At 33.2% G+C, this 242,863-nt stretch overlaps 2 protein-coding genes and 1 pseudogene across 6 annotated transcripts; 2 read left to right on the forward strand and 1 right to left on the reverse strand.

Annotated features, from left to right (window-relative positions):
- Nucleotides 1–10,100: 10,100 nt before the first annotated feature.
- On the forward strand, nt 10,101–156,448 carry BRWD1 (bromodomain and WD repeat domain containing 1). 2 transcript variants are annotated; one of them, XM_031959203.1, is made up of 41 exons: nt 10,101–10,820; nt 10,993–11,051; nt 11,245–11,274; nt 11,440–11,499; nt 34,576–34,726; nt 38,273–38,371; nt 40,641–40,801; nt 41,878–42,099; nt 48,997–49,097; nt 49,631–49,701; nt 50,564–50,664; nt 51,161–51,201; nt 59,088–59,186; nt 72,188–72,338; nt 72,693–72,827; nt 78,120–78,248; nt 78,512–78,737; nt 80,685–80,873; nt 84,784–84,967; nt 86,284–86,377; nt 87,856–87,981; nt 95,980–96,089; nt 97,876–98,065; nt 100,416–100,541; nt 100,653–100,760; nt 101,219–101,343; nt 101,795–101,877; nt 106,612–106,723; nt 108,205–108,266; nt 113,173–113,328; nt 116,538–116,658; nt 118,146–118,271; nt 121,424–121,505; nt 124,121–124,162; nt 127,572–127,718; nt 130,669–130,821; nt 131,686–131,849; nt 137,069–137,295; nt 147,656–147,784; nt 147,951–148,880; nt 151,983–156,448. In XM_031959203.1, exons 1-41 carry the CDS (start codon nt 10,772–10,774, stop codon nt 153,137–153,139), a joined length of 6,828 nt encoding a protein of 2,275 aa, XP_031815063.1. In that variant the 5' UTR covers nt 10,101–10,771; the 3' UTR covers nt 153,140–156,448. The 2 variants fall into 2 exon arrangements, with proteins under 2 accessions (XP_031815063.1, XP_031815064.1); XM_031959204.1 differs by lacking the exons at nt 72,188–72,338; nt 72,693–72,827; nt 78,120–78,248; ... (23 more) ...; nt 147,951–148,880; nt 151,983–156,448 and adding an exon at nt 60,944–62,255.
- Nucleotides 20,573–21,614, reverse strand: LOC105749794 (annotated as a pseudogene).
- A 32,047-nt stretch (nt 156,449–188,495) lies between the features above and the next one.
- On the forward strand, nt 188,496–226,173 carry BACH1 (BTB domain and CNC homolog 1). 4 transcript variants are annotated; one of them, XM_031959205.1, is made up of 5 exons: nt 188,496–188,706; nt 200,536–200,835; nt 207,933–209,282; nt 212,062–212,268; nt 222,466–222,915. In XM_031959205.1, exons 2-5 carry the CDS (start codon nt 200,599–200,601, stop codon nt 222,913–222,915), a joined length of 2,244 nt encoding a protein of 747 aa, XP_031815065.1. In that variant the 5' UTR covers nt 188,496–188,706; nt 200,536–200,598. The 4 variants fall into 4 exon arrangements, with proteins under 4 accessions (XP_031815065.1, XP_031815066.1, XP_023354611.1 ...); XM_031959206.1 differs by lacking the exon at nt 212,062–212,268 and having other exon boundaries at nt 222,466–226,173; XM_023498843.2 differs by lacking the exon at nt 188,496–188,706 and having other exon boundaries at nt 200,599–200,835; nt 222,466–226,173.
- The last annotated feature ends 16,690 nt before the right edge of the window (nt 226,174–242,863 follow it).

Here is a 242,863-nt window from a genome sequence, read left to right on the forward strand (position 1 = left end):
AGCTTCCTTCATTTATGTGATCTCCCAAAGGTTAACTCCTCCTTCTTGAGGGAGAGGGATTCTGGGTTATCTCCCAGAGTGCTCTCTGGTCCTAAGGGAGGTGTGAATTCAGCTCTCATACTAGCCCTGAACTCTTGTGTGAACTCCATTGAGTACTTAGATACTTGAGCTCTCTAAAGGTGTGAACACAAGCATTGTTCAATCAGTTCCACTTAATATCTTGTTTCAAGTTCTGGCCCAAAATAATTCTAAGATTAAATTAACTCCAATGTCTTAACACTTTGTAAAGATTCCAACATCCTTCCTTCTTTTTATCATTTTCTTTGGTATTCTAAATGTATTGTTTTACCAAATGAATTTTGTTATTATTTTAACAAACTCTGGAAAGCATCATCTTGATAATTTGATTGGTACATCACTAAAAATATAAATTACTTTTGGTATTATTGTCATATTTATTATCATGAAAAGGCCTACCCATAAGCACCAAATTTTCCTCCAGATATTTAAGTTGTTCTTTAATTCTTTAAGGAGCACTTTATAATTGAATTTATACAAATCTTTTGTGTGCTTTGGGAGGTTGATCTTCAAATATTTTATGTGCATTTTTTAGTTATTTGGAATGAGATTTCCCTTTCTATTATTGTTGCTTATGTTTTGTTACTATTATATTAAATACTATTGAATTTGGAAGATTGTTTTGTAGCTTACACTTTTATTGAAGCTATTGCCTCAGTTAGTATCTTTGCTGATTTGGTCGAGTTTTCCAAGTAAACCCGACCAAAAAGGTTTGCATTAGCAAACCTTATCTCCTCCTTACCTATCTTTATTCCTTTAATTCAGATGCAAGGAATAGACCACAGAACCTCAAAATCATTTGCTAAGGCAATTGTAGGCAATGATGAGCTAAAAGCTTCAGTTATTTAAGATGATAATTTTTTTTATGACCCAAGAATGATGTTTTTGGGGGCAAAAATAAAAGGTTCCCCTCCATTGCAATTTAATTCCTTTTTCTTTTTAAAAATGCTATTGATAGTATTTCCAGTATGATAGAAGTCTCCTATGAATCCATCAGACCCCAAGTTTTGTTCCCTTCTCTCTTCCCCCACCTTTGGTAATTTCTTTTCAACTGAGATTGCTGAGATTGCGTTACTTAAAATCTGTATCTAGTTTTAAATTTTTACAGATATTCCTCTATTTCTCTTCTGTCCTCGATTTTTTTTTAAACATATAACTGTGTGCATTCTGGTTATTATTGTTTTTTACATCTTCTGGTTTTACTGTGATTTCATTATTTGCTATTTAATTGGCTTGATTTTCTGCCCTCTTATTAGAATATATAAAGATTTGTCAATTTTATTAGTCTTTTCCAAGATCTAGTCTTTTGTTTTATTTATCATTTCTATGGGGTTTATTTACAGCTTGTCTGCTTCCTCCTTTAATTTTTAAAAATACCTTTTGTTTTATATTTTTTTAGATTTGTTAATTTTCTAATTTTAAAAAATATATATTTAGTTCATTAATATTGTCTTATTCTATTTTGTTAGTGTATGACTACAAAGATAGGATTTTTTTTTCTCTTTGAGAACTACTTTAGCTGCATCATAGACATTTTGATAGTTTTTTTCATCCTTTTTCATTTTCTTTTTAGCTTTTTAAAAATTTATTTAAAATTTTCCCCCAGTTTCATTCAAAACAAAAAAAAATTTACATTTGTTTCTAAAAATTTTGAGTTCTAAGTTCTTTCCTTTATCCTCACCCACAAATAAGAAATCACTTGTGAAGTTATGCAAAACATTTTCATAAAAATCAAGTTGTGAGAAAAAAATATATCTATTCTAATCAAAATATAAACCCTCAAGAAAAATTAGGTTGTTTTTTTTTAAGAGATTTTATATATATATATATATATATATATATATATATATATATATATATATAGAAAGAGAGAGAGAGAAATGCCTCAGTCTATATTCAGATACAACCAGTTCCTTCTAAGGGTATGGAGATAATTTTTCATCATAAGTCCTTCAGAGTAGTTGTGGTTGATTGTACAACTGAGAATAGATAAGTCATTCACAGCTGGTCATACTGGAACATTGTTTTTATTTTGTATACAGTACGTTTCACTTTGCTCGAGTTCATGAAGGACTTTCCAGATTTTCTTTCTTCTTGAAAGCATCCTGCTTATCATTTCCCATATTCTATCATAAATATACACCATAGTTTATTGAGCCATTTCCCAATTGATGGGCATCCTCTCAATTTCCATTTTTTTTCCCTGAGAAGAGAGCTGCTGTAAATATCTTTTGAACATATAGGTCATTTTTTTCCCCAAAATCTCTTTTGATATTCATGGCAAGTAATAGTGATGTTAGGTCAAAGGATATCCATAAATTTATAGCCCTTTGGGCACAGTTCATATCTTTTGATAGTTTATCAATTGGGGCATGGGTCTTATTTTTTATAAATTTGACTTGATTCCCTCTATGTTTGAGATATGAAGCCTTATCAGAGAAACTTGTTTCAAAATTCTTTTTACAATTACTATTGCTAATGTATTTCCTTCCGTTTATTCTCTCCTTTCACTCTTTCCCTTTCTCAAAAGTGTTTTGTTACTGACTAGTCCATCCCTCAATATGCCCTTTCTTTTATCACCCTCCTTCCTTCCCATATCCCATTCCCTTCCTATTTTTCTGCATGATAAGATAGATTTCTATACTCCTGTTGAGTATGCATGTTTTTTAACTATTTGAGTCAATTCTGATGAGAGTAAGGTTCACTTTCTTCCCCCTATTCCTCTCCCCTAAAAAACCTTTTTCTTCTATCTTTTTTTTAATGGCATATAATTTGTATCATTATACTTCTCCCTTTCCCTTTCTTCTAGTAAATTCCTCTCTCACTCCTTAATTTCATCATTTTTCAAAACGATATTATCTTTTCACATTCAACTCATCCCTGTGCCCTCTGTCTGTGTGTGTATATATATATATATATATATTCCTTCCAACTGCCACAATGAGAAAGTTCTATGAGTTACAAGTATCATCCTCCCTAGTAGGAATATAAACAATTCCTTATTAAGTTCCTTATGATATCACTTTCCTGGTTACCTCCTTATGCTTCTCCAGAATCCTGTATTTGAAAATCAAAATTTCCATTCAGCTTTGATCTTTTCATCACAAATGTTTGAAAATCCTCAATTTCATTGAATGACTTTTTCCTCTGAAGAATTATACTCAGTTTGGCTAGGTGATTCTTAGTGGTAATTCTAACTCTATTGCTTTTCAGAATATCATATTCCAAGATCTCTGGTCCTTTAATGTAGAAGCTACTAAATCTTGTATAATCTTGACTGTGGCTCCACTTGAATTGTTTCTTTCTGAATTCTTGCAATATTTTCTCTTTACCCTGGGAGTTCCAGAATTTGGCTATAATACTCCAGGAAGTTTTCATTTTGGGATCTCTTTCAGGAGATCAATGTATTTTTTTCAATTTCTATTTTATCCTCTGGTTCTAGAATATCAGGACAGTTTTCCTTGATAATTCTTGAAAAATTATGTCCAGACTCTTTTTCTGATCATGACTTTCAGGTAGACCAATAATTTAAAATCTTTCCTGGATTTATTTTCCAGGTCAGTGGTTTTTCCAATGAGATATTTCACATTTTTTTCTTGTTTTTTTTTTTTTTCTTTTTCTTTTCAGTTTTGTTTTATTGTCTTGATTTCTCATAGCATCTCATAGTCATTAACATCCATTTACTTAATTCTATTTTTTTAAGGAATTATTTTCCTCAGTGAGCTTTTGTATCTCCTTTCTCAATTGGCCAATTTTGTTTTTTAAGGTGTTATCCTCATTAGCTTTTTGCATTTCCTTTTGCCTCTATCTCTCTTACTTGATTATCAAAATCCCTTTTGAGCTCCTCCATGACCCAATTCTTATTTTTCTTAGAGGTTTTGGGTGTAGGAGCTTTGATTTTATCATCTTCTGGATGTGTGTTTTGATCTTTCTTATCACCATAGTAACTTCTTATTGTCAGAATCTTTTTCTGTTGTCTGCCCATTTTCCTAGCTTAGTACTTGACTTTTAACTTTTTGTTAAAGTAGGGCTGTGTTTCCAGGGTAGAGGGTGCACTGAACCAGACTTCAAGGATTTTGTGTAGATGTTTTCAGAGATCTTTAGAGGAACCTGATCACAAGCCCTTTTTTCTGCCCTGAAGCTGTTAGATGTGTCCTGGCCCTAAAGTAGCTTGTAGGATCTAGTGTGCTGAATCAAGAGTTCTGCTTTGCTGATGCTTAGACCTTAGGATTGGAGCTAGCCCTAGAATGGCCTGCAATAACACTGTACTGGAACTGCACATTGGACTCTCACCCTGTTACCACAGATCCACTCCATTGACTTTCCTAGTCCTCCCTTGTGTTCTTGAGGCTGAAAGGTCCAGAAGCCTCTAGCACTATTGCTGATTCAGAGGTCCCTCCTTGCTAATGCTGGGGGGCATTAGCATCCATTTACTTAATTCTATTTTTTTGATGCTGGTGCTGGTGCTGGTGCAGACTGCACTGGGTTTACCCGCTAGGCTCCCACTCTGATTCCACAGAACTTTTCTGCTCACCTTCCAAATCCTCTTTGATGTCTCTGAGCTGAGAGATCTGGAAGCCATCAGTACTGCTGCTGATTCAGAGGTCTGTCTAGGTCTGGGTCTGGGTCTGGGGCTGGAGTGACTGCGCCAACCAGTGGCCTGTACTGGGACTTCACATTGAATTCCCACCTTGATATCACAGACCGTTTTTGTTGACTTCTAAATTTTTTTCGGCTGGAAAATATTCTAGTCTATCTTTTAAGGTGTTATGATCTTCTAAAATTTGTTTAAAATCATTATTTGAAGATATTTAGAACAGTTTGAGAGAGAGGTTGGACGAGTTCCTGCCTTTACTCTGACATCTTGGCTCTGCCCTCTCTCATCATTTTCTTTTACAGAATTATTGTTCCTATTATTATTATTATTGATTTAATCATCTAAGTCATTTTATGACTTAGATTTCTTGTTTAGTCTTCATTTGGATCTATATCTTCTGTTTGTTTTCCAAACCAATCTCTATTTATTAAAATAAAGTAAGGATATAGTAAGAACAGTCTTTTAAAAAATATCTTGACTATTTCTGCCTTTTTTCATTTGTTTGCATTATCTAGCACTGATCAATTTTGGTAAAAGATCCATGTGGTACTAAAAATTATGTATACTCTTTCATTGTCCCATTTAGAAGACACTATAAGTATTTTAACTCTAGTTTCTCTAGAAATTCATTCACTTAAATATTTTCTCTTTTGTTTATCTTTCATTTAGATTTATCCTAAATTGCTCAGTAAACATTAGCTTTTGTTTTTTAATCTTTATTTGGATTCCAGGTATCCAAGACTATGGAAACAGCTGAATTTGCTTTATCTTTAATGCATAATTTCTATTTTGGAGAAGTTTGAGAGGTCATGGGAACTGGATGTCTAGATTACTATCTTGTTACTCACATGCCTTGGAAGTTCCATAATAGCTCTTTTAAAATGTATTTATTCTTGGAAAATGGACTAAACTGAGGTCTTCCTTCATAGCTGAGGAGAAATATTAGATGCCCCTTCCTCTGGCAATTGAGATGATAGCTACTAAATTTAGGTTTTATTTCTCACCTTAGGGAAGGGGAGGTCACCCTTCCTTTGATGATAGTTCCCTATTCCTCAACTCGAGGCTGAGTTCTTGATTTCCTTTGTTCCAAGAACCTGAATTAGAGTGACCATAATGAGGCTTTCTTCCTTAACTGAGAATGAATTTTAGATTCTGACTAGATCAGAATCAAGGTAGATCTTTTCTTAGTGGTTGTTCCAGTTCTGATTTCTCTGGGGCACAGACTCAGATCTCCTAACCTCTGGAGACTAAGATTGGAGTTATCTGACTACTTATTATCTGAACATGAATCACAAATCTCCCTTTCCTTTAGGGACCTGAATCAAGTTGCAGCTATCTTGTTGGCCTTTGAAGGACCAGGATTGACCCCCACCTTTACCCCAGGATATCTGATTTCTTACCATAGTTGGGGGAATCACGTTTCTCTCCTCTTCTGGGGACAGGAATCAGAATCAGACCTATCTTCAGGCGTACTGGGAAAGTAGATCTTGCTACTGCCAAAACCCTATACCTCACCTAGGGGCTTCAAACTCAAGGATATCATTTCCTCCTTTCTATAGTCCCTGTCTTTTCCTCTTGACATGGAAGTGACAGAGCTTCAGACTCTGTGCCTAAAGGCTGAATCATGTAATAATCAGGGGCTAAGTAGTTAGAACCTAACATGTTCACCAGCTATTGTACTATATGTCTCCTCCTCTTCTCAGCTAAGCTCTCTATTACCAAATCTAATTGCTTCTTCTTGATATTCATCCTCCTTGATCTTTTTACAGCATTTAAAACTTACAATTACCTTTTCTTCTAGTTACTCTCCTCTCTGAATTTTTAAGAATCCTCCTTTTTGCTCCTGATTTGCTGGATCTTCATTTACGTTATTAGTAAGCACTCATGGGTAGGGGCGGGGAGGGAGAGGGAAGGTGATCCCTGTGATTGCCCTTGCCCTTTTTCCTTTTTCTCTTTACACTTTCTTATTTGGTGATTTCATAATATCATTATCAACCCTATGCAGATGATTCCTGGATCTATTTATCTAGCTTAATCTCTTTCCTGAACTGTAGTAGCAAATCACTGTTTCTTGTTGGACTTGAACTGAATTTCTGACCATATGTCCAAAACAAAACTGAATTCCCTCCTCCCCCAAACCCTTGCTTCTTCTGAACTTCCTCATTCCTTTGATACCATCATCCTTTACATCACCCAGGTTCACAACTCATTGTCATTCTCAATTTCTCCTTTTTGTTCACCCCATATAGCTAAACAGTTGTCAGACTTGATGTAGTTGTGAACTAGGCCAATCATTTCTGGAAAGCTATTTGGAACTATGGCTCCAAAGCTATTCTTTAATTTAGGGAAAGTGCTAGCAGATTTTTAATCCCCAGAGGTATTAAAGAGGAAAAGGATATATATATACAAAAATATTTATAGCAGCTCTTTTTGGTGGCAGAGAATTGGAAACTGAGGGGATCATAAAATGAAGAACTTGAACAAGTTATAACATATGGATACTATGTCAGAAAACCCAGAAGACTTGTATGAACTGTTTCAAAGTGATCAAAGTTAGGGGAACAGTTTTATACAGGAACAGAACTATTGTAAAGATCAACTACTTTGAAAAAATTAGTAACTAAGGAACACAAATACCAACCACAATTTCAAAAAATTCATGATGATCCATAGGATGCAGATTGAAGGATATTTCTTTTTCTTTTCTAGTTTTGGACATGGCTAACTCAAGGATTTGTTTTATATGACCGTACATATTTGTAAGGTGTCTTTTTTTCCCCTTTTCTTCTCAGTGAGATGGTGGGAGGAGAAAGAGATAATTTTTAATTGAAAATAAAATAAAATTATTAGGGAGGAAATGTTTTTTGTTTTTCTTTTCTAAAGTGGAAGCCTTATAGCATTTCTCCATAACATATAGCTCTTAGTTTTAAATAGATATTGTGTATCATAATTTTTTTAAAAAAAGATGTTTAATTTTTTTTCTCATGGAAACGAGTGTGGTATTTCTGAGACTTCTGCATATAGTCATATTAACTCCCTTATGTTCCCATACATACACAAATACACACGATTCTGGTTATTTCTTTCTCTTTCTTATCTTTTTCTTAGAATTGTCTAGAGATACAAGGAATTCCCTAACAAAGTTCTATACTTGAGATCATATTTAGATATGGAAGGAAATTTTAGAAATGCAAATTGGATAAAATATTTGCCTAATGTCCCCCAAAGTATAAAACTTGGAGTTTAAATTTGAAACATTTGTCTTTAAATCTGGCATTCTTTTCAAATTACCAAGCGACTCAAACAGGTTGTTCCATATATTGGGCATTCTTTCTTCATGCTATTCCCATGTTCTCTTCATAGAATCTATCGTTTCCTCTAAAGCATATGTATATATAAAGTTATGTCCTCAGAAGGGTTTTTTTTTTTCTCTCTCCAGTTAATAGTACTTTCCATTCACCCAAATTATTGCTTTTTGCTCCTGTACGTACTTTGCATATACTTCCTCTTGTACATTCATTTTCCTGTGGTACAATGGTGCTCAATAAAAGTTGAATTGGAGAGCATTTTATTTGGCAATGTGTTTTTGTTTTTTGTTTTTTTTTGTTTTTGGTTAGTAAATTACACTGATCTCTGGTGCAAACCAAGTATATAATCTTATTTCATTTGTTCTTTGCAACTTAGGTTGGTTTCAAAATAATAATAGTTAATACCTAAAATTAGTTTGATCCCATTTATTTCTAATACTTATTCTTAAGTAATCTAAATTTCATATTTGCAAATCTCAATTTAAGCAGTGAGCTAATTATATTGCCTTAAGATAGCTGAGATAGGAGTGTAGCACATACTAATGACAACAGTTTTGCTCAACAGAGTGATTTAATTTAGTAATCAAATAAGAATATGAAGTAGTATTCTCTCACCACCTTTTTTTTTTTTAATTAGTATTTGTATATCAAAGGTAAGCAATAGACATAAAACAATGGAAACTATGGAAAATCCCCTTTGAATGATAAAATCATTCAAAGGACGAGATAGGCAAAGTGATGATATGATACAAAATGTGTGTGGCTTCTGATGGAAAACTTTTTGGAAAAAACTAAAAAAACTAAAAAAGATAAAAACGTTTTTAAAGGAAAAACAAAAAGATAAAAAAAGTTTTTAAAGGAAAAAACTAAAAAAGATAAACGTTTTTAAAGGAAAAAACTAAAAAAGATAAAAAAACGTTTTTAAAGGAAAAAACTAAAAAAGATAAAAAACGTTTTTAAAGAAAAAAACTAAAAAAGATAAAAAACGTTTTTAAAGAAAAAACTAAAAAAGATAAAAAAAAGTTTTTAAAGGAAAAAACTAAAAAAGATAAACGTTTTTAAAGGAAAAAACTAAAAAAGATAAAAAAAGTTTTTAAAGGAAAAAACAAAAAGATAAAAAAAGTTTTTAAAGGAAAAAACTAAAAAAGATAAAAAACGTTTTTAAAGGAAAAAACTAAAAAAGATAAAAAACGTTTTTAAAGGAAAAAACAAAAAGATAAAAAACGTTTTTAAAGGAAAAAACTAAAAAAGATAAAAAACGTTTTTAAAGGAAAAAACTAAAAAAGATAAAAAACGTTTTTAAAGGAAAAAACTAAAAAAGATAAAAAACGTTTTTAAAGAAAAAACTAAAAAAGATAAAAAAGTTTTTAAAGGAAAAAACTAAAAAAGATAAAAACGTTTTTAAAGGAAAAAACTAAAAAGATAAAAAAAGTTTTTAAAGGAAAAAACAAAAAGATAAAAAAAGTTTTTAAAGGAAAAAACTAAAAAAGATAAACGTTTTTAAAGGAAAAAACTAAAGATTAAAAAAAGTTTTTAAAGGAAAAAACTAAAAAAGATAAAAAACGTTTTTAAGGAAAAAACTAAAAAAGATAAAAAACGTTTTTAAAGGAAAAAACTAAAAAAGATAAAAAAACTTTTTTAAAGGAAAAAACTAAAAAAGACTAAAAAAACGTTTTTAAAGGTAGCTTCTAAAATACCATGGTGTATGAGAAGGATTTTCTTTTATTCTTTTTCCACTTAAAGACAAGTGCCTTAGAAAAAGTTGCCATTTACAGGATCTCTCATAATATTGAATTATGAAATTTCAAAGAACTACCGTTTGATTTTAGCTTTGACAATGAAATAAGCAGCTTCTCTCAGCAGCGGGTATCTTCTCTGTCTTTCATATCCAGGCAGCAGCCACCTAACTGAATTCTGCGACTAAGGATTTAAGTCTGCCACTCATCAAATCTTGGTAATCGATCTGCAGTGTGATCTTTAATCACTTGTATGTCTCTATATACTTCTTCACCCCAAAGGGTGTCTTGGAGCCCTCCTCAAGACCGGTAGGGAATCTATTACTCTTTCCACAGGGCAGCCGGGTTTTCACTTTTGAAGCCCCGCATCCATTGGGGGGGAGGGGGAGGGTCAGTCACGTGACGGCCGCCTAAGTCCCGATGCTCGTTCTTGCCAACTGCCCGGAGCAAGGGGCTCCATCAGGGCAGAGAAAAATTTGCAACTGTCTCCCTTCGAGAACCTTCCAGAAACGCCGCACTCCAGATTCCAAACACCGCATTCGCAGCAAACACCCTACATAGCAGTTCTGGCTCAGCCCATGCAACAGCACTATGAGTTACAGTTGAAAAACAAGGAGGGGTCGCTTCACCGCGCGCACTAATTCCAAAAATCATCTGCGCTTTCCCATCCCCTTGCGTTCCCCAGGACAAGCTGCTGAAGGAAATACTTCTCAACACCTAAAATGTGTTTTTAGTGCTAAAACGGAAGTCACTTTTACTTTCCTGTAGGAGGTTTTAGTCACTGTTTTTTTTTTTTTTTTTTCCTCCCCTTAAATCCTTCAAAGATAGAACTATTTTTTTCTTTCTCATTCCGCGCCGTCTGCGGTGGTGGCGGCGTCGGCGTCGGCGGCGTCGACAACGTCACGACGCTGCGAGGTCGCCGCGCTGCATGGCTGCAGGAAAGAGTCGGAGTTGGGAAGAGGGGGAGGGTTGTACCCCGAAGTGAATATCTCAGTTAGGCCCTGGCGCGGCCTACGCCAGTCCTTTACCCTTTTCAGCCTCTCCGCTCGGTCATGGCTGAACACTCGGCCTCGAGACATCCCGTGCCGCCCATTGAGTCGGGTAAGAGGAGGCGGGAGTTCCCATTTACTCCTCTGTAGCGACCAGGGCTCCGCAGTTGGCTTCTCTGCTGTCCCTTTCCCTGTAGCCGACGGTTTCCCCCGTCGTTCCACCTCTAACTGGCGCGCTCTCCCGCTGGCCCGGCTCAACTCTTGTTTTCCCCTTCTTCCCGCAGAGCTCTATTTCCTCATCGCCCGGTACCTGTCTGCCGGTCCTTGCCGGAGAGCAGCCCAAGTAAGTAAAGAGGACAGTCGTTGGGTCGGTCCCTCTCTCTCTTTTTCGCCCCACGCTGAGCGATTGCATTATCAGCTGTATCTTCTCCACTTCTTTGGATTGGGGGGGATGTGGTGGGAGAGGAATGTTGTCTCAATCCCCCCCCCCCCTCCCTCCACAAAAATCTTTTCACCAAGTGTCTTGTTTGTTGCAGGTGCTGGTGCAGGAACTGGAACAGTACCAGGTCTGTACTTATCTCGCATCCTTCCTCTCTCCCGTCCCCCTCCCAACTCTATCGTGTCCCCTCCCCCGTTTCATGCCTTGTGGGTAGTGCCTTCTCTTTTTAAGTCATTTAACTGTTTTGTCCCAAATCAAAGTTTTGGTAATACGTGTGCATTTTATTTTCTAGTTGTTGCCGAAGAGATTGGATTGGGAAGGCAATGAACATGACTGGAAATATGAGGACTTGGTGAGATTTTTGCATTATATATTGCAGATTTTTAAAAATCCTCCCCCCCCCCCAAAAAAAAAAAGACTCGACAAACTTAGATAACTTTGTGGATTTGAAGTCCTAGGTGATTTTTAATAAGGAGGGATGGAACATTCATCTAGGTCTGGGATGGGGACCTTTTGGATTATAATGTCATTTGTGAGCCATACAAAATAATCAAGTTAAAAACTAAAGCAGTGGGGGATTATTGTACCCAACTTACAGCTCCTCTTAGCTTGCAGTTGACTGGGCCAGATCAAATGATTTTTCAGGCCTTATATGGCCTGCAGCTGGATATTTCCCTATCCCTGGTCTAGTTGGTTTTCATTGTCTTTGGAATTTTGATCATTATCTCATAATTTACCTGTTCTTTCCTGCTTATTGATTAGTAAAAATCAATTTCAAGGATCTTGAAATTGGAGAATAATTAGTGTGTTATCTGCTTAACAAACATGGGTATCATTTTAACTCCTTTGTGGAGATTCTAGAGCAGGGGTCCTCAACCTAAGGCCCGCGGGCCAGATGCAGCAGCTGAGGATGATTATCCCCCTCACCCAGGGCTATAAGTTTCTTTATTTAAAGGCCCACAAAACAAAGTTTTTGTTTTTACTATAGTCCGGCCCTCCAACAGTCTGAGGGACAGTGAACTGGTCCCCTGTTTAAAGTTTGAGGACCCCTGTAGGATACTACAGAAATTTTTAATATACATTTGATTTCTTTCTAACCTTTCATTGTGTGTGTACCTTTAAATGTATCTGAACACAACTAAGGACTTAAATTCTAGGTTCTATTTTTTTTTTTTCCATTTTCTTCCTTGGTGTAAAGTATCACCAATTCAGTTCTTAATTTCATGTGTTGGCAGTTTTGTAGGATTAAGCTATGGAATGTATGTGCTAGTACAATCTGGTCTCAGACACTTATTAGCTGTGTGACCTTGGGCAAATCACTTGTTTGCCTTAATCTCCTGGAGAAGTAAATGGCAAATTACTCCAATTATCTTTGTCAAGGAAACCTTATAGACCGTATGGTGCATGAGGTCATACATTACTGAAAGACTGAATACAATCACCCCCACTATAGCATATGCACAAAATCAATCTTTGAAAACCTTATTGATGCTAACTAGTTTATTTACAAGATTAAAATAATTATTAAAATAGTCAGCCTTGGGGAACATCTAGGTATTGAAGTGTAGATAGTGTTGGCCCAGGAGTCAGGAACACTTCTCGTCTTGAATTCATAATTGGTCTCAGATACTTACTTGGTAGTGATTGACCCAGGGTCACACAATTAGTAATTGTCTGAGGCACATTTGAACTCGGGTCTTTCTATGTACGTAACACAAGGGGAACTAGGTAGCATAAATAAAATATTGGGCCTCAAGTCAGGAAGACCCTAGTTCAAATCCAGCTTCAAACTTATCAGTAGTGTGACCCTGGGAGAGTCACTTCTTGTTTGCCTCAGCTTCCTAAATGCAAAATGAGTTGGAGAAGAAAATAACAGTCCTCTCCAGTACCTTTGCCAAGAAAACTCCAAATGAAGTCACAAAGAATTGGACACAATTGAACAACAATAGTTAGATTGGAAATCTAATTAAATCTAAATAAATCAATTAATTTTTAAAGAGAATTAGTGGGTTTGGAGGAAATTATCAGATAAGTAAGCTAAAATAAAATATTTAAAAATTATTTTGGGTAATAAATTTTGTTCTTGTTTATCTCTTCCTATCCAAATTTTTTATAAGAAGTCTTTTTTTTTTTTTAAAGAAACTCTTCTATTGATGCATTTTTGACTATTAGTTATTTTAACTCTACATTCCTTCCAGATTGACTCTTCCCTTGTGACAAAGAAATATTAAGAAACAAATCCAATATAGTAATCACGTTTGAACATGTGTACTTTATTCTAACCTAATAATTTTACCTGTTTCTCTGCTGAGGATGAAACTGTTTCATGATCTTCAACTATAGGAAGTTGTATAACTGCTTAGCCTTTTTTTTCCCTTCTCCCCTCTTTACAGCAGAGACTAATTACTAAGAAGGGAGAAGAGGGAAGAGAATAATGTTTCTATAGTTCTTTATAGTACCTCACACTATGTGTGAGCCATATTACTAAGCTCTTTTTACAAATATTATCTCACTTGAATCTTACAATAATTCTTAATTATCTCCATTTTACAGTTGAGGAAACGGAGACAAACAGATTAAGTGACAAATTTTATCAGTGTCTAAGATTATTATTTGAACTCAGATCTTCTTGAATATAGGCCAAGATTTTTTCTAAAAGAAATAATACTTTTCATTTTTCCAAATACATGCAGAAATTGTTTTTTTTTAACATTTATCTTTGCAAAGCCTTGTCCAAAATTTTGCTCCCTCTGACTTTGCTTGAGATAGCAAGCAATCCAATACAGGTTAAACATGCAATTCTTCTAAACATATTTCCATATTCATCATGCTGTGCAAGAAAAACCAGATCAAAAAGGAAAAGAAAAAAGAAAAGCAAAACAACAAAAAAGATGAAAATACTATGATTTGATCCACATTGTCTCCATAGTTCTCTCTCTCCATAGAAAGTTGCAGATGACACTTTCCATCACAAGTCTATTGGAATTCAGCCCCAGATTTTTTATCCACTACATCACCTTATTGCACGGATTGTGGGATTGCTGAATAAACTTATGTTTTGGATCTAGTTTTGCTAAATTACTAACACAATGAACTCTACTGCTTATTAACATATGCTGGGAAGAATGGATTTTTCTACCATCCCATATACCAGAGGGACAGAACCAGGTGGTCTTAGTTGCAGCATTGATCATTTGAAACTGAATTAGGTCTCTTTGTCAAAAAAAATCCACTTCCATCAGAATACATCCTCATACAGTATCATTGTTGAGGTATATAATGATTTCCTGGTTCTGCTCATTTCGCTCAGCATCAGTTCATGTAGGTCTCGCCAATCCTCTCTGTATCGTCCTGCTGGTCATTTCTTACAGAAAAATTAATATTCCATAACATTCATATACCACAATTTACTCAACCATTCTCCAATTGATGGGCATCCATTCATTTTCCAGCTTCTGGCCACTACAAACAGGGCTGCCACAAACATTTTGGCACATACAGGTCCCTTTCCCTTTTTTAGTATCTCTTTGGGGTATGAGCCCAGTAGAGACACTGCTGGATCAAAGGGTATGCACAGTTTGATAACTTTTTGGGCATAGTTCCAAATTGCTCTCCAGAATGGCTGGATGTATTCACAATTCCACCAACAATGTATCGGTGTCCCTGTTTTCCCACATCCCTTCCCTGTCATTCTGGCCAATCTGACAGGTGTATAGTGGTATCTCAAGAGTTGTCTTAATTTGCATTTCTCTGATCAATAGTGATTTGGAACACTCTTTCATATGAGTAGTAACAGTTTTAATTTCATCATCTGAAAATTGTCTGTTCATATCCTTTGACCATTTATCAATTGGAGAATGGCTTGATTTCTTATAAATTAGAGTCAATTCTCTATATATTTTGGAAATGAGTCCTTTATCAGAACCTTTGACTGTAAAAATGTTTTCCCAGTTTATTGTTTCCCTTCTAATCTTGCCTGCATTAGTTTTGTTTGTACAAAAACTTTTCAATTTGATATAATCAAAATTTTCAATTTTGTAGTCAATAGTGATCTCTAGTTCTTTTCTTTGGTCATAAATTCCTTCCTCTTCCACAGGTCTGAGAGGTAAACTATCCTATGCTCTTCCAATTTATTTATGATCTCATTCTTTATGCCTAGATCCTGCACCCATTTTGACCTTATCTTGGTGTACGGTGTTAAGTGTGGGTCAATGCCTAGTTTCTGCCATACTAATTTCCAATTTTCCCAGCAATTTTTCTCAAATAATGCATTCTTATCCCAAAAACTGGGGTCTTTGGGTTTGTCAAACACTAGATTATTGAAGTTATTGGCTGTTTTGTCCTTTGAACCTAACCTGTTCCATTGATCAACTTCTTAGCCAATACCAGATAGTTTTAGTAACCGCTGCCTTATAATTTTAGATCTGGTGCAGCTAGGCCACCTTCTTTTGATTTTTTTTTTTCATTAATTCCCTTGAAATTCTTGACTTTTTGTTTTTCCATATGAACTTTGTTGTTATTTTTTCTAGTTCATCAAAATAGTTTTTGGGAAGTCTGATTGGTATAGCGCTAAATAAATAGATTAGTTTAAGTAGTATTGTCATCTTTATTATATTTGCTCGCCCAATCCAAGAGCATTTAATATTTTTCCAGTTAGTTAGATCTGACTTAATTTATGTGGAAAGTGTTTTGTAGTTTTGCTCATAAAGTTTCTGATTTTCCCTTGGCAGATAGATTCCTAAATATTTTATACTATCAGTAGTTACTTTAAATGGGATTTCTTTTTGTAACTCTTGACTGTTGGATTTTGTTAGTGATATATAAGAATGCTGATGACTTATGTGGGTTTATTTTATAACTAGCAACTAGCAACAGTCATTATGATGAAAAGTTCTTCCCAAGGATTTCCTATATTCTTTTTCCTATCTATAACTCCATCTAGAGTTCTATTAAAACTTAAAACTCTTAACTTCAGCTTCTTTTAGGGACAAAATTTTGAAGATTTCTCATTTCAGAGTTGTGTTCCTCTTATCTTCTCTGGGGTCCCCTTATACATTGTACCAAGAAGCAGATTAGGTATACTTACTGATATTTCCAAATTATTTATCTGCTATATTCTCTTTGAGAATTACTATCAGAGTATATCATCCTATCCAGTTCCTCTTTTTGTTCATCTATAGGAGCCTTTTACCTGTATTCGTTATTATAACTTTCCCAAGGAATTCTCTATGTGTCTCTGTCTTCACCTCTTCTTTCCCTCCCCAGTCTTTCCCTATCCCCTGAATCTTCCTTTCATACTTGAGGACACATTTATATCCCCTCTAAATCTTCACCTCATGGTTAATTATGCTCAAATTCCATGACCATTACTTCCCTACATCTCTCTTCGTGGATGGGTATATCCTTGATCTTATTATCACTCATTTTGTCTACATGGTCTTGAACTCTGAAATTACTGATTCCAACCTTTTATTACTATTTATGCTTCCATTCTTAACAATTCTATTCTTCAACACTAAAATTATCAGTCATTCTACTTTTCTTAAGGCTACCATCCTTACTTCAAACTTATTTTCTTCATTATTTTGACCACATAGTTGTCTTCTAAACTGAAAATTTATTGTTCTACAAACAAGTTGCCTACCAGGTGCCAAGAAAAAGCATTTGGTTAATCTCCATCAACTTCTTTCTCCTCTTGTTTACTGGTGTATATTAGAGGAAACCACAGCCATATCACATGGTTCCACTAAAATATAATGAACCCTTGCTAGAACATAGTAATTATCTTTCCCTCTTCCTTAATTCTTCACAGCTGCTGTTCCAAAACTGTACTTCTCTATATCAGATTATGGGTAATTTTTTTCTGTGATCTCTTGTATCTCTTTCTGTACTCAGAAAATTGAGGTTTTTTTTTTTTTAATGATCTTTCTCAATTCCTTAAGTTATCTGTCAAAACCTCTTTATCATTCCTGTTCTCTCATTGAATCTGTTCTCTGAGAAGGGTTGGCCTTTGCTAAAACTAATCCTCCTCCTTGTGTTCTTGTTCCTGTACATCATCAGGCTTAGGAGTTGACCATGGTCAATTATTTCCTCTCATCATTTCCCTCCCTTGGCTCCTTTCTTATAACCTATAAACATGTGTACATCTCCCTCCTCAAGAAAAAAAAAATATTCTCCATCTCCTCTCATTTACATTCCTATAAGATAACCTATATCTCACATGAACAAGACTAATGAGAATTAGAAGGGTTGTGGCCATTTTAGTCCAACCAGTAAATGAAAGGAAACTCAATATAATGTATTCAGAAAATCCAGCCTTTGCTTGAAGATTTCCAAGAAAGTGAGAATCTTTTATCTCTTATTTAGGCAATTTGTTCTACTTTTAAGAGTGCATGAATTGTAAGTTTTTCCTGATTTCATGCTTACATTTGTCTATTTGCAACATCTACCTAATTTTTTCTTTCTCTGGCCAGTCAGAACATGTTTTATCTACGTGATAGCCCTTCAGATATTTGTACACAGTTAACAGGTTAAATTTGAATCTGGCATTGGATCATTTCTGAATCAGTGACTTAATTATTTAATGCATATCTTCATCTTGACAAGAATTGAAATACTTGAAAAATTTTGCTAAAATCTTTTAAATTTTAAAAATTTGTTTTAAACAAAAACAGACAAAAGAACATTTTCTTGTATACAGTACAATGTAAAAAGAGTGCAATAAAAAATCATGAATTTCGTTTTCACGCTGTTGACTTAAAAAAACCACAACTATTTAATACTACACGTTGTTTTCAGATACCCTGCTTTTCTGTGCTTCCTTCTAAGTTTTCTTTTTTCACTACTGTGCACTTTTTTTTCCTCCCTCCCTCCCCACTCATCCTATAGAAGGTTACCACCATTAAGTACACATAAATGTGTGTATGTGTGTGTGAAAATCTTAATGTACATATTTCTATTTACCATTTCTTTGGAGATGGATCATAAGTCCTTTGAAGTTCATTTGAGTATAATACTTAAAATGAATTCTTTCAAAGTTGTTCTTGGGATAGTGTTTCTACTAGATTGTAGTAGAAATATTCTTTCATTTCACATACTGCTCATTTCACTCTTCATTATTTCATGTAAGTCTTTCCATGTTTTTCTAAAATCAGTGAACTCAATCATTTCACAGTAGTATTTCATCACAATCTTATACCCCAATTTGTTAACCATTACCCAGTTGAAGGGCATCACTTTAATTTGCAGTTCTTTGCCACTACAAAGAAAATTGCTATATCTGATTGCTCACTGTCTCAGGGAGGGTAAAGGGAAGGAAGAAGGAAGGGAGAAAATGTGGAATCCCAAATTTTAAATAATTTTTTTTTTTTTACTAGGACATTTCTTACTATCTCTTTTTGCAGAATTTTGTGGGTGGTACATAGAAATGATGATTTTATGAGTTTATTTTATATCCTACTACTTTATTAAAATTATTGTTTCCACTTTTTTAATTATATCTTTAGAATTATCCAAGTATATTGTTATATCATCTGCAAAAAGAGATGTTTTCTTACTTCATTGACTATTCTGATTGCTTCCATTTGTTTTTTTTTTCTCTTATTGGTATTGCTAGCATTTCTAACGCCATGTTGAAGTGACAGTGGACGTTTTTGTTTCATTTATGACTTTCCTGGGAAGAACTTCTACCTTATCCCCACAATAATGCTTGCAAATAACAAATACAAATATAAATAACGGTTTTAGGTATATACTTATTATAATGTTGCGGAAAAACCTACTTATATCTATGCTTTCAAGTATTTTTAATAGAAAATGGGGGTTGTCTCTGCATTTGTTGTTATAATTATGATTTTTTGTTGCCTTTGTTAATGATATAATGAAGTATGTAAATAGTTACAGTCTCCTAGCTTGTATTTTATTTAGGATTTTTGCATTTATATTCATTAATGAAATTCTATAATTTTTTTCTCTGATTTTGCTCTTCCCAATTTAAATATCAGTATCATATTTTGTTTTATAAAAGGAGTTTGGTAGTATGCCTTCTTTGCCTGATATTTATTTAATGTTGGAATTAGTTGATCTTTAAATATTTGGTAGAATTCACTTGTAAATCAATCTTGTTCTGATACTTTTTTCTTTTTTTCCCAAAATTTATTTATGGTCTGTTCAATTTTTTTCATTTAATTATTTAATATATGGGAATATAATTGGACAATTTGTAATTTAATCTAATTTTAATACCAGTGATTGTTTTCTTCTAATTTTAATCATATTCACCAATGGTTTATTTTATTGTTGTTTTTTTCCCCCATAAAACCAACTCCTATATTTATTTATTCAATGGTTTTCTTACACTCAATTTTATTATTTTCACTTTTAATTTTTAGAACTTCCAACTTGATATTTAATTGGGATTTTTTAATTTTTTCCCTAATTTGCTCTTTCTCTGTTTTATTTATATAAACATTTAAAGATAAACATTTTTCTCTTAATGCTTTTTCAATATATTTCATAGGTTTTGAAAAGTTGTTTCAATGTCATTCTTTTTAGTGAAATTATTGTTTCTATGAGTTGTTTTTTAACTTAACCTTTTTATTATTCAAGATTAAAATTAAATTAGTTTTTAAGCTGTATTTTCATAGTTCCTTTTTAAATAGAATTTTTATTGCATTATGAGTTGAAAAGGATGCATTTCTGCTTTTCTGTATTTAACAATAATGTTTTTATTTTCTAATATATGGCTTTTTTTTTTTGTAAAGGTATCATGAATCCTTGAAAAAAGGTCTATTCCACTTAATTCTCTTTAGATATTTATCATATTTAGCTTATCTAAGATTCTGTTCACTTTGATTTCTTTACTATTTTTTTTTTGTTAGATTTACCTAATTTTAAAGGAGAAAGGTTAAAGTCCTCGACTCTTAATAATTTCCACCTATAATTCTTACCTCTTCTGTTAAAAATTTAGTGGTATAGTATTTGGTGCATATAGGTTTAGTACTGATATTGTTGCCTTGCCTGTTATTAACTTTTTTTATGATGTTTGTCATCATGTAGTTTCCCTCTTTCTTTTAATTGAATTTATTTTACCTTCAACTTTGTTGGAAATCAGGATTGCTTTTCCTATTTATTTGTTTATTTTGTAGCTCAAGCCTAATAAATTGTACTCCAGTCCTTATTTTGGGGACAAAATAAGAATCTTATTTTGATTCTTTCTGCATAAATCTTTTTTAAAGAAAAAATTCTTTTAAATAATATATTGTTAGATTCTGATTTTCTTAATCCATTCTGCTGTTCTTTTTTATTTTGGGGGGTGAGTTCATCTCATTCACCTTCACAATTGTAACTACTAGTGGTGTATTTCCATCCTTCTTATTTTTCCTTACTATTTGTCCTCGCTCTGTTTTTACCCTGTCTCTCCTCACATGCCTAATTTAATTCTAACCACTACCTCCCTAATCCATCCTTTTTTAAAAAGAATCCCTCCCTTACTCTCTCTCCTTACCATTCTATTCTATCATCTATCCATCCCTTTAAGAATCTCTCCCTTTTCTTCTTCCTTCCATTTTCCTTCTTCTTGAGCTATACACCCTTTTAAAAGTCCCTCCCTTATCCTGGCTTCTTGTTCTTCTATTTCTTTATATTTAGAAGACTTTTATTCCCTTCTAGATGTTTTGATGAGATTAAAGTTAGGAATGAAGAGGGGACCCCAAAACTCAGAAAATCCTTGAAGGATAAAATCTGCTTCAACTCTTCCTCAATAAGGGACACAGCCCCAAGTCTTTTTTTTTTTTTTAAGATAAATTTTTATTTTTCAACCTTTAAAAGTTCTTAGTCTTAGTCCCAATTCAAATTTGGGCTTCTTGGGCATCTTGACTTTTCGAACAAATACATCATGGATTTGGTATTTCTTGATGCTGTCTGGAATTAGTTTATTGACAACTTCTTTGAAGTTATTTGTCTGCACCTCTCGGGTCATGATTTCCATCATTTTCTTATGAATCTGCTGGACCTATTGGTGCTGGGCGTAAGAGGTCTTACGGATCTGGTTGTGCTTTTTGGTAAAACCAACACAAAAGAGGCGGAGCAAGAAGCCATCGGTGGTTTTGACATGAACATGGGCTTCAATCGTAGTCTGCCACTTTTTGACCATGGAGCACATTTTGTGTCCCAGGTAAGATCGATTCCATGGAAATTGGTCAAACAATTTTTACCCTGAACATCTTCAGTAATTAACTTGAACTTCTGAAAAGCAACCTCATCATTCTGCAAATCTCAACCCTTGAGACCATCAGAGGCAATTTTTCTTCCTTGAGTCCTCATCACCAGTGTCTTGCCAATATTGTGAATGTTGAACATAGCTGGTGCTTTTACATCATATCAATCCTTCAAAAATGGATCAACCATTTTCTTCTTGGCTCCTTTTTTGCCGCCTTTGGTGAAGCACTTATTCTCGTCCACCGCCATGATTCCCCTCCTTTAAGGATTTTCAGAGTTTCGGGGTCCCTTCTTCAGGTCCACCCCCATCTACTTGCACTGTAACAGCTCTTCCTTTTATGTCTTATTTTTAATGAGATAATTATTCCATTTTTCTTTTCCCTATCAAGTTTTTATTTTCTGGAGTCATCCCATCATAATTCAACACTAAGCTTTCTATGTATGTTCTTTCCCAACTACCCAAGTAATGATATCATTCTTAGGAGTACAGATAATATTTTCCCATAAAAGAAGTAAACAGATTGACCTATTGAGTCCCTGTAGTTGATCTTTAATGTTTACTTTGTTTCTCCTAAATTTTCCATTGAGTTTTTTTTTTTTTTAATCACAAATGCCTGCAAGTCTTTCAATTCATTAAATACCTTTTATTTTTCCCCTTCAGTATTATATTCAGCTTTGCTGGGTAAGTTATTCTGAGTTGCAAATTAAACTGATTTGTTCTTTGAAATGATAAGTTCCAAATGTTTCAGTCTTTTAATGTAGAAGTTTCCAGATCTTGTCTAGCTCTAATTTAAATTTATTAAATCTATTTAAATTGTGGGGTTTGTTTGTTTTGGTCTCGGTGCTTGTATTTTCTCCTTGACCTGGGAACTTAAAAACTTGGCTATAATATTGCCATGAGATTTCATCTTAGAGTGTCTTACTTAGGTAGTGATCAATGGATTTTTTTTTCTACTTCTATTTTACCTTCTCATTCTAGCACTTCAGGGAAATTGTCCATAATTATTTCTTTTAATATCATATCTAGATTCTTTTTTTGATTATAACGTACAGTTGGTTCAATAAATCTGTTTTCCAGATCTATTATTTTTCTGTGGAGATGTTTTACAGCATCTTCTGTTTCATTCTTTTGACTTTATTTGATTATTTCTTGATGTATTGTAAGTTATTAGTTTTCCCTTATCTAATTCTTGTTTTTAAGAAGTTATTTTCTTCCTTAAGGTTTTTGATCTCTTTCCAGTTGGTTGGCTTTCTTTTCATAATTTTATTGATTTTCCTGGATTGCTCTCATTTTTTCCCCTTGTTTTTCTTTAACCTTTCTCATTTGATTTTTAGCATCCTCTTTAAGTTCCTCCAAGAATTCTTTTTGGGCTTGTGATTATATGGACATTTTTTGAAGTAGGTGTGTGGCTTTTTTTTTTTTTTTTTTTAACTTTATCATCTTCTGAGTATGAATTCAGGTGTTTTCTGTCTCCATAATAACTGTCTGTGATTGGGTTGTTGGGTTCTTTTCTATGCACTCACTCATGTATTTATTTGTACATTTAATAGTTTATTTTAGTATATTATAGGTGTTAGTCCCAGGGTGTGTACAGAAATGGGGATGGAAGGGATAGGGGGTGATGGCTCCTCAGGCTTCAGATTTTTTCATACTGTTGTTTTCTAAGCACTATCTCATGGCCTTACCTCAGGCTTTCTACTCTGACCCTGAGCCACTTCTAGGACTTTCAGCTACAGTGTCACCACAAACACTCTTGTTCCCTTTTAATGTTTTCTTCTCAACTGCAAGCTTCAGATAACACATTTGCCCTGCAAACTAAATCGGGGAGTCCCCTCTCCTTCAACTGCTCATGGTGTCAACTACCACACTTACTATAGCTCTAGGCCATGTCTGGTGAACACACCTTTGCCTGGCGTCCTGCTATTGCAGTGGATGCAGTGGAGCATCCTTCAACTTTCCAGTGCCTAATTGTCTCATCTCCACACTATGAAGCTAACTTTCCTGAAGCTAAAATGGCTACCAGATCCATTTGCACTGTAACCTGTTTGTGGACTCAGCAGAGTATGCTTAAAGGTGTTTGCACCTCAGTCCTGCCTAGTCAGAAAGTTAGGTCTTTCCTGAGGTCCTCCCCAGTTGTTTTAGGAATACAACTTCTTTATTGCAACTTTTGATTATATATGTGATTTAATAGTTTACTTTGACGTAGCATTTTATGTTGTTTGTGGGAGAGTTTTTGAGAGCCTGCTACTTTGTCTTAATTCTACCATCATCCTCTCAGAATCCTGCTTTGCTAAAATGTAAGTAAATAATATCCTGGCATTCCCATCATTTACTAATTTAGAAAGAAAATGGGATTGTCTATTATTATATGTTTTTGATGCAACCATCCTGGTATTTTATAATTATTCCTTTTTTTTCCTAAACGTTTATGAACTAATTTTTTTAAATAAACCTTCCTAGAATCATTTTCTCAGGAATCAAAGTTAAGTTCATTGATATATAGTTTGCAGGTTGTGGTCTTTTCCCTTCTTTGAAAACTGCTACTGTTTTCTGTAATCTTTTAAATGTCATGAAATTATAGCTTAGTAGTTACCTCTGTTCAGGACTCAAGGATATAGTTAAATTGATCCAGGTACCTTGAAGTAATCAAGGCCAATGAGGAATTTTCATTATTTTTTGATTATTTGGCTTGGGTATCGATCACTTGTTAAGTAACTTTGGTCCTGTTATATTCTTTGCAAAGAAAACAAAATAAAAATTTTGTGGTTTCCCTTTTATTTTGTTGTCAGGTGCTCTAAGTAGAGTCTCGTTGCTTTGTTGATCTTCTAATACAGCTTCTAATAAAACCCCTTTTTGTTTTAGTCCACTTCTTTGCCAGTTTCAGTTCATTCTGAACTTCAACTTTCCTGACAGTTTTTTTAAACATTATTTTATATTACTTATTCTTATTTCTGTGTTTTATGTGTTTCTTTTTAAAATCTTAAGATGATGTATTACTTTTGTGTCTACATTAATCTCTTCAGACACATGTTTTTCATCCTTATTGGAATTTTTTTCTTATGAGTTTTAGAATTTCATTCTTGTGCTTATATGTGCTTAAATCTTGTGCTTAAATGGGATAACATTTCTCCTGGGTTGACTTTCACTGAATCATTCCTTTTGAAGCAAGAAATACTATTTGCATTCTAATACCCTCTGGACCCTTTGATACTTGCTTTGCCAGAATATAGAGTTTCCATCATTTCTACCCCTAGTTAACTTTTTTGATGTTCTCTACTACTACTGTCTATAGATTTTAAAAGGTTGTGGCTTGTTCAGAGTAACACAGTGGTGGGACATACCTTCTGATGCCAGGGATGGTATTAACTTTTCAAACATTTGGTGGAAATGTGACATTAAGAGAAAATTCTTAATGATTTTCTTTAATGAAAATAATATGGGAAAATTGCATTGGATTCAGCAGTGATGAGGCCTATTTGATGTTAGGTTGAAATACAAGTCTACAAGCTTGTTAAAAATGTGGTCCCTCAAGTAATTTTGACCTTTGAATGCTCTAGGTAATAACTTTTGTTGAGAAATATGAGCAAGGAGCTATGAATAGTTTTCAAGTTGTTTTAGATTATAAAAAAAAAGTTGATGCATAATAATAATTTAAAGGTTTTTATTTTTATGAGTTGTGAATCTAAGAACTATAAAGGATTTTAATAATAAGTTTGCTTTTATTGTTTAAGATTTGTTATGAAATTTCAAATTTTATTTGTATTAAATACCACATGAGAAAATTATGTAGTTTTTTTATAAAAATGATCAATGGAGTTGACATTTTTATGTAAAAAGGAGATGACTTTTGCTTCATAGAGTTGGGAAAACCGTTGCTTTACTGCTTATAAGCAGGTTTTTGAGTACAGGGAAGATGTTGATACCTTATAAAGTTTATTTGGTAAAAACTATTTCCTCAATTGCTCTGCCTTTCTGACTGTAATAACTGAGGTTAGAAGAGAGATTACAACTTGCTTAATTTTATATATAGTAAGTAATACAGCCTTTGTTTAGTAGGCTTTCGAAAACCCTAGTGTTAAAAGCAAACAATCTATAGTTTACTATTTATGATTTATTAAGTGGTTATTATGTGGCAGGCACTCTACTAAATCCTGGGAATGGAAATACAAGTAAAAAGAGAGACATTTTTTCCTCAAGGAGCTCATATAAGGAATAGAGGAAGACCATATATAAAGAAAACAGGAGATGAAGGGTAGGATGGAGAATGGCAGAGAAAGTCTGTAGAGTTAGGAATGTAAACATAAGTATCTTCTATAAAATGGAGGGTCTAGAAAGAACTAGCCAATCAGGAGGAGAGGCTGCAGGGTTAATTAATATGCCTCCAGGAGCTCTTGGAGCTCTTCACATTTGCTTTATTCTCAGATGATGAGGAAAACATGTCAATAGTCTAAACCTTTATCCTGCTTCCAAGTGAGAATGTCTTGTTTAATTTTTTTAAAAAGTTTAATTATGACTTTTTGAATTTTTTTTAGTCAATTTGATCATGGGGGGGGGTCCCTGATGTCATGTTGTACAAGGTGGTGTACAATCTGACATCCTATGCATCCCAAAAAAACTAAGGATGAATAATCAACTCCTGCCCAGTAAAGTTCTTCATGCCAAGCAGGGTTTCTATCTTCCTTCATGGTCATAGATCTGACCCCATTTGACAAATTGGTCTTTTCCCTTCTTACAAAGTGATTTTCTTTCCAAATCACAGTTCATTTTCATTATGTCTCTTGAGTTGCATGATTGGATATTTCTTGAAGACATGTCCCTAACAAATTGAATGTTCCATGCTAGCAAGAAAGGGGGCCATCTAATCCAGTGGTTTCTCTGCTCATTCTTTGTCTCCATCTATCCCTTCCTCCAGCTTTCATAGTACCTTGCTCATGAGGACAAATTGCTTTTCTGCATAGTTCTGGTTGACCACTTTGAGCTGGTTCTTTCTCCCTCCTTATGCAGGGTTGACTAGGCCCACCAGAGTCTGTCTTTCTCTGAGAACTCCACACACACTGATTCACCCCAGTAGCTTGGCTTTTCCCACCTTGAGGTTGTTCTGGCAATTAATTCCCTACTAGAAAGGGTTTGGAGGAATGAAGGGGTTGTATTCTTTGATAGAGCCTATCTTGCTTTTTAATATGAGAGGTGAAACTCTATATAGGTGTGGAGTATATATTTCTAATCTGGAAGAATGGGGTTTCTATAGATAATTTGTTGGCATTCTTGAGTTCTAGATGAATGTGAAGGCAAATTAACCTGCCTCTACTAGGAGAAAGTGGCAGCCCCTCAGCAAAGATTTCTTAACCAGAGATTTGAAACTGCCTTCTCTAATCCTGACAGGGCTTCTAGGAAAGGCAGTGTGGTAAACATTATATGTGGCTTGGTAGTGTGGGAAACATTGAGATGGGAATGGTACAAGAGAGGTTTTGGTATTGACTCTACCATTGGAACAGACTTTATGAAAAGGGTACTACTAAATAAATGACCCTGATGATTGGTAACTATAATCTGTGTTACCTTTGTCTCTTCTGTTTCTGTTGCTTTTTCTTTTTTGTCACCACTTTTTATCAGGGTTTCATCATCCCCAATGTTATCCACTCTATAGAAGATTAGTACTTGATTTGTTTGTGGGACTAAGGCTGCAGCCATTGACACAACTTCTTTGCTGGCTAGGGCATAAAAAGGCCTATAGGCGTTATCATGACTTTGATAGATGTTCTATTGAAGAGCAAATCATACCCTATTGACCAGATATGTTTTGGGATGGAAGCAAAGACATTGCAGCTCTTTAGTTTCTACTTTGGTTTTGATCTGAAGTGAGAGAGCATTGTTTCCTTGCTGAATATCCTTTTCATGATGTGGCTAAATGAACTAACACATGGTCTATGAGCATCTCATTTTATTCCAGTCTTTAATAAACTTAATCATTAGACTAGCTGGCTTGGTCTTAACTTACAACAGGGTGACAAGGTAATTCACTTCAAGTATTTGAAGGATTGTTATATAGAAGAGATTATTAGCCTTGTTCTTCATTACACTTGAGAACAAAATTAGAATAAGTTGAATTTGTGAAGAAGCCAACTTGGATTTGAAAATAAAATGAAAAACTGCAAAAATGAAAGAAATCACCATTGGAGCTTGGGCCCTCTCCACTGGAGATTCTCAGGCAGAGATTATATTATTGGGTATGATATAGTGGGAATTTTTGTTGAGGTATGTATTAGAATAAACAGCCTTTGAAATTCCTGCCAACTAAAATGTTCAGTGACTTGTTCTTACTATTATTCTTGCTAAATTTATTTTTTTCCATTTTATTCTGTTTTAGCCCATTGATCTTTTTGGATCCTGCCATCCACCATTTTAGATATTTTTAAAAATTTTGTCACATGTAAATTTGATAAATATGCTTTCTGTTCCATTTATTTAAAATGTTTCATATCATGGGATATGTAAGGACATATTCTTAGATAAAAATTTAGAGTGATACAAAAGGAAATTAAAAAGCTAATGAAAAGAGTGCCTTAACAAAATTGGCCAATTGGGAAAGGAAATACAAAAGCTCATTGAGGAAAATAATGCCTTAAAAATTAGAATTGAGCAAATGGAAGTTAATGACTTGATGAAAAATCAAGACAATAAAGCAAAACCAAAAAAATGAAAAAATAGAAAAAAAAAAAAAAGTGAAATATCTCAATGGAAAAACAACTGACCTGGAAAGTAGATCTAGGAGAGATAATTTTAAAATTATTGGTTTACCTGAAAGTCATGATTATAAAAAAGAACCTGGACATCATCTTTCAAGAAATTATTAAGGAAAACTTTCTGCTATTATACAACTAAAGAGTAAAATAAGATCCACTGATTACCTTCTGAAAGAGATCCCCAAATGAAAACTTATAGGAATATATAGCCAAATTCCAGAACTCATGGGTAAAGGAGAAAATATTCCAATTATCCAGAAGGAAATAATTCAAGTATAGTGGAGCTACAGTCAGGATCATATGAGATTTAGCAGCTTCTACATTAAAGAACTGGAGGACTTAAAGAGTTTGTAATCCAAGAATTATCTGTCCAGAAAAACAATCCTTCAGGGTACAAGGTGGACAATCAATGAAATAGAGGATTTTCAAATATTTGTGATGAAAAGACCCAAGATGAATGGAAAATTTGATTTTCAAATTCAGGACTCAGGAAAAGGGAAGGATAAGTTAATCAAAGAAAATGATATCATAACAGACTTAAATTAGATTCATCTATTTACATTCTTACTCAGAATTTTTTTTATTATTATTAGAGCAGTTAGGAGTACAGGTAGAATAAGTACACAAGGGTAAGTTGAATATGAAGGGAAAATATCTTAAAAAGTAATGCAGTTAAGTGGTGAGATAAGAATGTAGTGGGAGAAAGGGAAAGGGAGAAGTGGAATGGTATGAATTATCTACCATAAAGAGTCAAGAAAGAGCTTTTATCATGGAGATGAAGAGAGAAGGAGGAGAGAATGAAATCTACTCTTATCAGAATTGGCTCAAAGAAGAGGTAAAACACACAGAAATCTATCTTACTCTGAAGGAAAACAGGGAAATGGGATATAGGAAGGGAGGAAGGTGATGAAAGAGAGGACATATTAGGGGAAGGAGTAGCAAGTAGCTTTTTAATGGAGGGACAAAGTAGAGAGAATGGAATTAATGGGGAGAAATACAGTTAGCAATAATAATTATAAAAAAAGAACTTTGAAGCAAATTTCTTTGATAAGACCTTATTTCTGAAACATAGGAGAAACAGAATCAAATTTATAAAAAAAATTAAGAGCCATCCCCCAATTGATAATCATATCTATGATTGATATCATCTATGTCAAAGGACTATAAGTTCATGCATGTCCTTTGACCTAAAAATATCACTACTAATCATGAAAGATTTAAGTGATACATGTTTTCTTTCACAACATAACTTTTATGGAAATGTTTTATATGACTTCACATGTATTTTTTTAATGGGGACTTGGGGTAGGGATAAGGGAGAGAATCCAGGAACTCAAAAATGTAAAAAAAAAAAAAAAAAAAAATGAATGTTAAAAAAAGTTTTAAATGTAACTGGGGATAAATAAAAATTTAAAAATAGTTTAGCTATGAAATGGTAAGTTACCTTGAAGCCTTTATTAACTATTCTCTTTAAGCTTTATACCTTGTTGACGAAAGATACATTTTATTCATACAATTATATAGCAGAGCTATTTGGCAAATTTTAATAAGTATCATAAGAAAATTTAATAATTCTAAGTTTCATTTTATCACTCATGTTCTCAAAATTCTTAGTCATTTCAATTGCTTTAAGTACTAGTTGGAATATACTAAAATATTATCCTTGATTTTGTTATTGGTTTGAGAACTGATTGCCCTCCCCCCCCCCAAAAAAAAAGGGGGGGGTGCTATCAAGTTGGCAATGAATTTTTTTTTTTTTTTTTTTGATAAAAAGGAGAAAGTGTTTCAAAGAAAAAAAAGTTTGATTATGAAGAGGAGGAGAGAGAATGGTAGCTAATGGGGAATGATCAGAACAAATGAGAGTTTTTAAAGAATGGGGTTGAATGGGCATGTTTGTAGGTAGCAGCCATTTACTGAGAGATTGAAGATTAACCCCAATACCCCCAATTCTCTCACTAATCTTGAGAAAGGTAAGATGGATTAGGAATCAAGACTATAGAAAGAAGGGTTGTCCTTGATAAGATGAGTCATCTCTTCATATGAAATAGGGATATAGGAGTAAATCATGAGAGAAAACATTTGAGTAATTTGAGATAAAAGAGGAGCTCTTGGTCAATTTTCTCCCTTCTTCCCTCCCCTCCTCCCCTTCCCTCCTTCTCTCTCCTCCTCAGGACTCCTCAGGAGAGATTACATAAAGGATTTGATACATATCCTATATGATAAGTGCAAATTGATTAGTGAGATGTAAAAAGATTGCCTTGCTGAAGGGATGACCTGGTTGAAAGTGTGTAACTCATTTGTAGTGCGCTCAAGTGTGGTTTCTTGGTTTTCTTCAGTTCTTTTTAGCAGCACAATAAATATTGGATGTACTTATTGTCCTTTAGGTATCTTAAATTTTTCATGTCAAAACCTTTGCTCTTTCATTCCCTCATCCCTTATTCTTCATTCCTCATTCTTATTCCATGGATCCAGTCAATTACCCATCTTTTATTTATGTCTTGGCAATGTTTCTTATATATGTACCCTTCCCCCTTCCCCCCTCCCTCCCCCCAAAATCATTAGGTCAAGCCCCTCATCATCTCTCCCTTGGACTTTTAAAGTAGTAGTAGTTTTCTAATTGATTTCCCTTCAAGTCTTTTCATTCAAATCCATTCTTCACATACATGCTAAAGTAGTTTTCTTAAAGGTCTGTGTCATTCCCCTACTTAATGAGCTCCCATGATTCCCTACTTCATTTAGACTCAGATGTAAACTTTGTTTAACTTTCCTTTTGGGGGGCAGAGGGGAGAGGGAGTGTGTGTGAGGCAATTGGGGTTAAGTGACTTGCCCAGGGTCACACAGCTGACTAAGGCTGAATTTCATCTTGGGTCCTCCTGACTTTAGGATCCATGCTCTGACCACTGTGCTACTTAGCTGCCCCAACTTTGGTTAACTTTCATAAAACCTAGCATCTTGCTACTTTTCCAGTCTTCTTGTATATGTGTTCTTCTCCTCTATGATCTAGTATATTGAGCATTTTCTCTCTCTCCATATTTTTCCTTCCTCTACCACCACTATTGATCTTCCTGATTTTTTGTAACTAAAATTTCATCCATTTTCTACTAAAATCTCTTAATGGTAGTGCCTTCCCTCTGTTAAATATTTCCTGTTTATCTTGTATATAGCTTGCTTTCAATGTATTTGAGAACAGGGACTATCTTTGGTCAATGGCTGACACCTAGTTGTTACTTAATATTTATTGATAGATTGATATATATTGGTCTACTTTTTTGTTCATATATGAAACTATTGCTTGTAACCATATTTTTACATTGGTCATCCCTATTCCTGCAGTTCGCTTTATAGACTTCAGAATCTGATATCCTTAAAGAATCAAATTAAATGAGGCCTCTAGCAGGTAACCTGTTTTCGTTTCTTCCACATGCTAGTATTTTGCATATGCTAATTTATCTACATGTTGTTTCTTTTGAATGTATGCTGTTAGAAGTCAGAGAATGTTTTTGAGTTTTCTTTTGTGTCCTCAGAGTTTAGCATGGTGCCCGGCACATAGTAATTGTTTTAATAAATGCTTATTTTCATTCTTTGCTACAACAAAAATTACTGCTATAAATATTTTGGTGTTTATGTGTATCTTCTTTTTTTTAATTATTGACCTCTTGAAGTAAATGCCTAATAACAGAATCTCTAGGTTAAGGACATAGCTATATTAATCACTTTATATCCATAATTTCAAATTGCTTTCGAAAATTGTTGAACTGATTCACAGCTCCAATAGTGTACTGGTATGAAATGTTTGTTAGTTGATTTTTTTTTTAATACTATTTAAGTTTTTCTTTTTTATTTCTGCTTTCCGGACTTTTGTACTTAGCAGAATTTGTGAGTTTTCATATACTGCTTTTTGCGTAGTCTGATGTTGGTGTCCAGAATCCTTTTGTGCTTTCACCAAAACCAACTGAGTCTGAGAGAGCCCAAAAATATTTTCACCCAGCCAATATGTAAATAAAACTAGATTTTTTTTTTTAAGTGCAGAGGAATCTGTAAGTGATGGTTAATCTGATGACTGTTAATTGGAAGAAACTGCAATATGACTATGTAATTTAAAAGTTAACAAAGCTTTTAGTGCTTTTAAATACTTTTTTAGACCAGCAACTTTTAAAGTTTTTTTTTTTTTTTTTTTTTAAATAACTGCTTCCTTAGGATTCTTTCCTTTCCTAGATCTCTGTTCCTTCATTTCAGTAATTTTTGAGAATAGGTTAACGATATTCTCCCAAGCTATGTAGTTTTCATTAAAAATCTTCATTCCTTCTGCATTGGATAAGGGTAAAGGAGCCTCAGCTAACAGTAGACTTTGAGAGAATGAGGTATTTACATGAAGGAAGCAAAAAAAAAAATAATAATAATAATAAGTACAACAGTGCAAGAAAAATAAGTGTAACAACATAAGAGTCTATTCTTTGGTCTCTGAAACTTATTTGGCATTCCCTTACAACACAGAATTTTGGAAACTTTTTAGATCTTAAAAAAGTTCAGGCCAACAAATTATTAAGTATTCACTGCTAAACTTGTATATCTGCTCTTTTTTTCCTTCAATATTTTTATTTTCCTCAGTTATATGTAAAACTATTTTTTTTATATCATTTTAAAAAATTTGAGTTCCAGATATTCTTCCTTTCTGTCTACCTCCACTCCCACTCCTCAATAAGAAGGTCATATATGTGCTCTTAAAAAAAAAAAAAAAAGTATTATATACTTTTTTTTTTAAAGTAGGGTAATATGCTTTGTCATTGAATTTTTACAACAAATCTGTGAGGTAAGTACTTCTGGTATTACCCCATTTTTACATATGAGCAACATGAGGCTGTGATAAATTCATGGAAGTTTTTAATCAATATCTTAATGTCTGAGGCAGGACTCAACTCATTTCTTATAGTCTTGAAGCACTTTGTGTACTCATTATACTACAGTTATTGCATGTGGATAAATAAATACAGAAACATACATATTTAGTTCCTGTTTATTGACTGCTACAAAATTAACTGGGGAAGTGACTTGAAATTAGTTTTGAATTTATTTTCAGTGTTCAAATTGGATATATTAACAGAAATACATACCTTTAGTAGTAATAACATTGTTGTAAATTTGACCTACCATCTTAATACATTCTGCAAATTTACTATTATATTAGGTTTGGGGTATACAAGGAGTAATACCAAGACAGTCTTTGCCTGCTTGAAGCTTACAGTGTAGTAAAGAGATAAAATGTATCATGGATAACTTGGCATGTAACATAAATGATTTTTAAATGCACAAATCAAAGTAGGGTGAAAATACCTTCTAGCTGTGGAAGGAACAGTTATCAAGCTAGACCTATGAACTAAGGAAAGGATATCAGTAGGCAGAATTTGTTTAGTAAGCTATTTTAAAAGCCATTTTCATTTTAGGGAATAGTAGAGGTTGTGAGAATCCTGGATGAGATTGGAGAATAGTCCGTTTGGCTGAACATATGAAATATGTGAAATAAAGCTAGAAAAGAGGAGAGGGGGAGGGAATAAACATTTATATAGCACTATGATGTGCCAGGTATTGTGCTAAATAATACTTTTTACAGATATGTAGTTTTATCTTCTAGGATTTTTCTGAGGAACAAACTCATCCTTATTTTATCCTTATTTTGTAGTTGAGGAAATTGAGGCAAACACTGAAGTTAAATGACTTGCTCAGGGTGAGACTACTAGTATGTGTCTGTGGCTGGATTTGAACTCTGGGTCTTCTTGATTCCAGACCCAGCGTTTTATTTACTGAGCCACCAGCTACCCTTGTAAAGTTGAAGTGGAGCCATATTTAGGATGGACTTGAATGCCAGGCTAATCTGTGTTTTATTTGGCAGGTTATGGAAAACTGCTGACAGTTTTTTCAAAAGAGAAGTGGTATCTGTTCTATTATTTTAACAACTGTGTGAAGTCTAGATTTGAGAGAAAATATTCTCAAAATGGGTATACTGGATTATAGTAGTCCAAGAGGAATAATGGCTTGAAACTTAATAACATCAGTTAATCAAGAAAATAAGTACCAACTATTGTGTCAGATCTTAGGCATGGGGAATACAAAGGCAAATATGACTAGTCCCTTTCCTCAAGTAGTTTACATTTTATTGTGGTATACATATACATATAATGAATATATACAAAGTAACTAAATACCAACTATTGTGTGTCAGATACTTGGGCATAGAAAATACAAAGGCAAATATAACAAGTCCTTTCCCTCAGGTAGTTAACATTTTATTGTGGTATACATATACGCATAATGAATATATACAAAGTAACTACAATATAGTGTTTGAAGAAAAGTATCTTTTATAGGCAGACTTAACAGAATTTGGCAAACTACCTATGAGGCATGATAAATATAAATATATTAAAGTTATAAACTTAGACTATACGCTTTAAATTTTTATCCCAATTAGGTCTTGTCAAATAAACATGTGGCACCTGATCATCTGTTGCAAATCTGTCAACGTATTGGCCCTATACTGGATAAAGAAATTCCACCCTGTATTTCCAGAGTTACATCTTTACTTGGTGCAGGAAGGCAGTCTTTGCTACGTACTGCAAAAGGTATCTTACTTTATGAAGTTTTGGGTTATATTCAATAGTTTTAGTAAGTTGTATTATTTGTAAAGTAATATAAACATTATTGGCAAACAATAAATTATAGATTATGAAATAATTCTTGTTTTTTAGTTTGAACCTGAAAGTCTGATAATATTATTAAGCCCTTTTTAATGCTTTTAAATCTTCTATCTTAAATACAAAATTTATGGGATTAAAGATGATGGTATTAGGCTCATAAAAGCTACATTTTATTAGAGGCATTTCTGAGGTCTTTCTAAACTTGGAGGTCAGAGACGTAATGTATTTTAGCATCTTCGTTATGTTTCTCCTTAGCTTTATTAAAAGAATATTTGTACTTGATACTCATGTTCTGATTATCTTTTAATATGTGATACCTCAGTATTCTGACTTCAGAACTTCAAACAAAGTAATCATTACCAAAAGTTTAATACCTTGTGTATTTTTATAAAACTAGATCATTTTTCCCTAAAACTATTCTGTTAAAATAATAACATTCTCATTCCTTTTCTTAGTTTTGCAAAAATCACTTTTGTTAGTCGACTAAGTATTTAACTACATTTAAGACTGTTAGACATTACATAAGAAATAATATAAATTAAAATGCTTGTTATTATCGAGTTTAAAAAAAAAAAAAACTATTTGAGATATCCTGAATATTTATATGTGCATGTATCTATCTGTGTGTGTAATGTGTATTTGATATGTCCCAAAAGTCCTTAAGGCAGTTGAAGTTTTAATAAGTTAAATACTGTTGTTCAGTTGTTTTCAGTTGTATTTGACTTTTTGTGATTTTTTGGGGGGTTTTCTGGAGAATAAGGTTTTGTTGCATATTTTGATATGACTCTAGAGGAAAAAGTCTAATGGAAATCAAGTGACTGAAATAAAAATGGAGGTGAAGCATAAAGCAAGTGGTCAAGGAAGAGATCCACCTCTGCTGATTCATCTATCTGAGAAAATGGTATCTTGAAGCTGTTATACATACAGTGCATAATGACAGGATGTTCTATATTGTTCGAATTTATTATTCAAATTTCACAAACCAAAAAAAAAAAATTACAAAAAATTTAAATAATTAAACTTTTTAAGGCATCTTTTTTGTAAATTTGTGGCATTTATGCATCTGAAGTTGCTAAAGCTTAAAACTAAAATACATAATTTCCATCTTAGTGTTTTATGGAATAATTAACCCAGACCTTTTACTTGTTGTTTGAAGGAATTGCTTGAATATTTTCACATACATTTGCTAGCAAGTTAGTATTTTGCTTCAGGTTGAACATCTTCCAGTCATTCTTTTAATGAGATGATCTATACCATATTCTAGTGAACCCTAATTATCTAATTATTCTTGTTGAAATTTTACTCTCTCTTAACTTCTACATGAGTCCTAATTTTTCCTTTTAGAACAATGTTAAATGTTTTACTTTTGTGCAAGCACTGTTAAGAGTTGGGGATACAAATAGAAAACAAGTTCTTTTTTTCAAGCTCAAATTTTAATAGTGGGGAAATATAATTCCTCTTTTATGTAAAAGCCCTTAAGATACATAGATATGGCCAGGATCATTCCCTTCCCTATCCCCGTTTCAATTATTTTCTTTTCTAGGTTAAATATTCATAATTCCTTTCATTTTTATATGATGTAAGTTTGTATCAGACATGGTCATGTTGAATACATCGCAATTTGTCCTTAGAACAGGTTTTATTTTGTTAATATCTTTATTAAGAGGTAACCTGTAATAGAAACAACACTTGGCTTGGAGTTAGACTTTTGTTCAAGACCTGGTTCTCCTATTTATCAGTACTATAACAGGGACAAGTCACTTAATGTCTCTGTACTTTAGTTTCTTTATTTAAAAATAGAAATGTTATTTTCCTTTTATTACAGTCATAGCCATTTAAACCTTTAAATTCCATTAAAGTGGAATCGGCTACTTCCTGAGGTACACAGTGAGTTCCCTATTGAGGAAGTTGGTTAGGTATGGGTTGGATGAGATGATTTATGAGGTCCCTTCCAACACTTAGGTTCTTTGGTACTTCTGCTTTTAACTTAGGGATTTTGGGGGGTTCAAATGATAATGTGTGTAAACTTTTAATGTTCCAGATGTTGGACTAGTGTGGTTTTATTACTGGAATTTAGATTACCATCTCCGTATTTCTGTAATATAACCTAACATGACGTTGAATCGTTTGGCAGTTATCATATATACATATTTCACACTGAATTTTTATTCAATCAAGTCCCGTCCTGTTTTTTTTTTTTTCTTTAAAAACAGGAATTTAACATTTATCTTCATTAAATTTCTTCTAGTTAGATTTGACCTATTATCTCAGGTTGTAAAAATATTTTGGATACTGGTTCTTAGAGTTTTAGAACAGGAAGGGCCTGAGAGGTCATTCAATTAGTGCTTTTATTTAGAGAAATTAACTAACTTGATTTGCCCATGGTCACAGAGCTAATAAGTGCTTAAGTTGGGGATATTGCTTATTCCTTTCAGTTTTTAGTTAATTGAAGATTTTATGATCATGATAAACGTACACACTGGTGAATTTTATATGAATTCAGCTGAAAATCTCGATAGAAAAAATTTAGTATTTTCTACCTTGAGCTCAAATATTTAAATCCTTTTATTTAGTGATTGTAATTATATATAATAAGGCTTGTTTTTGTTTATGACATTGCCTTTTGGCTCCTTGAGGCTCTTTAGCTTTTTAAAAAAAAAAAAAAAAAGGAAGAAATTTCCCTTTTTGTTTTATATAGATAGATTAAACTGCCACTTTACATCATTTTAAAAGTTGTTTCCTACTCATCCAAATTGTTAAGCTTTTCTTTGTTTCTGACAAGACAGCAAATAGTTCTTATCTATTCTTACCCCTACCCTGGAAATACTCCATTTCAGCTCATTTTATTTCTTGGGGGGGTCTCCTGATTTATACATGACCATCTAAGCACAACTGGATTGCATGAGTATTGCTTCAAATCCTACTAGTTGGTTATTCCAAGATGTTCTTAATTATGTCCTATTGGATTAGTTGGCTCTATACCAGTATCATGAAGGATAGCTTTGCCACATGGTTTGTTATCATGGTGATGATGAAAAGGAGTGAATCCATTTACACAAATGGAATTTTTGTTCTTCTGGGACATTTAACATTAGTGGAAATTTTGTGTTTTACTAATCTTCTATTTTGCCCTTTCTCTGCCTCACATTGAAGCTGTTGCTCTTATCATTTTTAAGAGAAATTATTTGTTTTAAAATTTTTATTGCTTCTCTTGAGTGTTCTGTCTTGTACAAAGAATGAGAAGAAAAAAATTTGTAGAATAATTTTCAGAGTGAAGTCTTACATTTTTTGCTATGTCATAAATAATATATTACATTTAATAATGTTGTTTACACTTCGTTATTTCTTTGGTTTGTGAGTACTTTTTAAGCTTTTAATTACGTGAGACATTATATTATGGAAACCTATAAACAGACTTTCTCTTAAAGAATAACTTCCAAGCTTTTTTGACATCTGAAATTCATTTTAAAGATTGCCGAGCTACCGTTTGGAAGGGCTCTGCTTTTGCTGCTCTTCATAGAGGAAGACCACCTGAAATGCCTGTAAATTATGGTTCCCCACCAAATCTTGGTAAGTTTCTTTCAGCCATTTGTTAAATTTCTTGACTCTCATTTTCATTACCTCTTCCTTTATAAAAAGACAAGGCCAAAAGAGGAAAAAGTAAAGAAAAAAATTTTGAAAGATTAAGAACTTTGGTTCACTTAGATCACTTAGAAAGTCATTTAGAAGTTGAATGATAATGGAATATGCTTCCCATAACTTTGCAGATTGATGATGAACTAGTGGTGGAACCCAAGATATACACTTCTTAGTCTTGGCCAATTTATGGGTTTATCATTTTGCTTGATGGTACTTAGGTAATAGAAAGAGCTTCCCCTCACCCACCCACCTTCCAGGGGATGGGGCCACCTAGGAAAGGTCTTAAGATGGGTGTAAAAGAGTAGTGATAGTGATGCCAAAAAAAGAAGACAATGGAACATTTTTTTAAAAGACACAGGAGAGAACATAAGTGGACATAGACAAGGAAGTTAGTGTTTGGTACCCTATCTTGTTAAATTTATTATATAGTTTAAAAAAATCTTTATTGTTCTTTGTATTTGGAAATTGTATTTTTGTTGTTTTCTAACAAAGAATAAAAATAATTGTAAGAGGTATAAGCTCTTCATTAATACTATAGATATGTTTTGTGTTTTAAAGTTTTTATTCACCAGTATCCCTCCTCACTTCATCCCATCACAGACCCTGCCCAAGCAAAATATCTTTGAATCATCAATTGCTTGTTGTTAACAAAAACAAAAATAGTTATATAGGACCAGTTAACATTTTTTAACTCTGACAGTATCAGTAGTTTTCTCATTTATCTCCTGAGAAAAGAGAAGTGTGTCATCATTTTATATTCTGAGAGTGGTCATTACATTTTTGTTTTTTTCCAAAGTTCAAAAAAACCCAAAACCCTTATATCCCAGTGATAACTTTTATGATGGGTGGTGTATTCTTATGACTTTGGAAGTACTTTGTTGTTCTGTCATGTAATGCAGTAGTTGGAAAAAAAGTTGATTGCCACTAGTTTTAATAGTTGAAAAGTTTGTACAAATAAAACTGTTTTAAGATAAATCTTTCCAATTTGATTTTTTTCTAAATTTTTATGTTACTGGAGGTAAAATGGCATAATATTGATTACATAAAATTTAAAAAGTTTTGCACTAATTAAACATTGTAACCAAAAATAAGAAGAAAATTAGGAAAATGGCGGAAATCTTTGCAAAATATTTTTCTAATAAGAGATTGCATTTTTCAAACATATAAGGAATTGATCCATATTTATAAGAGTAAGAATTATTCACCAATTGATAAATAATCATGCAATATTAACAGGCACATTTTCAGAGGAAGAAAAGCTATCAATAATTATATGAAAAAAATGTTCTTAATATTAAAAATTAGAGAAATGCAAATTAAACCAGTTCTGAGGTATCTTATTCCCATCAAATAGGCTAACTGCCCAAAAGATAAATATTATAGAGAATATGGTAAAATAGGTAAATTTTGTGTGAACTGATCTAACTTTTCTGGAGAACAATTTGGAACTTGGCCCAAAGGACTGTAAAATAATATGCCCTTTGACCTAGCTATATCACTACTACTAGGTTTGTATCCCAAAGAGATCAAATTTTTTTTTAAAAAAAGTCTTATATAAAAATATTTAAACCAACTCTTTGAGAATTGAATTAAGGGCTGTAAAAGACTAGTATGCCTTTTGACCCAGTTATATTACTAATAGTAAGCTTGTATCCCAAAGAGATCAAAGAAAAAAAAAAGGTACTATATTTATAAAAATATTTGAACCAACCCTTTGAGAATTGAATTGAATTGAAAATTGAAGGGATGCCTTGAATCAGTTGGAGAATGACTGAACAAGTAATAACATTTGAATGTGATGGGATACTATTGTGCTATATCAGGAATGGTTTAAGAGAGACCTGGGAACTTACAAGAGAACATCAATATTTATAAAGATGAGCAACTATGACAGACTTGGTAACTCTGATCTATACAATGATCTACCCCATTTCCAGATAGAGAACTGATGGGAGCAGACTATGATCAAAGCATATTTTTTCCCTCTCCTTTTTGTGTCTCTTCTCACCTCAAAGTGGCTAATGTGGAAATGTTTTGCATGACTTCATCTATTGAATGAATATTGTACTCTTGTTTTCTTAGTGAATGGGGAAGGAGGCTGAGGAAAGAAGAGAATTCAGAACTGAAGATAAAAAAATTTAAAAAATAAAAATTTGTATGTAAGATTTACCTTAACCATTTTAATTGTTTTATTTTGTAGTGGAGATAAATCGTGGAAAACAACTTACAGGATGTGCCTCATTTAGCATGGCATTTCCAGGAAGTATGTATCAACACATAAAAATGCATAGGAGGATTCTGGGACATCTCTCTGCAGTTTACTGTGTTGCATTTGATAGGACAGGGCACAGAATCTTTACTGTGAGTTAATGTTCTAACTTTAATGTTGTATCTTATATAACAATTTACTAATTGCTAATGGCAAAAAAAAAAAATTAAAAATTGAATTTAATAGTTTGGAATTCTGTTAATTAAATCTTCCAGGAATTTAAAAGAAAATTGAAGTGGGCGTATTTATATCTTATTTGGCTTATGACGTGTTTTAAAAATTATTTTTGGTAGAATTTTTGAGAATAAAAATGGAAATTTAAGATCAGTCATCTAGACTAGTTCTCACCTTTAGATAAGTAAAATTATAGTAGCCTGAAGTAATCAAAGCCTAGAGAGATAGACTTAGTAACTTTTAAAGTGAGACTTAGCTACTTAATTTCAGTCTACAAAAAACTTGAAATTCTTTAGTTTTACTGGATCTTGTCATTTATTATCCAAAATTAAGTGGGGCACAGAATGGACATATTTCAGAAGTCTTTAGATTTAGGTGGAGAAAAATCACATTTTCTTTTTAACCAACTTCTAATTGAAATTTAGTTTTTCCTTCAGTAATGAATATAGGCAAAACACATTATACTTCAGGGTTCCATAGGTCTCACTACCATGCCAAATGGCTCCTATGCACACAGTGGCCCAGCCTGACCCTGAGGAGCAGCTCCTGTGGCACCCAGGCCTGGTAGCTCCTGCAGCCTCCACTGGAGCTGGGCCTCCAGACTAGGCCCTAAGTCTCCTCAGGCCTCACATGGTGACAGCGGCAGGAGGAAGTAGAGCCGGGCCAAATTCAGTGATTCACTCAATGATCACGATTTGCTATTTTCTGTTATAATAATTTCATTTCCCTCAATACTAACCTAGAATAGCTCAAGCACTATAAACTATGTGGAAGAGAAATATCATGGGTCTAGTAGTTTTTATCTTTTCAGTGAAATTAAAGTTTCATTATCTGGCATTCTATTTTGAGAGCCAATTACATTTTTTAGAAGTTGGGGGAAGGAAGTAATTATACTTAATTTTATAAACAAATAGTTTTTAAAAATTATTTAGACAGTTTAATTAGCTAATTTAAATTGACACACTTTGGGGCTTTTTTTTTTTTTTTTTTTTAGGGTTCAGATGATTGCTTGGTAAAAATATGGTCTACACATAATGGCAGGTTGTTGGCCACATTAAGAGGCCATTCTGCAGAAATTTCTGATATGGCTGTGAACTATGAAAATACTATGATTGCTGCAGGAAGTTGTGATAAAATAATTAGAGTGTGGTGCTTGAGAACTTGTGCTCCAGTTGCTGTGCTTCAGGGACACACTGGCTCAATTACATCTCTGCAGGTAAAATTAAGTCTCTGTTTTTGTATAATCTCCTTTTTTGCATGATCATAGTAGTTAAATGTGTTGCTTTTACATTCTGGCAGGGATTTGAAAGTATATTTTGTTAGGGCCCTGCTTTTCCTGTTTTTATCTTTATATTATCAGTATATAGCTCATCCCGTTCAAAGTAGAGATTAATTAAATGCCTGTTGAATGAATAAATTATTTTGTGTACATATTAAATGGAATTTATTTTTGTTTTATATACATTTATATGTAAAATTTATACATAAATTCACTCATTCTAAATTTTATCATGTGACATATACTTATAAGATTAAAAGTAAATAATATAGGGGCAGCTAGTTGGTGTAATAGATAGAACACTAGTCCTGAAGTCAGGAGGACCTGAGTTCAAATCTGGCCTCAGACATTTAACACTTCCTGGGTGTGTGACCTTGGCAAGTCACTTAACCCCAATTGCCTCAGCAAAAAAAATAAAAAATTAAATTAAATTAAAAAGTAAATAATATAAATAACATTTAAAAAGTAAATTAAATATAAACATCAGGAAAATGGGTAAGTATATTTTCTATTTTGTCTTCTACTCTCTTACTTCAGTATCCATTTTTTAATTTTCCCCATTACTTTAAAAACTTAAATTTTTCCGAACTAATAAAAATTAGGAGTATTATTACAGAGAAAATATAAGCTCTCCTCATTGTTTAGAAGGGTGGTACAGGGCGGATAGCCAACTACCCTACATAGAGTTGACATCAGAAATTATGTCCAATATATTGTATCCAAGATCTGCTGTAACCTATTTAACATGTATAGGACTGTTTGCCATCTGTGGGAGGAAGGTGGAGGGAGGGACGGGAAAAATCGGAACAGAAGTGAGTGCAAGGGATAATGTTGTAAAAAATTACCCTGGCATGGGTTCTGTCAATAAAAAGTTATTTAAAAAAAAAAAAAAAGAAAGAAATTATGTCAAGCTTTTAAAGATATATTTCAGTGCTTTTGAGGTTGATCAAGCCTGATCTTATTTTAAAAGCCAGTAACTTTTTTTTTCCCTAGTTTTAATTTTTTGGATTTGGAAAAGTTGTTGGAAAACTTCTGAAAAAAATCTGACATGATTGATCAGATTGGTGTAAGTAATTGGATTCTTATATAAAGAATACATCCTATGTCTATAAGAGGTCGTGATAGTGGTATTTATTGGATTTGTGGCAAGTACTGTGGTATTGAGGAATGAAGAGAACAAGAGTCAAAGGAGTCTGATTTCAAATTAGACCTCTACCACTTTTTGCCTGTGATACTTTGAAACAAGTTTATTGATATATTTATAAAACGAGGGGATTAGAATAGAAGACTGCATTTTCCAATCTATTGACTATTTTCTTTGACAGGTTTTTGTAACTAGCCTGTTTTATAAAGTGACTAAAATTGATTTTCTTTTAAAGAAGTATAGAAATTATTGCTATTTTTTTGAAAGAGTATTTTTTGCTGTATATGAGAGGTGTTTTTGCTTTTAAAGTGATTCTTTTCATTTAAATCAAAGAATATTAGAAAGTAAAATATTTTTGCTTATTCTAAGGGAGTATAACTTCAATCACTGAAAAGTTTATATTTTGGGGTAAATTTTATACATATTTGAAGGCTCTTCTATATTTTAATCTCAATTCTCACTTTTTATGATGTCCACATTCTCAGTTGATAACAGATTTATGGCAACATGACAATAAAATAAGAGTTTAAAAGTTCATTGAGTCAGTAGTCATTTAAAAATAATTAATGTTGCCATGTGTCTGGATACAGAGACAATAGTGAGTTAGTTGCATTTCCTCAAGGAATACATATTGTCCTGGGGGATACAGAGAATAGACGCAGAGAAGTAAATCAAATTATTTGCAAAATAGATTCCATTTTAAGACTCCCAAAGATTGAGTTCATAGACTGAAATTAGTTTGGGGATCTTTACCTCAAAGGATCACTATTTCTTTTTGTCTCTTTTCCCCTATCTTGAGTACTCTAAGGAAATCTTTCATTAGTATGGTATAGCTTACGTTGGTCACAAGTTGCACAATCCCTATGTAGGTAGGCATCATACAATATTTGTTTAATTTTCACTGAAGATTGAGGATTTACACATGAATTAATGCTAAAATATAATCTAGCACTCAGATTAAGTTTTTCTGAAGGAATTTGCAGTTGTGGCCTTTGGGGGATTACTGTGACAATTTAGTGAAATATCTCTCATTCCCCCAAAGAGTTAAATTATATATAGTCACTTTCTGTTTTAGACTCTTCTAGAAGTAAACATTTTAAGAGCTGCTGAAAGAAGATTCTTTTCCCATAAACCTGCAGATATTTAAGTAATTTTTTTGCTTTACTTTCCCACATAGAATACCACATACAGCAACAATATGGGTGATCCTCTTTTTTGTCTAAGGCTTTACTAACCAAGGAAGTCCCTAAAGAGGGACTGTGTAGATGATCCTGATCCTCCTCTTTAAAGAAGTGTGCTGTATCATGCTACTCTCTTTTCTTAGGAGATGGATCCTGGGACTCTAGCACTTTGAAACTCCCCAATTTGGGGATACCCATGAAGCTGATCTATAAGAACCTGGAAAATTCCCTTTTCTTGCTAAGAGACCATAAATTATTGAAGAATGTCCTAACTCCATTTATTGTCCTAGGGTGTTCATAATCCTTTTTCTTCTGATCAGAAGGTTTGAGTTTAGGAAGTGTCCTTTAATTACCTTGTAAAGTGGTAAGCAAGCCCAGATGCAAGTCACTGTAAATTGCTGTCGTCTAATCCTGGAGATGGGGAGGAAGATTATAGTCCTTAAACTTCTATTGTTGTTGTTCTATGAAATGGGCATCATAAGAGCAAGGAAAAAGAACAATTTAAGAAGAGGAATAGACAACCATTTGCTTCTGTAAATAGTAGGGCTTATGATATGATTCTCAACCTTTCCAATTTAGTGGAATCAAATAAACATTACTCCAGTGACATTTTCACTTTCATACAGATAGTGATTTTGGAGGTATCTATCTTCATTTTCCATATGAGGAATTTCAGTGCTAGAGCAGAATGAATTCTTATTCTATGAAAATGCATCTTCATTTGCCTATAGATCTTGTAACTAAACTACTCATGTTCTTCATTTTGATTGTGACTGTTCTTCACTACCTTTACATAAATCCAAAAAAAAAATTCACAGAGAGGAGACAGGAAATTTAGGAAATGCTCTTTTAAGAAATCAATTGGCATTTATGGGTGAACATTGAAGGAAAATAACAAGCTGACAAAAAGTTGAAACGATCTGTAAAGCTTATTTTTTGACTCCAACATTATAGTTTCATATATGTCCACTGATTAGGTAGAAATGGTGAGAAAACAAACATGAGAAAAGTATTTCAATTAGATATGAAATAAATAAGATTTATGTTGGAGAAAACAGTTTTGAGAGTACTAAGCATTAATTAGATTAATAAAACCTTATGATCATGAATTTAGGCCTGAAAGAGACCTTAGGGGACATTAAGTCCTTTTTTTTTTTTTTTTTTTTTTTTAATTTAATAGCCTTTAATTTACAGGATATATACATGGGTAACTTTACAGCATTAAAATTGCCAAACCTCTTGTTCTCAATTTTTCACCTCTTACCCCCCACCCTCCCTAAATGGCAGGATGACCAGTAGATGTTAAATATATTAAAATATAACTTAGATACACAATAAGTATACATGACTAAAACATTATTTTGCTGTACAAAAAGAATCAGACTCTGAATTATTGTACAATTAGCTTGTGAAGGAAATCAAAGATGCAGGTGTGCATAAATATAGGGACTGGAATTCAATGTAATGGTTTTTAGTCATCTCCCAGAGTTCTTTTTCTGGGTATAGCTAGTTCAGTTCATTACTGCTCCATTAGAAATGATTTGGTTGATCTTGTTGCTGAGGATGGCCTGATCCATCAGGACTGGTCATCATCTAGTATTGTTGTTGAAGTATATAATGATCTCCTGGTCCTGCTCATTTCACTCAGCATCAGTTGGTAAGTCTCTCCAGGCCTTTCTGAAATCATCCTGTTGGTCATTTCTTACAGAACAGTAATATTCCATAATTTTCATATACCACAATTTATTCAGCCATTCTCCAACTGATGGACATCCATTCAGTTTCCAGTTTCTAGCCACTACAAAAAGGGCTGCCACAAACATTCGTGCACATACAGGTCCCTTTCCCTTCTTTATAATCTCTTTGGGATATAATCCCAGTAGTAACACTGCTGGATCAAAGGGTATGCACAGTTTGATAACTTTTTGAGCATAGTTCCAAACTACTCTCCAAAATGGTTGGATTCGTTCACAACTCCACCAACAATGAATCAATGGGGGACATTAAGTCCAACCCCCTTGTTTACAGATAAGGAAAGTGAGGTATATGGGGAAGCAGTGACCTGCTCAAGATCATATCTGTTGTATATATCAGAGGTTGATTTAGCTGTTTTTCTTCTGGCTGTAAGAATCACTTGTCTTTCCCCATACCTTGATCAAAAGAATTGAAAAAAAATTTTGTATCTTTTATATAAACAACCAAATGAAAATACCAATGAAAAAATCAATTGATTTTTTTCCATCAGTTAAAAATAGCTGAGGCTCAGTCTATGTGTGCATTGCAGATGTTTGCTTTAGGGTATTATTCTTTAGATGTGTCCAACTTTTTGTGACCCTGTATATGGTTCATAACATGCAAATACTGAACGTAGGGTTTTCTTGGCAGAGATACTGTGGTGTGGTTTGCCATTTCCTCCTCCAGTAGATTAAAGCAAAGAAAGATTCAACTGATTTGCCCAGGATCACAAAATTAATAAATGTTCTAGGCTGGATCTGAACTCAGATCTTCCTGAAACTAGGTGTAGCGTTCTATCCATTGTCACCTAGCAGCCCTAAGACGTTCCTGATTAGGAACAGTAAATTTTTGTAATAGGACACATCTTTACCACCATGCAGTTGATGAAAAACAAAATTTGCAGAGCTCCCTTAATAACTCTAGCCTTTTCCTACACATCATCTTAATGATACTCATATTTTCCTGCTGCTGTTATATGGCTTTGAGATGTGGGATTCAACAGTGTTTGAAGATTAAAAATTTAAATGTCAGATTATACAGTGTTTATACAGTATATAATACAGTATATTGCAGATTATGAGCAGGCTAAGTGAAATGAGCAGAACCAGGAGATAATTATATACTTCAACAACGATACTGTATGAGGATGTATTCTGATGGAAATGGATTTCTTTGACAAAGAGATCTAACTTAGTTTCAATTGATCAATGATGGACAGAAGCAGGTACACCCAAAGAAAGAACACTGGAAAATGAATGTAAACTGTTTGCATTTTTGTCTTTCTTCCCGGGTTATTTTTACCTTATGAATCCAATTCTTCCTGCGCAACAAGAGAACTGTTCGGTACTGCACACATATATTGTATCTAGGATATACTATGACATATTTAACATATATAGGACTGCTTACCATCTGGGGGAGGGGGTGGAGGGAGGGAGGGGAAAAGTCGGAACAGAAGTGAGTGCAAGGAATAATGTTAAAAAAAAATTACCCAGGCATGGGTTCTGTCAATAAAAGGTTATAATTAAAAAAAAAAAAAAAAAATTATGAGCAGGCTGTGGAATATAATAAATGAACAACTTCATAGAAAAAGAAATCATAAGGAAAATTATGGTAGAAAAGGAAGATGAATTAGTCCAAGGTTGAGGAAAAAAAGTGGACTTTCAGAGTGCTTCTGTGATTCCAGGAGAAAACAAGGAGTGAACACCCTTTTGCAAACTTGAACATGTACAAGTTACACAATAGGATGGCCTGCAGGGGTCATGATTGGCATCATTTGAGGGAACATCCAAATCAATGAGAGCAGAGATTCATATGACTGTTCATTGAGAATGTATTGCTGAAGATTTTAAAACATTGCTTTCAACCTATTCTGCTTTTCAAGAATGTGATGACTCCTTTTATTGCTAAATATGCCAGATTCCAATTTCTCTGTCTGACTTTGAACTTCTTCCAGAATGTGGCCTATTCTCCCCATTCAAGCTTATTTATGTTTTCCAAACCTTCTCTTCATAAAATTGTCATTTTGTTACCTTATTTTTGTTTATTTAAAGTATGAATACTTTTCCAATTAGATTATAAACTCCATATAGTCAGTGTCATATATTATTGTACTTTGGTATTCTGTTATAATTATCATAATTTCATTTCTGTAGTAATCACTCTATAAATATTCATTTTGGTGTTTTTTGGGTATCTGGGACACTATAATTCTGGTGCTTATTACTGATTTCAAGTATTTCAATTACATGCCTGAATAAAAGAAGAATGCAGCCAGCTAAGTCAGTCAGTGCCCAATCTTTTACTCTTAACTGAGCCAGAAAAAATACATTGAATAAGATTAAGGGAGAATTTGTTTAAAAAAGAAAAAAAGTTAGCATTACAGGAAAGTTTGAAATTGCATGTATTTTTCTAGGCAGTGAAAGTCATTTTAAATTTTATCTGTATTTGGGTTTATATTTTTTTAAGTGTCTTTGAGTTTATTTCAAGAATATTTGACTTTTTTATTGATTAGTATTAAAGTTTCAATTCAGTTCAACTTGCAACATTTATTAAGTACCTACTATATTCAGCGCATTGTGTATAGTTGACATTAGGGATTCAAAGACAAAAACTCTTTAAGAGCTTCTTTCCTTGTGGAATTTTGTTTAAGATTAACTTTGAAAGGTTAATACGTTTTTCAAAATAAGTTAAAATGAAGTTGGTTGTGGGTTTGTTTTTTTTTTTTAAGTAATAAGGTTATAGAAACTGAATGTGTGTTATTGTCTATTTTAGTTTAGTCCAAAGGCTAATGGCTCTGAGAGATACATGGTGTCTACTGGTGCAGATGGGACAGTTTGCTTTTGGCAGTGGGACTTAGATTCCATGAAATTCAGGTTTGTGATTTTGTTTAAAGATGACTACACATTAATTTTTCCTTCATTAATATTGCCATAGGAGGCAAGATAGAATACTGAACTTCATTGGATGTTCAGAAGTCTTGGATTTAAATCCTGCCTTAGATACTTAAAAGATGTGACTGTGGTCAATTTAACTTTTTTGCCCTTCAGATGAGGGAGTTAGATTTGATGGCTTCTGATAATCCTTCCAGCACTAAATGTCTGATTCAATGATTCTATGATAGGATCCTAATTAATTCTAGATATTTGTAAATGGGACAATATGGATGCCTTTCTAGTCCTAAATTCTAGAATTCCAATCTGTCTTTTCATATATTGCCTATAGCAACTAAATGGCTTTTTCTATAGCTTTAATGTCAAGGAAACTTTGATTGCTGTCACATACAATTGTATCATATGTAGAAAGAAATGCTTTTTAGATTCCAGGTTTTTATTTAAGCTTATTAAAGTTATGATTGTAAATATCAGTGTGCTAATTTTTTTTTTTTAACATTTTTATTTTTTAAAAGTAATCGTCCTTTGAAATTCACTGAAAAACCTAGACCAGGGGTTCAAATGCTTTGTTCGTCTTTTAGTGTTGGTAAGGTAACTTATTTTAATATATTTTTAAAAATTAATTTACATGAATGACTTTTAATGTTTAATTTCTTTAAACCATTTATTGAATGATCCTAATATGCTGGAAATTATGGTATATACCTGTGTATTTAAAACTTTCCTTTTTTTTTCTTTGTGCTCCAATAGAGGCATCATAAGTAGTGGAGGAATGAGAAATATTAGCTTGCTTTCTAATCTATTGTCAAAAAATACAGTTGGAGCAACCCAGAAAGGGAATGTCCCATAATTAGGTGGTATTAATTAAACAACATATTATGCCAAAGTTAGGTTTCCTCTGAATGTGACCTTTTATTTGTAACTTTTTTGATGAACTATACAATTCTTTTTTGTGATATAATTTATTCTCTTCCATACCAAAACTTTGAGTAGTCTTACTCTTTTTCCTTTATACTATAAATCATAGTTGATTATTAGTTTAGATGCTCTTGAAAAATCGTGAATTTTTTTTTCTTTGCAGATTTTTTTTTATAATTTAATAATGGAATTTCAGGATAGCTAGTCACTATTTGCTAAGCTTAAATGTAGACTAAAATTCAGTCTTAGAAAATTGCTCTTTTTGCCCCACAATTTAAAGAAGGCACCTATGTGATTATCACCAAAAGCTATAAAGTAATTGGTGAGCATGATAAATGTTTTCAGATCACATTTTTTAGTTTTTAGAATTAAAAATTGTAAGAAATTTGCTGGAAAATGGATTTGAGAAAATTTTATGAGCTTTCAAAGAAGTTCTTATTAAGAATTTGATAGGGGGAGTTTTTGAAATGCATTTTAATAAATATTATAAAAACAATATCATTTCAGTGTTCTGTAATTTTATTTTTCAGGTGGCATGTTCTTAGCAACAGGTAGTACTGATCATGTAATCAGAATGTATTTTTTGGGCTTTGAAATGCCTGAAAAAATAGCAGAACTCGAAAGTCACACTGTAAGTACTGTTTGTGTTTGTAATTATATGCATTAATTTATTTTAAACTATTAATAAGTATTGAAATTTTTGCTCATCTGGCTAGAGCGGCTGTTGAATATAATATAACTTTTCCATTGAAGTTTAATTTTTCGAATAAATAATTTCATTTTAAAAAATCTTATATTATTATTCTACCTAATTATAACTAAGCTTTTATTAAACAGAGGTGTGCTTGATCCATTTATAGATACATATCACAATGCTTTCTGTAGATAAACTATTTAGTGAAGATGAAATTCATGGTTGTATTTTATACTTCTTGTTTTTACTTTTTTTTATTGTAACTAAGGGGCAGAATTCATATATATATTAAATCATAAAGTGGAAGAGAGTTTTAAAGTATTTAAGATACTTTAAAGTATCTTAAACACAGGATTATTTTGGAAGTCATATGAGGAGAATACTCATATTTGAATGAAAGATTGAATAAATTTAATGCTTTTTCTTTTTGTAGGACAAAGTCGATAGTATCCAGTTTTCTAACAATGGTGATCGGTATGTTAAAAAAAAATTAAATTTTGAACTAGTTATATATTGACATAATTATGTTTATGTATGTACTCTGAATAAAAATATAAGCTAAGCAGTCATGGAATTTAATATTATTTTACTCTCTCTGTCTTTGATGAAAAATTAAGTTCTAAGATCCTTACTTTGTAAGGATCTTTTTTTCATCTGCCCTTTTTTCCTATCATAATCCTGTCTCTACCTTATTGGTTTCCTCTTAGCAATATTTAGTGAAGAATTTATTTTACATTTATAGTCACATTTTCTTAGTATCTGGACTTTAGGGATACTTTGTATTTAGTTTTTCCAAATTAGTGTTTGCATTTTTCTATAGATATGTCTTGTGCTTTTAATAAATCTTGACTGTTTAAATTTTATTTAATTTTTTTATGCCATATTTTATCCAAGGTATTGTGTTTTACTCTTAACTGGGACTTATTTAGTCCTTTTTTAAAGACCAAGAAAATGGTCTTCCATAGTTAGGACATGATATGAAATTATTCTAATAATGAAAAGATAGTATGAAATTAATCTAGTTACATAAGGCTTACATGTTCATGAGAGCTGTTTCTGTTTTGTTTCCTTGGATCTCTCTGATTATATATGATTTTCTTTTAACCTTTTGCTTTTATCCATATTGAGTTTTCATTTTCATTATTTGAGTTTATAGTTTTCTTCACAGGACTAATTAGGGCTTAGTGTATTGTTATTTTTGCCCAAAGGAGCATTCATAAAGAAGAATTTTAGATGAACTATAATTAAATTAATTCCAGCTAAAAAATTTGAAACAAATAGAGAGTAACTTCATATTCTGATGAGATATAGTAGCCCACATGAATTAAGTTGTAATTCTTTTTGTTAATAGAATATTTCTTTCCATATCAAAAAACATCTGAGTTATAGCATTAACACTGCATTATAGTATTTATGTTTTCATTAAATGGATAGGAAATGTGAGTAAGTGCCATAGGGAAACAATGGATCTTGTCCTCAAGGATAATAAAATATAGTAGGGGTGATAAAGCACTAATCATTTATAATATATTTTCCACTATGGAGGCCATTGCTATGCTTATGTATGGACTTTGTACTACAGCTTAATAAATGAAAGTTGTGGGAGCTCTGATGATAAGAATCCAGCAGTCTGGATTTGAAAGAGATTTACAATCTATTAAGGTACACACAAAATACTTTTCTACATACCTACCAACCAGCTATAAGAGTGATTAAGTAGCTAGAATTACGAGCTTGCATTTTCAGTATTTTTGGGAAAAACTAGAAGCCTATGACCTTTAATACTGTTTTTTTTCAAGAAACAAAAACAAATACTGTTTTTTCATATTAATGTTTTTCTTAGAACTCAATCAATGATTATGAGTAGAATATCAGATGAACATAATACAAATATAAGATTTCTGGAGAAGATGTTGTTTAGGATAATCCTCGAAAGATTAGTAAGATTTTTGACAAATGACAATGGAGAACAAGGTTTTTGGATCATAGATAGTGTAAATTAAGCTATGGCAGTGGAAAAGCACAAAACAGTTATTTGTAGAACACTGAATAATCCATTTTGATTGTGCAAAAGAGAATATGAAGGTGAAATAGAAAGGAAGTGTAAGATATTTATCTATAATAGTTAAATGGTGGGAAGCCATTGGAGATTTGAAAGTGGAGGGATAAGAACAGGCCTGAAGACCAAACAGTAGGTAACTGGCAGTGATGAAGAAGAAATGGATAAAAAAAGCAGTGCATGGAAATGATATAAACCATTGTACTTTGAATTCGTCTTAAAATTTTTCTACTTGGACCTCTTTTTGCCCAAGAAATTTTTATGTGACTCCAGTTATATAGGTATATAAAATAGGTATACAAATTAAACATTTATTGATAATCATAGTTTTGTGATCCCCACATTCAGTAATGACAAGGCATTGTGACAAGGTCACAAACCACAGTTTAAGAAGCTGGGGACTAGATATTTAGGAAAGATAGAAATGATTCAAAGATTTCTGGAGGTTAAGAGCACAGGTAATAGAATACAGATGGTACAGTAATTGAAACAGGAGGAAGAGTAGTTTAATGGGAAAGATAAGATTAATTACAGATATAGTGAGTTTTTTTTAGGTGAGAGTGGGATGAGAAATACATAGAGAGCTCGATGAGCACTAATGTGCTTTATGTGTGTCAGGTGGTATTATTTCTAAATAGGCAGTTAAAAATGGTTACCTGGAATTCAGATCACAATGAGTGATACTTGAAGCTCAGGAGATAAATTAGATAATCAAATCAGAGGTTTAAAAAAAAAAAAAAAAAAAAAGACGACCAAAGACATCACCTTGGGGAATATTACAGTGTTAGGAGGGGAAAAAGGTTTGTATGAAGGAAGAATGATAGCTTGAAGAAAATATAAACTCTTAAGAGGAGATTCTCCTCACTTAAATCTTTTAAGTCCCTAAAGTGATTTTCCTAAATCTGAACCTATTTCCCCGTACTCATAAATTCTAGTGATTCTTCCTTGTTTCTAGGATCAAGTACAAAACACCATTTTTGGCATTTAAAGCCCATAATAACTCCTACACCTTTCCTATCTTTCCAGTCCTCTTAGACTTATTCCATATACTCTGATCCAGTGACATTAGTATTTTGACTGTACCACAGAGAGGGTGTGTTTTATTTCATCTCTGGACTCTGGAACCTCCCATGCCTAGATTGGTCTCTTATATCAGCATTGCTTCTGATTTCCCTTAACTTAATTTAATTAAATTAATTAAATTCACTTAAAATCTCATCTTTTTTTTTTTTTTAATAGAAAGTCTTTGTCAGATCTTCTTCTCCCTGTATGTTATTTCCTATTTACTTTTTACCCTGTAGATAGCTTGTTTGTTGGCTATTATCTAATCTAACCTAATTATCTAATCTCCATTAGATTGTGAGCTTCTTAAGGGTAGGAACTGTCTTTTAGTATTTAACACTGTGCCTAGAATAATAGTGACTTGAATGGATGCTTAAAATGGAAGTAAGGAAGAAACACAAGGAAGAGAAATAACACTTAGAAGAGACAGTTTGAATTATGGGGGTGGGATCATTAGTATAAGTAGAGGTCAGAGGTTATCTGTGGATAAGAGAGCTGCTTTTGTTTGTCCTGCATTCTGGGAGAGGAACTTGACTTCATGGAGATGATTTGTATTTGGATTGCAAGTGAATTGGGTTTAAATGAAGGTGGACTGTGTAGTCACCATCTAAATCCAGTGGCAAAATATGTATCAGAATGACTTGAAGATGGCCCCAGATGCAGTGGTAGACTTTGACCTTTTTAAGCTAAAGTGTTTAATAGGTCTCAATTTGACTAATGCAATGCCCAATCAGTGATTAAGGCTGAGGCAAAAAATGGTCTCTTTTACTTAATTAAAATAAAAAAGTCTAGGCAGGGAAGACCCTAAGGGTATCTGGCTGAAACAGAAACAATTGCTTTTTCACTAAGGAAAATTATAGGTTTTTATAAATATACATTTATAGTTAAGGGATTAAAGAGAGAGAAGTAAATAGTTACCGTCTAATGAAAAGCATTGTGCTAAATGACTAAGGTAGATAACAATGGAAGGCTTTAGCTGCAAATCAGGTAGAAAGGTCCTATTCATATTCTTTGCAGATGTTAATGCCTCTTATTTAATGTCATACTGATAAAAGTTAGGTCATTTTTTTATGTTGAATCATTTGAGATTGATTTGCCTAAGACTAAGTGGCAAAAACTTACTTTTCTGGATGTTCAAGTTTTTGCTTTAGTAGGAGTTATTGCTAAGTCTTTATCCCCACTGGGGTGGCTTCCTAAGACATTGTACTGCCACTCCCACAGCTGAAAGATGATGATAGTCAAGGTGTAGTAATACCTGTCTTGCCTGGCATCTCTTTATTTCTCCGAGTGCTTTTATTTTAACTAGAAATGACAGTGAATAAAATGATTGCTGGATTATAGATGAGGTTATGTTGGATTAATCTATAATTAATAAGCTTCATGAGGTGTTTGTAAATATATCTAGCAGTAATTGGCCACCTGGAGCATAGATAGGAAGCTGGGGATTATCCATTTTGGGGCATTAGCTGGGTAAATGTAGTAGAAAATCAAAAGACAATGAGGGATTTTATGGTAATGTTGTTGAAAATAGTTAATTTAGACAGGCTAGATATCAAGAGGTCAGGAAAAATGGGCAGTTGTTATACAATTGATTCTTAAAATATGAAGGGACCTCTGAGGACATCTAGTATAGCTTGTACCATTATAGGATGAACTGTTTCTCAGATAAGCAGTCAACATTGTCTTTTTCTTGAAGACCTCAAGCAAGGAGGAACATACTATCTTCCTTTCCATTTTTAGATGGTTCTAATTCTTAAAAAAGTTTTTTCTTATGTCAGCTGCCTCTTTGCAACTTCTACTTACTATTACTTGGCCAGTATATCCTTTGATAATATAGGACTGACATTGACCATTGAATTTTATCAGTTTTGTTTGTTCAGCCTGAGTACATACATAAAAGGATAAAAGCACTCTTAGCTCAATTTGACTTTAGGTAATAGTTACAATTAACAACCAATTGTGCAATAACAATCTTATCTTATAGCCAGATTTAGGAATAATCAGGAAAGTTCCTATTGAAAGGAACACAACTGGAAAACTGAGTCAGAGGATTGTACCTTAACCAGAGGCCAAGGTTGTCCTCCCAGTTCTTGCTTAGTTATAGATCTCCACCTGTAACATGTTGTTCAGGATCACATTTCTCCGAGTAGCTTGTGGAATCCTTTCAGATGGTGGATTATTGGATTATGATTCATCAGACAATCATACCTGAATTCCAAACTCCATACAATATCAATTATAATCCCAGGAAATTTAATCTCAAATAGTAAGTGGTTTTAACTTTCAAGGATCACATATCCTAAATAAGTATTGACTATAATTTTACAATGATAAAAAGGGATTCATCCCAGAAAATTCACAGCTTATTTTGATATCTAATTAGATGGTTTTAAGTTCAACATTACACAAATCATTTTGCTTTAAGATGCTCAATAACTAGTAAGAAAAGTCTTAGGTTATAGAAATAAAAACTTCTAAATTATATACTTAAAAAACATTTTATGAAACGGTAAAACATTCTGTTACTTAACTTTGTTCAATGAGACAAAACATAAGACTATTATTCTCAGAATCTCTTTAAACAATGAGAACAGTTTCAAAAATGATTCAATACAACGAACAGTTTAGTAAACCTCCCTTGTTTAGAAACTATAAAACCCAAACAAGCTCTTTTCCCAGGGCTGACAAGATGGTTTTAGGAAGCATAGCAAGCTTTCAAATTAAGAGGAGTCAACAGGGATCCTAAAGAAGGAGCTGAGCTTGATGCTCCTGCCTTTTCACCTGAACTAGCTTTAACCCTCCCCACCCCCCATTTCTGCCATTCATATTTTATCATAAGAGGATGCAGTTTAACGACTGATGGTTCAGTACCTTTAATTCCAACCCCAATTTTATAATTAAATTTCTACCTAGCAAATTGTTCCCCAATTTTTGAGATACATAAAATTTGGATATTTATCCTTTTTTTTTTCCATATACAGGAGTGACTTCTATAATGGATACATGGAAATCTTCTTTTACTCTCAGTCATTAAACGTTCTTTAAATTCTGACTGATTTACAAAGTGAGGATTTCTCTACTCCTGTAACTACTGAATCTTCTTTTTTGCTCCCAGTTAGTCCCATCCTTCAAATTTTTCTAGGGATTCCTGATGGGGTCTAGAAAGAAGGAACCCCAGATGCCCCTCTTAATTCATTTTCTTCAAAAGGTAAGAGGGGCACCACTTTTTCCTCCTTCTTTAATTCTAGGCCCTCTTTTCTGAAGTTTCCGTTTTTCCCACAATAGTAACATGATGTAATCTTTTTCTAACCCCCATCTCTCTAATAAGGGGAAATTTTGAATATCTTTTTTGCACCAAGTTCCTTTCTTAATCTATCATGCATTCCTCCCACTGTTGCTTCACCCATCTCTCATTCCACACAGTAATAACCAATTTTAGGTTTTATCATAATGGCAGTAATTACAAATAACTTAGTTAACAGTCTTAGAATTTTCATAAGTAATAACCAATTAGGATTAGCTGTGCCAAGGGGAGAGAGAGGTTCCTTGGTATGATTAGGTCCTCTACAAGGAATGAGCCCCAAGTTGCCTCTTTTTATGGCTAGAGGCTGGGGGGCAGTTTGAGTTGAAATCAGACAGGGATTTTTGGAATTGAATAGAAATAATTCCATTAGAATGAGTGTCCCTGGACTAATCTCCCAACTCAGTAGAGTTGTTTAGAAATCTCAATAGATGGAGATCAGACCAAGTAGGAGTAGTCCTGCACTCGACTAGTCCCATTCAGATAACAGAATGTAACCACCTTATCTTGATTCCCTTGGGCAGGCTCTCTGGAGAGAGCTTCTCTGAGGGAGTTTCCCAAACTTTCCCCCCAAAGTCCAAGAGAGAGAGAGAGAGAGTTTCAGAGCTCCCCTCGTCAATTTTTCTTTTTATCTTTTTTCTTAGTCCTGGGAGTGTCCTCCCACTCTTCCTCCCAGGGATTCCTCCCCTTCCTAGGCCTAGACCCTGTTCCCCCATCTACAGATCCAGCAAGCCTGGCATAACCCAGAGCTGTCTTCTGGGACTTCTACTAGGAAGGAACTTCAAAGAGTATTTCTTACCTTTGTTTAATATATCAAGTTGCTGGTGGACTTTCTCCTCCTGTCCTCTTAAATTGCCAACTATTGTAGCAGTTGCTGTTGTCTTTGGGACTTGGGGAACCCTGAGGGAAGTGAAACCCAAATAGTGGAGCATAAGTGCTCTTCCCAGCCCACTCAGATCTTATCTCTTGTGGTGGTCCCATTTGTCTTGGACAAGCCCCCATATTGTGAGAAACAAGATCCAGACTCAGTTTCAAAGTCTGTAATGTATTGAAAGAGTGAGAGAGATTGAAGGATGAAGCCTTCGATTCTTGTAAGAAGTGGGCATAACTCTTTTACGAGAGTGTATTGAACCAGAAAACCAGAAGCAGGGGCAAACTTTTGTAGGTTAGTCCTCTCCTTGTCCTTTCCCACTTAACCTTTAATTGGCTTCCTAGTACACCCTGGAAATGCCCTCTTCTCCACCCTATTGTGTCTACATTTATGTTATTGCTTCTCCCTGGGCAGAGAAGATAATATGTTATAAGCCTCTTTAAGCAAGTGCAATAAAAAAAAAAAAAGTATTCTCTTGGTTCATTGACCCTGGCCAGTTTAAAGCCTGTTTCTAGCCTAGACCCCTTTATCAGAATTATAGTTAAGTCAGTTTTTTCCTTCTGAAAGCTCATTTGTCAGAAATACTTATTGTCTTACGCTGTTGTTACCTTGAAGCTTGCAACATTCTGTGGGAACCGAACTCATCAGTATTTTTCACAAGGCATGGTGGTACAGTTAAATTTGGAAGCCTAGAACATTTTGTTTCAAACTCCAGCTCTGTTACGAGAACTTTGGGAAAGCATTTCATATCCCTAGCCTTGGTTTTCTCACCTGTAAAGTGAAGGAATGGACTGGATGATTTCTTCCATCTTGTCTGACTCTAAACTTGTCCTGTGAAAATAATTTTGCATTTGTTCTAATCTTGGTCCCTTACTATTGCTTCTTACTATTTTGGTGTTATTGGTCAAGACTTTTATCTCCTATACTAGAAGTCATTTTGTAGAATGGGATGAATTTTATAAAAAGATTTATTTCAGATCTGAAACTATCTTCCTATGATCTTCAGTGAAATGAAAATTTACTTTGAAGTGTGTAGGTGTAATATCTTTCTTAATATTTATTTTTAGCTTCTTAAGTGGTAGCAGAGATGGAACAGCAAGAATTTGGAAATTTGAGCAACCAGAATGGAAAAGTATTTTATTGGATATGGCAACGAGATTGTCAAGGTAAGTTGGGGTGACTTGTTTGTTGATCAGGGGAAATGGTTGATTTATAGAGATTATGAATTTGTTTTTTGATTAAAGGGATTAGTAGGGTACTTCACAGGCTAAATTCTAGAAAGTTATTCATAAATTTAATAAATAATTGATAGATTATATAATCAGAATTGGGTATGATAATTTTTCTAAAAAAAAATTTTCAGTACTTTCTTGGATCTGTAATTTTTGGAGGTAATTGGGGTTAAGTGACTTGTTCACGGTCACACAGCTAGGAAGTATTAAGTGTCTGAGGTCAGGTTTGAACTCAGGTCCTCTTGATTCCAGGACTGGTGCTCTACCATTGCATCATCTAACTGCCCCCATTGGATTTGTAATCTTAACCATTCTGACATTTCCCCTAACGAGATTTCAAGGGTGACCCTGCATTCCTCTGATTTTTGCTCATATATTTTCAGAGATTATACAAAGACCATTTATTGCTCTACTTAGTTAAATGCCTCTTTGTCTCTCCGTCTCTCTCATAATCAATAAGCAATAGAGTAGGATTTTGTCTTTGTGAGTCAATTTTGTGAATATTGGTTATGAAACACTGCCTTTTTTTTTTTTTTTTTTTGCTGAGGCAATTGGTTTTAAGTGACTTGCCCAGGGTCACACAGCTAGGAAGTGTTAAGTGTCCAAGATCAGATTTGAACTCTGGTCTTTCTGGCTTCAGGGCTGGTGCTCTATCCACTGCGCCACCTACCTGCCTCTCTGGCAAATCTTTTAATCCCACTGGACCTGAGAGGACTCAAAAGATGGGTTAATCCAATGGGTTAAAAAGATGGGTTTGGTTGCCTGTTAATGTTGTTTTCATCCTTAACTTTTTAATCTATATTTTTCTATATTTAATCTATATTCTTTTTAATCTATATTTTTATTATATGTTGTTTCTTTTTATCTTTCTAAACATTTAAATATTCAAAATAATTTTTAAAATTTCTAAATATTTCATTTTTTTATATCATAAAAACATTCTATTACATTTACATAACACAGTTTGTTCATTCTCCCTGATTGGTGAACCCATTTTCTGATTATCAAAAAAATTTCTATGAATAGTTTTGGTATCTATGGAAATATCAGCTCTAATTTTTGTTGTTGTGCAGAAATACTTTCTATTCTCAATATAGGTCATTCTCATCAAGATAAGATATTAGACACATGTACCAATAGTTACTGGCCTTTTGGGAGTAGTAATATCCATTAATTTTTTTCCATTCTTTTAGTAGCTTACTTTTGTTGATATACCTTCTAAAGTTCCTCAGTGCTTTTAAGAATGTTATTACTTGAAGTATTTGTTTTCATCATGTTTACTTGTTCAATTGTTTTTCCAGATGTAAATCTTAAGCTTGAAGTGGCTTAAGTGCCTGAGATTTTGACTGAGATTTCCGGGTCCAAAGTGAATTTTGTGGTCATTGATGAAGAAAAATAGAACATTATGGAAATGATAGATTTGTTCTAATGTTTATTTGTTATTCTCTGACAGTTAATCTGTAAGTGATTGTGAAATGATGTGGCTCAGTTTAGTGTTGATTGAATCTTTCTTTAGATGTGTTTTCACTTTCCCTATGTAATAAATAATAGTATTTTTAATCTTCCTTCCTCTGTAGGGATTTTTCTCCCCCAAATAAGTGAATTTGTATTCTAGTGGTATTTGGCTATAATCTCTTTCAGTTTTATTGCTTCAGGTAGTATTTTTTTGTTTTTGTTTTTTGTTGCCTCAGGTAGTGTTTTGGCTCTTTGTGGCTTCTTTGGCATCATTGCAGGTATCTTATTATGGAAAGGAATTGGGTAAGTTTTGTGAAATGTGCTTGTGGTTTCTGTATCTTCATAGTCTTTTTTTTTTTTTTTTTTTTTTTTTATCTTTATGGCTATCTTTGCAACAAGGTTGCTAGATATCAGTCAGTCGATAAATATTTATTCACTTTATGTGACCTTGGTTAGATACTATGCTAAACTCTAAGCCCTGGAAATACAAAAAGAGTTGAAAGAGTCCCTGTTCTCAAAGAGTTCATTATATAATGAGGGAGACAGCAAACACACATACATACACACATGAAAACAAGTGTGAGTGGTATGTGTCTGTATCTATGTAAATAATCTCACACACACATATATGTGTGTGTGTGCGCGCGCGCATGCACATGTGATAAATAGAAAATATAAAAGAAAGGCACTAGAATTAAGAGGGATTGAGAAAAGTTTCCTCTAAGTGGTGGGATTTTAGTTAGTTCAATTCTTTATGACAAGGAACCCATATTGAGTATCAATAGTATTTCTGAACAAAAAAAGCCAGGGAAGCTTTTAGGTACGAATGAGAAGGGAGACCATTCCAAGTAGGAGGGACACAGAGAAAATGGCTAAAGAGCTTGTTCATGGAACAGCCAGGAAGCCAGTATGATTGGATTGAAGAATATGTGGCAGGGAGTAAAATATGAAAAGACTGAGGAAGTTAAAGGGGAAACAGATTATAGAAGATTTTGAACTTTTGAACATAAACCATTTCTTCCAACTCTTGCCTTTCTGAAGAAAACTATCCTTATATTCAGCTGAAAGATCCTTGTTTGTTTCAAGACTACTCATATTAATGGAATTTGACTCGTCAATCATTAAACATTTTTTCATTGTGCAAAGCTTAATATTTAATTCAGATGACATTTACTATTACCTACTACTATGACAGGCACTGTATTAGGCAAATGTTTTTTGTCTTCATGCATCTTGAATCCTATAGGGGTTGTGGGAGGCAACTTATATACAGATTATGTATGTGTTTTCAAACCTGAAATTTGATTGGAATTGAAAACTCCTAGTCAGGAAATTCTCCCTATTAATGTAAATCAGTAAAGATTCTTCTATTTCTAACATTGGAGAGTGAATTATGGTGTGCAAATCTATATCATAATAAATTCAAACTTTGAGGGGAACTGCTAAAACCAGGGTGGAATCAGGAGGCAGCAACTGAAACAATGGATATAGAAATTCTAGGAATGAAAGATGGAAAAAAAAAAAAACATTTTAGAATTGGAAGGACAGCCTGTGCAAAATGGTTTGTAAGTGGGAGATAGAAAGTGATGCTCCGGTAAGAAGAAGGAGTATCTGGAAAGTTAAGTTAATGCCACTAGTTTGGAACTAGTTAGGTTACATACCTTTTACATAGAGGAGCTTATGTTTGATCTTAAAGAGGCACTGAAACTTTTTAGGTAGAGGAGTGACTAAATTATCATATATGTGCTTGTGGAATATAAAAATGAAAAGGCCATTTTCTTTTTGGAGTAGAATTAGTTTTTCCATGAGGTAAGATCTGATATAAGGTAAATTCACATGAGAAAAAAGACATGGATAAAATTTACAATAGCTGACAATTGGTTTTATGTGTAGGGTAAGAAAGACTGAAGAACTGAAGATGACTTGGAGCTGTGTGGGATGGGTATTACACTCCCTTCCCCAAATTAACTAATCAGAGACATCTTCAGGTACAAAGAGAAAGCATTTACTTAGTCCCTGCAGGGAGAGGCTCAAGCACAGCTGGAAAGTATCTTAGCTCCCAATATGTGCCAGACCTGACAAGCTGGAAACAGTAAAGCTGGTTAAATAGCAAAAGACCCAAGTCTTTTCAGTGGATAGACTAAAAGGAAGTAACCATCATTGACCAATGGTCACCAATGTTTTTTGCTTCCTGTGAGTCATGTCACTTCCTGTAGCTGACTTAGGGTCTGACCTTTAGAGGCCTCTAGGCCTAGAGATCATGTGACTTGCTGAAATTTGGGCCCAAGACCTCATCATCTGGCTCTATGCAGACCTTTGGGAAAAGGGATCACGTGATTTAGGCCTAGTCTCATAGACTTTTTGAGAAAACTTCACCCACTCAGTCCCATTCAGAGCATCATCTTCAACTTTTGACAGGATTTGACATTACTTTTTCCTCATGAATACTCTCCTCCTAGCTTTTTGGGAGGGTTTTGTTGGTTGGTTTTTAATTCCTGCTTCTGTTCTTAACTATCTTATGTGCACTATCACTAACCAATAATCCATGTCATGGAGGTTAACTAAATGTCTTCCAAGACATCTGTCATCAGCCTTTTTTTTTTTCTCTTTTTTCATTTGGTAATCTTTCTTGGCTCCAAAGCCAGCCCTAGTCTTTCTGCTGAGTGACATTCCTCATATTAACAAATGTCTTTTGGACATCTCTGCATATAGTTTTTAATTTTAAATAAGTTGAAAACAGAACTCTGTTTTTACCTTCAAGCTTCTCCTTTTCCTAGCTTCCTTATTACTATTGAAAGGAAAACAGACCTTCCATCATCCTCTGTTGCTCATTCTCACTCATCTTAATATATCTAATCTGTTGCCAAATCTTGTCATTTCTATCTTTACAAAGTATTTCCTGTATTGTCCCCTTCTTTTTAGTTGCTCAAGTACCCCCTTGGTTCATGCCTTTATTATCACTTCTTTGAACAATTTCATTTGACTGCTGGGTGGTATACTGAATAGAGGCAGGAAAACCTGAATTTGAATTATATCTCAGACAGTAGTTATGTGATCTTGGGCAACTCACTTATCTTGTCAGTAAACTGAATAATAATAGCATCTGCCTCACAGAATTATTGTGAGGATGACAAAAGGTAACATAAAAAATGCCTTACAAGCCTTAAAGCACCATATGCTTATTTGTTTGAAACTTAATCATTAAAACATGCTTTAGTTTTCTGTGAAGCTTCTGAGCTTGAGATGTGATAACAGCATCTTACCAGATACCTTTAAAATGTGGGTCAAAAGCAAGTGTGATTTCCAATTCATATCTCCACCAACAATATGGCTGTCATTGAAATATCCATTCCTTTCAATCCATGTCTTTCCCAAAAACTTTCCAATGTGCTCTATGGAATGCCTTTTCAATAACTGACATTCTTGCTTTCATTTTAGATCTTTTCCTTTTTCAGTATTTCCATCTTTTTTTTTTTTTTTTTTTTAAACTAACTGAGACCTAGCATTTTCCTGATGATAGTATCCCTGGCCACCTTTTGTAGCACTAGTTGCATTTTCACACACCTCTGTCCCTTTATCCCCCTCAAATCACTAGTTGTGGTAGAGTTGGAATATTGCTTGCTTCTCAACTTCCAGGCTCTCCCTCTCCCATCATCACTCAGTAACCTCTTCTCCTTTGAGGTTCATTTCAATTATATTTATCATTCAGTCAAAATTCTGATAGTTGTTTATCTACCAATCTCCAGGGTATTCTAAATGAACTCAGTGAATTCAGTTCATTTTCCCGAACTATAGTGATACTCTTTCAGTCACCTCATTTTTCCAGTTTTCTCATTTCCCATGACCTACTCTATCTCAGCTCAGCTCCACACAGAATTGGTCTTACCCCTTGACCTTGGTATCACTCATAAATGTGCTCCATTCCCATGTTCACAAACTCCTAAATTTTTTTCCTTGATCACAATCTGTTGTCATTCTATCTCTCACTGCTTTGCAAGCCCTGTCCTTGATTCTCATCTTAATCTCTAATCTCTCCCTCCCTCACTTTTTTGCCAGATCATCATAGCTGTACTATTTATAGTCTCTGCCCTTCTTCATCTTGACTCCCTTGATGAGCCAATTCAGCTTTATACTTGCACTGCCACGTCCCTCAGCCTTGCCATCCACTACCTTTGTCCTTATTCATGTGCTGCTGAATGAAGAAACCATGCTGCTTAAATCCATTGCAACTTTCTGTTGCAACTGGGCCCCTTACTCCAGTAAAGTAATCCTACACCTTTCTGACCCATTCATGATTCCCTTACTTGCTAGAGCATTTTCTCTTATCCTTTTTCATTCCTCTTCAAAAACCTCCTCTGGCTATCTCTCCACTCACCTTCTTGACTAAAAATTGCATTACATTTCACTGAAAAATTGTGGTTATTTGCTAAACTGCTTCATCTCTCCTCCTCATCTCCCATTACTCAGATGTCTTCTGCCACTCCATCAATACTATTTCACATGACAAGATGAGCCTTCTCCTTCTGAGGGCTAAGTTCTCTATATACCAAAGTGATTCCATTTTTATTTTTTCTAGCAGAATCTCTGCCTCTCCCTCCCAGCCCCTTCATCCTATCTTATTGTTCTTCAGTTTCTCTCTGTCTTTGACCTCTTCTATACCCCTGTTTCTCCCATCTTCAAAAAATCCTCACTTACTTCCCGATATTACCTTATGTCTCTCTTCGCTTTCATAGCTGAACCTGAGAAGACCATCTGCTATCATTGTCTTGATTTTTTTCCTGTTTCTTAACTATGAATTCTGGCTTTTGTTTTCATCGTTTGCTCTCCAAATTTCTCCACTCCCAAGTTATCATTAATTTGTCTTTATTAAACCCAATCTACAATACTTTTAAAATCTTCCTCCTTGACTTCTCTTTTAAAAATCTTCCTCCTCAGTGACTTTAGCACTGTTGATAGTCCTCTTTTCTTTGATATTTTCTTCTCTAGGATTTTGTAACACTTATTCACTTGGTTCCTTATCAGACTGCTGTCTTCATCTAGTTTTATACCCACTAACAGAGAGAGCACCACAGGACTCTGTCCTGGGCTTTCTTCTCTCTATCTCGACTATTTCTCTTTCCTTTTGTAGGATTCAGTTATCATTTTTGTCTTGGTAATTCTCAGATTTATTTATCTAGTCCTAATCTATCTGTCTGATGGCCTCCAGACTTGCATATCCAACTACCTATTTATCATCTAAAACTGGTTGTATTGTAGACATTTTTTTGCTTGTACAAAACTCAGCCTTCTTTTTCCCCCAATTATGCTGCCCTTCTAAAAATTTCTCAATTATTGTATAGGGCATTATCATCTTTTCAGTCACCCAGATTTGTCTTTCTCTTCTTTATTCTCATTTCATCCTACTCTAATCGTTTGTCAGATCCTGCCTTTGAAACTTCAACCAGCTGCCTTGGTCCTTCTGGCTCTCAGATATAGACTTTTTCAGCATGCTACTGATTTATTTCACTACTTTACATCTCTCTCCTCTGTACACTGCTTTCAGTTCATTTTCTGAAATCCTAGTGTGACCATATCATGCCTTTTTAGTAAGCTCCAGTGGCTCTTTTTTACCTCTAGAATCAAATAGATAATCCTCTCTTTTGTCTTTTAATCCTTTCATACCCTCACCACATTTTATTTTTTATTTTATTTATTTATTATTTTAAAAAGTCTCAAAGTATTAAGTATGAAGCCTTTTCCTGATCTTTATATTAATGCCTTCCCTATGAGATCATCCCCAATTCATCTTTTATGTATTTTGTTTGTTTATAATTATTCCCATCTTGTTTTTCTTATTAGACTGAGCTCTTTGAGAGCAGAGGCTGTTTTTTTTTGTTTGTTTTTTTTGTTTGTTTGTTTGTTTTGTATCCCCATACCTTATCTTGGTGCCTAGCACTTAGTAGTAGAAGCTTAAGAAATGCCAGTTAACTTATTGATTGAAAAAATGTAAGCTTCTTGAAGTCACAGGTTTCATAAATACTTTTTTGATTGTTCATAAGAATGGTTTAAAGCATATCTGCTGAAATCTCATTTATAGATTAGTTGGCTCTAGAACAAGGAGCCTCAAACTTTTTAAATAGGGGGCCAGTTCACTGTCCCTCAGATTGTTGGAGGGCCAGACTATAGTAAAATCAAAAACTTTGTTTTGTGGGCCTTTACATAAAGAAACTTCATAGCCCTGGGTGAGGGGGATAAACGTCCTCAGCTGCTGCATCTGGCCGCGGGCCTTAGGTTGAGGACTCCTGCTCTAGAAGAAAAAGAACGAATTCCATTTTGTATTTGTTGAAACACAAAGGAATTAATAATTGTATTATTAGTTAGATTAATAGTTTAATAGGTTAATAATTATATTAATCTATGCTTAGATTAATAATTATATGTACTCTGAAAACTTTCTTTATATACTTTATTCCCAACCATTTCTTTTCTTTTTCATTTTACTACTAAAGAGTTAAGAAGTTGCCCAAGATCACATTTTCTTAGTTTCCTTGTTGCTGTGGCTGTTAAATTCTATCATGTCTTCTGATTTGAGCCTCTTAGGTGTTCTAAAAAGACAAATAATGTCTCCAAGAATGTACTTGTAAACTTCAAGTTTACATCTTTTCATCAAGGTTCAGTAGAATCTGACAGTTCACAGTGTCACCTTCATTGTGTTTTAGAGCATCACAGTGGGATTTATGAAGAATACTATTGGATTTTCTTTTTTTCTCTAAATGTATTTTAGCTCAAATTTCATTGATGTAGGAAGTTACCTTGTGGAGACTTATGTTATAGATTAAATTTTACAGTTTTGTTTTACTTGTTTTTTGCTATTTGCCATATGTGCTGTCTGTATAGTATTGAAGTAAGTCTTACAAATATTTTATCTCAAGCTTGTTCCTTGATTCAGCATCTTTATTCCAACTTGATTAATTCTTCCTAATCTGATGACACTGTCCACATGGTTGTTGTTTTTCTTTTATACCTTCTCATGCTTTATCTCAGAAAATACTTTTATGTTATCTCCCAATATTTTTTCTTTTTAGATACCATATGTGCCACAATCCATAGCAGATAATATACACATAATGTATGAGGTGTCTTTTCTCTTCACCAGGGCCAGCTTCTTGTATGTTTTTCCTCTCCAGTTTTCTCTAGTAGATTGCTCTCTAAAACTCATCTGTCTTTCTAACTTGGTTATGGCTATGGTGTACCACTCCATTTCTGCATTTACTTAGTTTCTTCTTATATGTATATGTATATATATATAGTTATAATATTTTATTAAATTCATGGTATCCCTCTTATCCAACTGTGAATCTCACCCTAATTTAGGCCTGAATTTCCTTTCACCTAGACTATTAGAATAGTCTCCTATTACATGTTACTTACATACATTACATTACATTACATTACATGTTCCCTAATACATCTGTTTCCTCAGTCTCTTCCCAATTCAATCCTTCCTATACATAGTTGCCAAAATGACTTTTTTAGTAACAATTTTGACTATGTCCATTTTCTCAGGAAACTATTGCTAGAGTAACTATATTCCTCCATTATACAAACATCTCTTTTTGTCATTTAATTCATAACTCTTACATAGTCAACTCTTACATTAGTCAACATTGTTGAACTAATCAATGAACGAATTAGTTCTTAAAATGCATTTATTAAGCTTTTTTTTTCTTGTGCTAAGTTCTGGGGATATAAATAGGAAGATTTAAAAAGACAGTGTTTGCTCTCAAGAAGTTCATATTTGAAAGATGGAAGACAGCATGTAGAAATTTTCAGCTATAAGTTAGATGAAATGGTTGCATGGTCCCTAGAGTGAAGCATGAAAGAAGATGGTAATACTTCTTATTTAATGTCATTTCCACCAATAAAATGTTAGTTTCTAATGTTGAACTATTTGATCATGAAAAGAACTTTTTTTGGCAAGAACTTTTTTTCCCTAAATCTTTAATAGTTTTGTAAACAGTTGCAAACTTGTATTTGTACCTACTAGCTATAGCTACTGTCCTAGAAGGGTTGAAATTCTCAAGGTTCTTGGTTTCAAAGTCATGGATGAATGCATCAAAATCTGAGAAATATCAAGGTGGGAATGATAGTTCTGCTTATCTGAAATATGCAGCCTCTTGTATCTCCTAATCACCTATTATATGCCAGGCATTGTACGAACGATATGTAATATTGCTTGCTTTCTTGGCTTATATATTATTTTGTTTTCTGCCCTTCATGTTACAAGTCTTTTTCCTTTACCTTCCATGACATTTTATCACTTTTCTTTGTAATTTTTTTACAGACCATTCCCTCTATCTTAAATAGACTTTATGACCTCTGCATCTTAGAATCCTTTATTTCATTTCAAACCTCAACTCAAGTTATATTCCACCATATGAGGCTTCTGACTTCTCTTTATATCCCCTTGCTACTAGTACCTTTCAATACCAATGGCAATTTGTATCAGGATTTGAATGCATATTTTTCCTGATTCCATTATCCATTGTGCCATAGTGTTGCTCAAACACATATTTCCAAACTTAAAAATAAATGTGGTGGTCATTATAGTTTCAGGGATTTAATCTGAGAACGTTGTCTGTGTTGGGCAATTGTTTTCATAATCTAGCTTTTGGAGTTTTTTTCTGGGTCTTATATTTTGAATATGCTCAGTGTTTGCAATTTTTAATTTAATTATGGATTTAATTTATAACTATGTTAAGTAACCAAAGATAGCCAAATAATAATAACACCTTATTTTTCTGGTATTAAATCATAATTTGCTCTGAAGGCAGTTTTTACAGGAGTTCTAAAGTTGGGGAAATGGTAGCATCATTGGAATAATAATTTCAAGTTGTGACTACTTTGGAGGCTATCACTTATTTGTGAGTATTCCTACTGGCTTTTAAAAAGGACCACATATAGCTTTTGTTTTCTTAATCACACCCACCCACACACCCTTTTTTTTTTTTTAAACCTCCTTAAAATCCTATTTTTTGTTGTAGTGTGGAAGCAGCTAGAAGTTTGTGCTAGTGAAACCTAAGCTTGGTATCTTATCTCTCTACTTAGTGAGGCTACTGGTTATAACTCAGTATATTATCAGGACTGTATTCAGTATCTTTCTAGCATAGTACTTTAGAGAAATATTTTACCAAATTATTTCCTGGAAAAATGGCAGAGATTGCGTATTTGATTTTCAGACTAAACAAGTGAAGATTAAAGTAGAGATGTATTTGCTAAATGTGTTCTTGCACTGTTATGTAGCATCCAAGCTATGAAGAGGTAGTTCTTATGGTTGCTGTTGTCTTCCAGATGCTCTTGCTTATAACTAATGTGCCCTTCCCATTGCATTACCCAGGACCCTTCTTGAAAATAACTTCTAGTTGTTTCTTATCTTGGCCATTATTCAGTCTTCATTCTATTTTTCAGTTGCCTTCCTGATAGAAAGGACAGGTAGTGTCTGTATTGCTGCCCAAGGTTAGAATATTATTGACCTTAATCTTCCCTGGCAAGAATGGTGCATGCCCCCTATAGACTTGAGTTAACCTAGTTCTAAGAGTAAGCAATATCTCTGTTTAGCTTTTGATATGAAAATGTAGTGATCTAGGACTTATTATATATCTTTATATATATCTTTAAGAAAATGCCTTGCTTATAAAGCAAATTTCTGAGGCCCACAGAGTGCTCCCTCAGGTGTCTTCAAAAATGTAGGAGATATGTTCTTGATTCAGAAGTAAATATTCTTAGATCTCTGACTATAGAGATTTTTTCATTACAACCAAGATCGGAATTTGTATTCTGTCAGTTCAGGTAGGTTTTTGGGCTACCTTATACATTAACCTGATGTTGGGAAATTTCAAAGCCTTTTCACCTATTGTAATACTTTTTAGGCCGGTATAAGAGAAGATGCAATTACTTTTAGAACTATCAAGAAGTAGTTACTTTTTAGAGGTATTCTCCACCTTGATCAGAGATTAATTTATCTAGATGGAATCTGTCTTGCCATCTTTTGCTTTTATAAATCATAGTAGGATGGGTCGTGTTAACTCCTCACTTGAAATAAGGTCATTCAGGTATTTAACCTATTAATATCTGAAGCCAATTCATATACTTAAGCAGTCCAGATTTGGAATATATCCTTGGAATATAACCTCTGCTGAGCTAGAGATTATAACATGAGCTATTCTGCTGTGGGTTCCCAATGTGTAAGAAAGAAGTGATGTGGATGGGTACTTTAGTAACAAGGTTCCTTTTGGAAACAGCTAGTGTTCAACCTTAAAATTAATGGCTTGGCATGTAGTTCATCTGGCAATAATTTATCCCTCATCCTGGAATTCTGATCATCACAATAACTCCTATTAAATTCTGGGGACTTGTAAATTTTATGGTTATTGACTTAGGTCAATCAGCTTTCTGATGATTACGAAGGAAATTTTTTTAAATTGGAAGACCTAGATCTGAGCCCTTTGCTTCTACTTACAGGCTTTGTGACTTTGGGCAGATAATACTTAACTAGTTTTTTATATTTAAAATGAAGACAGTGATTTGTACTGCACCTGCCCTCTGCTTCCATTGTTTTGAGGAAAGTGCTTTGTAAAATAAAATTAGTTATAAATTCTAAAGGTGTAATAGCCTTTAAAAAAAAAAAAACTTTTGTTATAACTTAATTAACTGTTATCACTACATTGTCTGTCTGTCTTTCTTTCCTTCTTTTCTTCCTTCCTTCCTTCCTTTCTTCCTTCCTTCCTTCCTTCCTTCTTTCTTTCTTTCTTTCGCATTTGGGGTTAAGTGATTTGCCCAGGGTCACACATCTAGGAAGTGTTAAGTGTCTGAGATCAAATTTGAACTCAGGTCCTCCTGACTTCAGGGCTGGTGCTCTATCCACTACACCATCTAGCTACCCCTACATTGTATTTCTCAAAGGCTGCCAAATATGAAGACTTTTTTATTGAGGCCCTTCTTGAAGATAAGTATAAACAACCAAAACCTAAAAAAGAAAAAGGGAAGATATACTTTCCTAGATGGCATTGTGAGTGGTTTTGGACCTGGGGTAAGAAAGACCTGAGTTCAAATCCAACCTTAATGAAACTGAGGAAGTCAATTAATCTCTGTCTGCCTCAGTTTCCTTATCTTTATAATGGAGATAATAGTAGTACATACGTTTTAGGATGTGAGGCTAAATTGAGATAATATTTGTAAAGTGGTTAACAAGCCTTAAGATGCTATATAAGTACTAGCTATTCTTAATTTCACTGTCTCTTTAAAAGATTTGCTTCTTAAGGACTTTTCCCTAGCCACCCTAGCCATGATGATTAATAGGTGATAAAACTGAGTTTTCTAAATTTCTTTAGGTATTTTACTGCTAGTTTTAAGAGTATACATTATAGTATTATTTTGCCATCTAAATGGTTATTTGATTTTATTTACAAGTGAAATATTTGATTAAAAAAATTTTTTTTTAGTGATTCATGTTCAGAAGAAGAAAAATTTATGAAACCAAAAGTAACAATGATAGCTTGGAACCGAAATGACACCCTTGTTGTCACTGCTGTAAATGACCATGTACTCAAAGTATGGAATTCTCATACTGGACAGCTACTTCATAATTTGGTGGTATGTGAATTTTGAATCTGGTTTTAAAAAGTCAAAGTAATCTAATGTAAATTAGCTATTTAGATTTAATAATATCTTGATATAATAATGCTGAATATATAAATTAGAGAAAATTTACTATGCAAATTGGCTATAAATATTTAATAGTTTGAATTTTCATTTTAATATACATGAACATAGATGTTACTGTTTTAGTTATAGAAATTGTTTTCTGTAACAGACCTTTATATTTATGTTTCCTTAATGCCAACTTTACAAAAGCAATATAAAAAAGAAAACTATCGAAAACTTTGTAAAAACTGTATCTTTAAACTGAAAAACTCTATAATACATTGCCTTAACTATTCAATAAAGGGACATACAGATGAAGTATTTGTTTTGGAGACACATCCCTTTGATTCCAGGATCATGCTGTCTGCAGGTCATGATGGAAATATATTTATATGGGATATTACAAAAGGCATTAAGACAAAGCATTACTTCAATATGGTAAGATTTTTGTTTTTTAACCTTCTGTGACCAAAATAAAGCCACAATAGGTTCATAACTGCTCCTATCAGAGCTATGTGGGTTTGCATTTTTAAAAATTAAAATAACTTTATTTAATTAAAATAACTTTATTTTACTCTAAATGCTTTTTCTCCCTCAGCTGAGATTGTGTGTGTGTGTGTGTGTGTGTGTGTGTGTGTGTGTGTGTGTGTGTGTGTGTATTTTGGCCTATTTGTCATTTTCTGTGAAAACTTCAAAACACACTAGTATATCTATTTCTTGCCTGACATCTGCATTTCTTACTAATACTGGACATATATTTATTTAAGTACCTTTCTTAAATTATGGCCAGAAACTAATGATGCTCTTTCTATACAATGTCTTAACAGTAAATCTCTTGCTGGAAAATTTCTTTTCTGTTATTATTATTATTTTTCTTCTCTTCTGTCAAGAAGGACTACTTTCATGTGAGACAGGAGTTAATGAAAAGATAGTAGGGGAAACTATTAGGCTTTGTGGGATAAAGAGCAAAGAAGAGGGAGCATTTAGTTGTGAATAGGTAAATTTTTTCAGTGAGAAAGAACAAATTTGTTAAGCTGAGATATTAGGGGTGGGTGGAGTCTAAAAAAGGGAGATTTTTGAGCTGGGGAAATGATTTGGAATTATTTCTATGGTGGTTGGGATAGTGGATTTTTTTAAGAATGTATAAAAGGATTATCTTTGGGAAGTGAGGATCCAGTTGAGATTATGTAACAGTAAACCCAGTTAAAATTGTTTCCTGATTTTCCTCCAGCTCCTTTCAGTAGCATGTAAATTGGAAATGAAAAATCTAATATATGAGAATTTTGTCAGTAATTTAAAGTTGTGACTTGGCACAGTATTATGAAATAGGGAGACAGAGAGCTCTGTGCTGCTTTTTAGCAACAAGTGAAAGAATCTAAGATTGGGGCTTGGCAAAATACAATTGGTTAGGTGAAGCAGGGGAGGAGTGCCAAACCTGGATCCCCAGTTACATAGTTCTGGAACTGAGAAGGAAAGAACCTGTGATCCAAGTACTGAATGGATTGACTAAGGAGAACTAAGACCAAGGCCGAAGAATCTTTAGATAACAGCAGCCGTAATCTTGATAAGCAGGATAGGTTATTGTGGGAAATCCCCTACTATGGTGTCTTAACTCTACAATTCTTCCTCTAATTTCCCAGTTGAGTTGGTTGTATATCTGCACTAAATTCTTTTTTTTTTTTTTATAATAACCTTTTATTTTTCAAATACATGCAAAGATAGTTTTCAACATTCACCCTTGCAAAACCTTATGTTCCAAATTTTTCTCTCTCCCTCCCTCTCCTAGATAGTAATCCTATGTAGGCTAAACATGTACATTTCTTATAACATTTTTCCTAATATCATGCTGCAAGTAAAATCATATCAAAAAGGGAAAAAAACTAGCAAATAACCAAAAAAAAAAGGTGAAAATACTATGTTCTGATCCATACTTAGTCCCCACAGTCCTCTCTCTAGATGTAGATGATTCTCTCTATCACAAGTCAATTGGATTGACCTAAATTACTTCATTGTTGAAAAAAGCCAAGTCCATCACAGTTGATTATCACATAATCTTGTTGCTGTATACAGTGTTGTTTTGGTTCTACTCACTTCATTTAACATCAATTCATGTAAGTCTCCAGGCCTCTCTGTATTCATCCTGCTAGTCGTTTCTTACAGAACAATAATATTCCATAACATTTATATACCATAACTTAATTCAGCTATTCCCCAACTGATGGGCATCCACTCAGTTTCCAGTTTCTTGCCAGTTCAAAAAGGGCTGGTACATACATCTTTGCACATGTGGATTGTTTTCCCTTTTTATTAATCTCTTTGGAATACAGGCTCAGTAGAGACACACTGCTGGATCAAAGGATATACACAGTTGGTAGTCTTTTGAGCATAGTTCCAAATTGTTTTCCAGATTGCTTAGATCAGTTCATAATTCCCCCAACAATGCATTAGTGTACCAGTTTTCCCATATCCCCTCCAACATTTATCACTATCTTTTCCTATCATCTTAGTTCATCTGAGAGGTATGAAGTGGTACTTCAGAGTTGTATTAATTTGCATTTCTCTAACCAACAATGTTTTAGAATATCAGAAAATTTTCATATCTTTTGATCATTTATCAATTGGAGAATGGCATATATTCTTAGAAATTTGAGTCACTTCTCTATATATTTTAGAAATGAGGAATTTATCAGAACCCTTGGATGTAAACATTTTTCCCCTAGTTTTCTGATTCTCTTCTAATCTTGGATGCATTGGTTTTGTTCAAAAACTTTTAAATTTAATGTAATCAAAATTATCCATTTTGCATTTGTTAATGTTCTCTAGTTCTTCTTTGGCCATAAATTCCTTCCTTCTTTACAGATCTGAGAGGTAGACTATCCCTTGTTCTCCTAATTTGCCTTTAGTATTAATATTAACCCTTTATGTCTAAATCTTGAACCCATTTTCAACCTTATCTTGCTATACGGTCTGCACAAAATTCTATGCATGCATTTTGCTCTCTTGTATAATCAGTTGCCTCGGAGAAAGGCCAACTCTAAGAGGACTCTGTTTAAGGGCATTCATATTTTTGCAAATACTTTGATTTTGAAAAATAAAATTTTTTTGGAAATACAGTACTGAATTCTATAACTGTACATACTTTATTCCTATCTCACATGACCACATTGTCCTTCTTACCAAGACAAATTTGTTGAATATACCACTTTATTTTTCATTACCCTGCAGATAACCTGAGTTTATTTCTTAACTGCTCACTCACTCCATATATATTAGATGAATGTGTTGCCAAAACCTGTTGATTTTGGATTCATAATATCTCTTGTATATGCCCTCTTCTTTCTTCTCTGAAACTACTTGCTTCATTCTTTTATTAACTTATGCCTGGATCGATTCAGTTGTCTGCATTGATTTCCTTGCTTCAAGTTTCTCTCCAGCCCATCTTCTACTCAGCTACCAGAGTTATCTTAAAAAGTATTAATCTGATCATGTCCCTATCCTATTTTATTATGTTGAGAAACCAACATAATACTTAAGTATTAGCAGAACTTAACATCTCCTCAAAGCTATGCCTCAATTAGAAACATCAGCTTGATTTCATATTGCTGGCCTCACCCTTATCAACATTTTCTGCTTGTTCCTCTAGTGGCTCCCTGTTTCCTCCAGGGTCAAATAAAATATCATCTGTTTGGCTTTTCAAATACCCCTTCATAATTTGGCCCATTTGTTACTTTCCAGTCTTTTTATAGCTTAACAAGCCCTCTTATTCCTTCCCTTCAAATCCAGTACTATTCTTCACATAAGAAATTTTGTCTTCTAATTCCTGGCACATTAACAGGTTTTCCTCCATTACCAGAATGTTGTTCTTTTTTTCTATTTCTTGATTCCTTCTGAAAAGAAGTCTTTTCTATTCTTCCTTAATCGTAGTGTCATATCTCTGAGATTATCTATTTATCCATTATCTATACTGTTTTTAAATAGTTGGTGCATGTTCTCTCTCCCATTAGAGTGCAAGTTCTTTGAGAATAAATTGGTTGTGTTTTTCTTTTTATTATTAGTGCTTAACATACTGACTAGCATCTTAAAATGCTGGGCTGCTAGGTGGCTCAATAGATACAGTTCCAGACCTATAGTCAGATGTGGCCTGATCCTTTCTAGCTGTGTGGCCCTCAGAAAGTCATTTAATCCTGCTTGCCTCCATTTCTTTTATCTGTAAAAGGAGCTAGGGAAGGAAATTTATTTCTACCAAGAAAACCTCAAATGGGGTAATGAAGAGTTGGACAAGATTAAAATCTGCTGAATAATAATAAATGCTAGATGACTGACTAAAACTAAAATGTTCTTCTGATTGACTGATTGATGCAGAGGGATCCATGCCATATGGAATGGGAAGAAAACAGAAAATAAGACGGATAGCCTTTAGAAGATATCTGTTCCTTTTACCTCCCCTCTAATTTTGGTATTTCATTATGTCTAGAAATGGGGAAAGAAAGATGAAAAAATTGAGGTCAGGAGACATTTCCCCTACATTCACTTTTGGGAGAAATGGCCCATCTTAAAGTTATTGCATGACATCCAATAACCACTTCAAAACTGATCTTATATGCCATTTTATTGTCTGAAACTCTGTCTGCCTTAAGCTACCCACAGAGATTTTGTCTCTAATATTACTATTCCTGGTACTTCTCAAATTTTCTGAAGGTTCAGGGGTAGGAAGAGGAGTGCTTCACTGTGAATCTGTTGACTCTGGGTACTTTTCTGTGTTTGTTCTTTAGCAGTGGAGTAGAGAAGAGGGTGTTCGTGAACATTTTAATATTAAAGATAAAAATCCTTGAACTAAGCAGTATGACTACTATGGATGCTCAGTCAGTAGTATCAATTCACTTATATCTATGAAAGAAGATTGTGCATTTTCAGTTACAAAAATCCTGAGTAATAAAGAAATCCATGTATATGTGAAAAGAAGTATAGAACTACTAAGACCAGACATTGTAGAAAAATAATTACATCAAAGTTCCACTGGCTCTGCCACAAGAGAACAAGTAGAAGAGTAAAAAGAAATGAGAATACTTTGCAACTGATTGGTAGTCTGGGTGACGTGCATCTTGTGAATTTGGGTGATTATAAGGATGGTGGTATCCGCTACTGAAATAAAAAAAATTTGAAAGAAATAAAGGATGGCTTGGGATGGAGAGAAGGGTGGGGAGGTAGAAAGAGCATTTTGAATATTTTTAGAAGTTTGTTTCATTATGTTGATATCTATGATAAAGTTTTTAAGATTACATATTGCACTGTATTTTTTTTTTTTTTACCATATTGTAAGTTATTGTTCCTATTAAGATTTATTGAATTCTCTCTAGGTTTGTTTGCTGTATATGTTTATTAAATATGGGATTTAAATTTTTTTTTGTTATTTCTGTTCTATTCTACTAGTCTATTTTTCACTTTTTTTTCTTTACTAGTTTTCTAGAGAATTGCTATATGATCTGGGAGGGAAATTATTGATAAATCTAAAATAATTTATTTCTAAAAACTTAAATAACTTCAATTAACTATTAAGGTGCTTTGAAACTTGGTAATTCTGTATTTCATTTGAAAATATGAATTGAGTAATGATAATATTTAATGTAAAACCTGTTTTTTTTTTATCTTCTTTAAATGTTCAATCAAGAAAATATTTAATTGAAAAAAATTGTCTCTGTTTCCTCCAGTATTTTCAATTCTGTTTTCTAGATTGAAGGACAAGGACATGGAGCTGTATTTGACTGTAAATTTTCATCAGATGGACAGCATTTTGCTTGTACAGACTCTCATGGACATCTGCTTATATTTGGATTTGGTTGCAGTAAACCTTATGAGAAGGTGACTTAAAATTTATATGCCAAATAAATTTGTTAATAGAATTATAGTCATATATTATGTATGAGCTTAGATTTTCTTATATTTCATTACTCCTAGGACATTCATATTCTATTTTGAATTTAAAAAAAAACTTTATATTTTACAATCCTTTTTAAGGAAGATTTGCTCTTGATTTATGAAGAATTTGGTATTTGTGATTAAGCCTTTTCTTATTGTTCAGACTCTTTCTGTTACATTTTGAAATTAAATCTTTGTTTTTCTAGATTCCTGATCAGATGTTCTTCCATACTGACTACCGACCACTGATTCGCGATTCAAATAATTATGTCTTAGATGAACAAACCCAACAGGCTCCTCATCTTATGCCTCCTCCATTTTTGGTGGATGTAGATGGCAATCCTCACCCAACTAAATATCAAAGATTAGTACCTGGTCGGGAGAACTCTGCAGATGAACATTTGGTTCCACAGCTTGGATATGTGGCAACAAGTAAGATGAAAAGGCTTTTCATTTTTAAATAAGCTTACTCTTTTCTTTGTTTCTAGCATTTATGAAGATGGATATAATGTGATAAATGAATCTGTTACTGTACTGTGATAAATGATGAATATGATGACTATGAAGGTGAAGGTGAAGAATAATGAAGAATAATATGGGCAAAATCTGATAAATTAGACAATATGAATATAAGGGAAAAAAATAATCAAAGCATAATGCTGTCAAAGAAAAAAGTGACTATGCTTAACCCCAAAGAAATGAGAAGGCAACTGTCCTTTGCTGGGGTGGGGGATGATGTATATAATTTTGGAAAATGCTTTATAAACAATTGTCTCATTTGATCCTCATAGCAATCTTGAAAGATAGGTGCTCTTGCCTTCATTTACAGATAAAGAAACTGATGCAGACAAACTAGGTGATATGCCTACATACAACTTTATGTTTGTATGTATATGTATGTCATACAACTTGTGTATGACTTACATATGTATGACATATGCATGTCATACAACTTATATTTGTCTGAAGTTGGATACAAATTTAATCAGGTCTGATTCCAGGCCTAGCACTTTATCTATTGCCCATGATCACACAGTTATTACTAAATAAGGCAGGATTTGAACTCGTCTTCTTGACTACAAATTCAGTCCTCTAAAATTCAGTCCTCTGTTCACTATGCCGCTATAGCTATATATATATATATATATATGTTAGTATAGCTATATCCCTTGTTTTTAGAAAAAACTGCATTTTTCCTTTATTGTAGTAAATCAGGAATTATTTGTTTTTTTAAAAAACTAATTGGGTAAAGAAATAATATACTGGCAGTGTGAGACCTTTAAAGTTTAATTTTCAGTTTTACAAATAATAGTGCATTTTGACTATCTCAAAGATGTTTTTATGTTCAAATATTGACTTGTGCCAGTTAATAGAAATGTTAATCCATAACCTTCTCCAGTTTTGGAAAATATGCTATTTTTTGTTTTTATATTTCATATATTTCCTAGAAAATTATTCCCTCTCAGCCATTACTTACAAGAAAGTTTGAAAGAGGAAAAAAAAAGCAATATATCCAGAAATTCTGAGAGATATACAATGTTTTATATACATCATCCCCCACCCCAGCAAAGGACAGTTGCCTTCTCATTTCTTTGGGGTTAAGCATAGTCACTTTTTTCTTTGACAGCATTATGTTTTGATTATTTTTTTTCCTTATATTCATATTGTCTAATTTATCAGGTTTTGCCCATATTATTCTTCATTATTCTTCACCTGCTTTTCATAGTCATCATATTCATCATTTATCACAGTGCAGTAACAGATTCATTTATCACATTATATCCATGTACCACAACTTTTTTTTTAATGTCCATTCTCTAATCTATGGCTTTCTACTTTGTTTTTAGATATTTGGTACTAGGCAAAGTTGTGTTATAAGTATTTTGATGTACATTAGACCATTTTTCTTTATCACATATCATTGGGATCTTTGAGTTAATGTAATGGTCAGTCGTGGGGTTTAGTTCAGAAGATATGAGTCGTAACTTTTCTTAACATAATCTAAGTTTTTTTCAGAACATTTAGACTAATTTACAGCTCCAACAACAGTGTCTTTGTCATCTCACTCTTTCCAATATAATTATTTTCTTTGATCTTCTTAGACAGTTTGAAGGGTATGAAATAAAATCTGAGTTATTTTATTGATTCATATTTCTATTATAAGTGGTTAGATCTGTCTTTTCACTTGGTACTGGTGATAGTTTTTCTTTTTTTTTTAATACTTTTTTATTTTTTAAGAAGTCAAATGTTGGAGTTTGTGTAACTGGTGTTAGTTTGAAATTGTAGATTTTAGAGTTATTCGTTAGTCTTTAAATTCTGTTATACAAATTGCATTCTTCTGATGAAATATTAACAGTTCTTTCACATTGTACTTGCAAGGTGATGGAGAAGTCATTGAACAGATAATAAGCCAACATACCAATGATCTGGATGAACAAAATCCAGAAGCCAGGGTTCTTCTAGATGGAATGATAAGACAGTTACAGCAGCAGCAAGATCAGAGAATAGGAGCAAATCAAGATGTTTTTCGAAATGATTTTCCAGATGGGGAAGAAACACCAAGAAGAGGTAATAAATAGTGGAAGTAATGCAACTTTTAATATAGGCAAAATTGAAATAAAAGTTATTAACTGATAAGTTGATTCATGTTGGAAAACCTTTACGTCTTAATTTGCATAGTGGGTTGAGGAGATTTTTGTGCTATTATATTCTCATTATATACCTTAAAGTGGATCCACTCGAGTACCTATAGTAGACTTCAATTAAAAGCAGGCTTATTTGTCAAGTGAGCATTTTCAAAAGTGTTTAAGAGATTTTGTTAGTTAATAGTAATTCTTACCTGTTGAGCAGTGGGTTTATTTTATTTCCAAAAGATTGTATGCGGTGGTGATGAACATTGTACACCAATTAAAATTCTTCGTTCCACATTATTGTTTCTGATGTAGTAAATCTACATTTTTGTAAGATTTTGGGTTCCACATTTCTTCTCCCTCCCTCCCTCCCTCCCTTATCTGTCGCCTTTCCAAGACAGGAAGCAATCTGATGTAGGTTAAACATGTACAATTGTTTTAAACATTTTCATATTTGTCATGTTGTGTAAGGAAAAAATCAGACCAGAAAGGAAAAAACCATGACAAAGAAAAACAAAGAGAAGGGTAGAAAAAACTATGTCTCAATCCACATTCAGTTTCCACAGTTCTCTCTCTCTCTGGATGCAGAGGTATTTTCCATCTCAAGTAAAGACATAATTTTCAAAGAAGAATTTATTGTGTTTGGACAGTGGCAGATTGTTAACAGCATTGATCTACCTACTAGAGTTTTTTTTTAATAAACACCAGGAGTAAATCATGCAAATGAAAATGTAATTTTTTAAAATCTAGTTATACATGTGTATTCATTTAAAAAACAAAACAAAAACATATTTTTATGTTGGGTAAATATAATATTTCATGTTGGGAAAGAAAAATCAGGACAAAAGGGGAAAAAATCACAAGAGAGGAAAAAAAAACCCAGAAGAAAAAGGACAAAAAAGTGAACATTCAGTCCTGATAGTTCTTTCTCTGGATGCATATGGCAGTTTCCATCCACAATTTATTGGGATTGAATTAAGAACTTCATAATTGATCATCACACAGTCTTCCTGTAATAAACTTTTTCTAGTTATTTTTTCCCCTGTATCTTTTCTTCCTAATGTAGGCTCATTTAATGCTGGTCTCTGGGACTATATACTCTAAAATATTTTACAGATTCTTTGGCTGTAATCAAACATTTAAGTGTTTGCTATGTGGGTAGCACTGTGGTAAATGATGGGGCTATATATATATATACAAAAAATGAACATTTTTAAGATGCTATGTATGTATGTACACATAAATGTTTATATGGGATATATAAAGGTCACAGGAGATACCTGAAGCTATGATTTCATTGGCATGTAGATGAAGAAAATCTCTTAGTAGAAGTCAGAGTCTTCTCTACGGGTTAGAAAGTTATTGAGGACTGAGAGATGTAACTTGTCCAACCGCTATGTCAGAGGCTTGGTTTGGATCCAAATCCTTCTATCTCTAGCCATTATATTGCATTGCCTCTTTAAAATAAAGAATAAATAAAAGTATTTAAAGATAATTATTAGGGAAGAATGGTACTAGCACTTTGAGGGGATAGGCAAGGAAAGGCTTCTTGTGCTTGAGTTCCATTTTGTAGGAAAAGAAGGATTTTATGAAGAGAAGTGCATAGAGGAGACGAGACTGAGGATCAGAGAATTTAAAAGATTTTGCCCAGATTTCACTGGCAGCATTTCTAGAATTGGAACCCAGATCTTCTGCTTCCAGGTCCAGTGCTCTTTCTTGTATTTCATGTTTTTGTCTCCCTACCTTATCCCTTCTTGGAAATTTATTTATAGTGACATTTACATTTAGTGTTTTAAAGTTTTCTAATTGCTTTTTTTGTGCAAACCTGTCTCACAATAGCCCTGTGAAAGAATTTAATATAGTTTATTCCTTTTTAAAGAAATCTCCTTGTAGGTGGTTATACAGCTAAAAACATCAGAGAGAAGAGTTGAATATAGAACTTTGTGATCTGTTTGTCCATTTAAAGACTCTTCTAACCACCACCACATCCCTACAAAACTGATTTGTTAAAATGTGTAGAAAATAAAATAAAACATTTTATTACTTATTGTCTCCTTGAAAATTCATGCCATTGCATATTATAGATCTTGTGTAGCTATGAATTGTTTTTATCCATTTTGGATTCAGAGATCCCATTTTGCTATCATTTCTCAGGGGTACTTTTGATAGCAAGATTTTCTGTTATCTGCAGAAATGCAGAATTACTAGTTATAAAGAGATTATACATGTGCTATACATGTATTTAACTTTTGAAGACTATTAAATAAACCATAATAAAGGAATTTAGGGGAATATTGCACCAAAAATAGTTAAATATAAAGTTAGAGAACCAGAGGAACATTTGTAAGAAGTTATGTAAATCAAAATAACATGATCCATTCCTATTATAGAACTAAAGTGAACATTTAAAAGTAGGAAAAACTGATAACGTGTAGCAGTCACTGTTATTACCATACCATTAAAGAAAGCATTCTGTTAGACTCCTTGATTATCATTGTAAAAGATGACCCTCCCATTCCATAATTTTATGTGAACATCTCAAACAGTCATTTAGGGAAAAAAAAAACATTAATTTTGCAGAAATTAGATATATAACTTGCTTTGTTGAAGTAAAGGTCTTCTGTTTAGCAAAAATTATACCCTCATTTTGAAAAGGAAACTTAAAAAGATTCTTTAAAATCTTTAATATCTTGCATTATTGGAAACTATAGTTTAGGGAGCATATTAAACAAGCAGGTGTAGGTTGCATGGTGAATAGAGCACTAGATTTAAAATCAGGGAGACTCATCTTTCTGAGTTCATATCTGATCTTAGACACATAGTAGTTGTCAGTTAATTGGGACAGCCACGTAATCCTTTTTGTCTCAGTTTATTATTTGTAAAATGAACTGGAGAAGAAAATAACAAACCACTCCAGTATTTTTACCAAGAAAGCCCCCAAAAGAAAGTCAAGAGATGACTAAATATCAACAAAGCATGGTAGGAGCATTCATTGTGTTTTGATTTGTAATGAATGCTGGCATAGTATTTTTTCCCTAAGGAACCTTTCTCTGGTTTTATTTACTTTTAATATCTACATTACAAATAGATCAAATTTTAAATATTTAAAAGCAATAGCATATGCATAAAACTAAGAAAAAGTTTGGGTTGATAAGTGGTTCTATATGGTTAAATGGTGAATTTATGTGTATATAGTTATTTGTATGCTCATTCTCTCATGGTCATGTTTTTATTTTTGTTTTTTTGGTGAGCCATTGTGTATTTTAGAAAAACATATAATTCATCACCATGTTTTTACTGTAAGACTTTCTAGCTTGCTAGAAAGTCCGAGCTTGTGCTTTGGTAGTATTACGTAGACTTTGAGAACTCAAGTCTTAAAAAAACAAGGAAATATCAGAGTAGAATTCTTTGGTAGATTTTGATAGACAAATGAAAAAAAAGGGTTAATGAAGTTGATCTCATTAAATAACCAACCATATGTGAAGATTTTCATGGGTGATTTTTCTAAAGTGTTAATTTTTGGAATAATTATTATTTCTGGTATACATTAATCAAAAATATCCTGTAGTGAAAAATCAAGATTGTAGCATTAGTTTGTGACCAGCCATTATATAGTACTGAATTTAAAGATAATGCTTATTTCCTTAGGTGTTTTGATAAATTGAGGTTTATTGTCAGCTAAATATTTTCTTATTTTGGATTTATATGTGTACATATATCTCAGTCCATAAAATAAATTTAATTTTGGCATAATTTTTGATAGAAAATTTCTATTCTCTTCATAATTATTTTACATTAAGATATTGTACTAGACACATTTTTTTTTTCACTTCATACATTCCCCCTAGGTTTTAGAAGACTAAGTTTAGATGTCCAATCTCCTCCAAATATTGGTTTGCGTCGTAGTGGGCAAGTTGAAGGCGTCCGTCAGATGCATCAGAATGCTCCACGTAGTCAGATTGCCACAGAACGTGATCTGCAAGCTTGGAAACGAAGAGTGGTTGTGCCAGAAGTGCCACTGAGTATATTTCGGTTTGTTTAAAATTTTGTTACATTGTTTTAGAGTAAGGAGTATATATGCATATGTATACACATACACACAGACTTAGAGTACATATCTTCATATGTATCCTAACATTGTGTATAATTACATAGGACGATGAAATGTTTATTTTTTATAATTCTTCCTCAGGATTGGTGATTTGATACCTATATCTTACAAAAAAAAATGAATATATAGATATAGATGAGCAGTGTAACAGTTTGGTTTGGAGTTGGGAAGAGATCTGTGTTCAAATCCTTTGTGAACTTGAGTGGCAAATTACTTCACTTTGTGTGCCAAGGCAATTGTATAAGATTCATATTCCAGATGAGCTGCCATTGTGTGTAGAGAGTGCTTATATCATAAATTTTGATGAAATCACAGGTTCTTATGCATGCCACATAAAATCAATTTTCCAATTTTTTAAAGAAAATTTCCTTATTTAAGCAGAACAGGTGCAAAGTGAATTTTAAAGATATATCCAGATTGTTAAAAACAGAGCTTTCAAGTGGAAGGGTGCTTTTAAAATTTTGGATTTGAGATTTCATTTTGGGATATGCAGAATTGTCAAAGTCATTTTGAAAGTAGATGTTTCCTTTTTGAAAGTAAAAACTATCCAGTGACTAGTAGAATGGATACTCTTAATTGAATAGTAAAGATGAATAGTCTAGCAATTTCTGTATTTTAGTTAGACTCCAGTACTGCAGGGTTTTATTTAGTTATTAATTTTTGTGACCTCTTTGTACTATTTGTTTATGGAATATAATCAGAATAAATAATATGGAATAGTAACACTTTATGTCATCAACAAATAAGTGTAAGAGAGATCACAGAATAAGAATATAATTTATTCTTCTTGTTCCATATTATTTGTAGAATTTGTTTTCTTCCATAGGGGAAAGGAAATATGTTCTTCAGAAATTCATGGTGAAAAGTCCAATTTGATTGTCTGTTGATAGTTTAAAAAGTCATCATATATAGAATTTCCTTGAGCTATATTCTCAAGGTAAATTACAAGTTAAAGAATGGTGTTTTTCTTCCATGTGGGAAAAACATTACTAATTTAGGGTCTTAATAGTTTGCATTAAATTCTGTTTTTGTTTCTATTTTTTTCATTTTGACTTTTGTTCACTTTCCCTTTTAACTTACAGGAATCTTACAATGTTCGTTTTGTTTTTTTTTTCCCTAGTTGAATCCTTTATTTTAAGAGTCACGGTATTTGTAAAACATTTAATAATATGTCTAAGAACTTTTTGGGATGCTTGAAGGCATATTACCAAAACTAAATCTTTAAAAATTCTTACAGAAAGCTGGAAGACTATAGAATTGGAAAAGGTGAAGAGGAGAAAAATCTTTATATAACAGAAAGAAAAAAGAAGCCTCTTCAGTTAACTCAAAAGGTATGATATACAGTTAAAATTTTTTTTTTTTTCGATGATAGAATAAGATGGAAATTTATAATTCAGATTTGTGTAAAAGTTTGCATTTTAAATGATTTTCTGAATATATTGTAAGGCTATTACCAGAGAATTATGTAGAAATGTTAATAGGACTACAAGACTAGTCCATAAGTGATTAAAAATAAAAAATTATTGATAAAAATATTAAATAGCATCCTTGGAAGAACAACTCGGGGCATCCCTAGTCTTCCCATGCATCTCTAAGATGTATTACATTCATAAACTGTAGTTGTTTCATTCAATCCCAATTAATGGACACTTACTTTTTGAGCATGGGGGAAGTGCACAGTAATTTTAGAATCAGCTGCCTCTGCTGGAGGAGGATTATTGACTGGCTAGAACAAAAGCTGATACTAAATTAGGAAAAAAGGATAACAGAAAGAAGATAGTACATGCTCATTAGCAAGATTTGTGAATGATTGGTTAGATAATATCATTTTTTAAAACAGTGAAAAGCAATTGAGAGGAAAGTGATCCTGTGGGTAAACAATAAAGAACCCAGTTACATCATCAAATCATTATAAAAGCATTTGTAGTTGAAACAGATGGACAATTAGCAATAAAAACGAAATAATTATTTTTAATGGAAACATATCTTAGTCCGATTGCAGACCTCATGGCAGAATGTCAGGGCTCATTTCCATATAGGCCCTACTTATTTGAAATATGAAGGTACTTAAGATAAATGCATACTACAGAAAATATGTGTGCTGGATGTGACAAAATTTGAGAAGCATTTAGAGTTTGTTTGATTTTCAAAATATCTCAGTTACATAAAAATTCTAAGAAAAAGTAAAGCTAAAAAAAAGAATTATAGTGCTTTCTGTACTTGGGACACTGCTGGGTGTGGCACAGTGGAAAGAGCACTGGATCTGGAATCAGGAGGGCCTAAATTTAAATCCAGCTTCGGACAGTTACCAACTCTGTGACCCTGGCAAGTCACTTAAACCTGTTTGCCTCAGTTTCCTTTCTACAAAATGAACTTGGAGAAGAAAGTGGCAAATCTCTCCAGTATCTTTGTCAAGAAAATCTCAATATGGGGTCACAAAGAATAAGAAAGACACAACTGAACTAAAAGAACAATAGCAATTATATTTTCTTATCCTTGTAAAAAGCTTGGAGAATGGTCTTGCAGAGACACTTTTATGTCTTTGATAAAAGAATGAGAAGTGAATAGACTTTGACAAATAATTTTCTACAGTAAATGAATTTGTGAGCAATATTTTTCCATAGTATTATAATGTAATTTCTCCATAATTAATTTGACTTTTTTTTGTTAGAAATGTTAATTGTTCTCTGTTTAAATAGTAATAGGTAGTAAAATTTTTGTATTCTTAGCATATTTAAACCTTTGATTTTAATCAATCTTTGATTCTCATTTCTTTTTATTTTCCTACATGTAAATCTGTACATATTAGATGGTTCCAATAGCCCGTTCCAGACAGAGAAATTTTAGAAATAAATATTCAGGTTATGAAAATAATTTCAGTCATCTTGAGTCATCATCTGAGGAAGGAAATGAGTCTCCTAGCTTCACGAGACAGGTAAGTAAGTAATGGAAAATTGAGATGTATGAATTAATTCTGAATAAATTTGGTTTATTTTCACTTTGAACTAGCCAGAAGTTTGAGACCAAATCTGCAAATCCAAAATAAATAAAATGTTGTGAATTTGATTGTTGTTAATAATCAAAATAAGTCCCTTAGTTAAATCCTCCTTGAACGTTGATAGGCAGAAACAAACACACACTCACACACACGTGTATAATTATGTATATTATAGATTTCTATTTTTGAAATTGCATGATTAAATTTAAGCAGTTTTTTTTAATTTTAGTAACTTTTAGGTCATTTGCTATTGCTATAGAAATAATTTCCTGTTTTACTATCACCCATACTTTTGTTCTTGGAATCTTTTTAAATTTATTTACACCTTCTCTCCTTAAACAGAGTATTCTGAACATATATTTAAAAGAATTTAGTGACTTGTTGATGAGTCAAATTCAGTATGAATATTTATTTTGTGCCTTCAGTTTGGCCTTGGCTTTTTTTCCTGCTTGTATCATTTCTTTACTAAATCTTCACAATAATTGTTTTTGTTGTTGTTGTTTTTCCAAATACAGGGTATCCCAAAAGTCTCAATGCAATTACTCTTTTTTTTAAAAATATTTTATTTCCCCAAATATATTAAAAGATAATTTTCAACATTCCCCTTTGCAAAACCTTGTATTCCAGATTTTTCTCCCTCTCTTCTCTCCTCCCTTATACAGCAAGCAATCTGATACAGGTTAAACATGTGCAATTCTTCTAAATGTATTTCCATATCCATCAAAAGCAGTCATTCTTTAAAGGCTAGAACTACACTAAGCCTTTTGAGATACTCCATTAATTTCTTTTATGTCATCATTTGTAGATATTGTGCCCTATCCCCAAGCTTCCTAAATTGAAGTTTGAATTTCTCTTGGCACAGAGAAATAAAAGTAGATAGTGTTATGACAATATTTTAGACCATTGGATATATTGTTCTTTGGTTCTTTCTTTGTTGTCCTTTAGTTCATAGAACTCTCCCCATCTTTCTGTTGAACCATCTGTATCCAGTTTTGTAATATACAGTGACATTTTATGTTTATATAATAGTTTGTTCAGCCATTCCATCAGTGAACATTATACAGTTTGTTTCCATTGCTTTACTATCACCAAAAAAAAAATCAAAAAAATGATGCTATGAATATTTTGATGTATATAGAGCTTTTGTTTTTTGTCCTTGCGTATACAACAGATACTATCTCTTGGGGTATGTGGAGTTAGGAATTTTAATGTTTTAGTCAATTGATAAGTTCAAGGGTTTTTTCTTTAAATCTTATTTATAACACCTTAAGATTTGCAAAATACCTCACATAAAATCTCATTTGATTCTCACAATAATCCTGTGCTGTTATAAACTCATTTCAAAGATAAGGCAACTAAAGCTAAGGAATAATGTGACTTGTTTTGAGATGACGAAACTGGCAAATGTCTATGGCTATATTTGAATTTGAGTCTTCTTGGTTCCAAGGTCAATGAACTTTCCACTTTACCAAATTGTCTCTACATAGTTATTTAAGTTTATTTTTCTTATTTGTATTTTTTTAAGTTGAGACTAATTTTATCATTTTTTTTCTCTCTTAAGTGTCATTTTCTCCAATTACATGTAAAAATAGTCTTCAGCATTCATTTTTATAAGATTCTGAGTTCTGATTTTTTTCCTCTTTTCTCCCTTACCCTCCCAAAGACAGCAAATAAATTGATATTATCAATCATTTTAAGGTACAATCATTTTAAACTTTTTTCTGTTTGTTTCTCTCTCCCCTCTACCCCAATGAAACACTACTATAAACTTATGTTTCCATAGTGAACATTCATCTGTTTAAAGATCTCTAATAAGTGGAAAGTACTACTATTCAATGCAATTGATTTCACTTAGGAATTTAGGAAGATTTTCCTAATCAATAACTTAAATAATAATCTGGAATATCTAGGCTTTACTTGAAATTTTTTTGGGTATTTTTGGTCTATGCTTTCTTTTACAACATGTCAATGGGAATATTTTATATGCTACACATGTAAAATCCATATTGAATTGCTTGCCTTGTCAAAAGAAGGGGTGAGGAGAGAATCTGGAACTCCAAAAGGTTTTAGATATTTAGAGATATCTTTTTTTTTTAATCTCTTTTATTTAAATATCTTGGGAGAGATACTAAATAAATTTCAATTTTTATTTATTACTAGGAATATTTTGATACATAATTTTTTGGCAAAATATCTGTCAGTGAGACCACTTGGTCAAATATATGGATATAGATGTTTATATTCAAAGTAATCACATAATTTTTACAGAATTCTTATAATAAATTCACAATTCTATTTTTGAAAATACATTTTTTTAAAAATATAAAAGCATTGCACATTCAGTATAAATTTTACAAAATTTGTCCTTTTCCCAGCTTGACATCTTCACTCTGACTTGTATAATTTCAATTGTTTATACTTCATTCCAAGCATCTATTCCATTTCCTTTCCTTAATTTTAAAGCCCGTGTTTTCTCTTAACAGACCACTTTGGCATTTTACCCATCATTTTCTTTTCATTTAGGCAGCTAGGTGATGCAGTGGATAGAGCATTGGGTTTGGAATCGAGAAGACTCATCTTTATGAGTTCAAATTTGCTTTCAGATATTTACTAGCTGTGTGACTCTGGGCAAGTCACTTAATTCTGTGTGCTTCAGTTCCTCATCTCTAAAATGAGGTGGAGAAGAAAATGGCAAATTACTCCAGGATCTTTTCCCAATAAACCCCGTATAGGGTCACATAGTCAGACATGACCCAAATGATTCAACAAAGAAAATTGTTTCATTTAACCTTTTCTCATTTGCTTTGGCAAGTAATTTTTTTTCCTTCTCTTTCAGTCCTTATTTCCTTATTCCTTAAACATATTCCTTCTCCAGTTCTTTTGCAGAAGCCAAAAGTAGAAGCGGATTTGAATATTGTTTTACAAATTTCCTTCTTGATTTCATTTCCCCACTATTGATTAGAGAAATTGAAATTAGTCTCTGGCTTTATTCACAGAATCCCAGTCTATCCCAAGTAATTTGCAGTTTCTTCCTCTTTATTTAGATCAATTCTTTCTTTTTATTCTCGCTCTTTGTATAATACTTGCCACTTTAGAATATAAGTATTATTCCCGATTCTTTGTTGTTTTCATAGTAAAGAATTATATTTTCTGCAGAGATAATTATGTCCACTCTGCTTATCTTTTGCCCCTTTCTTTTATTCCTTATATGTAATAGTTCTAGAATTTTCTCAATAAGGAAGAAATCTTTACCTTTGTTTGTATGAGTGAAAATTCATTTTTTTATTTTCAATTAATAATAGCTCTTGAATGAATACTTTTTACCATGTTAAAGAAGGGAGCACTTCAATTCTTTTAGTGTTCTAAGTACAAATAAACATTGGGTTTTGTCAAGAGCCTTTTCTACATGTGTTCATGTCTCAGAAAAATCAGAGCAAAAGGAAAACACCATGGGAGAGATATTAAAAAAAAAAAAAATAGAAAGAAGTGAACATAGTATGTGTTGATTCATGTTCAGTCTTTTTAGTTCTTTTTCTGGATGTGGATGGCATTTTCTATCCAAAGTCTATTGGAATTGCTTTGGATTGCTGAAAACAGTTACTGAGAAGAACCAAGTTTTTCATAGTTAATTATCACACATACTTGTTATTTCTGATTCTGCTTTGTTTTGCTCAGTACTTTTTCGTGTAAATCTTTCCAAGCCTTTCTAAAATCTTCTTGTTCATAATTTTTTATAGAACAGTAATATTCCATTACCTTCATATACCACAACTTGTTCAGCCATTCTCCAGTTGATGGACAATTCTTTGAAACTTTCTCTTTTGTTTCTTCTATCACAAATAGCATACTGTCGCCTTCAGATAGTACCATAACTTGTTCAGAGACTGCCCAACTGCTGTGCATCCTCTCAGTTTCTAATTTTTTTCCACTTTAAAAAGAGCTGCTATAAATACTTTTGCACATAAAGAGTAATGATATTTGTTGGATCAAAGAGTATGCAGACTTTAATAGTCGTTTGAGCCTAGTTCCAAATTGTTCTCTGGAATGGTTGGAACAGTTCACAGTAACACCAATAGTGGATCATATACCTGTTTTTCCACATCCCCACAAGCACTTGTCATTTTATATTTCTGTCATATTAACTGCTCTTGAGGGCTAAAATTGTTGATTTTTTTTTTAATTGTATTGCTCTCATTTTCCCAGCTTTTTCTCTATCACTTTCATTTTTTTTTAATTTATCTTTTTTGTTCTTTTTGAAATCTCTTCTAGAACTTCTTTTTGCTTATTCAAAAATGTATTTTTTCAGAGTCAGAGTTACAAAGAGAAATCCCATTTAAAGTAACTACTGATAGTATAAAATATTTAGGAATCTATCTGCCAAGGGAAAATCAGAAACTTTATGAGCAAAACTACAAAACACTTTCCACACAAATTAAGTCTGATCTAACTAACTGGAAAAATATTAAATGCTCTTGGATTGGCGACAAATATAATAAAGATGACAATACTACCTAAACTAATCTATTTATTTAGCCTATACCAATCAGACTTCCCAAAAACTATTTTGATGAATTAGAAAAAATAACAACAAGTTCATAGGAAAAACAAAAGGTCAAAATTTCAAGGAATTAATAAAAAAAAAAAAAAATCAAATGAAGGTGGCCTAGCTGTACCAGATCTAAAATTATATTATAAGGCAGCAGTTACTAAAACTATCTGGTATTGGCTAAGAAATAGACTAGTTGATCAATGGAACAGGTTAGGTTCAAAGGACAAAACAACCAATAACTTCAATAATCTAGTGTTTGACAAACCCAAAGACCCCAGTTTTGGGATAAGAATACTATTTGAGAAAAAATTGCTGGGAAAAATTGGAAATAGTATGGCAGAAACTAGGCATTGACCCACATTAACACGTACACAAGATAAGGTCAAAATGGGTTCAGGATCTAGGCATAAAGAATGAGATCATAAATAATTTGGAAGAGCATAGGATAGTTTACCTCTCAGACCTGTGGAAGAGGAGGGAATTTATGACCAAAAAAGAATTAGAGATCACTATTGACTACAAAATTGAAAATTTTGATTATATCAAATTGAAAAGTTTTGTACAAACAAAACTAATGCAGGCAAGATTAGAAGGGAAACAATAAACTGGGAAAACATTTTACAGTCAAAGGTTCTGATAAAGGACTCATTTCAAAATATATAGAAATTGACTCTAATTTATAAGAAATCAAGCCATTCTCCAATTGATAATGGTCAAAAGGATATAACAGACAATTTTCAGATGATGAAATTAAAACTGTTACTACTCATATGAAAGAGTGTTCCAAATCACTATTGATCAGAGAAATGCAAATTAAGACAACTCTTGAGATACCACATACACCTGTCAGATTGGCCAGAATGACAGGGGAGGGATGTGGGAAAACAGGGACACCCGATACATTGTTGGTGGAATTGTGAATACATCCAGCCATTCTGGAGAGCAATTTGGAACTATGCCCAAAAGTTATCAAACTGTGCATACCCTTTGATCCAGCAGTGTCTCTACTGGGCTCATACCCCAAGAGATACTAAAAAGGGAAAAGGACCTGTATGTCCAAAATGTTTTGCAGCCCTGTTGTAGTGGCCAGAAGCTGGAAAATGAATGGATGCCCATCAATTGGAGAATGGTTGAGTAAATTGTGGTATATGAATGTTATGGAATATTGTTCTTGAAATGACCAACAGGGCGAATACAGAAGGATTAGGCCGAGACCTACATGAACTGATGCTGAAGGAAATAGGCAGAACCAGGGAAATCATTATATACCTCAACAACAAAACTGTGAGGATGTATTCTGATGGAAGTGGATTTCTTCAACAAAGACAAGCTCTAACTTAGTTTCAATTGATCAAGGATGGACAGAAGCAGCTACAGCCAAAGAAAGAACACAAGGAAATGAATGTAAACTGCTTGCACTTTTGTTCTTCCTCCCAGGTTATTTATGCCTTCTAAATCCAATTTTCCCTGAGCAACAAGAAAACTGTTCAGTTCTGCACACATATATTGTATCCAAGATCTACTGTAATCTATTTAACATGTATAGGACTGCTTGCCATCGTGGGGAGAGGTGGAGGGAGGGAGGGGAGAAATCGGAACAGAAGTGAGTGCAAGGGATAATGTTGTAAAAAATTGCCCTGGCATGGGTTCTGTCAATAAAAAGTTATTTAACCAAAAAAAAAAAAAAAAAAAAGTATTTTTCTTTGAAGCTTTGCTTGGAGATGTTTTCAAGTCATTTTCTTTTTCTGAATTTGTATTTTAATCTTTTCTATCACCATAGTAGGTTTTTGTGGTTATTATTGTTATATATTGTTTTTGTTTGTTTGTTTTAAATCTTTTTTTTTATTATAATAACTTTTTATTGACAGAATTTTTTTACATTATCCCTTGCACTCATTTCTGTTCCGATTTTTCCCTCCCACTTTCCACCCCCCCCTAGATACCAAGCAGTCCTATATATGTTGAATATGTTGTAGTATATCCTAGATACAATGTATGTGTGCAGAACCAAACAGTTCTCTTGTTTGGGAGAATTGGATTCAGAAGGTAAAAATAACCCAGGAAGAAAAACAAAAATGCAAACAGTTTACATTCATTTCCCAGTATTCTTTCTTTGGGTGCTGCTTCTGTCCAGCATTGATCATTTGAAACTGAATTAGGTCTCTTTGTCAAAAAAAATCCACTTCCATCAGAATACGTCCTCATACAGTATCGTTTTTGAGGTATATAATGATCTCTTGGTTCTGCTCATTTCACTTAGCATCAGTTCATGTAAGTCTCTCCAAGCCTCTCTGTATTCATCCTGCTGGTCATTTCTTACAGAACAATAATATTCCATAACATTCATATACCACAATTTACCCAGCCTTTCTCCAATTGATGGACATCCATTCATTTTCCAGTTTCTAGCCACTACAAACAGGGCTGCCACAAACATTTTGGTACATACAGGTCCCTTTCCCTTCTTTAGAAACTCTTTGGGGTATAAAAAAAAGCACTATTCTCATGACTCAAGATTACAACCTAAATATTCTTATCCTCATTTTTCCTTGAATTCATTATTTGCCAAATCTTGTTTATAAAACCTCCACTGTCTATTGTATCTGTTGGTTCTCCCTGCTCACAACCGTGATTCTTAATTTATATTCTCAACAATGGCAATAGTCTCTTAATTGCTTAATTGGTAATTCATTTAATTATCAAATCTACTTGTTCAGTTATAGTTTTGCTGAAGACTTTTAGATTTACATCTCTAAATGACTATCATATATCCCAAACTAGAATTCCCTTTTTAAAGCATCCTAAAAATAAAACATATTCCAAATTGAACTTAATATCTTTCTCTCCTAAAAAAAATTATTGACATTGCTTTAAATTTCATTAATCATGTTCCTTTACTACCATCTACAATGGAAATTGAGTCTTTACTGGGGCAGAAGGTATATACATTGTGTGAGTGTGTGTGTGTGTAATATAATGTTATTTTTATATATATTATATATATATAATATACAGTGTATACAAGGTTGTTGTGTGTAGAGGACAAGTTTATGAAATGTTACTCAACTTTAAAAAGGTATGTTTCATTTCTGATTGGTAAGGAATATAGAGGTTACAGATTTATCTTATTTTGAGGATATGAGGTTTACCATTTTTATGAATATCAGTATTGTTTCACTTAGTACTTCCTTGTGCTACACATTAGAGCTACGAAGACAAAAATATAACATTTTCTGTTTATAAGCAACTTCGTGAGAGAATAACATAAAACATAATTAAATGAAATATATTTAAATGCTTTTTATTTCCTCTTTTAGCCATTCTTTCATCAAAGAATAAAATTATTGTTCTATTTTGTATTCCTTATCCTCCATTGTTTGAATCAGGATACGGCAACTCCAGATCAAAGTGAAGATTCTGGCAGTTCTGAAGAAGAAGAGGAAGAAGAAGAATGGAAAAGTGAAGAAAAAAGTGAAAGTGACAGTGACAATTCTAGGTATGTTGGAGAAGCACCATCTCAAACCTTGGGGACTATCAAATAGAGTCTATATATAAATAGCGCCTCCTTATATATAAAATATCATTTACTGCACTTTCAGTCTTCACAGTAAGAACTGATATATGAAAATGAAATGGGAAAAATAATCTCTTCATTTCAGTTAAAGAAACTGAGGCAAATGAAGGTTAAATGTCTTGCTCAGGATCCCTCAGTCAAATAAATATCTAGAGTCATATCGAAGTCATATCTTCCTTCCTCCAAGTATGGTGCCACTATCTCAGTAACCATTTATAAAATACTTGCCAAGTTCCTTTATTCTGAGCACTGGAGATTCAAAAACAAAACAAGACGGTTGCTACTCTCAAGGAGTTCACCACATTTTTTAATTGAAGGAAGCAATCATTTAAATCTGAGAAGTGGGCAGCTAGATGGCACAGTGGTTAGGTCACCAGCCCTGAAGTCAGGAAGACCTGAGTTCAAATCTAGCCTCAAACACTTAAAGCACTTGCTAGCTGTGTGATCCTGGGCAAGTCACTTATCCCCAATTGCCTCAGCAAAAAAATAAAAAAAAATCTGGGAAGCATTTGCTAAGTCTCAGAGATGGCAGCATAGAAAATTCATTTGTCCTATCCTTTCCAGAAGCAATAATATTGGTTTGAAGACTGTTTTTAGACATAGAGTGGATTCAGGGATATAGAAATGTTGATAACTAAATAGATGATTAGATAGCATATTAAGCAAAATTTATGGTGTAGAGCTGGCCAGCTAAAATGGGTCCACGTATGTTTGCTGATTTACTAGGACAGTATGGCACCAGGGGTAAAACTTTCCGGGTCATTCATTTCACCTCAGCACAGCTCCCATTGTTAATGAACTTTTGCTTTGTAGCAGGCTGAAATCAGCCTCTGTGCAGTTGTTGTTTTTATTATCCATCTTTATAATAAATGTAATGGAATAAATGATGTTTAACATCTTTCCTAGTTTTAAATCAGTAGTCTTAGGAAATCTCATTTTCCCCCCACATACTTACACTTCTCATATTTGAATTAATCAGCAAATAGTTGTTTAAAGATAGGGACTCTGTTAGGTGTTGGGGATGAGAAGATCAAAGGGAAATATTTGCAGCCCTTAAGGAACTTCTTAAGGAAGTCTTCTTAGCTTCTTAGCTTAAACACCTCTAGTTCCTTTAATTTATATTCCTGCAGACTGTCAGATTTTTAAGTCATATTGGTTTCCTTTTTTTTTGAACATATTTTTCCCCAAAGAAGTGTTCTTCAGTATTAGAGAAAGTGGTCCCATCGGTTTCTAGAATATTACAGGATGCTTACCTCTCATTCTAGACACTATACCCAAGATCAAGTTGACATAATGTCGTGTACTGGATTCTTTAATTTACTAATTGACATCTCAGATGACTTACTGTAAATAATTGTCAAGGAGAAATTTATTTTCTTACTATTAAGAATAGTAATTGGACCTATAATTTGATTATAATAAGTAGATGCTATTGGGGATCAAAACCTTCTCTGTCTTAAAAAGGTGTTTAGAACATTGAGAGGTCCTTGCCTTAAAGGTAACACAACTAGTATTTGTCAAGAGACTGGACTTGAATCCAATTCTTCCTTGAATTGACACCAACCTTCTATTTATACAATCATTGCTATTATACTTAAAGTTTTTCATTTGTTTCCTTTGAAAATTTAAAAAATATATTTGGGAGAAATCATAAATTTTTACAACAGTCCTATTAGTTTTTATTTAGTTAATTTTTTTTTTTTTATAGTGATTCTTCAGCCAGATATTCTGATTGGAGGGCTGATGTTGGTATTAATCTTCAGCCTCCTTTAAGAACCTCATCTCGTCGTAGAATCATACGGTATTGCAGTAGCTCAGAAGATGAAGTATCTGTTGAGAAGTTATCTACTCCAAAGAGAAGGAGAAAGAGAAGGAAAAAATGTAAACCTAAGAAGTCGGTATGAAAAAGCAAATCTGTACTTTCTATACATTTCTTTTTATTTATTTATTTTTAACAATTTTTTATTGACAGAACCCAGGCCAAGGTAATTTTTTACAACATTATCCCTTGCACTCACCTCTGTTCCTATTTTTCCCCTCTCTCACTCCACCCTCTCCTCCAGATGGCAAGCAGTCCTATACATGTTAAATAAGTTACAGTAGATTTTGGATACAATATATGTGTGCAGAACCTAACAGTTCTCTTGTTGCTCGGGGAGAATAGGATTTAGAAGGTATAAATAACTCGGGAAGAACAAAAATTCAAACAATTTACATTCATTTCCTAGTGTTCTTTCTTTGGGTGTAGCTGCTTCTGTCCATCCTTGATCAATTGAAACTAAGTTAGATCTTATCTTTGTTGAAGAAATCCACTTCCATCAGAATATATCCTCATACAGTATAGTTGTTGAGGTTCTATACATTTCTTTCTTTTTTTTTTTTTAATTTAATTTACCAATTTAATTGTAAGCATTTTTTCCCCTCCTTACAACCTCCCTCCTTTAATTTATATATATATATATATATATACACACACACACACACACACACACACAGTTAAGTAAAACAGATTCCTATATTGGCTATTTCCAAAAACTTGTTTCATTTTTTTATTATTATGTCCGTCACTTTTCCATTAGGAGATGACTAGTGTGGTGTTCACCTTTAACTCTCTGGAATCCTGATTTGGCTTTGCCAGATAGTTTTAAGACTCAGAATTGTTACTTTACACATAATCCTGTCTTTGTTTATTTCACGTTGCATCACTTTCTGTAAATCAGGGGTGAGGAACCTTCCCTGAATATAAAGCCTATGAAATTATTCACATAAATCAACAGTAGGTGACCGTGGTTGAAAGCTAAGTGCAACAATGTCCCTCTTCTTGAGTTCTGTAAGTTGATAATTTTGTATATCCTGCCAGTTTGGCCAATAGCCAAATATTCAAATGGTCCTTGGTAGAAAAAAAAGATTCCTCATTTCTGCTGTAGGGACTCACAAAGTTTTCTGAAATTGTCCCTTTCATCACTTTTTATGGGATAGTAGTATCCTACTACATTAATAAAGCAGAATTATTTTGTGTCTTAATTTTTTTGCTATTTGTAAAAAGATCTGACAAATAATTTTTAGCTTTAGGATCCTTTGAATCTTTCTTTGGTCTAATTGTGATATATGTCAAGTAGTGGTATCAGATATATCACTAGGTGATATATGGCTGTGTACGGTTTAGTGACTTTTGGGTCATTATTCTAAATTGCTTTCTGGAATGACTGGAGAGAAAAAAATAGAGCTACGTTACAATACATTAGAATGTCTGTTTCCCCCAGCTCCTGCTATGAGGTAGAAATTCAGAGTTGCTTTAATAAAGCATTAAAATGATTAATGTTTTGGAGTACATTATTTTATTTTTATTTTTTTTTTATTTTTTTTTTTTGAGGCAATTGACATTAAGTGACCTGCCTGGGGTCACAGCTAGGAAGTGTTAAGTGTCTAAGGCCAGATTTGAACTCGGGTCATCTTGACTTCAGGGCTGGTACTCTATCCACTGTGCCACTCAGCTGACCCCAGGAATACTTTTTTTAAAAAATTACAACCTTTTTTATCAAAGTGAATGACTTTTTTCTTAAAAGTTGAAATCAGTCTCCTTTTAATTTTATGGTAATCAAAATTGTCCATTTTATCTTCTGTGATTCTATTCCTTTATTCATGAACCTTTTTTCCTTATCCATAGATCTGAAAGATAAAATATATTCCTTATGCCTTTATTTATGATGTGACCTTTTATATCTAAGTCATTTATGGAACTTATATTATTTGATATGAGATACTGGTCTAAGAACAATTTCTGTCACATTGCTGTTCAATTTTCCAACATTTCTGTCAAGGAATAAATCCTTAACTCCATTAGATGATATCTTTTGAGTTTATTAAACATCAGGCTTCTAGTTATTGTTCCGCTAATGAATCTTTTTTCTTATTTCTTATATTGTTTTGATGATCACCGCTTTGTTGTATGATTTGAGAACTATTATTGCTAGTGCCTTTTTCTCCTTCTCTCCCTTCCCCTTTATTTCTCGAAATTCCTGACTTTTGGTTCTACCAGATTAAAATTAATACTAAAATTAGTATTACTTTTTGGTAATTTGATTGACTTGATGCTAAATAAATAAATTTAGCTAGTGTTGTCATTTTCATTATAGTGGCTCAGTTTCAAAGAGCAATTAAGATTTCAATTATTTAAGTTTTTCTGTTTCTGTAAAGAATGTTTTGCATTCATAAAGTTTTAGACACTAGTATTTTGGTCTTTTGTAGAATTTGCAGAGGATGACTCCAGCTGAGCTTGAAAATATAGAACTTTTATATGAATTTCATCCTCCAGTTTGGATAACAGATACTACACTTCGAAAATCTCCATTTGTTCCTCAAATGGGTGATGAGGTAAGATTGGTAAATTTTTTTTAAATATAATAAATTTTGTTATGTAATAAAATCAATCTTCATTATTTGCGTTTCAAATTTATTTTGTATGCCTTAATTTTCTTTTTGTAGGTAATATATTTTCGACAAGGTCATGAAGCTTATGTTGAAGCAGTTAGGAGAAATAATATTTATGAGCTAAACCCCAACAAGGAGCCATGGAAGAAAATGGATCTTAGAGTAAGTCTTATTACCATAATTTATTTAAAAAATTTTGCTTTTCTCCGCATTCTTAACACTTAAGATATAACTGGTATATTTGGAAGGTCTTAGTAAATGTTTGCCTATTTGACTATAAATAATTTGTAAATTCATTTTACAAAAGTTTTGGGAAAACTATATATAGTCATGAAATTTCCATTTGTCATTTTTACAAAAACAAATTATTTTGTATTGTTATCTTCTAAACCTAAAGATTTAATATGTCATTAATGTGAAGGAAAATATATGTGATAAATGGTTAAAAATGCTGATCATAAATATGAAAATAAAAATTTACTTATGGCCTATACAAATTATAGCCTATACTTAAATGGATAATGTTTATCTATAAAGAAAGATGTACAGAATCTTTAAGAATTTGCTTAATAATGCTTTTAACAGTGCCATTCATGTAACTTTTTAAAAATCTCTTGAAGGATCAAGAATTGGTAAAAATAGTTGGCATGCGGTACGAGGTTGGTCCCCCTACACTCTGTTGCCTTAAACTCGCTTTTATAGATCCAGCCACTGGAAAACTTCTGGACAAGTCCTTCTCTCTTAAGTAAGCTTTTTTGTTTGTTTGTTTATATAAATTAAATTTTTGTATCTCTAATAAAAGTGTTGTTCTGTGTCAGTGGATTGGTGCTAATAGCAAATACTTAATTTTGAAAAAGGATGAAAAACCTTGTCATATCTTCATTATAGATTAAAAAAAAAAACAAGACTTAATAGGTAGTTGAGGAGGTTCATAGTTATATCCATGATCAGGTAGGGAGGGTAACAAGGACAGATATAAATGGGTTTTATGTAGCAGCCACTTGGTGTTTGGGTCTTAGGTTTGATACTCTGTTGTACCATTCTTGTCATGTGTTGTGAAAATTGCTGACCTGTGAGAGAAATTTATTTTATTTTATTTTTTGTTTTGTTTTTGGAACTGGGGCATGTAGTAGACAGAAAAGAATATTATTGGTTGGAATAATATGCAATAAAATTGATAAAATCTATTATTTTAGGTATCACGATATGCCAGATGTTATTGACTTTCTTGTACTGCGTCAGTTTTATGATGAAGCACGACAAAGGAACTGGCAAGCTCGTAAGTCTTTTGAGTTTCTTCAAAACCTTATATGTTATAATAGATTAATTAATTTGACTGAATAATGTTCATTTTGTGGCATTTACATTAAATAATGCCTTTTCAAGATTAGTAGTTTGTGGTTAATACTAATTTCAATTCATTAAACATTTAGTATCTACTCTTTAAAATACATTTAGTAAATTCTCTATTTTTTTCTTTGAGATAGGCATGTTTTGGGAAATTAGTTACCATTTAAATTATTCCTTGTGAATGGTGAATATTTCTTAGAACACAATTTGGCTTAAGCATTCCTAGGCTATAAGCAGAAAACTCTTTAAAATTTATTCAGATCTTTGAACCTCATTGCTGTGTTAATGCAAATTTAGATGGGAGGGATTTAAAGATGTTATTTACTTTGCATAATATACATTATACAAAATATATACAAATTTGTCAAACAGGTATGCTTTTTCATGTTTTTAAAATAAAATATAGGAATGAAATATAGGAATTAAAGGTGAATTACAGAGAAGCTTTATTTTTCTTGGCAATTTTTTTAATAAATTTTTTTTCTCCCAAGATGTTACATAATTGATGAGTTGATCTTAAATTTTCTCAGAAAGTTAGCAGCTTGGTTTTTTACCTCAGAGTAATCAACATTTGCCCTACTATTTATATATTGATTATGCTATGCTACATTTACTATATATTTAGTTTATGTAGTTATATGCTCTCAGGTATATGAAGGAATGGGTAAGAAAATTTTACATTGAATTTAGTTTATCGCAGAATTCATCTTTCATCAACTCGTTTTCCTTTCATCTAAAACAAATTCCTTTTCAAACAAGATCTAAAAAATTTATGTGGCAAATTTAAAACCTGTATTATAACAGATCTTCCTGGTTTCTGCACTAAGAGAAAGTAACATCTAAGCAATCATCATCCTTTGAAATGCAAGATGATGAGAAACCATAATTGCTTTTACTATACTATTAACAGTAATACCTTCGCAGGTAATCAGGATTGTCCTGGGACTAGAGATAGAAGAAGGTTTTCTTGAAGGAAAATTTCTTACCAAAAGGAAAAAAAGATGAGACAGCTGTCACATGTAATTAATATAGCCCAGTCCTAAAGAATGAAGGCTGCTATCCATATATTTTTGTAACTCCTGGAGATATAAATTAAAAGCTTTTGTTTTATTTTCCCATATCCACCTAATTTTTAAAAAAAATTATTCTCTACAATTAAGCTTGTGGAGATTGTATTCCAGATCTTTCTTGTGATTTAAGTTAAACGGTTTTATGGCTGTTTTTTCCATATCAGTTTTTATGACAATGACATTAATGGTGTTTATCTGTAGTAAATGCAGGTGGGTGTTCTCTACTTGGAATCTTGATTTTTTTTGCCAAAAAGGCTCCCCCATAAGAACATTTTGAAAGAAAATCAACTGGTTTCAAAAAAAAGATAACAGGACTTTCCAGCTAGAACAGGACTTTCCAGCTAGAATTTACAAATGTGTTTATGTTCTTCCTTGCTCAGTTCATTTCTGAACGTCAATTTTCTATTTTGGTTGCTGATCTTTATGTTGAATAGAGAAAAACATATCTTGAGCAAATAGAAGAAACTATGAGTAATTGGTTTCTTCAAATATGTAAACCCTTCTTAACCAATTCCATGCTTCAGAAAACCAACTCATTAATATGTTGAGTGCTATTATCACTTTTTTGTTAATATTTTCTTTCATCTTTCCTGAATTATTTTAGGTGCCACAGTATTACCAAAATTACTTATTATGAAGTATGAAGAATTTATAATTTTTTCTGCCCTTACATTATCAAGTCACTAGTATATATTCATTTACATCATTTTCTTCTGGTTGTGGGTTTTGTTATAAAGTTGAAATTTTGTTTTAGAAGCAATATATCTCGGTAGTGAGATGATTATATAAAGACAGACTCTTAATGTTATAGCTGATAATACTTGTTAAGTTCTTTGTTGGTATCTGATGTTCCTAATCAATTTAAGAAATTCTGTAGATTTTAAAAGTTGTCATGTTTGGAGTAAAGTGTTTTAGGATGTTTAAATCAGTCAGTTAATAAGCATTTATCATGGGTCCAGAGTTTTACAAATCTAGTAGGTAAGGTCTTGTATTTATAAAGTAGCTGTGGTTTTATTTTGCTTTGTTTTGTTTTGCAAATTTCTATAGGATACCCTGAAAGTTTTTCTTCAGATAGTCTACTTTTTGACTGTTCATCAAACTAGAGAAGCATGCTCCATATAAAGTTGTCCTAAGCAACAGCAGCTTTCATAAATATTCATAAAATATAGCTCAATCTGACCCAAAGTCGAGAAAAATTCTCATTTTTAAATAATTTAAATTTTTTCCCATTCTAAACAATTTAGTCAACTCACATGTAACCCTACTAGTTGCATTTGTTACTCCTTTCCTTAAAAAGGCACTAAGTGGATTTACTTTCAGAAACTCTTATCCTCTAACTCTGCTTTTTTTTTTTTTTTTTTTTTTTTTCCCCTGAGGCAATTGGGATTAAATGACTTGCCCAGGATCACTTACCTAGGAAGTGTTAAGTGTCTGAAACTAGATTTGAACTCAGGTCCTCCTGATTTCAGGTCTGGTGATCTATCTGTTACACCATCTAGCTGCCCCCAACTCTGCATTTTCTGCTTACTGTGCTTTATTTTCGGATTATTCCCTAATTATAATCAGGATTGTTCCCTAATTCAGTCTCTCTGAAAATTCTTCTCTTTCCAAGGAACTCCATTTGGAGCTAGCCAGTTTACTGGCTGATTTCCAAAATGCTCACTAGCCATTTAATTCTTTTATTTTTCAATATCCAGATGAAATATTTTGTTCTCTGAGAGCTATACAATAGCTAATGGAATCTTCTCAGTTTTCATCCATCAGCATTCAGGCAATTTGTCTTGCACAACATGTTCCTTGAGATTTCCCTATTATAATCAAGTCTCTAAAGATTGATGATAAACTTTTATGATGTATATTACTGAAATTAATTTTCGTCTCCCAAGATTTAGTCCCTTCTTATTCCCATATTATTCCCCTAAAACTAGTTGCTCCTAACAGTATTGTTGCACTTAAAGTTACAGTAATTCTCAAAAATTGATATTGTTTCTCTACTTTTAGAAAGATAATTTAGAAAGTCCTAAGAGCAGTGTGGGGTAGGTGGTATTTTTTGTTTGTTTGTTTTTGTGATAGTTTTGAATTGACAGGAAAAGATATGTTTCTTTTTTAGAAATTGAATTTATAGAGATAGAGATAGATACTTCATATATGTGTATATAGGAAACAATGATGAATTTAAAACACATTACATATGGAATAAAAATTATGACAACCAAAAATTTACAATCTTTGTAACAAAATTTTTTTTAAACTTTGTTCATGTTATTTTTTAATCATGTCCTGTTTTCCTCTTGGCATTTATTTTGTCTGAGAGCTTTTGTATAATTGCATTGTCTTTCATTCTTCATAAAATATTTTACCCATATTTATGTAATACTTTCTATGGTGTCAAATGTGATATGTATTTAATATTTTATACTTTTTAATTACAGGCAGAAGTTACTGTGACATTATAATAGTTACTCTTTACTTGGAGCTTTAAGGCTTGCAAACCCTTTTATAAATATTATCTTTATAATACAATAGCCTTGCAAGATAGGTATTATTATTATTCCCGTTTTATAGCTGAGGAAACAAACTGAGTGGTCAAAACGATTTGCCCAAGATTACATAGCTGATAAAGAGTTTGGGGCAGGATTAGAATTCTGTCCTTCATAACTCCAAGTTCTATGTTCCAAATAATATACTACCTGGGTTCAGATGATGGCAGTTGTCTTCATTAAAAGTTGAATTGGATAAATAATAGCTAGCATTTATATTTGAGGCAGCTAGGATCAGGAATTGGGAAGACCTGAGTTCATATCTTGCCATTCTATAGTTATATGAACATGGGCAAGTTCTCTGTCTACCTCAGTTTCCTCATCTGTAAAATGAAGATAATAATAGCACCTAATTCCTAGAATTATTTTGAGGATAAAAGTGCTAAGTAAACTCTAAAGCACAATATACATGTTAGCTTTATTATTATTATCATTATTATATAGCACTTTAAAGTTTGTAAAGCATTTTATGTTCATTCTGTCACAGTAACAGCTTTAGGAATTGGAATGTTACGTGGTAAAATGTCACTTTTTAGGAGTTTGGTAAAATTCTATCTTTTATAATTGTGATTTTTTTTTTTTCTTTTTTACTATGGCATGTATTTAATTTGGGTACCTGAACAAGACAAATGTATTCCATTTTACACTGAGTGTTCCAAATGGATGTTTACTTGTTTGATGTCTCAGTAGTTTTTCTGATACAAGCATAAGTATTTGCCTTAGTAAAAAATTCTGGGCTCAGTAAGTTTTTTAGTATAGTAATGCATTATAGCTATTAAACAATCACAGAAAGTTATGGAACTTTCTAGTCATTAATATGGTAATATCAGTAATTCAAAAGAGAATTAGAATAAGTAATTTTATTTAAGAATTAATAATTCTTTTATTTTTTTATACTTTTATATAATATACTTATATATACTTATATACTTTTATATAATACTTTAATACTTATAAGAATTAAAGTAATGTATATGTCCTGTATAATCTTTTTTAAAAGTCTGGTAGTTCTTTGCATTATAAAAAATAGATGAGTTGCTATTTCTTTTGTAGGTGACAGATTTCGATCTATAATTGATGATGCTTGGTGGTTTGGAACAGTGTTAAGTCAAGAGCCCTTTCAACCACAGTATCCAGATAGTCATTTCCAATGTTACAATGTTAAGTATGTATACCGATTTATGTTTACTGTTCATTCCACTTATATTTATTAAGTGCATAGTATATATACATACTCTTTTAATTCTTTGAGTTAGAAAATTATATATGGCACTGACCTTGGGAAGATAAGTTCAGAAATAACTAATACAAAAGGGGAACTATGGATCAATGCTCTTAGAAAAATGAGACGGGCCAACCTTTTCATCAAAGAGTAGAGGTGGATTCAATATTAATGGAAAGTACTTGAAAGAGAAGTTGTGTCTGAGTTGGAGAGCTTGAAGAAAATGAAGCATAGAAATAGGATAAAAGCATGATGTGAACAAGGAATGGAAAATAATCCAATTTGGATATCATATTGAATATCTGAATAACAGTGTATTTTGTGTGGTAATTTAAGATTATTGAAGTACACTATCCCCAGCACAATGGGAAATAACATAAGATAAAGCTAGGAGAAAAATCAAATTGTAAAGGACTTGAATGTTAGGATCAAAAATTTATACTCTGTTCAGTCAGTAGTGGGAAACCCTTAAACTTTTTTGTGTAGATTACATAAAGTATAAAGAATATAAATAAAAAGAGAGAATAAGATGACGTACTTATAATGAGAATTAAAATAATCTTATGTGATAACAGGATCTGAACAAAAGTTTTTATAGTGGGAGTTAACGAAAAGAGAAGGCGATATGAAATATATTGAACAACACTTTGACATGATTGGATATGTAGTTGTATCAAAGATGACTCTGGGTGAGAGATTCTTGGAATCCCTAAACTTGCTATTTACAATTTAATAAAATTATATTTTAACATAATTCATTTCCTTCAAAATTCCTATTTTATATATTTCTCATTTGCAAGGTGAAAAGAGTGGTAAGAGATATTTGGAGTTATCATGGAAGCCAGAGGAAGAGAGGATATTTATATAAGTCACCAAGAAAAATAAGGAAGATACCAAATTGTTTTTTTTTTTTAATCAAGAAATACAGGGTATCCTCAAAGATCTTATTTTAGTTTTAAATTTAAAATTGAGACAAGACTTTTGAGATATATTGTACAATTCAGTATATACTTAAGTTGTCTTTCTGTGTAAAATGTAAGCTCTTTGAAATCATAGGCTGACATGCTTCTCCAGAGCCATAGTGTTTGGCACATGATAAGCAATTGAATGTTTTTTTTAATTCAGTATCTGAGGAGCGTTTTTAAAATTCAGTTAATTTAGCCTTAATATTACATATTCTTTGTCTTAAAGATCAGATGAGTTCATATTAACTTGACTAGATAAAAATACCATTTAAAAGAATGCGTATTTACATTGTAATTTTAGAATAATGTTTTATATATTATTAAGTTATTTTTGTTTTTTAAAAATTTGCTAATGGTGTCTAGTGTGAACCATTGTTAAAATGTTGGATTTTTTTTTTTTTTTTTTTTTTTTTTTACAAAAACTAACTGTTTCTTTTCTTTGACCTATTGATTAAATAGGTGGGACAATACTGAAATAGAAAAGCTTAGTCCATGGGATATGGAACCAATTCCTGATAATGGTATGTGAAAATTAAATAAAATATAAAGAATCTTAGAATTTTAATTATAGAAGAGATCTTAAGGATTGAGTTCAACTCTCTCTCATTTATATATGAACAAACAAATTCAAAAAGGAAAATGATTTGCCCAGAGTCTCACAATTATTAGTAGAAGTCAAGACTAGTACTTTAGTATCCTCATTTCTGTCCTATTATCTTTTTATTTCATAATTTCTTGTTTTTACTGATTTACCTTTTATTAAAGTTGACAATATAATGTCAACTGGAATTCATTTTAACACTTTAGATTTTACAATATTGTGAAGGTGAGAAGTGTTCTTTTTGGTCTTGTCCTTTGATTTCATTAGTGTAGGAAACTCCTGATATGGAACTCCTTCCTCTGATGTAGAACAGCAAGTCATTTGTAACTTAAAAGAGCTGTCTTTGGCATTGCGAGGTTAAGTGCTTTGTACCATGATCACACAAGTGATAATATATGTGAGATGGGGGATTTGAACTCTGATCTTTCTGACTGAAGCTGGCTATGAAGATCCTTTTTACACATGGGAGAACTAAGACCCAGGAAATTATAGAGCTAGGAGCAAAGAATCTTGACCTCAAATCTACTGTCCTTTTTTCAGTTTGCTGTTGTTGATAAATGTAGAAATTCTAGGACTAAAGAAGTTACTCTCACTATCTCCTATCTTTACTCCTGCTCATGCACATGCTAACAAGTTTGCAAAAAATCATGAAACTATGCTGAGTCCATTACAAATTTATGTTATGTTAATCCTCTACTGGACCTCTCACTTCTATAAGGCAATCATTTTTTATCTCTCTAATTCACAACTACTTTTCAACTTTCATTAAATCTTCCACAGTTTCCCTTCCCCCATCCTCCAATCAGAGAACCTTGCTTCATATTTCACTCAAAAAATTGAAACCATTTCTTGACAACTTCCTGGTTTTTTTGTTTGTTATCTCACATCACTTAGGGACCTTTTCCCCTTGTTTTCTCCTTTCACCCAAAAAAATGTTCCTTCTTGCCAAGGCATTTAAATCTGTTTCCATGCCCAAGTGGTTCTAATTCATCTTGTCTTCTCTAATAGTTTACCCCTTTCATTTTTCCTTCTTCACTAATTTTGAATTTCTCTTTATTGTTGCTTCTTACAAATATGCCTATTGTTTCCCCTATTTTCAAAAAACCTACACAACCTATTTTTCCTGGTTATCCTATATCTCTCCTTTTTGTGGCAAAATTTGAGAAAGGTTATCTAAAACAAATCCCTCTGTTTTTCTCCTCTTAACTCTGAAATTTAGCTTTCTATCTTCATTTGATTGAAACTTCTCTTTGCAAAGTTGCTTTTGATTTTTTAATTGCTAAATCTAGTGGTGTTTTCTTAGTGCTCATTTTTCTTGACCTCCATCCCCCCGCCACTTTTTGCTATCAAGACAAGCTCTTTTCCTTGATAACTCCATTCTCTTTAGCTTTTTTATGATAATACTCTTTCCTGATTCTTCTCCTAAATGGCTTCTTTTTTGTCTCCTTTCTGTGTCTTCATCCATATCATACTTAGTAACAATGAGTCTTATATTCTACCTCAATACTTAACTTGATCTCATCAATTCCTATGGTTTCAGTTATCATCCCAAGACTGATAACTATTTTTATGGAGGTTTCAAATACCAAATAATTATCAGAAAAAATAAAGAAGTAGTTGAATAAAATCTTGATCCAGAATGTCTAAGAATTAATACATTGAATACAATGACCATTTGTTGTTACTTCTTTTTTGAAGACAAATTCAAAAGATAATTTTAGAAATATTTATTTTTATAATCATTTAAAATATGTCTCTCCAACTGCCCTTACCTCCCCTTAGTTTAAAAAAAAGAAGAAAAGAAATGAAAACTCAAAAAGCATAGTCTAGCAAAACATCCACACATTGGCCATATCTGAAAAATGTATGTTTACTGTTCATCCCCTTTATGACAGGAGGTGAGATGAGGTATTTTGTCTCTGGGCTTTTGTATTCATACTTTGTCACTGATGGCAGTTCCAAAGCGTTTCAAAGTTGTCTTTTCTACCATGTTGTTGACGTATATATTCTCCTAGTTTATACTTTGGCAGCTCAATTTTCTTAAATCATTGTTCTCAAAATTATCCCCAACTACCATGCCTACCTTCTGTAGGACCCTATGATGACTCTCTACATATATTGCCTGCCACATTAAGTCCAAGATCATTTTCTTTAGCTTTTAAGTTCTACTCTTCAACCCTGTGTTGTTCTTGGAGTAGGACTCATGGCATTGTCCTTAAGAGAGAGCAGAAATTCTACTGAACAATAATCTCTACTTCTCTGTGCCCATGGGGCAGTTAGGTGACACAGTAGATGTACCACCAGACCTAGAGTCAGGAAAAACTGAATACAAGTTAATAGTTGTGCAAGACACATTAACTCTCTTTGCTTCTGTTTTCTCAACAGTAAAAATGAATAATAATCTCCCTCTCAGGGTTGATGTTGCGATTGAAAGAAGTAATAATTATAAAGCACTTAACACAAGACTTGGCACATAGTAGGGACTTTATAAATGTGAGCTATTATTTTTTGTCAGCCATGTTGTGAAAAGTGCTTAAAGTATCTGCCGCATATCAAGTGCTATAAGAATGCTGTTTCTTTCCCTATCCCTCCTCCCACCCTTCTGTTAGTTCCATACTGGCTGTTTGAAAGTAAACTTTTTTTTCAATAGCTTTTTATATACAAAACATGTGCACAGGTAATTTTTCAACATTGACCCTTGCAAAAACTTCGGTTTCAACTTTGCCCCTCCTTTCCCCCATCCTCTTCCCTAGATGGCAGGTAGTCCCATACATGTTAAATATGTTAAAGTATATGTCAAATACAATGTATGTATACATATTCATAGAGTTCCTTTGTTGCATAAGAAAGATTGTACTTAGAAAGAAGGTAAAAATAACCTGAGAAGAGAAACAATAACAGAAAGAGTGGAAATGTTATGTTGTGGTCCCTACTCATTTCCCAGTGTTCTTTCTCTGGGTGTAGCTGGTTCTGTTCATTACAGATGAATTGGAACTGATTTGGATCCTCTCCTTGTTGAAGAGGGCCACATCCATCAGAATTGATCATCATGTAGTATTGTTTAAGGATATAATGATCTCCTGATTCTCTTCATTTCACTTAGTATCAGTTCATGTATGTCTCTCCATGCCTTTCTGTATTCATCCTGCTGGTCATTTCTTACAGAACAATAATATTTCATAACATTCATATACCACAATTTACCCAGCCATTCTCCAGTTGGTCATCCCTTCAATTTCCAGTTTCTAGCCACTATAAAAAGGGCTGCCACAAACATTTTTTGCACATACGAGTCCCTTTCTCTCTTTTAAGATCTCTTTAAGATATAACCCCAGTAGTAACACTGATGGGTCAAAGGGTATGCACAGTTTGATAACTTTTTGAGTATTGTTCCAAATTGCTCTCCAGAATGGTTGGATTCGTTCACAATTCCACCAGCAATGTATCATCAGTGTCCCAGTTTTCCCAAATCCCCTCCAATATTCATCATTATTTTTTCCTGTCATCTTAGCCAATCTGACAGGTGTGTAGTGGTATCTCAGAATTGTCTTAATTTGCATTTCTCTGATCAATAATGATTTGGAATACCTTTTCTTTCATATGACTAGAAATAGTTTAAATTCATTCGAAAATTGTTCATATCCTTTGATCATTTATCAATTGGAGAGTGGCTTGATTTCTTATAAGTTTTATATATATTTATATATATAAATATATATTATATTATATATATTCTATATATTTTGGAGATGAGGCCTTTATCAGAACCTTTTAACTGTAAAAATGTTTTCCCAGTTTGCTTCCCTTCTAATCCTGTCCACATTAGTTTTATTTGTACAAAAGCTTTTTAACTTGATATAATCTGGATTTTCTATTTTGTGATCAATATCATCTTTGGTCACAAATTCCTTCCTCCTCCACAAGTTTGAGAGGTTAAACTATCCTATGTTCCTCTTATTTATATCTCGTTCTTTATGCCTAAATCATGGACCCATTTTGACCTTATCTTGGTGTACGGTGTTAAGTATGGGTCAGTGCCTAGTTTCTGCCATACTAATTTTCAATTTTCCCAGCAAAATAATGAATTCTTATCCCAAAAGCTGGGGTCTTTGGGTTTGTCAAATACTAGATTGTTATAGTTATTGACTATTTTGTCCTGTGAACCTAACCTATTCCACTGATCATGTAGTCTATTTCTTAGCCAATACCAAATGGTTTTGGTGACTACTGCTTTATAATGTAGTTTTAGATCAGGTACAGTTAGGCCAGCTTCATTTTTGTTTGTTTGTTTTTCATTAGTTCCTTTGAAATTCTTGACCTTTTTTTCTTCCAGATGAATTTTGTTATTTTTTCTAGGATTGGTATAGCACTAAATAAATAGATTCGTTTAAGTAGTATTATCATCTTTATTATATTCACTCGACCTATCCAGGAGCACATAATATTTTTCCAGTTGTTTAGATCTGACTTTATTTGTGTGGAAAGTGTTTTGTAGTTTTGCTCATATAGTTCCTGACTTTCCCTTGGCAGATAGATGCCCAAATATTTATAAGTATATATATTTTAAAGTATCTTAAATGTAAAGGTTCAACTCTTGAAATTGTACAGTGCTTGTTGTAACATTTGAAATAAAACTTGATAAAATAGAATTATATTTCAAATTGTGAAAAATTGCTTTTAGAGATATATTTGATTTTATAATCTTTCATTGAAGTAGGTTTTTTATAATGTATACAATGAGCTGTTTAAATGCAAAAGTATATTTTTATAGTTTCATATTTTCCTGTTCATTTTTTTTCCTTGTGTCATTTTTTGTTTATATGTAGTTGATCCACCTGAAGAATTGGGAGCTAGTATTTCAGTGACTTCAGATGAACTAGAGAAATTGTTATATAAACCCCAGAATGGTGAATGGGGTAAAAAATCCCGGGATGAAGAATGTGAAAGAATAATCAATGGCATTGATCAACTTTTGAATCTTGGTAACAGTTTGCATTTTATTAGAATTATTAAAAATGTACACATTGTGTTGATGAGATATTCGCATTGTATTTACTAGTATTTTGATTAATATTTTAGGCTTTACTAGTTATCTTAATTTGACTATTTCCTTTGCTGAATTAATTTATTTTTTAAAATTCTTTTAAAGGTTTTGATTTTCAAGACATATGCATAGTTTTCAACATTTACCTTTGTAAATCCTTCTTTTCCAATTTTTTTCTCCTTCCTTTCCCCTATTTCCTCCCCTAGACTAGAAGTAATCCATTATTTGTTAAACATGTGCAATTCTTCTATACATATTTCCACAATTATCACACTGCACAAGAAAATCGGATCAAAAAGGAAAAAATGCGAAAACAAGATGCAAGCAAATATCAACAAAAAAAGTAAAAATACTATGTTATGATCCACACTCAGTCCCTTCTGGGTCTTGCTGAATAATTTTAAGAAAAATGACAGGATTTGATTTCTTTTTAAAATAAGTTTGATTGGTGTCTTTTTTTTTTTTTTCATATTGTTTATTTCTGGAAATCCCTCTGCCTTCTGTTTTACAAATAAGAAAAAATATACAATATGATCTTCATATATAGCAATATAGTTCCAAGCTTTCAGTATGTCAAAGAGGTTTATCTGACCCAATATCTGATAGTTGACCCAACTCCCAATCCATCCCTTTGATCTTAGCCTGAGATCTACAAATTTCTAAATTGGGATTTAGTCTTAGCTCGAGTCGAATGCTTTGCCCCAGTCTTTATTAGCCAGCTGAAAGGCTTTAACCTTGGTGCAGGATTCCTGTGCTGGTTATTCCTCTGCAAGTTTTCTTCCTTTCAGTGTTCCCTATCACTTAGAACAGGTTCTGGATCTTTGATCTGAAACTAGATAATGGGTCCAAAGCTGCGATTGACATTTATTCCTATCACAGTATCTCAGTATGGATTTGGAACCTTTCTCCCTGAGCATGCTTCTGGCCAGACCATTCCCCAGTTTCCTTATATTGTACTTTTTAATGCTGGTCTAGTTTGGAAAGATGAGTCAATATGACTTTTTTTTCCCCATCAGAATATGGTCTAATGTGTTTTCTGTATCTGTTTTAAGCAATTTCTTGTTATTCTGCTCAACTACCTCTACCTGTCATTGAATCAATCAACTCAGACTCCCAACCTAGCTGTCATTCTCAGACACTCACTTTTTTTTTCCTTCTCCCTCACCCTCAATATCTAATCACTAATATCTAGTCCATTGCCAAGTTCTTCTGCATTCTACTTTCATATCATCTTTCCCTTGTCCCCTTTTTCTTCTCCAATACTGACATTACTCTAATACAGGTCCTTATCTCCTCATGCCTAGCTTATTGCAATGTCCTTCTATGGCTGGTCTCCCAGCCTTGTTTCTTCCTCCTGTTTTCTCCTTCCCTCCATTTAACAATCAAACTAATCTTTCTAAAGCACAGATCTGATCATGCCATCTTTCACCACCCCTCCCTCCAGTTAGCTTCACTGTTTCTCTTTTACTTCCAGGATAAAATCTTCTGTTTAGTTTAAAAGCCTTTCATAACTGTCTTCCCCATGGTCTCTCTATCCCCTCTCCCCCCCCCCCCCCCCCCCCAACTCCCATTACTTCCTTTGCAATCTAATGACACTACCTTCTATGCTGTTCTTTGAAGCCAACACGTTTGATTCCTTCACCAATTGTACTTCATGCCTAGAATTCTCTCCTTTCTCATCTTTACTTCATGGTTTCCCTGGCTTCAAATCTAAGCCAAAATCTGATCATTTGCAAGAAGTTTTTCCAGTTTCCAACTATTATTTTCACTTTATTTTGCACATATCTTGTTTATACATAGTTTTTTACTTTGTCTCCTACATTACTGTTTTTTTAATGATTCTTTGTATCTGGTCCATAATGGATGTTTGACAATTTCTCATTGACTTAGTGAGCACCCAGTAATATATAACAGACCCAGTGCAAGTTTTTACTTAAGGCACAAATATAATGAAGTCTACATTCTGTCATGTAGAAAAACTCATATAAATATATGCAAAATAAATACAGTATAATTTGTGGAGAAAAACTTGAGCAGCTTGAGTGATGATAAAACATTTCTCATGCAGAACTTTGAAGGAAACTAGGGATCCTAAGAGGTGGAAACAAGGGAGAATGCTAGTAGCCTAAGTAAAGGCATAGAGATGGAAATCCAGTTTTTTGTGTGTGAGAAACAAAAAGGTGGCCAATTTTATTGGACAGTTGAATGCATGAAGGGCAGCTAGGTAGAGTACTGACTCTGGAGTCAGGAAGACCCAACTTCAAAGGGGATCTCAGACAATAGTTGTGTGATCCTGGCAAGTAATTTAACTCTGTGTGCCTCAGTTTACTCATCTGTAAAATAAACTGAAGAAGGAAATGGCAAACTTCTCCAAGATCTTGCCCCTCCATTTCTCCCTCACCAAAAAAAATAATAACCTTAACGGGGTCACAAAGACTTGGACATGATTGAACATCAGTAGAGCCAGGTTATAAATGGAATTTGTATTTTGGAAGCTATTGAGGAAGGAAAGAGGCCTATGTTTCAGGAGCAGTGCTTTATTAGGTGTGTAGCGAATAGCTCCAAGAGAGTCAACATTGATATAAGCCAAAAGACTACTTTAATGGAGTTTATTATGGCTGTGACAATATACAAGTGGGAGGGGATTTGATAGAGATCATAATGTAAAAATTACCAAGATGATGCTTGAATAGTAGTTGGTATGTATAGTGAGGGAGACTTAGGAATTAAGGATTACTCCAACTTTGAGAATTTGATGACTAGAAAGGTAAATAGTGCCTATAACAGAAATAACAAAGTTCAGAAGAGTTGTGAACTTGAGTGAAAATGTAGTTAGCTATATTTTGGACATGTTGAGTTTGAGATCCTTATGAAACATAGTTTGAAATATTCAATAGACAGTTGGTAATTGTTAACAGGAATTAAGCTCAAGAAAGACTTTACCGAAGCATATGTAGATCTGGGAGTCCCCTGCATAGAAATAATGATTAAGTCCTTGGGAGCTGAGGAGATTACCAAGAAAAAGAAGAAGCCCTAGAAAAGAGCATTGCAGCACATGTGTAGTTATATAAAGGTAGTTAATTCATTATCTTTGCGTCTGTGTCTATGAAAATTTAATTATTTAAATGGCTTTTTTTCTTGTAACAGATATAGCTGCAGCTTTTGCAGGTCCAGTTGACCTATGTACATACCCAAAATACTGTACAGTGGTAGCCTATCCAACAGATCTTTACACCATTCGGATGAGACTTGTCCATCGATTTTACAGGTCAGTAGCTTAATAAGTAATTTTAATTTTTAAATGTGCTTCCTTCTTGCCACCTACAAGTTTTTTTAAATAAACAATGACAATAAAAATGTTATTTGTTTTTACAAAACAAAAAAATTGTAGGATCAGAATCTTACTCATTTTCTTTTGTTACAGGATAACTTTGGTTTTGGGGGGGAATAATATAGCTGTCGGTCTTAGTCATTACTTTTTCTTTATATTTGGCTAAGGAGTTCGCCATCTTAAAGAATAACAACAAAAATAACTATTCCCCTGTCCAATATGATTTCCTACATTCTGGGTGAATGTTTCTTCACTGTATCATTTAGCCCTTTTGTATGAAGGCCTTTTTATAAAATCTTTACTAGTAATAAAAAATGTTTTGTGCATAAATATTTTTAACTGTGATACAGTCTGCTTTTTAATAGCAATTTTTTCTTTTCACTATTCCAACTCCAATTTAGAAGGTGAATGTAGAGAAAGGGAAGTATTTAGAATAAATTTAGAATAAAAGGGTAGCTTTGAAATTACTAAAGAATATTTTTCTAAACAGAAGCAGTTATTAGATTTTCCAAAATATAACGAATCATTTTTTTGTGAGAAATGATATATGATATAGTATATTCTTAATAGAGATGTATATTCTAGAACTAATGATTTAACATGGTTTGTTTTAATGTCTTAACTAGATGACATTTCAAATATTAGCTAGTTAACCCACTAACTGAAATCTTTGGTTTATAATTATGCTTCAATTTAGTAGGCTCTTGAATATTATTAAAGACCAGTCATGACTCTGTACCTGAATCAACTCTAGAATATCCAGAAATAAAACTTTTTACTTTATGAATTAGATTATGAAATAAACAGTATTTGCAAAATATAAGACTTAGCATGTAAGAGATATGTAAATACTTATTTTATTTCCCTTTCCATGTTCACTGCCAACTGATAGTATTTAAGACATTTTTTTCCTATGAAACTTAACTTCTGAAAGGTTACTTTATAAGAAACCACGAAACTTATTTAAATTTATTATTCATTTGGTAAAAATGAAATAATATGCAACATGGCCTCAGAATATAGGGTCAGCAGAAAGTTCTAGGGGGGGAATCACATAACTTCTTACTTACCCAGAGATTTTTCTGTCAAACTTAGGGCTCATAGGTTACTCATACTCTGAATCCAGCTTAAAATGTAATTAGAAAATATTTAACAAACAATACAACATAAATAATCTTAACTTATGGTTTTTTGAGAAAATATGCAACCTGCAAGGATCCATCTCTGTGTAAGTTTGTCACAACTGTTTGACAGTTACAAAGAATTATCATTTTCATTTTGTACTAATGGAGAGAATTACCACACTGGCATTTCCCTAAATTTATGAAATTAAACTTCTAGACATGATGATGACACCTTTTCATTTTCTAGTCTTAATAAATCCACCAGCTTCTCAGTGTTATCTTATTCACTTTGTTTTAAAGGAGGATTTCTGCGCTAGTCTGGGAAGTAAGGTATATAGAATATAATGCCAGAACCTTTAATGAACCTGGGAGTGCTATTGCAAGATCAGCTAAGAAGATCACTGACCAACTTTTAAAATTCATTAAGTAAGTAGTAGTAGTAGTCGTAGTAGTTGGAATGCTTTCCACTACATGTTTACACTATTATCTTTGTGATGTATGTTTTTGCCTTTGACGCATAACTTATTTCATTTGTTATTTCAAACTTTATTCTTTATTTAGCAATATTTTTTTTAGTGGCAGAAAACAGTGCCAATTAAATTTAATTTTCTTTGTATTACAAATTGAATTTCAAATTGAAGACATTCATTCCAAATAGCAGCCAAGTCGTCATACTCCTGTTGCTTATTTGACTTAACAGTGCTTCCCTCCTTCCATCTTTTTTCCATAGGTTGGATTTTTTTCTTTTGAAAATTGATTATATTTATCCTTTGCTCACTTTTCTATTAGGGAATAGTCTGCTAACAATTTTTTTTTATCAAGTTCAATTCCTTTGAAAAAGAAATTGTTCATTCTTTGTAGTTATTTTCCCAGTTCCAAGTACATATTCTGGTGCATAGCAAGCATTTAATAAATGTCTGTTGATTTACTGAATTCCATATATATATATTTGGATATCAGAAATATCTGTTGTACAGATTTTTCCTTCAGCAAAACTGCTTCATTGATATTGTGTGCATTGTTTTTAATTTTATGTTATTAGAATTGTCTTTTTTTCCTTTTGTGATCACTTACCTTTAAAGAATCTCCCACTAGTTATAGGCAAAGTAATTCTATTCTTTTTTACAATGTGATCTCTATTTAGATCATAACTTTATTTGCAAGTTCCTGTGGTATACTAGGAGATATTGTTCAATCATTTCACTTGTGTCTGATTTGTCACCTGACTTTGGGTTTTCTTGGCAAAGACACCAAAGTGGTTTGCCATTTCCTTCTGCAGTTCATTTTACAGATGAGGAACTGAGGCAAACTGACTTACCCAGTGTCACACAGCGGAAAGTATCTGACACCAGATTTGATTGAACACAGGAAGATGAGTCTGACTCCAGACCTGGTACTCTATCCACTGCCATCTAGCTGTCCAAGAGATACTGATATAAGCCTGTTTTCTGCCAAGGTGTTTTATAGTTTTCCCCAGCATATTTTTTATCAAACAAGGAATGTTTATCCTACTAACAGATGTTCTCAGATTATTGAAAGCTAAGTTACTATGTTTGATTTCTTTGGAGTCTTATCTAATTTATTCTTAGTCAGTATTTTTATTTTTTACTCATTATAATAACTTTGATTATAAGCTTATAGTATAGTTTTAAGATCTAGTAATGCTAGTTGTATCTTTTCTACTTCAAAAAAAATTATTGATATTTCCTGGCCTTTTGTTCTTTGTTGAATTTCATTGTAATTTTGGTTAGTTCTATAAAATGACACCTTAGTAGTTTGGTATTGTGTATGATAAAAAATAATTTAGATGATATTATCATATTTGCTAAGTTGATAGGATTTGACCATGAATAATTTCTATCCAGTTATTTCAGTCTTCCTTTATTTTTGTGCAGAGCCTTTTACAATTGTATTTTTGTCTTAGGTCCTGAGCCTATCTTTTTAAGCACCAATCCTGAAGTCAGGAGTACCTGAGTTCAAATCTGGCCTCAGACACGAGGCCAGCTGTGTGACCCTGGATAAGTCACTAACCCCAATTGCCTCAGCAAAAACAACAACAAAAACCCTTTGTTTTTAATACATTTTATTTTTTGATTTCCTGAACATTTCGATATATAAATAATAGGGAAAAACGGTTTATATATGAAACTATGAACATTAAATTGTATACAGTTAACACTTCTGTATTGTGATTTTACCCATCATGGTTTTAATATTTCATGAGTCAACATAAGAAATGAAATGGGAATTCCTTGAAGAGTTTTGGAGAAGGTATAGACAGCACAGAATAAGTGTAGATATTCAGAAATGCATAAAGCATATGCATAGTATTATATATAATATCAGCACTTTATATTTTAATACCATAATTCAGACTTATTCTGGTATGAAGGGGAAAAAATTTACTCATTTTCCATATCATAAGGGCCCCACATTTAACTTCCAAAATATAGAGGTGATAACTTTTAAATTTAACATAGTAGCATCTTCTGATCTTCCTTCTACTTTCTTCTGTGTATTTTTTGTTTCACTGATGTTCATCTGTGTTTCCCTTCCCTGCTTATCGCTCTATCTCCACTCCTCCCCACCTTCGAAGTACACTTTATAGTTATTTTGGGGTGATTTTTTTTTTCCTTTTGTTGAATTTTGTTAACACAAGGAGTGGTGATTGTTGTAGTCTTTCTTTTCTGTTTAGGATTCATTTAATTTTTTTTAATTTAAGGACAGATGATTTAAGCAAAATCATAACATCTGGAAATACTTTTGCATATATTTAATCCTTTGATTTCTTTTCTTAGAAGTATAGCTGGCATTTCTAAAACTGTATTAAATGCTAGAAGTTCACACACTGTCAAAACACAAGTGACTTGAACAAGTCATTTAATTTCTCAGTGCCTACTCAGACAACTTACTAAACCTTTACATCATAAAATAATTATTTGTATCAATAAGAGAGGGAGTTTACTCACCAGGAATTGCCTATGCTGATAAAATTACAGGTCTGAATCAAAAACAGAAAAATCAAATATCTGACACCTCCTTAGCCATTATCTACCCCTGAAATCTTTTCTGGTTGGAATGGGTAGCAGGTGGATCTTGGAGAGCTCATCTTTTATCCTGATCTGATATTATTTGAAAGACTTTTAAGTAGATAGTGTTTGCCCTAATTAATAACACATCAGTGCTTTTAAAAAAAAATGATAGGAATCCCTTTTTCTCTTATTTATAGCCCATTTAAATGGCTTAGTCTCTGTAGGCAGCTGCTTTGAAGCATTTTGTCACTTTTCTTTACAGAGAATCCTGACTTTATCTGGAATAGAGAGAGTAAATTTGTTTTACAACTTCAGAGGCCCTGGGGAGATCAGGCAGTGTCTCTCTCCCTGTTGTCTTTTGTGATTTTCATAGGTGAATAAGAGCATATATTGTATTCATGGGTCCTTATAATTCTCATATTCTGATATTGTTTGTTTTTTGAAGTTTTGATAGATGATAACTTTATGAATCTTTGCAGTAGAGTCACAGAAGCAGCAGCCATAGTATGTGTTCTCATTAAAGTGACCTAATTTTTTTTTTCCCAGCAATCAAGACTGTACAAATATTTCTGAATTTTGTAATAATACTGAAGATGATGAACAAGGCTCCACAGATGCTGATGATTTGGTATAAAATTCATTTTACTTTTTATTTATAGGAAATAACCTTTCTTTATTTTAACCCGAAACCAAATGAAAAAATTAACTTTTTAGTTTAGCTAGTTGAAACTAATTTAAACTGTTTTCTCTACACTTTTTATTATATTTGTTGATTTTCCCAAGATATGTATGTTGATGGGTAAACATAGCTTTGAAAAAAAAAAGCCAAGGTGTTTTAAATTTTTTCAAGATATTCACAAGATAGCAAAATTAAAAAAATGTTTTTTGTTAATTTGAAATATTAGTTTTACTTCCATTGGCTATTGAACAGAATAGTTATATTATTTAAATGATTATGGATTAGGGATAAAGAATTGTTCTGCTTAAAGGCATTAAATCTTTGCTCTCTTGATTTTTACTGTATTAAATTTTCTTTTAATGGCATAATTATAGTTACTATTTAAAATAAATAGAATTAGAAAATATTTTCTGATTTGTTGGCCTAAATTAGTCTGGATAACCTTGTGAGGAAACTTGTAATATACAGAATTATGAATGAATTATTCTAATATTAAATAATAAATTCTTTATTAATAATTTAATTTAATGCTTTATATAGAGATGTATAGTAGTATCTCTAAAACTTGAGGCATAAGAATATATAAAGAAAATTAGTTTGGGAACTTTTTACTCTACATATTTTTGAGGTAGTATAGTTGCTGTGGTTGCACTTAAAATCAGGAGAACTGTGGATGAGCAAGTCACTTAACTTCTTACACAACTGATAATTCTTTTTTTACACAATTGATTCTCTTGATTATAAGCTGTAGGTCAGTTGGCTATTTGCCTTAACGGAGGGAATTTTTTATTGTTTTCTTTTTCTTTTTTTTTCCTTGTTCTTTTCTTTCTTTCCTTTTTTTTTTTTTTTTTTTTTTTTTTTTTTTTTTTTTTTAAGCCAAGAGAGGTGGTAAAGCTGAAATTATCCAGAAAGGGCATCATTTTTTTTTCAGTGTACAAAGATAAAGAGTAACTTGGTTCTAGCCTGAAAAGTGAAATTTAAAATTCTCTCTTAAGTTTTCTCATCTGTAAGACTGAGAAAGTTATAATCTTGAAGTATTGCTATAATTGATATATTGGTTTTCTCAAGATGCACTATATTATTTGTGGGAGAAACATTCTAGATTTGAAGCCAGAGGCTTTATATTCAAATTTTGCCTGTCGCTGCTTTTGTAACCACTTCACTCTCTCTGGACCTTACTTTCTTCATCATGTACTAAGACATCATGTCTTAGACTTGGAATCAGGAAAAACCGAGTTTAAATTTTCACTCAGATATCAACTGTGTGACTAATTTAACCTCTTAGTCTTAAGTTCCCTGTCCATAAACCAGAGTGAATAATAGCACCTCACAGTTATTGTGAGAATCAAATTAGGTAACAACTATAAAACTAATACTATTTGTTAAGTTTTTGTTTTTACACCAAACCTAAATCCTGCCACTATAGTTTTTACCTGTTCTTCCTAATTTTACCAGGATGAGGGTAAGGGGTATAGAAACAAGATGGAAAGAAAGAAGGGAAAAGGGACTAAATGCCACAAAAATTCTCTTCCACATGACAGTCTTTCAAATACTTAAAAGGCCACTGGCACAATCTTTTCTTTTACAAGCTAAAATCCCTAGTTCTTTGAAGTAATGCTTATTTAATTTGTTTTCAAGGGTGTTTTTTACCATTCTAGTTCCATTCTTCTGGACAATATTCATCTTGTCAGCATCCTCCATAAAATATTACAGCATATTAGATATATATAAGGACAAGATATAATTAGAAATTATACTTTTTAAATTCAGCCTAAGATTATGTTAGCATTTTTCACTACTTTATTGTATTGTTGATTCATGTGGTGTTTTCATCATTTTCCTTCTTTTTCAAAACTTATTATCTCTTCCAACTTGTACTTATAGATTGATATTTTGACCCACAAGTTACATTTATGCTCATCACATCTCATTTCTTAAAAATCAGCCCAGCATTCTGTATTATAAGAATCTAGATTCTTTTTGGATACTGACACTATCTTATGTGTTAGCTTCTCAAGTTTGTATTATCTGAAAATTAGATAGCAAGATGATCTGTGCCTTCTTCCAAGTAATTGTTAAGTATAGTAATCAATATAGAGCCAAAGATAAATTGCTGAGAGACTTCACTAACAGTCTCCTGCCAAATTAACCTTTACAGTCATTCATCTGATCTCATAGTCCATCTAACTCTACTATTACATAGCCCACATATGAAAGTCAAATTATTAGCACAAATACATAGATTTTTCCATCTAGAACAGACTGAATAGAGTTTTGACTCCACCCCCCCGACCGCTACAATTTTTTTTTCAGTTGAGCAAATTAAGATATGAAGTTTAAATTATCTAATTATATATCAAATTGATGACTGGAATAGGTTTTAGAATCTTGGCTACAGACTTTTAATCCATTATTCTTTCCATTGTACTATGCTGCCTTTTTTTTTTTTTTAATTAAAATTAGAAACTGTACAAAGGTCAAGAAATAATAAAATTTATCTGTTGAATAAATGATTCTGAAAAGTTAAGCTAATTTTACACTGACCTTATTTATGTTCCTCTTAGGATGAGCATGATCTTCCTAAAACTTCTTCGGGAAAAATACGAGTGAGTTATTCTGTTTTGTTCATGATTTTAACATGTTCTTGACATTTTATAAAGATCATGATAATTAGAGTTTAAATTGAAGGTTTCTTGAAATAATTAAGTATTTTCTAATTTCTTGCAATTTCCTTTAGAAGGATGTATGGATATGTTACTTTTTTTTTTTTCTTTTCTTTTCTTTTTTAAATAGCCTTTTATTTACAGGATATATGCATGGGTAACTTTACAGCATTAACAATTGCCAAACCTCTTGTTCCAATTTTTCACCTCTTACCTCCCCACCCCCTCCCCTAGATGGCAGGATGACCAGTAGATGTTAAATATATTAAAATATAAATTAGATACACAATAAGTATACATGACCAAAACGTTATTTTGCTGTACAAAAAGAATCAGACTCTGAAATATTGTACAATTAGCTTGTGAAGGAAATCAAAAATGCAGGTGGGCATAAATATAGGGATTGGGAATTCAATGTAATGGTTTTTAGTCATCTCCCAGAGTTCTTTTTCTGAGCATAGCTGGTTCAGTTCATTACTGCTCCATTGGAAATGATTTGGTTGATCTCGTTGCTGAGGATGGCCAGGTCCATCAGAACTGGTCATCATATAGTATTGTTGTTGAAGTATATAATGATCTCCTGGTCCTGCTCATTTTCACTCAGCATCAGTTCGTGTAAGTCTCTCCAGGCCTTTCTGAAATCATCCTGTTGGTCATTTCTTACAGAACAGTAATATTCCATAATATTCATATACCACAATTTATTCAGCCATTCTCCAACTGATGGACATCCATTCAGTTTCCAGTTTCTAGCCACTACAAAAAGGGCTGCCACAAACATTCGTGCACATACAGGTCCCTTTCCCTTCTTTATAATCTCTTTGGGATATAATCCCAGTAGTATGTTATTTTTTTCTTAAGAAGCTTATGAACTAATTAGGATTTTGTGTTATTTGAAATGTAGGTGAGATTCATCAAGAATTGGAAAAGGTGAACTTCAGATCTATGTTTTAGAGGAGAGATAGTATTTAGGAAGGTATGAGAAATACATGTTAGGTAAAGGGAAAACCTGAAACATGATATAGGAATAAGCCTTATATATTGGTTCAGGACAGAAGACAGATCTGACTGCACAAATGATAAGGAAATGAGGTTATGTTTCTTTTTATACCTGGATCCTGTATAGAGCAGAGCCAGATTATGGTAATTTTGAAAGATAAAAAAGTTTCGATTTGATATTGTAAGAAAAGGGGAATTTTGAGCGATGGAATAATATGCTGAAAGTGATATTTAAGAAAAATTGCATTCTTCCTTTGGAAGTTGTTTTTTTCTTAGTATGGAATGGTAAGAAACAGGATCAACAATTGAAGGCTGTGTTTATTGATTCAAAGGTGAGATGATGAAAGTTGAATCAGAGTAGTTTCTCTGGGAAATGATAAGGAACAGAGTTGAGCCATTTCAAGTAAAAGTAAACACTAATTGGTGACTGGCTAGATAGGGAGAATTAAAGAAAAGTTTGTGTGTCCAGAAGAAATACTCCATTTACAGAGAGCAGAAGAGTATTTGTTTTAATTTTTAAAGACTTTAATTCATTGTGAATTGATTTTTAAAATAAGCATTTATTTTCTTCTACTTTCATCTCGCCAATAGAAAGAAAAACAAAACTATTGTGACAGTTATATATTCTTAAGTAAAACAGATTCCATGTCTAAAAATGTGTGTCATTTTGTGTGATGTGTTTGTTAACCTCTGTCCAATAGTAAGGTAGCATTTTCATTCATCCTCAGATCTTGTGAATCATGATTACTCACTAAATCAGTTTTTATTTAGTTCTTCAAAATTATATGTTTATACATTATTGTTGCTTATTTTATAAAAGTTTTCCTAGTTCTGCTGACTTAATTCTGCTTTTGTTTTAAACAAATATTAATAGGCTTCCTTGAAACCATTCCTCTCCTAATTTGTTATCATATTTCATGGACAATAATTTATTTAGCCATTCCCCAGTTGATGGAAAGCATCTTAGTTTTCAAGTCTTTGCTACTGCAAAAAGAACTGCTATAAATATTTTCATACACAGGGCCCTTTTCCTTTTTTTATCTCTTTTATATATAGGTTTAGTAGTGTTATTAGATTATTATGCACAGGTTAGTAACAATGGAGATATGGATCCACGTGGCTTTCTAGAATGATGAGACCAATTCATAGCTACACTAAATAGTACATTAGGGTTCCTGTTTTCTCATAGTCCTTCCATAATTTGTCAATTTTCCTTTTTTTGTGAGTTGAGTTTTGCCAAATTGTATGAGATGGAACCAGTTTCTTTTTTATTTGTTTTTCTCTAATTACTAGTGGTTTAGAATATTTTTTGATAAGATTCTTAATAACTTGGATTTCTTCCCTTGAGAACTTCTTACACATATCCTTTCACCATTTATAAATTGGTGAATGGCTCATATACTTACACATTCTAGTAAGTTTCTTATGTATTGTGGAAATTAGATCGTTAAAGAGTTATATTGCAAAAAAATTTTCTAGTTTCCTTTCTAATCTTAGCTGTGTTGGACTTGTTTGCAGAATATTAAAATGTATGATCAAAATTGTCTTTATCTTTTGTGATCCTTTCTATCTTATATTTATAAATTCTTCCCCTCTCCATAGATCTTATTTATGATGTGACCTTCTATACATATATATGTAGATTATGCATCCATTTGGAGCTTATTGTGACACATGATATAAGATGTTGCTCTAAATGACTAATTCCTGCCACATTTTTAAAAAATTTGTGGGGTTTTTTTGTTTTTTCAGTTTTTCTCAGAAATTTTTATTCTTACCCTAGGGGTTAGGATTTTTAGGGTTACTGCATTCTGGGATACTCTTGTCTGAATTTTTCTGTGTTTTTTAAGATATTGGTTTTTTAAGTATAATTTGAGATATGAAACTCCTTCCTTTTTAACATAATTTATTTTGGGATTTTTACCTTTTTTTTCCTTTCAAATGATTGGTAGAACACTGAACAAGTAAATTTAGGAAGCACTGTCATTTTATTTTCTAACTTTGTTGCATGTTTAGTATAATCTTTTACTGGTTTTAAAAATGAGTCTTTTTTTTTCCTGTCATTTACAAATCAATTTCCTGTTGTAGTTTCAAATATATTTCTAGAATTTTGTTATTAGATAAATGCCCAGGAGTAAGTATATCTTTTGTAAAAGTAATTTGGGGAGTAGCATATCATTAGTTACATTGAGTTACACAGAGTCATTTTTGAATAGCAACATTAAGGCTGTATACACAGTATTTATCATTTAGGGTGATAAATTTGTTTAGTACATCGTTTATCTAGGATATATTCTCCTTGTCCTAAAAATAACTATAATTTTAGGAAACTGATGTTGTGAATATGTTTTAGGAGCATCATTGGAAGAAAAGGAACAATAATAAAACTAAATATGATAAAAATAACTGGCAGAGACAATGTAAAGAACTAGTGAACTTAATTTTCCAGTGTGAAGATTCTGAGCCATTTAGACATCCTGTTGATTTGGTTGAGTATCCAGTAAGTTAATGTTATTTAAACTTTTATTTTGGGGGCAATTTTTATATTAGAATGTAATTGATACATCTTTGAATTGAATTTATAAAGAACAAGGTATACTCATAAAACTGGTGTGTACAAGCTATTAATAACTACTTTTTAATTGATATTTTGGAGAAAAAAATTTTTAAGTGTTTGCATTTTTAAAGTTGTCATTTTTTGAAAATTCAGGATTTCTTAAACTTATCAAGCTAAGCTCTTGAGTATACATAGACATCATAATAATAAATTGTAGTAGTCTTTGCTTACAGAAATTAATTTTTACTATGGGAATAACAAATACACAGTAATTTTACAAGGAATTTCCCATTTAATTTTCAGGTCATCCTGGTTGTGTAGGTCAAATGAAATTATGTGTAAAGCACCTTCTAAATGTAAAGCAATGCTTCTATATGCAAAGACTTATCTACATTAAGGTTATTCCTTTCTCTTTTGTTTTATACATTGTTGTAGATAACACTAATTAAAAACAATTACTCTTTCGGCCAAACACCAATGCTAATGAAACAAAGTAAAATCTAAAATTTTTATAGATGAAGTTTTTCCAAAAACTATCACATGAGATTTATTATATAGCATTTTGAAAAAATTGTTAGTGATTATAGTTATCTTAGTTTGATTAAGTTTTTACTTCAATATATTTATAAGAGCAGTGACTAGAATCAGAGTGATCTGCCTCTGATGTTCACTATGTGTATATATATATTAGGCAAATTACCCCACTTGGGCCACAGTCCTTATCATTGAGGGATTTGTACTATATGACCTTCTGTATACTTAACAAAAATACTATGTATAAGCATAATGCCACTGAAAATGAACATTATGCCTTTAAACACTTTATACTTATTTTAAGAATAAAATTACACACATAAACCAAATAAAATGCTAAAAGCAATTTTTCCATTTTGAACAAGAGTCAATTGTATAAGTGTAGTTATATGTATAATGTGAAAGTCAGAACACATTAGTGAAAAGTAGAAAAATTGATTAATCAGCAATTAAATAATAATTATTTCAAAGGACTATGCATTATTAGAGGCAGCTACATATGGAGCATTGAATAGAGTACTGGATCTGAAAGCTCTTCAGACACTAGCTTTGTGACCCTGAGCAAGTCACTTAACAACTCTATTGTCTTGCTTTCCTCATCTGTAGAAGTAATAATAGCAGCTATCTCCTTACACATGTTATGAGGATCAAATAAGATAATTGGTTCAGTGCCTGGCAACATAGTAAGGACTATGTAAATGTTAGCTTTTATTATCATAATTATTACTGCTTTTCCCAATGCCCATAACTTTTTTTTTTTTTTCATGGCAATATCAATATATATATATATTTTTTTATTTAATAGCCTTTTATTTACAGGATATATGCATGGGTAACTTTACAGCATTAACAATTGCCAAACCTCTTGTTCCATTTTTTCACCTCTTACCCCCCCACCCCCTCCCCTAGATGGCAGGATGACCAGTAGATGTTAAATATATTAAAATATATACACAATAAGTATACATGACCAAAACGTTATTTTGCTGTACAAAAAGAATCAGACTCTGAAATACTGTACAATTAGCTTGTGAAGGAAATCAAAAATGCAGGTGTGCATAAATATAGGGATTGGGAATTCAATGTAATGGTTTTTAGTCATCTCCCAGAGTTCTTTCTCTGGGCATAGCTGGTTCAGTTCATTACTGCTCCATTGGAAATGATTTGGTTGATCTCGTTGCTGAGGATGGCCTGGTCCATCAGAACTGGTCATCATATAGTATTGTTGTTGAAGTATATAATGATCTCCTTCCTGCTCATTTCACTCAGCATCAGTTCGTGTAAGTCTCTCCAGGCCTTTCTGAAATCATCCTGTTGGTCATTTCTTACAGAACAGTAATATTCCATAATATTCATATACCACAATTTATTCAGCCATTCTCCAACTGATGGACATCCATTCAGTTTCCAGTTTTTAGCCACTACAAAAAGGGCTGCCACAAACATTCGTGCACATACAGGTCCCTTTCCCTTCTTTATAATCTCTTTGGGATATAATCCCAGTAGTAACACTACTGGATCAAAGGGTATGCACAGTTTGATAACTTTATGAGCATAGTTCCAAACTACTCTCCAAAATGGTTGGATTCGTTCACAACTCCACCAACAATGCATCAATGTCCCAGTTTTCCCACATCCCCTCCAACAATCATCATTATTTTTTCCTGTCATTTTAGCCAATCTGACAGGTGTGTAGTCCAATGCCCATAACTTTAAAGAGTTGGTTATTCTTATTAACTATTATTTTTAATTGCACTTATAATTTTACTGGTACAGGAATCTCCCAGCAAAGAAACTCCCTTAGCCAGTGCCAGATAGTTAACTATTCTCTAGTTTATATTTAGCTGCCTTAATATATAGAGAGATTAAATTATTTCCTCAGGGTCACATCATACTGGGGACTTCCCGACTTGAAAGGTTGGCACTCCACTACTATATGATGTCTCCCACCCCTTTATTTAGAATACCAATGTGGGTTTAAGTGGTGGATTATTTATTTAAGTTTAGCACTAGTTATCTTGTTAGGAATAGTAAATGTTACTCCTAACCCCAAGCCTGTAGGCTTTTTTTTTTTTTTTAATTTACAGAAAAGTCAGTGGGTTTTTGTTTGTTTTTTAAAGAGGTAGTTGTAGACCAAAATAAAACATTTCTGAAAACTGAATTCTTTTTCCATGTGTTTGGAATGATTTAAGTATAGTCCTAAATGGAACTAGGGGAAAGTTGTGACTTCTGAGAATTTCTTGTAGATTTGTCATTTTAATTCTGTAATTTGAATTTGTTTTGAGATCAGTTGTTTTGTGTTTATAACAGTATTTGTTGAATGACCTCTTTTGTTGTGTGTTTTTTTTTTTTAACCTAGGACTATAGAGATATTATAGACACTCCAATGGACTTTGGAACAGTGAAGGAAACTCTAGAAGCGGGAAATTATGACAACCCACTGGAATTTTGCAAAGATATCCGATTAATATTTAGTAATGCTAAAGCATATACACCAAACAAAAGGTCAAAGGTAATTTTAATAAGTCTTTAAAACAAACAAAAAGGAGGGATTTATACACATAGCCTGCAGGTTAAGGTTAGCACATGCTAGTCAGTGGTGAGTAAAAAAATTAACCAGGTAAGTGAAAAATGAGCTTATCACAAGTCTACCTTAAAAAAATCTTTGGTAGCATATTTATATTTTATACATATTTTATTAATATTTATATGTAAATCACAATTGTTAACCAAAAAGCTCACATAACTGTTTAAAATAAGTGTTTTCTCTTACTACTTAGTCTGTTCTAATTCCTGTTAATAGGTTTCTTTGGAATCTTGTCTTTGTTTCCTATATGTTTTGTGTGTGAGTGTGTATATGGTCCTGTATATTTATTCACTTTAAAAAAAAATGAAGTTCTTGGGAATTTACTTTGAGGGCTCCACTCAAATATTACATTTATTGCTTTTAAAATCAGCCTTAGCAATTGAATAGAAACTTTCCTTAAGCTTTTGAGACCTTTTATTGAAGCTTTCCTTTTTTTCTCTCTTCCTATTATGTTACTGTCTTTTCTTCACCTCCGCTTCAGTCACATCAGAGCTCTACTTGGCCGTGTGTGTGTGTGTTTTTTATGTACTTCCATTTTATTCTTTATTTAGCAAATATAGCATTGAGAACAAAGATTTGACATTAATAATTTCCTTTGACAACCAGATAAAAAATAAATAAATGTATTGACCAGGACCAAGATCTTTTTATTTTGCTAATAATAGTATGTAATATATATATTAATGTATTATATATAATAATAATTTAAAAGAAATTTTTTATTAGCAAAATCTTGAAAACTTTTGAAGGCTATTTAATAATCATGATTTTTTTTTCATTATCGTACAGATTTACAGTATGACTCTTAGATTATCTGCACTATTTGAGGAAAAAATAAGAAGAATTTCCTCTGATTTTAAAATTGGGCAAAAATACAGTGAAAAATTACGAAGAAGTCAAAGGTGTAAGAAAAGGCAAGGTTCTACATGTGGCTATCAATCTAGCAAATACAGGTGAATCTCTAGTGGTAAATTATAGTCATAACTTTTGGATTCTTTGATGTTTTAATTTATTATTATTATGATGATGATGATGACTATGTTAACAATAGATACAGATATTAAATGATTTGAAAAGACCTTGGGGAAGTCAGTTTTCAACAAGTGTATGAGTTTTTGTGATATTGGAGTAAAAGGTGCTTTTTTAATCTATATCACCTTAGGGTAAAATTCTGAAATTTTTTTGATATACATAAAAAATTATTTATATTTCATGTAGAGCATGGACAACTAGTGGTGCAATAGATAGTATGTTGGGTCTGAAGTCAGGAAGATTCATCTTCCCAAGTTCAAATCTGGCCTCAAGTTTACTAACTGCGTGACCCTAGGCAGGTCACTTAACCCATTTGTCTCTATTACATCTGCAAAAATGAGCTAGAGCAGGAAATGGCAAACCATTCCATTATCTCTGTCAAAACCCCAAAAGGACTTAAGAAAGTTGTTAGACAGAACTAAAATAACTGAACAACAAAAAATTTATGCCTTCATAACTAATAGCCTTATACATTGTCAACATATGAAAATATAACCAGCTACATTTGTAAACATTCCCTGTGGTGACTTGTAAAATGCAAGATAGTTAGTAGCAGATTATTTCCCTAGATTAATGCTGAGATTATTTTGTGAATAAGTATTTTTCAAGTGTTTACCATGTTTCAGACTCTCTTATAATTTCTTGGAATACAAAGAGAGGCAAAAGATACTCCTTGCTTTCAAGGAGCTTACAATCTAACAAGAGACAACAACAAACAAAATATACAGAGAAAAACCAGGTATAGATTAAATAACAATTAACAGAGGGAAGCCACTAGAATTAAGGATTAAAGAAGACTTCCTGCAAAAAATGGGATATTGAGATTTAAAGGAAGCCAGGGAGGTTGGTTTTCTAGAGAGAAGGAGGAAGGAATTCCCAGAGTCAAGAGATGGGAAGTTTTGGGGGGATTGGGGAAGGTTGAGTTTTTTTCCATGGAATTGCCAGGAAGCCAATGTCACTGGATTGAAGAGAACATTTCAGGAAATATAAAAAGACTGAATATGAAGCACTTAAAATGGCAAATGTAGCATTTATATTTGCCCCCCGAAGGTTGTAAGAAGCCAGTGGAATTTGTTGAGTAAAGATGAGTGACAGGTGAAAGGGAAAGACATCATCAGAACTGCATTTTATTATGAAATCATTTTAGTGGTTAAATGGAATGCAAAAAGATTTACACAGCAGGCAGACCTACCAGGAGGCTTGTTGCAGTAATCTGGATTTGTGGTGATTAGGGCTTCGCTCGAGTGCTGGCAGTGTTAAAGGAAAGAAGGGGGTATATTTAAGAGACATTGCAATTAGGCCTTTGCAGTAGTTTTTGAATATAGGAGATGAGGAATCCAGATGAATCTGGAGAATTGATGAGTGATGCTCTCTGCAATTATAGGTAAGGGGTAGGAAGTAGCCTGTGGAAGAAAATGAGTTAAAATGCTTTCAAGAAGTATACAGTTTGGAATGTTTGAAAGACAGCTGGAGATACAAGATTGGTTGTCAGCAGAGATTGGAGTAAAAAAGATTTGAGATCATCAGCATAGAGTGATAATTAAATTCTGATAAGCTCACCAAGCAAAGTAGTACAGGAAGAAAAGGGATAGAAGCCTAGCCTGTAGGGATATCTACAAGTTAGTTAGAACTAACATGATCTAGAGATTTGTTTTGTTGTTGAGTCATGATTTCAGTGGTGTCCATCTCTTTATTGGCTCCAGTTGAGATTTTTTTTAGGCAATTGGTTTCCCATTTCCTTGCCATTTCTGACTCATTTTCCAGATGAAGAACTAACTGATGCAAGCAGAGTTAAGTAATTTGACCCAGATAACATACCTTGTAAATGTTTGAGGCAAGATTTGAGCTCATGAAATCCAAGTGCTCTATCCATTATACCACTTAGCTGCCCCTATGATCTGGAGAATATAGCAAAGGGAACAAAGAAGTTATAGATAGGTAGAAAATCCAGGAGAAAATAGTGTTCTGAAATTTTAGAGAAAAGAGCAGCAACAAGGAAAAAAGAGTGATCAACAGTATCAAGCATGCAGAGAGAGGTCAAGGAGACTGAGAATTTTAAAAAGGCAATTCCATAAGAGATCATTAGCAACTTTGGAGAGAGAAATTTCAGTATAATAATTAAGAGATTAAGAGGAAGGTGAAAGGAGAGAAAGCCAAAAACTTATTGTAAATTACCATTTTGAGGAGTTTAGCTGTGAAGGGGAGAAGAAAAATTGGATAATTTAACAGTTAAGTGAGGCTTTTTTCCAGAAAGTCAAGAGAGATGGCGGGAGCTGTGTTTTTAGGCAGTAGTAGCAAATGAATCAGTAGAAAGGGAGAGATTGAAAAATCAGTAAGAGTAGGGATAACTTAGGGGATATCTCTGTTGGAAGAGGCATGGCAGATTGGAAACACTTGAAGAAGGAAAGGGGTTACATTGATAAAGAGTAAGGTCACTTCATGTATAAATGAGTAGAAAAAAATGGAATAATGGCCTCAGTGTTTTGTGTAAAATATATGGCAAAGTTCTTACTTAGAAATTGAGGCAGGAGGATTGAAAAGAAAGATGAAAAGCTTTGGAAGAGACCAGGATAGTAAGTTGTAAAGGAAGTATTGCTAGTCATATAATATAAATTTATAGTAGGCCCAATGAGAAATTTTGTAATTCATTTTCATTCTGCAGCATACATACAGGAGCAAAGGCAACAAATGATGGGAGTGAGCCAAGGCTGAGGCTTGTTTGAGTGTACTTAGTAACATTATAAAAAGGCAAGGGATTCAAAAGAGGGACAGAGTAGAGTTGAAGGATTACCAAGGGGTCAAGATGGGAGAGTACTGAATGCAAGAGAGATGGCCAGGCAGAGAATTGAGGTGTCAAGGGACTAGAGGTCAACATGAAGATGAAAAAAACGAAAGCAGCAGGAGAAGTGAGCATTCAGCCAAAAAGATTGTTTTGACAAGTGACTTTCAGAATTCTTCTGCATAGATGTGGTACATTTATGGGCACATGACAGGATCAAGGGTATGATAATCTTTGGGATGGAAGTAGTTTGGAAGGGTGAATAGTTTGAGTAACTGAGTGGTGAGGATGCTTGAGGAAGAATCAGTATGCATGTTGAAGTCCCATAGTATGAGGGCAGGAGTTGGAGAGCATAGAACAATTGTAAGCTCGGCAGTGTACTCAGAGGAAGAGAGGTGAATGACCCAGGATTTTATAGACAATGACTATTAGGATTTTGGTAGAGTGATATTTATGAATATTATGAACCTCAAAGAGAGGTTTTTATGATTGGTGGAAGAAGGGGGAGAACCTGGAGTTTTCCAGCTCCCCTTCATCTAATAGAAAAGAATAGAATGAGTGAAAATACAGCTAGTACTGGAAAGAGTAGGCAAGGAAAGTGTGTGTGTGTGTGTGTGTGTGTATCATCAGGTCAGCCAGGTTTTAGTTAGAGCTAGTGGATGGAAGAAGTGGGAATGGAATAGATTTAAGATGAAAAGATTTGTTGGCTCTGGAAAAGGCATTCCAGACGGTTCAGTGGAAAGCCTGGGTAGAATTAGGATAAAACTGGGATTAGAGGGTTGTAATAAAGAATTAGGTGGTAGTAGCAGCTAGTGGTGCAGTGGATAGAGCACCATCCTTGAAGTCAGGAGTACCTGAGTTCAAATCTGGCCTCAGACACTTAGCACTTCATGGCTGTATGACCCTGGGCAAGTTATTTAACCCCAATTGCCTCAGCAAAAAAAAAAAAAAAAAAAAAAAAAAGAATTAGGTAGTAGGGGCTGCAAAATGTTTGATAAACTGTGAGTTCAGAATCACTGGAATGTGAAGGAAGGGTATGACCAGTTATGAAAATGTTTTTCATTAAGTAGAGAATGTCAATATTTTGCCCCAGATAGGTAGGAAGAAAATCAGGAGAAAATGGGTCCTAGAAGCCTAGAGAAAAAAAGCAGAAGGAATGAGTAATTGCAGAAGCCTGCAAAGAAGTCAAGGAGACTGAGAATATAGCTACAGGATCAGATGGAAGGCCTGAAATCAAAGGAAAGGGATTGCTATTTGCACTGGAGATTTTCTGCTTCCTAGTTGGAAAACTGGACTAGCATCAGAAGGTGGATACCTTTGTGCTGATACAAATGATATTTGCTTTTGGAATGGAAGATCTAAAGATCCCCAACCTTAGCAACCTTTTCTTAGGGAACATGTTATGCCTAATAGGCACTGGAACACTTAGATTAGTTTACATCTGTCCTTATTTAACATGTGATTTAACTTTACTACCATCTAAACTTTGCATATTTAAAAGATAATTGGTAACATTACATCTTAACATATTTTAAGAACGTTTTAAATGTCCAGTTATCTGTTCATTTGATAGAATGTGTATGAAAAATAAGCCTACAGTTTTAAAAAAAAAATCAGTCTTTCTGATAGCCAGAGATAGTGAATTTAAAGATCTATGTTTTTCTACTACCTCTAATAGTAGCAATCCCCATTAGTTGTGAAACCAATAGAACAGTCTTGTTTCCTTAACCTCTTCTCCCAAACCAACCAATCAACCAACTTAGTTGTCTCATTATCAGCAAACGTGATGTCAAGGGGATGTGAATTAAAGAAAAAAATTTTTCTTGTTAGCTTCTGGCATCTTTACTCTGGAAACCCGTAAAGTTAAAACAACAGCAAGAGAAGACATGATGTATTGAGATAACATGTCGTCAGTACTTGAAAGATCGGTTCATCTGAAGTACTTAATCACTAGCTCTGTATGCTTTGAACAGTGTCAAATTACAAAAGCTTTTTTCCATTTATTCCTTGTGTTCCACCAAAGCTCCTCATTTCATTAGTCATTGAATGTATTAACTCCTTTTAACAAATTGTGATTTCTAAAATAAGTTTTTTGTGACTGATATCTAATTATCTTTTTGCTAAAGGATTTTATGAACATATCTATATGAGGACAAAATTGAATACAAAATTTAGGATAAAGGATTAGCAAATGTTCATTGTATATATTATAAAAGTATTATTTTCTTAAATTTTTGATTAGATTCACAATTTTTGTATCTTTAGTCAAGATTGTGGGTGGATATTTTCCACTTAGCTTTTATTATGCCCACTGACACTTCTATATTTATACATGATTTCTCTTTCTTAATCTTTGAACAGAAATGTGAAATGGAAACAATTGAAATCCCAGGCAAAAGTCATACCTGACTTAGAAGGTTCTCCTACTCAATCTACCTCTAATAGTGCAGCTTGGTCTTCGAGCCAGAAGACCACAGTTAGTTTTTCTGCCAATATTACTTCTGGTGATTCATCTGATTCTGCAACAACATCTGAAAAAATTGGAAAGACTAGACCCATAACTCTAACAAATTCTACAGTTTTAAGTGGTAAGAAATGAAGACTATTTTAAGATTATTGAAACTAAAATCAATTACTTAATTGCCTATATGCTTGTAATTACTGTTGGATGCCTTGGGGCAATTTAGAGGAGAAAAAATGAAACGTGGTTCTGGCCCTCAGAGGGACTTTATAGCCTAATTGGGACAAAAAGTAGGCATGAAAGTAAAAGAATAATGAAGTGCTAAATTGTGGGGTACACATCCAATTGGTCAATGTGTGACAAGAAAGGACTTGAGTTATACCTTAAGGGATGAGTAGGGGAGGAGGGTGTTTTTAGTTGAAAGTTCATGGAGAGCAGCAGATTATATATTGATTTATTCCATATTTTTATATATTGGTGTTTTTAATTTAAACTTCTTTTAACAAGTATCAATAAATGTGATGATTCCAATAGACAAGAACAGAACAGAAAAAGGGAATTGTGTATGACGTGTTGAAAGTCTTTTACATATATTTGTTTTAAAAACCGTATTAAATTTATCATAATAATTACAAAACTGCTCTACTTATCTGGGTCCCCCACTGAACTACTTTTCTTGTATTTTTTGTTTAATTGATGCTTTATTTTACTTCTATCACTATTTACCAATTTCCTAGGTGTTCCTTTTTAATGTATGTACCTAATAAAACAAATTATGCTTTGGCCATGTCTGAAATATCTGTATTATCATCTCTATCCATCACTTCTCTGTGAAGGAGGAAGTATCATTGTTCTTCTTTGAAGCTATTTATTTGTCATTTCATGAACAATAACTTAAGTCTTTCATAGTTGTTGTCCTTTACATTGTTGTAATTATAGAAATTGTCTTTATGGTTTTGTTCATCTCTCTAATTCATAATCATATATTGATTCCCAGGTTTCTCTGAATCTGTCTCCTTTTGTTATTTGTTATCGCACAGTTATATTCCATTACATCACATGCCATATTTTATCCAACCTTTCTCCAGTTTATGAACACCCACTTTTATTCCCAAATCTTTACAACTACAAAAAGTGTGGTTAAAATATTTTTATACAAATGAGCCCTTTTTCTTTGCCTTTATTTTATTCTGCTCAAATTGTAACTTTTGAGACATACCCTTGGTTCTAAATTTTTTTTTCAGAATTACAAGGCCAGTTTTCAAACTAACAATCATTTAATTTCAATTATAGACCCAGAGTCCTTCCAAATTGGTCATTCCTCTTTTGTCATCTTTGACAGTCTGGATATCAGATTGGATCTCAATAATTAATATGTATTTAAAAAAATAATTTCCTAATTACATATAAAAACGATTTTTAATGTTTTTTAAAATTCTGAATTTCAAATTCTCTTCTCACCTTACCCCTTCCTGAGGCAGCAAGCATTTTGATATGTTGTGGATAGGTCATCATGTAAAATATGTTTTCATTGTCATTTTGTGAAAGAAAACACAGAGCCAAAAAAACACCATGGAAAAAAAGAAAGTGAACAGCTGTATGCTTCAGTTTGCAGTCATTTTTCTGGAGATAGATAGAATTATGATTTCATAAATCCTTTTGAATTGTCTTGCATTGTTGGATTGCTGAAAATAAGTTATTCCCAATTGACTGTCATATAATAATGCTGTTACTATGTATACTGTTATTCTGGTCCTGCTCATTTCACTTTGCATCAATTCTTGTAAATCTTCCCAGGTTTTTCTGAAAGCATCCTACTTGACATTTCTATAATAATAATAGAATGTAACATTCAATCATTCTCCATTTGATAAGCATCCCTTCACTTTCCAATTTTTTGCTATTACAGAAAAAACTAAAACTTATTTTTGTACAGATAAGTTCTATTCCCCTTTTATTCTTTTTCTATCAAAGATATAAACCTATTAATACTTTTACTGGATCAAAAGATATATACAGATTTATAGCCTTTTGGGGAATTCCAAATTGCTTTCCAGGATTGTTGGATCATTTAACAACTACAGCAACAGTGCATTAATGTCCTTTTTTTTTTTTTTTCCCCACATCCCCTCTAACATTTATCATTTTTCTTTTCTGTCATATTAGCCAATCCTGATAGTTGGGAAGTGGTATCTCAGGTTTGTTTTCTTTCCATTTCTGTAATTGAGAATGATTTAGAAAATTCTTTCATGACTATAGATAGCTTTGATTTCTTCTGAAAGCTACCTGTCCATATCTTTGACCATTTATCAATTTGGGTAATGACATTCTTAGATAGTTGACTCAGTTCTCTATTTTCCCAGCTTTCTGTTTTCCTTCTAATATTGATTGTATTGGTTTTGTTGTACAAAAACTTGTTAAATTTAAGAGAAATTGCCCATTTTATATTTTTTTAATACACTATCTCTTGTTTGTACAAAATTCTTCCCTTTTCCATAGATCTTACAGGTAAACTAGTCCATGCTCCCTACTTTGCTAATAACATTACTCTGTATGTCTAAATCATGTATTCAGTCTGATCTTATCTTGGTTGGTATATGATGTGAGGTGTTCTATGCCCAGTTTCTCTCAAACTACTCTCCACTTTTCCCAAGTTTTTGTTTGATGTCGAGTTCTTGTCCCAAAAGCATGGATTGTTGGATTTATCAAACACTAGCTTACTATGGACATTTACTACTGTGCTTTATGTACTTAATCTGTTCTTATCCACCATTCTGTTCTAGCCATTATCAGATAATTTTGATAATTAGCACTTTCTTAATACAGTATTTTGAGATCTAGTGTAACTTGATCACCTTCTTTCGCATATTCCCCCCATGAATTCTCTTGTTATTCTTGACATTTTATTCTTCAGATAAATTTTAGTATTTTTTTCTGGCTTTATAAATTTTTGCTGGTTTGATATGGCACTGAATATGTAAATTAATATTGGTAGAATTTTCATCTTTATTGGTTCAGCCTATCCATGAATACTTGATATTTTCCAATTTTTTAGATCTGACTTTGTATGAAAAGTTATGTAATTTTGTTCATAAAATTTCCAGAGTTTGTCTTACCAAGTAGACTTCCAAATATTTTATATTGTCTAAAGTTATTTTGAATGGAATTTTTTTTCTATTTATTGTTGCTGGGACTTTGGTGATAGTATATAGAAATGGTGATGATTTGAATTTATTTTATATCCTGCAACTTTGCTAAAGTTGTTAAATATTTTAACTAGCTTTTTAGTTGTTCTCTAGGATTCACTAAGCATTTCATCTGCAAAAAGTGATAGTTTTGTTTCCTCAAATGTCTGTTTTAATTTCTTCAATTACTTTTTCTTGTCTTACTGTCAATAGTTAACATTTCTAGTACAGTATTGAATAATAGTGATGATAATGGCCCCCCTTGCTTCACCCATGATTTTTTTTTTATTTAAATTATTTTATTTGAAACAACTTGACAAACACCAAATAAAATGCACATCATCATATATAAAACATAACAGAAAGATTATATATGAAATGGTAATTCTTTTTTTTTTTTTTTTTTTTTTTTTTAATAGCCTTTTATTTACAGGTTATATGTATGGGTAACTTTACAGCATTAACAATTGCCAAACCTCTTGTTCCAATTTTTCACCTCTTACTCCCTACCCCATTCCCCAGATGACAGGATGACCAGTAGATGTTAAATATATTAAAATATAAATTAGATACACAATAAGTATACATGACCAAACCGTTATTTTGCTGTCAAAAAGAATCAGACTTTGAAATAATATTGTACAATTAGCTTGGCTTCACCCATGATTTTAATGGGAAGATTTCTTCTAGCTTATTTCCATCACAGACAATTCTTGCTGGTGGTTTTAGATAGATAATACTATAAAAGAAAGCTCCACTCATACTAATACTTTCTAATGTTTTTAATAGGAATGGGTGCTGTATATCGTCAAAAGCCTTTTCTGTATCTATTGAAATAATCTTGGTATAAATACCAGGAATATAAATACCACTTGGTCATAGTGTTATATCTTGTTGTAACCTTCTTGCTAGGATTAAAATTTTTTGATTCAATATTCGTTAGAGAAATTGATCTATTATTTTCACTCTGGCTAGTTTAAGTAGCACCATATTTGTGCCATAAAGTGGAATTTGGAAGCACTCTTCCTGTTTTTTCAAATACTTTATATATTATTAGAATTAATTGTTCTTTGAATATTTGGTCGAATTCATTTGATTGAACTCATTGTTGAATTGACTTGATATTCGGGATTTCTTTCCTTAAGGAGCTCATTGGCATTTTGTTCATTTTGTAATTGTTCATTTTCTTTTTTTTCTGAACATTATTTTAGTAATTCAATTATTTCAGCTGTTAATCTGAGTAATTTATATTTTTGTAAATATTTATCTGTTTCATTTAAATTGTTGGATTCATTTTTATGTAATTGGGTGAAATAGCTCCTAGTAATTGCTTTGATTTACTCTTCTGCTTTTTTCTAATCAATATAGTCATTTCTTTAAAATTGTTGTTGTCTTTGTTTTTAAAAGCTTTTGTTTTTATAAAACCAAGCTCCTAGGTTTATTTATTAGTCTAATAATAATGTCTTTCAGTTTTACTATTCTCTCCTTTGATTTTCAAGATTTCCCATTTAGTGTTTAATTGGGGATATTAAATTTGTTCTTTAAAAAGTTAACTTGATTTAAACTTAACTAAATTAAATTTAAATTTAAATTTAAATTATTTTTAGTTGCAGGTTTCTTTTCCTTTTCTTTTTTACTGACATAATAATTTAGACATATAAATGTTGCCCTAAGAATTGCTTTGGTTACAGCCCATAAATTTTTGGGTGTTGAAATTATCGTTTCTATCTTTTTTTGACCCACTCATTTTTTAGGATCAGATTCTTTAATGTCCAATTTTCAATCTGTGTTTCTACATCGCCATTCTCTGAAAAAGATGTGTGCTTTTCTGCTTTTAATTGTGTGGTTTTTATACTCTAGTACATGTTCACTTTTTTGAGTAAGTACCAGATATCACCAAGAAATAGGCATCTTCCTTTTTATTCCCATTCACTTTTCTTCAGAGATCTATCATGTCTATCTTTTAAAAATTCTGTTCACTTCCTTAACTACTTTTTTGTTTACTTTTTGGTTAAATTTAGCTAGTTTTAAAGAGGGGAAGTTGATATTCTCCCCTTCCCCCCATGTAGTTTTATTTTCTACTTTTTGTTTTTCATTTAACTCCTCCATTAAAAATGAATATTATACTGTTTGGTGCATATGTGTTTAGTGTTGATACTTCAATATTTATGGCAGGGCTTCTTAAGCTTTTTCCACTTGTGACCCCTTTTCATCTGAGAATATTTACACGACCCTGGCTATATGTGTATATAAAATAGGTGTTGCAGAAATTGTGATTTGGCTGTGTGTCAAAATATCTTAATTTTATTAGAGTGTGGTTCAAGCATGAACAAAATTTTTCCAGTTATATATAAATTGATATTTCTGTTAAGATACGTCTCCTTTCTCTATTCATGTAACTTGCTAAAATCCAATAATTTTATTCTTTGTTTCATTTTTTTTTTTCTTCTTTGATTTCAAAAACCAACAATTATAGAACGTTACCAAATAATCATGACAGTGAACATTTTTGCTTTAGGATCTTATTGGGAAAGTCTAGCTTTTCTTCCTTAGAGATCTTACTCTTGGTTTTAAATAGATTATATTTACCATACTGAGGAAAGGTCCATTTATTCCAGTTTGAATAAATAGATATATTTTTGTCAAAGGTTTTTCAGCATTTTTTGGTATAATAACTTATGATAGGCTTGCCCCAGAATATAAATAGAATCAATGCTAGAACAAGCTGGTATGTAGGAGGCCCAGTAGATAGAGTGCTAGAATTGGAGTCAGGAAGATCTAAATTCATATTCAACTTTAGATACTAGCTAGTTGTATTACCTGGACAAGTCTCTTAATGTCTGTCTCCGTTTGTTTACTTATCGTAAAATGTGAATTATAGTTGTGCCTCTCCTGCAGTATTTGAGAGGAATATATAGCATATCTATAAAGTGTATTATAAAAATTAAGACATTCTACACATGTTAAATTGCTATTATCGTCATCATAATCTTTATCTCCATCCAGCTGATTTCATTTCTCTGCTGTTCTCTTTACAAAACCCAGATCCTTGTGACATTTTAGTTACTTTTGCATAAATCTTAAATTACACCATCCGTATTTGCTTAATACAGAATTTCTTTCCAAAATGGTAATATTAATTCATACCTGCATTTATAATATACCAGTGTGCCTTATCTTCCCACAACTAATCTTAACAATTTCTACTCCTATTATTTGGCATCTTCAATTTGATTAAATTGAAGTATTTGATTTACATTTCTAATTAATGATTTGGAACATTTCTTTCATACAGTTTTGAATACTTTGCAATATGGAAAACTTTTTTTCAAATCCTTTGACCATATATTTCTTAAGGAAATGGTGTGTGTGTGTGTGTGTGGGAGAATGAAGAGGGGGAAGTTTAAATATCTCAGATAAAGAAATTTGATACAGACTCTCACCCCCCCCCCTTATTTTTCAATTTCAAGTAATCAAAGTTATCTTTTTATTTTATGTAATTGCCTTTATTCTTTTAAGAATGTCTCTACCCTGTTCTATGAGAATTATGAGACATGATTTTCTTCTAACTGTTTTATAGTGTTTTCTTTAAATTTAACATAGTGTGTCTTACTTAGAATGTGTCATGGAATCTTGGCATTATTCTGAGCCTAATTTGTGCATTCCTGCTTTCCTATTTTCCTACTAGTTTTTATTTCATTAAGGAGTTCTTTCCTAAATAATTTTTGTTGTCCACTTTGTCAAGCCCTGTATTATTAAATTCCATTGTTTTTGACCCTCTCATCTAGCCTTTCAATCAATGAACTTCACTATTTTCAAAAACAATACCAAGTGGTTTTGATAATTGCTACGTTTTAATACCGTTTAATATCTGAAAGTGTTCAAATCCCCCCCTCATTTCTATGTCTTCACTATTTCCCTAGACAGTTTTAATATTATTTTATCAAGTTCTAAAGTTTATTTTTGATAATTTTATTGCTATAGCACTAAAAGTATATATTAAATTTTTAGTATTATCATTTTATTATCTTAAGTTCTTTATTTCTTTAAAGGAGTACTTTGTTATTAAATATATGTGAGTTTTTGGTATGCTTTGCTTACTTGATCCCCAAATATTTTTTGCATTCAAGTAGTTATTTGGAATGAGATTTCCCTTTAATCTTGTTGCCTCTTGGATTTGTTTATAATACAGAAATGTACTTGATATTAAGGATTTAAGGCTGACAATTTAGCTGCAATTATTGGCTCAGTATCATTGCTGATTCTCTGGGATTTTCCATATATACCATCATATCAGCAAATATGGATAGTTTTATGGCTTATAATTTTTTTTTCTTATTGCTATTGCTAAAATTTCCAGAAGTATATCAAACAATAGTTGAAAGAGTGTGAATATCTTTGAATTTCTACCATGTTTGTATTAGCAACATTTATCCTAGTGTATAGCCATTGCTTATAGTTTTTTATTTTAGAAAGATACTTTTAATAATGTATTTTTTAAAGTGCCCTTGTGCCTATACAATACTTTGTAGAGTCTTTGGTTTAACTTAGTGTGATACTTTGTCAAACTTTTTTCTACATTTATTTAAATAATCTTGTGGCTTTAGGTATTTTTGTTTTTAACATGATTATTTATGTTGATTATTTACCTAATTTTTGATTGATCCTTGATTCCCTGATACAAATCCATATTACTTTTAAGGAATGATTTCTTGAATAAATCACATATAAGGTATTTTGAAAGGATTTTGTTTAAAATATTTTAGTCAATGTTAATGATATTTAATGAGTGTCTATCTTTGTCTCTCTCTTATCTTTATCTTAATCTTGCCTTGGTATTAGGATTATATTACTTTATTGAAAAAGATATGGTTATTTCTTAATTTTTAAGATTTGTGAATTCTGGATACTAATTGTATTGTACTTTAATTAAATAATTGGTAGAATTCTATACATTGAATTTTTTTCAAGTTTTTTTTTCTTTGATAATTCCTTTACAGTTAATTTTATTTGCTTTTCTGAATTTGAATTATTCAGGGTCTTTTATTAATTTTAGCATTTGCAAGATATTTTTCTTTATGGCCAGTTTTGTTAGCAACTATATACTCATAAGTTATTGATAAAAATTTTCTGCCCTCTTTTTTTTTTTTTTTTAAACAAAATCTTTTGTCTTTTCAAAGAATAAGCTTTTGATTTTACTTATTATTTCTACAGTTTTTAGGGTGAGTTTTAGGCCTGGCACTTCATCAACTGCACACCAAAATTCACTCATTTACAATTCATAGTACGATAAAAATAGTAATCAATGTAGATACCACAAGTAAAAAGACACAAAAGCAAATGGAGCTTTTAAACAAATAAACAAAGCAGTAACTTAAAAGCCTAAACAACTGATTCCATACTTTCTGGCAAAATAAAGGGAATAGAAATGGAAGCAGTGTCAAATTTTACATTTTGGGACCCAAAGATTACTGCAGACTCTAAAGATACTTTCTCCTTGGAAAGAAGGAAGGAGTAATCTGAACAACCTACTAAAAAGAAGAGATATTCCTTGCCAACAAAGGTTCATATAGTCAAAACTGTAGTTTTTCCAGCAGCAATGTTTGACTGTCAGGAAAGCTGAGCTTTATAAAATCTATGCTTTTGAATTGTGGTACTGGAGAATACATTTGAGAGTCTCTTGAACAATAAGGAGGTCAAATCAGTCAATATTTTTTAATGCTGCAGGCTATTCACATTAAAGTCAAATCCTGAAGCTGCAATTTAAATACTTTGGCTATATGATGAGAAGACAGGACTCAGTTCGAGAAGACACTGATGTTGAGAAAGATTGAGGGCAAAAGAAAAAGGACAGCAGAGAATGGGCGAGGTAGATGATTCATGGATACAGCAAACATGAACTTAGACTTCAAGAAATAGTCAATAATGGAAGTACCTGTTAGGATCATGAAAAGTTAAACAAGCCTGAACAGTTGAACAAAAACAGCACATATTTCCTTTGGTCCTCTTCCTTTTTCTGAACTCTTTTATTTTGTAGTTTAATCCAACCCCCCCCCCCCCCCAAAAAAAAAAGTTCAATTGTTAGGTGGATGGGATTAGATTGTGAGATGTAATTCATCATGTTTTTTTGACTTCTTTGGCTCTTCATTGCTCTTTTTTTATTACTCTTGTTTCCTCTTGTATATATAAAAAGAGAATTCTTAGTGGTTTCTGTTATTTTGTTTTTTTAAAATAACAAGTTGTTATATTTGTTTTCCTTTGTATTTCTTTTATCTTTATTATCTGAGAAGGAAACAATTTCTTCAGGTCTCCATTTCTTTCTAGGAATATGTCAAATGCTTTTCTTATTTATCATTTTTTTTTTTTCTTATTTAAGGTTAGGTTTAGTTTTACAGGATACATCACTTTGAGCTGCATCTTGAGCTCTTATGCTCTTCAGAATATATTATTGCCTAAGTATTCTTAGTCATTTCAGTTGTATCAGTTCTTTGTGGTTCCATTTTGGTATTTTATTAGCAAAGATACTAGTTTCCCATTTCCTTCTACAGCTCATTTTATCTGTGAGGAACTGAGGCGAACAGGGTTAGAAGACTTTTCCACAGTCACACAGATAGTGTTTGAGACTAGATTTGTACCCCTATAAATGAGTTTTCTTGATTCCAAGCCTAGTACTCTCTCCACTACATAGCTGCCCTGTTTCCTGGGGTTTTTTGTTTTGTTTTGTTTTTTTGGTCATTTAAAAAATAGAATTATATTATTCAAATTTCTTTTCCTTTACTCTTCTGCTAACAAAATGATTGGGCTAATCCAAAAAACAATACCTGTTCTTTGATTTTAGTGTATTTCAGAGTTAATAATTTATTAGTGCTACCAAGAATTAATGTAGCAAGAAAAATATTGAACTTGGAGTGAGTCAATCTGGATTTGGATTCTAACACTAGCATAGGTTGGTTCCCAAATTCCTCATCTACTTCATTTGTAAAGTGAGTAGGTTGGACTAGATGGTCCTTAACTTTAAATCTGTTTCTATAACAGAATTGAAATGAGTGTTTAGTTACTTGTTTCGTTTCAGAACAATATGTAAAATTACCCAATACATTCTTCAAAATCTATAGTACTGTGTTGTTAGGAACATATGACTTTTGTCTTTGAGATACATGTTGCCTACAAATACTTAAGTACTCACACCTTATTATATTGTGTTATTTTAAAATATCTTCTGGGTTAATTTGAATCTTTTAACTCTGTATTACAAAGTTTATGTCACATCTCTCAATTACTTTTTTTCTCTTGCCTTGTCAGCTTCCAGTAGTTCAGAAGAAAGTAGAGAGAATTCTGAATCTCCTGAACCCTTAATACGGAATGGGCTCTCCAGAGGCAAAAGCAGAAATTTCATTGTCACTAGAAATAGAACTTCTCAAAGAAAAAATGGTAAGATAGATACTCAGTAACATTTTAAAGAAGTGCATATTAGGAGAACATTGAAAGCAGAGTAAAAATTTGATTGCTTATATTGGTATATTATTAATTTGCATTTATAGTTTATATTTCGAAATGAAAGTAAGATTCACTTTACATTTTATATCTTTTCTTTTAGGTTCTGTATTTTTAGAAAATGGTTGTGGCAGAAAAGCTGTACGCAAAAGGGTCTACTTGAGTGATTCTGATAATTCAGTACCAACAAGTGAAACAATCAAAGATAAAGCTGGAAGTAACCGAAAAATCCCACGCAAGTGTGCTGCTGTGGCTGCTAATAAGATTAATAAGCTAATGAGTGATGTAGAAGAAGATTTGAGCTCAGGAAGTGTTTGCTCTACAAGCAAAAACAGCAGGAAACTGCCTCACCGAAATGCCTCTGCTGCAGCTAAAAAAAAGTTATTATATAATTCTGAGGATGATCAAAGTATAAAGACAGGAAGTGAAAAGGAACAAAAAAAGCAAAATCAGCCAGCAGCAGAGATGTCTTCTGATGCTACTAGGAAAAGTGTCAGTGAATCTGAAAATGAAAGTTCTGAGTCTGATAGTAATTTAATGGTGTCACAAAAGAATTGGCATGCTAATGGTTATAAAGCCCATACTGGAACAGGTTTTACAACAAAATTTCCTGTAATAGAAACTTCTGAGGAAGATTCAGAAGGCTCTGATTTGGAGAAGAGCAGTAAAAAAACCTGTCCATCAACTTCTGCTGAGAAATCCAAGGCCAGAAAGAGTTCTAAGGAGGATGCAAATTCTGAACCAAGTGAATGGAGTGGTAAAAAATGCAAGAAAACTTGTTGGAAGGGTGCTACTCAATTTAGGAAAGCAAAAGTCCTAAGTGATTCAGAGGATTCTGATGAATGTGAAAAGAGTGAAAAAGAAGATGGAAGCCAATGTGAGCTGTTGAAAACATCTTTGAATTCAGGAAATTTGAAGGATGAGCCTCATGCTGTTTCCAAATATTATTTGAAACATGAATCAGATTTGAATTCTGATCATAGTTCTGACGAAGATACAGAACCAAGTAAAAGGACAACAGATGTTATGAAAGGTAAATTAACAGTGACACAACTTGTGGTTTTACTCATTCTCCTCAAACACAAATCCAGTGTTTCACTAAGTTTCTCTTTGCCATCTTAACCTTCTTATCTATTCATTCAGCCAATCTTTCCCTCCTAGACACTGCTCTCAGGATCTTATATACCTTAATTCTGGCAGACAAACGCAAAACACATAGAGTATTAAATCCTAATCTTATTTTTTCTTATTTATTCAGGGTACTCTATCACTAATTGTAGTGTTCCCTCTTCTTTATTTAACATAGAAGAGATATTTTGCCAGTAGCTGGTGCTGGCTTTGGCAAGTAGTTTCTAGTTAGGATTTAGAGAAATTGGAAAATCCGAATGTTATTTTTAAATCAGAGTTGTGTAGTTTAGAATAGAAAGGTGTTTTTGAAGGAAAATTTGAATATAAAAATAGGTGTAATTGTGGTTTCTGTCATGCAACCATGCTGTCTGATTTCATTACAAATTTAAGTTGTCTAATATTGACTTTACACAGTAAAAGCAGTACTATTACTTCTCTGTAATTGAATTTTTCTAGCACTCCCTACAATAGCTGTTCCAAACCTTCTCTACTTCCCCCATTTTCCTCTCCCCTGTCTTTGCCTCATATTTCACTGAGAAAATGAAAGCCATTTGCTATAACCTCCAACTTCTCCCTTATTTTACTTCTCAAACCTAAATATCATCCCCCATTTTTCCAGTCTCTAATTAAAAGAAGTCTCCTTTGCCCCACTTACCATCCACTCCAGAAGTTTTTCCTTTCTTTCCCTCTTTCCCTTTCTTCTTCCCCTCTATTACTCTTCCCCTGTGTTTTTTTTCCCTTCCCTCTTCCTTTCAATCTCTCCACTGATTCACTTCTATCTACAAATTATATCTAGAGCCATATTTCTTGATCTGGTTTCTCTCAGCCCAGTCTCACTAACTGCTATTGGACATTTCAAATTAAATGTCCCATAAGGAATCTAACATTCAGCCCTTTTAAAACAGAACTCATTACCTCCCTCACAGCTTCTTCTGTCTTTTTAACTTTTTCTATATCTTGGGCATCACCATTTAATCACCTCAGTTTTCAAACTTGAATTCATTTCTAACTCTTTCACCTGTTATATACAATCAGTTGCCAAATCTTATTAATGCTACCTTCTCCATAACTCTCTCATTCATCCCTTTCTTTCTTTTTAATCCACAGTCTCCATTTGCTATCCCTGCCTCAACTATCTTCTCTCTAGGCCATCCTCTACACAATTGCTAGTTATATTCCTAAATTACAAATTTGATTATTTCACTTTCATGCTGAGTAAACTCCTGTGGCTCCTGCCAGGTAGGAAGAGAGATGTGGTGGAGATGATGCATCAGCAAGACTTGGCAAGTAATACTTGTAGAGTTAAATACAAAATCTTCTTTAGGGTGTGTGAATAACTTGGCTACAACCTTCCTCTTCATTATCTTTCCCATTCATGCACTGTTTCAGGCACTTAGCCACCTTTCATCCTCATCTGTGACATTCTTTATTTACATATTTGTTGTTCTGTCATTTTCAATCATAGTTGATTCTACATAATATATTTGCAGTTTTCTTGGCAAAGATACTGGAGTAGTTTGCCATTTTCTTCTCCAGCCCAGTTTATAGATAAGGAAACTGAGGCAAATAGGGGTTAGTGTTTGATCAGAATCACACAGCTAATATGTATTTGAGGTCTAATTTGAGTTGGCAAAGATGTGTCTTCCAGACTACAGGGCCCATACTCTATCCCTTGTGCTACATAACTTAACTTACATTTATATATACTATCCCATATATTTGTAATGCACTTTCTTGTACTCCCAACCTTAGAATACCTCAGAGATTCACTTTAACCTTAACCTTTTTTGAATCCTAGATCTTTTTGGCAGTCTGGTGAAGCTTATGAATGCTTTTCCCAGAAATATATTCTTAAATGCAAAATAGAACAAAGAAGCCCACTATAGTAAAATATGAGAGAGAGAGAGAGAGTGAGTGAGTGTGTGTGTGTGTAAGAGTAGTGGAGCACTATTTATGAACTTCTGGAACAGCAGGTCTCAAGATTTTTTGATCTTAGGACCTCTTTTACTTACACTCATTTACTCTAATTGTTGAAGACCCCAAAGAGCATTTGTTTATAGTGTTACATCTATTGATATTTACCATATTAAATTAAAACTTATTTTTATAAATATTTTGATAGAAATATTCATATTGAGCATAAAATATATTTACCACAAGAAGTTAAAACTGATAAAAAAATATTTTGAATATTCATTTCAAATTATCACTTAGAAATAACATTTTTGTGAAAAATAACTTCAAAAAATTAGAAACGTAGCATTGTTTTTGCAAAGCCCTGCCTGGCTTAATAGAAGATAACTGGACTTTTATATCTGCTTCTGAATTCAGTCCGTTGTGATATGTTATTTTGGTTGAAATAGATTAAATAATTTTCAGCATCATACATATATGTAAGTAGAAATGGGAAGAACATTTTGATAGACAACTAATATTTTAGAATTAATATGAAAGTGCTTTTGACCTTCTAGACACCCCTTAACCACTGACTTACCCCACAGAGTTCTCAGGGGAATCCCAAGAGTTCACAGATCACACTTTGAAAAGCACCAATTCCCTTCAAAGTTCAGCTCAAGTGCTACTTTCCATATATAAATGCTAATTATTATCCTATTTACCCTGTATTTACTTGTAATTACTTTTGTGTCCATGTTACTTCCCCCAATAGAATGTTTCTTGAGGACAGAACCTTTTTTTTTTTTTTTTTTTTATCCCCAACACCTGTCATAGTGCCTGGCATATAGTAAGTGCTTAATACATACTTTTTAGTCTGTTGATTGATAAATTGACCAAATCATTGATGAATATGGGTCATGTTAAACTTAACAAAATAATAGATTATATCACTTTAGGTGGAGAGGTGCTATATAAATTCTAAAGATTATTGTTTGGTATTAGAATTTTTGATCTAAAATTCCAAAAAGACCTTAATGATCTTATAAGAATTTGATTCTTTTCTTTTCAACTTTTTAATTTGTAAAAATTAAAGAACTGTTTTCCCCTCCAGATTCTGTATCCCAAGAAAATGGACACAATGGAAAAGCTTCTAAGAAAAGGATTTGCTCCAGTGACTCAGACAGCAATTCAGAAGTAGTTAAATCATTAAAAGGCAAAATTGGTTTCCGAAGGATTCCACGGAGAAGTGCTACAATGGCTGCGAATAAAATAAGATTAATGAGTGATGATGAAGATTTTAAGTCAGAAAATGTGTGCACTAAAAGCAATGGGTACAGGAAGAAGACCCTTAACTGTGCTACTAAACCTACGAATGCATTATATGATTCTGAGGGAAATACAAGTTTAAAGAGTGAAATAGTATTAAATGAACAAAGTACCTCAGAAGATCAACTACTTGATACTGGTTCTGATAGTAGTAGAAAAAATGTTAGTAAGTCTATAAATGGAGACTTAGATTCAGAAAGTAATCAAAAATGGCATCCTAATTGTCTCAAAGCTACTAGTGCTGCATCTCATACAACAGGAAATTCCCTGATTGAATCTTCAAATGAAGAGTCAAAAAGCCATAATCCAGAAGATGATAATAGAAGGAAAGTTCCTTATCAATCAACTTTGGTGCATAGGTCTACTTCAGAGAATAGTGTTGAAGAGGAAATGAGTTCTGGGGTAGGAAAATGGACAGGTAGAAGAAGCAGAAGAAAAACTCGTCAAAAGATTCCTTTAAGAAAGGCAGAGGTTCATCATGATTTGCAAGACACAACAGAGTCTGAAAAGGGGACAAAGAACAAATGTTCTGAATCAAAAATTTTGGAAAGTTCTGAAGTAGCAGCTAGTTCAAAGACTAATCCCAAATGTGATTCAAATCTGGAAACAGAAAGTGATTCAGATACTGCCTATAGTGATAACATAAAAACAAAAAAAAGAAAAAGGAATAGAAAAGCAAATGTCACTAGAAGAAATAGTAATGCTTTTAAAGGTAACATATCTAAACCAATGAGATTACCAAGAAAAAGCAAACGACCAAGATTAAGGTTGGATGATAATGACTGGGAGGATTTGGACTACACAAAAACTAAGAAAGCTCCACGACGTTCAAAAATAAGAACAAGAAATCAGGGTAGAAGAACTGTAAGATATAATTATGGGGATGATGATAGAATTTTAGATGTAGAAAATGTTTTTGATATAGGTGATTGCACCTTATGACCTTGAGGAAAAACCAGTTCATTTTTTTTTTTTTTTTTTTTTTAGAGGAATTGAACTGGAATTCGTGGTGAATATTGGCTGTTCCAGTGATTTTTTTTTTTTTTTTTTTTTTGGTTCTATAATTCAGGGAATATATTTATATTTTTCTATGAAAAAGTTATGAATGTGACTAAATCATGACTGTCCTTTTCCTCATTTTTCCTTGACCTTGCTTAGGTAGCAGCATTTAGCACAGGTGCCAAAATAAGCTTCATTTTGGGGCAGCTCTCAATTTTGACTCTATGTGACTACATATAGCAAGAGTTTAAAATCTTTTATGTCTATAAACACTAGACAGCTGGCTAGTATTAATTGGTTGATCATTATTTTTCACAGTAGCAAGTTAATACTTTTCATAGTTACTACTTTATTAAATTCTTAAGTAAGTCATAGTTTCTATTCTCTTTTGTTTAATATTATCATAATTTTATGTGAATGTTTACAAATAACTCATAACAAGAGCTTACTGACATTAAGATCATGGGAAGAGGAACTATTTACTAGGTAGACAGATAGTTAACTATTTTGTTTTGGTTCCCTTTAGAAACTTTTATTGCCACCACAGTTCAATACAGGATATCAGCTCTATTAATTTTAATTACTTCCATTTTCCTTTGTAAATGGTGTTGTACGTGTGCATATACACACATACACACATGCGTGCGCACACACACACACTTACACGCATTCTAATTTCTATGCTGTAAACTTGAACTTAGAAACTACTGGTAAATTGTTTTATCCAGTCTTTTTTTGTTTAAATGTTGAACATGTTTCTTTAAAAAAAAAAAAAAAAATTCCAAACAAGGTCAGAGCCATAGCCTTTATTTTGTCATTTTCTTTAACATCTGCACTAATGTATAAATGCTGTAAAGCTTGCTTCTTAGCCACCTGAAATCTTTCCTTTTTTTTTTTTTTAACATTAATGTATTTAACCAAAGTGAATTAGTATTTTTAATTACTTCATCCTCCTAAATGAAAAGAACGTGCCTTTAGTTTAAAAAAAAATCATTCTTAGTCATCCTTGTTATTTCAGTCTAGTTGAAAAAAAAATTTATCCTACTTCACTCTTCTACTTATGTGAGTTTTTCATCAATATTGAAATTAAAATTTTGGTTTTGTGACAGTGAAACTTCATACAGGGAAATGAGGCAAATATCTGTGGTGTTTGAATTGATTTGCCATATCACCTTGCATTCACCTTGCATTCCCATACACCCTGGGCTACTAAAGTAACCATACCAATATTAATGTCAATGGCCCTAATAGTGTAGATTTGCAATTTCTAAGAAAACAATAGTACATGTTAGTTTAATGATTTTGAAACCATTAAGTTAAACTTGGCACCTAAACATTTGTATTTTATAATAATTTGTGGGTTCTTTTTTTGTTGTTGTTGTTTGTTTGCTAGGTTTCCTTAACCTTGTCTCTATATGTAGCCTCATTGAGCTTTCATGTGCCTGAAGTAGTACCTCCAGTATATTTTATTAAGAACAGTTATATCCCCTGCACCTCTACTCTCCACCATGGCTAGCTTTAAATTTGGGTTTGGCATCAGATCGAAATTTTATTTCTCTAATTTCCCTGAAATCATAGCTATTGAAAACTGTAGAGAAGTTGGGTTTGTTTTTTGTTTTGTTTTTTTTTTTTTAATTTCTGGGTTAGAGAATCCTTTCCAAAGTGCTCATATATTTCCCAGAAACTTAACACTGTCACCACCATACTCTTCCTTACCAACAGGGAAGTGGTGTTCTAGACAGCATTGACACAACCTAGGATATCTATTCCTTTTATCCTCAGGGGAATTATAATTTCAGATATAAAAGCTAATATTTTTTCCCTCATAAGTGTTTAAAAAAAGAGGCGGGGGGGAGGGGGAGGTATTGTGTTAGTACAATATTCTGCCCCAGATGGTTTGGGGTATTGAAATTGCTGTCTAGGGCACTAACTTAAAAAAATTTTAAATATTCCTTGAACATCTCCTAATTTACTATAATAAATTGTTATGAATCTAGTCCATGAATTAATCTAAATTCTTCCTCAGCTTCTTTGTTTATACATTTGCCACTGTCTTCTGTGTAAAGTATCAAAAATCTGAGTGCATATAAATGTGGAATATTTAAATGGGCTTAGGTTTTTATAATATAAAGAAAAATTTTCTTATTGCATGTATACACAGAATGAGTTTCACCATCTGGACTAAACTATCTAATTGGTCAGTCCAGTCAAAATGGTTAAACCAATTGTTAGTAAATAACAGCTTTCATATTTCAACAAGCATATAATAGGAAAAACCAAGCACAGCATCATTTCACTTTATGACTGTAAAGATGTACTTGGAAAAAAGATAAATTATAAAAAACAAATAAAATAAGAACTTGGTGCTATAAAGGAATTGTGTAGTTATAGGTTGTTTTAATCTTGGGTACTGTTCTCAACATTTAGTTTTGAGAAAGATACACACATGCCTCTATTTAAGAAAGTAATAAAGGAAATATTTATGTTTGACTTCCAGCATGTGAACTTTAAATTTTTTTATTTTAATTTTTTACTAAAGAAATGTGAGATCATTCTAATACAGAAAGTGTTAAACTTATTCACTATAATACAAATATAATGTTTGCTAAAAGTGATTTATCTTAATCTATAATTTTATTAAGTTAAAACATTAAAGGTATTGAGATTTTATTTCGCTTTCCTTTAGAAGAAGGAACATAGCTTAACCAGGTTTGATATTAATGGTTTCAAACATTTAAAAGTATTTAGGTATGTGTCTAATCTTGTACTATCAATATGCCAAATTTTTTTAAATCATGTTGTTTTTCCTACTTAATGGCAATAGTATATAGTTTTTAACTTATGCCCTTCTTGTGAGAGTTCCTGGTATTCTCATTCTCTTTTTGATTAAAGAAGAAAAAACCTAGGTTTCCAGATTTAGAGAACAAGTCAAGTTCTTTGTTGGTGTTTTCATGTTGTTTTTCGTAAGTGTTTTGGTATGCTTTTATGGGGAGGCATGAAGAAACACTTGATTTTCTTTCAAACTGTTTCACAGAAAGAAACATTTTCAGAAAACATATACTCTCTGAATTGGGAAAGCATTGTGTTCTTACTTAACATGAAACAAAATTGAAATCTAAAACAAGGCTGAATTTTTTAAAAATCCAAGACAGTTTTTAGCAAAAAAGGAAACTATGAAATGATAAAAGAGGGGTGTCTTATGTCAAAAACACAAAATCCTTAGGATTTCATGTAATTTAAGGAAGTTGCCATGAAACAGAAATAGAGCTATTGGTGAACCACTTTTTTAGAATAAAGATCTTCAAACCTTTTGATTGGACAACCCCTCAGTTTAAAAAAAAGTTAGCACATCTCCCCTATCATGTATATATATATTTGCCTATTTATAGAATCACTACTGTGTTGATCATTATGAACATTTATACAAAATGGGAATTTTAAAAGGATGAGATAATAATGAAATAATGTTTAATCTTAAGAGTTCGTGAAGTTTCCAGGTAGGATACTGAAATGCTCAAACATGCACTTTAGAAAAATCACTTTGGCCATTGTGTAGAGAATAAATTGAAAAGGGAAAAAACCGCAAGCAGGAAGACCAATTGCCAGTTAATATATAGTCTAGGCAAGATGTAATGAGGAACTGAATTGTGTGAATACAAGATGAGGACAGATGCAGAAGATAGAGAAGTAGAAACAACAGTGTTTGGCAGCAGACTTACATGGATCAAAGAACTGAAGAAAACAGTAAAGTAGCCTGGAAGCCTTGTAGGGTAGTAGTACATTCAATAGGAAAAGGGAAGTTGAAAGAAGGATGGGTTTAGAAAGGAAAAATAATGTAATGAGATATGAAATGTTGATCACAACTTTCTGATCTTCCTACATGACTCTTCTACCCAAAACACAAAAGAAGGGGGAGACAAGAGCTAAAATTCTTCAGTACAGAGCCCAACATTCAAGGGATTGCAACCATAGATAGATGCAAAGTGATTTCAAGGCAAAACTAATCAAGAATTTTCTCTTTGGTAGTTACATAGTTAATTGCTGTGACTGGCCCCATATAAAAACACTGAGGAAATGACACATGATTTAAGGAGAGAAGAGGTTGGGAGCTTGCACAGGAAAGAGATTGGGCAGAGTAGGAGACTGGTGGTTAGAAGGACAAGTGTCTTTGTGGAGACAGTAGCAGGGAAAGGAGTAGGAGTTGTAGCCCATCATCTTACATCCTTTTAATTATCCAGACCTCTTAGAGTAGATGACGACTTCTACTTTAAAGATTGCTGTTTTAGAAAACTTTACTAGGTAATTTGAGTTAGGTACAAACTCACATTTATCAGGAACAAGAGAAATGTGTCAACACTCCAAAATGCAGATTCCATTTTTGTAGACTATTATTTAGTATATCAGGGCATTTTATTAGTGTATGACTATATTATGGGTTCACATTTAACCTGGAGAGTGGAAGTAATAGTACAATAATAACGTGGAAGAGTGACTTTGCATTTCTATGCATATTAAATGTATGAATTGAATATTATAGTGCTAAAAGAAACCTTGGAGGTTTTTTAATTTTTCATCAGAAAGTGCTTTTAAAAGTAAAAGGACTAACATCTCAGTTTTTAACGCTTATTTTTGTCTTATGACCAGGTATTTGCTTTTAGTTTTGATGAACTAAATATTTTTTAGTAATTTCGTGTGTGTGTGTATATACTTACTCTCTCTCTCTCTCTCTCTCTCTCTCTCTATATATATATATATGTAAAACTTCTTGAAAAAAATGTGAGGACAATTTCTGGTAGGGGTAAAAAATGACTTACAAGTTTCTTATGGACTAAAAGTGTTTGAGAAACTTCAAAATTCAGAAGAGTTCACCTGAAAAAGTTTGTTTATAAGTCACTGGAACTTGATTATGAACATGGCACTCAACTATATCAATTATAGCCTTATAAATTCTCTCCTGAGGGGGAGAAAAACCACCTTACATTGACATATTCATCTTTCTGTATTTACACTAATCAGAAAACTTTGATGTATAGTTAAAGAAGTAATAAGTTAAAAGATAAATTTCTTGAACAGTATTAACTGAGAGTCTCCCATTTAAGGTAGGGAAACGGTTTCAGAGTAGGAAAGAAGCTGAATAAAAATGTCCATAACATAATCTACCCATCCAAGTGAATAAACCCTAATGAGGGGAAATCCAATATCTCTCAAAGTAACTTTTATTTTTTCTCTAGGGAAATTTTCTTCACATTATGCCTAAAATCTACCCTTCATTTCATTCTGCCAAAGAACAATTTTAATCCCTTGTTAGAAGTGATAGCCCTTCAAATACTTGAAGTCACAAATCCTCAGTAAGGCTTCCTTTCAGTTCTTTACCTCCAGTTCTTTAAAACAATTCACAAGTAATATTTTTTTTTAAACTTCATATATTTATTGATATATTTTCTAAAACATAAGGCCAAAAACTGAATACACTTGTGGCCTGAACAAGGCCAACTAGAGGGTTAACACTAATCATTTTCCTAGCCTAGACCTCTCAATTCAGTTTAAGATCACATTAGCATTTGAGGATGCCATATATTATTGATTTGATCTAAGAATATATTGAACTCCCACATCTTTTTAACAAACTGCCATCTACTAATAACCAAGGCATTTCCTTTTGAAGTTTTTAAAAACCAAAGCATTGAATTTATTAAATATTAAGAAATGTAGGAATTTATTCCTAGTGTCACAGTAAGATTTAATCCAGCATTTAGCTTAAGATCTTTTTGACAACTGCCTTTCAAAAGTTTGCATCATTCACAGGCTTGGCAAATGAGGTATTTATTATGGGCATATTTGTGTATATATAAATAGCACTGAACCATCAAACTTAATGAATACTGTTTGGATTAGATTATTCAAGTGCCAAAATCGACAACTATTTAGCCCATATTTCTCTTAACCATCATAACAACATAAAACCTGTCAGATGCTTTGATGTTTAGGTAAACGCTTATCTACAGCATTCCCCTGATAAACTGATGTTTAGTATTTTTATAAATGAGCTCTGGAGCAACCTGTTTTCATAATCCTCTGTGGTCATTATTTCTGTTTCTATTAACCATCCCTTTAATTCTTTGCTACAGAATTTTACAAGACATCTAAGTCAAGCTCACTGGCCACTACTGGTTCTGTCCCGTTAACAATGTTGGAACATTTACCTTTCCCCAGACCTATGGTACCTCTCCATTTGATTATGATCTTTTAAAGCTTATTAGCCATTATATCTATCAATTCTGTAAAAAGAAATTTAAGAGCCATAAAAAGAAATCCCAAAGGGATAGTGGAGACAAGTTCAGGTCTAGTTGGCTTCATTCTATGAATTTTATGATACAAAAAATAATTCCTGTGTTATGTAAATTGTTTGCCCTCCTTCCCCCAAAAAAATAGCATTACTGTATTTCTATGACATAAATATGGTTTTGGTATATGGACAGTCAAAACAAGTTTTGTGCTTACCTGTGCATGTTGTAAAATTTTTAGTGTGAGCATTTATACCTTCTTGTTTGTTTTTCAGTTGCATCCAACTCTTCCTGACCCTTTTTGGGGTTTTCTTGGCAAGGATACTGGTGTGGTGTGCCACTTCCTTCTCCAGAGCATTTTACAGATGAGGAACTGAGGCAAAACAGGGTTAAGTGACTTGCCCAGAGTCACAGCTAGTAAGTGTATGAGGCCAGATTTGAATTCAGTAAGGGAGTCTTCTTGACTATCATCATTCCATTCACTACACTATTAGACCTGATTTATTAATTGTCTAGTAGGGATGAAAAAAATGTTAATAAAACTTTTAAAATGTATAATTATCTATTTCCCCTACCTTAGGACCCAGTTGCCAAACATTTTTCAACATATCTATGCTATAATATCCCAAATGAACATTAATGCAAAAGTACCAGCAGTATGATTAGCAAAACAATATAATTGCCAACACACACACACACACATATATATATACTAACAGTAATGGGCAAAGTTGTGAAATTCCAATAAAACCCAACAGAAACAGATAAATTCTATTTAGAGAAAATTCAGAAAGTATAAAGTATTTGAGAGATTACCAAAATACAGATCAGGATTATATGACTACAGCTACAAAACAAAAATAATACCTAAATAATTGGGAGAATATTTGCTCAAATTAATTTGCTTATCTAGTGTGTGCCAGACTATCAAAGAGTCATTTCATATGACCAAAAAAAGTAAATTCATCTGGAATCACAAAAGTTCAAGAATGTCTAAAGAAATAAGTAGGAACAGAGAATAATTTAATGTTCATTTAAATCAGTGAGATAGGTTATTCATCATTCAGAACCTAATCTGTTTTTTAATAAACCTAAAGACTCCATTTACTGAGACAAAAAAAACCACTATATGATTTAAAATTAGCAGTATGACAGAAATGGAAACTAGCTCCAAACTTAAATACCAAGTGGATACATTACCTAGATGCAAAAATTCACCAGAAACTTGATTTTTTAAAATAATTAATGTCCCCCAGGAAAAGCTCATAACCAAACAAGGGGAAGGATTGTAGAAGATAAAAAGTATTTGCAGAAACTTTCAATAAAGCTAACACTAAAAAGGGAAACAACTGGGGACATTTATTGCAATATTTCTCTAATAAAGGTCTCATGTCTAAAGTATAAGGAAGTGATTCGTATTCATAAGATTCATTCCCCAGTCCATAAATAGTTCAAACGTGTCGCATTCTCGAGGGAAGAAACCCACGCTATATGTGACAAGATGTGAAATGGTAGTAGCACAGTGTGATTGGAAGAAAAACTAAAAATACAATGGCCAGTAGATAAATGACAAAAGAATATGGATTGGGTGATGTACCTGAAAAAAGTAATCCAGAGGGAGCAAAATTGCTGAATGATGGTGGCAAAGGAAGGGTTTGGAACCGCACTCTGAAATCAGGGAGCAAAGATGATTGCTCCAGGTCATTGTGTGGCAAGTATTAAAGCCAAACAGTATTAGAAAGGGATGTGGTTTCTTCTACAGGGAACTAGGTCTCCATGATGAAAGGACCTGCTATGATGTCTTTATCACTGTGGTTGGAAGAGTAAAATGTAATGGAAGTGTTTTAGTGGGGCTATCAAGTATCCTTTGAGTTACAGAGGGCAATTTAGAATTTAGATTAAAGCATATAACCACCAAGGATCAGGAGATAAATGGGTTGCTCCATTTTTCAAATAGCCAATAGCACCATGTATGAAGCATTTATTGCCATTTTGCAATTCTGAAAATAGTGAATTATTTTAAGATGAAAGCAGAATCCCCCAAGCATTGCATCTAGAACAATCTTAACAGAAGTCTAATTCAGCATTGCTTCAGAATGTGAATCTCAGAAGATTGATAAGACATTTTAATGATTGATAATACGTTTCAAGCACTGAGCAAATGCGTTGTTAGCATGTCATGAAAAAAATCATGTCTGTGCCCTAATAGACAACCTGACCTTACCTCTGAGTTGCCCTGTGTTTTTAAACAATCTGCAGATATTTCTACAATGAAAATAAAGTATTTTATCACAAAATTCTCATTTTTTCAGTTGATTTATAAGTACTCTATCTTCTTAATGTTAAATTTACTGAAATTTTTATATTTGTCCTTAGTGGTTTTGTAATTTCCTCTTTGTATGGTACAAGATGCCATCTTGTTAGTTTCTTGTGAACCAAGGTGTATTCTTGTTACCTTCTTGTGGGAGATGCTTGGTACAAACTTAAGAATTTATAACCAATTTAACTTTCAAGGCGTGGTACACTTGCTGTCTTCCCTCTTCTTCCTTCTCCCTCCCTCCTTTGAATTTAGTTTGATTTGCAAAATAGTGAGAACTAATAACAATATTCTGGCACCAAACTAATTATTAAAAATATTGTATAAATTAACAAACATAATTCAGAAATACATATGTTCTATATACTCTTTATCCTAAAAACAGGATTTCTTGATCACTATGTAAGAACCAAATTTCAAGATTACATTATCTATTGCTACAAAAATGTAAGGAAACGAGTTTTGAGACTGATGGATATTGAGACTGATGGAGTAAACCAGGTCAAATACTGGAATGAAAAGGAGAGAGATTTTCAGGCAAAATTATGTCAGAATATTATTTTAGAAAGGAGTATTTTTTTTTTTTTTTTTTTTTTTTCCTTTGGATAGATTCTCTTTTTTTTTTTTTTTTTTTTTTTTTTTTTTTAATAGCCTTTAATTTACAGGATATATACATGGGTAACTTTACAGCATTAACAATTGCCAAACCTCTTGTTCCAATTTTTCACCTCTTACCCCCCACCCTCCCTAAATGGCAGGATGACCAGTAGATGTTAAATATATTAAAATATAACTTAGATACACAATAAGTATACATGACCAAAACATTATTTTGCTGTACAAAAAGAATCAGACTCTGAATTATTGTACAATTAGCTTGTGAAGGAAATCAAAGATGCAGGTGTGCATAAATATAGGGACTGGAATTCAATGTAATGGTTTTTAGTCATCTCCCAGAGTTCTTTTTCTGGGTATAGCTAGTTCAGTTCATTACTGCTCCATTAGAAATGATTTGGTTGATCTCGTTGCTGAGGATGGCCTGATCCATCAGGACTGGTCATCATCTAGTATTGTTGTTGAAGTATATAATGATGGGAGTATTTTTTTTTCTTAAAACAAGTAGAAGTGTCAAATCAATAAACTTAAGTACCTACTATGTGCCAGGTACTGCAGTAAGCACCAGAGAAAAGTTAAAATAGTATCAAACTACAGGTAAAAGGGGTGAGTGGTGGTGGAGATAATATGCCAACAACTGTAGATTCAAGTAAGGTGGTATTAATGATGGGAGTATTTTTTTTTCTTAAAACAAGTAGAAGTGTCAAATCAATAAACTTAAGTACCTACTATGTGCCAGGTACTGCAGTAAGCACCAGAGAAAAGTTAAAATAGTATCAAACTACAGGTAAAAGGGGTGAGTGGTGGTGGAGATAATATGCCAACAACTGTAGATTCAAGTAAGGTGGTATAATACTAAAATTGAAATTGGGAAGACCCAAGTTTGAATTTGACCTTAGACACTTGCTAATTGACTGGACAAGCCACTGTTTACTCATCTGTAAAGGATTTTGTAAGGATAAAATGAAATCATCAGAGCCCTTTACAATCCTTTAAAGTAATGTATAAATTGTAGTTGATACAAAGCACTGGGAAAATGTTCTTGATGAAGGTGGAACTTTATAAGGAAGCCAGAAGATAGAGATAAGAGGGAAAGAGTTCTAAGCACAAGAGTTAGCTAGTGAAAATTCTTGGGAGTCAGGAGATGGAATATGTTATTTAGTCTCAGAGGAAGTGAGTACTTTTTTGATAGAGATGCAATGAGCAATAGAATATAAGACTAAAAGTAGAAAGGAGACAAGCTTTTTTTTTTTTTTTTAAGTAATTATAACTTTATTGCCAGAACCCATACTTGGGTAATTTTTTACAACATTATCCCTTGCACTCACTTTTGTTCCGATTTTTCCCTCCCACCCTCCACCCCCTTCCCCAGATGGCAAGCAGTCCTATACATGTTAAATTATGTCACAGTATATCCTAGATACAATATATGTGTACAAAACCAAACAGTTCCCTTGTTGCACAGGAAGAATTAAATTCAGAAGGTAAGAATAACCTGGGAAGAAAAACAAAAATGCAAAGAGTTGACATTTATTTCCCAGTGTATTTTCTTTGGATGTAGCTGCTTCTGACCATCATTGATCAATTGAAACTGAGTTAGATCTCTTTGTCAAAGAAATCCACTTCCTTCAGAATACATCCTCATACAGTATCGTTGTTGAAGTATATAATGATCTCCTGGTTCTGCTCATTTCACTTAGCATCAGTTCATGTAAGTCTCTCCAAGCCTCTCTGTATTCATCCTGCTGCTCATTTCTTACAGAACAATAATATCCCATAACATTAATATACCACAATTTACCCAACCATTCTTCAATTGATGGGCTAGCCACTACAAACAGGGCTGCCATAAACATTTTGGTATGTACACGTCCCTTTCCCTTCTTTAAGCTCTCTTTGGGATATAAGTAGAAACACTGCTAGATCAAAGAGTATGCAGAGTTTGATAACTTTTTGAACATAATTCCAAATTGCTCAAGGAGACAAGTTATAAAGAACTTTAAAAGCTAGTTTTAAAACTTGTTTTACATTTCATCCTTAGTTGAATGCAGAGGTGGGGTGGGGTAGGATGGAGGATAGAAATGTCCAAATTTGATAGCTGAGCTTAGGATGGTCTGTAATGGAAAGATAACTTAAGTAGAACAGGCTAAAAAATTACATTAGTCCTGGTGTGTGGTGTCAGAATAACGGATTAGGAGACAAGATTTGACAACAGATTTTATGTTGGGAATGTGAAAAATTAAGAAATTGGAGGCAAGGAACACTTAAGGGACTGAAAGGATGATAGTGCCTATAACAGTAAGAAATTAGAAGGGAGAATGTGTAGAGAAAGATATAACATGTAGGACAATAACAGGAAAAATTTAAATTTGTTAAAATGGTAGTATGTATTAGAATATAATCCTAGAGCTGGAAAGATTACATACAGCATGGTATTTTATTCACTTGAAATTCAGAACTGGTTATGTGACATTTAAAATCATTATCTTCTTTACAACATCATTCTTCGGGCATTCTAGATCTGAAATAATGCACTAGGAAAACTATTATTTGTGTCTTGCTAGCTGATTGATTCCTTGACTTTAGTGGTACACATAAAAGTGCAGGGATCCCTTAAAGTGATAAAAAATAAAATATTCGACCACCTGTTCCTCTTATCAACCTCAATGTTTTGTTTCTTACAATATGAAGAGTTTTAAGTGGAACAAAAAAAGTTTGCAGCAGTGGTCTGGTTCTTATATAGTTTATGAATTACATTTTAAAGAATGAGCTGTAAGTTTATATAATTCATATGATTGTAGAATTCAGAGTTGGAAGAAAATTTTAGAACTCTGCTAGTACATATATATACACGTTAGATTAAAATGGCACTGTGAAAGTTCATGGAAGATTCTAGCTATTTCTGCATATATAAAGGGCACCAAAGAACAACAGTTTTAAGTTTCATCCAAATCGGTCCTGGAGCCAGCAGCAGTTAAGACAAATGGGTCAGAAGCCTGCTAACTTTGCACTCTTAAGTGCATCTGAAACCCACAGTGATCAAGCTGATCAGATATATTGGTGGGCCCAGAAGACCACCAGCACTGTGAGGATAGACCTTAGAGCAGGAAGAAGCCAGTGGAACTCTGGGTCAAGGGGAAAAAGGAGTCCAGCGCACTCAGTGTGAAGCCGGAACTGAGGGTGGAGATATAAGTAAACAGAAAAAAGTACTAAATACAAGAAAGCAAGCTGACAGGTTAAAAGGACTGTACTTTTCTCCTTCCATTTTGTTGTGTACACACAGACTTGGCCCCCTCCTGATGGTTAATTTCATTGACCCATCTTTTCCAGAATGTTGCATTTTTACTCATATTCTTTAGGTTACTGATAAGGATGAGGTCGCCATTTCTACTCTCTCCCTCTAGCACATCACTTACCTTCTTTATTCAATCCATATTTATCACCCAATCAAAATTATGGTGGCCATTATCTACCAATCTTCAGGGCACTCCCTATATTTTAGTGACTAAATCAAATTCTAACCACCTCAACACCTGTTTTCATACTGTGTATATGTATATCGATACTTTCTAAAATTAACTACTTCCTGAGCTTATTTCAAATGACCTAGATCTTCACTCGGCTGCTACATATACCCGACATCTTGTCACTACTCATAAATGTTTACCTGATCATAGTCTTGTCATCTTCATCCTCATCAAGATCTGTAATTGTTCAACCTCGCAGGAAAATTACCCTAAAATGACTATATTTTACTCCCCTCTTGACCCCTCAATAAACCAATTCATTTACACTATGCACTTTTGAGACCTTTGGCATTTTGTCCTATCTTATCATGTCAGGATGATGTTTTTTATATCTCCTTAATTCACTATTCATCTCATCACGGCACCTTTTCCAAACATTTTCACCCCTTCTCAAACATCCAGTGGTTTCCTTGCTCATAGTACCTTGGCTGAATGTTTAAAAAAAAAAATCCAGCATTTTTCCTCCTCTTATAATTTGTTAACTCTTATTTCCAATTTGTCCCCATGTGCCAACTTTCCTCCTTTCCATGAACAATCTTATTTCTCCATTCAGAAAAACCTTATTTCATCTGTTTGTTCCATACTAGCTAGCATCCTATTGTGGCTGATTTTCTTGAGACCTCCATCTATGATTAGTGTCTGCTTCCTTTTCTCTCTCCTTAACTATCTTCAGTCTAATTTTTGATTTCATTATTTAACTGAAACTGCTCTCTGGAGTAGATAGTAATGGTCTCTGAATTATCAAATCCAATGGCCTTTTTAAAAATTCTTTAACTTCTTGACTTCTCTGCATTCTTTGACACTACTAATTATCTTTTTAATACTACTTTAATACTCTCGTCTCGTCTATTTTGTGATAATGTTCATTCAGTTGTATCCAATTCTTCATGACCCATGGGCCATTGTGCACCAGACTCTTTTATCTTTTACTATTTCCTGACTTTTGTTCAAGCTCATGTTCATTGTTTCTGTGGCACTATACATCTCATCCTCTGCTACTCCCTTCTCCTTTAATCTTCAACCTTTTAGAACATCAGGTTGGGTTTTTCCCCCCAATGTCCTATCTTCTTATTATGTAGCCAAAGTATTTAAGCTTCAGCTTTAGTATTTGTTCTTCTATTGAGTAGTCTGAATTAATTTAAGCATTTATATTACCAATAGGATGTTAGGTATACCCCACTAAAAATGCCTCTAGAGAGACAGTATAAAATACCTGGGAATATACCTGCCAAAATAAATTAAACTATATGAGCAAAATCATTTAAAAAAAAAAAAACCCAAAAACCTTTGTATACAAATCAGATTTAAACAAATGAGGAAATGTTCATTGTTCTTGGGTAGAGCCAATATAAAAATGACAAAAATTCAAAATTCAATGCCATCCCAAATTGCCAAAAAATTATGTTGCTGAGTTAGAAAAAGTAACAAAATTCACGTCATGTAATATAAAGAAAGAAGGTTTAGCAGCACCAGATTTTAAATTAGCAGAAATTATCAAAAATATCTGGTACTAAGGAATAGATCTGTAGAACAAAATAAACATACAATTTACAGCAGCAAATATATAGTAACCAGCGTTTGATAAGTGTAAAGACTTAAGTTTGGAGGATATTCATCAAAATCATTTGATAACAATTGGGAAAGCTGGAAAGCATCTGACAAAAAAATGGCCATAGACTAAAATATTAAACCATTAAGATCAAAGTAGATATATGACCTAGATAAACTACTAGAAATTCCGTTTCCCTGAGAGAAAAAATGAACGAAAATCTATTTGCCCCTTTCATCTGCCCTATTATAGGCATCTCCCTCCTACCCATTATCATACTTTTTCCTTGTCTTATTTTTACAACACCTAAACGTTGACTCCCCAATCGAATCCAAATTCTACAAATTTGGCTTATCCGACTCATTACCAAACAAATAATAACAATACATAATAATCTGGGTCGAACATGAGCCCTTATACTTATAACCCTCATCCTATTTATTGCCACCACAAACCTCCTAGGGCTCTTCCTAATAATAAATGGAGATATAAGAAAATTTGAAAAACATGGAACATATTGCCTATTATTCAGATTTAAGAATAAGTGAACAATTTATGAATAAGAGAGAGCATTATGAGATGATAAAGGATAAATTTGCTTACATTAGATTAAAAAGGATTTCTACAATAAAAATGTAACCAAGATCAGAAGAAAAGCAGAAAACTGGAAAAAAAATTTGACAGTTCCTCAGATGAAGATTTCACATCTCAATTTTGTCAAATCTACAAAAATGTGAGTCATTCCTCAACTGATAAAACTATCAAAAAATATGAACAATTTTCCAGTGAAGAAATAAAAAGAATTATGAAAGATGATGCCCTAAATAAGAGAAATTAAACTTAGAAATTTGAGGTGTCATTATATACCTATTAGATTGGCTAAAAGGATAGAAGAGGAAAGTGACAGCTGTTGGAAGGGATATAGAAAAAATGGAAATTTAACTCATTGTTGGTAGATCTGTGAGCTGACCCAACCATTTTGGAGAGAGATTTGGAATTATGTCCAAAGAGTTATTAAATTGGCTATACCCTTTAATTCAATAATACTGCCATCAGGTCTGTTTCCCAAGAGGACCATGAAAAAGAAAAAGAACCAATATGTTCTTTAATTACAGCGGCTGTCTTTGTGGTGTCAAAGAATTGAAAATTGTGAATTGTGGGAATACTTGTCAATTGAATAATGACTAAACAAATTGTGGGTTATGTTCATGATGGAATGAATTCTGTTATAAAAAATAATGAGCTCAAGGATTTTGGAAAGACATAGAAAGACCTTCACAAAAAAATGAAGAGGAAAATTAGCAGAATCAAGAGGACAATGTATACAGTTAATGGCAGTATTGCTTTAAGAACAATTTTGAATGACCAAGTTATTCTATGATAAATATACATACTGCAAAGATCCTATGAAGATGTTGAGATGTTATTTACATTCTGAAAAAGAAGTGAGATACATGCACAAGTGCACCCACACATACACATACTTATTTGTGTCTAATGGTAGCCATCTCAAAGTTGGGGTGGGGGGAGGAAAAAAAGTTACATGATAACTTAGTTGCATATTTGAAAGAAATGAATTGTATGTGATGGATCTGCAATTTCAGGTCCAATCCTCTGCTTTTCCCTTTCACTTTGTTATGGAAATGCTTGTTTTATTTCAAAATAAAATATATATTTATTTTAAAAAGTAATTATAGACAATATAAAATACTTGGAAGGCTATCTGCCAAGACTAACCTAGGAACTATATGAACATAATTACAAACCACTTCACACAAAATCATATCTAAATATGGGTTCATGGGTAGGCTGAACCAATAAAATAAAGATAATTCTACCAAAATTAATTTTTCTATTCAATAGCATACCAATCAAAATACCAAAAAAAAAAAAAACTTTTTTGTAGAGCTAGAAAAATAATTCATCTGGGAGAACAAATAGTCAAGAATGCTACGGGAATTAATGGGGAGGGAAATGCAAAGAAAGATGGCCTAGGCATATCATTTCTCAAACTGACAAGGGAGCCCTGAAACTCTCTAAAACTCCTTGAAGGACAAATGCTCTTTGAATTCTGACATCTGTAAAAGATCCTGAGAGATGGGCACCACCCCCATTGATAACACTCACTCCTGATTAAACTTCCTATTGAATTAGAAAGACTAATTCAATTCCATCTCAAGCTGAAACCCTGGCCCCATCAAGAACTGCCCTCAGCTTGTAGCTAAGGCTTCTATTATAAAAAGAGCCAATTTTAAACTTATTCCTCAAAGAGGACTTAATATGCCATGCCATGCATGCCATGCTATGCCAAGGAAACCTCTGCCTTCTGGAATGATATTCTCTTTCAGTATTACCCTCTCTTTATCCTCACCTATTTCCTAACAAAACTTTATACCTCTCTGCCGGGATCTCAGTACTAGAAACTTTACTTCTCTACCAGGACTCCTCCACTACTTTACTTCTCTGACAGACCTTGCCACTAAGGAATTCATCCTTTCTATTCAGGCATAGCAAAGACTGACTTCCCAAAGTCAATAATAAACTTTTTATCAGTCTGGCTTTTCGGGTTTGTAAATTTCTTTATGAAGGACCTCTATGCTACCAAAAGAGGATTCCCCAAACTCCCTACCTTGTGCCAATGCTAAAGGGGATTTAGGGGGGCCAAACTCCTTCATTTGGTTCCCTGAACCCTGAACCTGCCACTAACCTCATCATTTAACTCCCTGACCACCAGGAACCCTAATCTCATCATTTGGTTCCCTGACCAGGAATCGAGGGGAGACTACCCTAAATCTAATCTCATCAAAACTATATAATAAAATGACAGTCTTCAAAATGGTCTGCTAATGGATAAAAAATAAGGTGGTGGGTTAGTAGAATAGATTAACTGTACAAGATATAGCAGTAAATGGTCATAGCAATCTAGTATCTGATAAACCCAAGACCCCAACTTCTGGGATAAGAACTTATGACAAAACCTGTTAGTAAAACTGGAAAACAATAGAGCATGAGGTATAGATGATAGCTCACACCATAAACCAAGAAATGGGTTCATGATTTACACACAAAGGGTGACGCCATACACAAATTAGGAAAGTAAGGAATGGTTTCTTTCAAATCTGTGGAGCAAAGAAGGATTTAGGACCAAGCAATATATAGAAAACATTGCAAGATTTAAAAGGGATTCTCTTATGTTAAATTTAAAAGGTTTTGCAGGAACAAAATCAATGCAATCAAGATTAGAAGGAAAGCAGAAAGCTAACAGACAATTATTACAGCAAACATTTCTGATAAAGGACTCTTTTCTCAACTGTATAGATGGAATCAAATTGTTAAAAATTATGATTTTCCAATTGATAAGTGGTTAAAGGATATGAACAGGCAATTTTCAGATGATGAAACCAAAATTATCTATAGTCATATGAAAAAAATGCCCTAGATTACTTTCGATTAGAGAAAGGTAAATGAAATCAACTGTGAAGAAAATATTGGGCAAAGCAATTTGAGTGAAATGAAATTATTTCTTTAGATTAACAAAGGGTATATAGAAGATCTTATGTATGATGCCACATACTATATAGAACCATTAATCTTACATACAAAAAAAAAAAAAAAAAAAAAAAAAAACATCTCATCTGGCATTAGGAATGAAAGCAAAAAGCAAGGGAAAATTAAAATTTACAAGATATGTCAACTGTCAAGTGGCAGAATTGTTCTTTGGATTATTCTATTAATGGAAGTACTTTGAATAATATCAAAGTAAAAGTATTCCCTTTTTTCCTTGGGATTTACTTGTGAAATGCTAATGCTTATTTCATGAGGAAGGGGGAATAAATTTCCTATCCACAAAAGATTCTGACAAGGGAATAAAAGCCTCATTTATGAATATGTTTACATATAAATGTGTGTGCATGTTTACTATATATTTTATAATAAATAATGATTTGTTTATATTCTTGGGTGTGAAGAAGATATATAGTCTTAAGAAGCAAAGTTAAATCTTATATACAAATGAAAAGGATTGTATACCTATAATATCCAGATATTACAAAAAGCATTTTACAAATTAAATAATTTTGGTTCCTACCATACATGACAATATCGAGGGATGACTTCCTTGAACAATAGAATATTGTCCAGACCTTATATAAAATGGATGCTTCCTCAACTGAGGCCTTAAGGCTTTACATAACAGTCCCTGATCAATATGTGCTTAATCTGTGAGTTCTTCACCTTTTTCCCACACACTGGTATTCTCATTATCATAGTAGAAATTGAGGAAGTCTTCTAGCATATTTGGTAGAACCCTTGTGGCGAATTTAAGGAGAGCAGACAAGAATCACATAGAGTGAGCAAGCATGTATGCTTTATGATCTGCACTATTGGAGGAAATTTGTTGATTGTTACATTTAAATATTGGGTCTATTGCAATTGCAATGCCACTTTTGTAATATTCCACTCAACATAATTTCCATATAAAGTGTATTTGTTTATATATGGGATAAAGTGGGGGAATTGTGAATACATTTTCTCCTAAAATATTTCACAAGAGAGTTTTATAAGACAGAACTGTGATATCATCTCCTCTTGTAAACAATATTTCTCGTTTCATTTAGGGTATAGACAAATATTTAACCTATTTAAAATCTGATTTATTTCAGATTGTGTGATGTTAGGGGCAGGTCCATTATTTCAGGTTTGATAATGGAAAAACATGAGGTACTTGTAGGTCATTCAACAATTGACAAATGTAGGATTTCTTAGCCAGAACATATATAGAAAGGATATTTAATAATTATTTTGGATATGGCTAATCAGCAGAAAGTATGAATATCAACCAAGTCTTTAGGATTCTCACTGTACTTTGGTGGGCCCTTTTGCCATTAAGTTTACCAATTAATCATGTTTTATATGGCCAGAAACTACCAAGAAATTTAATAAAGAAAGGTATAGCTTGAGCCCAAATCTCCTATACCAATTAAGTTCTGTGAAATTGAAAATTGATGCCACACCTTATTTTATATTGTTTATTAATTATTGATTGAGAAGTATATCTAATCACTGTATCAGATTTATACTTGATTGCATAAGTTTTATTTGTAAAATTTGTAAAAGTTTAATTTTTATATTCTTATGGGCTAAAGTCCAACTACAAAAACTTAAATCTGTGAGCTATTGCTGACCATGAGGAGGGATGAGTCAACCTAGTCCTAAGTGGTTTACCTACCACAAAACTTTCCAGGGGATATTAATAAATTCTACGTTTTCTCCTATTGCCATGGGTTATGAAATCCCTTCTCTAAGTCAAGCCAAATGAAAGCCCATTCTTCATCTCTGTGTTAGACAATCACAGTCTTAGTTTATTCTGCATCACTGGGCTATCTTCAATATATTATGTAACCAACTATTTAAAAGAATTACTCTATCTGACAGATGGATCTTTGACTGCTGAGGAGTCTTATATCCCTTTTATTGGCAATTGCTAGCCTTGCTAATAAATTGATTGTCTTGAAAATTTGTTATTCACTTTCTCTTTATCACAAATTTTTACCATGATAATTGGCAAACTAGTTAGAAGCTTAATGGCATACCAATCCCACGCCCACCCCAGGATACTCTCTTTAAGATTCTTCAGAATCTTGTTACTCCAGAAATCACTCAACATGAAGGAAGGAAAGAACAGATAAAACCTAGACAGAACTCTTAGTCAGTCTTGACCAGTGCTCTTGACCTCTGCCTCCTTTTTGAGCCTTGTTGTAATACCTCAGGGAATGAATATTGCCACAAAAGGGAACATTTTACTAAAGGTTGCAGGATGAAAAAAGGGATTACAGAATAAGAACAAAAATTGGATGTTGGGAAAATCTAAACAAATGTACAGAATGAAAGTGTGGGGATAAATATCTGTCTTATCTGGACTTTGTGCTATCTATTCTAGCAGTCATTTATTTTGTTCCATGTCCTGATAAATCAACCTAACTTTTCCCTTTTGTCTGTTCAGTCAAAGGAAAAAAGACTAGAACAAGTTGTCTTCAGAAAAGACAAATCTTTCTCTATATATTTCTTATACTAGGCATATTAGAGATTACAGTGATGAAAGACAAATTTTTAAAAACAAATTAGACACTAAATATATAACTAAAAACTTCTAAAACATGATTTTATGAGTATTTTGATGAGCTTAGGGGTTACAAATATACTTTGTAGATTTTGATGAAAACAATAATTAATAATTAGGAGAACGTACATATATTGACCAAAATATTTGATGGAGCAACGTAAGTAATATCAAATAATTGGAAACGAAATAGATTCTACAGAACAGGAAATGGATAAATCAGTTCTAGTACATGAACATAATATAACTGTCATCTAAGAAAATACAAATGTTATGTATACAAAGTAGCTTGGAAAGATTTGTATGAACTGATGAAGAGTGAAGAGAGCAGAGTGAAGAAAACAGAAACAATATAAATAATGACTGCAACAATGTAAACAGAATGAACCCCCCTTCCCTCCCATCAAAAATGAATGTTGAAAAATCACTCCAAGAAAAGATGGTTACATTTCTAGTCATATGAAAAGGTTTTCTAAATCACTATTGATCAGAGAAATGTAAATTAGGACAACTCTGAGATACTACTCCATACCTCTCAGATTGGCTAAGATGAAAGGAAAAGATAATGATGAACATTGGAGGGAATGTGGGAAAACTGGGACACTAATACATCGTTGGTGGAACTGCAAACGGATCCAACCATTCTGGAGAACAATTTGGAGCTATGCTCAAAAAGTTATCAAACTGTGCATACCCTTTGATCCAGCAGTATTTCTATTGGGCTTATATCCCAGAGAGATCTTAAAGGAGGGAAAAGGACCCACATGTGCTGGAATCCTTACAAAGTGTTAACTCATTAGAGTTAATAGAGACAGGAATTATCTAATTTAGCATGGTTCAGTATGATTGATCTGATCCTACAAGGAGATGCTATGGGCCAGAACCTGAAACAAGGTACTAAGTACAATTGATAGAAACAATGCTTGTGTTCACACCTGTAGAGAGCTCATATAAGCAAGAAGCTCTTAGGGCCAGAGGCACTCTGGGACAGACCCAGAGACATTCTGGGACAGACACAGAGGCACTCTGGGAGATTGAGAACCAGAAGCCCTCTCTCGGAGGCAAGACAGATTCATTCCAACTTTCACCTTGGTGCTGGCTGGAGACCTTTGGAAGAAGAGAAGCCGAAGCTGGCAGAGGCAAAAGATTAGTAGCAAGAGCTCTTGGAAGCAAGAAGAGAGATAGATCTCTAAGAAAACTAACTGGGCTATTTTGGAGGAAGCAATAAAAGATCTGAACTTTTAACACCTGACTGTATTCGAGGTGATTATTACTTTTAACTGAAACTAAGGCTGCCTCCAGAACCTCCCTGAGAAACCTGCTCCTAGAGAGAACCATTATGTTTTAAAGAAAAAGAACACCGCACACATGTGCAAAAATGTTTGTGGCAGCCCTTTTTGTAGTGGCTAGAAGCTGGAAACTGAATGGATGCCCATCAGTTGGAGAATGGCTGAATAAGTTATAGCATATGAATGTTATGGAATATTATTGTTCTATAAGAAATGCTCAGTAGGGTGATTTCAGAGAGGCCTGGAGAATCTTACATGAACTGATGCTAAGTGAAAAGAGTAGAACCAAGACAACTTTGTACACAACAAGAAGATTATATGATGATCAATTCTGATGGATGTGGCTCTTTCCAATAATGAGATGATTCAGGTCAGCTCTAATAATCTTGTGATAAAGAGAGACATCTACAGCCAGAGAGAGGATGTGGAAACTGTGTGTAGGCCACAACATAGCATTTTCCCTCTTTCTGTTGTTTGCTTGCATTTTATTTTCTTTCTCAGTTTTTCTTTTCCTTTCTTGATTCTATTTTTCTTGCACAGCAAGATAACTATATGAATAGGGATATTGACCTATAGTTTTCTTTCTCTATTTTGACTCCTCCGGTTTAAGTAACAAGACCAAATTTCTGTCATAGAGAAAGTTTGATATGATCCCATTCCTTACCTATTTTTCACATAATTGTTTTTTGTTTTGTTTTGTTTTTCTAATATTAGAATTAATCTTTCTCTAAATGTTTAGTAGAATTTGTTTGGTTCTTTAAATTTTTCAATAGAGTTTCATTTATAAATCTGTTTTAGGGATTTTCTTCCTCTCTCATTTATGCTTTTTTCTTTTTTCTAAGATAGAATTCCTGAAGTACTCTATTTCCTGTTCTGTTGATCTGGGCAATATGTATTCTTTTTTTTTTTTTTTTTTTTGCATTTTAAAAATTTTTGTTTATATATATATATATATATATATATATATACATAGCACATATGTATGTATATATATAGTTTTTACAGTTACATGTAAAACTATTTTTTACATTTGTTTTTAAAACTTTGAGTTCCAGATCCTCTCTCTTCCTCCCTCCCTGTCTTCTCCATCCCCTACAATGAGAAGGCGCATGTAAAATTACCCAAAACATTTCCATAAAAATCATGTTGTGAAAGAAAACAGATTTTCCTCACCCACCACGAGAAAAATTTAAGAAAAACTAAAATAAAAAAGTATGCTGTATGTATTCAGACATAATCAATTCTTTCTCTGGGTATGGACAGTATTTTTCATCATAAGTGCTTCAGAGTAGTCTTGAATCACTGTATTGCTGAAAATAGCAATCATTCGCAGCTGATCATGCTACAACATTGCTATTACTTTTTACATACTTCATTTTGCATGAGCTCATAGAGAACTTTTCAAGTTTTTCTGAGAGTATCCTGCTCATTATTTCTCATAGAACATTAGTATTCCATCATAATTATGTATCACAATTTATACAGCCATTCCCCAATTGATACTAATTTCCAATTCTTTGCCCTGAAAAAAGAGATACTATAAATATTTTTGTACATATAAGTCCTTTCCCATCTAAAAAATCTCTTTTGGGATTCATGTCTATTAGTGATATTGTTAGTCAAAGAATATACATAATTTTGAAGTCTCTTGGGAATAGTTCATATTTTTTGATCATTTATCAATTGGGAAATGGCTCTTTTTTTTTTTTTAATTTGACTTAGTTCCCTATACATTTGAGAAAAGAGGTTTTCATCAGAGAATTCTTTCCCCAATTACTATTGCTAATGTATTTCCTCTCCCCCATTTATTCTATTTTCTTTCTTCTTTCATCCTCTCCATCCTCAAAAGTGTTTTTGCTTCTGACTATCCCCATCTCCATATGTTCTCCCTTCTATCACCCTCACTTCTTCTTACATCCCCTTCTCCTCCACTTTCCTGGGTAAGATAGATTTCCATATCCATATTGAGTATGTATGTTATTTCCTTTTTGAATCAATTTTGATGAGATTAAAGTTCATTCACTCTTCCCCTCCACTGTAAAAACTTTTTCTTGCTTCTTTTTTTGGCAGATAATTTATACCATTTCACCTCTTCCTCTCCCTTTCTCCCAGTACATTCTTCTATCCATCCCTTATTTTTTTAGATATCATCCCTTCATATTCAACTCACATCTGTGCCCTCTGTCTATATATCCTTCTTCTGTCAATATAAGAAAGTTCTTATGAGTTATAAATATCATCCTTTTATCTAGGAATGTAAACAGGTAAATTCCCTTTCCTGATTAACTCCTCATGTTTCTCCTGAATCCTGTATTTGAAAATAAAATTTTCTAATCAGCTCTGGTCTTTTTGTCACAAATGCTTGAAATTCTCTATTTCATTGAATGTCTACCTTTTCCCCTGAAGGATTATACTCAATTGTGCTAGGTAGGTGATTCTTGTTTGTAATCCTAGTTCCTTTGCCCTCTGAAATATCATATTTCAAGTCCTCTGATCCTTTAAAGTAGAAGATGTTAAATCTTGTTTTATCTTGACTGTGACTCCACTCTTTCATGTTTGTCATACTGAAATAGCCTTCTTATTTGATTTATTGCCTCAAGTATCTTCCCCTTCTCTCTGTGTCTGACTTCTATTTATTTGTATGTTAGTAAAGAGGGTATTTCAAAAGCCTTAGTACAATTTTCAGTTTTAATAGATTTAATATCTATTTTTGGATTATCTTATATAACAAATAGCTTAGGGTTTGCTAGCCAACAGTTTTTATACGTGTGGTAAGAGAGGGTAAATGTATTTAAATATCTCTCCTCTTACCATCTCACATTTGGCTTCATCAATGCAGATATTGCTATGATCCTTAGCTCATAGCCTCACTGTACCTTGGTCAGGATCATCCCTCTATTAGAGTTGGCTTGATTCCTAGAAACTTCAGGTGGCTTTTCTTGGGTATCTGCTCCATATAGCTCTTTAATTCTATCTTTCTTCTAGCTATAACTTCCTCCTCCTCCTTCTACCCATAAGCCCCTTCAACCTCAAGACCAGGATTAGGGTTGGGCATAAGTAAATCTGTCTTCACAAGAAGTTCAGTCCCTCTCCCCAAAACTCTGCTCCCTGTAACATGAGTTACATTCCTTTCTTTGGTCAAAATTCTTTTTAGTATCTTGCAAAACTGAGCATATTATGGTTGCTCAGTCATTTTCAACTCTTCATGACTCCATGGATCACAGCTTACCATTACTGTGCTTGAGGTTTTCTTGGCAAAGATGGTTTGTCATTTCCTTTTCCAGTGGATTAAAGCAAATAGAGGTTAAATGATTTTCCCAGGGTCATACAACTATAGTCATACAACTATAGTATCTTAGACTGGATTTGAATTCAGGTCTTCCTAATTCCAGGTCCAGGACTCTATTCATTGAGCCACTTAGCTTCCTCCTATACAGTGTACTAGGCAATATATTTTCTAAACTTTGAGATGTGCTGGTTTCAAATATTTAAATTCTTCTTTGCCTTTTCTGAGACATCAAAGCACAAAATAATGGAGAGGCATGCCATTATTTAGGTCACTTAACTCTTGTAATCTGTGAACATTATACCTATTGGATTTCATTTTATGAAATGGCACAGATCTGACTTTCCATTGAATATATTTTTTCACTTTGATCTCCTCTGCCTTATTCATAATGACAACAGCACAAAATACTCTATCAAATCTCAAAATTTGTTAGATTTTAATTAAACTATTGAATAATTCTTTAAAAAAATTATACACTGTTAATTAAAGTGGACCAAGTTTGTTGAAGCAGAATGTGACAGAGGATGATTAAGGAAGGTAGAGCTTAAGGACACTGGGAATGATAACTTTTCCACTTGAGAATTTTTTATGTTTTACTGTAATTTTGTTTTTATTTTGTTTTTGCAAAAAGAAAACAATTATTTACAGGTGGCTTCTTTTAAAATATAAAAATATAAAGTAGGAATGTATATGAAATGTTAGGTTCTATTGTATTTGTATAACATTAGCTTTGAAATTAAACAAATAGGTGTTTGTAGTTTTAAAATGCCATACTATGTATAAAAGAATTACTTTTTTTATTAAAGTTTTTATTTACAAAGCATATGCATGGATAATTTTTCCAACACTGACTCTTGCAAAACCTTTTGTTCTAAATTTTCCCCTCCTTATCCCCATCCCCACCCCTAACTGTCAGGTAGTCCAATACATGTTAAATCATATATATATATATAATATATACATATATATATATATATATATATAGTTATCTTGCTGCACAAGAAAAATCAGATCAAGAAAGAAGAAAAAGAAAAACTGAAAAAGAAAACAAAATGCAATTAAATAACAACAGAGAGAATGAGAATGCCATGTTGTGTTCCGCACTCTGCTCTATGGTACTCTCTCTGGGTGTAAATGGCTCTTTTTATCACTGAACAATTGGAACTGGTTTGAATCATCTCAGTGTGGAAGAGAGTCACATCCATCAGAATTGTTGTTGCTGTATATAATGATCTGGTTCTGCTCATTTCACTTAGCATCAGTTCATGTAGGTCTCTCCAAGCCTCTCTGAAATCATCCTGCTGGTCATTTCTTTTCTTTTTTTTTTTTTTTCCATTTTATTTTTATTTATTTATTTTTAAATAACTTTTTATTGACAGAACCCATGCCAGTGTAATTTTTTACAACATTATCTCTTGCACTCACTTCTGTTCCGATTTTCCCCCTCCCTCCTTCCACCCTCTCCCCAAGATGGCAAGCAGTCCTATACATGTTAAATAGATTACAGTAGATCTTGGATATAATATATATGTGCAGAACTGAACAGTTTTCTTGTTGCTCAGGGAGAATTGGATTTAGAAGGTATAAATAACCTGGGAAGAAGAACAAAAATGCAAGTAGTTTACATTCATTTCCTAGTGTTCTTTCTTTGGGTGTAGCTGCTTCTGTCCATCCTTGATCAAGTGAAACTAAGTTAGATCTTGTCTTTGTTGAAGAAATCTACTTCCATCAGAATACATCCTCATACAGTTTTGTTGCTGAGGTATATAATGATTTCGCTCAGCATCAGTTCATGTAAGTCTCGCCAATCCTCTCTGTATTCGTCCTGCTGGTCATTCCTTACAGAACAATAATATTCCATAACATTCATATATTATTTATTCAGCCATTTTCCAATTGATGGGCAGCCACTCACTTTCCAGTTTCTTGCCACTAGCAAGAGAGCTACCACAAACATTTTTGCACATGTAGATCCCTTTCCCTCCTTTTGGGATATAATTCTAGTAGAAAAACTACTGGATCAAAGGGTATGCACAGTTTGACAATTTTTTGAACACAGTTCCAAATTGCTCTCTAGAATGGTTGGATCTGCTCACAGTTCCACCAACAATGTATCAGTGTCCCAGTTTTCCCACATCCCCTCCAACATTTGTCATTATCTTTTCCTGTCATCTTAGCCAATCTGACAAGTATGTAGTGATATTTTAAGAATTGTATTAACTTGCATTTCTCTGATCAGTAGTGATTTGGAGCACCTTTTCATATGGCTACAAATAGTTTCAGTTTCTTCATCTGAAAATTGTCTGTTCATATCTTTTGATCATTTATCAATTGGAGAGTGGCTTGAACTATTATAAATTTGAGGGAGTTCTCTATGTACTTTAAAAATGAGGCCTTTATCAGATCCTTTGGCTGTAAAAATGTTTTCCCAGTTTATTTCTTCCCTTCTAATCTTGTCTGCATCAGTTTTGTTTGTACAAAAATTTTAACTTAATATAATCAAAATTTTCTATTTTGTAATCAATAATGATCTCTAGTTCTTCTTTGGTCACAAATTCCTTCCTCCTCCACAAATCTGAGAGGTAAACTATTCTATGTTCTTCTAATTTGTTTATAATAGCATTCTTTATGTCCAGATCATAAATTCATTTCAATCTTATCTTGGTATATGGAGTTAGGTTTGGGTCTATGCTTACTTTATGCCATTCTAGTTTCCAATTTTCCCAGCTGTTTTTGTCAAATAGTGAATTCTTATCCAAAAGCTGGGACCTTTGGGTTTGGCAAATACTAGATTGCTATAGTTATTGATTATTTTGTTTTGTGAACCTAACCTATTCCACTGATCAACTTCTCTATTACTTAGCCAGTACCAAATAGTTTTGATGACCACTGTTTTATAATATAGTTTTATATATGGTACAGTTAGGCCACTTCATTTGCTTTTCTCTTCATTAATTCCTTTGAAATTCTTGACCTTTTGTTCTTCCAGATGAATTTTGTTATTTTTTTCTAGATCAGTAAAATAGTTTCTTAGGAGTTTGACTGATATAGCACTAAGTAAATAGATTACTTTAGGGAGTGATCTTTATTATATTCGTTCAACCTATCCATGAGCACTTGATATTTTTCCAGTTGCTTAGATCTGACTTTATTTGTGCAGAAAATTTTTTGTACTTTTGCTCATACAGTTCCTGACTTTTCCTCGGAAGATAGATTCCCAAATATTTTATACTATTGACAGTTATTTTAAATGGAATTTCTCTTTGTATCTCTTGCTGTTGGATTTTGTTAGTGATGCATAAGAAGTGCTGATGATTTATGTGGATTTATTTTGTATCATGAAACTTTGCTGAAGTTGTGGATTGCTTCTAATAGTTTTTTAGGTGATTTTCTAGAGTTCTCTAAGTATACCATCATATCATCTGCAAAGAATGATAATTTAGTTTCCCCATTACCCACTCTAATTCCTTTAATCTCTTTTTCTTCTCTTATTGACAAAGCTAGCATTTCTAATACAATATTGAATAGTAATTGTGATTGTGGGCAACCTTGTTTCACCCCTGATCTTACTGGGAATGGTTCCAGTTTATCCTCATTACATATGATACTTGCTGATGGTTTAAATAGATGCTACTGACTGTTTTAAGGAAAAGTTCATTTATTCCTATGCTCTCTAGTGTATTTTATTAGGAATGGGTGTTGGATTTTATTAAATGCTTTTTCTGTATTTATTGAGATAATATATGGTTTTTGTTAATTTGGTTATTGATATAGTCAATTATGCTAATAGTTTTCCTAATATTGAAGCAGCCCTGCATTTCTGGTATAAATTCTACTTGGTTGTAGTGTATTATCCTAGGGATGATTTTCTGTAATCTCTTTGCTAATATTTTATTTAAGATTTTTGCATCAATATTCATTAGGGAGATTGGTCTATAATTTTCTTTCTCTGTTTTCAACCTATCTGGTTTAGGTATCCGTACCATGTCTGTGTCATAAAAGGAATTTGGTAGGAGTCCTTCATTCCTTATTTTTTTCAAAGAGTTTGTATAGTATTGGAGTTAATTGTTCTTTAAATGTTTGGTAGAATTCACATGTAAATCCAACTGGTCCTGGGGATTTTTTTCTTAGGGAATTGATTAATAGCTTGTTCTATTTCTTTTTCTAAAATGGAACTATTTAAGTAATTCATTTCCTTTTCTGTTAATCTGGGCAATCTAATTTCCTCTTCATTGATGGATAGTTCTCCCTTTTCATTTTTGAGACTAACAATTTGATTTTCCTCTTTTCTTTTTCTAACCAAATTAACTAAAGCTTTATCTATTTTGTTGTTGTTTCATAAAACCAACTCTTAGTTTTATTTACTAATTCAATAGTTGTTTTAGTTTCAATTTTATTAATCTCTCCTTTATTTTTAGAATTTCAGGTTTGGTATTTGGGGTTTTTTAAATTTGTTCTTCTTCTAGCTTTTTTAAGTTGCAAGCCCAGTTTATTGATCTTTTCTTTCTCATTTTATGCAAGTAAGCCTCTAGAGATATACAATTTCCCTTTATTACCACTTTGGCTGCATCCCAAAAATTTTGGTATGTTGTCTTATTATTGTCATTCTCTTGAATGAAATTACTGATTGTGTCTATGATTTGCTCTTTCACCCATTCATTCTTTAGGATGAGATTATTTAGTTTCTAATTTCTTTTTGGTCTATTTTTCCCTGGCTTTTTACTGAATATAATTTTTAATGTATAGTGATCTGAAAAAAATATTACTATTTCTGCCTTTCTGCATTTGATTTTGAGGTCTTTGTGTCCTAATATATGGTTAATTTTTGTATAGGTTCCAAGAACTGCCGAGAAGAAAGTATACTCCTTTCTGTCTCCATTCAATTTTCTCCAAAGATCTATCATATCTAGTTTTTCTAGTATTCTATTTACCTCTTTAGCTTTTCTTATTTATTTTGTGGTTTGATTTATCTAGTTCTAAGAGAGAAAGATTGAGATCTCCAACTATTATAGTTTTGCTGTCTATTTCTTCTTACAACTCTCTTAATTTTTCCTTTAGGAATTTAGATGCTGCACCACTTTGTGCATACATGTTTAATATTGATATTGCTTCATTATCTACAGCACCTTTTAGTAAGATATAGTTTCTTCCTTATCTCTTTTAATTAGATCAATTTTTGCTTTTGCTTGATCTGAGATCAGGATGACTCCCCCTACTTTTTTTTTTTTTTTTTTTTTTTACTTCATCTGAAACATAATGGATTCTGCTCCAGTCTTTTACCTTTACTCTGTATGTATTGCTCTGCTTTAAATGTGTTCTTTGTAAACAACATATAGCAGGATTCTGGCTTTTAATCCAGTCTGCTATCTGCTTATGTTTTATGGGAGAGTTAACCCCATTCACGTTTACAATTAAAACTACTAATTCTGTATTTCCTGCCATCTTATTAACCCCAAATTATACTTCTCTCTTTCCTTTTCCCCTTTCCCTCCTCCCCAGTATTTTACTTATGAGTACTACTTGCCTCAAGCCATCCTCTCCCTTTAGAGAGACCCTTCCCTTATACTTTTCCCTTATTATTTCTGTTTTCCCTTCTATTTAGTCTACCCCATCCCTTTTCCCCTTTCCCCTCCCACTCTTCTATAAGGTGAGAGATGTTTCTTGGTGAAACCAAATATATCTAATATTCTTTCTTTGAGCCAAATCTGATGAGAATAAGATTCACACACTATTCGCCATCCTCCCTTCTTTTCATCAATTAGAATAGGTTTTCTTTGCTTCTTTCTGAGATGTAATTTCCCTCATTTTACCTCACCTTTTCCTTTTTTTTTTTTCTGTTACAATCCCCTTTCCACCTCTAGTTTCTTTTTTATATTATGACACTGAAATCAGATTATATATGTACTCTCTATGTATACCCATAACAGAAATGCAGTTCTCAAGAGTTTTTTTTTCCTTTTTACCTTTTTATGCTTCTCTTGAGTTCTATATTTGGAGGTCAAATTTTTTGTTTAGTGTAGAGGGCTGAAACTATTGAATCAATGCATTGAGGTCAGGACTGCCGAGTACTTGAGGCTAACTACTGATTGGACAGTACTCTATGGACATATGCTTGGAAAATGGTCCTTTCCACTTCCGTACTGGCTCAATGATTGGTGTATAGAGGATTGTAGGAGGGACAAGGGGGTGTCCTGGATGCTAGTGCGATCATTAAAGTTTAGTTCCGATCTTTTCATCAAAAAACAAATGTAATTCACTAGTTTCCTTGAATGTCCATCTTCTTCCCTGAAAGGAAATGCTCAGTTTAGCAGGGTAATTTATTCTTGGCTGCATTCCAAGTTCCTTTGCCTTTCTGGAATATCAGATTCCAGGCCTTTAGCTCCTTTAATGTGAAAGCTGCTAGGTCCTAAGTAATCCTTATTGTGACTCCTCAGTATTTGAATTGTTTCTTTCTGGCTGCTTATAATATTTTTTCCTTGGTCTGATAGTTCTGAAATTTAGCCACAATATTCCCTGGGGTTTTCTTTCAGTGGTCATTTTCCTTCTGATTCTATGATATCTGGGCAGTTTTCTTTGATGACTTCCTGAAAGATAGTGTCTAGGCTCTTTTTTTCATCATGTATTTCAGGGAGTCCAATAGTCCTTAGATTGTCTCTCCTATATCTATTTTCCAGGTCGGTTGTTTTCCCAATTAGGTATTTTACATTTTTTTTTCATTTTTTTTGTGGTTTTGCTTCACTGATTCATGTTGTCTTATTGAGTCAACAAATGATGGGGACCAGTTTATCACCTTTTGTGGCTTCATCTGGAGACAATTTGCCTTTAGTCTCCTCAGGGTTTGAAATCTGTTCTTCTCTTTCACCATAAAAGCTATCTATAGTCAGAGTCCTCTTTACTTTTTTATTCATTTTTTTTTTTTTTAAACTAAGGTCTCCTTTTAGGGTGGGGGAGGTTTTCCAAGCTTCCTCTACAGGTAAAGCAGCCAGATAGGTGCTGGGTCAGTGCTGATTCACTCAGTGAATTCACAGAGTTGGGTAGGCGTGGCCAGGTGCCATGAGATTCTGGCATTTTGGGGTTCACTATTGACCTTTTGTGTTTGTGTTGGATGTTTTAAACTTCTCTGCTGATCTATTGGCTTGCAACTGGGGCAGACTGGCCAACACTGCTGCAGATTCCTGTAGATTCCTCCTTGTAGATTCTCTGCCACATGGAGTCTGCACTACCCTGCAGAGACCACACTGCCCATGGAGGCCGACCACCCCGGTACTCTGTGCTGTGTGTGCTGTTTTTTGTGCTATGCTTTGTGCTTGACTGTCTCCCTCCTGTTTCCAAATGAAACAGACCTTTTCTGGTGATCTTCGAAATTATCTTCTGCTGGTAATTTGTTACACTCCCAATATTTGTGGGTTCTGTGGGTCCAAAGCTAATTCAGAAGTCTCAGGGTTGTAGGAGAAGGACAGAAAGAAACATGTCATCTCTGCCATCTTGACTCCATCCCTGAATTGCACATCTTTAACATACATTGAATTACTTGCTATCTAGGGGAGAGGGTAAGAGGGAGGGAAAAAAATTTGGAACACAAGGTTTTACAAGGGTGAATGTTGAAAATTATCTAAGCATATGTTTTAAAAATAAAAGCTTTAATAATTAAAAATATATAATGCCATATTAGTATCAAGTAGAAATTTCCTGTATTTTTTAATGTATCTACAGCTTTTTAAGTATAGGATTTAAAATGGGAGGACTTTACAGTGTTTACTTGCAAGTGCATTTTATAAGTGTTCTATATGTGTAAAATAGTATTTTCAACTAGAGAGTACTGGCTTGAACACAAGGCTTGGTCTTTTCTTGGTTCCCATAATGATGCTTACACTGCTAGACTACAGTTTAGTACTGCTTTGTAACGTGAGGCCAAGAATACACTGCTAGACTACAGTTTAGTACTGCTTTGTAACGTGAGGCCAAGAATTTCCATGTTGTTTGTAAATAGAATAATTGAAAAGCAATAAAAATTTTACTGAACAAAAGAAAAAAAAAAACAATGGAGAGGCATGGTCCTTGCCCATATATCAATATGTATGATATAAAATGTGTGACATCATTCCTGGTAGTTCTACAAGCATACTAAAAAAAGCTACATATTCATTTCATTGAAATTTTTGTTCTGGTCTAAATATTTCTAAAATGTTCAACAAAAAACTTAACCTAGTTGAGAAATCATATCCGCTTGAGATTATTGTTGTTTGTCCTTCATTTTTTAAAATGTATTTATTTAAAACTCAAATACAAAATAGAAAAAGAAAAAACAGAAAAAAACATTGCCAAGAACATAGCAGAACATAAGAGAGGATTCAAAAAATGAGACAATATGTTTCCATTTCAAGAAAGCCTATTATAACAAATACTACACATTGTGTTCAGAGCTATAATTTCTTTGTTTCCTTGTAGGTTTTCTTTTGTTTTCTTCTATGCATTTTAAAATTCTTTTCCCCCCTTTCCTCTCCTTATTCCCCAGTCTCCAAGAAAGTTACAATTAAACTTAGATATATTTATATATACATATACACATATTATATATAGAGATATCTATAATCACATGCATATGTATACATAACCTTCATATATATCCATGGAAGGCCATACTGGGCTTGTTTGTCCTCTGTTTCTCTAAAGGTGTTTAACACCATTCTTCATAAGTCCAGTTAGTTCTCTATCCACTCACTGTGCTTCATTTTTGAAGAGGACCAATGACATGATACCTAACTCGTCTCTGAATTGCATTTAAGTGAAGCATAATTGCATGAAGTTGTTGGTTTCACTATCCCTTCCAGAGTTATTGGAGTTTGATAGCAAGGCAAAATTAAAACTACTGATGATGGCTCATGATGCAGTGGATGACCTTGGCATCTTCAATGTCTAACCAAGCTCTAATCATTTCACAGTGCCTTCTTCGACTACCTTCATGGCTATTGGAACAAACTGTTCTCATCCTTCCATTATGCAAGAGAAATATTGACCGGCTTGAGGTAGACATCCCTTCAACTCACTGATAGTTTGAGTACTATCAGTTATCCTTAACCTGGTTTAGTGTGTCTGCCCACAGTGTTTATTGGGGTGTAGTCACTGTGCATATAGCATCTTGGTTGGTTGAATCAGATGGACACCAAAAATAGAAAGCAGCCCTGAAAAGGGCTCTTCAAGTCCTCCTGCCAGAGGCGCTAGTCCTACTGAAAAAGGTGGTTGAGCAGACAGGGAACTAGGTCCAGAATCAGGAAGATTTGGGTTAAAATCTGGCTAGAGACATACACCAGCTATGTGACCCTAAGAGTTGGGGTGGGAGGTGGGGTGGAGTAAAAGAGAGAAACTTTTGCAAACTTTAATCCACTGGAGAAGGAAATGCCCTGTATTCCATTGCCCTTTGGGTAACCTCTAATTTGGATTCTTTTAAGATTGTGATGTTCCATGATTTGAACCCTCATAATTTTGTAATTCCAGTGTTAAATATTTTATCCGTTTTACTTTTCCCAGTGGAATTTTTCTTAAGTAGAAAAATGGAGAGGTTTTAGTTAGAGCCAGTCCTTCCCCATTTTTTCTTCCTAGGAAATAATTTTTACTCCTCCCTTAAAGTTTCACATTGAAGTCACATGTTGTCAAATACATATATCTTCCTTATTCAAACTAGTCAGGAAGGAAAGACGAACTGAATCATTCAGTTGGTGCCTTTTGCAAGACTTCTCGGTTCCAAATGTCAAACTTAAATGTTTAATCATAAATCGGTGAGATATTGATTACTTTGTTCAACAACTTAAGCGAATGACACGATGGGATGGGTGAGGAGAGTTTGTCATCCCTCCCTCTCCTCCTCCTCCTCCTCCTCATCCTCCCCCTCCTCCTCCTCCTCCTAATCCTCCCCCTTCTCCTCCTCCTCCTCCCCCTCCTCCTCCTCCTCTTCCTTTTTTTCTCTTGTTCTGGCCATTTTACTTCAGGTTTAATTTCTTTATTTATACAGCAGTACACAACACCTCCGCTCAGATAAGAAAGACCCACTGGAGAGAGAAAAGGAATATATCTACGGGTTACATCTGTAGTGGAAGGGATCCGGGTGGGGACAGCTCATTTAGGCCAGCTCATTCCCAGCCTCGAAACTCCACCCCTGCTCTTCTTTCTAGCAGCCGGCTTTCGGGAGCGGTGAGAAAATAGGGGCGGGGACTGACGTGTTTCAACAGGCCTCAGGGGCCAATCATCAGTGTAAACGAAAGGAGGCGGGGCCACAAGCCTAGCTGAGGTGGAGAGAGGCGGAGTTTGGGGGGGGGGCGGGGAAGGAGGGAAGAAGAGAGAAAGAACCGAACGGTCACCTGATCACTTTTCCTCGGGGGCTCGGTCCCTCGCTGGTGTCCGGCGCGCTGGAGATTCTGACCCTGTCAGCAATCACGGTCTCCCGCATCCCCGCGTCTGTCAGTTATAGGAAGCGGCTCCCTTTCCCGGAGCCGCGCAGCTGGCGGCGCGGCGCGTTACCCGCTGGGTGAGTAGAGGGGAGGAGGGGGCCGGCCGGAGGCTGCGGGTCTGCGCCTTTGGGGGAGGGGCGGTCGCAGGTGGGGGTGCGGGGGAGAAGAGCGGGAGCTGGGTCCCTGCGGCGTTGGGGATGGGGCCGAGGCCGCGCGCGAATCCTCCTCGCTCTCTGCCCTTAACCTTGTCTGGGGGGAGGTGTTCTCTCGTCCCCAGGCCGTTGGCGAGTTGCAGCTAATCTTACCCCTTAGTTAAGACTTTTCCATCCAAATATAGAAAACCGGCTTAGTACTTGTTTTCTATTCCCCCCCTAATCACCCTCTGGATCCATCATTCTTTTACTCCTCAAAACCCCTCCCTTACCCTCCACCCCTCAAAAAAAGCCACCCTCAGCTTTTAGATGGATATGAGAAATATTGTGGTAGCAACGTAAACATGTTGCTTTCAGCTTATTTGAAGATCCTGTTTTTCCGGGAACCGAAAGTCGCATGAATTAGAACTTACTCCTAGGTAGTAAAAAATAAATCGCTTATAGTCACTGTTAAATAGTAATATTTTGAAAATCAGTTCTGGCAAGCGGCGTTATAAAGTGCTTAAAGAATATTAAAATTCTAATTGTTTTATTCTCTTTTAAAAAAATGGTTTGGACAGAGCCAAGGGAATGAAGTAGTAATTGTGGAAGCTGTGAAAAGTGTTACCGGAAAACCTTACGATTTCAAAAGGAAATGTTGTATAGGCGCTGATATTCTCTTTGTTAATGCCAGTATCAGAATTATTGACCATTTTGAAATTATCTTATCTCAAAATGTGTTTATGGAGCTTAAAATATAGCATTGCTAAATCATAGAAGCGTTTAAGTTTTGAATAACTAAAAGCTATAAGCTGTAAATCTAGGAACATATTGGTGGCAAAATATTTCCTTTTAGGCTGATGATAAATGCTTATTGGCTGAAGGATATAAAAAAAAAAAAAAAAACAGGAGTGGGATTATCCCAGGTCCGTGAAATACTCCTTGTTTAGAAGCAATGTAGAGGACTTTTTTTAAAAAAATGAGAAGCTCGATTGGAGTAGGAAAGTATTGTGAACAAATCATCTTTCAGCTTGGTGCAGTGGGAAGTGTGCTGACTTTGGAATAAGAGGAATTGAGTTTAAAAAATGGCTCTGCTACTTCCTCCCTTTGTGACCTTGGACAAACCTATTTAACTCTTTTGGAGCCTCAGTTTTCTTTCCAACTCTATCCCGTGAAGTCACTTTAAAAAAATCCCAATAACTTCTAGTTGGGTATAATTGTCAATATTGGTTAACCAGCAGATTGTTAGAAAATAGTTTGGCTCCTTTAAAGTCAGGTTGCTGAGTCATTCACCCAGGAAGAGCCCGAGAGGTAATTAGAAACAGCTGGGGTTTACAAGGTTCCACTATAAAAGGCAAACTAGAGCTAGAGAAAAGGTGAGTGGTTGTATTGCCGGTGAATTTGGCCAATTAAAACTTTTAGTTCCTAGTTAGTAAGGAAGTGTAGTGTGGTGTTTAAATACTGGTGCTCTGGTCCTGGGATGTACTTAACATCTGACAATGAAAGAATGTCCAATCTGTAGAAATAATTAAAGAAATTGTACGTAGAGTAATAGTTTTGAACAAATGGCTTGAACTGGGGCATTTCTTCTCTAGGCAACACTCTGGAATTCCTCTTCCATGCCATAGTTCTTCATCTTTAAATTTTAGTTCAGCCCTGGAATGCACACATGTTGGAAGTGCGGTGTTCCATCAGTCTCCAGGTTGCTTTCTCTATCTTAGCTCTCTCTTTTCTTCTTTTCCTCTCCTTTTAACTTCCCTTATGTGTTATCTTCCCCAATTAAAATGTAAGCTCCTTGAGGACAGTGTCTTTTTGACTTGAATTTATATTACCAGAACTTAATTTCTGTTAACAGCTAGATAGTTAACACTATCCTGTCTTTTTTTTTTTAAACATCAGAAGGATGGTTTTCTCCTGCTCTTCTTCTTCCTTCTCTTCCTCTCCTCCTTTTCTTCCTCTTTCCTCTTCCTCTCTCTTCTCCATTTTGTGCTTTTGTCTTTTAAATCTTTTCTGAGAAAATAATCTCTGTATTAATGATAATTAATGTAATAGTGAGATGTGATATGTCTCTGGCTTTCTTGTATCCTTTTTCCCCACCCCACCCCCCAAAATTTCATGATTAAATTGTGCTGTGCCTGTCACATTGCTCCAAACATATCTGGAAAAGAATTACAAAGATCTTGTATTCTCTTTAATCTGAAAGCTCTGGAGTATCCAATCATGCTTATGAATGCATTATATAGAGAGTTTCTTTCAAGTAGTTACTGTGGATTGTATAATTTTTCCTTTTGTCTTTTTGGTTCTCAGGCGATATTTATGATTTTTCAAAAATGTGGTAGTCAAATCTTTTATTTTTATGATTTTTCAAGAAGCCCAGTGATTCTTCAGCTTTCTTTATTAGCTTTTTCAGGTTTGTTGTTTTTGATAGCTGTCTAATGTATTCATAGGCAAGAAGGTGGTGCTTCTGAATACTTGAGGTAGAGTGGAGACAATCTGAAACCAAACCAGTCTCAGAAACTTACTAGCTTTTTGAACTTGTGAAGTCACTAATTCAGGACTTTTTCCACTCTAGACTCCTTTTCACCTGAAAATTTTTTACATGATCCCAGATTTAAAGGAATATAAGATAGGTACACAAATCTAACATTTACTGATAATAAATCATCATTTCACAAACTTCACATTCAGTTATGTGACCCCATATAGAATAGAGACCGTACAATTTAAGAAGCTGGGTTCTCACTTCACTTCCCAGGATTGTTATAAGCATCAAATGAGGTAATATTTGTAAAATGCTTTGGACAGTATCTGGCACATAGTAGTACTTATAAATGTTTGTTTCCTTTCTTATTTTTCAGTCTTTTGATTTTGTTTTAATATTTCTTACCTTGATTTTAAACTTTTTTAGTTGTTTGTTCCATTATATTTTTCAGTGTTCTCTACTTAGACAAGATTTTCCACTTTCTAAGTATTACTAAATTGTTTCTTATTTAATATAACAGCTCTAATTTGATTCTTTAGCTCTCTAGCTCTTCCTTCTCTGCTGCTACTCTTAGATTCCTTATGATCAATCCATCTTTTTTTTTTTTTTTTTTTTTTTTTTCTCCTTTCTGGGGATCTACTTGGGAATTTATCTTTGATTTAATAGTATTTCTTCATTGCATCAGAAGTTCTCTTTTTGTTAGCGGTTCCATTAGAGAAGGGTAGTGAAATTCTTTCCATTGTTTCTTTTGAACATCTCTTAGCTGTGGAGTTATTCTGGTTCTGGAGGACTGCTAACAGCCACATTATGTTTTTTCATTCTTTGACCTGATATACTAAGGTGAAGTTCATTGGTTCTATCTTGAGTAGTTGAGATGGGATTATAGGGCTCTCTGAAAACTGTTCTCAGTCTTGGATTGAAATGCTCAACTAAGGCTTCCTTCTAAGATCCTAGTCCTATATGAAATTGTTGAGTTGAGAATCTCTCTTATAAGCTCATAGGATAATAAATTTTGAAGATTTTATAATCCGTATTCCTTTTCCCTCCTACAATTGTACTGCCTTCTGTTGTAGTCTCAGACTGGAAGGCCATATACTCTGCAGTTTTGAATGGGTTGGAGAAGATGAAGATCTAAGACTTATATAATCAATTCCTTCTTTTCTGGAAGATAAGAATCCTGTATGTGTGTACTGTGTGCTACTTCCTCCCAGGTCTGCAGAGATAGAACATTATGTGACTAATTTAATTTTTCTTGGTTTATATCTTTTATTTATTCTATTAGCCATTTTCCATTTATCCTATATACTTAATTTTCCCTTTGTAAGGAAGATAAGTAGACCAAGAAAGTGAGATAGCATGCACAGTCATTTTTTTACCCAGTAGTTCCAAATGTCTATATTGAGAAAGAAGAAAGTGTATTTTATAATTTGTTCTCCAAAACCTACAGTTGCCTCTTCAATTAATCTAAGTTTAGCCACTGTGAAGCATTCTTATTTAAATCGATTTAGTCAGTTCATTAAGTCTTTCCATATTTTTCTAAATTCCTCATATTTGCTGTTTCTTATAGCAGAATATGAAACTTGTTTGCCCATTTTCTAGTTGATGGGCATGTGCTGTATTCTTTTTGTTGCGTCAAGTATTTTGAGAGATATGGGATCTTTCTGATTTTTGACTATGGAGGGATATGTCTTTTTTTTATTTTTTATTTTTAATGGCTTTTTACTAACAAGTTATATGCATGGGTAATTTTACAGCATTGACAATTGCTAAACCTTTTGTTGCAGTTTTTCCCCTCCTTCCCCCACCTCCTCCCCTAGATGGCAGGATGACCAATACATGTTAAATATGTTAAAATATAAATTAAATACCAAATAAGTATACATGTTCAAACCGTTATTTTGCTGTACAAAAAGAATCAGACTCTGAAATATAGTTCAATTAGCCTGTGAAGGAAATAAAAAATGCAGACGGATAAAAATATAGGGATTGGGAATTCTATGTAAGGGATATGTCTTTTAATGAGACATGAACATATAATTTCTTTTTTAAATATATTTTTATTTCATTAAATATTTCCCAATTGCATGTAAAAACATTTTTAACATTCATTTTTTAAAATTTTGAGTTTAAATTCTCCCTCTCCTCCCTTTCTCCATCATTGAGAAGGCAAACAATATGTGGATTAGGCATTTTTCTCACATAATTTCAAATAATTTTCCAAAATAGTTGCTTCAAATTACAATTTTACTCCAGGGTATTAATGTACTTCTATTTCAGTACAGATGGCCTAGAATCAGGAAGACTCATCTTCCAGAGTTCAAATCTGGTCTCAGCCTGGAAAAGTCACTTTACTCTGTTTGCCTCAGTTCTTCATCTACAAAATGAACTTGAGAAGGAAATGACAAAGCACTCAAGTATCTTTGCCAATACAACCCCAAATGGGGTTACAAAAAGTCTTATAGGACTGAAAAAAAAAAAAAAAAACTTGAAATTTTATAGAGATCACAGATATTGTTATAGTACCTTTAAGAATTAAAATGTTGAGCTTAAAAAAATGGTGTGTGCTTGTAGTTTATTGTCGCAGCCCTTACTGCCACCCTTGCTTTTTCACTTATTTTCAGTTAGTCCCTGTCTACTAGATTATACCCTCCTACCTACAAACATGTCCATGTCTCCCTCATTCTAAACAAATGTTCACTGGATCCTTTTAATCCCTGCTAACTATTGTCTTATTTTTCTTTTGCTTCTGAATCTTCAAGATGACCATCTCTAATGAATGCCTGCACTTCTTGCCCCTTCCTGATCCTTTAGATTTAGCTTTTGGTTTTATTACTCCAGGGAAATTACACTCTCCAAAGTTATCAGTAATCTCTTAGTTGCTAAATCCAGTGACCTTTTCTCAGTTCTCATTTTCTTTGAATACTCTCTTCTCCTTGACACTTTCTCCTCTGGATCCTCCACCAAATCACATCCTCTAACAAGAGGTGGTCCTCTGGATTCTGTCCTGGGCTCTCTTCTTTTCTTCTTTTATACTATTTCACATCAGCTTCCATGAATTTAATTACCTTCTCTATTCTAATAGTGTATTTATCCTGCTCCTGTCTCTCTGCTGACCTCACTTGCACATCTCTAGCTGCCTTTCAGACATTTTAAGTTGGATGTCCAGTAGACATCTTAAATTCATTATATCTGAAACAGAAGTTACTGTTCCACAAATAAGACATTCCATCTCTCAACTCTTGTCCTTCTCTCTAACTGTCCTTCCTGGAATGCTCTATTTTCTCAGCTGTGGCTACTAATCTCTGTGGCTTCATTTAAGTCCTAGCTAATACCCTACCTTCTCTAGAAAGCTTTCCCTAATTTTCTTAATTCTAGGGCCTTCCCTCTGTTAATTATTTCCTTCCTTGCTTTCTTTGTGTATTTGTTTGTATGTTGTCTTCTCTATTAGATTGTAAGCTCCTGAGTGCAGATTTATGGGGGTATAAGGTGTATTTAGGGAAGACTAGTATCTCTGGTGTGAGGGCTTGCTGAACCTTTTTCAGGTCTACTTTCCAACTTTGGTGTCCTTGTTTTGCCTAATTGTCATCTGGGGCTCCAGGAAGCTGTAAAATGCACAGAGGCCACATCCTAGTAAATGTTTCAGTGGGTCTCAAAACCTTTAGTGTATTAGTAGTGTGTCTACTCCAAATTATCAGAATGGGTGAATGAGAACAGTTTGTTCCAACAGCCTTGTAGTTGTGGAATGCTTTGAGCTTGATTAGACATTAAAGCCACTAAGGCCATCCACTGCGTCCTGAGCCATCATCAGTTGTCTTGACTTTTTCTTGCCACTAGACTCCAATGACTAGTAGAAATAATGAGGCTGCAGTTCTGCCTCAGTTAAATCTAGTTTATGCATGAATCAAAAGACATCCTATACCATTTTTACCTGTCTCATCATTTAATGATAGGCAAGAAAAAATGCAGCAGGTATGGATATGCTAGGGGCTATAATCATAGTTCTACACACAGGTAGCAGAGGCCATAGGATCATCTTCTCAAATCTCTGAAATGTCAGTGGGATTCAGCAACTCTGTGTGTCTGAGTAGCCTTTTTGAAGAACCATACTGTTTACCTTCAGGTGTGAGAAAGGAATTAGAAGAGGTACCCTAAAAATTATCTGTTTCACCTAATCTTGACATGTTTATATGGTAGGCAGGAATCCCACCCTGCAGTTGAAACACTAAAAAATATACAAAAACTTTTGCAAAGATATTTCACTTACCTTGAGTATGTGGAATATATACACACAAAATCCAGTAGACTTGAAAGATGAACATCTCTTCTTGTGAGAAAACTTAGCAGGTATCACATCCAAACAGCAGTCCTGACTGAAACAAGGTTGGCAGTGAAGGCCATCTCATCAAGTTGTAGCTGGATACATATTTTTTTTGGAGTGGCTGCAGTGAAGGGGAATTCTGTGAAGCTGGGATAGATTTTGTAAACAAAACTTATTTGGTCAACAAACTTGTATGCCTACCAAAAGAAGTGCATGACAGGCTAGTGCCAATTCAATGGCCACTTGCCAGAAAGCTCCAACCCACCATCACCCAATGTGTAAACCCTGATAGATCAAAGAAAAATTTTGTGAAGATCTGTGAAGAGAGTTTTATCATTACAGTGCCAAAGGAGACAAGCTTGTTATTCTAGAGGACTTTAATATCAGTAGGTACAGATTATTAGGGATGGCAGGAGTAATGGAATCAGAAACAGGAACAGCAGTGATCACTTACTACTGAAGACCACTGCATCTCCTGGCCTCATCATTAACACTATCTTTTGTTTCTCTAAATGCAAAAAAGTTTCACGGATTAACCCTCCCAATGAACACTGGCATTTAATAAAGTATGTCGTAAGAAGAGACAGATGGAATGTGAGAATGGAAAAAGGCAATGTGTGATAAAGTACTGGACAGATCCTCTGGAAGCCAAATATTTGTATTCAACAAAAGCTATGGCCCCAAGGCAAGACAACTACCCTAAGACTTACTGTCAACAGATTAGGACACTGCTTTGTGTGGAAACAGTTCTTTGCTAACTTGAAGGGAAAGCTGACCCAATACAAAATTAGCAACAGTGGAGCAGAAAAAGAGTGGGTCCCTTTCAGAGATTTGGTATATAGCATTGCATTTATTCAAGTAGGTCAAAACAGTGGCAAACATCAAGATTATTTTGATAAAAATGATGGAGAAATTCACACATTGCTAAAGGAAAAATGAGAACTACATAGGGTTTACCAGCAGCATAGTTCATCTGTCTCTAAGAAAACTGTTTAACTCCATCAAAAATAAAGGGTAAGTGAAGCCTCTTAGAGAGATACAGAATTCTTAGCCCAGGAAAAAAAAAGGCAGATGAAACTCAGTTTTATACTGATAGAAATGATCCAGAATGCTTTTATATTGCCCTGAAGGCTATTTTTATACCAAAGATGTATGGTACCTCTCAACTAATTGTTGATGGAACCACATTGACTAATGATTAAGGACGAGATGCCAGAAAGAGGAACTGAATACTTCCACAGTGTTCTCAACAGACCTTAATCAATGCTGAAGCCATTGACTCTCTACTTCAAGTTGAAGTAAGTCCCTCTCTAGCTGAATTGCCAACTGAATATTTTCAATTTCATTAGGTTCTGTCAGTCAACAACATAATTCCTTCTCGTAGCATCTTTCTTCTTGTTGTAGCTAACTTTTTTTAGGGTGCTAAATTGCTTTTAGGGTTAGTTAGCCAGTCAATGTCTTAATTCCCTTTTCCCTACCAACTCCTTTTTGGGGTTAGTCCATTTGCTAAGTGTCATAGTAGCTAACACCTATTAAAATCCAAACTTCTTTTAGATTTAGCCCATCAGTCGAGATGGCAGAATCCCCCATTTGCTGTGCCTTGTGTCTTCCTCCTGATTAATTACTACAACCCCCTTTCCTTGCCAAAAACCCTTATGGATTTAGCCTACTTTTAGTAGCATAATAAAAAAAAGTCTTTGGATTTTGGGAAAAAATGTTTCTTTTTTAAAAAATTTTAATTTTTAAATTTTAATTTAAATTTTTAAAAAATCCCATTTAGCTGCTCTTCTCTAGCAAAGTACCTGGTGCTAATTCTATGTCAGCAGAGATTTACAAGGCAGAAGATCCACTGCTTATACAAAAGCTGACTGAAATTTTTTTGGTTATATAGCAAGAGGAGGTTATTCCTCAGGAATTCAAGAATGCCTATTTTGTCCATTTTTATAAAGTTAATGGAAATACATTGTCCTATAACAATCACAGAATTGTCTCATTTTAGTCGTTGCTGGCAAGATCCCTGTCAGAATCCTTCTTTATAGGCTGATCCCTCAGCTGGAAGATGACCATCTGTTTGAAAGCCAGTGTGGTGTCAGAAAGGACTGAGGAATGGTTGATGATGATGTTTCCTTCTCAACAACTTCAGGAGAAATTCCAGGAGCAGAACAGAGAACTGATCTGACTTTGATGCTATCATTTGTGAGAGCTTGTGCAAAATTTAGTGGCTTGGAGAAGTTCATTAATATTATTTGACAGTATCATACTTTCATGGATTCTGGAGATGGAGGATGCTCTCAAACTTTCCCAATCACTAATGGAGTGAAGCAAGGTTGTGTGTTTCTTTCCACACTTTTTAGCATGATGTTTTCAGATATCTTTAGTGAGGATGAGAACAGAACTGAGGTCACCTACCACACTGACAATAAATTATTTAACTTGAAAAGATTATAATCTAATACTAAAGTGGGGAGGGAATGTTGGTGCATGAGTTTTTGATCTTAAATGATTGTGCACTCAGTATAGTCACTAAGGTCGAGAGGCAACACAATGTGGATTGATTCTCTGCTGCTTTTTGATAATTTTGACTCAACAATAAACACTAAGAAAATACAGGTTCTCCACCAGCCAGCACCATACTATCCATATATGGAACTATCAGTTACAGTAAATTGAGAAATTTTGAATGTTGTGGATAAGTTCACTTATCTTGGCAGTATACTTTCTGGGTATGTACACATAGATCATGAGGTTGACACATGCATTGCCAGAGCTAGCTTAGAATATGGAAAGCTCCAAAAGGAGAAAAGAGTTATTAGACTACATACCAAATTGAAGGCCTATAGACCAGTTGTGCTGACCTCATTGTTGTATGCTCATAAAACCTGAACAGTATACCAGTGCCATGACATGAAACTGAATCACTTCTATTTGAATTGTCTTAGAAAGATTCTAAAGAAAGAAAGAAAGATTCAAAGATCACCTGGCAGGATAAGGTCCTGGACACTGAGATCCTTTCTTGAACTAAATTGCCAAGCACTGAGATTCTGCTACTATTTTGTTTGAATGTCAAAGGTACACTTGCCAGAAAGACCATTTTATGGAGAACTCATATAAGGCAAACGCTCATGGAGGTCAGAAGTGATACAAAAACATTCTCAAGAATTTTGGAGTGATTTGTGTGACATGGAAGACACTGGCACAGGATTATTGCATAAGAGCAACCCACTTAATAAAGCTGATTAAATCCATACTTTTTAAAGTCTGGCAAGGGGTGTGTGTGTATGTGTGTGTGTGTGTGTGTGTGTGTGTATGCATGTGCATATGTGTATAGGAAAAGTTTGTCTATGATCCATACTCAGAATACTGGTTTGTCTTAGTTTTATTTGCCTGATTCTGCTTATTTTCTTCTGTATCAGTATTTATTAGTCTTCATTACTTAACCCTAATTGTACATATTTGTACATATTTGGTTTTTTTGTGGCTTAATAATATACATTATATACCACAATTTGTTTAGCTATTCACCATTCAATGGGCCTCTATGCTGTTCCTTTAGTTCTTGGCTACCACAAAAAAAAAAAAAAAATCCTATTTTTTTTAGATGCTAGCTTTTTCTTTTTGCTTTTGACCTTCTTAGGGTAATATTACCAGTAATGGCATCCTTGATGAAACCACGTACAACTTAATAACTTTTCTAATATCATTCATTTCCCAGAATGATTGGACCAGTTCACAACTCATCCATCAGTGCATTAATGTGATTTTATTCATAACCTCTCTAACATTTACCATTTTCATTTTTCATCATCTTTGCCAGTTTGATGGGTATGATGTGAAACTTTAGAATTGTTTTAATTTTCATTTCTCTTAGTATCTTTTCAGATGGTTTATAGTTTACATTTCTGTTTTAGATAATTAGGGCTTCATTTTGTATGATAACAGAGTTTGTATCCTTTGTATAGGACTACTTTTTAATTTATATAATTCTAAGGCAGAAAGACACCAATGGATGATTATCCTAAATATTACTTCTTCCTTGTATTTTAGATATTATGGAAAGCATTTGATGCATATATTTATCTCAGTGTTAAATTGCACTTATTTCTATAGGTTATAGTGAATGATCAAATCTGATTTTCCCATATATATAAGGTATTTTTCTACCTACATTGTTTTGAGATATCTGAGGTAAAATCTGGACTGTATTATGATGCCTTCTTCATGCAGTCTTCAAATTACAAACATAGGATATTGGATAGAAAGCTGGGCCTGGAGTCAGGAAAATCTGAGTTCAAATTTGGCTTTAGACTCTGGCTTGTAATCTTGGGCAAATCACTCAACCCTGTATGCTTTAATTTCTTCATTTGTAAATGGAGCTAGAGAAAGAAATGGCAAATCCCTGCAATATCTTTGTTTAGGGAACCCCAAATGCAGTCATGAAAAGTAGGGCATACCTGAAATCACTTAACAACAGATATTTTCTTTCTGTATTATAAATTTCTTAAAGATTTAAGGAATAGTTAGATTGGTTGGTTGATTGGTTGTTGTTCTTCATTTTTGAAGAAGACGACTAAAATGACATTATTATGTTAGAATTGAATTACAGTGTGTCTGTGGCTGATCAGACCAATACAAGCTTGGAATGCTCTGCCACAGGTTGAACACAAATAATTCACATTAACATTTGGGGTAATTTCTCTAATTTTATGCATCTCACACTAGCACCAGATACTTAGCAGAATTACTTACTTAAGATTAATCATTTTCTCTGTGAATTTTTTTTTCTTCTAAAATTTTGAGGAGAGTTAGAAATGTAGTTATTAAAGGAAACCTTAAATATAGTATTATTTTCTTTGAGTATGCACTGTGAAATACATTTTAGTGGTATCTTGTGTACATATGAAACCTTTGGTCCTTAACTCTTTACAGTCTTTACAGGATTTGATATTTTATGTAATCTTGTACATTTCTTTCATAGGTTTGATGAAGACCAGAGAAGTATGCTTTCCATTGAACTTCACACCATCATTTGTCATAGAGAATGTCCTTAACTGATAATAGAATGCATTTTGCATATGAATCTTCAGTACACAGTACCAATATTCTTTTGAGCCTCAATGATCAAAGGAAGAGAGATCTTCTTTGTGATGTCACTGTCCTAGTGGAAGATCAGCAATTTCGTGCTCATCGTTGTGTGCTTGCAGCATGCAGCAGTTACTTTCTTTCAAGAATTGCTGGCCAATCAGACACAGATCTTATCATTACTCTTCCAGAAGAGGTAGGAGATCCATGTTTCAATAACATGTAACAATGAACTTATTTTTAGTCCTTTATTGTCCCTAAGCCAGAAGTAGCAAAATTATATAAAATAAAGATTGATATTAGCCACCTGTATGAGAAACTTTCTTAAATATACTGATTATTAGTTTTTTTAGATTGTTTTCAGAATTATGGATTATTTTACATGTAAAATATCTTAGCACTTGTGATTTAGAACTGGATAGGACCTCAGGTCGTCTAGTCTAACTCCTCATTTTGCAAATGGAAAAAAAAAAAATTAAGACCCAGAGACAAGAAATAACTCGTTCAAGTTCATGTTGCTAAGAAATAACAGAGCTGAAATTCAAAACCACTTATATCATATCTGCTATTCTTTCTATAAAACACAGTTTCTAATAAAGAATTTTGCATTTTCAAGGAGGAAAATGACACATCAATTAATTTAAAAATATTATTCATGTTCTCCCTAAAATCTTGCCAGAATGACTTAAAAATAACCAAACCAGCATCTGTGAATAGAGGGGATTCTCAGGGAGTTGAAGAGGGAGTAATCGTTTATAACCTTAGGAATCCATGATGTTTTCAGAATGCTCATCTTTGCAGGTACTTACTTGGATTATTATAGTAACTATTTCTCTGAATAAATTTATTTCTATTGTTTAGGCTTGTTCTATTGTCCCCAGGTACTTACTTGGATTATTATAGTAACTATTTCTCTGAATAAACTTATTTCTATTGTTTAGGCTTGTTCTATTGTCCCTTGTTTTTCCTAGCACATTGTTTTGCAAATAGAGCTTAGGATGTGATTAATTGGAACAAGGAATTTCTGTATGATAAGGCTTCTTCCTATGTAACTCATTACCTTTTCTGTAACTTATATTTTTAGAATTGCCTAAAGAAGTGTTGTTAAATTAAATAGAAATGGAGGCTACTAATTCATACATGAAAATCCCAGCAGCTGCATATTGACTTAGTTTTAAAATAGAATATTATTTATGTTTTATTGTATTTTTATTTATTTTATTAACCATTTCCCTCTTATATTTCAGTCTAGTTTGGGTGGAACTTGAGAGTTTTATGGATCACATGAAGCCTATATCACTATGGCTTATAGCACCAAGGAGTTGTGATTTGTTTAGGATCACATAGCTTGTAACTTGTAAATGTTTCAGAGGTAGGCCTTGAAGCCAAGTCTTCCTTAAAGGCTTTTCTTTATCCAGTTTGTCTTCCTGTTTCTCATCTTGTGATTGTAGGTGCTTAATAAATTAAATAGTACACAGGCCATATCCTCAAGGAGATTAAGAATATCACAAGACATGACTGAATTAACTTTTTTGAGTTAAGGTACTTTCCCCAAAAGTTCATTGTTAACATACATAGGTAGATATGTTAAAAAATATAGGTGTAGCACCCTGCTAAAATAATTAGCACATTTTAAGCTAATCATTGAGTTCTATGGCCTTTAGCTTTAGCAAGTTCACTTTAAACAAAAAATGATTAGTTGAGTCTCAGTCTCTCCAAGCCCGCAGGAATTAAAAAGGTCTTCTCATTTAGGTAGTGATTGGGCACTTTGCCTAATTTTATATCTATTTTTAGTTAACTATTGGCCTCTTTATTCTCAAGGTAGAAATCAACTTAGGTTCAGAAATGCTTAGTCTATTGAAAAAACAAATTATATAGAATCTTTGGAAGGGACTTTAGGGAAAGAGCCAGCTTTTTCCAAGAACTTCCCTTAGCCTAGGTCTTCTCTCTTGAGATACTTGTGCCAGTTACCCTTCTTGACATCTGCCATAAGGTTAGTCCTATTTTCTCAAGAGTGTGATGGAATCTTGCAATTGTTCTAAACTCTTTAATAAATATTTTCTCAAATTGATAATTTATGGATGACTCCTGGGGCACAGACAAGTTTTCTTCATAATCTGAACCAAGGGATCCTGTCAAGGCTAAGGCCTGTGTTTCAACTTAATTGGACATCTTAATATTTTAATTACAAAGGGTTGAATAAATCAGTCACCTCACCTTTGATGCTTGTTGTCTCCCAGTCTACTGGAGTATGTTTGGCAAAGTCTATAGTCCCGAATTCTGAGTGGCTTTTTAGTAGCCTGAGGAGATTCTGTATTATCTGTCTTGAATGTCTTTCTAAAAAAAAAATTTTTTTTAAATACTAGAGTCTTAGGAAGAATGGTTATGGCACAATTTGTAAGTTATTTTGGTAACATATTTTATCTTTCCAAAAGAATTTAAACTGCTGTAAACTGTCCTTTAGTTGTGATCCAGAGATAGCTTCTGAGTCTCTTCCCAAGCTAGGAAGAAATAGAACTTCCAGATTCTTTAGTGACTTTTCCTCTTGATGACACCTTTCAACCAATCTAAACTGTGCTGTAATTTAAGCTTTTACATAATAGCATTTACAATGTAGGAAAAATAGATAATTTGCTAACAATAAATTACAAATATTAGCAAATATTAACACTTAAACATTAACAAATATGAAATAATGTAATAAATTAAGCATATTAAAAATACGTTTGTCATGCCAACACAAAGCTAATGTATAAGAGAGGAAAAAAAAACACAGAAGTATGCAGCAATTTTTAAAATGTGCACACTTGAATGTTATTACATTCATTATCATCTGATTTCCCAATTTTATCTGAGACATGGTAAGTCTGGTCATTGGTTGGACAACCCTTTGCTTTTCTGTTTTGATGGATCATAATCCTCATTAAGGAGAAGAGAACAAGTATTTATTAAGTACTGAAAATATATTCCATATATGCTAAGAATATCTCATTTCCTTTTACAACCATCTTGGGAGGTAGATGTTGTTAATCTCTCTTTTACATTTGAGGAAGCTGAGACAGAAAAAGGTAAGGGACTTGGCTAGTGCTATGGTACTAATAAATCTGTGACATTGGGTTTAAACTCAGGCTTTCCTGACTTTGGGCTCAGCACTATGTCCTCTGTACCTTTCTCCACTTGAGCTTAAGAGGGCCCTAGCTGTCTAGAAGTGTTTTGTTTCTGAGGCACAACATATAAAAATTTCAAAACTATCTAAGCAACAGTTCAATGAAAGTTTTAAAATTTTATTTTCTGGTTCATATCTTGAGGATTTGGACTTGTAAACATGTTTTTTTAAAAAATTCATATTTTTCTCTAGATTTGGATCATCTCTATCTGCCATTTTGTATTTGTTCTGGCCCATTGTAAATCTATTGGTTTTTTCACAACCCAAGTTTAAGACTTGGGTTCCAAGTCCATCTTTATCATTTACTAGCTCAGGTAAATCACTTCACTATAGTTACTTTTCTTCATCTGATAATACTTGTGCTAATTTCTAGCATTGAAGGTGATAGATGAATAGTGCCTTGATTGTTTCAATGTGTTAAATAATATTACTCTGTTATAGTCTAATTAATTAGCCTGATGAAAATGATTTTAGTATTAAGGCAGACATGATCTTCAGCAGTTTTTTTACATATGCATCTATATGTGTATGTGTATAAATATATAAAGGCTTCCATATTAAGCTTTTAAAAGCATATTTTGTGAAAAATTTTAGAATGGGGCAAAGATAGAATGTAAGTCTTAGAATTAGAATAATCCATCTGCTTATTCATTCACAGTATTCTTTGAATAAAACATGTAGTGAGATTTTATTTTTGAGGACAAATAATCTTAATTTCACTAATTGTATATCATAATGGCAAAAACTTTTATTGTTTATTGTATATGAATGGGTAAGTCATTTAGGTTCCTTGGTGTCTCAGGTCTTAAGTTAATTTTAATAGCTAGAGCAGTTGACCCTATTGATTGAGATTCATTTTGTAGGGCATTTTAGCAGGGAAAAATAAACTCATAGGTTTTCCTTCTCAGTTTTAACACTAAGTATTAAGGTTGAATAATTTGGCATTTCTTTTAAAAAGCTTAGTATGGAATGGGAAATCTCAGCTTTAATTTGAAATTTGAGTAGTTAGTAACTGTTTGTATTTATCCTTTTATGACTTAGTAGATGTCAGAAATTGTCATTTCAAACTTCACTTTTAAGGTAAACCTGGTGACTAGACTTTCAAGCTCATCTAAGCTAGCCTACGACAAGAAACATATAATCTGTAACTAGGTCCCTACCTTGAGCCTTTGTTTTTTGATAAAATCTGTCAGGACTTTCTCCATCAAGATGCTAGGATTGGGATAGAAACATTGGTATATAGAATCTCAGTCTAAATGTGTTGAATTTAAATTTATAAATAACTACCTCTCTGTTTTGGGAAGATCTTTGTAGGGAATTTTATCAGCCATCTTAAACACATCTAAAATTTTAAATTATCCTTCATGTCAGATAAATGTTGATGTCAGTAGGGCTGGCCTAATAAAAAATCAGTTAAAGCACTGAGATTATATGAATTAATAAATATACATCTCAGTGATAAATAATTTTTAAAAACTTATATTACTACATGGTCTCATGTTGCAAAATTAGAAGTTATAATTTTAATTACTTGGATTTTTAGGTAAATAATATTTTTACCAAAAAAAAAAAGGGGGTAGCCTTTTCTTATTAGAAACATAATACAGCCTAGAGTGCTAGATGATCAGTAAATTTCCTATTTTCTTAAATTCAAATTTGTTCCTTATTTAATTTACCTTTTATTTTATGGAAGAGGAGGTTTCTCATTTATGTCCACCTGTCAGTGTGTCACTGTTTGGATAGAAAACCTTAAAAATATAGTCTACAAATAATTTTTTTTGTTTATTGATATTCATTGTTAATTTTTTTTTTTTTTTTTTAGTTTATAAGTACTTCCAAACATTATGAAACTATCAAGTTTGATTTTCTGAAATGGGTCTCTCCCCAAAGATCAGTGGTCGGGAATATTAGGCTCACAAAATGATTTGCTAAGACAACTGCAGGTAATAATGAGCTGAAAGCTAGGTACAACAACCTCCCACTGCTTGAGTTCTATAAATTGATAATTTTGTGTGGCCCTTAGATGATGATATAAATATTCAAATGGCCCTTGGCAGAAAAAAAGTTTACCACCCCTGCTATAGTTGATAGTTTTCATATTGTGGCTAAAAATATGATCGAAATATATTTATTAGTTTACTGGTTACTAACTCTCAAAGAAAAAAGACACATTTTAAAAATTAATCTGCATTATTAGCATTTTTTTCATCAGTGCTTAAAAGTCTAGATATTTAACAAAAAATAAATAAAGCTCTGATTACTAAGGTATAAATGCTCCCACTGAAAATTTGTAGAACCAGTTTAGCTGCCAAGTAGAACTGCTAATTATTGAAGTTGGCCTTTATTGCATTGCTTTTCTATACAAAACACCCTTATTTCCTCCTCCTGATGGTAGACATCTTTCTCACTTAGAATCTTTGACCCTGAGCTGGTTTAGGCTGATTTCCTAGCTGATTTCCCCATTCTGTTTAGATTAATGGAGATGTATCTAAAGGTGAAATGAGCCTTAATGACTCACTTTGGTGTGCATGTCTAATCGTCCCTTAAGAATGGCAAAATGTTAACACTTGGTTACTATGACTGATGTTCCTGTAGAAAGTGAGTCCTTATGTACAAATCTGCTCTTGGGCCTTATTTCTGCTAACGCTTATTTCTTGTTTTCTGTGGAGAAGTTTTGTGTGTGTGTGTGTGTGTGTGTGTGTGTGTGTGTGTGTGTGTGTGTTTTGCTGAGGCAATTGGGATTAAGTGAATTCCCCAAGGTCACACAGCTAGGAAGTGTTCTGTGTCTGAGGTCATATTTGAACTCAGGTCCTCTTGACTTCAGGACTAGTACTCTATTCACCACAACAACTAGCTATCCTTGTGTGTAATTTTTTAAAGATGAGTAGGTAGAAAGGGACCTGCCCCCAAAAGTTTTTTTATTTGTTTGGCTTTTTTTTTTTTTTAGATATGTGCACTTCATTTTAGCAATTTTATAAAAAACTATTTAGAAGCTTGGCAAGAGAAACCTAGAATTCTAAGTGCATTATGAATTATTCTGATTTCTATTTTGTTTTTTATATACTCTTAATAACTTAAACTTTCCTTGAAAGTAGGGCAGAGAGCTGTGTCCAGAAAGAGGACTATGGAGACTGAATGTGGATCACAACATAATACTTTTGTCTTTTTTGTTATTATTTGCTTGTTTTTTTTCTTTCTCACTTTTTTCCTTTTTGATCTGATTTTTAAATGTGGAAATATGTTTAGAAGAAATAGCACATATTTTACCTATATTGGGTAACCTGCTGTCTAGGGGAGAGGGATTGGAGGTAAGAGAAGGAGAAAAATTTGGAACACAAGTGTACCAATGGTGAATGTTGAAAACTATCTTTGCATATATTTTGAAAATAAGCTATTTAAAAAAAGAAAATGAAAGTACGGCAGGGATTGCTCTTTGATTATGATAATGTTAGCAATAACTTTTTTCCATGTTAAAATTAAGGTGAGACATCTTACAAAATTGTTATTACTATAACAGTTATGATTGGTCCCATCTCACTATTACTTTGCATATTTTAAACTTTCAGCTGATAGGTCCAACCATGTCACCACTTCATTCAAGATACTTCAGTAGTTTCCTTTTGCCTCTAGGTTAAATAGAAATGCCTAACTCCCAATTAAAGTCCTTTACAACCTGGGTCTTTTCTCTTTGCCACCTGACTTCACAGTATTCTATTTCTTTTATTCTTCAATCCAGATACATTGAGTAATTTGTTCTCTCTATATGTGACTTTCATGTCCTTCCTTCATTGTGCCTTCAGTGCCTAGATTTCTTTTCTCTCTAACTTAAGTACATTCTGCCCAGGTTCCTTCATAAATTTCTTCTCTTCCCTACTAACAACTTTAGTTAGTATTCTAGTTCTTCCTCCTACTTAATTACTTTGTATTTACTGATTGGTGTACATGGGTTTCATGCACTACAAACAAGTCCTTAAGGATGAAGGCTTGAATGTTTGGACTTCGTATCCCTCCGTTGCCTAATACATTACATTTAATGATTGAAATGTTTGTTTTTAATTGAATTAAACCTTTTATATAGTATTTTAATTTTGTTTTTTTTGTTTGTTTGTTTGTTTGTTTTTGGACAGGTGACAGTTAAAGGATTTAGTCCTTTAATTCAATTTGCCTATACAGCTGAGCTTATTTTAAATAAAGACAATGTGGATGACGTATACAAATGTGTTGAATTTTTAGGCATGCATAACATTGAAGAATCCTGTTTTCAGTTCCTCAGACTTAAATTTTTGAATTCTACAGCAGACCAGCAAGAATACCCAAACAAAAAATATTTTACATCACATTGTCAGAAAACCAATATTAAAATTTCATTATTGGATCAGGGAGATCCAGAAATAAATGAAGTAGAAGAACTTTTAGAAAATGAACATGTTGAAACTCCTCACTTTAAACTTCATACATGTAAAGAGAATATAAAAATATCACCTCCTCTTCAAGATAGTGCCAATCAAACATATAAATCATGCACAGAAAAGGAAGATGTTCTTGGTTTGCCATCTTTAGGTCCAAAGTACAGGAAATTCCAGAAAGCTTTTGGAACAGATAGAGTTCATATTTTGGAATCCAGTGTTAAAGACAGTCAAACATCTACATTTGTTTCTGTTCAGCCAAATGAATTATCTGAAAATGAAGACATAGAAACCCAAGATTGTACAGATTTACAGATGATTTTAAAACATGAAGACAGTCAAATAGAAATGGATGATGAAGAAGCAAAAGGGAAAAAAAATTCATGTCAGGATTCTGTGGCAAAAGCAGAGGTGACACAATTTACCCCAGATCCTCCTGTGACACCCCAAGGATTTTATTCTCTTTCCCTCTTGCACACATATGAACAATATGGTGACTTGAATCTTACAAGTATGCAAAATGTAACTATGTTACCTGAAGACCCTTTGACTGGTACAGATATGAGAACTGATAAAACAATTACTGAAAATCAAGCTCTACCTTTGAAATCTGCTTCAGGCCAAAGAGATGACCGACCTGTGTCAACAAATGATCGAAGCAGTGTGGAAAGGGAAGTGGCAGAGCACTTAGCAAAAGGTTTCTGGAGTGACCTTTGCAATACAGATACTAATTGTCAAATTCAGCTTTCACCTGCCATAGAAAAAGATTGTTCAGAACCTGTATTTTCACAAAAAAGATCAGAATGTCCCTGGTTAGGTATCAGAATCAGTGAGAGTCCTGAACAGTGTCAAAGAACTTTTACTACATTGAATTCTGTGAGCTGCCCATTTATAAATACTCTTAGTACTGAAGAATGTACAAATAATTTGGAAATAGAAAGTGATGATTTTGTTCCAGAACCACAGCAAGAGCCTTGCCCATATGCATGTGTGATTAGCCTGGAAGATGATTCTGAAACAGATACAGAAGGAGACAGTGAATCTTACTCAGCCAGAGAACAAGAGTGTGAGGTAAGAGGAAATTTACCTACATATGTATATGGGAAGCTATCTGCAAGCCTTTTCTGAAATGTTTATGTCTGGAGTCCTTCATAAAGTAAAGTTCTAGTTATCATATATTCATGCAGCCAAACACTGGACAATCAAAAATTCTCAAATTTGGCATAGAATCTCAAGAAGAAAAACTTTAATGATTATCAGAAATGTGTTTACCTTCAAAAAAGTATACATAATCATTGTCTTCATTGGTTTCTTGATTTAAGGTTCCTGTAAGGTCAGTGACTGTTTTGTTATATTTTCATCTTATCAGGATAGATGGTAGTGAGATTATTATACCCATCCTTTTGGTTTAGATTTTAAATCAACTTGCTTAGCCTTCATCAAATGGTTGAATGATAATAGTGAGTTACCTAAATTGTCCATGACTAGTTGTATGAGAGAAAAAAATGGTCTTTCTACCATAAGATTTTGCTGAACCTCTATGTATATTTTTTATTTCACAATTTTATATCCCTAATTTTTTAAAGCATTTCAGCAACTAGTTTTATTAACACTATGTTTCTTTTTCACTTTATCATCAGTTGATATAGCTAGAATGACATCGTTCTACATTTTCATCTGTGGTAAATCAATGTACATGTGATAATAGCTGTTTGCACATCAACATTACTACCATTGATAACATAAGTTTGAAAGCAACTATTTTTGGGTTGGGTGTGGGGAACAACAGCTCGGTGGTACAGTGGATAGAGTATTGGGCCTGGAATCAGGAAGACCTGAGTTCAAGTCTGTTCTCAGACATTTACTAGATGTAACCCTGGGCAAGTCACTTAACCATCTTTGATTTGGTTTCCTCATTTGTAAAAAGAATGAAAAAGGAAATGGCAAATCATTTCAGTATGTTTACCAAGAAAATCTGATACTTTGCCAGATCTGATACCACTTATCTGAACTGGATGTTTTCACTGACTTTCCCTGACATCTGCAATGCTCTTCCACCCTGTCTAAAATTACACATTTTAAAGTCACATCCAATTCTAAAATCCTACATTCTACAGAAAGCTTTTCCTAATCCCTTTTAATTCTAGTGACTTCCCTCTGTTGATTGTTTTGTTTATTCTGTGCATAGCATGTATGTACATTATTATTCGCATGTTGTCTTCTTCATTAGACTGGGTTTTGTGTTTATTTGTGTACCTACCACTTAACTTTGTGCCTGGCATGCGGTATGAACTTAAAATAAATATTTATCAACTGATAACATTCTGACCTCTCTGTCTTTCTGTTATTGTATTTCTTGTAAAAAAAAATATTGTTAGATTTTGTTTTCTAATCCAGTCTGCTGTTTTCTTACTTTTTGTGGATAAGTCCAGCCCATTCACATTTACAGTTATGATTGTTAATTGTGTTATTTCCTTCTATCTTATTCTCTTTTACTTTTCTCTCCTTTCCCTTCTTTAAGGATTTGTTTTGCTTTTGACTTTCTCTCAATGTTACCTCCTTTTTATTCTTTTTCTTGAAGTTGATTCCTTTTCTATCTGTTTCTCTCTTGGATGAAATGTATTTATGTACACAATTATGTGTATATGCATAGGTATTTTTTCTCCCTTTAACCAGTTCAGATGAGAGAGTCAAATGTCAGTTGTTCTCCACCATATACTCTCTCCTTCTTGTATTTGTGTATTTTATTTGTATATTCCATTTATGTTTGATAATTTTCCCCATTCTTCTTTCCTCTCCCATTTTATTCCTCTTCCTTACCCTTTCCATTTTTCCTTTAAGATCATTAAATCAGGGGCAACTAGGTAAAGCAGTGGCTAGCGCACCAGCCCAAAAGTCAGGAAGACCCGAGTTCAAATCTGGTCTCAGACATTTAACACTTCCCAGCTGTGTGACCCTAGACAAGTCACTTAACCTCAATTGCTTCAGCAAAAAAAAAAGAAAAAAATTAAAACATAAAACAATAACTGTGAGGCCTTTTGTCAAATTTGCCTCCCTCTGCAACCTGTGATGTCAACAGAGTTTTGAAAGGCCACCTGTATTATCTCTCTGTGTAATGTTTATCTTTCTATGCTTCTCTTGTTCCTTGCTTAGTGTACAGCAAGTGCTGGCTAGAACCTCCCTTGTAATGCAGATTTCCTGTTTCCATCCCATCTGATCTATTCAGCCATGGTTATCTTTCAGTCCTTGGTCCTTGGAATGTTTCTCACTCATTATGGTGCACTTCTGGGCAGACCCTATCTTCAGTACTGACCAAACTATCTATCTTCATAAGTTCCCTGGGCTAGAAAATGACTAACCATAACTTTTTCTTAAGTTTCTCAATCAGATTTTGTTCTGGAGCATTTTCTAGGTCTTTCTGGGTGAGGTTTGGTGGGTGAGAAAGGTTGTACTTCTTCCTACTACTTTCACATCTTGACTACACCCCTCTCCCTTTCATTTGTGAATTAAATAAGGGAAGATTTCTTCCTCTGTCCCCGACCCAGAAAACCATCCTTGGAACAAAGAATTTTCTGGAGAGGAAAATAAACAATTTTACAAAACTAATGAACACATCGATTGAGCCTTAGTAGTATATGAAATCTCCTCTAAAGCAGATTAGAACTTTGACATTTTTGGTCGCTATTATTGGAAAAAGTACAGAAATTGGATCTGATGTTCAATATTAGTTCTATAATTGCACTAAATGATTTTAAAAAACTGAATTTTTATTTATAATATCTAATTTAATTTCCAGGATATTCTATTTTTAAAAAAAAAAATAAATCACTGTTAATTCTGTCTGGTTTAGGTTAAACTGCCATTCAATGCACAAAGAATCATTTCACTTTCTCGAAATGATTTTCAATCCATGCTGAAAATGCATAAGTTGACTCCAGAACAGCTGGATTGTATACATGATATTCGAAGACGAAGTAAAAATAGAATTGCTGCACAACGTTGTCGTAAAAGAAAACTTGACTGCATTCAGAATCTTGAGTTAGAAATTGAGAAATTGGTAAGTAAATATTATTTACTATTTTAAATTAATTCAATTATTTTCTTTGAATTACTATATTGATTCCAAAGCCAGATAGATATAAATAATCCAATTCTGTCTTCTGTTTTTCATATTACTGGCTTTTTAAAAAGGGAAAGGAAGGGAACAAACATCTATTTAGAGTCTGATATCTATTCAACATTATGTTAAATGCTTTGCAAATATTTCATTTGATTCTCACCACAACTCTGAAGTAAGTACTTATTATTATCTCCAATTTACAGTTGAATAAAAGAGAATCACATCTAGAAAGTATGTGAGGCTGGTTTTGAATTTGGATCTTCCTTTATTCCAGGCCTATATGTCTAAAACAAAATTTAGTAAATCTTTTGAAAATTTCTTGGATTAAAAATATAAAATTTAAGATTGAAAAGATAAGTGGGGACCAGGTTATTAAAAGCTTTAAATGCCAGAGAAGTTTATGTTCCTGGAAGTAATAGAAAGTCAGTGGAGCACTGAATGACATAGACAGATGTACATGTTAGAAAATCTCTTGGACAGCTATGTGCAGAATTGATTAAACTGTGGAGAGACAGAGACTAGTAGGAAGCCTAAGGAGTTTTCTGAGTGAGAGCTCATGGACAACCTGAACTAGAATTGTGATTGTATAAGTTTACAGAAGGGAATTATATGAGAATTTTTATCAAGTCACAAGATTTGTCAATAAATTTGATATGTTGGGTGGCAGAAATAAAGATGACACCAAAGTTGGGAGGTTGGATGATTGGGAAGAAGATGGTGCTCTCATCCATATTAGGGGAGTTCAGAAGTAGGGAGAAAATCGGGAAGGGAAAAGGAAGATGAGTTCTGTTTTGAACATGTTGAGTTTATCATGTCTTTGGAACATCAGTTTGAACTGAATAAGAGGTAGTCAGAAATGGTGACTAAGGTCAAGAGAGACTTTATTGCTGGGAATCAGTTTCATAAAAATGACTTTTCAGCCCATCAGAGTTAATGAAATCTTCAGATGAAAATGATATATAAAGAAAAGAGAAGAAAGCCCAAAATAGAGATTCAAGAATTAAAGAAGTGTTTTATAATCTTGAAGAAGGACAACTTTTGCTGGCTCTTCTAGGAGTATCAACAGCAGTTAGGAAATAGTAAATTTAAGATATCTTTATTTTGCCACATCAACCTTCTTTTACATGTAATACACTAAGTCAGTTGGAGTCCTTTCTTTGGCTTTAATATTCAGAAGCATTGTGGCTCCAGAGTTGTAGGCCACCATATCAACTTGCTCCTCATCATACTTCATTTCAGCACTGTTATTATATCCACTATCCAAAAAATTTGACAATTCCTTTACTCTCATCTCCAAAATCCTCCCATTGATCTATTCTACTTTTTTTTTTCTTTTAAGACTTATTCTTGCTAATCAGAGTTGCTCTGGTCTCCTGTCCTAATCTGTTCTCACTTCAATCTTCTCACAATTATTTTTATCATTTATTTGTTTTTGACTGGACCCATGATGTGTGTGTAGCTATCTCTTGATGAGAAAGTCCCTTTGCCAGTGCAATTTGGCATCTAGTCTGCAACTTTTATTCTTCCCCTCCCCCTCATTAGTATTTTACTTTCTAGATAAATATAAAGATAGTTTTCAACATTCATTTTTGTAAGACTTTGTATTTCAAATTTTTTTCTCTCTCTTTCTTACTTCTCCCTCCTCAAGATAGCAAGCAATGTGATGTAGCTTAAACATATGTAACTTTCATTCTTAAAAGTGTCTCTTGGAGCACTGAGGTTAAGTGGATTGCCTACAGTCATAGAGTTTGTATATTTTTAATGTCATTTTTTATCTTGCTTTCATTTCCCTTACTCGGCAGTCTGTCACTTTTAACAAAAATTGTAAAAGAATGAGAAGACTTATAAAAATATTTCCCCCAAAAAATTATAAAAATAATTTTTATCCTTTGTTTTTTACAATTTTGAGTTCTAAATTTTCTTCACTCTTCTGTTATCCCTCATTGATAAGACAAGCAATTTAATAAGGGCTATCTATATACAGCCATGCAAAACCTTTCCACATTAGTTATTTTATAAAAACAATTATTATATCTTTATAAAAGAAAACCCAGCCAAATTAACTCCAAGGAAAAATAAAAAGTAAAAAAACTATGCTTCAATCTGCATTTAGATTCCATCAGTTCTTTCTCGGAAGACGGATGGTATTTTTCATAAGTCCTTCAGAATTGTCTTGGATCTTTGTTTTGCTGAGAATAGCTAAATAATTCACAGTTAATCACAACACAATATTGCTGTTGCAAAGTGAAAGTGAGTAGTATCAGGAGAACATTGTATCATTTCATATTAAATCTTTCCAGGTTTTTCTGAAAGCATCCTACTCATCACTTCTTACATTACAAAAATATTTTATTGCATCTTAAAACACCAGTTCAGCCATTTCCAAATTGTTGGGCATTCCCTCAATTTCCAGTTCTTTGCCATCAAAAACTGCTGTAAATATTTTTATATGTATTGGGCCTTTTTTTTTAAAAAAAAAAAAACAAAAAAACAAAAACAAAACTTAAAAAAAAGACTCTTTGGGATACAGATCTAATAGAGGTATTGCTAGGTCAAAAAAGTGGCATGTAATTGGGTTTTTCATAATTACGTCCAACATTTGTAATTTTCCTTTTCTGTTATATTAGGCAATCTAATAGGTATGGGTTACTTTAATTTGTATTTCTCTAATCAAGAGTCATTTAGAGCCTTTTTTTTCACTATAGACAACTTTGATTTTTTTTTCTTCTGAGAACTTCCTGTTTATACTCTTTGGCCATTTATTAATTGGGGAATGACTTATAATCTTACACATTTGATTTGGCTGATTATATATTTGAGCGATAAGATCAGAAAAACTTGTAAAAAAAATTTCACAGTCTTCTGCTTTTCTTCTAATCTTGGCTGTATTAGTTTTGTTTGTGTACAAATTTGTGAATTTAATGTAATCAAGATTATCTATTTTACATTTCATAATTTTCTCTATCTCTTGTTTGGTCATAAATTCTTCAGTTATCTATAGATCTTATAGGTAAACTATTCTGTACTCCTTTAATTTGCTTGTGGTATCACCATTTATTTTTAAATCATGTACCCATTTTGACCTTATCTTGGTATATAATATGAGATATTGGTTTATACCTTTTGTTGCTGTTCTACTTTCTGCCAAATTGCTTTTCAGTTTTTCCAGGAGTTTTTGTGAAATTGTGAGTTCTTATCCCAAAAACTGGGGTCTTTGGGATTATTAAATCCTAGATTATTATGGTCTTTTACTAGTGTGTCTTATATACCTAATCTATTCCACTGATCCACCCACCATTCTATTCAGATTATTTTAATTATTACCACTTTGTAATGCAGTTTGAGAATTTGGTAGGCTACCTTACTTCACATTTTTTTTCCCCATTAATTCCTTGTGTGTATTTTTTTTTGGAGAGGCAATTGGAGTTAAATATGACTTGTCTAGGATCGATCATACAGCTAGTAAATGTTAAATGTCTGAGATTAGATTTGAACTCAGGTCCTCCTGACTTCAAAATTGGTATTCTAGCTTCTGTACCATCTAGCTCCAATTCTTTTGATATTCTTGATCTTTTGTTCTTCCAAATGAATTTTGTTATTATTTTTTCTAGCTCTATAAAATCATTTTTTGGTAGATTGGCATGTCACTGAATATCTTATTTTGGTAGAATTGTCATTTTTATTGTATTGGCTTGCTCTACCCATGAATAATTGCTATTTTTCCAATTGTTTAGATCTGACCTTTTTTGTGTGAAAAGTGTTTTGTAATTGTCTTCATGAAGTTCCTGAGTTTGTTTTAGCAAATAGATTCCCAAGAATTATATATTGTCTACAGTTATTTTAAATGGAATTTCTCTTTCTGTCTAATCGCTACTAGACTTTATTGATAATATATAGAAATATTAATTATTTGTTTGGGTTTATTTTATACACTGCAACTTTAAGTTTGTTCACTATTTCAACTAGTATTTTAGTTGATTCTCCAAGCATATTGTTATATCATCTGCAAAGAGTGATAGTTTTATTTACTCATTGCTTATTCTAATCCTTTTAATTTCTTTTTCTATCCTTATTCTCATAACTAGCATTTTTAGTTAAGTATTAAACAATAGTGGGGATAATTGACTTCCTTCTTTCATCCCTGTTATTATTGAGAAGGCTTCTATCTTATCTCCGTTTAATAATACTTGATGTTGTATTTATTTAAACACATTTATTTAAATGTAAAAAATACATTTAAATAAATCTATTTAGATAGTACTTACCTTTTAAGGAAAGTTCTATTCATTCCTGTGTTTTCTAGAGTTGTTAATAGGAATGATTGTTATATTTTGTCAAAAGTTTTTCTTTACATCTTGAGATACGGTTTTTGCTGGATTTGTCATTGAATTGGTTAATTATACTGCTTGTTTTCCTAATATTGAACCAGCTGTGCATTCCTGGTGTAAATCCCACCTATGTAATAATCCTTGTTATATATTGCTATAACGTATTCACTAGTATTCTCCCTCCTGTCCTTTTTCTCTCTCCTTCCCTCCCCCCACCCTCCTCTCTCTTTCTTTCGAGACAATTGGGGTTTGAACTCAGATCCTCTTGACTCCATGGCTAATGCTTTCTCTACCATACTATCTGTCTGGTTCCTTTACTAAATTGTTGACTCTTTTATCATGATTTTCTTACATATCTCTCATTTCTTTCCCCTGTTTTTCCTCTACCTTTCTTATTTGATTTTTATAACGCTTTTTGAGCTCTTCCATGAAATCTTTTTTGGACCTCAGAACAGTTCACATTTGTCTTTGAGGCTTTGCCTGTTGCCATTTTGATTTTGTTGTCTTTTTCTGAATTTGTGTTTTAATCTTCCTTGTCATCATAGTAACATTCTTTGGTCAGGTTTTTTGTTGTTGTTGTTGTTGTTCCTGTTGCTTGTTGTTTCCCTGCCTATTCTTGATTTTTAATTTTTAATGTTAAAATTGGACTCTACTCCCAAAGGCCAGTGATCAGAGCTTCAGGTTTTTTGTTGTTGTTGTTTTGTTTGTTTGTTTTTTTCAGAGCTAGTTCAAGGGAGCTATAAGTTTTTACTTCTTCCAAGATAGTGTGATTTAAGCAAAGGTGTGATCCCTGTATTTTGGTCTGTGAATGGCCACAGAACTGTTTTCTTCCCTGGAACTGAGGAGTTCCCCTTCCCCTGTGGCTGGATGCTCTGCTGTATTCCTCCTTTCTCTGGGACTGAACTCCAGATCTCCATATGGATAGTACAACATAATCCTCCACTCTGTGCTGCCTAAAGGTCCCCTGTAATCTCTTTCTAACCAGTTGTCCAACCTTCTTATTGTCTGTGAGCAATAAGTTCCAGCAGTACAGATTCAGTTTTCCCCAAGTCCTAGTACTGGCTAGTACCAAGGCTCAGGACCTTTTTGCTGGCTTGTATGACTTTATTAGAACAGAGGAAACCTCCTTAGCATGTTTCTTCAGCTACTTTACTTTTCTTATTTAGGTATCCTTTTTTTAGGAATCTTGGAGAAAAAAAATCACACAGCTTTTCTAGATCAGATTTTACTTCTAGGATTAATATCTGCAATGTCAACTTATTTTACTTGTTAATTTAGCATATTAGTTTAGTCTTTCTGTACTCCTCCCATTGGGTATAATTCTGGCTCATCTATCTCCCCTATGTCAGAATGTAAGCTTTCTAAATTTGACTTTATCTTTTCTCCTGATATTTCTCTTTGGTTTTTTTGTTTTTGCTTTTTTTCCCCTTTTTTTATCCTTAGTGTTTTGTGGAATGTTTAGCGCTCAGGAAAGGCTTTTTTGTAGAGAGTATACCTTCTTTTGACCTTTTACCCCATCAAGATTAGTCCTAGGGATAGAGAACAGACTTTTTATTGTGAGTGGAAGAAGGAGCCCAAACCCTAGCCCATCATTTTTCTCTCTTATTCTCTCTACACTCTCTGTAGTCTTCTGAATGTCAGCTGAAAAAGGAGCTGGAGTTTAGGGAATTAGACACTAGTTGAGAAGTAGCCTGATTCATCTGTTCCCTTGCTGTCCAGGAGATCTAGAGAGAAAGGGGTAAAGAGGAGAAGGAGGTTGATAATTCTATTAATTCCACTGACCTGGGTGGCATGTGCTGGCTTTCCTTTTGTATTGTTTGCCTTTGGAATGCATGTTTTGCTCTTCAGCCTTCCTCATCCTTTATTTCAGAATGCTATCCTCTATCCCTAAGAATTAGTTTCACCTTCCTCCCTCTGTTCATATTATATTTTTGAAAACATTTTTTTTGGTTTTGTCTTTTCAACAGTTCTAATATTCTCTGGCTGCCAGACACTCAGCTTTGCAGGTTTATGGGATTCCTATGTTCATCTTCCTTTAATAACCCTTCCCCATCTAACCTTCTCATCCTCCTCAAATCTTTACAAGAGTTTGGGGGGAGGAGATAGGAAAAGATGGTAGACACTATACGTATTTATGCTGTGAAAATCCACTTGGCTTTTTTCCCCCAAGGCCTACCTCTTATGCAGTTCTTAGAGGGCAGGGAGAGAGAAAGGAAATAAAGTTAAGATAGTTTGTTTTTAATTGGATTTCTTGATGATTATTCTGGGTGAACTTTTAGGGTTTTAATGATTTAGATATGTGGGCAAGGGTGGTCTGCCTGTCTCTATAGTAGGGAACACTACAGGTTGTTTAGGTATCAACCTTGGCCAGAAGTTAAACTGGTCTTTTCAAAGGAACTGTTGATTCTGAAAATTGGGAAATGGAAAAAGGCAACTTGTTGACCTTGATTATAATAATTTCCTCTAAAAGCTTAACCTATGTAAAACAATCACTCTAACAAGGAGATCAAAGAACCTAGAAATCACCATAGCTAGCAAACACTTGATCCCCTTGTCAAATGGAGAGAGTTGGAAGCTCAGGGTAATTAATGCCTTATTAAAATATAGATTAATTATTTTTTGAGACAATACAAAGAGAGTAGAAGGTTAGGATCAACATCCTTTAAAACAGAAATTTTAAAAAGATGGAAATAAGGACTGTAATCTCAAAAACACTAGAGAATGAAATTTGTATGGGTCACAAAGACAGTTGAAATGCAACATATTGGAATATATCAATAATAATCTGTTTTCATCAATAGCAATAGCAGAGCAATCAGATTCAGATTCTAATACTTGGGTTTCTGAAGTACTATGTAGAAGTAGAAATGGTATTCTGGAGAGTAAAGTTAGTATGACAATTAGAAAAAGACTACACAAATGAAATCCATATTGGATGAAAAACAGTATAAAACTTTGAGGGATTGCTGCATAAAATAATCTGAGAACTCACTATAATGTGGTACATGCCTATAGTCCTTGCATCAGGGAAACTGAATCTGGTAAATCTCTTGCACGGGAATTGTGAGCTACAGTAGGCTAAGCCAATCATGTTAACTCTGGCATGAATATGGTAAGCCTCTGGTATTGAAAGGCCACAGGTTTCATGAGGAGAGGTAAACTGGTCTAGGTTGTAAATGGAGCAGGTAAAAAGCTTGTGTGTCAATTAATAATGAGATTTGATTCAGGCATGGCCTCTAAACTTCCAGTCTGGGCAAGACAGAGAGATATTGTAGTAATAATCCACATTATCTTATTTGAGCCTCACAATCCTAGGAAAGCAGGTGCTTTCTTATATTATTCTTATTTTAACAGATGAGGAGACTGAAGCAAATGGGTTAAATGACTTATCCAGGATCACACAAGCAATGTGTCTGAGGCTAGAGTTGAACTTGGGTTTTCCTAACTCCAGGTCCTGTTCTCTTTCTGCTGCTCTACCTAGCTGCCTTAGTTTGAACCTGGATTAATAAAACAAAACCACACAAAAACACTCAGCCAAGATCATCTTATCAATACGTTGGCAAACCATGACTTTAGAGAACTGATGGAGAAGGGTGGCTTCTGCTTCTTGTTAGAGTAATGAAAGACTTGATTCCCTAAATTTGTTGTGAAATGAAACATAAATTGCCAAAATGCCCAATGTGTTGATTTATTGAAGCATTCTGTTATGGAGTGGGGTAGAAAGCAATAATGGAATCATTAGGAAGTCGTAATAATGTAGTTATAATATTTCCAAATGCAAGTTATTTTAGACAATAGAACATACTAGCAGAATGGGGGGGAAATATTGATATTAATATTCTTATTCAGTAGACAGAAAGCATCTACTATTTGGAAAATACTGAGAATTGCTTGTATACAGAGAAAAAAAGGATACTCCATTTGCTTTTTGAGAGTTAGAGTTGGAAGGTTACCATTAGATAGAATCAGATTAGAGAATACAACATACATGTTGATAAATAAATGTATAATAATTTTTCTATACTATTAATAGTATAAAAATTATTTCCAGAGGGAGAAAGCAATAGTTATAGCTCAAGAAAGCCCTCTTATAGGAGTTGGTATCTGATCTGTGAAGATAGGAATTTTTTAAATGGAGATGAGGAAGACATGCATTCAGGGCAAGGGCACAAGATAGAATGTTATATTTGGAGAATAGGAAGCCAGTTTGACTGGTGTGAGAGACTGTTTATGAGTGTTTCTACCTCCTCTTGAAATATGAGGTAGGCTTGTTTTTTCACTTATTGTCTAGAGAGCTATTCCTGAGACTCGATTGGCCCAGAGGCTTAGTGTTCAAATAGTAGTTTCTGGCCATATCAGTCTGGCTTTCTAGTCACAAGAAGGTCTACCTATATGAATTGTGTCCTTCAAATTCAGACTTGATCCCCTAAAGCACCCTGAGATCATAAAAGCTACCATCCCTGCCATGGTGACTATGTATAGTCAGTATAGAGGTGAGGTAGGTCATCCATCCCAAGCCACATACCAGATTATCCTTATTGTGTTATGCCTGAATCAGACTTGCCTTTCACTAATGAATGGAAGTGGGTGGAGTGGGAAGAGTTGAACAATGTGGCGTAAGAATGTAGGAGTTAGGTGGGAGTAGGTGGCTTTTGTATTTTCCTTTATAGTTGATGGTGGTGGTAATAATAATAATATTTTATGTGGTGTTTCAAATTTGCAAAGCACTTTACAATATCATTTCCTCCTTGGGATTTAAGTGCTAAGGATTTAAGTGCTACTCGTTTTATAGATGAGGAAACTGAGACAGATTGTATAAGGTCACAAAATAAGAGTCTGAGGCTGGATTTGAACTTAAGTGCAACACTGTTTGTGGTGCCACCTAGTTGTCTCAGTTGAAACCCATTGGAGAATTTTCAGAATTGTCTATTATGATCAGACCTTTGTTTTTGGGATATCAGTTTAGCATTTATGTAGAAGACAAATTGAAAGTAGAAAGACCAATTAGGAGACTATTGAAATTGTCCACATAAAATATGTGGGACCCAAGCTAGAGGTTGTATATGGAAAGTGAAATTAACTAATAGGAGAGATAAAGAAATAGAATCAACTAAGCTTGACAACCAAAATGTCTAAGAAAACATTAATGGTTATCATCCTTTATGTCTACTTTCTCATCTTTATTTAACATTTGTGATAAGGGATTGGTATTACATACATATTATATACTCAATGAAAATATGAAAAAAAGCAGGCAGATTTTCACAAATGATTCCCATACTACCCCTTTATTGTCACACAATATTTGATGTGGTAAAACAAAATAGGCTCTAATATTTTCTTCCCTCGTAAGGAGTCTCTCATACATATTCAAGATAATACAAAATATTATCCACAACCACAAGAATTTTGTTTGAATGTTCAAAAGAACAAGTTGTATAATTAATGCTATCATAGAAGGTGTCATCCACACAATCCAAATGGGAAATTTCCTTCATATTATTATAATAATGCACAACTATATTATCCAGTCAATCCTGAGTCATCAAGAAATTACATGAAATTAGGAAATTGAGATCAGGAAAGGCTGTCATATCTTTTCAAGCAAATTTTCTCAACAGTTTCAAAATTTTGGTGTTCAAAAAGGTAACAGTTATTTAGAGAGTCTAGCATATGAAATTTCGATCATTCCTCAGTATTTAAATGAGACAATGAGACATTTATACATTTAATTTTTCTAATAAGTGTTGTTTTATGTTACTAAGGCAGAAAAAACCATGGATTTTTTTTTTTCTTTTCTATACAGCAAAAGGAGAAGGAGAGTTTATTAAAAGAAAGAGATCATATTTTATCAACACTGGGTGAAACAAAGCAGAACCTAACTGGACTTTGCCAGCAGGTATGCAAAGAAGCAGCTTTAAGTCATGAACAAATCCAGATACTTGCAAAGTACTCTGCCTCAGATTGCCCACTTACCTTGTTAATTTCCGAAAAAGAAAAACTTACTCCTGACTCTAAACCTGTGCTCCCATCATGTATGGATTTACCTCATGGACTTCCAAATATTCCATTGGCCACAGAACAAAGTTCTCCTTATCCTTGTGTAAGAGAAACAAATGATTCACTACAGGAACAGCAGCAAGACTCATATCAGAACTCTCCACGAACTTCATCACTGCTTGTAAGACAGTGTTATCAAAGTGACGGCATCACAGATTTCTGTCAGGTGACTGGTAAATGCACTGCTGATGATTGAAGCTATATTTGATTTTCTTTCTGCCACTTACTTTTATAATCAAGTGTTTTTATGTTAACATGAAACTCTAACATAGGTTCCATACATTGGTTTCTGAGTGAGTTTGTTGTTAAGCATGTTTCTATTAAGTTGATATTATTATCCCTATGACCTTCAGGAGAAAACCACAGATATGTTTTATCAGAAAACTTTTTGAATTGGATGAAAAATTACATTTAAGAATATGGCAAATCTTTTAAAATCACATATGAAGATAGTTGTTAATACTGTCCTCTATTTTAAGTAAAACTTGAAGTGAAAGTCTAATTCAGTTTGAGAAAGTCTGGCACCTTTTTTTTTTTCCAAATTTAAAAATATTTCAAATCATCAGCAAACATTAAATGCCTACTGTGTTCTAGGCAATGTGCTAAATTCTGGAAATACAAGGGAGGGAAAAGGCAATTCATGCCCTCAAGAAGTTTACAGTCTACTGGAAAGATAACATGCAAACAACTATGTACAAATAAGATACAACTATGTTTTGGGTAACTTTGGAAGGAACACACTAGTGTTGAGGAGTAGTAGAAAAGGCTTCTTGAAGAAAGTAGCATTTTTATCTGAGACTAATCTAAGGAAGGTAGGAGGAGGAGATGAAACAGAAGAAAATTCTAAGCTTGAGGCAGTAGCCAATGAAAATTCAGAGAATCTGTGAGATAAGAGTATCTTGTGTGAGAAACAAAATAGGAAGGAGGCCAATATCACAGAATCAAAGAATATGTGAAGGGAAAGTAAGGACACTTGTAAATTTTTAAATCCTACATATTTTTAAATTTAATATTTAAAAAAAAAAAACCTTTCCCCCTCCTATAAATAAATAGATGGAAGAATGCCTATTTTAGGGAAAACTTGGCAGATGGGGTAGAGGCCTCTCAATTTGAGCACATTAGGAAATATACTTTTCTATGAATTAAGAATGACATTCTATTAAACATATTTCTGCTAACATAGAAAAGCTAAATAGTTAAGTAAAATATTAATTTATTAACAACCAAGTTATGAATCTTTTGGGGCATATTACATGACACCACTACTGAGATACATTTTCACGTTTGAGGTTTAAAGTTTTCCCCTGAATTAAATTATTACAAGTTTTTCATTTTTACTGATAAAGAGAACCAAAAAGGGGAAGGGAATTTGCAAGAATTCCCCAGACATGTCTTCATCAACAAACATTTATTAAACAACATGTTTTCCTGGCATTCTAGGACATATTTGTTGAAAAGCACTAATCAGTAAAGCACTAAAAATTTGAATAGCATGAAACTTAATTAAATTTCATAGAAAATTAAAATTTCTGAATAGGGTTGTATCCACTTGCCATAGTACAAAGGCACAAGCAGATACCTTAACCTGAATGTTTTTATAAAGTTCTATATTTTAATTTGGTGGGTAAAGTGTTTTTAAATTTTTTGGCAAAGATTTAGTTACTAAGGTATTGCATTGAAAAGCTAACCACAATGAGCTAATCCTTGGAGTGACTGATTCCATTATTGGATTTATCTTATATCCTTAAAATGATTTATCATGAAAAATATTTAGTAGGCCTGAGAAATAAATTCATAGTGTATTGAATGACCATAAAAATCCACTTGCTATATTTTATATTGGGACCAATCTTAATATTTGGAAATTTAAAAATTTTTAATTTTCTCCACCTTTTTGATGTGGGAAAATTCTCTAGCATTTTAATCCTTATAAGTTATAGATGATGTAACAAGGTAAATTAGGTTTTGGTTTATTCTCTATAGGCTTGGGAAAAAACATTTGAAATGATCTGGAAAAATAGCATTTTTATAATTATAAATCACATTTTTAGATTAAAACAAAATTGTATATAAATGATTTCATGTAGTCATTTCTTTTTATTTCATTCTTGATTTTTCAGCTTTGTACAATAGTGTAAACTTTTTTTCCAATTTGCAAAATATCAACACTTATGTAAGCCAGTGGCTAGAATCTTTGATTCCCTACCTCATTATACACATAAATAGTTTTCATATCAGCATGTGTATATGCAAAAATGTCAAATGATCTGCTCTTATTGCTACTGTATTAGCAGGTTATTCAGTATTTTATGACAAAGCCTCATTATCACCAGGATTAAAAAATAATTTCATAGCACTAGGTTTTAAGTCTGCATATTCAGATATGTAACTAAACCAGCCTGAGGAATCCTTTTCTAAGTTTTGGCCAATAATTAAAATGTTTATTTCTTGATATTGAATATTATTCCTTATAACCAGCATGAATACAAATAACTACACTACCTCATATGCAAGTGATTGTCAAGTTATAAAACAGATGTGCAGAGAATATTTTAAAGAATTTTTAAACATTTTTGCTTTTCCCCTTCATGAGGTGGGGAAGTTTTTATTCTGTATATTGCATAGATTATGCACGCAACAGAATGACAGTATAATACAACAGATACCTTGACCAGCATTTGCAGTTCTTCACAATTTGTTAGGGTTATATTCATTGTATATGATATGCAAAATCATTTGTCTTATCCTTCTGTACTTTGCCCAGTGTTTCATGCATTATGTAATTTTCTGAAAACAATTACATTAAACATAGTCTTAATTTGTATTACATTTTTTTCAGACTTTTAAAAAATCATTTTAATACTAATGGCAAAACTATGGGCTACTCAGAACTAATGTGAATACTATTTCTGTGCTAAATATTTTTTTTATTTTTAAAAACATTTGTTAAAGATTAATGTTTAATCATCTACATATTAGTAATTAGAAACATTTAATTCAGTAAGAATAAAGATTGCATGTAGATTCTGAGTTATGTTATCAATTTGGAGGAAGACATGGCAATATTATAAATTCTCAGGTGAACTTTTTTAGTCATTAAACATGTATTTTAAGTGTTAATGCATGTAATAAACCATATTTTGAAACTTTTGGGGTGAAATATAAACTTAGCCATAACAATTAAAAAATTGGTATACGGATTGTAAAATCTGAAATAATAATGTCTTTGTATCTTTTATCATCTTTTTAATGTAACAAAATCATTATCCTTCCTAATAAGGCAAGATCTTGTTAAAGTTATAATTCTGTAATATTTAAGTTGCACCTTTTTTATCATGCTAATTTTTAATCCCATGTTGGTTAAAAATAGCCAAACCACAAGGCATTACTTTCTTTGCTCCTTGGTAATAAATTTGCTGTTGAATAAATACCCTAAAATTTATTTAACAATTAATATTGTTAATGTTTTGTTTATTTGTGTGTTGTGGAAACTTACAAATCTTAAGACTTTTGTTAAGATAGTGAAACTGGTATGCGTTTTATGTGAACATAAATATTAGTAAATTTTCTTGTGAAACAGGATTGAATATTTGTGCCAGTTTTTCAGATTGGCTAGACCTAGGCAAGCATAGATTTTTAACCTTTGCCTTAAAAAACAAATTGCTGATTCCAATCTTTCCTTTAGGAAAGTTGTATTCTCTAAAACTCCACTTTAAGGCAAGATTATGTATCTGGTAAATCAAACAACTGTTTACATTTCCCTTAGTTTAACTCTGCTTTCTCTCTCTCTCTCTCTTTTTTTTCCTTTTTAATAATAGCTTTTAATTTTCAAAATACATGCAGAAATAGTTTTCAACATTCATCTTTGCAAAACCTTGAATTCCAAATTTTTCTCCTTCCCTTCCCCGCACCCTCACCCCTAGACAGCAAATAATCCAATATAGGTTAAACATGTGCAATTCTTCTAAACATATTTCCACATTTATCATGCTGCAGAAGAAAAAACAGATTTAGAAATGGAAAAAAAAATGAGAAAGGAAAAAAAGCAAGTAAGCAACAATTAAAAAAAAAAGTGAAAATACTATCTTGTGATCCACGTTTAGTCCCCATAGACTTTTTCTGGAAGCAGATGGCTCTCTCCATCATAAGTCTACTGGAATGGCCTAAATCACCTCATTGTTGAAAAGAGTCAAGTCTCTCACAGCTGATCATCATATAATCTTGTTGCCTTCTCTTGGTTCTACTCACTTCACTTAGCATCATTAACTCTTCTTTTAAAAAAAAAATGTTTTATTTGTGTGTTTGTTTCTTAGGTTATCATAGTATTCTGTGTATTCTATGGATAGGAAAAAAAAAAGGTCAGCACAACTGATAGAATGAAAACATGTGTTCGGTGTATAACATCTTTGGACTTCCCATCTCCACAAAGTAATAGGCTTTTCATTTGATTTTCATAATTTGGTTGCATTTGTTTTTTATTTTTTTGGTGTGTCATTCTTTCCACTTATATTGCTGTAGTTACTGTGTATTGTATTTTCTTGGCTCTGCTTATTTCACTCTGGTTCAGTTCATATAGCTCTTTCCATGCTTCTCTGTATTTATCACACACACACTCAGTCCTCTTTATCCCTCTGCTCCCTATCATTTCTTCCCCCCCTTCCTGTATTATAATATAGTCTCATAAAGAAAGCATTCATCTATGGGGAGGCTGTCTCCAAGTTCCATCTATAATCCCCTCTGCCTCTTCAATATTTGGTATTTTCAATCTCCTCCTTCCCCTCAATCCTTTCCTCCACTCAGTTTTTCCCCCTCTTCCCTTATGATTGTAGTTTCTTTGAAAATAAGAGTTCAAAATGGCTTAGCCTCCTTACACACTAGGCAATTTGCAGTTCACCAGACTAGATCTCTGCCCCAAGTGACTTTTAGGTGGTCAGAAATGATTCCAACGGGATGTTGTGCTTTTTTTTCTTAGGCTTGGTGGACTGCTACAGTCTTTGCCCACAAACTGTCTTGAATCAATGATCTATTCAATTTCCTCTGTCCTCCCTACCACCAGCAGTTTAAGTATTGATACTTCTGGATTGTAGTTCCTATCATGTTTAAACTTTTAATGGTCTGTGGCCAAGCTGACTATGGAGGGTTCAGCAAACTTTTGCAACCTATGGCCAGGGTCTGTCTCCACAGCACTAGAAAGAGGGATGGGGCATCTAGATGCAGGGGTAAGTTTTGATCTATGCTTATGTGGTGTCCTTGAGTCTGCTATTCAACCTTGTAGCTGATAAAGTGAGAACTGTAGGAGAAATGCTCAGGTTTAGTGAATACCCAGTTCCTGGGTATGGGAGTTTTTTTGGTTTATTTTTTTTTAGTCTCCTTTTGAATTCTGGTGTCCTATACCATGAGAACAGCTATAGTTGCTTTAAATGTGGTGAGTTATTTCTGTTTTGGAGAGCTTTGAGTGGTTGTGGGAATTAGAGAAAATGTTTTAGTCTGCCATCTTGTTACATGACCAATTCAATTTGAATATGTGTATTAGTTTAAATCCTGGGAATTGATGGGTTTTGTGTTCTCATTTTGGACTTGTTGTAAAAACAGGTAGTGATTTTTGTTTTTGTTTTATGACCAAAATTTTGAAATATCCACTAATTCACAAACAACTTGGAGTCAGATCTATCCAGCTTAACCAATAATTGAGTGTTCATGTGAAAATGTTTGCTAGTTGGTTATAAACATAAGAAGTGTTGACTTTACAGTGTCTACTTTGGAGGAAAGTGGCAGAAGGAAGGACACTAATATGAAACAAGAATAATACACATACTAAATCCTATTAAGCAGGCACAAAGTGCTCTAGGAAGAACACATCTAGTAGGATTTAGAATTTGAATGATGGATAGGATTTAAATGGGAGTGGCTTAGGCAATTATAGGGATAGAGAACAGCATGAAGAAAAATTCAAAAGTGGGCAAATGGGGGTATTCTTAAGGACCAACAAAAGGTTAAGTTTCATTGGATCCTAAGGAACATATTAAGGAGTCATTATGAGATAAGACTGAATGTTGTAAAGTACATTCAATGCCTAGTTGAGGAATTGAAATTTTGGTAGGTGATAACAGCTCTTGTTCAAAGGTTCTCCTATTGTAACTTGCACAGACACTGTCATTTTAATTGTTACTGATTATGAGTAGCAATCTTTAAATACTTTTGCTTTGAAATTGAGCTATTTGATCAGATGAGAGCAATAGAAATGAAATGCAGTTAACTAATTCTTTATACCCGTACTATACACAAGGAATATATTATAATTTTAGGTACATATTTATATTCTTAAAGCATATATTGGGTTCCTTTAGTTTTCAGGATTCCAGATGTGGGCAACAATTCAATACGATCTAGAACTCTCTTCTGAATAGAAAATCTTTGTTCCTATTCATAAGTTTTTGTTGTATTTGCATGAAATTGAGATATTCAAGTAGAAGACATGCAAATCAAATAATAAAAAATTATTTTAGACTATCAGAATTTGATTTGTCTGTACTCTAATATATATTTACTTACTACAAAATAATGATACTGGAGTGAGAAGTTTTATTCCTACTGAAAGGAATTTTTTTTTTTAATTTTTAAAATTTTAATAATTTTTTTAAATTTTAAAATAATGATGAAATTACAAATTCCGTAAATTAAAAGGGCGAATATGCCAATTTTCTTTTTAAAATATTTTATTGCTATTTTATTTTTCTAATATCACCATAGGTATTGCATTTGTCACTTCTTTCCTTCCCAGAGTTATTTCATCTGACAGTAATTTTTTTTCCTTAGGAGAAGAAAAATCAACACACACACACACACACACACACACACACACACACAAGAAAAGATGTACAATGTGTGAACCTTCCATTTCCACAAAGGGATAGGTTTGGAGTATCTTCTCATATCTCTTCATTCCAACCCCACTAGATCTTTATAGTTTTGTTACATCTGCCTTTGATTTTTTTGGATGTTTTATTCTTTGCTACATTGGTTTTATAGTACAACCCCCCTTTAATTTAATGTAATAAAAATCATTCACTTTACATTTCACAATGCTCTCTTTTGTTTATTCATTTATTGTGAAAATTAAAGTGGTGCATGTTTTTTCTAATTTTCATATATTTCTCTTTATGCTTAGATCATATATCTATTTTGACCTTTTCTTGGCAAACGGTACAAGATGTTAATCTATAGCTAGTTTCTGGCAGATTGCTTTTCAGTTTTTCCATTTTTTTGAACCAAATAGTAAATTGTTATCCCAAAACCTTAAATCTTTATATTTGTCAAACACAAGATTACTATAATCATTTACTATTGTGTATTGCATGTATACTTTGTTCCACTGATCCACTTTTCTATAGTTACTATATATACACATATATACACACAGTACAATTTTGTTCAGCTATTCCCCAATTAATGGCTATCCCTTTAGTTTCTAATTTTTTGTCACCACAAAAAAGAACTGCTATAAACATTTTTACACAAATTGGTTCTTTTCATTTAAAAAAAATCTCTGGGATACAGACTGAGTAGTGGTATTACTGAATTAGAGGGGATACAGTTTTACAGCTTTATGGACACAGTTGCAAATTGCTCTACAGAACAGTTGGATCAGTATACATGTTGCTTGCTTTTTAAGTTTTCTTATTCATGTTTTCCTTTTTTTTGATGTGATTTTTCTCATGTAGCATGATAAATGTAGAAATATGTATAGAAGAATTGTGTATGTTTAACATATGTTGGATTACTTGCTGTCTAGGGGAAGAAGGGAGGGAGAAAAATTTGGAACACAAGGTTTAATGTTAAAAACTATATTTGCATATATTTTGAAAATAAAGAGCTGTTATTTAAAAATGAAAAAAATATTTTGACTAAATGAATGAATGCAGCAAAAAAAAAAAAAAAAGACATCTGCTTGTTTTCTCATGGTATAGGGGAGTTGACTTTCACTCAATTGGAAAAACTTTTTTTCTACCCATACAATACGATACAATCATAATATAAGATATTCTTCATTGGTCATGTTGTTTTAATGAACATTCTTTTAAATAACTTACTTCTAACACATCTTTTTTCATTTGTTTTTTATTGTTCACTTTAAAGAGAACCAGATTCTCATTGTTTTTGATGAATTTGTTACGAATAACTGATAAACTACTTTTGTTGCCTTTGTTGAGTCTTATCTGTCTCTTTGTGACCCCATTTGAGATTTTCTTAGCAAAGATACTGAAGTGGTTTTCCATTTCCTTCTCTAGTTCATTTTATAAATGAGAAAAACTAGGTAAACAGGGTTAAGTGATTTGACCAAGATCATACAACCAATACATGTTTGAGACCATATTTGAATTCAGGTTTTCCTGATTCCAGTGCTCTTCCAATTGTGTCACCTAGCTGCCCGAGACAAAATCCTACATAAAGCATTATATACAATACACACACACACACACACATTTCTGGAGCATTTTTTCAGTTTAACCATGTGGTCAAATTGATGTCTGTAAATGAAATCAAAGCAAACCACTTGGAATGAGAAAAAACATTCTTTAATAAAAATTATTTGAATTAAAAATAAAACTATTTTACATTGTAATTCCCTTTGCAATTAATTAAAAGGAATTTACATTCCTACCCGCTTGACACTGCTGAACTCTAAAATTTTATAGATGATGATTGTAATGAAATAATTGGGTTTTTTTGTTTTGTTTTGTTTTGTTTTTTAGCAAATTAACCAAAGTTCTAACTTAGAGGACTTTGATATAATGGAGATACAATAGAAGTAAAATATAAATCCTGCAATACATGAGATATCCACTCCCTTGCTCTGGAATAGATTTCCTATATTAGGACTGATGAATCCCTGCTGAGGAAAGACATTCACCTAGAGGAAAGCAAGACACTTAATTTTAATTCATTTGTTCCAGCACCATCAGGAATCAGGTTGGGATCTTTCCATTTCAGCCTTTAGGAGGAATTCTGAAAGACATTTAAGATTTCTGTGTAGTCTAGAGGAATCAATAAATTTAGTTATCTTTGATAAATTCTTTCACAAAAACTTTTGCTTTGTTCCTCAGAACAGTTGACTTGGGATTCCATTCAATTCGAACAACTTTTGTCATCCATATCCACAAGATATTCTGCATGTTGCTTTTATGAGCATCCCTAGAATTAATAAGAATAAGGGCGTTTCCTCAATGAAACAAAAAACTGAGATCTATTTCCTTTCTTAAGGAATTGGTTTAGGACACTACCAATGCATTTTCTTTTGTATTACATTGTTCATAGTTAAAGGGAAATTGTTAATTCATACAAAAACCTGTTCACGCTCTAACAGTTTTGACAGTTTTCAGGTAAGAGTCTTCCATATGTTACATTTTAAATTAATTTTCATTTGTATAGGTGAGGCTTTTTTTTTTTTTTTTTTTTTTTTTTAAGAACATTTCTTTGAATGGTTAGTGGAAAGCTCCAATTCAATTGAGAGCTGAAGATTTTGAAACTTTGGCCATCTTTGACAAATAAAATGGTTACAAGTTTTCATTCTCACTTTTAGAAACAAAAAGAGCAGCCTGTTTACATTGAGTAGTGAAATGACATGATTGTTGCCTCCAATTGTCTTTCCTTTAGGTCTAGTCCTCTCTAAATGGGAAAAGTGGTGAAATCAGAGGCATGAGATGCACAGAAATAATAGTGCACTTGATGTCAATTGTGGTAGTTCATTTGTTTCAGTCACAACTATGATCCTCATGTATTTTCTTGGCAAAGATATCAGAGTGATTTGCCATATATCTTTCTGCAGCTCATTTTACAGATAAAGAAACTGAGGCAAAAGATGGAGGATCATATAGTTGTTAAACATGAACTATTGTAGTTCATTTAAATCCAGTTTACTCTCAAGTCATGATATCACCTTGGTATTGTAGAATGAAAGACCAATAATAATCAGTGAATAATAGTAGTTGCCCTTTGGGGACCCAATCTGCCAGTTCCAATTGCTGCTATTTCTCCCTGTCTTCTTCTTTTTTACTTTCTCCTCCTCTTCCTCTCTTTTTGTTGTCCTCCTCCTACTCCTTTTTCCTTTGTTATATGTGGTTTCTTTGTTTACATGGGACATCAGTATCCTTAAATGTGGCTTCTCTGTCCCAAGTAATATAATTTTTGGTTGCTTATATTTTGTAAGATACCTTGGGGCTTGAGAATTAGATTTTTAAAAAATTTCTTATTTATCCTTTTTTCCCCTTCCCCAAAAGCTGGGACAATTAACTCTGTGTTATGCACTTATCATTATGATTCCTTGAAACATAGCTTTGAAAAAACTCATTGTAATCCAAATGAAGCTCCTTGACTTTGACTTTAAACCCAAATCACTTTGACTTTCATTGAATAGCCAATGATAGAGCCTAGCCCAAGCTTCTCTTGCCCATTGTTTGGGTTTTGCTGGCTCAGAGTAAGTGTAAATAAAAATTCTTTTCTGTTCTAGCCAGAAACTCTGAAGCTCTTCCCCTCTCAAAATGATTCTTTTGTGATGTCGGACTAGATCATCTTTTGTCTCAATCCTTCCCTATCCTTTAATCGTTGAATGAACATTGCCTAAAACAAATTGAAATTTGGGAAAGATCTTAGGTTAAAGAGGGAGACTACATCCCAAGGCATTGCCAATAGTCTTGACTTTATCTTACCATTGGACTCTGATAATCTGTAGAATAGAGTCTGATAAATTTGCACAAATCTGTTTCACTTAAATTCAGTTTATTCAAGTCCAGGCATAACTCTCATGATGTCATTGATCCTCTTTAAGTATACAGGAAGAACAACAGCTAGTAAATGTCTGGGATCTGATTTGAAGTAATGAAAATTAGTTTTCCTGATTTCAAGCTTTGTTCTATTTGCTAGTCACCTACCTACCCTTCATGCATATAAACCCAATCACTTCTAATCTTTTCTTTAAAGTTCCAAGACTATTTTTTTTCTCACGAGTCATTTGTTTTGTTTTGAATTGACTAGGGATGATCAAAATAATATGTTTGTCATAAGAACAAAGTCCTACATTGAAAGTTTTCACTTTCAATGAAAATGAAATCTCTACACTGAGAGATTTGAACATGCATTTGATTCAGTCTGCTCTGGGAAACACAGTCATGTATTTTCAGGAACTAAGGAACGAATTGCAATTTCCAGAGTGGATTTGGAAGGTCACATGCAGAAGGGATGAAAATTTCCACGAGAGACAAATAATTCTCATACTTCAAATTTCTTCTGCAACATATATCAGAACTGTTAAGCCCTGAATATGGCCACCTCACCTTTTTTGTCATTAGGACTAGAAATTGGGTTTAAAAAAGAGCCCAGGAAAAAAACAAAAACAAAAACCTTGGAGCTCTGTAATATTCTTCTCTAAAATTTAATGTTCTCTGGGAGCAGGTTTCTTGTGGGGCTTCTGGGAACAGCCTTCGTTTCAGTTCAGTATAATCACCCCAAATGAAGCCAGGAGTTAAAGTCCAAATCCTTTGTTGTCTCTTTCCAAGTCTTATCTCCTTCCTTAGGTCCGGTTAGCTTTCTTAGAGGCCTCTCTCTCTCTCTTTGGTTCCAAGAGCTCCTGCCTCTAGTCCTTTGCCTCTGCCAGCTGCAGCCTCCAGCCAGTACAAAGGTGGAAGATGGAATGAATCTGTCTCTTTCTCTGAGAGCTTCTAGTGGGCTTGTGTGTCTGGCCCTGAGAGCTTCTTGCTTATATGCTGTACATTGAGTACACTCCAATCATTCTATCACTAGGAAACCATTATTTGTTGTAGGATTAAATCAATGCTAAGCTAGATTTAACCACTGTCTCCTCAATTCCACTTACTTAGCACTTTCTAAGAATCCTAACAGAGTTCCAATCACCTTTACATACCATTGTGTCATAAACTCCAGGTGCATTATTTAGATCCTTGCTAGGATAATTCCCCCTCCATTGTCTCCTGCCTTCAACCTTCTTACCTTGACCCCTATTCTATCAGGATTAAGTTATGATCCTTTCCTGGAATTATGGCTTGTTCACCCACCCAGTGTCCTCGCCCCTCTTATCTGCCTTTGTTTCTCCTATAAGATTGCATACTCAGGTTATATATTCTGTTTGCAAATCCTAGTTAGCTAAAACCCTATATAAATTCCCTATCTTGGTTTATCTAGGCTGAATGCTTTGGACAAGAGTCCCATTCAGTCAGCTAGCCTAAACTCTCCATAATAAAGATGAAAACACAATCTCTGTCTGCCTCAATTTCTTGGGTATTACATTTGGAGGCCCCACAAGACAGGAGAGATTTGAGAGCAAGATTAGAGATTGGATAAATTGTGGCATATGAATATTAAGGAATATTCGGTAAGAAATGACCAGCAGGATGATTTCAGAAAGGCCTAGAGAGACTTACATGAACTGATGCTAAATGAAATGAGCAGAACCAGGAGATCATTATATACTTCAACAACAATACTATTGATGATCAATTCTGATGGACATGGCCCTCTTCAACAATGAGATGAACCAAATCAGTTCCAACAGAGCAGTAATGAACTGAACCAGCTACACCCAGCGAAAGAACTCAGGGAGATAAGTATGAACCACTACATAGAATTCCCAACCCTTTATTGTTGTCCGCCTGCATTTTTGATTTCCTTCACAGGTTAATTGTACACTATTTCAAACTCCGATTCTTTTTGTATAGCAAAATAACTGTATGGACATATATACATATATTGTATTTAACTTATACTTTAACATATTTAACATGTATGGGTCAACCTGCCATCTGGGGGAGGGGGTGAAGGGAAGGAGGGGAAAAATTGGAACAAAAGGTTTTACAATTGTCAATGCTGAAAAATTACCTATGCATATATCTTGTAAATGCAAATATCTTGTAAAGCTATTAAAAAAAAATTAGAGATTGGAGAACAACAGTCCTTGGTGGGGAGCCTTGAGTTGGCTGGTTCTGGGCTCTTTTAGGGGGGCTGACCCCTGGTTTGTTCCAAGGCCCCATGGGAGGATTAGATCCAGCCACACTATAGACTTAGCACCGACAGACCTCTATTTGGCCTAAGTGAAGAATCTGGTTTGAAACCCCTGCAGGGTAAGTTTTCTGTTCTATTTGGGTGCTATCACATTTATGTCACCAGTAATAGTTGAGCTGATGAGCCATACAACTCTAGGATGCCATGTGGCACCTCTTGGTCTTGTTGCATTCAGGTACAAACGTGGGTATTTTTTTTTTAACACGACTTGGTCTTGGGTGCCTTCAGGCACAAATGGGGGCTTTTGGAGCACAATTTGGATGCCTTTGGGCACAAATCTGGGTGCCGTTAGGCATAATTTGATTCTGGGTATTTTTTTGTATATAAAATGCAGGAAAATACATTAAGTGCTCGCTGTGAAGGCAGAGAACACACCCGATCTCTGGAGTCCAGAAGCCTGGTTAATCTTTGAAAAAGCTCAGTATGGGTATTTCTGTTTTGGGGAGGGAGAGATTGTTGAACTAAAAACTCTCCTCACGACACTCCTGAGATATTAGGAGTTTGCCCCTAGTTTGTAGTTGTTAATTGTTGTGTCTGTTTGGTCTGTGGTTGTAACTTGTCTATCTTTGATTATGTGTTGATTTAAGGACTTCTGTTTAAGTTTTAAGAACAATAATTGAGGAATTTGGCAATTGGTCATTTCAAGATTGCAAAGATGCTTAGCATAAAATAAATGCTTTATGACTGTTAACTTCTTTATTGGATTTAATTGTAACTTGTTTGCACTAACTTGGGAAAAAAAAAAAACCAGAAAGACCTTGGCTACTTTTAAAATCGGGCAGAAAAGTAGCCTGTCCCAAAAATCTGTTAGAAAAAAAAAAGCTATCTGGGGCCCAGATAGCTTTCTTGAGAGCCTTTCAGACCAGCCTTGGTCTCAGTGGGGGAAGTGTAGGAGGCCAGCCTGCCATTAGGAGCCTGAATGAATCTCTCTCCTTGGTTCCAAGAGCTTGAGCTGTCACCTCCAGTCTACTTGTTGGCTATGGCTCTGCCTCTGCCTCTGGCTAAGTTTGTCCCAGCTTATATGCTCTCTTATAATTACATTATCACAGGTGTGAATCTCGTAGAACTATATTAAGTACTAAGTACATGTACTGAACTAGAGAACTATTAAGCACCATGCTAAACTAAATAACCATTGTCTTTATCAATGCCACTGACTTAGTACCTTGTAAGAATCCTTGTTTTAAGTTCAGAGTTCTGGCCTATAACAAAATAGTAATTTAGTTTGTCTGCAACATTTAATTAGAATTTAGGGGAAATTACTTAAGTGGGAAAAAGGGAATGGCTTATTGGTCTATTGAGTTTGGGGGACTTAGTTTTTATTTAAATTGGTATTGTGATTCTGAAATTATGGGAGATAATTACTATTGTTTTGTACATGCTAAATTTGTTTATTCTGGATATAAGATCTCAGGAATTTGTTCTAATATTGAAACATTACTACTGGAAATTTGCACCAGTATTTGATTTGATTTGGTTTAAAAATATCTTGTTAAAACAAAATTCTGGTAACTTGCCTGAAGAGGTCACATGTTTTTATTCCCTGTGATCTAGGTGTTTAAATTTTGTCAGTTTTTTTGAACAAGTGTATAAGCCTTGTGAAGTTATTTAGCTGTTAACTATATTGTGGATCTTAAAAGTTTTGAAGAAAAAACAAAGGAAAGGAGAAGAGGTAATTTTACAAACATGGGACAAGAAAGATAGAGTTGCAAAAAAACCAAAACCAAAACAATTGATAGTTTAAATGGAACATCTACAAAGTATTGATTTTTTTAAGCTTTTAATTGGTATATATGTTAAAATTGGAGATGACTGTAAATTACATCCTATCCATTTTTGATAGATTATATTATGTTTATGTGGCTATCATGTGTGAAAATTGTGGGACTGATAATTGTGTAGGGGTTATTATTAAAATCATTAAAGGTTATTGGTTTTGGAAGTATGTTGGAAGGAAAGAAAAGGGGAGAGACGGTATCAGGAAGGAATCAGGAGGAGAGAGAGATGGGATGTGTTATAGGGGAAGAGTTAGGAATAGAGAGAGAGGTGGGGGAGAAAGCATATTGGAGAAGAGGAGAGGAATAGGTTGGGGAAAAAAAGGGGAATCTTTTAATGGAAAGAACTTGCCATTTGTTTGGAGAAAGAAAACACACTGGCTGGCTAAATCCTGAGAAGGACTTGGCACCCTAAAAATTAGTTATAAGGAGAAGTGGAGTGGGGGAAGGAGAAAGAGAAAGATGTTAGATTTGAAAAGTGAAAATTTAACTCCTCTGCCTCCCTCCTGGGTGAGACTGCTTCTTAGAAGTGAAAATTGCAGCTCACTCCCAACAGGTGGAAACATTAATTGCTTTAATTGTTTAAAAGAACAACCTACATTTTCATAGTATTAATTATTGAATGTTTGTTTTATTTTATTTTTTTCAAATCTATGGCCGCTTTAAGACAAGGTCATTTTTGATGCTGTATCATAGATTTCACAAGTTCTCTGAAAGTGATTTTATTTCTACCAAGGTCTCCATCTGTCTTCAGCAAATTATTTAATGTTTACCTAAGTGCGTAATGGTCCCCTTGTTTAATGAATATGATAACAAATGTGCTCTATATCTTTTTTGAAGTACTTAAAGCAAAATTTTAACCCGATATGATAGGGTATGTACAATTGTTTGGAGATATTTTTGTCTTATATAGACCTTGTTCTACTTGTTATTTATATTTCCCAAAGGTTTATAGGGAATCCTTGATTAGAGAAGAATAAATTAATACTTTTTAGAATGAAGAAGTTATTAGTGTTAATTCTGATAAGGTTCCTTTATGTGAGATTAAGATACTCTATAATCTGCATGAGTTTTAATCGATTATACTGAGTTATCTTAAAATGTACCTATTATTTAAAGGGACTCTGAGAATAATAGTTTTTGCCTTTGTCCCTTTGAATATGTTTCTGCTATAGACAATATGCAATTTAAAATTTTTCTATGTATTGAGCATTTTAAAAGCAAAATAACTTATGTAGTGTTGACCCTAAAAACCATCTACTTAGATATGAAAAATAATCTGTGAACTTTCTGGGATGAATCTCTTACTGTTATCCATATAAGGTCATAGTCAATATCTGTTTAGGATATGTGATCCTTGAGAGTTAGATTCATCTGAAGTTTTGATTAATGGGATTTGCTATTGGAGGTAAAATCTCTTGGGACTATAACTGATATTATTTGGGAGTTTTAAATTCAGGTATGACTGTCTGATAGATCATCAAGCCAGTGCTCCACCATCTGAAAGGAATTGGAATAGTAACTTGAAGTACAACTGAATTAAGGCTGCTTTATCCTGTATCATGTATGTGCTCTCATATTGAGGTGCTGAAGAATCAGTTTTGACTGATTATATTATATTATACTCATGACCCTGCTTTTCTCCTCCTGAAGTGGATTTCTATGATCAGAACAAATGTGAGTCCTAACTGCTATTTTCTTTATTGGGACTACAGCTGACACATCTTTAACATTTGTCTGCCTATGAGACAAACATGTTTCTCTACATGGGAAGCTGCTGGCCAATCTATGTTGGCCTCTCCACATCTTGTAGCAGTACTTGTGAACCAGTCTTTCCTTCTTTTTAATTAAGCTTTTTATTTACAAAACATATGCATGGGTAATTTTTCAACATTGACCCTTGCAAAACTTTCTATTCCAAATTTTCTCCTCCTTTTCCCCACCCCCTTCCCTAAATGACAGGTAGTCCAATACATGTTAAATATGTTAAAATATATGTTAAATCCAATATATGTATACATATTTATACAGTTATCTTGCTCACAAGAAAAATCAGATCTAGAAAGGAAAAAAAAGCTGAAAAGGAAAATAAAATGCAAGAAAACATCAACAGAAAGTGTGAAAATATTATGTTGTGGTCCATACTCATTTCCCACATTCTCTCTCTAGTTGTAGATGGCTCTCTTCATCACTGAACAAGTAGAAGTGGTTTGAATCATCTCACTACTGAAGAGAGCCACATCCATCACAAATGATCAACACATAGTCTTGTTATTGCCATGTATAATGATCTCCTGGTTCTGCTCATTTCACTTAACATAAGTTCATGTCAGTCTCTCCAGGCCTTTCTGAAATCATCCTGCTGGTCATTTCCTACAGAACAATAATATTCCATAACATTCATATATTATTTATTCAGCCATTCTCCAATTGATGGGCATCCATTCATTTTCCAGTTTCTGGCCACTACAAACAGGGCTGCCACAAACATTTTTTACACTTGTAGGTCCCTTTCCTTCCTTTAAGACCTCTTTGGGATATAAGCCCAGTAGAAACACTGCTAGATCAAAGGGTATGCACAGTTGGATAACTTTTTGAGCATAGTTCCAAATTGCTCTCCAGAATGGCTGGATGTATTCACAATTCCACCAACAATGTATCAGTGTCCCTGTTTTCCCACATCCCCTCCAACATTCCGTGTTATCTTTCCCTGTCATTCTAGCCAATCTGACAGGTATGTAGTGGTATCTCAGAGTTGTCTTAATTTGCATTTCTCTGATCAATAGTGATTTGGAACACTCTTTCATATGACTAGAAATAGTGTGAACCAGTCTTTCTATCTCAGACTATTCTAAACTTTATTTGTTAGATTTATTTTTTATTCTAGATTTTGGTCAAGTTACATTTATTGACTAACCTGAATCAACCTATTAGATGCTTCAATCAGATCCATCATATCAACCTACCCCCTCCAAACCCCCAAAATAGGATCCCATAGGATGATTCAACTCTGCACCCATTCTCAGTAGGAAGCAGTTTCAGGAAATGAAACCATCAATCCTGCCCTAAATGGACTTTGAACTCCATTGATTTGGGAGGAGGTGGAACTGGTTGATGAATGACTGCCAAATTGACTGGGTCCCCTGTTACAATGTATTTAGGATTTAGGACGGAAAATATTGGATTAAAATTTGTGTAAATGTTACTGACAAAGGATGCACCACTAACAATGCAGTTTAGTGCTTGTTAACTTATAGAATGTATCTGCATTATCTAATTGAATACAATGTTCCCTTCAGAACATGTAATTATTTGAAGGGTCTTTAGATAAATTCCAGAGTAGAAAACACTTACTATACTAGTGTGTTATATATAGGAACTTTAACTCACTTTTGTGTGTTATATGTGGGATGGCTACTTGATAATTGCAGCCCTGTCTACTCCCCTTTGGATGATTCCTTCAATAAAACAAAAGGAGAAATAAGAGACAAGAGACCAGGAGAGCTGGTGGATTTTCCCAGAAGCACTTGAAAGAATAGGAAAACACCTTCATCAGACAACTCACCGAGGGATTGGGTTGAAGATACAATAGCTGAGGGAGAAGTGGGAAGTGAATTTGACAAAAGTTAAACCTCAGACAGCAGGTTACAGGTATCTCTCTGGCCACAATAGTAATCCTTCCCATAACCTCAGGTTTTACAGCATTGACAATTGTCAAACCTTTTGCTCCAATTTTTCTCCTCCTTCCCCCCACCCCTTCCCCCAGATGGCAGGTCGACCAATACATGTTAAATATGTTAAAATATAAATTAAATACAATATTAGTATACATGTCCAAACAATTATTTTGCTGTACAAAAAGAATCGGACTCTGAAATAGTGTACAATTAGCCTGTGAAGGAAATCAAAAATGCAGGCGGACAAAAATAGAGGGATTGGGAATTCTATGTAGTGGCTCATACTCATCTCCCAGAGTTCTTTCACTGGATGTAGCTGGTTCACTTCATTACCGCTCTATTGGAACTAATTTGGTTCATCTCATTGTTGAAGAGGGCCACGTCTATCAGAATTGATCATCCATACAGTATTGTTGTTGAAGTATATAATGATCTCCTGGTCCTGCTCATTTCACTCAGCATCAGTTCATGTAAGTCTCTCTAGGCCATAATTTTCATATACCACAATTCATTCAGCCATTCTCCAATTGATGGGCATCTACTCAGTTTCCAGTTTCTGGACACTACAAAAAGGGCTGCCACAAACATTCTTGCACATACAGATCCCTTTTCCTTCTTTAAGATTTCTTTGGGATATAAGCCCGGTAGTAACACTGCTGGATCAAAGGGTATGCACAGTTTGATAACTTTTTGAACATAGTTCCAAATTGCTCTCCAGAATGGCTGGATGTATTCACAATTCCACCATCAATGTATCAGTGTCCCTGTTTTCCCACTTCCCCTCCAACATTCATCATTATTTTTTCCTGTCATTCTAGCCAATCTGACAGGTGTGTAGTGGTATCTCAGCATTGTCTTAATTTGCATTTCTCTGATTAATAATGACTTGGAGCATCTTTTCATATGGCTAGAAATAGTTTTAATTTCTTCATCTGAGAATTGTCTGTTCATATCCTTTGACCATTTATCAATTGGAGAATGGCCTGATTTCTTATCAGTTAGAGTCAATTCTCTACATATTTTGGAAATGAGACCTTTATTAGAACCTTCGACTATAAAAATGTTTTCCCAGTTTATTGCTTCCCTTCTAATCTTGTCTGCATTAGTTTTGTTTGTACAAAAACTTTTCAATTTGATATAATCAAAATTTTCTATTTTGTGATCAATAATGAGCTCTAGTTCTTCTTTGGTCATAAATTCCTTCCTCTTCCACAGGTCTGAGAGGTAAACTATCCTGTGTTCTTCTAATTTATTTATAATCTCATTCTTTATGCCTAGGTGACCTTATCTTGGTGTATGGTGTTAAGTGTGGGTCAATCCCTAGTTTCTGTTATACTAATTTCCAATTTTCCCAGCAATCTAATTTGATTTTTAACATTCTTTTAAAGCTCTTCCAAAAACTCTTTTGAACTTGTGATTATTTTGCTGTTTTTGTTTTTTTTTTTTGAGAAAGAAATTGCTGTTTTATCTTTACTGTCTTATTCTGTGCTTGAACCCAGCTCTTCTGTCACCAAAGATGATATCTGTGGTTGGGTTCTTTGTCTTTTGCTTACTCTTTTTTTAGGAAACTAATTTCTTGTCTGTTAAGTTTGTGTTAGAATCAGGTTCTAGTCCTGAGATA

This window comes from Sarcophilus harrisii, chromosome 3, assembly GCF_902635505.1.
Source record: "Sarcophilus harrisii chromosome 3, mSarHar1.11, whole genome shotgun sequence".
Taxonomy (NCBI): domain Eukaryota; kingdom Metazoa; phylum Chordata; class Mammalia; order Dasyuromorphia; family Dasyuridae; genus Sarcophilus; species Sarcophilus harrisii.

Bases quoted from the DNA above. Each gene is read 5' to 3' on its own strand.
- BRWD1 (XM_031959203.1), top strand. From the start codon at position 10,772: ATGGCTGAACACTCGGCCTCGAGACATCCCGTGCCGCCCATTGAGTCG. The intron at 84,968-86,283 runs GTTTGTTTAAAA...AAATTCTTACAG, and splicing joins GTGCCACTGAGTATATTTCG to AAAGCTGGAAGACTATAGAA. The intron at 113,329-116,537 runs GTAACAGTTTGC...TTCTTGTAACAG, and splicing joins TGATCAACTTTTGAATCTTG to ATATAGCTGCAGCTTTTGCA.
- BACH1 (XM_031959205.1), top strand. From the start codon at position 200,599: ATGTCCTTAACTGATAATAGAATGCATTTTGCATATGAATCTTCAGTA. The intron at 200,836-207,932 runs GTAGGAGATCCA...GTTTTTGGACAG, and splicing joins TCATTACTCTTCCAGAAGAG to GTGACAGTTAAAGGATTTAG. The intron at 212,269-222,465 runs GTAAGTAAATAT...TTTTCTATACAG, and splicing joins AGTTAGAAATTGAGAAATTG to CAAAAGGAGAAGGAGAGTTT.